The sequence below is a fragment of the Ricinus communis genome, chromosome 6 (assembly GCF_019578655.1).
Source record: "Ricinus communis isolate WT05 ecotype wild-type chromosome 6, ASM1957865v1, whole genome shotgun sequence".
In the NCBI taxonomy this organism is placed as follows: domain Eukaryota; kingdom Viridiplantae; phylum Streptophyta; class Magnoliopsida; order Malpighiales; family Euphorbiaceae; genus Ricinus; species Ricinus communis.
The window spans coordinates 20,881,798-21,128,817 of NC_063261.1; the positions used below are offsets into that span (position 1 = coordinate 20,881,798).

Genomic DNA, 247,020 nt, shown 5'->3' on the forward strand with positions numbered 1-247,020 from the left:
TAATATTTCACTTAATATCTCAGTCTATTTCTTGCTCTTATGACGTAATATTTAATACTTTTATAAAACTGTCTCTTAATATTTTAAAATTAAAAAATAATTTTATAAAAGTATTAAATAACACACTAGGTTAAGATAAAAAATAAAGTAAAATGTTTAATAAGGTGCATCACCTGAAACTTTTGTTTAGATAGTCTTGCGACTTTTCTTAGTTATAGTCACTGATGTGAGTTGTTAGTGCGAGTAATCAATGATATATAATGTAGTCGGCCCCTAATGCCTTGGCTTGCTTCCTAGAAGCTATAAATGCTTGGCCCCTCGCCATGCTTACTTAAGACCACGATATATATCAGGGGCAGATGATATCTCTTTGGTAATCAATAGAGACATGAATGTCTTCCTCAGTGCAGTAGTTGTGTTGTATTTTACATTTTCTTTTTTGACATGATATAACCGTTATGGTAGAGATACATATGTAGTGAGAAGAACTGTGGGAGACAAAATCTTTGAAATAAATAGAATAAGGTAAAAGCTTTAGTTGGGGGAATAGATCACAAATACAAGTACAAGATTAATGCATCTCAGATTATAAAAAAAAAAATAATTAAAAGGGAATGACAGAGTGAGTGATACGATAGTGCACTACAGTGGTATAACACATTATATAAACGCTGCCATGAGAGACTGAAAAAAAGGCTCTGATAAAATAGCACTGAATTCAAAATGCTATAAAGTCATTTATGTTGCACTCTGCATCACTGAGAGTGCTTTTGTGGAGACCACATTTTAATTTCTTTTCTTTCTCTTACTTTGCCTTGCCTTGCCATCATCATCATCATCATCATCATCATACTGTTTAGGTTATGGGGGAAACTTTTGCAAAGTCATCCTGCTTACTGATTGCAATCCTTCCTGGGCACTCGCATATACCAGCGACCATGTGGATCCCATTATGTTTAAGCTTATTCAAACCACCGTTGCCTCTACCTCCATTGATGCTGTCCTTTCTCTTTCGTCTTGATATTTCAGTACTTGTCATGACATGAGTTTGCTGTAAAGGACGTCTGTGCTGACTGCTGATAAAATAAAAGGCCAACGAATGATGGGAAAGCATTGAAATTTTGAAAACAAAATCAGATGTGCTGTTGTTTCTCCATAGTATATGATTCTGAGCACTAATATTTGAATTGGAGGACCCCCCCCAGTTGCTGCAACTTGTTCCTACCGCTCTTCTGCGATTGGGAAGGCAGTCCCTGCTAATTATACTGTTCCAAGTCCAACCATCAATATGTCACCAATCCCCTCGCTCACAATAATGTCTAGTACTGCTCTCTATAACTTCGTGTCCTCACTGTTAGAGAATTGGAATCAGATAAACCCCAGCTGCATTCATCAATAAATTAACAATTACAGAAACCACACAGCAGATCATGATTCACTTCGTTCATCAGAAAGTTCAGAACATGCTACAATGCGGAATATAATCAAGAATAATACATCACTAACATGTTACTGGTTTGTTTGTATTTCTCAGCCTTTGTGAGAAACAAGAAGAAACTTCGTGCTGTACGATTGAATTGAAGAATTTCTACAACAACTGGTGCAATAAACTCGTTCACCCATCTCCAAATGACCTCAGATCTGCAGGTTTCACTATAGTCCTACACAGAGGACATCTCCCTTCTCTCTCAAACCTGCAGAGCCAGACTGTCAAGAGCTCAAGAGAATGTATACAAACATTACATTGGAGTCCTTGCTAATAGATGATAAATTTTTAACCCCGAACCAAGTCCAACTTCATACTTCTGACCACTTAATACTAACACATGACGATTCAGTTTGTAACAGCTGACAGTTTATTACATCTTGATCAACAAGTATTCCAATGTTCTCAATGCAGAATTTTGAGAATTTATGAGAAAAGGAGCCACAAAACTGACCATTCAGAAACACACTCCTCGCAGAAGATGTGTTTACAGCATAACAAGATAGGAGCCTGCATCTTTTCCTGGCAAATGGCACATAGATCACCTGCTGCATTTACCTGCATTAAAAAATTTGTGGGTCCAAAAGCATCTAGCTTGCTTTCAAGCAATATAATGTAACACAAACGCAAATAACAATATATATATATATCAGCTGCGATATAAAAGGGACATTTAAACCAAATTTAAATACTTTTCCATCCCTGGAAAGATAGGAGCCTCAACGACCAACGTACCTGTTCTATAGTTGCATGTGATCCGTGATGGATTTCCTTTTGCATTAATACCTTTAAGGAAACAAAGAGGGCTTTAACCTATGAACGATGCAAATTAACTACAATGAAGCAATTATTGTTCTGAAGACAATCAGCAATTTGGTGAACCTCAGAAGCAAAACTCACCTTCTCAACAGCAGAGGTATACTTGAAAGTTAAATATAGCCCTGGAGTCAGAGATGCAAAGAGACTTCCACTTTCTTTGTTCAAGGAGAATTTATACCAGACAGGTGTTGGTATCAAGTCACGGTACAAGAGCAACATATGCTCAACAAAAGTTAGCATTCGACCTGTAGAAACCAAATGCCAAAAGTCAGGGCTTTTGGAAAAAATCAAAAAGTAAATTGCAGTTCAATGTAATACTACTACTTAAAAATAACTTTGTAGGGCACATCATTCACCTGCCGGCGATAATCAAGGCCTCCACCATTCCTGTAAAACATTAGCAGTAGACCTTTGAAAGTCATTGCTGCCTGTCTAACCAGTGTCTCTGAGAGTAGTAATTTTAAATGCTAATCAAAATAGTATCTGTGAAGGGACATGATATAGAATGAATTAGTGAACCTGAAAAACTGCAAGGGGCAAACTGAACTGAAAGAACAGTAGAAGGGCGAACCTCGAAAGCAGAGGCCTAACTAATTGCAGTATTACCAAATGAAACTTTCTTTCTTAAGTTCATTTTTTCAGAGAAAATAGAAACAGTTGAATGAAAAAGCTCGTAAAGTCAAACACTGTAATGCAGCAAGAAAGAAGATAATTTCTTTGATGCTACATGAATAGTATCCACATGGTTTGCTACATACTGTCCGCTGCACGAGCAACCTCCATCACTTAAAACTATATTAAGAAAAAGAAATTAAAATTTGCAAGCAGTGCCCAAATCCATGCCATTTATCATAACGATGAACATAGCATTCCAAAGCGTGGTATTATTTTTGGAGGGAGCATGACTAATGGAAGCAAAAAATCATCATTCCTACACCAACAATAAAGGCCAATCACGTAGAGGACGCCAACTATGGAGACTAGAGCAAGAACCCAGATCTTTCTATCTCCTTGCATAAACCAACAAATGATTATGAATAATGTTCATTTTTTTGTCATTTGCTTTAAGGGAAAAAAGAAAGAAAAAAATAAGTGGATCGGGAGAAGTAACTTAATTATTTGAATGGCAATCAGCACAGATGCTAGAGCAGCTTGTCTTTGAAGAATATCATTCGACTTAAGGAATATAGCAGTAGTCCCAATCGCAACAACAAAACCTGGAAGTAGAAAAAGAAAAATTGCACTAATTAGAATTGAAATCCAAGAATCTAGAAAAAGAGAAAGGGGAGAATTGGAACCGGACACACGAAAATGATCAGTGCTTGTTAGTTGCCAGAATGGCGCTTAGACTATCTCAAGAGTGGAATGATAAAGATATGATGAGAAAACAGGACATGTCAATGCCTCCACTGTTAGATTGCATTAGCAGTGTAATTCTTCTTTTTCCTTACTTCCCATCTTAGTATCACGTTCCAAGCAAATACTCTTATCAATATGGCTAGAATCAAGCCGCCAGTTAGGCAGCAGGTAAAATTAAAAGAACATACAGTTGACAGAAAAATAGAAGGAACAAAAACAAGGGGAAAAAGTTACCAAGTCCTAACAAATGAAGAGCTGGAATCTGCTCTTATCAAAGCTCATATACGGGTATGAACTAAAATTGAGCGGCCAAGAAGCAACAACTGAAGATTCTATGCTTTCTAAATTCTAATTTAAGTTTACGTACTTCCCCATAAGAGCCACTGGCAGATTTAGCTAATACTAAGTGAAGGATCTTTTACTTACCGATCCGGTTTGAAGAAAAAGTAAAATACAAAAGGCCAACCAAACGTTTCTCCTGAATTCTTAAACAACCACTTCTACAGCAAAAGGCCTAAATTTGTAATTTTCCAAATTCCAAACCCTGCAATCTAGCTGAGAAATCTTACCCAGTGGTAAAAATATTATTAGTTTGTCAAGGTGCCATAATGCACAGGGAAAATATACATCCTCTCTTGATAAATCTCTCTAATAGACACAAACCTTCAGGATAGGGTATATAATTTTATGACTGTATATTCATCTTTCTCAGCGAAGCTGCTTCATTAACACAGCAATTGAGCACTTCTTTTATCTACCATCTTAAAGATACAAAAGTTTCCTGTATATTTACTCTACAGGTGAAAGTGTACTGTACCATTTTCAGTGGCACAAATACCTACTAAGAGAACAGCAAGAACCATATACCTTGCAAATGTTGACGAATGAAGACAACCAGGAAAGGAAGAATTCACTCGATCCATCTGCTAATATGCACCTGGTCAGAAGCATCCGGCCTACCCCAAACAACATCCCCAAGTAGAAGACACTAAAGCAAGTCCCCAATCAGCTGTGCCTCCACCGCTAGTATCTCCATTACTGTCTAATGTTTCACCATATGGCTCATTGCTCTCTATCCTTAGCTGATTAGTCTCACTCATTTCAGTAATCTGAATATAAACCTCACCAGTATTTGAACTATTGCTAGTGCCATAGTTAGCAGAAGAATTGGACAACAGGGGGTGAAGGTTAGCTCCAGTAACTATCAAACTTTGGCTGATTTCGTTTGGGGTTAAAATGGTATCGGTATGCTTCAACAGAAAACAATGGGTTGAGTGGAACATGCTGAGAGAAGGAAACTGCATTATTGAGTTAATACTAATACCACCGGTTGATCCTGAAGTAGAAGTAGCGTATGGAAAATTTGGAGCCTGAATTTTCCAGTTCCAGCAAACTTAAGGATCCACGAAACTTTCACCTAAATATTGAAGTAAAAGAGGGAAAATTTAAGAAACCAGTCACAAAAACATAAAAAAACTCACAGAATTATAGGAACAAGAAATGTTATCTGGTAAGTAAAGGTCTTTGGAGTCGACCTTGAAGTATATATGGTGCATAGAAAACCTGTGCCATTTAACAAATAGAGAGAGATCCAAGAGGTGTCTCAAGAAGAAGAAACAACCAGGCTGGAACACTTCTTTGAGAGATTCAACAAATTGTTTTGGAGGTCAAACATGTGTCTTAGCGCATTGCATAAGCCTAGAGGAGGATTTTGGAGGATCATATAATGGAATTAGCTATAGTCTTTCTTTATGTTCTTTGCATTGGGAAATGGAGGAAAAAGGTTAAAAAGGGATGAATTGTATATTATCATTAAGAATTCCTGCATTTTTCTATGTTACTAAACCCAGATAATCCGGGAACAACGAAACTCGTGGTTAGCTTTACATATTAGATATTTCTCTCTCTCACCACTCTCCGCTTTAAAATTTTCGTTTTTAGTCATTCCGGGTTTTGCACTCCAAAGCCATCTCCTTTGTTTGAGGCATTGCTTTTCCAGGTGACGCTGCCCTGCAACTTACGGACACAATTCTAAGTGAATGTGTCCGCAATTGACATTTCTAAGCATTCACGGAATTCCAGACCCTTTTTTGGTTTTTAACTTCTACTTGGTTTACTCTTTTAACGCCAGCCCAACACCCCTCGAAATGCCCAGTTTAACCCAAACAAGAAACTTACATGGAACGACCACTGCAGTTTTTCATATATCCATTTTGCAATCCAGACTCTCACAGAGATGGATGATATGACCACTGATCCTTTGTCCTATAAACTGCAGGCTCGACTTTTGTTCTGCAACTTAAAAAACGCAACTAAATCCAATGAAGATGTATTCTGCAGAGTCAAGACTGCAGCGACCCTTCAGTAACAACTAAGGCATTCTTTTCAAAATATGCACATCTCGTGTAAAACCAGAAAATATCATCTGCAAACATACCATATGCTGTCGTCTTTAAAGTAAAATGCTGCCCCTGAACAAATTATTCACAAGCACTTTTTTAAATTCATTCCATTGCCAAAACATCAAACAAGTGTCAGTCAGCATAATACATATCAACCTGATACTTCCATCCAACACATTGCCATAATCTAAATCTCACAGCTACAAAGTTCAATTTTTCCACGCTCTTGACTGAAAGACAAAAAGAAAACGGAGCATCCTGACTCAGCCTCTCCAGTTGTCCTTCAGCTGCCTTATCTTCTGAAGGGTTTCAACAGGAGACTCGCAACCCACCCTTGCCTGTGAATGAAGCAAGCATTTATATTAGAAACCTAATTCCATCCAAGACATACACAGTAGTATGGCATGAGTTACTCATGCAGGACTTGGACGTAACAATGTATAGCAAACTAGAAAAGGTAGAATTCCAATTCTGAATCCAGTATGCCTTGTCAATTTTCAAGATTCACATAATGAAATTTTAATTAAACTTAATTAGAACGCAGATCTTGTAATTATAAAAAGAGAACCTTAAGCTCTGGAAGATCTGCACGCATGAATGGATTTGTCTCCCACTCTTCCTCAATGGTTGAGGGGATGGTAGGGAGCCCTGCTTGCCGCTGTTTTTGAGCCCATTGTAGCTTCTGCTGTATCTTCACATTATCTGGCTCAACTGTTTGAGCAAACTGCAAGTTCTTCAGAGTGTACTGGAGAAACATAGTACCTGATGTTAAATGCAAGATAAAGACCAAGGACAATCTGGAATCCACACTTGTGAAGATCAAAAGTTTTTTTCTCCAAAGCACTGATCTTCCAATAATAAGAACCAACTATCTAATGATTAACTATAATGTTTCACTGAAAATTGGCTTAACCTAGACATTGGATACCCCTGGCACCTAAATGCAATAATTCCGAGTGCCGCCGCTATGTAGGCTATGCTAGTGAGGTCAATGTAATCCATATTGATAGAACAAGCCTCAACCATCAGTCAAGAACAGAAGCTAATGCCACAACTACCATTAAGTCTCCCATGACAGTAAATCTGCTAGGAATTAGTTTAGTACATTACCCTGATATTTCTAGATCCTGCCAATCAATTAAAACTTCTCTCTTTTTATGCATCCTCGCATTAAATTGTATGAAATTTGAGAAACTTCACCGATTGCATCCTCATTTCCAACTTCCAACACATCAATTAAGTCAGTGGGACCCTAACACACACAATGTCTCAATCAGAATACATATTTATTAAATATAATTTGATAGTGAGGAAATTCTATCTTTTTAATCCACAAATGAAAGGAAAGCAGTTTCAAATTTCTAAGTCATCTAAACAAACAAACAAAATTTCTTTTAGAATGATAATAATAAAAATAAAGCATTACCTCATGACCACAATAGACTTTAGTAGGTTTTGGCAATGATCCCAATGTTACACAAAGTGATTGATACATCTGTTCTGCCGTGCCTTCAAAAAATTTCCCACATCCGGCGATAAACTGCACATGTAATAAGTTTCTTTCTAATATTTTTTAGGAAAAGATTCCTCCGAATTGTTTTATTAGAAGTGCAAATATATTTTTCAAAAGGGAATAAAAAAAAAAGTGGACTAATCTACAGATGAGTTGAGAATACTCCATGCATAACAGTAGCACATATCCTGCATATCTAAAAGGCGTTGTAAATAAACTTGGCGTGAAGCTGATGATAATCTGTTAGCCATATGAAATGATAAGGGGAGATGAAATGGTGGTGGAAACTAGTGAAGCAAAGAAGAAACTAGAGTGAACTTACGAGCGTATCACCGGTGAAAACTGCTGGATCCTCTCCCTCCTTGCCAGTGACATAGTAACTTATGTGACCTTTGGTGTGACTGAGTAGAAAATGTAATTTTGTTAAAGGGTTGCATAATGAAACATGTAGAAATTGATAAAAAAAAATAAGAAAAATGTTCCAAAGCCTTTCACAATTTAACAGTGTCGTGTGAAGCAGGAGGGGGAGCTGGAGTGCTGCAACAATGCTTCGTACAATTGAAAGATGCATAATTTATAATATAAGTGTGAAGCTGATAACAATTAAAACGAAAAAGCTGAAACAGCAGCTATTACGCCAGAAGCTAAAAGGATAAGTGAGGAAAAGCAGCTTTGGTTAGTTAGTACTAAACGGTAAATTGGGGAAAAGGCAGTGACTTTGAGATGAGAAATTGCATAGAAAGAGCATCAAATTTGAGAATGGAGGAATTCGAGCGAAAGACGGGAAAAAGAAAAGGCAGAAAAGAAGAAGAAGAAAAAAAGAGTAAAAAATAATAACAAAGGGGCATACCAAGGAGTGTGGAGAGACAAAATGTTAACATGAGAACCAAGGGTCAATTTATCACCATTATCAAGTTGATGGGTGCAGCCTTTAACGTTGTCAAGGGAACCACCGCAGATCTGAATACCAGGGAACAGCTCCTTCATCTTCACATTTCCCCCAGCATGATCCCTGAATTAAATTTGGAAATCAATTAAAAGTGAAATTAATTGAAGTAAACAAAAAGAAGGGTAGCCAGCAGTACCAGTGATGATGAGTAGTGAGAAGGAGCTTGAGATGAGCACCGTGATGATTAGCAGCCTGGAGAATCTTATCGGGGTCAACTGGATCCACTACTGCAGCTTCTTTGGTGGCCTCATCTATGATCCTTAGAGAGCAATTATAAATGAATTTGAGAAACAAATTAATTAAATATTGAAAGAAAATAAACTAAATAGAGAAGAAAATGAAGAATGAATCTGTAAACTCACTCACAGGTAGGCGTAGTTATCTTCTAAGCAAGGAACCTCATAAATCTTCATCTTTTCTGTTATTGATTGCACTCTCTCTCTCACACACACTTGCTACTAAGCTTAATTCAGCAGCAAAACAAAGACTGTTAAACAAGAAAAAAGATCCTTTCTTCACAAAGGATCTTCAGAGTCCCAACAACCAGGACAAGTTGCCACGTTCTCATCATCTTCCATCCCCACACCCAACGATGGCAAGTCCTCATGTGGCCACGTGTCTCGAACGACGTCGTGTTATTATTCGGTTAGAATGTAGAAGCTGATGGATGAATTAGTAAGACAATCCAATTGCCACGTACCCGGTCGTAGAGAGCATCCCTGTGAGCTATACGCACCAGATTGGTTGACCATTGACCTCCCTTGTGAGAAACAGCCCCAAAAAACCTCAACGGAGCACTAGTGTGCTACTGTCTTCTCCTCTACTCTAACAATGGATCGATCAAATACCATAGACTGACATAATTATGCTTTTTATCTTTGTATACCACTTGTCATTTCTAATTCGCATTGCCCTGACTTTGTGTTATTAAAAACCCCCAAAACCAGCAATGTCAAAACCTTCTCAAAGAATCATCAACGGGCTCCTCCTCAAGTTACATCATTCCAATATTCTCTCCAACTCAAAACCAATTACAAAGCCATACTCAAATGGGTTCTCTACTTTAAATTCTCGAATTCCCTTTAACCCATCCTTTACTTCAAAACCCACTTCCTCGAATGTGGGTTTATCTCAATTTCTCTCACGGGCAAACCCATATTACTATTCGTCATCTTCGCTTGCTAAACAGAGTTGTTGGTATGGGGTGAAGAGACACTTTTCTTTAAAGACTTCTAATTTGGGCAAAACTGTAAATGGGGATTTCGCAAGAAAGATTCTTGAGAAGCCTGCCACTACTTTCTCAAGGTACCGTGAGGCCATTGGATTGCAAATTGATGCCTTTTGCAAGAGGAATGTTTTGCTTTTGGTTGGGGCTGGAGGTGTTATAGTGTGTGCTTTGCTATGGAGGATTATGTTTGGGATTGCCAATACCTTCGTTGGCCTTTCTGAAGGCATGGCTAAGTATGGCTTTCTTGCCCTTTCTTCTGCCATTGTTGCCTTCGCTGTAAGTTCTTTACTCTTTTCCCTTTATTTTTCCTTTTTCTATATACTTCTTGCTGATTACTTGCTGACACCCAAAAAAGAAAAAAACAACCTCATGTTATGCAATTCTCTAGAATTATTGCGCACCAATTTAAATAAATTATATTCAATATTTTTACTTGGCAAGTGCTTTTATGAATGTTAGTTTAACGCCTTTATCGATGCCATTTGTTGCTTGAGAAAACTTTTGAAACATCCTTAAACCTTGATCAGGGAAACGCTTACTAACCAGATGTTTCATATTGCAATGAGGGAGGATTATCAAATTAACCATTTTCTTCTTTTTTCTTTTGGCATTTTCAATGAATTAGAACCTTTGGTGTTTACTGCATGTTACTATTGAAACAATTGGTATATGCAGAGAAAGTAGTAATGAAGCAAATTATGAGATTGGAAAAGTTATTATCAACTTAATCTGCATTTATCAGCAAACTACCGTCAACTTGATCTGCATTTACTGTAAGGAATTAACTCTGAGAAGGTACCTCCCTGCTGCAGCCATGACAAGCATGTGGCGGTGTCTTTGATGTGTTAACTTCAATGTGAGAACTAATGCTTACACTGTAACGACGTGGTGTAAATGTAGCTTCTAAGCACCTGGTGGCAGATTCTGGTGATAGTTCATGCTTCATGATGTTGTAATTGAAAGAGTGGATGTATGACTATCATTTTAGGTCAGGATTACCAGTACATGCACGATGCATGTATTGCCTTTCGGAATATGAAATTCCCACATATCCAAAAATAGAACAACTTTGTAGCAGTTTACAGGGTTCTTCTATTCTTGGCATTGTTGCCGCAGCATTAGTTAAATTTACTGATTACCATTTGCATATTATGTGTTTCTTCTTTGACTGTAGGGCCTTTATATCCGCTCTAGAATCACGGTCAATCCTGATAGAGTTTATAGAATAGCCATGAGGAAACTTAATACTTCTGCTGCAATTCTTGAGGTTATGGGTGCTCCACTCACTGGAACAGAGTTAAGAGCTTATGTAATGTCTGGAGGTGGGGTTACACTGAAAAACTTCAAGCCAAGGCTTAGGAGCAAAAGGTGTTTTCTTATCTTCCCAATACGAGGTTCTGAGAGAAAGGGTCTAGTCAGTGTTGAAGTTAAGAAGAAAAAAGGGCAGGTTTGTTTCTGTAAATCCCACTCTCTATTTGTATTGCTCACTTGATGAGGCAGTATAGGTTTCATTTGGAGCAAGTCCTGTATGTTGGGCTGGTTTTTCTTGTTTTTCTTGTTTTTCCTCAATCTCCTCCTAACCTGAACTGGTGACCTATAGATATATTCTGAAGTTCTACAAATCAGTACTTTGCTCTATTTGATGGAGGAAAAATATGTTCCTCGAATATGTTTTTCTTACTTAATAAAAGCTCTCCCTTTTGTCTCTTTTGTTTTCTTCCCAAACAAAAACAATAAATTGGCTATTTTTATGCAGAACAGATTGAATTGCATAGTCTTTGTTGATTATGTGGCTTTAATTTGTGTAGGAAGCATTCTTGAAATTTGACTTTATTTTTTTTTTAACATATTTTTCAAAGATATTTTCTGCTTTTCATGGCATCTAGCTTGCATATAAAAGTTGGTTAATACAATTTTTTTTTTGTTATGGGAAGATGTTAACTATTATAAAAACAAAGGAATTTACAAGATAATCTTGGCATACTTTCATCCACAAAATTCTGCAGACTGCCACTCGCTGTCACTACTCATCGAACGTTGCCAGTTGCAGGCAAACACCACAATTTCACCCTGTTTTGTATGATTTTGTGTGGTCTACTGACTGCAAATGGAGAAACATAGTCTTTATATATTCACGTGTTCTGCTTTCTCGAAGGAAAACAACTCTTTTTTTTTTAATTTACTCCAGGCATGAAAAATATTTCCAATTAATCTAGCCTTTTGCTTCAGAGCTACTAGTGCTTTCATCTTTGGTACCTCTTTTCTTTTCCTTAGATGATAATAAGAACATATTGGTGTAGATGGTAATAGAAAGATTCTTTTTTTCGGGGTCTGCAGTATGATATGAAGCTTTTGGCTGTTGACATTCCGATGGCATCAGGGCCTGACCAAAGACTATTTCTGATTGGGGATGAAGACGAATACAAGGTTGGCGGTGGACTAATAGCTGAGCTGAGAGATCCTGTTGTGAAAGCAATGGCAGCCAGTAAAGAATTTGATGATCTTGATGACATTGAGGAAGCGGAGGATGCTGAGAGAGAACTTGAGGAAGCAGAAAGAAAGCACCGTGAAGAAATGGAAAAGCTTGAAAAAGGCGGTTCATAGTGCTTGACACCTAAGGGTTTCTTTTTTTATTTTTCCTTTACCAGATGTTCCCTCCATTATTTTCTGTTCCGTTTTCCCGTGCAATTTTTATTTCAATAGATTCTGAGGCTTGTATCAGGTGCGCCATGCATTGGAGTCGTTAATGTTCATCTTTGGGAAATTTGAAAAGTTGATAGCTGAGATAATCTAATGGAGGCAATAAAGGCATATACAACTGACATAAGGTGCTTCACTTGAACTGAAGTACAATTTCCTGGTTTGAATTGTCTGCTTTTCTTTTTCAATCTTACATTCTGCTTTGCTTTTGAAGCCGTAGAATCATTATAGCAGCAATTTGTAATGTGTCTTGTGCTTTAGGGGAGTGTTCTATGTTGACATGGTTTGTTTTCTAATCCTATAAAATGGATTTAATTCTACTGAAGAAAGATTTCTTTTATCATAATCTTTTAAACTTCTGGTTGGGTAGCTTCGATCTTGGATGTTTAATTAACTAGACATGGTGATGGTGGTTATGTTTATTTGTGAGAGTCCTTGAAACATTTAAGACAACGATAATGATGTCATTTAAAACAAAGGTAGTCGGGATGGTGACTTTGATTCCAATAGTCAACTACCATCTATTCTATCCACCAAACTGTTTTAAAATGAAACCTTGGACCGTGGACTGGAAACCTCAGGCTCAAGTTCAAACTTCAAAATCCATGTTCTGTTTTATGAATTGTTATATCATGCATCAGGGACCATGTGCTCAAAATCAAAACACACGTGATAATAAAATTAGATGTGTATTTTAATAAATTAGACATTAATTGATATTTTATATCATTAAATGACTAATAGATCAAATAATAAAATAAATTAACACTATAAATCTAGATCTATTACAAAATATATAAATCAATATAGTATAATTTTTTATCATGTCTCATCCCTTACTTTTATATTTATATTATTATTAACAATTATTATATTTTTATTTCAATTTTCATAATTTACTGTATTTATATTTTTTATTACAACACTATTTTTTAAGAATATGTTAATACTTTTGTAAAAAAAAAATACTATATATTAAAATAATAGAAGTTTTAATTAACATAATTAAAAGTAAACATAAAAAGAAATAATATTATATTTTTAAAGGAATAAAAATAATTTTAACATTTTTCTTCTCCAAATATCATCACTATGGTTTAAATTTATAAAATGCATTTTAGGTTCAAATATTGTAAATTGTAGATTCATAGTATGTATATCCGAGGTTCATAAATTATAACTTAAAAAAATGTAAATTAAAAAATAGATCCATATGTTATGGACAAATTCACCAGTAAAAATTAATGAATAGACATTTTATATTTAATGAATCTTAAGCATTTTATATTTAATGAATCTTATATTAATAATAAATGAATATACAATTTATAAGTAATGAACCTAAAATTTATGTTTAACAGACCTAGCATTGATAATATATGAATAGACAATTTATAAGTAATGAATTTAAAGTTTCTGTTTAATGAATCTGACATTAATAATAAATGAATATATACTTTATAATTAATAAATAACATATTCACATGTTTTGCACAGGTTCATAAGTAAAAGTTAATGAATACACACTTTATATGTAATGAATCTTATATTAAAAACATATGAAATATACAATTTATAAGTAATGAACTTAAAATTTATGTTTAATTAATCTGACAATAATGATAAATGAATGTATACTTTTTATAAGTGGTGAATTTAAAGTTTATTTTTAATAAACTTGATACTAATAATAAATAAATATACACTTTATAAGTAATGAATATATCATCTATACATAAAAAAAATCAGTATTCATAGGTTAAAAAATAATAAATTCATTATCTATAAACTACAAGTTCATCAAATGTATACTTGATGTTCATTTAAAATAGTACACACATTAACATCTATAGAAGAACCATTTAGTCTCAAATAGCTATTTGTTTCCTATAATTAAGTTTATTAAATTCTTTCTTAATCTAAATAAAATACTAAAAAATATTAATTAGTATGAATATACACGTTATAAGTGATGAATTTAAAATCCATGTTAAATGAACTTGACACTAATAATAAATGAATATTCACTTTATAAGTAATGAAAATACCGTATGTGCATAAAATAAATCAGTATTCATAGGTTAAAGAATAACAAGTTCATTATCTATATACTACAAGTTCATCAAATATATGCTTGAAGTCTATTTAATATAGTAAATACATTAATATCTATAGAAAAGTCATTTAGTCTCAATTAGCTATTTGTTTCCTATAATTAAGTTTATTAAATACTTCCTTAATCTAAATAAAATACTAAAAAATGTTAATTAGTATGAATATACACGTTATAAGTGATGAATTTAAAGTTCATGTTTAATGAACTTGACACTATATGTGTAACGCCTGCATTTTCTCATCATCCATGTTATGTGCATTTACATTTAATCATTGGGCATATGATGGTATATCAATGATATTTTTATTTTATGAGAACAGATATATATTAATTATAAGTAGAGAATAAGAAGCATGATATTAGATTATTAATTTAGATAAGTTGATTAAGTACTTGGGTTATGTGTATTAAGCCTTAAGACTTAATTGAACCAATAGTTGAAGGTTGGGTAAATAGATTGGACTTAAAAGATACAATTAAAAGTTAGTACCTATATATGGTTAGTAAGAATTAATTTAGGGTGATAAAAATAGTTTAGTAGGTGGTGGCATTAAGAGAGGAATATTGGAAATTGGAACCATGAGCAAGCTCATTTTACCTCTTCATTTCTCTAAAATTCGTACATGGCCAAAAACACAAAATTTGGAATAAGAGAGAGAAGTGGAATACCTAGAAAAACTTAAGATTAAGATAGAATTTTGCTAACTATTGAAGGAGCCAAGCTAAAGCTAAAGGATTTAAGTATATTAGCAACCCAAAAGTTGAAATTGGTAAGTTGTTACTTGAGTGTTATTAATTTGTCATTAGGGTTCTTGATTACAAATTAAAAAAACTTTATTTGATGCTCTCATTGATTAATTAAAGGTCTGATTATCATGAATTAGTAGAGTATTGAATGATTGCATAAAGATTAAGCTTGATTTAAGTTTAAGTATGTTAAGATAGAAAACTGTCAAAATTCCAACAACCTTGATGTTCTGTATTTTAGGCATAACATGGGTTATATAAGTCCAAATTAAGCTTAATTGGTGTCTATAGAAATTTTAAAGAGTCCTCTATAACTTTGTAGTTTTGTGATTGTGCTATTTTTTCCGTTTTAGTTGCTTAAATTGAGCAAACAGATTGCTGCTCGGGTACAACTAGCTCTATGACCCTTGCTCAGTAATTTAAAAATAATTAAATCTATAGAAGTCGGAATTAAGTAATTCTTCTTGGAGATGAAACTAGACGCATAAATGGATATGTCTATTTAATATGAGATTTTTTTATTTAGCCAATTTTGCCCAGCAATAAATATACCTTGGTACTAAATTCTGTCTAAAAAACAGAAATGTTGGAGATTAGTTTTATGCAATTTATTGATGTTAATTTGAGTTAAATTGGTATTTAACTAGATGGAAAATGTTTATAGGATATTAAAACAGTAATTGAGAGTCTTAGAGGAAGAGTTAGACCTATGAATTAGAGAAGGGATGATGTTGTAATGCATTAGAACTCGCATTTACATGAATATTTGTAATATGCATGAAATGTGAATTGATGAATATGTTGACAGGTACTCAAAGGCCTGGAAAGAAAGTTGTGGAGAAAGGAGGTTCTTATATGCTAAAGGAATAAGTATATTTTGAGTAAGTAAATAGTTAATATTTGCTATGTTCATATATTTAATCAAATGTTCCGCAAATAGTTGCGTTTGCTTAATATTATTTATGTTTGAATGACTGAGATGGAAATGATTGGTGTTGAGTGGAACAATTGTTATTGCTGAAATATGATATAAGTGAAATGATTGAATTGTGATGTTAAGTGCATATATGCATGTGAATGGTGGATTCCCCTATGAAAAAAAAATATATATATATAAAGCCTTGGGAGGCTAAAGCCTAGAGAGGCTGTAAAAGTGTATAATGTGAGATGAGGCGGAGCAGCTTACGTGTGTGATATGTGAGGATGAGGCGGAGCAACACATTAAAGGGGATCCACAAGCCGTGAGAACTAACCATAATTGTTGAATTATATTTCTTCTATGATGGTTGTAATGAATTGAGTAGAATGGTATGACTTTATACCTAAACTATGAATATCATGGAAAGTTATGTGATTGGGTGGAAATTGTATTAAGTGTATGTGATATAGATTATGTTGATTATTTATTTCCGAAATTTGGAGGCTCACCCCTCTTCAAAATTTTTCTTTTCAGGTTTGTAAATAGTAGTGCATCCGTTGGTTGTATGCGAAGTCTAGCTTTTAGCGATTCTGTCAAGTTTGGCCGGTTGTGAAGTCTCCTCCTGATGCATTTTTGTATGCAGTTATGTGATATATATGGAAGTATGCCTTATAAGGCATAAGAAGATGTTTGTAATACTTGTTAAATGATGTTTAAGTATAATCATATGTTTATATGTTAATAACCTTGTGTCTGGATTCTTAACAACCTACATATTGACCTATCTACCTGTAGTATATATTCTACGACGCTTGTATGCTTCCTGGCTAATGTTTATTGGTTAGCATGTGATGGAGGTGTTACAATATGAATATATCGTCTGTGTATAAAATAGATCAGTATTCATAGATTAAAAAATAACAAATTTATTATCTATAAACTTCAAGTCCATCAAATGTATACTTAAGGTTTGTTTAATACATTACATACATTAATATCTATGGAAAAGTCATTTAGTCTAAATTAGTTATTGGTTCCCTATAATTAAGTTTATAAAATACTTTTTTAATCTAAATAAAATACTAAAAAAATGTTAATTAATATGAATATATACTTTATAAGTGATGAATCTAAAGTTCATATTTAATAATAAATGAACATACACTTTATAAGTAATAAATATACCGCATATGTGCATAAAACAAATAAGTATTCATAGTTTAAAAAATAACAGGTCCATTATCTATAAACTACAAGTTCTTCAAATGTACATTTCAGATTCATTTAATATAGTACACATATTAATATCTATAAAAGAGACATTTAATCTCAATTAGCTGTCTGTTTCATATAATTAAGCTTATTAAATACTTTTTTAATTTAAATAAAATACTAAAAAACTATTAATTAGTATGGAATGAAGGAAATAACTATTAATAAAATTTTAAATAAGAAAATAATTAATATTTAATAAAAATAAAATTACATTTAAAATTTAATACTTAATAAAAGTATTAATTTACCAAATATCAAATATAAATATTATATTCTAAATTTTATAATTAATTAGTTTGTAACATGATTATTTTATTATCTAAAAGACTATATAATAAAAAAAAATTATATACAATTATAAATAAAATTCTAAGAAATAAAAATTATGCACGTGTAACAATGGTGTGGAAGCCTGAGTACATGACGTAATTTACCCTGTTTTATCCAAATATTTGGGAAAATGACGTGCAACTGGCAAACACAATGTTATTGCCTTATTTTACTCCCCAACCCCAAAGTAGAAACGAGAAAGGCAATGTTGATGATGGAAAGGAATGACCAAAGCCCATGAAAAAGACCCTACCATGTGAGTGCAAGTTGATGCTAAATTTGATTATTGAGCACCAGGAGGACAAAACAAGGAATGATGATCTCCTCATAATCATTTCTGTATTGTGAATTTTCAAATTCAGAATAACTACGTTACGTACTCTTTTGGAACCATAAAGTAAACATTTCTTCCAAATACTTTTGAAGCTGATCCTGATAGCAAGTAGTAAAAAAGACAAAATTAAGACCAAAAATAGATACCAGGTTTCCTTTCTTCGTATCCTTGATTATTCCAAGTAACTGTATTATAGGCATTAATACAGTATGCCTTGGTTGGCTCTGTCTGTAATAATTGTTGAAGGCAGTTTTTCTGGCAGCACATGAGAGATTAAAGAGAGAGATGACTCTGTTAGTTCGCGTGCATCTATAGGCAGCTGCTAAACTCTCCCTCTCTCAATCATAGGAGGACAAGACAACCTCAACTTTTTTCCTATAAATAGAAAAACAAAACAAAAAAAAATCAAGTAGAACGTTCATGCATCGAGCAGTACCACATTTTCACCCTTCAAATTTTAGTGTCTGTGTTCCAAGGTTATAAGGTTAATTCCTAGCGGCTCCCTCCCTGTCCTGTTCTCCTGCTTATAGTGAATAGTTCCAGAATCACATTTGAATTCCATGCTTAAACTCTACTGCTACACTACACATTAAAGAAACTGGAATGGATAAGTGGCATCCGATTCTTTACAATCCCAATTAAAAATGTAGAAAAGAAAACAGACATCTTCTCTCTTTCTTTTTCTTTCATATCTTTATCTTTTAAAAAATAAAGTAGGATGCACTCTCCCTTTAACACCACAAAGGAGAAGTGGCACTTTTCTTTTCTTTTCTTTTTTGCTCTTTCTTTATTACCCATCTTTTTTCTTGGATTCTTTTATCATCCTTTGCTTTTGAACTTCTCCTCTTTATGTAAGGTAAATGAGGTTTACTTTCCCCAAATGAAAGTGCAACTTGTGAATTTTGTTTTAAATGCATCTCAGCTCAACCCCAGAGTTTCAATACTTAATACTAACAATTTCCCGAAAACGACCATACCTCATTAGAATTTCATGTTAGAAGGTTACACTAATTTGTTTCTACTACAGTGGTTAAATTAATCATGCTTTCTGCTTATTCTTTTTTTTTGGGGGGTGGGAGGTCACCTTGTTGTTTTCTTGCTATTCAGGAGCTGCTTTAAGTCAGACACAGCATAGTCTGCTGGCTTTCAAGCTGAGTAGATACCAATGAAGCTCCAATCCTCCACTTCTACACTTGCTTTCCTCTTCTTCATTCTGTGTATTGTTCCTCAGATTATTGCTGATCTCAACTCTGACAAACAAGCACTTCTTGATTTTGCTGCTGCCGTTCCCCATATCCGAAAACTTAACTGGAATACTTCTATATCGGTATGCTCCTCTTGGTTTGGAGTTACTTGTAACTCAAATGGAACTCGAGTTATGGCTATCCATCTTCCAGGTGTTGGACTTTATGGCCGCATCCCATCCAACACCCTTGCAAGGCTTGATGCTCTCAGGATCCTCAGCCTCCGGTCGAACTACCTTAATGGTCATCTTCCTTCTGATATTCCTTCGATTCCATCCCTTCAATTTCTATACCTCCAACATAATAATTTCTCTGGTGCCTTTCCTGCCGCCCTCTCCCTTCAACTCAATGTCTTGGATCTTTCTTTTAACTCTTTCACAGGCCGCATTCCAGCCACTGTTCAGAACTCCTCACAACTCTCCGCTTTATACCTTCAAAACAATTCATTCTCTGGAGCATTACCCAATATCAACCTCCAAAAACTCAAGGTTTTGAATTTGAGCTTTAACCACTTTAATGGCTCTATTCCTTATTCTCTCCGGAACTTTCCTTCTCATTCTTTTGATGGAAACTCTCTATTATGTGGACCACCTCTCAAAGATTGCTCTTCTATCTCTCCCTCACCTTCCCCTTTGCCTCCTTCTCCGACTTACATCGCTAGCTCCCCAGCAACATCTCAAATTCACGCTGCCACTTCCAAGAAAAAACTAGGAACAAGTTCCATAATTGCTATAGCAACTGGGGGATCTGCAGTTCTGGTTTTTATTCTTCTAGTAATCTTCATGTGCTGTTTGAAAAGAGGCGGAGATGAGAAGAGCAATGTATTGAAAGGGAAAATAGAGAGTGAGAAGCCTAAGGATTTCGGAAGTGGTGTCCAAGAGGCAGAGAAGAACAAATTGTTCTTCTTTGAAGGCTGTTCTTATAACTTTGATCTTGAGGATCTGTTGAGGGCATCAGCGGAAGTTCTTGGTAAAGGAAGCTATGGAACAGCCTATAAGGCAGTTTTGGAGGATGGGACGACAGTCGTAGTTAAAAGATTGAAGGAAATTGTGGTTGGAAAGAAGGAATTTGAGCAGCAGATGGAGATTGTAGGGAGGGTTGGACAGCATCCAAGTGTTGCTCCTCTCCGTGCTTATTACTATTCCAAAGATGAGAAGCTTTTAGTTTACAACTACATGCCAACCGGTAGCTTCTTTGCGCTCTTGCACGGTATGCCATCTTTTTCTTTACCCCTCTGTGTTGTCTTTTATGTTAATGCCCTGCTAGAGCCCTAGAATTTGCTTATGGTAGAGCATATTTTGCCTCTTATCATCATCTCATACAAGCAACTTTCATAATTAATAGCTTGATGCTTTTACACTTCAATCACTGAGTTTAGAACCTCTTTCTGATTCTCTTAAAAAAAGTGTTTGCTCCCCATGTAAACCACTCCATCATGGTAACAAATTCAGACATGTCGTATGAAATTCTGTTTCTAGTCTTACAGCTCCGGCACAGAATGTGATATTGTGTTTGCAAATAATAGGTAATAGGGAAGAAGGAAGTAGTGCAGTGGATTGGAATGCAAGAATGAAGATCTGCCTTGGAGCTGCCAGGGGCATTGCCCACATTCATTCTGAAGGTGGTGTCAAATGTGTTCATGGTAACATCAAGGCCTCCAATATCCTCCTTACTCCTAATCTTGATGGTTGCATCTCTGATATTGGCTTGACTCCTCTGATGAACTTCCCTGCAACTGTTTCTCGAACCATTGGATACAGAGCTCCAGAGGTGATCGAAACACGAAAGATCAATCAGAAGTCTGATGTCTATAGTTTTGGAGTTGTACTTCTTGAAATGCTGACAGGGAAAGCCCCACTACAAGCTCCAGGGCGCGAATATGTGGTTGATCTCCCAAGATGGGTGCGATCTGTGGTGCGGGAGGAATGGACTGCTGAAGTGTTTGATGTTGAGCTGATGAAGTACCAAAACATTGAAGAGGAGATGGTGCAGATGCTTCAGATTGCATTGGCCTGTGTAGCAAAACTAGCGGATGCACGTCCCTCAATGGATGAAGTTGTTAGAATGATGGAGGGCATTCGACAATCTGAGTTGAAGGATGAGCCATCCCCTGAGGCTGAGTCTAATGCCCAAACACCATGAAAGTTTTACAAGTTTCTTTATCGAATTGACATATCAGATACTGTCCGATATGTAAGCTTCTTCCGTATCCTGTGCAGCCATTCCATTCTTGTTTCACTACCAAGTACTAGACTGTTATCATGACAGATCATAATTAGGAGACTAAATTCTTCAAAAAACCTCTTTCCAAATTATTATGCTTTACTGGGTTCACATGACATAACAGATAAGCTTCCAAACTCATAATAGAAATGATAATATCTTGAAATTATCGAAAATAAGTAAACCTGGAAAGGAGTAAGATGTCTTATTAACAATAAGAAGCATAGACATTTTACATACATCATTATTACATATTGGATGGCATAGATTACGATCTGTCAGGTTTGGATGAACTGAGACCTACAGACTGTGTTGCCTTTGGTGCAACATCATTAGCCAATTCAGGGGGCGAAGAGCTAATCTTTGATTGTTGAATGATTTATCTCTATGAGATTTTCATTGTAAGAACTATGACAACAACAATAACAAGCTTACCTGATTAAGTAAAACTTCTAACATTAGGCCTGATGCTTAAGACACAGGCAGAGAGACCATGGAGAAGAAGGCTCAGCATCATCGCAAGTGAGAGTTTTATATATATATATATTATATATATAATATATGTATATCTGCACTCATTGGTTTTTCCATCTCTGGATGAACTCATACTTAAACCCTTTGGCCTTGACATATAGACTTCCAACAAGGTACAATTGTTACGACTTTTAATCCCCAACAACTTTTAACAAACAAAAGCAACAGGACAAGTTATTACTTGCGAAGAAAACTATGGGATTCATTTTCATTGGCAACTAGCATATGCTCTAAAGATAACAATAATAACAATAATAATAAGAAGAAGAATATTCAATCTAACATAGGGATAAATCCCAGACAGAAAAGAAACAACATCAATCAAAAGAAGGCGATTATCCTAAACAGCAGATGAATATTGAAGGAAAGAGGTTGAGACTTAAAAAGAGAATGCAAGAAGAAACAGAACTGACATCTGCATCCAGTTGGGCTCGCAAATGATCAACGGGAGACAGCAATACCCAGATCAACCAATATAGGATATGCCTTGACAGAAGTCCTTAAGGCCTCGCAGAAAATAACAGCCGAGGCAAACCCCTTGTATTTTCCATGTCTTTCCTTCATATCAATTCTTCACATTCTTGGTCCTAACGGCCTTCTTGAACAAGTCGTTAGTCACAATGGGAATTTCTTGTGCACCAAAACCAATCTTTCAATTTGTTAACCAAGACAAAATCTTCCCCCACTATATTATGGATTTGCTCTCCACCTTGCATCGTCAACACATTCCCATTCCTCAATTTAGCTGCTGAGTAAGAACTTCTCAGATATGGCAGATGGAACCAAAGCCATCTTCTCAGCACTTGACGGTGCTAAGACTCAACTCTATCATTTCAAGGCAATCGTGATCGCTGGTATGGGGTTCTTTACTGATGCTTATGATCTCTTCTGCATCACTGCTGTCACCAAGCTTATTGGTCGCCTATACTACTTTAACCCTGACCTGCCTAAGGCTGCACCTGGTAAACTTCCAGACGATGTCAACAACGCAATAACTGGAGTTGCTTTATGTGGAACTCTAGTAGGCCAACTCTTCTTTGGGTGGCTAGGGGATAAGCTCGGTAGGAAGAAAGTTTATGGGATAACTCTAGTTACCATGGTGGGGTGTGCCTTGGCTTCTGGCCTTTCCTTTGGCTCCTCAGCTAAAAGTGTGGTGGCCACTCTCTGCTTCTTCCGTTTTTGGCTCGGATTTGGCATTGGAGGGGACTATCCACTCTCTGCTGTAATAATGTCTGAATATGCTAATCAAAAAACCCGAGGAGCATTCATTGCTGCTGTCTTCGCAATGCAAGGCATGGGAATTCTGTTTGCAGGAGCTGTATCCACGATTGTATCCAAGGCGTTCATGAATGCTTTCGACGCTCCATCATTTAGCGATAATCACATCCTATCTACTCAGCCGGAAGCAGATTTCGCTTGGCGGATCGTGCTCATGCTTGGTGCAGTCCCTGCAGCTTTGACCTTTTATTGGAGAATGAAAATGCCTGAAACTGCTAGGTACACTGCCTTAGTTGAGGGAAACCACAAGAAGGCTGCTGCAGATATGGCAAGGGTGCTTGAATATGACATTCACGTAGAAGAAACAGGTTCCAAGGCCGCTGCTAATCCCACCTCTTCATACGGACTCTTCTCTGCCGAGTTCTTTAGGAGACATGGGATTCACCTTCTCGGTACAACTAGTACCTGGTTCTTATTAGATATTGCCTTCTACAGTCTGCAATTGACACAGAAAGATATCTACCCAGCAAGTGGACTGGTACATAAGGCCTCCACCATGAATGCATTAGAGGAGATGTACCATCTCTCTAAAGCAATGACCATTATTGCACTCGTTGCAACTGTTCCCGGGTACTGGTTCACTGTCTTCTTGATTGACAGGATTGGGAGGTACTTAATACAACTGGGTGGTTTCCTCCTCATGTCGATTTGCATGGCAATCCTCGGAATTCAGTATGGAAATCTGAGAGGAGAGAAATCAAAGTGCGGGCCAACTGACAAAACGGAATACTGCGATGGCAACCCCATATTATTTGTGGTTCTCTTTGGGCTCGCCCTCTTCTTTGCAAACTTCGGACCCAACAGTACAACCTTCATAGTTCCAGCAGAGCTATTCCCTGCGAGATTTCGCTCAACCTGCCACGGTATATCCGCTGCAGCCGGAAAAGCTGGAGCTATAATAGGTGCATTCGTTGTACAGACGTACACGCTAGATGGGAATGCAAAGAATATCAGGAAGGCAATTATAGCACTGGCTGCGGTGAATTTGGTTGGGTTTTTCTTCTCTTTCTTGGTGCCAGAAACAAAAGGCAGGTCACTGGAGGAGATCTCTGGAGAGGACAAGGAAATTGAAGCTGGACGTCCCAATGAGAATGGTAGAAACTACCATGGTAGTGCTGAGACGATTTAATTGCCACTTCTCCGCCATCGCTAGCTATTAGTACTGCACGCATGCATTCATCATTATTTAATAAGAACATAATCGTATAATCATCTCCTTCTTCGTCTTCAACAATCAATAATAATAATAATAAAAATAAAGGATGGGAAATCACAATTAACGTACTTTCGCAATGTAACTAAAGGGAGTGTACCATTGTTGTTACCCATTCATAAAGAAATTTTCTTTTTTCTTCAAGTAAAGCTGCTCTCTCTTCTTAATTTCTACCATGTTTGCAGTTTGGCAATGAACCTGTAATGCTACTATGATACAGCATGGGTGCGTCAACATTGTAAAAATCTTTGTTTGCTTGTTAAACCTACGGGACACTGCTACTGCTATTTTAATGTATATCTTATGCCTGAATTTTAGATTAATTTTATTTCTCTCCTAAAAATGCTAAACCATTTTATATCCATCATTCAATTTTAAATTTAATTATAAAATACTAATGCCTATACACAGCGCAGGGAGCCTTCAAAATATTATATATTATAATTATTAATTTTATAGAATTCTGATTTTATTAAAATTCTAAATATTTTTAATTTATTGAATAATATTAGTATTAATAATATGCTTAGTAACCTACTAAAATATTTTAAACTGAAAGAAAATAAACCTTAGCCATATTATATATCTATAATAATTTGAAGATAAATTGTTTGAATTTCGAAAACTTTTTATAACATTTTATATTATTTTTGAAATTAAGAAATTATAAATAAAAAATAAAAAAACCATTTCAGATATTAAATTTTATAAAAAAATAATTTAAAAAAATACATAAATAGCTTATAAAAATAAATTTGGTTTTGAAGAAAAAGAAGGGATGGTAAACTTTAATGATATATAATAAAATAATATTTTCTTTTATATTTATTTATAATACTCATAATTAAAATTCTATTTATTCTATTTTATTTTTAGTATTTAAAAAATAATTAAAAAATCATATTAATCATTGTATTTATTTTATTTGTTTAACTCTCTTAATTAAAATCAGATAAATTTCTCTAAATAAAAATTATATTAATGGTTGAACTTTATTTAAATTTTTTTAAATTTAAATTATGTTAAAAGTAAAAGACATAAATAAATAAAAAATTAAATATATTTTTTAATTAGATACTAAAATTAATATATTCTAAAATTTTTATTTTAATTTAATAATAAATAAATTTAATAGTTGAAGAATTAAATATATTTTTTTAATTATCAGTTTAGTTTTTTAATTAGTATAAGAAATTTAAGGAGATATTAATATAATAATAAAAGAAATGTATAATATTTAAACGTGCTATTAATTTGAAGCAACCCTTATCCAGTCCCAGCACACAGAAAAAGAGTACAAGTAGTAGTCTAGGATGGTCACGAGGTGTAGAGCACCTCCATTGCTCTCGCTGAGGATGATATCATCAGCATCGTCTTCTTTTCCTCATACCTTAGACCTCCGAAGATTTCTCCTTTCCATCAAACCCTCTTCTCAAACCCCTAATTCTTCCTCTCACCAACATCACCTTCCTCCCTTCTCTACAATCTCTCCTTTTGATTCTCTCAAAAAGTTACCTCGAAACATGACTTTCCCCAAGTGCTTCTCTACTTCTGGGGCTGCTGCCACTCCCCCAGTTCCCATTTTGGACACACCTGAGCTCAATGACCCAAACCCACTAACAAGTTTAGTGGTGGTTTCTTTCTATAAGTTTGCTGATTTTCCTGATCACGCTGACATGCGAAAGCCGTTGAAGGAGCTTTGCGAGAGACTGGTACTTTGCAATTTTTGTCCTTTCTTTATTTTTGTTTTTCGGAAAGTATCTTTGTTTATAAAGCAACTGTCTTCTTTGTATATTTAATTAGGTTTACAAGTTGAGCTTTACTTTATGGTAAATCCCACCTCTATTTGCGTTCCCTTTGTGTCTGAATTATTCACAAACCTATTTTTTTTAAGTACATTTTTCAATGAATCCAACACCCTTAATTACTAGGAATTCATCAAGTTTGGGATTAAACAATTAATCAACGTGCTAAACTAATTTGAATTGCAACTCCTTCCGTAGCCTTTTTTTATTTTCCCATGTAACTTTTATTTCTGGTCCTCTTGTTCTTCTGCTGCTTAGTTGCATCCGCTATGTTCACGCCTCACTGAGCTTATACTCTCCAGCGTGTTTCAGGTGGTATCATTCTTGCACCTGAAGGAATCAATGGAAGCATATGCGGGACCCGAGAATCCGTGGAAAAGGTTCTGGACTTCATCAAAAGTGATGACCGGCTAAAGGGGCTAAGACAGATGGAGTCACCTGTCAGTCCTGAGGAGGAAGCTGTCCATCATGGACATAGTAGCAGTTCTCCTCTGGCAGCTGGAGACGATGCCCCCTTCCGCTGGGATCATGTCAGGGTCAAGTTGAAGAAAGAGGTACATTGCTTCCATAGACTTTCAATAATTTTGGAGGAGAATCATAATTGTCGGATGCTTATACTGTGGTTACAGCTAGATTATGCTTATTTTATTCTTTCTTTATGCCTCAGCAGATTGTTACTCTTGGAATGCCAACCGTGTCACCAATTGAAAGGGTTGGGAAATATGTCAAACCAAAGGAGTGGAATGAATTGATTAATGATCCAGATACCGTGAATCTCTTAAGCTCTACTTCTGTTTTTTAATATGTATTTTAGTTTCTCTGTGTTACTATTGACTGTCATTTTCAAACTGGAGAACTTATCAAGCTACACATGCTTTGAAATAAAATCTGATGATCATTATCAAATCTAAGAAAGTAATCCTATTGAATCCCGTTGTATTTAGTTTGTCTCTCTTCTGAACCATTTCTAACTAATTTTTGGTTAAAATGATATTGAACTAAGCCACTAAGTGTTTGATGGCATATCAATGTACTCAATCTTGGGCTTGTTTGCTCTTGTTTGTTTAGATATAGCAATTTAATGGATGGGCTTGAATTTTGAATGCTTTGATCATATACAAATAGATAAAAGATTAGTCAATGCTAGCAGTTAATAGAAGGTTGCCATGGTTGCTTGCTCAAATAGTCATATGTTCACCACAGGACAATTAAGTGTCACAAGGAACATCATGTCTGCATATAGGCTTTGGCTGTAGCCCACATGGCATTGGAAGATTATTGTACTTTAGGTCTTCATTCTATTGATATTTACACCTATTCAAAATCAAAGTATTCATGCAAGGTTTCAAGATACTAGAATCTAAGTCTGATCTAAACTTTCAAGTTTCTGCCCATGGAATGCAAATTTCGAGATGATTATCTAGAACTTGCAATATGTATGCACTTGCATAGGACTTGAGATTAGAATAGGACTGTTAACAATGATTCAGCACCTTAAAGATGCTATGGAGGTTGTTTTTCTGTATGCTTTCCTGTTCTAATTTTGTTCTTGATCCTCCACATAGGTGGTGATTGATGTGCGCAATAATTACGAAACTAGAATTGGGAAGTTCAAAGGAGCAGTAGATCCTTGTACCGCATCATTTCGGGAATTTCCTTCTTGGGTGGAAAATCAGTTCCAGCTTTCAGACACAGGTGAGGTGGACCATTCGGAAGGAAACAATGACACAGAAGTTAAGAGCCCAAAAGCAAAAATGCCACGTCGAGTGGCGATGTACTGTACTGGAGGAATTCGATGTGAGAAAGCTTCAAGTTTTCTCCTCAGTAAAGGTTTTAATGAGGTGATTTCCCATTTTAGTTCTGTCTTCCACCATAGAGTCTGGGGAACCTTCTTATTTCATGAATCTGATACCATACAGGCTTATTGTCTCTGGCTGTCTGCATATTCAGTAGTCAGTACATGCTAAAAATTAACCCAGCCTCCTCTTCTCTGCTCTCGCTTCCCTTAGATTCTTAAACTTAGTTTCAAGAGATTGTTTTGTTTCTGAAATAGAAGTTTATAAATGTTCAACATGAAACATAGTTACTATATTGCATCTTTGTTATTCTGACCTTTCTCGTGAATTCTTCAATTTGTAGAAGTTTGTACTCATCTTATTCTTTCTGCAGGTTTATCACTTGGAAGGTGGGATTCTGAAATACCTAGAGGAAGTTCCAAAATCTGAGAGCTGGTGGGAGGGTGAGTGCTTTGTTTTTGATAAGCGAGTCGCTGTGGAGCATGGTCTGCAACAGGGAACTTTCAAGCTGTGCTATGGATGTAAGCAACCAGTGAGCGATGCCGACATGGAAGCCCCAGAATGGGAGCATGGAGTTTCTTGTCCACACTGTTATTCATTGAAATCCGAAGAAGAAAAGGAAAGAGCAAGAGCTCGACAGAGGCAGTTTGAAACTTGGGGCATTATTGGGGGTCCTGACAAGGGTCGCCAGCCAACATCTAAACCAGACAGTAACGAGAACAACTCTAACAAGTATTCAAGCTCAATTTAGCGTGCAGGAAAGATGATATTTCTACAAGATAGATGATTTTTGAGGCTCTCTTCCATTCTGTTAGGAACATATTATTGTCTAATTGGTTTTCTAGCCAATATTGTGTACTGGGATGTCTGCAATTTTCCTGAGGAAGCATTTTTCCCAGTTCAAACTCTGGCTTTCAGTATAAATTTGGACAACATTCCATTTCCGTCTGATGGCACACACTGAATTCACTATTAGAAGGGCATATTGGATGTATGTTCCCATGAAATCCTATCTTCCATTTCCATTTAATTGGTGCAATTTAATTTTACAATGCAAAGACTAGAATAAAAGTAGTAGGACTGACTAAAAGCTAGAGATAGCAAACTGTTTCTTTTTTCCTAAAAAAATAAAAAATTGAAGTTAAATATTTATAGGTTTGAGCCCAATTGGCTTATTTGTTAGAAATTCTCATGGGCCACCCAAATAGAAGAAGAGCAGCTGGACTTGGACTGCGTTATATTTAATTGAATGAGATGACCGAAGAAACTATGTTCTTGATTGAATTTGGTGCTGAAAAGCAACTCTCTCTCTCGTTTGACCCCCCAACACTCCCCCCAAAAAAAAGGTTGCTCTCTTTAATCTAAAGGTTCTTAGGGTTCTTAGATTCAATCGAAAATGGCAGGCGAAAACGCTATGTTCAAATTTCTAAAGCCAAGGCTTCGTCCTCAACCCGCTGACGTTCAAGCCACCGCCTTCTGGGGCGTCGCCGCCGCCACCACTGCTCTTTGGCTCATTCAGGTCTTTCATCTTTTTTCTTTTCTTTATTTCCTGATTATAGATCCTTCAATATTCGTAGCTGATTTTTGGGCCAACTATATATTTTTAATCAATTCTTTTGCATTTGCTAAATTGCCATGTTTGCGCAGTTTATTCTTGTGCTGCCATTATCAATTATTTTTATGCTGCTTCCAATTGCAATTGTATTAGTAGTGGGCGTATGTATAAGACCGAATCCATTCGATTTCTAAAAAGGATTACTAATCCTTAACTTTTCGTGGAATCCTTAAATACCATGATCATCAGTCAAATCAAGGCTCTTTAAGAAATTATAAAAATTAAGCTGAAACAAGATCAAGTATCCTGAAGAACAATAACTACTTTTGTGATTTTGAGGAAGTGTTGTGTCACGGCTGTTCATTAGATTGAATCCTATAATTCTTCGGTTGTATCTTTTTTGAATCCTATTCTTGGTTTCGTTCACTTTTGCGCTTGCCATAATGGTTTTCAACTTTAACTTCTACAGATGCTGAACTTACTTCTATAGAAATAGAATTACTTTTGTTTAAGTACTCAACCTTCAATTTCAAATTGCTTGTCTTTAAGCCCAATGCATGCATGTAATTTAGATACTGACTTCTGGATTTTCACATTTATCTTCTATCAATTGCATATAGTACCATAGAACAAAATATGTACCAAAGCTCAAATGGAAAACACCATGGCTGGTTATGCAAGCTTAGCTTAGAATAGAGTAAGAAAGAAGACTTCTTCTTTTAATTGCTTCATCTGCGAATCCCTGTGGGCAACGCGTTGTGCTTAGAGCAATGGAGATTGTGCTAAAAAATTGCTTGCATGGATGGGTTAGAGCAATCTTTTCCTTTGTGGATCTCTATGGGCAACATGTTGTGCTTAGAGCAATGGAATAGTGCGGAAAAATGATATGCATGGTTGACATCTTTTGGTATTGAACTTTTGGTAGTTGGATATTTCATTTCGAGTTTATCTCTTAATAGTTGCAAATGTCTACTTAACTCTTGCTATTATTTCCTGCTTTTATGTATTTCTTTGCTTAATATTTCTAGTTGTTTCATAATGAAATTTTTTGCTTTCTGGCTCTGTATTACTTTCTATGCTTGTTTGTATTCACATCCTTCTCCACAACTTCTTCTTTAGAGTACATGCCTAAATTTATTGAAGTACTTGGCATACATTCTTACAATTTTCATTCAATCTTAAAGTCTCTTTTCTGGTTTTTTTTTTTTTTTTTTTTCTTTCTCTCAGCCTTTTGGTTGGATTAAGAAGACTTTTTTGGAGAAGGGAGAGACTGAAGGAAACTGAATAGCGTTCAGATTCTCTGGATAGCCTTTTTGAGTTCTTTCATCAGGTTGGCGATGAGAAACAATGAAACGGAGTTGATATGAATAAAGTTGCTCCATTTTTCTAGTCAATTGTTGAGGCCTAATTTGGCATTTAATTTCTGGATTAATTGAACTCCATTGTCTGTGTTATCTTAACTGTACTTTAGCTTTTGCAAATCTCTTTCTCCGCCTGATACCAACTTCCTTAATCTAGCAATTAAATACAAGGAGATGTTTGGTTTATGTTCAATTGCACAGCCATATTCCTTGTGCATGCCAAAGCTTTTTATAAGGTCCATAAAAATTACAATTTTTATCAGGTTAAAGGCATTTTTATAGTCATTTAAGCAGCATGAATTTCGTTGGCCCTGGCAATGCGCACAGGCCGAGTCTCATTTGATGCTTAGGCAATAGGCACCACATCACATGACTCCTCCAGCCAAAAAGAGAAGGAAGGGAAATCAAGAAAAGGTATTTCTTCCATCGTCTGCATGGGTTGAAAAACTGGGGATTGTGAGCATCAGAGAAAGTGATCTGTACAGGAGAGTGAGAACCAGTATGCATATTCTGGATTAATGCTTTGGGTTTTCAATTTAAAATATATAATTGTTGAATACAAGAATATCAGAAATAATGTATGACAAGATGTTACATCAAGTTGGGTTTTCAAATGTGGCGTGAAAGAGAGAAGCTTTGAGTCGTAATTGACAAGTATGATGGTGAAATGTGATGCGTTTCTGAGTCCTTTTGCCTCCTAATACCTAATGGTTGACACAGGTGTCTGTTTTTCTTTCAAATAATCAGAGTTGCATCTAATCTCTCCCATATTTGGAGGAAGTGACTTTGACCAGGCCAATGATAAGATAGATTCTCTATTTCTTTTACTGTTATTATTGAACTGAAGAAGATCCTATTTCTCAGAAAAAAAAATAAAAATAAAAATCATAGTAATGATATTCCAGCTTCTCCTCTTTCTTTCAGCTGGTTGGAGATAGACATTAGGTATTACACTCCAACTCTCGCACAAAAACCTTTCCTTACTATTCTATCCTCTTCGTACGTACCTCCCTCTTCTGTTACAGTTAACCGTCTTTTATCTCTCTCTCTTTCTCTCTCTCTCTCTCTCTCTCTATATATATATACCTTCTTACGCAACCCTACCTTATTTGCCTCTCTCTCTCTCTCTCTCTCTCTCTCTCTCTCTCTGTATGTGTGTGTTCTTGTTCTGCACTGACACTGGCATTGCATTCTTGTTTACGTGTCTACTCGATCTTATCGTTGAATCTTCTGCCCTGCAGGTATCTCTTACATCCTTAGGTTTTTGTTCCAGTAGTCTCACTAACTCGGAAGTCCAAAGTCCTTTGTTTTTCGCTTCTAATTCTATTAATACCTTTACCTTGCATTGATCACCCCAGTAATAAGTAAATAAATCATGGTGACGGAGAGACAAAAAGAGAAAGAATTGGTGGAGTTATTTGAAGTTGCCAAGAAAGCTGCGGGAGCAACAGAATTGGAGGAGAAAGGAGGAGCCGAGGAAAGTAGATGCCTCGATGCGTTGGCTCAGCTCAAGGCCTTCCCTGTCACCGCCCAACTTCTTGTCTCCACTCAGGTATACCCCCACCCTTCCCGATTTAAAACATGGGATATGCTCTTAGCCTCCTTACATTATTTTTCAGATGAATATTCTTTTGTGCCATTCCTCCTTTTTAGCCAAACTCTTGCTTTTCTGTTACCACCATTATAAGGAGCAAACCAAAATTGTCCTAGTCTTTAGATTACCAAATTGATGAAACCTGATTTTTCAGGTTGGAAAGCTTCTTCGACCTTTAACAAAACATTCTAGGAAGAACATCCAGGATCTTGCTTCTGATGTGTTTGCACTCTGGAAAAAGAAGTTTCTGGAGCAAACAAGTAGCACCAAGAAAAATGGAATGTTGGAGGATAAAACTTCCGTTAAGTCTACTGAGAATATAAAGATTGAGAAAACTAGAACTATCAAGGTTGAGGCGAAAACTGAACACAAGGGTGAACCGAGATCAGCCAAAGTTGTGGAGTCTGAATGCCTTCTTCGGTCACCAAGAATGAAATCCATTCCTAAATGCAATGATCCCTCACGAGATACTATACGCGAACAACTTTATGAGGCATTATGCAAGGTTTCGAGCGAAGCGAACGAAGAGATTCAGAAAGAGGTGAATGCATGTGATGCAATTGGAGTGGCTGTTGCTGTGGAGTCGGCATTGTTTAGCAACTGGGGGCCTTCTAATGGTTCTGACAGGATCAAGTACAGGTCATTGATATTTAACATCAGGGATGCAAAAAATCCTGATTTCCGGAGAAAAGTTCTTCTAGGTCAAGTGAAGCCAGAGAGAATTGCAGAGTTGAGTTCAGAAGAAATGGCAAGTGATGAGAGGCGAAAGAAGAACAAGGAGATTAAGGAGAAAGCGTTATTGGTGTGCCAGCTTGCAGGCGCCCCAAAAGCCACAACTGATCAGTTCAAGTGTGGTCGTTGTGGGCAAAGGAAGACAAGCTACTATCAAATGCAGACTAGGAGTGCCGATGAGCCAATGACAACATATGTAACTTGCGTAAACTGTAGTAACCGTTGGAAGATGCATTAACCCACTTTATCTCAGCTTCAGCTTCAGTGTTTTCCAGCACTAGTGCAGTTTTTGATCTTCCCAATTTCATTTTGACTAGTTTAGGTGGTGGTAGTGTAGGACTTGGATACTGATTTCTCATTATTAGGCAGTCACTTTGTAATTATTTATTTGGTTCTCTTTTCTTGTGCAAATAAAATGGATGGATTGTTTATTACAAGAGACAACCACAGAGTAAATTCAAACAAAACAATTGATTTCTTTCTAGTAATGATGAGAAGTAACTAGTTTTACCACATCATTTTGCCCAAATCAAATCAAGACTGATGAGAAGGTGCAGTGCGTTCCTTGAGTGCCTGAAAAACTTTAGAACTCTTGTCAAAGATCTGAGCTCTTCTATTGTAATCAGTAGGGTCTCTACCCTCGTCATCGCCCATGATTGCTTCTCTCTCCAAGCACTCCAACAGCTCCACCATTCCCTTCCTTTCTTTGCATCTCTCTCTCAACTTCCCTAATTCCAGCATCCATTCTTCTTCCTCTTCTTGGTTCATCTCAGCCTCCAATTCTCTTCCCAGCTCTGCCACCGAACCTGAATCCAGCTTAGCACATCCGACATCCAACCCATGCACCCTTTGTTTAGGCTTTTCTTGGAGCTTGAAGCTCAAACTAGTGGACGGAAGACTCAAACTATGGCGACAAGGTTTGGTTTTGTACGAGGCAAAAGATGAAGGACATAAGGATGCATTTAAATGACAAACATATGCTTCCATAACAGCAGTGACAATGACTTCTCTCGAAACAAGCAAAGCAGAGGTTCTCTTGGATGGTTGGATGCGAATATATAGAGTTTTTTTGGGGGCTTGAGTATGAGGGTGGGCCCACCTGTCCACGCGTCACTCAGATTAGCAGCTCAAAAGCAGAAGAGGCCACGTGTAAGCTGTAGGTAGATAAATCGAGATGCTGCGGGTGAGATTTGCAGGAGGAAAGGCACGCGGTTCAAAGATTGATGCCCACGTCCTTGTCCATTTATGGAAAGTAGGAGACTCCTTTTGTTCACTGTCTGTCTTTATCATGCAACTTGTCCAAAACAAGAAAAGACTAACGTAGTGGCGGTAATCATCTATAACAAGAGAAAATTGAGTGTAGTTTTTATACACTGGTCATTGCAAGAAAGGAAGATGCCGTGATGTTCCAAAATAGAACTTGGCTTCTTTCTTGTTAAACTTAAACCACCTCCACCCCACTCCATGGAAGGTAGACTTGAGTACTCCGATGCATTGGACATAAGAAGGAAAAGAGATGACAGCATTTCTTAGGGATTCCTTGTTTATGGTTTTGCAAGTGAAATGGAACCCAGAAATCTATAGTAGTGCCCTTACTTTGCTGGCCAAGACCTGCCATCTTGAGCAGTTCCATGACCGACAGGCAACAACAGCACAGTAGTGGCAACCGAAGGCGGATGTTTAACCAAAAGTATTTACATAACACCATAGGTCATTCACAGAAAAATAAAGTACTATCCGCTCGAAACTGTTGCTTTAGCAAATAGATATATAGGAGCTCCCAATTTATCAATAATAATTCACAGAGCAGACAGATGTAGTGAATAATGAATCAGTTATCTACAATGAGCGACCATTTCAGTTAGTCTTTGTGGCTGCTTAATGTGATCCAACTTAAAGAGTTAACATTGGCATTTTGCTATGTACAGAAAAAGAAAAAAAAAAAATCTAACTAGAAGACTATACAAATGTTTGGTTGGAGAACCTACATATACAGTGGGATGATTAAGAGCTGTGTCTCGGATGTAAGATTGCCAGAAGATTGCTTTATTGCAGTTACATTCTGGTGTTTTATACTTATGTAAAAGAAATGTATGTATATATTATTTGTCACGAAGAGTGTCATGCTGTATTCTCCTTTAGTCGCCTCTCAGCTGCTATAGCAGCAGCAGCTGAAGGAGGCAAATGTCTAAGACTTTCAGTCAGCTCTTCATCACCTTTTGGAACTGTGGATGTGAACAAGGACTCAACATCCTTCAGCGTCAAAAGCTGCTGATCCTGATTCTTTGTGTTACCACTTATAAAGGAGCTGGTGTTTCTACTCCTATTCAGCTTATATATGCTCTCTTCTACAGTGTTTTTAACCTACATCGTAAAAGAAAAGAAAAGAAAAATGGATGACAAAGAAGTATTGAAAGAACGTTGACCCGCCTCTCTGAGTGAATGGAAGAGAGAATCAAATCTATTTAGCAGAAAGTGATAAGCTTATTTATGTCTAAGTCATATGACAAGAGATCCAAGTGCTTTTCTTTTTCTTTGCAATGTCCTAATATGTTTGCATAATTTAACATGAAAGTGAAATGCACTTACCATAAACCGATGGACTAGTGTTCTATTTTCCTGCCCGATTCGGTGTACCCGGCTAATTGCTTGTGTTTCTGCTGCAGGATTAAGTAATGGCTCCACAAGAACAACATGCTGTGCTTCTAAGAGATTAAGACCGTTGGCTCCATGTTGGACTAAGAGCATCAAAACTTGAATAGGTTTTGGTGATTCTTTTTGGCTATGTACTCTGTGATTTCCTATTGTATTGCTTTTCTGTCCTCTAAATTGGCTGATGGAAATATGTGCTTTCCTGCACTTGCAAAGCCATTGCAAAAGAATGAAAATGAACAATAGCTTAAGCTCCTAAATGATGTGATTTATGTTGAAAATAAACATTAGAAATAAAATAACATATGCATCTGTGACGAAGTATTATTATTGTTATTGTTACTATTTATTTATTTTATAGAAGCCGAACTGTTATATTTATTGCATTATTCTACGAGACTCAAACAAAACACCATGTTATTACTATTAGAATAGAAGTTGAACTCTTCTTTCTTCCCCACAAGTATATTATTTTCGTTCACTTGCACTTCTCTCTCCTCTCTTTTCATACAAGATGAGAGTACTGAGGTTCGAACGTATCACCACTCCAAAACCATCAAAAGGGCACCTTATTTTGTGATATTCATTGAATCTTGGGTTGTTTACTTGTTTTATTTCAGCTTGAAATGAGATGATGATATCTGTATAATTTCATTTCAGTTACCAAATTGGAGGACTCCGATCACTGTAATTATACAACCGTAAAAGCAAAATAGAGTTCTCCTTGTTACGAAGGCCTTATTCTTTTAATTCAATGAAGTGCATAACATCAGAAAGAATCATGTATTAACAAATAAGAATTTAACAGCTTCTCTTACCTGCCTCCTTTCATCCGGATATAGGTAATGCCATTAGCATTGAAAGCATGTTCTAGTACATCAAGGACGTCATTCCAACTTGAGAAAACTAGAACTTTTGCTTCAGGATCTGAAGATTTGATCCCCAAGATTCTTCTTGTAATTGCTTCGATCTTTATTTCACACATATATACATGCACAAAAAGGATAGAAAAAAGTTACGAGGTATCCTACAGAAAAAGGAGCATGCTTACGGATCATGCATGTATATGGACCTTGAACCAGCAAGGTTCATGCATGCAAAAAAAACCATAATCACACAGTACATAGTGCAGTGAATTAATGACACCTTTGTCCCATATGACCCTTGCACAATCAAAGATGCTTCACACTTTTCATAACCTTGAACTGTATTTAATACGGCTGAATTGCAAGATTTGTCATTTCTGTCATCCGCATAAGCAATATTCCGAAAATCTGTATGCTGTCGACAGGTTGGGCACATAACCCATTTACATTGGAACTTATTGTCATGATGCTCAGTCATGGCAAATAAACCTGCATGAAACAAACATGAAATTGAATTATGGAGTTAATATGACATAAAAGACTCCTAAAACCAAATTTTTAAGAAGATTGGACATCTGACAAGTGTGCTTGACTAGAGAGAAAAGCTGGGAGGCCTGCATGGTTTAAATGGCTGATAAATATGTATTAATTCTAGGAACTTCTGATGTATAAACCAGAAAATTAATAGCTGCACCCTATGGCATTTTCTCATAATGTTGAAGATTGGCAATTGGTGACATGGCTGTTCGGTACTTAACAAAGCATCCTAGAGAATTTTCAGAAGAAACCAATGGTTGAAATTGTAGATCAAATTATTGGATTTCTAATATCTTATAGAGAACTAAGTGTATCACTCCATGGATTTAAACTTTTATAAATGGGCATTTAAAGTTTTATATCATACAATTAATAGAGCAAGAAAAACAATGATTTGGAATCTACAAATGCAATTCACCACATACAGCATGAGAATAACTACTGACATGATTTTCTAAGATGATCATCAAGGTGACAAAATACATATAATAGTTGAGAGAATTATCAATGTTCTAATTATGGCAAATTGAAAGACAACTCTTCTTTGAGAAATCACTTACAATCACCTATAAAGATTATGCTGATACTGGCTTTCTTTAAGAATCATGATGAAACAGGCAATATAAAACTTACATTTACAGCAAGTAACATGGCCACATTGAAAAACCATCTTTTGATTATGCATCTTTTCTTGACAGATTGGACATGCTTCCTCATCATCTTTGGGTAGGTCATCACTCATCTTCTCCTCAGATGTTGACATTGTAGCCATTTCTTGAGTTAATGAGGAATTACTTGAACTTTCTGGTGGTGGCTTCTGCTTGGATAATACTAAACCCTGAAAAAGATAAGATGGTAAGAACAATAACAAACAAAGGTAACATGTTATTTACACAATAAAAACCTACAACCAATAATAGTAAAATATACTAATAACATTTCCTAGGCACATAACAAAATTCATGCAGTGACAAAATTCCACTAGAATGATTACTTCAAATCTGGAAGAATTTTCAAAGACTGCCGGTACCTTTAAATAACGAAGCCTCCCTTTTATACGGGACAACAAGGTTAAGGAAATGAACTTCTCACTTGACTGGAGCACGCTAGCGGACTCTAATTCATTTGGACCTAAAGCATCAAGAGAGTTATCATCCTCATTTTCTCTTAGGTGCAAACGCGATGTTGCCATCTTAATTTCATCATGAGCATGCAGAATTTGAGCTTGAGCAACTGCCAAGGACCTGGCGTGGCTGTATTCCTTTCTCATGCCCTTCTCACAGTAAATGGATAAACAGAATGGAAAAAGAAAAATCAGATCTCTAACAGATATAGGATGATTGCATGCAACAGTATTGATGATCTAATCCTATATTCGCTGCCGTTTAAGCAATTGCTAGCGATAAAACAGGATCAGTCAGCTGATACCTCCAGTATGTGTAGCTGCTTGCTGGCTGCTGATATACCCTCCTTCCCCAACTGCATTTTGCAATAGCTCTTTACAACTCCAAGAACAACCTCCAATTCGGAGGGTGATTTTGAAACCTACCAACTCAACACTATTAATGGAAGATCTACAAGCAAATGCTAGTTTGTTTAATCATCAAAATACATGCCAAAACTGACACTGACAATGCTAGATTCCCAATGTAACTTTTACCAAAAACTAGAATTACATAACAAACTGACACTGGAACTACTAAGAGGTATTATATTATAGTCACAATATTTAACAAAAAGAATGTCACTTCATAATCAAGTAAAATATCTAATCATTCTACTTCCCCAGCATGAGTGCATGCAAGTATGTCATGAAAGATTAGACGATAACACACCTCTTATGTTAAAAGTGGGAACCTTCTTATCTGTTGACTTAAGTTCGTTTGTAACCCAAGGGGAAAATCAAGACCGTAGTGCTCATGGATTAAATCTGGTTTAGTCGGTTTTCTTGAACAAAGTTAACTTACCACTACTCTTTCTCCAGCATCTCTCCTCTTTGATGCATCATTGGCATCATCAGATGATGTTGAACTTCTATTGGTCCCCGATAAGTTCCAATAGAAACGATTTAGTGCAGAGTTCTTTTTCTGCAAATCTACTGCCTCTTCGGCAGATGTAATAATATCTCCACGTAATTTGTTAAGACGAAACAGTCTTGCCTCGTAATCCTGATAAAGAAGTAAAATGTAAAGGTCTTCTTTTTTCCTTTTTCATTCTAATTTTTACGTACTAAGCAACTAAACAACAAATTAAGTGGGAACTGGGAAGGTCAGCAGCAAACCTGAAATAATTCATCTAGTTCGCAATGAAGACATATAGGACCATCATCAACAGCTTGGCAAATTCGACAGAATCTCACACGTTCAATATCTGCTTCTTTTGGTTGCCCCATTGTCAAATCAATTTCCAGCAGCCGATCAAGCAAAGTTTTCCTAGAAGCTTCTAGTTGGTCCAGACGAGTCTGAATATGGTACTTCAAAGCAGCAATGCTACGGAATCTGGGCTAAAATCCACCAGAGTTAACTACCACGAAATGAAACTCAAAGAAGATAATACACAAACATGTACAATCAGTTACTTCACTCATTTAGACAGATCAGCAATAGCTGAGATGGCTTTGCATATGGATTTATCTTACAAGATTCCCTGGCATATTATTTCTTCTCTTTCCAACAAAATAACTTCCTCAATCACTTAATTTCAACGATGACAATGCACCAACATTTTATGCTATTAGTTTAGATTCATTTGCTAGCTCATGATTCAAGCACATGTTCCGGTTAAGAATTAAGCTCTTCTGTTTTTCTTTTTTCTGATTACTGAAGGCTTTCAAGCTATCCTCATAGCCTAATCAACCTATAGATAACCCCAAATTTACAACAAAAAGAAAAAAGAAAAAAAAAATGAGAAAATTAAAAGGGAAATATAAAAGATATTAAAAGTTTTAATGATATTGGATTCAATTCCAAGGCATTACAATTCTACAGAAGACTGCAGGGCAGAAGCTCACAAAAATAGCCAAGAAAATCACTGTCATGCAGCAAACTAAAGGACAAAAACTAATCTTTTAAAATGATCCATTCAAATACTCTATAACACCACAAATAGCAGTGTATCTCAAAGTAACTTATTTTCTTTCTACCACCAGAAGCTTTCCATTTGAAACCAACAAATTCTGAAGTATGTAATCACACCAAACTCTCGTTAAATTGACCAAAAAGGAAAACCTAATAGCCCATGGCATTTCCTAAAGTAAAACTAGTGAATATGACCCCTTGATTCCATTAACATGTTATACTAAGGTAGTGGTATCCACTGCTCAGCCCACGAACCAATTTTCTGTTATAATCATGGTGTTTTTTCTGATGCAACTATAGTTTAATGAATCAAGCATCCAGAAAGAAATAATTATAAAATGCCATTCACCATAGAAAATTGAAAGCTTATGCCATTTATAATATTTTGAAAAAAGAGCAAGATGAATAAATTTCTCTCACCAAAATATAACCAACATCTAGAGAATGGACTGTAGGAACAAAACCCAAGCCATCTCATTTTCATGCTAACTCTAGCTTAGAAGGTCACAAGAAAAATGCCTGAGATGCATATCACTATTAATGTGAGAGCCAATGTATATTTTTGACAAGGACAAAGGAAAAGTCAAAGAAAAATCTAAGATAGATACTGACTGGGAGGCAATTCTGGATGACCTCGAATTGTTAAGAGTTCCTGAGACAGCTTCTTCAATCTTTTTTATCAAATCTCTTTTGAAGTCCTTGTTCAGCTCAGCATGATAAAGAGCATTCAACCACCATGCTGAGTGCTGATTTTCTCCGTCACTGATTGCATTACAAACCTTCAAACAGAAAGAACTTTTCTTGAACTCCGATTGTTCAGAACAAAAAAATAATATAGGAAAAGAAGAATAATTCTAGAAGTTATTTTGTTTAGATGTTGATGAAAATAATCAAAATATATCATGACATAGTCCATCATTTGGGGCATAGAGATTTATATCTTCTAAGAAGAAACAGTATGCTTTGGCAGGGCATGTTGATAACATAGATGTCAGCAGTTATGCATGAGATATAACAAATATTATACGGACCGGAAAGGAGAAAACATACCTGCATGTATGACTTTCTGAAGTCTTTTTGAGCCATAGAAAGCTTTGCAGTGAACATGGATAGGTATTTCTGTTTTAATTCTTCACAAGTTGCTTTCAAATATCCCTCGCTGAAGGATCTAGATGGTAAATTGGATTTATCATCACCTCCCTTGTCACCATTTAAGGCATTTTCTGATGCAAATAAAATATTTTCAGTATCAACAGTAAAGTCTGAATCATGCTCTCCACTAACTTTTTGTCTCTTTAGAGCATTAGTTTCCCATTCTTCACATGTCTGTAACTTGAAGACCTTTCCAGAGTTTCCGTGTAACTGTTGCCCATTTGAGGAGAGATGGGTTGAGCAGTCAGTGACAACCGGAAGTATCTCAGCAAGGTTGTGATGAATGTGAATATTCAACAAAGGGTCTAAGCGGAAATCTTCAGAGTGTTCTTCAGTCACAGCCAATGCTTCTCTGTATAATAATGCAGCTTGAGAAAATTTTTGCTCAATTATAGCTATCCCTGCCAGTGCATTTAAAGCAACAACTAACTTCCTGAGAGCTTCCTCCCCCTCTATCTTGGTCTTACCAATAAGAACCTATAAGAAAAGTCCCAATAAATAAAAAGAACCAGTGGCTAAAGTTTCTTAAGAAAATGTTCATAAAAGATTTTCCATTTTTTAACTTACCATTAATATTTCCTCCATAGTCATGGGGGATTGTTGAACGGAACGCAGTCCAGAACTTCCCACTTGAGGATGGCAGCAGGCCTGGCGAAGCTTCAAGAGTGAGTTGAGTAGCTTTGCAGCCTCTGCATGAGTGATGAAAGGATCTGCTGAATCATTAGGAGGTGGACAACCTGGTTGAAGCAAGCATTAAAATATTCCAGAATTTAAAATAAGGCTTTCTAGTTGGTTATAAATTATATTATATTCTTTCAAACGAATCGACTCTTAATTTTAGATGAAGGTGCAGGACAGCATACCAAAACCTGGGACTCTTCTTTTGAGAATGTCATCTTTCAAACTGTCAATAACTTCACGGGCATAACTGACACAAGTTTCATGCTGTCTCTGGTAAAAGTGCTCTTCAATGGCTGAAAAGGCGAGCCAAGATACGCACTCTTCTTGAGGTGGGAGCTGTAGCTCACCGGCAACATGTACTTTTGAAGAACGCCACATAATTTGCTTGAAAAAATTATGTGTAAAATCCATTGCTCCTACATCCCCCCTCTGAAAAGGTCAGAAGCTAAATATTAAAATTTGCACGATATACAAATATCTTTACCTCAAAGGAAACTCCGGCCAACTAGTCAAGGAGTAGACCAAACAAAACATAGAAGAGATTCAGAGTAAGAAGATGATACATGAAGATGCAAGGTTGCACCAAAACATCTACATGTTAAATAAAGCATAATAGTGAGGTTCCCTCTTGATCTTTATAATCATGTAAATAAAGCCACTTAGCATATACTAGTTTGTATGACTGTCACATACCTCATATGGATCTCTTATAACATCAATCCACCACCGAGAAACATTAAAAGGGCTTGCTTTAAGGAATCTTAGAAGTCCATATAAGTCATCAAGTTTCCGTTGTATAGGAGTCCCTGTAATACACCAACGGTACTTAGCAGATAATCGAAGAGCCATTTCTGCCGCAGCAGCAGCATTACTCTCCACCATTTGAGCCTCATCCAAGCACACCCTCCACCAAAATATTCTGGTGAGAAGAGTTGGAATAACAGGATACCTACAATGTATGGCCACCAGATCATCTCCACATTTTCTGTTCAAAGAATTCTGCAACTATAATCTAGTTGCACTTTACCTATCTGAAATGAATCATTGGAGAAGTCTAAACTCTTTTAAACTTTACTATAAATTAGAATTAGTAGGTGAGAAAATACAATTTTTTTTAACATGTGCTTATGCATATGATTTACATTGTAGACTATATTCTACCCAGTGCAAATTTCTCACAAATTAACCACCACTTCTGGAAAACAGCTCAAAAAATAAGCCAATTTTCAGCAAAAACAATAGGTATTCTAACAAAAGAAATAAATCACAAGGTTTATAAGAACCTCTTCTGGAATCTCAGAAAGTGTCGATCGCCTTCATGCCTATCAGAATCATGTGACAAATCCTCTTTAAGCACATCGTATGTCGTTAGTACAATGTCAGCACTAACAAGTTCACTAATATCCATTGCAGATCTATTTGAAAGAGATGTATCTCGCACACCTTCATATACACAAGTTTTCAAGGAACCTGGACGTGTATGACTAAGAAAAGAAATTAAGAAAATCAAGTCAGTACAAATTCGCTGCATCAGAACAACATTGCATGCTAACAAGTGATGGTATCAAATTTAACATTCCCCGCATCAATTAGTTTTAGAAAAATGTAATGAAAAAGGACTTTTCCATCCCAAGAAAGGGGATAAGGAATATTGCGAGTAATGTTAATGTTACTTAGGTCCAGGGAATAGAGCAATACATGCATCGAGAGAACATACAAACACGGAGGTGGAAAGTTCATTATACTCTTGACAAAAATACACTCTAAAAGATCATACCCAAAGGAATTATGGCACAAGTAAAAGTCATTTCTAAGAAACTTAAGTTGAACAGCCAACATATGAAAACTCTCTTACTTTAATCTTATTTTACAAGTTTAACAAATCAACAAACCAGAAGTTATACCGTGCAATTTCAGCATGCCACTGGGGTAATATAGGAGCTGGACAGACAATAAGAGTGGCACCAGTAGCTATAGGAGATTCATTAGCTTGTATCAATTCAGAGCACATCTGGCAAACATGCTCTCCATCTCTCTCAACAAAGTTTATTGTAGTTTTCTTTCTATATTTTTGTACCTCAATTGCTGACCTCTTCTTTTTTCCCTTAGTTGAATAACCAACACAGTCTGCATGTTGCCAAGCATCACAAATGTCGCACTGTACCCACAGCCCTCTATATTTATAGCTTTCACTCACAGCTCCACATATGCACTCAACACGCTCTTGTTTCAATCTTTTACGATCAATTTTCTGATCCCCAGAATCTTGCCATGTATTATCAATAAAGATGCCATCTTCGCATGCTGACTTCCGATGGGCAAATATGCAGGCAAGTAGTTCAACTGTCTTACCCAAACCCATCTCATCTGAGGCAGTCATAAATGACCATAGTCACTATTCTAACATCACAATAAGGGAAACTTTTAATTATAATTAATTTTTTCCTTTTTATGTTCATAGATCAATTATAGTTTTTGTTGGAGAAAATAATCCCATATAGGAAAACTAAAAGAAAATAAAGTGGAATGTATGTGGTGTAGATTGGGTCTTTAGCATAAGCCAATTGGTTTTGTGCAACGTGAGGTTCCAACACCACTTATATGGCCACCGATATCATTTGGCCCAACACTTTCAGGCTCATGGAGTTTCTACAATTTTCAATCTCTTGACATGTGAAATGCATAAGTAAAGAACCAATGTTTAGCACATATCTTTAATCCCTCATTCTCTCAAGAAATTTGAAATCAAGTTTAACAATTTTGGGAAAAAAGGCACAAGAAAAAGCTTTAGAAATAGGTTGAGACAAGCTTGCATATTCTCTGCAGTCAAATACTTCTAGTCCTCATTCATGAGGGACCAGTTTTCCAAAGAGGTAGATCAGCCTCTTGATTTTAAACTTTTTTATCCCTAGTGTTGAAAAAATTCTGATTCTGAGTAGAAATTTCTAAAAGGACATTGCAAGCTCACTTTCAGGAATTAGACAAATGGAGGAGAAACTATAGTAAATTAGCGATGGGACATACCAGCAAGAATCCCACCAAAGATATGCGGTGAAGAAATATCTGGACACAATGAAACATTGCCACTGCAAATAATTTACAGTAAATATAAGTAAGCAAGAAAGAGCACTTGGCAGGGAAAGGGGTTCATCTTGCGAAAGGAATTAGGACTTTTACCATCTATGCTGAGCCAATAATTATACCTGAATGGATTATAGAACATTGTTAAACAACTGTCGAGAAAATCCACAGGCATGCATAAAGGAGAAAAGAATTGACTTCTTTCCTTTTCTATTGAATCTCTTGAATGTCCTTTCTCTTGTTGTAACATCCAGTAAGCTGCACGACGCTGATATGGTCTCAGCACAGGAAGTAAGTCAGGTAGGTCATCATTGAGTGTTGGACTGGATCTGTAAGAAAAAAATAATAATCAGTGGTCAAAATCCAGTTTGAAGGTGGAACGATGGAATCGACATTCATGACGAAATAATCCCTTGAAATGCATATCAAGATTACCACCAGTCAATTACAAATTAATAACTAATAGAAAATAACATGCACTCACTTTGATGGCTTAATGGCCTCATAGAACCCAGCAACATCAAACCTTGGGCGTTTCCTAGAGTAGGAGATATCATTTCCCATCTCTCCAACCAAGTCAACTTCTGTAGATTTAGTAACCCCGTACCTAGCCTCTGAAGTTACTACCTCTGGTCGCAGCCAAGCCATTACATTCATCATACTCTTCTTCCACAATTGCCTGGTATTTTCCAGAAGGGACTTGCAAGAATCAAAAGCTTTCTTAAGTATCTCGACCCTGACTCTCAGAGACATCATCTCCTCTGAATAATTAAACCCCAGAACTGGCCTTAGTGTCAAAAATTCCATACTTATCAAATGAACAAGACTAGTAATACCTTCATCGGGTCCATCAAAGCTGCCAGAGAAAATAACAGATTGCATTTCCTTATCCTCAACCATGGATTCCTCAATACATTCCAATGATATATCACTGGAGGAAAGCACAGGCCAATAACCCAGCTTAATACGATCGAGAACAAATCCATCAACATTGCACACTCGAACCCTTAAGGAATACTTAGACTCCTGAGAAAAGTTGGACTTTATTCTACAACTAGAATAGGCTTCTCCTAAATTCAAATCATTTAAGATGACTTCAGATATATCAAAGTGGTCATTTGAAACCCAATTACTCTTATCAACTTCCACATAATAAGGTCTACTGACTGGAATGGCCTTTTCTGCTGAGTCAGTCTTAGGTGCTTTTTGTTTATCCAACTCTGCTTCAGAAGCACTGTTTGCTATAACTAATCCACCAGACCGATTCGGGCGGGCTTGCTTCCTTCTACCCATCTCTGCGAGGAAACTAAAAATTAGAGAAGAGACAATCATTGATGTGCATAACAAAGAAAACACGCAAAATTATCAAAAGAAGTATAGATTGAAACTCATTCACCTATCAATTGAAACTTAAACATAGAAAGCTCAATATGAAGTGCAGGCCACAGGTCGACAAGTGTGAAATTCAGTAAATAGCTTTAGTATTCAGGTGTTAAAACCATTACAATAACATACCACCAAAAAATAATAATAAAACGATAGCAAAACAAGAAATGGCAAAGAGCTAACCCAGAAAACTAATAGTGATGTAAAGAAACTAAGTAAAGGTTATCCTTTTGTTGATAGCAGATACAATTGCAAGATTTGGCAAAGCAAAGCTCAAGTAAGAAAACAAAGCGGGGAGCAATGCTGACCAATAAAAGACAAATATATACTACAGGCATGAATATACAAAGGTTTAGATATGGACATGAACCTTTCAAATAGAATTCAAAATCAAAGAAACAAGCATGGCTTCTCGGTTCCTGGCCGCTTGGGCCTTTGAGGAGGAAGGGAAGGCAATTCACGCGCGAGTTCGCGAGTTGGTATTAGGAGATTTTGGAACAAACTATAACTAAATAAGTTGCATTTATATTCTCTATAACACCCTCAATGTTCCTTTGGAATTTACAGTTATGTCCTCGGCCGCCTTCTCCCACGGACTCTGAAGAGAATATAAATAAAAAATCGGAGCTTGGACAGCGAAATGGCATAGCATCAACTGACTAACAGTGAATTTGCTGCCACGTGGCCTCCTAACTGTCATATTTTTTTCACCTGCTTCTTTTGTTGATGTACGTATGCTTTAAAGTCATAATCTTTCCCTTTATGCAACACACGCATAAGAGAAATGGCGGTCACTTCTCTGTCAGTATTGAGAGTTGGTCGCTTCTCATTGCTTAATCCGTGCCCTTATCCTCAGGTGATTTTTGTTTCCCGACTGATACTCTTTATGATTGATTTGGGTATGTGTCTGATGCTTCTTTTGGATTGTCTGAATCATGGGTTCACAGTTGTCTCTGGCAAGTATTAGATCGAGGAAGCTCAATTTCCGGCCAAAGATATTTGCTAGATATGCACCAGCACAGGATCCTTTCTCTTCTCGCCTTCAAGGTATGTCATAAATTTGTAATGCTACTATTAATTTTGCTTGCTTAATAACTGGAAGAAGGACATGCAATTGTGAAACATGAGTTGTTAGAGAACAAATAAAGATGTCCAGCCCTGGTCTTCTGCTATGGGATTGTGGCAGGTGCAGTTATTGAAATAAGTTTCCAACAGCTCTTAATACTTCAGACTATGCATTTTCCATATCTTGGTCTTTGTAATACACTCTAGAATTCTACTACCACCAAAGTAATACTATCTCTTTTTCTTTTTTACTGGCATGATTTCCACTGGATTAAGTTTAATTGATAGGTAACTGGCTTTAGGTAACGAATTTAATCCTTAATTTTCACGCGATGGTTTTGATTTCGAAAACATAATGATTTTGATACTACACTGCTCCTCTGATTCTCTATTTTCCAGAATCAAAAACAAAAAACTTTTATCATGCTAGTCTTTCTATTTGCTGTTAATTTTTTCCGAAACATTACTTGGAAGTTCTGGCTGTAAGTCTCTTTCATTTTGCAATAATTCCATGCTATTCCACTCCCAGATAGTATTGAAAACTTGCCCAAACTTGTGGAGGATATTATCCAGACATCTATCAACACGGGTCCTCGTGGAGCGCTAAGGCTGGCTCAAGGCATTCAAGCAGTTCTTGGAGTTAGTAGTGAGTGGCTGGCAGATGTATCAAAGGTGGTATCCTAGAATTTTGACGCGAGCACCTCTTTTTTCTATTGTTTTACTTCACTTAAGTAGTTTTGGCTGCTAACAGCACAGGAATCACTAATCTTGCTGTAGCATTGTTAAATTTGCAGTCAACAAATTCACCTTCTGGATTGCCAACCCAAATGCAGCTTGGATTACTTTCTCCACTGTATTTGAGGAGATTGTTTGAACGCATGGGAGCAACCTATATTAAATTGGGTCAGGTAAGTCCTGTTATTCCTCTCTTGGATTCTTCATGAGAACGCATCTATTTGTTTGTTTGTTTGATGAACCTCGATAAGCTGCTCTAACATGCAGCTTAATTTGTATGTCAAAAACATTCATGCAATATTAATTTGTATGCCAAGAAATTCATGCAATAAACTGTTTAATTGGTATGCTAAAAAATTCATAGCTTTATTCACAACAAAAACTTATCTATCTGTTCTGGTCTTTTACGTAACAAAAGGCATTAATGCTTTCTTAGCATGCATGTTTTCCAGTTCATAGCATCTGCGCCAACATTGTTCCCACCAGATTATGTTGAAGAATTTCAGAACTGTTTTGATAGAGCTCCTGCAGTACCTTTTCAAGAAATTCAAGCAATCTTGCGTGAAGAATTAGGAAGGCCAATAGAAAGTGTGTACGAATTTGTTGACCCAATGCCGATTGCCTCAGCCTCAATAGCACAGGTACCAATTTATTTTATTAATTATGTTTCTATATCCAGCTCCATTCCTTGTCTCCCTCCCCTTCATATTCTCAATTATCAAATGATGTTTGATGGTGATTATTATATTGCCTAGGTACATGGAGCAAGGCTGAAAGGTTCTCAAGAAGATGTGGTTATTAAGGTCCTAAAACCTGGAATTGAAGATATACTAGTAGCAGATTTGAACTTTGTGTACATTGTTGCTCGACTACTGGAGTTCTTAAGCCCTGACCTCAGCCGAGCATCACTGGTAAACGAATGTCTACTTGATTCATTATTTCTTGCAACTTATGGCGTAATTGCAGTTTTTGCAGAAAATTTTCACTTTCACTTTATTTGATTTTATTGGCAACTATCATCCCCTGATACCTGAGTATTGTTTTGTATTATAGTCAGCTAATGCTGAAAATATTGAATCAGCCATGGAATATTGGGTTTTCTGTCTCTTGACCTCCTAAAATTCTTTCTACTTCTGTAAAGAAGATATTCAAAGACATAGAGGTTCTCTTATAAAACATGCATCTGCTTTTACATTTACTTGTCTTTACTTTTAAATGATAAGCTCTGGATGCTTCTTTTGTGTGCTATATGTCCTTTGCTTAGGTTGCTATTGTCAAAGACATAAGGGAGTCCATGCTTGAAGAAGTTGACTTTTATAAGGAAGCTGCAAATGTTGAGGCCTTTAGGAGATATTTAGAAGCTATGGGACTTACAAGACAGGCTACTGCCCCAAAAGTCTATCAGCATTGCAGCACTCGTCGAGTTCTGACCATGGAGAGGCTTTATGGAGTGCCTCTTACTGACCTGGACTCGATAAGTTCACTTGTTGCTAGTCCAGAGACCAGTCTTATAACAGCCCTAAATGTCTGGTATGGTATCCATGATTATCAAATGTTTATGTGGTTTTTCTGTGTGCTCTGTAGATCTTTTATTAAGTTTTTAAATATATTTGATTTTGATTTCTTTGCAGGTTTGGTAGTTTGCTTGCGTGTGAAACTTTCCATGCAGATGTACATGCTGGCAATTTGTGGCTATTACGCGATGGTCGTATTGGATTTCTTGATTTCGGTAAGCTTCTTTATGGCAATAAGTTCATTCGTGATTTGTTTCTTAAGAACTGTGGTTGAGCCATCAACTATTTCAGAATGCTTAGGCATTATTCTTATAATTAAATTGAGGAGTTGTATGTCAAATTTAATATTTAGATTTGTATTACTAGCATATACCTTCTGATGTTTGCTTCAACATATTACATGGTTGTTTAACTAGGTGTTTTCTGCAAATATAAAGCCCTGTTGGTAATAGCATAATGGTTATTGCTATGTGTTTAATTTAGCATCATACTGTGTTAAAGCATGACTTCTATTTCTCTGTAAATTCCCAGAGAACATGCTGCATATCTTGACTAAAGTAACCCAAAAGTTAAATGTTATATTTTTATCCTTCTTCTGCAAACACATGCACAGTAATATTGAGGAGTATGAAGGAGAAGTCGAGTTAGAGAGACGATAAAACATACGTTTTATTATTTCTGTTAGATTTTGGATTGCCCAAGAAAAGATAGGAACACCAAAAGTGTAACTCCTGAATTTTCTTAGAGGACATTTAGACAAATAAAAGGGATGTAGAGCTTTCTGTGATTGTTTCACTAGTGCAGATGAGCTATACCTATACTACAATCAACTTACAATACAATCCATTAAACAGGAATTGTAGGGCGGATATCCCCAAAAACATGGGCAGCCATGGAGGTGTTTCTAACAGCAATTGCAGCTGAGGAATACGAATCGATGGCATCTTCCTTGATTGAAATGGGGGCTACAGACAAGGATGTTGATATTAATGCCTTTGCAAGAGACTTGAAAAAGATATTTTCATCAATACAGGCAAGCACTAATTACTCCAAATGGTTAGCTCTGAGAATAAGTTCAATATGTTGTCAAACCTCTATTGTTATTCAGATTGCTGCTTATATAACATGCTATGTTAATTCAAATGCAGGAACTGGATACAGAAATAGTTGTTGCAACAGCTAGAGATGATAATACAAATGCTACTGCTGTTTCCGCCAATGTACTTGTTGACGAGAGGCAAATGAATGCACTTTTTCTTGATGTGGTAAGATGTTATATGTTAGTTTGTGCTTTCAAAGGAAAAAGAAATGTGTGAATTAGGTCAAAGATTTTCCAATGAATGTAGTTCAAATTAGGTCCAAAGAATTTGCCAATTAGTGCAGTAACTTCATAATTATTGGAGATTACTTGCTGCTCGTAGAGCAATTGATGACTAGCATGTGCCATTATGCAATAGCTCTTAAGATTTGTTATTAATACAAGAAATGAAAACCACTAAGTTCCTCTAAGCTGGAATTAGGTCTGTCGAGCAATAGATTTTCTTGTATTGCCAGAGTCACAAGTCACATACTTACATTGGCAACAAATTATGTGAATCAATCAGCTTCCAGGAATTGTCTACAAGCTTATGGGTAATTCCAGATATAAGAAATAATACATATGGCAATTAGGCTGCATGCTTGAGTGAAAAAGGGGTTGAGCACCACTTCTGTTAGGGGATTGATGTCTGAAAATTATGCACAATTTTTCAACTCTCGGAATGGGTATTTGTGGCACTCTTCTTTCAAGATTGGACCAATAGCTCATTCATTAATCCTGTAGAATATATTTTTGTAAAAGATTCTCACGAGCCCCTAGCCGAAGTCACAAAAGGATAGGCTAAGATCAAGATGGATATTAGGTTAAAATCTTACCTACGGGAGGAGGTAAAGTTACTTTTCTGAATAAAATGTAGAACTTAAATCGGAATAGTCCGTTATGCAAGAAAAGAAATACAAAGTTTAGTGCAGAGGTAGAGGTTACTAAATCTGTAGGAACTTTGTAGGCATTTTCTACTATTCTTCTTCTGCCTGAGGATAGTTAAAAAGTTATTACTAACTATGGTTTATTTTTCTTGCTGTATAACAGGTTCGTGTCAGTGAATCATACGGACTCAAGTTTCCTAGGGAGTTTGCCCTTCTTATGAAACAGCTCCTTTATTTTGATAGGTATACTCGGTTGTTGGCCCCTAACTTGAACATGCTGCAGGACCAGAGAATTAAAATTGTTTCAAATCGAAAAAGCAGCTATAGAGGGGATGATTTCAAATGAATCTTGCGGATGCGGACATATAATTTGATCCCCCAATAGCTTTGCTTTATTCATCTTGTTTTCTCTTATGTAAATACAACTATAGAACTACTCCAGAGGTGGAGTTGCACACAGTATATAGAAACCATTGAGAAGCAGGAAACAGATACTCACAGATGATGTACAAATACAGTTCATTTTGCTGATGAATTTTGATTCTGCATTGGAAGGAATACAGTTTTATAGTTGCTTATTCACAGACGGCTAATTATATGTAAGATTAAATTTGATGTCCTTTACTTGTAGAGATAGTTGATATCGACATTAGGAATTTGTTGTTGAATGTGCTGTGTTGTCAATTTATAGATGCAGCTACACTTGCTTAAGAAAGATGAGCCTTTAAATTTTAGCTCTTGAGGCATTCAAGGATTTACCACAGGCAGCTACTCAGATGGCAACAAACTGCTCAATTTCATGGTCAAACAAAATAAAAATGGTTAAAGACAAGGAACATGAATAAAGTGATTACAGCGTAGTATTCTATCTATCTGCAATGCACTGTGACCAAACAGTTTTGCTCACTTCAAATACAGAAAAAGAATGCAACAACTCCTTCACAGGATCAGCAATGTTTTGTACAATCAACCAAATTATACTGGAACTCCTTCACAGGATCAGCAATGTTTTGTACAATCAAACAAATTATACTGGGATTTTCTCTGCAAAACATCTGTACACACAAAATTAAATGTTTGGTTCTTCTTCTAATGATATACTCCACACTCCCATGGAAACTAAGAATTACCTGTACTAACAAATGAACAGCAATGAAAAATATAGCACAATCTTCTTAGGCAGTAGGCTATGTAACTAGAACACCATGAATTTGGCTGGAGGGCGATACAAACACCACTATTTGAGAAGATATTTTTTTAATTTCTTTATGTCAGGTTATGTCCTGAATGGTAGGAGCTTGTCCCTGGGTCAGATGGTCCCCAACCAAACACCAGTGCACTAGGTGAAGAATAACCCATTAGTCGATGAAGTGGTGAACCTCCCCCTCCTCTTGGTGATGCTGGAAGCTCCTCAATTTCTGAGGACACATTCTTCAATTTGTAGTTACTAGTGGAAGGGCCAGCAGATTCATATGCTTCAACATCTTTCTTACCTCTGCTTTCAGAAACATTTAGAACAGATCTCTTCCTCTCTTTGCCATGATCAAGTGAACTGGAAGAAACATTTCTTTGAACTGCATTGCCACGGGCCGCATGAAATGATGTCTCTTCAGTGAAATCATCAGAAGATGACACAGAATCCGGACAGGGACAATCACTGACATGAGATGTTGAAGTAAAGTTTCTGCGATGAGTAGCATCATTATACTCGTCAACCTCACTTGGTGGAGGGGGTTCAGCAGTTGGTGTATATGGGATTAGATGAGTTCTGTTTACAAGTGAAAACTTGAGAACCTCTGAACAAGCTCCACATTTTAGCCGATGGAACCTCCTTTTAAAGAGGACAAAATCTGCAGGTAACTGCAGCTGTTTCAAGCAGCAAGGACAAGTTATGAGAGGGACTCCACCTGCTATGGGCCTGAGGTGTCGCTTGGCCAAGTGATGTTTCTCTCTCAAGTACTTTTTCACCTCATGATCTCTATGCCTCTGGTCATCAGACTTGGTTCCACGGCTATATGTAGGAAACTCAGAGTCTATATATCGTTGAGGACTTGAGGGACAAGACCCATAGGAATTGTAAAGATTGAAGCGAGAATGTATGTCACAAAACCCTTTATTGTGATGAAGCAGAGATGAAGGTACTTGTGCTGAGCGCTGCCAATCTTGAGGACAGGAGCAGAAGGAATGATCAACTTGGTGTCTACTGGTTGTTGCCTCAGCTGAGAATGGTATTCTTGAGTATTTCCTCTGTTGAGACCTGTTTCTCCCATCTCTGAGTGCTCCAGAATATCTAGGAATGTACAAGTTATGTAAACTTTCCTGTTGTAGGACCTCAGGATCGTAGTACATGGGGATACGATCATCTTTCCAGGAGACTCCTCGATTCTCTTTATGACTCAAAGAGGAGCTGTTAAGTTGATCCTGCAATTCATAAACCATTCTCAACAGTTTCATCTTCTCCCGTTCAGTATATGCAAGCTTGTCTTGTGAAGGGAAGCTTGAATTGTCATTGAAACCATTGTCCAGTTGACTGGAGGGACTACCACTTCGATGCAAAAGATGCTGAGAAGGATATTGATCTATCTCTGCTCTTCTCCAGTTTCTAACTAAATGGTTGAGTCTTGTCGGCTCCAGCAATTCATCTCGATCCAAATTGCTGGATTTTCTGGAGTACTGCATCTTTCCAGGCAGCACAGATGCAGAACTCCTGAAATGATGTTGCATTCCATAATCGCTGTTGCCCGGGAATCTTTCCCTCTTGGTCCTCATATCAGAAACAGCATTGTTTGGAAGCCTATAAGCATATTTACATGAATATTTATGTCTATCAGGCAATTGATCATCAGTTCCTTCATAAGAAGAGACACCGTCATCGTAGTAAGCACGAGAACTTCTGGTTGTTGGGGATTTGGACAAATCTATAAAAGTACCGCTGAGCTCAGAACTGGGGGTGAAAAATTCTGTTGTTTCAAATGTATCTGTAGATTTAACACGATCGGAACGATGGTGGGAACTTTCCTGAGGCTGCTGCTCTAGAACTTCATGAGGAGAAGAGTCAAGGATATCTGATGAAATGTTTGCTCCTTCTAGCCAATGGGCAGTGGCAAATGGGACACTTCCATTTGTATGAACCAGCTCTCCTTGGCTTGATCTTGTGAAACTATGACTAGTCTCATGATCTGCTTCTGCTTCCACCTTTAAGGCTAATGATGAGCTTTCATCATTAATTTCAACTTCTGAAATTGTTCCTCCTAATGGGGACTGGGGCAGCTCTCCACTCACAAGATTAGAGAGTTCATTTAATGAGCAGTCCTCATTGGAAATCCCAAGCTGCTCAACATTGCCAGTTAAAGATTCACTTCTATGGCTACTGCTGCTGCGATCTTCTCTTGATAAGTATACATCTCTCACGACTTGCTCATCATAACATACCCCGCGTTCCTTTTTATCACTTCCACTCTTTCGGTCATCATTCGACAAGTTTACATCTTGAAGCTGCTGACTTTCAAAATCCTCAGATCCACTTTGATGGCCTGCATTTTTTTCATCCTCATTTTGTAAGTTCACAACTGTGACTTTATCACCACGGCAATCGCTGGATTCAATTTGATACATCCCATTGTTTTGGTTCCGAGAGCATTCTCCTGCAGAATGAAGAATTGCTTGAATTGAGCTGCTAGATTTGTTATCTTCAGAAACATAATCCAGTTTGCTCGTCTCTCTAGTGTTGGTTTCAGGTGAGCCTGCTGTTGTGCTGTTGGCATTTTCTTTCTTTATTTTTGCTGCACAAGGGCAGAAGAATCATTAAAAACTGACTAACTTCAGCATAGCAGGAAAGATAGCAATTTCAATGAAACATATATAGAGATTTGAGAAAACCTAATCTCTAGACATTTTACAACAATGGCATTGAACTATTACACACATTAATGTGGGTGGTCTATCATAGGCAAGAATCCAGGCAAAGTTAGCATTTTCATATCTTCAGTTTCCAAATATAACAAGTCCAAGGACAGTTATTACACTTCTTAACTTCATCTCAGTTGAGAATTTAATGGAAAAAGTGAACAAGTTTACTCGAGTATTAGAGAACAATTTCACTGTCAATTGTTGAATCCCTAAGCTGAATACTCTTCAGCCTGTCTTCACTTATTGAATGTATCATTATGATGCTTAGACTACTACTGTTTGTTCGCATATATAGTTAATAGGAGCTGTTTATCAGGTATTACCTTGGAGACGAGTGCCGCAGCCACCACACTCGTAGACAGGAACATCCGGCAACTCTGGAAGGATATGCCGACATTTAGGACATCTTACTAATCGAATCTTTGGGCTCGTTCTGCTGCTCATGTTTCTCAAAATGTATGAAAGTACTTGATCTAACCGTTGGCTTTCACCTATAACTAAGTATATGGCTAAAAACTGAACGGCATATTCAAAACGTAAATACACCTTATTGAAGGACTGAGGCTACAGCATCTGCAGATAGGCAAACAAATAAGCACATATTAGATATAGGAAGGAAGAGAAACATCATCAAGAAATTTTCTTCTTTTAAAAAAAAAAAAGAACTAGGTAATTAGAAAAATGAGCAAGGGCAGTGAGCAGCACAAGTTCTAAAGCTGTTTAACAAAACAGAAGTTAAGTTGTAGAACTGATTCTTGAAGAGAGCCAAGTTGTGTAATTTCACTAACGTTCATGACAATTAGCTTCTCTATAATGTCCAAATACATAGAATTCAAAAATTGCTTTATTTATAATGATATCTTATAGTGTGAATACTAGATGAAGCATTTAAAGGTTGCTGCCATCTCTTATAACATTCCATTATTCTTTTTGTTTTAATTATATAAAAAGACATTCCATTACAAGACACCCTCGAAACAAGTGAAACTAACCAAACTAGTCTGGCATGTTTCTATATAAAGAAGTAAGTGTAACAAAATGAAAGAGAAATGTGCACCAAATATAACAAAACAAAGAATTTAAAGAACAACATAATTTGGATTGAATTTCAGATTTCTTTTGCAGCTTTTTGTAAAGAAAAGCAAAAGTGTAAGAACAATAAGAGACCAGGTGCCTAAAATGAGCCTAAAGCAATTTGGGCAGGGCAAATTAAACTTGAAGAAGAGAGATGACATAATCCAACTTGAAATAAATCAATTTCGACAAAGAAATGGGAAAATTATTTAAAGAAAAAAAGAAAAAGAAGAAGAAGATGGGAAAAGAAAAGTTGGCGCAGTAAACAGTGAACCTGGAGCCTTAAGGAGCAGATCGATACAAAGGAAGACTAAATTACAGTTGGGGAAGTTAGCAAAAATGCTAGAAAATGAGGCCCTACGGATCCAAGGACAGTTGGGGAATCTGGGGAGAATAGAATATGAGCAACAAAAGAACAAACAAGACAATATTTATTGATTTTAGAATTTGAGCAATCCATCGAGCTGTCGCTAAAAGATGAGAAGAAGCAGACAAGATGAAATCCAGGATAAAAAAAATGAAATAAAATTAAGGAAGCAGAGTTGACTGCAAACAAGAAGAATGTAAAAAGGAGGATGGCTGAATACAATAGATCAGATCATGAAGATCCACATATATACCCCTTTCATCAGCAAGCAGAGAATTCAAGAAATGAAACAAGAAAAGGGAAAAGGGGAGATAATAAACAAACCTGAGGTCTGATTAAAGCATAAATGTAATGCAGAATTTGGAGAATTGTCGAATGCAAATTAAAAAGAGAGGGAATTTATGTAGTAGGAAGAGGTGGGAAAAGATAGAAAGGGCGACGAAACTTACAGCTAGCAGAGGTAGAAGAAGAAGAAGAAGAAGAAGAAGAAGAAGAAGAAGTAATAAATACTCTAGAAGAAATGAAAATGCTTTTCTTGAACACAAAGTTCACTCAACAAAACGCACCTTCTCTCTTTCTTTTTCTTTTAGACTTTTCTCTTCAAATTATGGATCTTTTGTTCTTCGCGAGAGTGACAGAGATAGAAACCAAACAACAAATAATCTTCTTCTTCTAAATTTGGCAGTCGAGAACCATGAAAAAACTATGAAGCAAAGAAGAAGAAACAAAAGAGAAAACTGTTATGTTAGTTAGTAATAATTGTTCGGGTGCGAGTGGATTTGCAGAGACATTGGAGATGAAAAGAGAGAAGAAGCATTATTGCTGTTGTTGGGTTGAAGTTGAAGGAGGACACGGGAAATGAAGAGCGTTGACACAGGCGCCGACCACTATTTATATTTATATTTATATCTCTGCTGCTGCTTATTTGTCATCCTACGTGTTCCCCATTGTTTTTTATTTTATTTTTTATTTTGGGTATCTTCTTCTTCTTCTTCTTCCTCTTCTTTGTGTTTTGAATCTTGAATGTTGAGTCTTTGACTGGTGGTGATGGTGGTGGTAGTGGTGTTCAAAGTTTCCCTCGCAGGACCGCTACTTTTGACTTGTTTTTATTCCCTTGCAATTGCATGTATACGTACTCTATATCATGTCCACACGCCTTATAATAAAAATGAAAAATCCCTTTTTTTTTAATTAAAAATACAACAACTCATATTCGGTATAAAATTATTTTATTATAAAAGTCAAAAGTGTAACTAAATAAATTTATACATTAATATCTTTAATTTATGTTATTAATTAACGTAGTTAATACATTAACCAAAAAATTACTAGAATAATATATCAGATATGAGTAATGTAAATGTTATGTAGTAATTAAGCCTAAGTTTTATTATTGTCAAAGAATTATTGGTGGTTTTTGAGATGACTGAAGCTCCAAGTCAATGGAAATGACAGAAAAGTGGTGGGTTTGACTTATGGTAAGCCATGTTGCATCGTGTCATCCATCTATCTCAGCTCAGCAAAGCTTAAGCTTTCTTTCTTATTTTAGGGGATTTTCTTGCCCCACTCCCACTAATTATGCTCCAAGAATATACAAAAGAAAAAAAACAAATTACATATATATATTTATCATTTAATATAATTATGTGTTTTTTTTCATCACTCACTCTATTAATTCTTCTTCTTTTTTTAAGAAAAAAAAAAAGTGGAAACAAAGTTTTTGTAATTTATACCATCGACCAACCCCTTTGGATGATTGATTAAGCTTAAAGTTTAAGTTATAATCCCTCAATTAACCTAATCACATAATTAAGAAATTAAAAATGCTTATGCTTTAAACAATAATTTCTTTGGTCTTAAATTAGAGCTTAAAGAAAAGAAAGAAAAAAAAAAAAAAAAACAGGTGATGCTATTTAAATATAATAATGGTTTTTTTAATGAACAATGAGATTTAAAACCCTAGCTGTATTATATAAATGTGCATGCCCAAAGTAGGTTCATCATGGAAAGTGAAGGGCTTGAGTTGAGTTTTTCTTTTGTGGTCCAGTTTGATGCATGGCTGTAGAGTGTGGGTCTATTCTATCCTAATTGCCTCAAACAACACTTACTAATAATACCAGGAATGTGTGTCTAATTAACACATTCTCATTCTCATCCTAGTCTACTCCTGATATGGCTAAAACCCTCATAATCAAATATGGGTGGATGTTTGTTCTCAAATCCATTTCTCCAGAGACGAATGCTTCAATTATGATGCATACTATTAATGGGAATTTCAAATAACTACTGTATTAAGACAATTCCAGAACTTTCTAGCAATAAACCACAAACCATAATGCTATTCATCCACATTATATAATATTTAATGTAAAGCATTAATTAAACAAGGTATTGAATGAAAATTTTACTCCTCCACCAAGCTACGAGGCCTTATGAAGCCATAACTGCATGCCGCTTGTGAAATGCTTGGCACAGTTCTTTATACCCACTTCTGTAATGCTCCAGGGAGAAACAAAGCTGCCTTATTGCTTCCCTTTTCTCCTCAGCCCCAGCAGAAAGCTCACCTCTTTGCTTATCCACTTCCTTCTCCAGCTCCACTACTCTCAATCTTAATTCATTTACTGTCCTCTGCAAACTTTCACTCCCAGCAATCAGCTCCGCATTTTCAATGCGGATGCGCCTGAGGCGCTCCTCCATTTGCCCGATTTCATTGTCCCTTGAACTCAAATCCGCAATTAGTGTGTTTATCTTGGCGTTCATCCCATCTTTTTCTGCCATAACCATATCATACTTGAATTTAAGGCTGTCGAGGTTTTTATTTACAATTTCCAAATGCCCACCTTTGTCTCCAAGTTCCACCTTTAGTTCGCTGATCTCTCCTTGCAGCCCAATCCTTTGGATATCATATACAAGTTGCAAATCCTTTTTCTCAGTTTCACATTGCTTTAATTTTTCCTCCAAGGATTCGCCTTTCAATTCCCAGTCTCTTAGCCGTGCCTCCAACATAGTCTCTTTCTCTAACAAGCTAGATATATTAGACTGCAGATGTGCTTTTTCAGCCAAGAAATTCTCCTCAGCATTAAGTAGTGCAAGCTTTGATGCTTTGACCTCATCATCAAGTGCAGACACATCATTCTTGTACTGGACAATCCTCTCCTGCAAGTCTAAAGCCTGCCAGAACTCTGAATCAAGTTTGGTCCTCAACATGTTTATTTCTTCTTGAGCCAATTTAAGATGGCCCTGCAATTCATTTGTTCTGTCAGCTAATCCTTGTTGCAGCTCCATTACTCTTATTCTCTCTACTTCGAGATCTGCCTCTCTCATTCTGAGATCTGTATGTGCCAATTCAAGCTGACCCTGCAAAGTCTCTGCAAGTACCATATCAGATTCTCTCTTCTCAAGCTCACCCTTCAACCTAGCAACCTCCTCTTCTGAGAGCTGGAGTTTTAGCTTCGAGTCCCTCAACTCTTCCTCGTACATGATGCTTCTTCCTAGCAATTCTTCATAGTTTTCCTTTTCTTGTGCATCCAACATGCAATCGCCATTGTCCTCTGCATTCAACTGGAGCTTTATGTCCATGATTGGGAGACCATTCCGCAGCTCTATAATCTTCTGGTGAAATCCCTTGCGATCACTGTTCACTGGAAGGCTATAGTAGGCATCGCCAGAGGAGTTGAAAGAATCAGATTCAGAGTCTGATGATGAAGAAGAGTCAGAACCATCTTTCGGTGAAAGGTCAGAACTAGCACCACCTGAACTCGCAGATTCAACTTGATGGCCAGTCTGGTGCAAACCCAGCTTTTGATCAGGAGTCAGCATCGGAGTGTCAGGGGCACTGCCAGCATCCTGCATCTGGAACTCAGATGGTGTACTCTTGTACAATTCTGCATTCAAATGATCATAGCGCTCAGCCAATGATCTATACAAGCTGCAAAATTCCTCAATTTCAGCAATCAAATCTGGCCTGGTCATTTTACACATTTCAGCTTTCTTTGCTAAAGACGCGCCATCTTGTTCAATCATTTTCAAGACTCGGCTGGCAGTCTGGTCCATCTGTGTCATCAACTTCTTTATCATTAAGTTTACATGGACTTATAGCATAAAATGGTTTTGGATTTCATCCAAGAAAAAGAACCAGATGCAGAAATATATATATACACACACATATAAGCACATGCTAATTCAACAAAAATAATTCATATTAAGACCCAACGCTTCCATTGTGAGTAATCAAGTGTCGAGCAATGTAAGAGGAGTTAAAACGGAACTTGCGACCTTGGAGATTTTACACTAGCCTTTCTGGTTAAATTAATACAGGCCAGATCGAATAAAATTAGGCATCTAACATGATATTGATAGGACAAGGTTCTTAAAGTAATAATTGAAAGAGATTAGTATAGGTGATTTATGATCCTGGACTACTTTCAGTTAACAACAGAATAAAGAGTAGCAAAAATATTGGAAGGGCAGGATAGCAAAATGATTCCTTATGAAAGAAGGACGCCCACTTATTATGAGACTACTAAGAAGAGTTGAGGTTTGGGTTAATTACAACAAAAAGATCTCAACTCTGAAAGCACCTGCAAATCAGCTAGTAAATTCAAAATCTCCGGCAACTTTAGTCCATAGGTAAGTGGTTGGTTTTAGCGAGGGTCTATGAATGAGCATCCCAAATTGCAGTAGATTGAGAGAAAAATGCCCGATTTCTAAAAGGAAATCCACACGTAGCAAAAGGAATAAAGAAAAAATCCAAATAAATAATCATCTTTAATAGAAATTGAAAGAGCAAGCGAACCTAGGGAAGGGATGTACAAACGAGGATGCAAAAACAACATAGATTCAACTGAAAAGAAGAATGAAATAGAGGTACGCAAGAAGTGGAGAACTAATTAACGATTGAGGGTGTGATAATATCATTAAAGATGGTATTACTGAGTGTATGTACTTACAAGAAAAAATCAGGAACAGCAATTGACTGGATAAACCTTAAGCAACGGTTAGAAGCAAAATCTGGGGAATTGACACAAAACTAAATAAATTAAGACCAGAATAGATAGCTCACCTGATGAATAGGAAGAAGATGAAGACGAGAGAGAGAGTATGGAAATCGGAATCCAAAGGCAATTAGATAAAAAGAGGATTCAAAATTATTTGAAATAAGAGAGAGTGAAGACAATAAGAAAAATGTGAAAGAGGGGACAAGACAGCCAGCCAGCCATATTTCATGGCTACACTTTCCAAATTTGCCGCCTTTTCATTTCTGAATTTCTGTCATTAATTTTACCAAACTACCCTCTTCTTGCTCTCTCTCCCTCTCTCTCTATTCAATTTCCCCAATTCTCCTCCAACACCAATTAATTAGTACTATTACTTTTTCTTTTGAAACTGAAGACAATAGAACTTGAATTATTAATATTCTCTCCTCTTTCAAGCTGAATTAATTGATATTTAATTGAAGCTAGATTTTTGAGTTAAAGGGTGTGTTTGGTAAATTACTTGAAGTCGAAGCCAATAATTGCTTGGCTTTTTAAAAAAGGAAAGTGTTTAGGGCGTTGGTCTTGGGCCACAAACCCTAACACTGATATCTGTGGCGGGAGTTTTCAGATTTTGAAATTTATTATTATAGTCAAATCATCATATTCTTTTAAAAGTTAAAACCCCTGGTCATCGGTTCAACGTCTGATCAATTTGATAAAACCTTCAAATCATTTTCTTCTCTTTTTTTTTTTTTTTTTCTAAATTCTTATAATAAATATCAATTCAACTGGTTTTAAGATTTACCAACATTGCATATGTGAATTTGATCCAATTTTCAGTTTTTATTATCATGATGTACTGTCTACTCTGTGACCTGGATTATGAAGCCAAATTGGTATTCGTTATTACATAATACATATGTTACAGGCCATTTATTAGCCTTATTTTGTCTAATTTGCAACAGATTCCTGTTATGAGTTGTGTTAGAATCGTGATGTGAAGAATAACCTGTTTAATGCACTCTCTGCGTATGATAAAAAGACTCAATGGTTCATCATTGAAAGACAGTCTGTTTTAGGAAAGCTATGATGCATGGTGGGAATGAAGAGTAGAGATACTTTCTGTATGCATCAAGCAATCATAGTCCTGAGGATTTCAATGTCCTCATTATGTATCCGATTGAATACTGAGTTACCAATATCCCCATTTGATATTATTATTATTATTATTATTATTGTAACTTGTCAGATGAATCTGATTAAAACACATGGATGGAGAGTTTAGTTTATTAGTAGTAAAAATAGAAAAAGGCAGCTAAAATCAAAACCACAAAAGGCTTCTCTTTTATTTTATCTTTTTGAAGTTTCTGTCTTTTTACAGACAGTTTTCTTAACATAAAAAGGAAAGGGTACAGAAAGAAAAGTGATGTCTCAAAATCCCAATCAATTAATTATGAGAGAGGTATTGGCATTTCAGTGGCAAAAGTCTATCAACTTGGATTAACCACTTATGAATAATAAATAATTATCAAATGAGTGGCTCTTCCTCCTTGACTCTTTCTGAATGGGGCCTTCCATTCAACCTTTTCTGCAAGGTTGGCTTCCATTTCATATGGCCTGCCCTCCCTCATTTTCACCATTCACTGATTCTTCTATATTTCTTCCTCAAAAATTATATATAAGTGGAGGATCAATCTTCTGCCCAGGAAAATCTTTTCCAATGTAACAAATCTTGAAATTGCTGGATTCCACTGGAAACCTCTCTCTTCTGCATGATAAACATTTGACTATTATAATCTCTACAGTCCACTTTAAATATAATTGGCCAAAGATGACCATTTGTTAGAGAGTTTAATATTCTTATATTAAACACGCCTGCTTATATAATGTCTGTTGACCCTTTCAATAATCCCTCCCACTTGGAGTGGATCTATTTTATGATCTTTCTGAGTCAAATGTATAAACATTGATCCACTCAGTTACTATCTCAGCAGCTTGGCTGTCTTATAATTATTTTTAAGACAAAAATTACACTTTCAAGAGCTCATCTTTCAGCAATCACTGCTCACTGTTTGGTCACTGCATTTCAAGTTTTCACTTAAAAAGAACAGCAAAAGTTTTAATTCAGTACCAATCATATCATCCTAATCGGAATTCCATCAATTGAGAAAAACTGAGTCAAAATAGAATTCGATCCACAAATACATACCAAAACTAAATTAAAATGAATTTAAGGATATTGTCGGCCTGCAGAGTTTTTCTTGAATAGACAAACAAATAAAATATAAGCAATGAAATTGTCAAATACCCGACAAACTTTCTTATCATATCAAATTAATGTATTGCAATTCTTTGATAAAATACACGTACATAAATCCAGATAATCAAATAAAGAAACAATTGCCAAAGAAACAACAAAAATTCTTGTTCTTGTGCTCAGTGAAAAATAATCCCTATTTCCAATGATACCAGCAAGTTTGGATTGGAATCTGTTAATTAAGACAGAGGGAGGGCATAGCATATAAGTGTAGCACATGGAATTCTACATAAAAGTGATGCAAAATTGTTGCCATGTGGTGTGTTGCAGTGTTAGAAAAGATTTGGACCATTGATACAAATTTTCCACTAAAAATATATGCAAGTACATAGTATTATATGGGATAAGGTAGGGTAGGGAAATAACCTACAGTGACCTAAACTCCTCTTTTAAACTTCCAAAAATGATTATAGATAAAAAGGCAAACATCATTACTATATCTATGACTACTCCAACTATATATATATATATATATATATATATATATACACATACTAAATGCAAAGTTACCCTCACTCTTTAAAGAAGAATTCCATTAAAGTGGGGAAGAAGTGGCCATAAATGGGAGAGGCAGCAGAGTACATGAGAGATGATGAAGAAGCTGCTGCAGCAGCAGCATCAAAGCCACACTTCGTGCTGGTGCATGGAATCGGTGGAGGAAGCTGGTGCTGGTACAAAATCAGGTGCCTCATGGAGAATTCAGGGTATAAAGTCTCCTGTATTGATCTCAGAGGAGCAGGCATTGATCCAGCAGATGCTAATTCTATCCTTTCTTTTGATGATTATAATAAGCCTCTCATGGACTTCATGTCTTCCTTGCCTGATAATCACCAGGTCCTTTGTTACTTTCTAGATACATTAATTAATTCATGTACAGATATGGATAAACATGCATATATATGTTGGTCGTGTTTATAGGTGATATTGGTCGGGCACAGCGCTGGAGGGCTAAGCGTAACGCAGGCCACCCACAAGTTCGCAAAGAAGATCAGAGTAGCAGTATATGTGGCTGCCACCATGCTCAAGTTTGGTTACTTGACGGATCAAGACATTCAAGATGTAAATTTCTATCATACCCTATCTACCAATATACATATCTCTTAATCTGATCATTCATATAAATACATATTTCAGATTTCTTTTGACTAAATTATTATGATAATCTTTTAATTGATGGGACACAGAAGAACAAGTTTATTCACAGTGATGATGATGAGTACTGCTTTTTTTTTTTTTTTTTTGAGTGTGTGTGTGTTTGGGGAAGAGAAGAATATAGGGATGTATGGTAGCCAACTGTCTTCACCAACTATTGAGTTGTTACCCACTTCATGACTTCTGAACTCTCACTTCATCATCTCCATAACGTTACTGTTACTGTTCCATGCCAAAACAAAAATAAATTAAGATATTATATTTAATTAAATCAGTATATGCAGAGAGAGGCAAGCTATTAATTCATTTGAAGAAACTCTCCCCACCCACCTAACACTATGTGATTTTAGCTACGTGTTAAAAATATCACTTCACTTGTTCGTCATGGTTTGTTCTATTTTCTGTTCCTTCCCAACGAAAATGGGGGGGGGGTTAACTGACAAGCAAGATTATTTTATTTTATTTTTTAACCAAAGCACCAACTTTTTTAGACCCATTTATTTAGCCAATGATTGATGAGACGTATTCATTGCGAGAAAAACTACTAACAAGGGAAATGATCATCATTGCATCCTTTTTTACGGATTAAGATTCTTTAAGTAAACGGAAACTTACTGTGAGCTGATATGCTTCCATTGATATAAATGTGAACTGAACAGGGAGTTCCTGATCTGTCCTCATTCGGAGACGTGTATGAGGTAGGATATGGATTGGGAAGTGAACAGCCTCCTACCTCTGCCATTGTCAAGAAACAATTCCAACGCCTAATCATCTATCAGATGAGTCCACAAGAGGTAACACCCAATACATCTACCATCTCTTTTTCTGTGGCTGCCCATCCTTTCCTTCTTACCCTTTCTTTTAATTCTGATAGGCACTGTTGATAGGACATATATGTATGCTTCCCCACAGACCCCTCTCCTTTTCTTTTATGGGGAACAAGATTTGCTATATCTACATGCTTTTATATATTCGGCGTTACCACTTTTTCCCATCTCGTGCTTCACTCCATCTGCCCGCCCTCCTAAAATTTTCACTCCGAACATGTTTATTCAGACAAAAGAAGGTCCAAATAATTAAGTTCGGTAGCACAGCTCTTCCTTCTTTAGTAACAATGAGTTTGCTCTATGGGTATTATGTATATGACAGGATTCGACCCTTGCTTCTATGCTTTTGAGGCCTGGACCGATCCTAGCAATACTGTCAGCAAAATTCAAAGAGGAGGAGGAGGAGGGGACAGATAAGGTGAAGCGTGTTTACATTAAGACAAGGCATGATCATGTGATAAAACCAGAACAGCAAGATGCAATGATAAAGAGGTGGCCGCCATCTGAGGTGCACATTCTGGACAGTGATCACAGCCCATTCTTCTCCTCTCCATTTGTTCTCTTTGGTTTGCTTCTAAAGGCAGCTGCTGCTTCTGTCTAGGGATTAATTCCTGCTTCTTATTTGATCCAATAAAATTCCATCTCAGAAACTGCACCCTTTTTCTTTCTTTTTTTTTTTTTAAGGAAACCCCTTAGGAGCTCAAATTGCTCCAAATCAAATGGCATAATATGTAATTTCGTCTTAATATTTATTTAATGAGAATTGAGGATGTTTTAATCCTGAAATACCTTTTATAATTTGAAATTTTGCTCTCTATATTCGTTAATAAATATAATTGTTGATTACCAATCCATATAAAAAAAAATTATAGCTTCATATTTATAAAAGAAAAATAAATATCTTTATTCTATTCAATTTATTCTAATTAAGTAAAGAATATTTATTTTTCACATGATCATTAGATAAACGTTTTAAAATATCGTATTCAACTCAATATAACTTTATTAAAAAATATTTAATTTTTCATGTGATCGTAAGATAAAAATTTTAAAGTGTCATTACTTGACTTAATATATTCTAATTAAGTAAGATAATTTTTTTATCTTATCAAAAACTAAGGAAATTTCGAGTGTCATAGCTCGACTGCATCTAATTTAATTAATTTAAGTGAGGAATATTCATTCTTCATATGATCATGAAATAAAGATGTATAAAATGTCCTTACTCCACTCAATGTAATATAATTAAGTGATTAGATAATACTTTTTTATGTGACCATGAAATAAGGTATCAGAAGTGTTTTTACTAGACTCTATCTAATTTAATTAAGTAATAATAATATTTTTACGCGATTAATGAAATAAGGACTCATAGTCTCCTTGCTAAATTTTATTTTATTTAATTTAATTAAGTAATATTTATTTTTCATGTGATCGTGAGATAAGAGTCTCAAAGTATCATTTCTTGGCTCCATGTTAATTAAATAAGAAATAATAATTTTTCAAGTTTTACAAATTATGATATTTTTCAATGTGCAATATCTTTAGTTTGCAACCTATTCAATTGAGGGCTTGACTGCCATCACTATAATTAATGTTTAACTTAGTGCAATATATAATATATAAATTTCGGAGACCTAAAAGTTTTTTGATATGTATGCTTAATTTTTAACACATAAGTTTTTTGTTTTGACATGTGTATTTACTTTTGACACTTGAAACTCAAGCTTATATGTAATTTTATAACTTTTTCTATTAATTTATTAGTTCATAATTTACATTTCTAATTAAACACTGACTCTAATTTTTAAAAAATAATATACTAATTATATTTTAATATTATATTAACTAATAAATAATTTTCTAATTATATGATACTAATTCTATCATAAAAATATTAACTAATAAATTAATTTTGTAATTAGATAAAAACTAGACGAGTGCCCGCCTTCTAGGTGGGTTAAAATATTCTTAAAATAATATTAAATAATTTTAATAATATATTTGTATAGATATTAATGAAATATAATAAAATGTTAAAATATTAAATAAAAGTGAATGAGATAATAATATGAATAAACTGATGAAGCTTTTAATTAAATCATTAAGAGAAAAAAATATTGAAAAACACATTAAATCAAAAGAAATATCCTCAAGGAATAGAAAAAAAATACTATGTAAGGAAACAATATATTAAAATATGTGATAATAAATTTTAGAAAATATATTAAAATGCATAAAAATGACTTTAGAAAATAAAAAGATGCATTTAGAAAAGAGAAAACATCTTTTAAAATACTCTTTTTAAACATAGAGACTATTGATTTGAATTTAACTAACCTAGTATAGAAAAAGCAAAAATGGATAAAGATAAATTTATTCATTCATTGAAAAAAAATCCATAAGATAAGAATAATAAAAAAATTGAGTTGAAAAAGACGACGGTAACTTGCAATTAAAATAAAATAAAATAAATGGCAAAAAAAAAATTAATAAATGAAACATAGGAATTAAGAGTTTTTATTTGTTTTAGAAATAGGAGAATAAGAGTTAAAAAAATAAAATCTATAAAATATATATAAAAACTACCAAGTTTTTCATGAATTTATATGTAATAAAATTTTATAATGTCAATGTCGTATTGTTTTCCAATGACAAGATAACATATGGTACATTTATAATAATATTAATTTATAAATATGACCTTAAATAATGTTAATAATAATTATGATATTTTTTATTTATTTAAATATAAAATTATTATATTCTTAAAATAATTATAATAAGTATATAATTAGTAAATGTATTACATATTAATAATAAATTTTATTATTTTTCTAATAAAATACATGTATTAATAAAATAGTAAAAGAATAGGAATTCAAATTTGAATCATAAAAAACATATTAAAGAATTTATTAATCTAATATAATAAATAGAAAAGATTTAATCTATATATATGTATTCCCAATACACAGAAAGAAACACACATTTTCTATGGTTTTCAGACAAAAAAGAAAAAAGAGGATGTTTGGCGAGTGAGGAATTCGCGTGTCCGTCGCTGAATGGACCCAATTGGCTTGTGCTTTTCTATAGATGCGCATGCAACTTATGCGTGTCTCCACGTGCCCCACATTCTCCACCTGCGTCTATTAGTATTCCCAATCCTGCGGCTCTTATTCAATTACACACGCGATCAATATCCTCCCGCCTTGGAGTCAGGTCTGATACACGCCAACCTTGCTCACTCGGTCTTCCATTCGGCTTCACTTCCCTGCACCGCATTTTAGAAACCAACAGCTGCAATCGCCTCTTAGATTTATTCAATTAAGTTTTTAATAATAATTATTCATAACCTATATTAATTACTATATAACCATTAACCATTAAGATAAGAAGCAAACTGATATTTATATTACAACATTTTTTTATTAAAGACTGATGATTGGTTTAATTTAACAGCAAAACTTTACCATAAAAATTAGGAGAAATATCTGGGATTGGAAAAGAAAAAAGGATTGCAAGGAGTTGGAAGTGTAGAAGATTAAGACTCTGAGTTGGAAAAACAAATAGTGGGACCAAATAATGCAACCCCCACAACCAATCAAAAAATACATTAGTTTAGTACTTTGAGAATTGAATTCCTCTCACTTCCTTCTTCTCTTGCCGCCTTCCTCCTTCTCCTCCTCCTCCTCCCTCTTACAATAAAATCCTCTTCCTCTCCCTCCCCTTGTTAATCCCTAATCCCTTAACCCTAACCCTCGTTTATCCTCTGCTCCCCCAGATGGCATCAATCAGCATTCGTTGCCAGCACACCTCTAATTTCTTCTCTGGAAATTATTCTCCTCCGCCCGATCGTAACAATGCTCCTGTTGCTCCATCCTCCCTGGCCATCTCTCGCGATTTTGATGTTTCCAAATGGAAAAGATGGAGGATTTGCTCTTCTGCAGCTTCAATGAAAGCAATCGAAAAGCACAGGGCCATCGGCAGTGATGACAATAATACCAGTACTCGTAATAATAAGGCAACGGTTGTTTATGAGAAACTGGATAAATGGATGCACAGCTCAGTGGCGGAGATTGTCAAGAATTTAAAAGAAGCGCCTTTGTTAGTTCACGTTTATGATAAAGATGAAACGACGACGGCGTTGACGACCGAGAAATCGGTACAGGTGGAAAACTGGGGTGCGGCCTTGGAAAAATGGAAGAAAAAGGAGATTCCTTTGCCTGAAGGAGTTATATTTGTAGAGCGATTGGACGAAGAAGACGAAGAAGAAAAAGAGCAGATCACAAGGGCATGGGGGGTTGTTGTGCAAGGGAAAGAAGCAGAATGTGGGCCTGTTTGCTACTTGTTAAAGACTAGCAGAGTTGCTGGGTCTGGGTTTGGAGGGATGTGCTGTACTCATTATTGTTTGATGAGAGTTCAGAGTTTTAGAGAGACTGCTTTGTCTCAGCTTAAGAATTGTTGGTTGATTCAAGGCCAATGACAAACAAAAGGTTTCATTCTTTTCATATTGATGGTTGATTACTTTACATAAACCAAGCCAAATTGGAGGTTATTGTTGGTTTATGATGTAAAAAAACGATTATCATACAAGCTGATCATTAGTCTATTCTTTCAAATCTCAATTGTAATGAAGTGATCATTTTTCATCAATCAATTCTATGTGCAGTTACATGCATTTTTATTTTATTATGTATCATGCTGCTTGCTTACTAAAGATTGGACTTTTGCATCACACCCTGTATTCATATACATGTGTTTAAAAGCTATTGCAGGTTGAAAATAGGAGGAGCTGCTTTTTCAATACATTGCATAAAACGAGTTGCAGTTCACTTTTTTGATATTACAGATCATAGCCCTAAATATAATCATCATGTTGTTACTGCTACTCTAATATTATTAGATACTATCCTCCCCTTTTTCTTCTTCTTCTTCTTCTGTTCTAGCACACGATATGTAATGCTGAAAAACAAGAAAATTCCACTCTGAATAGCCAGATATGTAGATTAAGACAAAGCTCATGTCTAGCATGCCAATTGAACACTCAGTGAGCATGGTAGAGCAGTAGTTATTGCAATCAGATTAAAAAGAAAAGTATGTCTTTTTTATAGTTAAGTTCTGCTTCTATTATAACAATGTTATTCCTGAAATGATCCAATAGGTAATGAAGATTTAATAAAGCAAAAGATGTGCAGAAGTGGCTCATACCATTGCAGAATTCTGCGAGCCCATAATTATGAAAATATTCTTCTGGGAAATCAAATCTTATCCTAATCATGGCTCTGGAGAAAATGGGGAGGTATTTGTGGGAATAACTTGATGAGTTCTTTCTTGGACACTGAAAGAAGCCTTCAATGAAAGATGAACAAATTAGTCATTTTCTGCTAATGCTAATGATATGCCCAATTGAAACAAGCAATTGTTTCTTCTCCAGTCAAGACAATGAGGATAACTAGATAAGATTAAGATTGGAGGCGAGGCAAGGCGAGTGGAGTATAGCTCAATTGGCTTGTTGGAATAAACTACTTAAACTAACTAATATTTGCTTTGCGCCCTCGGTTACTCCAATTTATTTCATGCATGCATCTAGATTTTGCTTCCCATTAATACTTGATTTTCACCACCGTTAAGAAATAGGTATCCCATCATTGTATGGGATGTAGATGCATTAAAATTACTATTAAATGATACACGTTAATACTTTCATTAATGTAAAGATAGATATTAGTGGAATTTTGACTTGGTGAATTTTAAGGCATAACATAATCCCCTCCCTAAGAAAGGAGTTGGTGTTTGTGGATTTCGTTGGGCCTAAACTTGATAAGAGAACCCTTTGCCCAAGCATACCCATACCACCACATTTAGCTAGAGAATGAAGGAACCCAAACAGAGCCTATAGCCTGTAGGCTATTATAAGAAGGAGCAGGTGGCAAATGCCGGAAATTTAGGCCCAAACCAAACTAAAACCAAAATCCCTCCAACCTCGTTTTTGAATTTGAACAGCAAAACAGACACTCCCCCGTTTGTTTACCTTCATTTTAACCATAAAACAATTTACTAATGCCCTTATTATGTAAAGCGCGCTCTCTTTTTTATCTCTCTCTCCAATTCGAAAAATCATTAACAATTTCAAACACATATCTCCCTTTTTGCAACCCTAACCCACCATTCTCTAATCAATCTGAAGTTTACTTAGGACCCATTTGAAAAAGACACAATCTTGATTAATAAATTTTAATCTTTTTTTTTGTTTCATTATTTCATTCAATGGTTAGTCCTAAAAGTCTTAACTTTGGACTGGGTTTCATGAATTACTGAATTAGAGACAAAAAGGGTTGATCTGGGCCTGAAAAACGCTTTGCCTTTAACTGGGTTTTCAGGATAATGAAGAATCAAGGCGATTTAGGGTTGCCCGGATCTGATTCTAAGGTTGTCTTTTATAATTCATGGTGCTTTTGAGTTTTGAGAGAATTTTTTGTTTTTGTTTTAATCTGGTCTTAAATGACTTTCCTTTACTTTTGAGTTTGTTTTAGGTGATTGGAGAGAAGCGGATCAGTTGTGAATTGGGAGAGAAACAAGAAAGTGCTCTTAAGCGGATCAAAATGAGAGATCTTAATTTTGTGTTGAGGTCTCAAGGTAATTTTTTTTTTTCTATTAAATATTTTGATACAATTGAGTTTATTGGAATAATAAAAGAATACTAGTTTTTTCATTTCCCAAATTCTGTCTTGCTTTGTGTTCCTTTCTGGAATATTGCACTTCTCTTCAACTTTTCGGTTGTTCTGTGACATACTGTTCTAATCATGTCATGTATACTACACATCTGCCATGGTGTTGCATTCCTAGGACTTACAACTTAATTGTCATGTCTAGGAGTCCTTATTTAGGCATTATATTTAAAGCTTAAACTCAGTTGTTTTGTGCGCTTTAAAATGCCACAGAAACCAGCGCCCATCATTTGAAGATTAGAGAAGCTGGTTCCCAAAATCAGTTGAGTGCAGAGATATCACAAGTTACCAATGTGCCTGTGACCTTGGACCTGTCTGCTTCTCAAGTAGAAATAAGCGGAAAAACTGCGGTACCAGTTGAGGTCAATCCTGGCCATAGGTCATTGGATCTCAATAGTGAAGCTTGCATCGCTAATGTTTCACCTAGCGATGGTAGTCCAAAACGCAATGAGAATTATAACAAAGTTCTCTTGCTCAAGAAGCATGATAGAGAACATGATGAGAGATGTGTAAGCTCTGGAGGGATTGGCTTGGATCTAAATGAAGACGATGTTAGTAGTTCTATGAACCAAGACTCTTCCAAAAATCAAGATCAATTGAAGTTAAGAAGGGACCTTTCTGAGTGTGGTAGTACAACAGGTCCAGTGGAGGGGAAAGATCCATTGAAAGTTTGGACGGAGATGAAACAAAATGGGTTTCTCTCATCTTCTCATGGGGGCATTTCATTTCAAAGTGGTCTAGTCTCATCTTCACATGGAGGTATACCAATGCCAAAACAACGTGGGCGGAAAAACAAGAATGATGTTCTCAAGAAAAGGATGGAGCTTGCAAAGAAAGAACAAGTCGATAGATTCACAAAAATTGCTGCACCAAGCGGACTGTTAAATGGATTGAATCCTGGGATTATCAATCACGTGAGGAACAAAAAACAAGTTCACTCCATAATAGAGGCCTTAGTGAGGTCTGAAAAAGTCGAAAATGGTCATGTTGAAACTAAACAAGAAACCTGTGTAAAAACTGCAACAAAAGAAATCAGTAATATGATTGATTCAGGAATTCATCGATTAAATTTTTCTCAAGGAATTGGGGGTTCATCTATTTTATCTGGGAGCAAGCAAATAGGAGGGTACCATATATTAGGTGGAGAGGGTGACTTCAGCATGATAGACAAGGTATCTGGTAAAAATTCTGCCTCACACTCCACCCATGTCTTGGATGGTGATACTATAGCACTGAAGTTATCAACATCGACCAAGGCATCTGAGGAATCTAGTACTTTTTCTAATGAGGAGTCAACAAATGGCACTAGCATCTCTTCTCTTTCTGTAAGAGGTGCGTAATTCAAGAAACTATGTTTTCATATATGCACTTCACGTATGAAGAAACTGGGATAGATGAGGGATGACTTTCAAGTGTAGAATAGTACATTAGTTGTATACTTTTCAAATATTTGGACATTACTGTTTTCACTTGAAATGTTTTGAGCAACAATAAAGTGAGAACACTTCAGTTGAACTAACTGTTTTTCTGGACTTTCAGCTGCTAGTGTTGCTTCTCAATGGCTAGAGCTTCTTCATCAAGATATTAAAGGACGCCTCTCAGGTTGTTGTCATTTATTTGAACAAAGTAGTGAGGTTATAAGTAGATTGCATGATTCTGTATTTTGATAAAATATCTTCTGTATTTGTAGCACTGCGGCGTAGTAAGAAGAGAGTTGGAGCCGTAATTAAAACAGAATTGCCCTTTCTAATATCTAAAGAATTCCCATCCAATCAAGAGAATGATCCTTACATCATGAAACATTCATCCGATGGACTTTCCAACAATACCATATCTGCCATGCATCAAGCAAGATGGACCACACTATTTCATCAGATGGATAAGGCGCTTTCTGAAGAAGAGAAACAACTTGTAAGAATGAGAGAAGTGATCATACTGTTGCTTATCAAGACTCCCACAAATATAATTATGCTGTTTCCCGAATACTGGGATTGCCTGATTCTTTTTGAAGAGAAAAAATGTAATTTTACTGGAGTTGTTTTTTCATGCATTTACAAGTCAATGGAATATGATGATCTTTTCTTAAAAGAAAAAAATGCTTACGCAGCACTCGTCAAGTTCTTTTTTTAATCTAATAACCTGTATAGAACTCTAATTCAGATTTTGTTTTGTTAATGAGGTCTGTTTCCGACCATTATAACCTTCTCTGATGGTATCAATTGCAGGAAAGTTGGTTGAACCAAGTAAAAGAAATGCAACTGCATTGTGATCAGGGGCTACAAAATTTCCTATGGAACCCAATGTTTGGTTTCCAACAGCAGGAAACATCAGAAAATTACACCAGGTGAAGCTTTTATAACTATAAATTGCTGTTGTGATTGCAGTTGCCATTTTTAAATATGTGCCAATTATGGTTGGATCTGCGGTATCTGCCTAGTGTTTTAAATTGCATATGCAAACTTGGTTTTAAAATTTTTACTTTCTTTTGGATGGTATACATATAAATTATACCCCTGCCTTATCTCATGAGAAAAAGAACAATGATCAGTATGGTATTGGTCTTCACATAGGCATAATAAAAGAAAATCCGGTATGATCATCAGTACTGAATGATTGTTCAACTTTTATCTTGCATGGCTAAAAGGTTTACTGCTCTGGTGGATGAAATTTATTTATTACAGGCTTCATTGTCAAGAACATAGATCCTCACAATAATTTGAAAAAGATCTAGTTCCCTTTTCATCATTTTCAAATTCTTATTTTTAGGTGATTTTGGAATGCAGCAAAATAACGTATGAATTTCTTTTTTCAGCTTCAGTGGCAATGTTCTGCCTTTTTTTTCCACCTTTAATAGGTACCAGTTATTTTTCCTAGTGCATGTACTAAGGCAAAAAGGCCTATGATTAATTTCTTTGATGTTAAAACAGAAAAAAGATATAATTTTCTTAATCAACTGGTTCAATGTGGATTAACTCCCATGGATCTTTGTGACTGGGAGGTTGGAACACACAGAAGGCAGTTTTTTGTCTATACAATCATGTCATAAACTAATATATTTATTGCCATATTTTTCCTCGGGGTTGGGGTTCCCCATATGCCGTGTGTTGTACAGTTTTTAGTGTTATCATTTTCTTGTGGTGCAGAATCGGGAAAGCAGACAGCACTGAAAGGGAGTTAGCAGTTAGAGCTGCTGCGGCTTCCATCTATTCAACCTGCAGTCTTTTGATGTCAAAGGAGAATGTATCTTGCTTTTGATCTATTGCTTTTAATATTGGTGTCAAAATCAGCCAACAATGTTGCTGTGTCTCTTATTTCTACTGTGGTGGATTGCCTAATTCTAAATCTTGAAAAGTCCTTGTGCATTTCAGCAAACTACTGATCAGGTCTTTAATTTTAAAAGGCTATGCAGCTTTGCATTTGTAACATTAGAAGCGAGGCTGTTTTAGCTTTTTCTGTTGTTTAAATTATTGTCAGCTTTACCAAAAAAATGGTAGAATCTAATTGCTAGAAATGTAGTTTGCATAATTTGAGGAGTGAGTAGTGGCAGAATGTAATTTTAAAAACATTTACTGATGATAATGTTACATTTTTCTTTCTTTTTTAAGTTTCTCTTTTTACGAGATTTTTGGCAGGATAATCAATTGGATGAAAGCTAAAAACTTGGGATTCTAGTATATCAGGTGTTGCAGAATCAGGATAGAAGGATGAAGGTTCTATGATCCTGTAGACCAATGCCATGGTCCCCGCAGGGCACTAAACACCAGTTTACTTCTGAAGTCACGTCCCAGAATGCAACTCAAAAGCATAATCTGGTTTTTTCTGGTGAACTTGTTTTGGAGGGAGCACCAAGTCTCAGATGTTTTACTATATGTTTAAGCATAACATCACAGGCACATATAAAATTGCATCAAGCAGTGCCAAATTGAGTTGACCACTTGTGACGATATTATAAACCCAAAACAAAAATGGTTACATGACATCATATGTATAGAAATATAAGTAATGCAAAGACAACTGCACTAATATGTGAAACAAAAATGACAACATATTGTTCACATCTCAAATCACATTTCTGGGTTCTTTTTGATTACACTGTATCAGGGCCTCTATAATTTACACAGCCTTCATATGACCATATTTGCCTGTATGGAATACAATATAGAAAGAGTACAAGCAACCTATAACATACAAGTTAGATTAAGTGTTAACGTGGCATTTTGATAACATACTGCTGCCTCGTTTTGTATAAGGACTAAAGCCAATTTGGGGGTATCTTGCTGGACAACGCTTTACCAGATGGGGCGTCTGAAACTTTGGCCAGTGATCGATACTGCAACTTTACACTCTCTGCATTATCCAATGTCTTCACCACATACCTGTGCCCAACATACATCAGTAAGGAACAACCTCGGCTTTTACATGGGAACATTTTCTACCTGTATAACATCCCCAACTGAATAAAACTGCATTTTCAATTGACAAAGTTTGATCTCCAATGATACAGGTTCACATGGATCCTAAAACATCATTAAGCCTGATCCACCATTATATTATCCTTCTTGACATCCTTGCACTGGGATCAAATCAATTTACAGAACTTTTTGCTTCAGATTTTATAGTCTCCATGTGCTTCTAAGGAAGAAGATAAATATAACTTGGCAGACATTCCTCTAAAGGGAACAAAGGGTTTAAAGCCAAGAAAAAAAAGACTGGGAAAAGCCCACTACAGTTGAAGCAATTTCTGGATAAAGATGTGGACGTGTAATAACACATGTAAGTGCAAATGATAACAAAGAGCAATGCATTTATTTTAAGAAGAAAGCAATTCGTGACAAGCTTTCTTAATTTCAAATAATATGTCAAACCTTAAATATGCTACAATCGAATAAGGAGAGAGCAAGAAAAAAACGAACCATCCATTTAAACACTGTGTTGTCACAACAGCCTCACGTCCAACAAATCGCTGTGGTGTCCTCTTGTTTCCCTGATTCATTCATTTGCTCTTACATTAATTTGAATTAAGCAACAACCTGGAATGCAACCAAAAGTTCGAAGCTATTATGGGATGGAAAGAACCTTTATAATAACCCGATCTGTCACGGCAAATGGGAACTGCACTCCCCGACCCCTTGGGGCATCCATTGCAGTCGAATCACCAAAACCACCCTTATCCTACATGACAGAAAAAACAATTATATTCAAGGGAAATAGTTAAAAATAGCACAAGCACAGATAAAGGTGGAAAAACAGCAAGATCCTAGATGACACGAAGCAGGGAGACAAATAGGGGAAAGTGAACTAGCAATTTGAGAATATCGAAAAGCAGTAATTCAGTAACACGCTTCCAGAGGAAAGGATCAGGCCATCTAAAAGAAACATAAGAAACAGTTCAGAATTAACTGCCACGACCACAGAAAAAGGCTTCTCAATCATCTTTCTTTTCCGTATTCCTAAATGTAGTAAATTACTCTTATGTCCTTTTAATAAGAAATATCCCTAGAAAACCCATGGCAAGATGACAAACCTGGTCAAACCTCTCTCTCTTCCTTTTGGATGAGCGATAAAATTGTAACTCTTCTTCCCGGCGAAATGCCTGCACTGCAGCTCTGAGGGCTGTACACGTACAAGCACAGAAAACCACAATAAGGGGAATGATAACTGTGATTTCATATTCAATGTTTTATGTTTGTTTTTACTGTACCAAATATACGTCTATGACATCAAAAAAATTCTTACCAGAACTCTTAATCGATAAAATGAGCTATCTTTCTAAGGAATATTTCACCAAAACTTTAAAATCGAAGTGAAGTAAGAACAACAAAATTGTCACTTACAAAGATTAGGAGCAACTGAGTCTTCAGTTGTTGACTGGGAGCAAGTGTAACAAGCTTTCTGAAAGCATGTTGCAAGATAAAATCAAAATCATTTTGATATAAAGGTAATAACATTGATAAGCAGCACAGACACACGCAAACAGAGCATCAAAGGTAATATAGTTCCAAAATCAGACTCGAATGACAAACATGCACATCTCATACAGCTTGTGTGTAAGACGTGCGAAAAGCAAATGTCAATGCCAAAAATATATTCATGCAAGCAAGCATATCCAGCAGGTCGAAAGTGTAATGTTTCAAATCAATTAATAGTTGCATTAGAAACTCTTCAATAACTTAGAGCATCAAGGAATAACTAGCAAATTCATAGTTAAAATACATTTAACCACAGTCAATGCATGATTCTTCAACATGCTCAAGAAAGTTTACCAGGTATCAAAATTCTTGTCATTTGCCCCACAGCAGCAAATTGAATTGAATGATTCCAAAGACCAAAGACAAAAAAAGGTCTTTGACAAAGAACATACCGTTCTGATAATATGCTGTATTCCACCAACACCAAAAGAATGTCCACATGGCAATATCATTGCATCATCCATTAGAGCTCCCCTGAATGCAAAAGCTAACATAAATATAATAACACAAGTAAAAACACTAGCAAGTAGCAAATTTACAAAAACAAATCAAAGCCAAGAAAAAACCAAAAAAGAAAAGAAAAAAAAAAGGAATACTACAGTGCATAGTTTGAGAAACAGAAATAAAACAAATGAAATAAACATACAAATAGAATGAAAGAGACTAACGTGACAGGGTCAGATAGAATGGCTCTCAAAGAATCACCAGAGTCAGATGAAAAAGAAGAAGCTTCTTTTCTTCCACTAAAGCCACAACCATTCTCCAAAGCCATATCTTTCCCACCATTACCAGACCCTTCATTTGCCTGCAAATACTGCGAGTAATAAATCTCCCCATCTGCCTCTGCAATCGTCACTGCATTATTATTATTCCCAGTTTGCCCTATACTTCCACCTCCATCTTTCATCACCATCACTCCCCCTACTAATAAATAAATAAATAAAAATCTTTTGAAAAACCCAAATAGAGAAGATTCAAATTTCCAAAAATAGAGCTGCAAAGCTAAATTAACTCAATACTCACCAAAAGAAGAATGTTGTTTTGGCTTTCCATTTCCATTTCCAATAATTTTATCTACATTATTATTACCAGTAGTAGTGCTCGTAGTGGTAGTGGTAGCCTTATTGATATTGCTTTTATCATTATTACTATTACTGTTATCATCACCACCCTCCACGTCGTCATCTTCATCATCATCATCCATGTCTTCATCTTCCGCGTCATCACCGTCTGATTCTTCACCGCTAGTTCCGTTTCCGTTTCCGTTTCCGTTCCAGTTTCGGTACATATTGCGCGGGAATTCAGGTCCAGAGGGGAAATAACGGTCGTTTGTGGCGGCAGAAGAAGAGAAAAGCTTGTCGTCTATGAAACCGGCAAGTTCACGGGTTGTGGTTTTGGGACCCGGATCGCCGCCGACTCGGCGATTTGTAGGTCCGCAATTAAAGCGTAAAGGATCGTCTTGGAACACGAATTGGGTATTAAGACCGTTTTGGGAGATTTCCTCTGCTGACATAATTTATAAAAAGTTTACATAAGAAATTGGAACCCTAATTTTGTTGAATTGGGCATGAAATTGTGAAATTTGAGTGTGAAATGAATTTCATTTCAGAGCCCTCGGAAAAAAAAAAAAAGCTGAGAAACGGTGACGTTTATGCGGAGTCGAAAAACGGTGGCGTTTAGTATCAGTATCAGACAGGGAGACGAGGAATTTGTGATGGTTAAAGCAATTCAGTGTATTCAGGTCAATACGAGGAAACAAGTAGCCTGATGTGGGACCGGACGTTTGGCTTATTACTTGTCCACGTCAGCATTGTTAAAGCAAGTATAGTGGTGGTGATTGTAGAGGATTTGAATCCATTACGGAGCTTACAAAGAAGAAGAGGGGAAAGAGACCAAGAAGAAGGAGAAGAAGAAGAACATTTGAGACTGAAAGCGGCATTGACTTTTGACTTTTATATAACTTTTTTCTTTTATGGCTTTTGTTAATTTTCCATTTAGCTGTAGGAATTTTCTTATGACTTTGATTCTTCAAATTCAATCTTTGTGTTCGAACAAGGTAGAACCTTTTCTTAAGCAATTGTGACTTTAATTCAGAGCTGAGCTATGCATATCAGAGTTGGTATTATTTTCTTGATTGTATTCATCACTGCCAGCATATCCCGTGCCAATCATCTGTCTCCACAGGTATATATGTTTCAGTCTTGGAAATTGAAAAGTTTGTTGCTTTTATTTCTGGGTGTTTGAAATTTGACATTTTAATGTTCTTCTTCTTCTTCTTGTTTTCGGGTGGTTTTTAGATCTCTCCATCGCCTAGTCCACAGCCAATTGTTGCATTAACTGATGAAAGGTGTCCTAATTCCTCAACAACAATTTGTCATGACCTCAATAACTTGACTGCTTGCCTCAGTATTTCTTCTTCTGGTGGTGAGTCGAGTGAAGTTTGCATCTTTACCCTTAATTTGACTCTCTTTTCATATATTTCTTGTGCGGGTTGTAGCAGATTTCACTACTTTCTTTGATTACTAGAGGACAGGTTTATGTTTGTTCTTTTGAAACTCATGTAAATGTAGCAGTCAGAATTCTTTTTTGAAATTGACACGAGTGTTTTGGAAGAGAGTCCTAGGAAAGCATTTTAATAAGGAAACTCTGTAGAACTATAACATAAAGTTTGAGAACAAATTTTTTTGAGGATATACTCTTGCTATAGCTTTCTTAACTTTTTCTAAAATGAAAAGAATCGCAGCTTCACCAATGTATCTGGATTAGCTTCCAGGGAATCCTGACTGATTTTCCACCTATGACAGAAGCAATTTTTGAACCCCCAATAAGAGAGAGCATTGTGCTCATGTTTACTAATTTCACCTTTATTAATCAAACAATTATGCTTTTCATAACTTGCAATTTAGGATATCTACAAATTCTCCAAAAGAGTGTGTGCTTAGTTTTGTTGGTTAAACGATCATTATTGGTGTGAAAGTATATTTAGGAGAGGGAAATGAGTGAGTATCTTCATTCTTGTCCTGCAATGAAAGGAAATTGCAAGTCTTTTAACAGTTGATATTAAACTTGTACTTATAGAGGAATGATTTGTTACTCCAGATTATAGCGAATGGTTCTGGTACTAGGTGTTGAGAGATTAACCAGTCCAATTCATGGCTTTATTCTTTCATTCAGGTTCTTAAAAAAACAGCAGCTTTTTTGTTACTTTAAGAAAAAGGATATGTTTTTATCTATATATCCTATGAAAAGCCAGAATATTGATATCTTACAGACATAAAAAGTTCTATCTGCACCTCTTCTTGTGATCTCTATCCATCGAATTATTCATTTTGATTCACATCTTATCCTCACAGCATGTCTAAGTTGATAATACCATTTCACATATTCCTTGTGGAATCTTCTTCTGCGCAAGCAGATATTTTGTCAATGTCCTATTATCTAATGTTGCCCATTTAGTTGGTCATCGAAAGAAAATTTCATAATTCTAAAATTCCATAATTCTTAATGGTGGTTTTCATAAGTGGTTTTATCACCTCACACTTTACGCCATTGATTAATAATCAAGCCACTTTGGTTAATAGTTTTTAACATGCTGCGGCCATTGAGTGATTTGTGTCCGAGTTTCAAGCTTTCTGGCTTTAACTATCTTGAAGAAAGAAACAGAAAAAGTAGAATAAATTTGAAAGTTAATGGACCTTGCATTGCTCTCAGATTTGATATCTTGAACTGATTTTGATTAATATTCATAGATGATGAGCTTGGTTAAATCATGAATCTCACAGAAGATAGATTTGCTTTTTATGGTGGATGTTTATTTCACTTGAGAATGCAAGAAGAAACCGGTTAATGATTAAACCTGATTCCAGGATATATTTGTTTGTCCTCCAGCCTCAAAATTACTTTCCTTTTACTCAACTATTCCTTAATCCCAAGCTAGTTGGATTTTTCTAGTACTCAACTTTATATCTTTTTGTTGCAAGATTCCTCTTCTATGGATGTGTTTTCTTTTTGCTCTTCAGTTTATAGTCATGTCTTCCCTAGTTTGATTCTGATTTACTTTTGGCCCTGCATGTATTCTTGTGGAGAGAGTACTGCAGTTCCTACCTTTAAATTCCAGTTGTGACCGATAGTGCTGGATATCATGATCAACTCAGACATAAATAAGAATAGGCCAGGTCCATGGAGCTTTCCTCAAAAGTAACTCCTTATTCTAATACTGGAACCAGGTTCCTTAGCACAACAATAGCTAGGAGTTAAAAAGGTAGTTTCAGTGCAATTTTTCTTCAATTTCTCATGATAATGCATCCAATAAACAACCTTGTGGGAATTTTGAAGTACATCGATACCCTAGTGGAGAAAGAAGAGATTGATATTTGCAATGGCCTGGTGGAGAAACAAAGTGTAACAATGGATTGTAGATGTTTGTATGCTATGGCACTCAGTTGCAAAATTAGGGGTGAGTCATATGCACTTCAATATTTCAAAAACAAGTTAGATTTCTTCTTAGATCCCATCCAAGTTCTCATATTGGAAACGAGGATTTGTATCAAACTATGCCCCGTTATAATTCTAGACTCCTATTAGTTTAAATGAAGTTAAGGTGTTATGTACCTTGCTGGTTCTTGACCTATCTATTTCTAAGTGCCCAATTTCTGGACCAGGCTAATGAATTTTTGAAGTGGATTCAGGTTGTCTTGTGTCACAGCCTGTGCCATTTATTGATAAGGGATTTTTTTTGTTAATTTTTGGCTTTTCATTGGTCATATTGATTTATAATAATTTATATCACTTGTTAGTTTATAGTTTAATAATTCTCAATCAGTAAATCATCGAAAAGATAAGACAGTATCCCGAGTGTTGCGAGTGTCAAAGAACTGTTGAATGTTTGTTCTTTTACAATTACCACTTAAAATTTCTTTCAATTTGAATCTCTTACTAGTTCGAGACCTTGATTTGTAACAAGTACATTCTATATGGAAGTGTAGCTTTCTGATTTTTTTTTTTCTATGAGATTTCCTACAAGAACGTTGATTTTTGCAAATTGATAATGCCTGCAAGATTTGGCACTATCATCTGTACTTTCTTTCCTAACTTCTGTAATGGTAGCACTGAAGTATTCCTTTTTCCTTGTAGCTTCCAAGGGTTTGTTTCTTCTTGTCCAGAATGATGGAGAGGAACCTCTGAAAGTGAATGTTGTAATCTCAGATATTAACATTACTTTCCCAGAGATACAAGTATCCAGACAACAATCCAGAAAGGTTCATCTCCAAACCTTTCATTACTTATTTTTTCGAGTTTCAATAATTGAGAATTTGAAATGAGTTAGTCCGAAACATTAAGATAACTGAATTTTGATATTTGTCAATTTCATTAGCTCCTAGCGAGCTCAGACTTTAATAGGGTATATTGCCTTTCTCCTCTTTTTTTTTTTTGTTTCGCCAGATCAAAATCTTGGCATATGTTGAGGGAAGTCCATCTATAATACTAAATGCTGGATATGGGAAATGTATAATCCCGATTGGTTCGGAAGGACGATATAGCCAATTTTATAAGCAATATGTCATCTATTTATCCCCTATCCATGGTGTCTACTTATTGTTTTTCACAATTCTGATTGCCGGAGGAGCATGGGCCTGCTGCAAGATTGGCAAAAATGAACAGCATACTGATGGAATCCGATATCAGGAGCTTGAGATGGAGCAACCACCCTCTCACTCAACGAATGACGAGGAAATGGCAGGAGGGTGGAATCAAGATTGGGATGATGAGTGGGGAGAAGAACATGAAGTGAAACCACCAAATGGGCATCAAACAGAAAATGTTTCAGGCAACGGCCACAACTCTAAGACTTCTGATACAAATGGATGGGGAAATGACTGGGATGATTAGAACAAGATTAGAAAGAACAGAAAATTTCTTCACATTGCTATAAAGATGGCAGGTAAAGAAAAGGAAAAAGAAAAACACGAAAAGAAAATAAGAAAGAAGCAAAAAGATAAAGAAAGATCAATAGATGTAGTGAGTTATGAAAGCTGCAGCAGGATGAAAAAGGAGTAAAGTTGGGTGTTCAAAACAGTTTGTTACCCTTTTTGAAATTTATATAGTTATGTCACTTGGCATGTTCTTCTTATGGGTTTTACCATACAGAAACTAGAGGAATATGCATATATCTGCTGTGTAATATCAGCTTCTCCTTACTACAAGCTTTGCTTGGACTTACAAAAGAATACCAAACCAAAGTTCTTGGCTTTTTAGAGAAAGGATCTGGAATTCAACAAACCTCAGCTTATAATTATCAACAGAGTACTAACCAAACCAAAGTTTTTGTCAGATTAAGAACAGATAGAGAGCCTTTTAAAAGCCGTATGCAGTTTATGACTGAAAATATAAATGGAAACAGGATCCTGGTGATATAAACTGAAGTTGCTTCCAAGATTACACTAGAAGGATGGGGACAATTTTCTCATAAAAGCCATAATCGATTCTTGGAAGAAGACAGAAGGATACAAGAAAGCTGCAAATGATAAAAGTAACTAAAGTGAGCATCTGTTGGTAATAGTGCAATGCCACCTATCATCAAGCCAAGATCATTTACAATCTAGTTTCACTGCTACGTGCTTAACAAAAGCTGAGAGGTATCATTTCAATAAAGCAAGGAAATTTCAAAACAAAATCCTTTTTTCTTTTTTCTTTTTTTCCTTAAAGAAAAGTTTGTAAAGGGATGCTGTTTTGTAGAGGGATCAGTCATGCTTTCTGTTCTTTTCATGTTAGTATTTTTATATTTGAAGGATAATAGGATACAGCTTTTAATACCTTTTGTTTGTGTCTACTGCCACCCTCTTTGTTAATTTAATGCACTAAAACCTACATATTAATATTTGGAATAGAAATATTAATTTGATGGCCAGTATGCATTACTATTAGTGAATAATACACTTTCATAAGAGTCCTGTTTAGTAGGATTATGTTCTGCCATGCTTCTTGGCTCCATGTTGATATATACAACAGGGATTCTTGATCATGGAGATTAACAGAATGGGACATGGCAACAGAGATTGTGGTCAGTCAGTTTCAAGTACGACAAAAAAGTAGGTAATTCCATCTGTCAATTCTTTAAACAAGAAGAAGAGGACTTGCACATACTATATATGTCTATCCTGAAGACAAAAAACAGGATTATTAAGGACCCATGTGCTGGCTGATGATGGCATGCTAAACCATAAAAGTTCTCTTGGGCCCATCACCATTTATTAAAATCTCAAGGCTGACTACAATAGGTAGTAGGGACAACTCATTCCTTGTAATCCTTGCACATGGTCTTGACAATTTTTATTCATTGACTCCTCTCCTCTCCTCTCCTCTCATACCATTGAAAATAGAAACTAGTTCTTTAATTATCTTTTTTTTTTTAAATATCTTTTTTCTTTTCCCATATAGAGTGAGGAATGGTTGATATGTTAGTATAGTATTAATAAAAGGCAAGGCCATGTGAGATTAGTTGTGTCAAAATGTAATTAGCTTATGTTATGGGAACAAACCATTGGTAACAGGGACAATTAAGACAGTCTGAAAAGAAACAAACAAGAAATGCATTTAAAGAAAGGTTGATTATCTGTTAATAAAAGACATAAGGGTGCCAAAATCTATAACCGTATAAAATAAGAAGAAATAAAAGAATGCTTCTATTCCGACAGCATCATACTATTTCCATACTTTGACAATCTTTTATCTCTGGGGCATGGGGTCTTTTCTTACTTTAATCCTACCTTTCACTTTTCTTTGGCACTTTTCATTATTCAAATGACCACTAAGATTATTTGCTTCAGAGTGGGTGCTAGGAATCTTGTGACCCCTTAGGCTCTTTATTTTCTTTCTTTAAAATCACTCTTGAGACTTGTATTATGTATTCTAATGATCTCTTTACTCTTGTTATCATTGATATCACATGATATAGAATGATGGAAGTCTCATTCTTTATATTGAATTCGGAGTTAATGGAGTCAAATTCTTCCCTTCCCTGCAATTTATGGTGCATTTATTCAACTGGGTGAAATCAAAAGAGACTTGTGCCTGAAACTGTTACCGGAGTCGATACAAGAATTGAGAAGCAGCACATATTTTCTTCTTGTTTTATTATTAACCATCATCTGTCTCCATCAATTGCAGTTATGAGAAAGGCAATCATGCATAATAAAAGTGTCAAGCTATAAACAAGAATTCAACCAGGAAGTTCAATTAAGGACACTAAATTTGTTAACAATGTAGTCATACACAAGTTTCAGGCTATGTGCCTTGTGAAATCAGAGTCAGAAATCTTACTATCAGCTAATAACTAGAAACGAAACTTAAGGCATATGGAACATCCAAAAGGTTCCCAAACTGGAAGCCGGTGAAAAGGAATCCGGTAATCTAACTGTAACATTGAGAAGAAACTACAAGCACAAAAAGATAACAAAGAAGAGAAGAACCAATATAAGAACATTAAAATAAAAATAAAATAAACAAACAAAAAGCAATGAACTTCCAACATTGAAATTTCTCCTCTTTGATCAATCTAACAAACCGGATTCCTCTTCGCCGGATAATCCATCATGGATTGCATACTCTGAATTTCTGGATATGTATATTCATATTCATACCAACTCATCTTGTCCTTCAGAAGGGCATCTGATGAGCTCCAATATATTTACTACCTCTCCCATATCTGGCCTGTTTGATGGCACCTGCGAAGTGCAAATCAAGCCCAGTTTCATCACTGGAACTACTTCATCGGCTGGGAAATTCCCTTGGAGCCTATCATCAATACATTCTTCCACCCTTCCTTCCTCTAATGTTCCTCTGACCATGTCACAGAGCACCGCTACATCATCTTCCATGTACTCGACAGGCCTCTTCCCAGTAACAATCTCCAAAACCAAAACCCCAAACCCGTAGACATCACATTTCTCAGTTATCTTTACTGTTCTACAAGCAAACTCAGGTGCCATGTAGCCTAGTGCGCTCTGAATCTTGCTGCTTAAGACATAGCGGTCTAGCATTGGCAACAACCTAGCCAGGCCATAATCTCCAACTTTTGGTTCACCCGAACTGTCAAGAAGGACATTGCTTGATTTTATGTTATAGTGGATGATGTTCGATTGGTGCAAATGAGCCAAGCTTTTAGCCGTCCCAAGAATTATATTGAACCTCTCATTCCATGAAAGAAAATGACCACCTGAACCTTCATGGAGATGCTTATACAAACTCCCTCCAGAGACAAATTCATATATTAGAAGCTGTAAGGATGGAGTCCAGTAGTAACCTTCAAGTCCCACAAGATTTTGGTGTCTAACTTTTCCCAATTTCTTAACCTCCCTTTCAAAATCATCCTGAGATTTAACAAGACTTGAGACAGTGAGCTTCTTGATGGCAACTGGATGCCCATTTCTAAGAACAGTTCGATAGACTGCTCCAAACCCACCACGCCCAAGTTCACAATCCTTATTAAGCAGAGCATGAGCTCCAGTGCTGAAGTCAGGGTCACCTGAAAACATGACAAGCTTGCCAGAATTGGCATCCGTAGTGGGGGAATGGCTAAAGTCATCACCAGCAGAAAATGTAAGGGCAGCTGCAGATCGAGAGGTTGATGAGCGAACACGGAGATTAAGGAGAGTGATAGCAATAACACCGACAACAATGACAGCAGCTGCACCAATAGCAATAAGAGCAGATATGCTTAGGATGATTCTTTTGTGACCAATATCTTGTGGAATCTCGCCCGGAGCAGAGTCAGAGGAAGAGTTAGGATTAAGAACAATAGGCTTTGGAAGGACTGCAGGGCAAGACTTGTTGACTGCAGCACCACAGAGGGACGGATTGCCAGAGACAGAATATGGCGATATGGTGTTAAAGAAACCACCAGCAGGTAGTTCACCTTGCAACTGGTTGTGGGAAATGTTAAAGGAGGACAGATTGGGAAGGTTAGCCAACTGCTTGGGTAGGCCACCAGTGAGGCTGTTAAAAGACAAGTCCACATCTTTTAGGCTTGTAAGTTTTGCTATTGCTGCAGGTATTAGTCCGGTCAAGTTGTTCCGGGAGAGGATCCTACGTGATCAATGGGAAAGAAGAAAACAAAAAGAAAAAGAAAAATCTATTAGAATGATGAGGACACCACATCTTCTTTCACCAGAATGCAAGTCTTCTAAAACATCGAATATACATGTCAAGCAAGAACCCAGATCAGTCAAACGTCTAATTTATTTAACTTGCAAGCAACTCTAAAATAGAAGTCATAACAACTAATTTGACTAAAAAAGAGACCAAAGCATGCACCTGCAATTGGTAATAAAGTTTAAAATAAGGCACCTATTTTAATTGTAAAAGGAGTGTGGTATCTACAACATACAACCGTTATGGCTTATTAAGAATTTTTAGGAAGTACTGAGCATAAAATGGCTTGAACTATTTTGCAGGCAGCAAATTAGCAGTCTTCATGATCTTAACTAATTTTGGCCTAAAAGGCTTTATGATAAGATAAAATAGAGAGCACAAATAGGAATGGGGGCAAAGAAACAGATGCAGAAAAGACAGCTTACATCGTAGTTAGTGAAGTACAGTTCCCAACCGAGCTAGGAATTTGCCCTGACAGTAAGTTCCTTTCCAGCCTCAATTCCTTCAAAGAAAAAGCTCCACCAATTTCCAGAGGAATACTCCCATTTAAGCTATTCCCACTCAAATCAAGAACATCCAACTCCTTTAAATCACCAATAGTCCCTGGAAGAGGGCCCTCCAGAGAGTTCCCTGATAGATTCAAGAACTGCAAGCTGCTCAAAACCCCTATGGAAGATGCAATTTTACCAGAAAATTCGTTCTCTGATAAATCCAAAACTTGGAGCTTTGGAACTGAGTTGAAACTCCCACCAAGCTTGCTATCCAAATGCAGAACCTTTTCCAAGCCCGGACTGAAAACCCATGCAGGAAGGTCACCATTCATTGAATTTCTGCTCAAATCCAAAGCCAAAAGGCTACCACAGTTGGCCATAGATTCTGGCAAGCTCCCACTTAAATCATTAGATGAAAAATTCAACACCTTGAGTGATTGAAGATTCCCAATTGAAGTTGGAATCTGACCAGAAATCTTATTCCCAGAAATATCCAAAGTCTCGAGGCGTTTCATTTCTCCAATCCAGTTTGGAACTTCACCAGTTAACAAGTTGTTGCTTAAGCTCATAAAATTGCATAAACTAAGCTTCTGCATTGTTTCTGGAAACTCCCCAGAAAGAGAATTCCCACTTAAATCAATAGACCTCAACAACAAACAGCTTCCAATCCCATCGGGAACTATCCCAGTAAACTGATTTTTACTCAGATTAATACCTCTCAAATTGTTCAAAACTTCAATCCCTTTAGGAATTTCACCTTCCAATAAATTATTGGATAAATCAAGTGACCTTAGACCGCTCAAACCCCAAATCCCAGGAGGCAGAGAACCTGAAAACTGATTTGAACTCAAATCTACAGAAGCAAGTGTAGCACATGAACCCAAAGAAGCTGGAATCTTGCCTGAAAACTTATTCTTAGCCAAAGAAATGACTCGTAAAGACCCACATTGCTGGAAAAAGTCATCTGGGATAGGCCCAGAAAGACTATTCTCACTCAAATCAATGATCCTAAGGTTTGCAAGCCGAGCAAGATTAGGACTAATGTTGCCAGAAAGGTTGTTTCTTGCAAGTGAAAGCTTGTGAAGAAACTGGAGCTGTAAGAGGCCACGTCCGATCCGACCCGAAAGAGAGAAGTCATCAAGAGTGAGCTCAGTGACCCTGTTGGATCTTGGGTTGCATTTGACACCAACCCAGTTGCAAGGGGTATCATCATCTTGGTTCCAAGATGAAAGCTTTCCCTTTGGATCTTGAAGGTCTGCCTTGAACACAATTAGACCCAACACGTCATCGTTTAGAGATGGGGTTAAAGATCCCACACACTGTAAAACAAAACCTAACAATGCAAATAAGCTTAGAAGCTCTTTTGTTTTCACCATTGCAAGCTTTGCTTCTTTAACAAGGAAATCAAAGAATCATTAGCAACCCATTTAAGTTTAGCTAAAAAAAACACAGGGATGGAGGAGAAGAATAGAAGATAAAAATAAGAGCTTGTTGGGTTCAAAGGCTAAAAATTCACTACTTCACCAAGAATTTCAAGGGAAAAAAATGGAAAAATGTCAAAAAGGGTTCTCTTTTTTCTTGTCAACGGCTAGATTTAGACCAGAGAGACAAAGAAGAATACCAAAAAGAAAACAGCTACCAAAATGAAAGACCAAGAAATGAAGCTCAAATGAAGACAAAATAAGAAAAATAATTTATGGGTACTATTTGCTAGATAAGAGTGCGAGAAACCCAGAAAGCTTTCCTTGAATTCAAGAGCTTGAAGAGAACAGGGAAGACTTATAAGAAGCTTCGATCTGAGAACTATAAAGCTGCAAGCACAATGGCATTTCAAGCCCCGGCTAAGACACCACTGGTTGGCCCAAGTCCAGTGAAAGAAGTTAGGGCTCCGGTAGGAGTCACCGGCAAGAGTGAGTGAGCTGTGGAAACTGGGAGAGAGAGAGAGAGAGAGAAGGAGGGGGGTGGGGGGGGAAAGAGGTGTAATAAAAAGCAGGTGTGTGTTATTAACGGGAAAGAGAAAATGGACCAGGTTGGTGGGTGGGTGGGGGCTAATTAATGTATAGTAGACACGTGGCAGTCTGTGTGAGGACGTGGATTTCCTACGTGGCATACACGTAAGTGAATATCTCTTGGTAGCCTTTTTGACGTGGATAAGACAAGTGGCCTACTGGTTGAGCTAGTTCAGCTTAGACTTATTAAAAGAAAGCAAATGCATTTTCTGCCATTGGTAGTGGATCATTACATTATTCTAATTCATGCTGCTTCTTTCAGACTGTACTTCATCTTCTCATAGAATTAATATTATTAATTAAAACAACATTCTTCTAATTAATCTTCTTATAGAATAGTACTAATATACAATATGTTGGAATGAGGGGATTACCCTTTGTTATTTGTATTTAGGAAAGTGAGTTTCTTTTTCTGAATTTATTTTAATTGAGAACAGCGATATATGACACAGACACCCACCTTAGACCTTAGACCTTAGACCTTAGAATAGAAGCTGAGCAATTTCTGGAGGGACATGTGATGTGATTTAGGGGGAAAAGAATTAGATAGAAAATAAGAGCCAAAGGGGAAAGGTGTGTAGTGTTTGAGAGTAGAGGCAATTGGGCAGACACTGCATAAATAAAGTGAAAGGAAAAGCAATAAAGAAAAGTAGGTGGAGAATGGAGATGGTGGTGGTGGTGGGTGGGTAGTGTAATAAAGGAAGGTGTGAAGTGTGCAAAGAGGTGGTGATGGTGGTGGTGCAGATCGTGCAGCAGGAAGGTTGATAAAGACTTAACTTTTACTTTTTATTTTATTTAATATATAAGCTTTTTTAAATTCCATTGAAACAAAAGGGTCCCCTTTTCCCTCCCGCAATCTGCTTTCTTTCCCATTTCTTTACAGTTCATTAAATTCATCGGTTCCCCTCCATTTAACTGCCTTACCACATTTTCTTTTTTAACCTTAAGGTTGTTTTCTAAAAAAAAAAATGGTATAAAAATCCAAGATTAATCATTGCAGAAACTTCTGTTTCTTCTGCTCTTAGAAATTTCTTTTCTGTGGTTTAGCTGTAATAATTTCATTTCTCATTAAGCCATTTATCCACTTGTCATAAAACAACAGAAGAAATTACCCTTTTCAGTTCAAGAAAGTTTAGACATTCACCAAAAGATGAGGAATGAGATTTTGGACAATTATAATGAATTTTTCTATAGTTTGATGAAAATCAATTAATACCATGTATGAGTTATATGAGTATTTTGTAAGTAGTATTCCTTTTAGGTCTAGAAATATAAGGAGGAATAAATGATATAGAATTAGGAAAAAGAAAAGACTTGTGATAGAATATGCATACCTCTGAGTTGGAGATATATGGAAGTATACTGAGACATCTTTTTACTTGAAAGTTTAGTTAGCACCAGACTGGTGAGTTTGAGAATTTTTACCAAGAACCAACATTATATGAAAGTTCAGTTTCTTTATCTGCAATTCAACTAAGAAACAGGCAAATTGGTTAATTTTGTTTTTTATATGGTCCTTTCTGTCTCTTCTTTTCTTTTATTTTCTACTTTTCAAATTCGAAATGTTTATTTTTGAAAATAAGACCCAAAAAAAGCCCCTTTTTTTTATCCGAGTCGTCAAAATCTTTTCTTTTTCCTGTGTTCAAGACTAAAACAAGAGATTATATACTGAAAACTGAACAAAGAAAACAAAAAATTAGACAGAGAACTGAGCAATATATATGTATATGTGTGTGTGTTTGTCTGTCCAATCTTCTAATAATAGGGTGAAATGGTGAGATACCAAATGGAGTACGTTATTTAGTGAGCCGATGCAAAAATGCAGAAACATCTAATGCAAAATAAACATTTCTCTTTTATTCTTTTTTGGAGTTAAGAAAGAGTTATGTAAAAGCTCTATTCTATCCGTCACTACCTTTATAATAGCACAGAAAGATCCAATCCATCTGGTATATGAGAGATAGATATGCATATGCTTATGCCATTCCCAAGTTGAGTTTTGCAGTGCCTAACAAAACCCATTATTTCAAGTCAAAATCTTTCTTCACTGTGTCCTTCATCTGAACTACTAGGAGATAAACAGCAAGCAGTTTTAAGGGTCACAAATTTTTGAAAGAAAAGAAAGAGGAAAGAGGAAAGAGGAATCCTGAACAGAATTAGCTTCACCGGTCTCGAGGTGAAACAGAGACAGACAGTAAAAGGACATGACCTGAGGCGTCTTTTGTTTTCTATCTTTTGTCTTTAGCAACACTCTTTTTATAGGGTTTTGAGGTATTTTTTGCATTGGTCAAAACCCATACTCCTTAATCGTATTATTATTCAATGTCTACAGTTGGCAGGAATTTCTTCTTTCTTTCTTGGGCTAAGCACTTCCATGGCCATTTGTCTTTTTTCCTATTTTTTTATCAAACACCTCTTATTTTATATATTTTACATTTCCAATCCATTTACTTATTTTTCTGACAAGATTTATTCATAAATATAACTCACACTCTGTTATTATCTTTTATCAAATTTGCAAGTGCTCTCTCTATTCAACCATGTAAATCTAAAGACATTGTTCCATGTTGACTCTTTTTTGGAGGTTTTAGATATATATGAAAACAAAAACTACAAGTGGGTACTTGTTAATACTGTATAAGAGTTAGAAAAACTTTATTGTTTTTGGTAATTAAAGAGTTATATATTTGCACTTGTTATTTTGGAGAGATTTGCTTATTTCTGAAGTGTATTGGAAAACTAAGCTTCATCCGTATCTGGAGACAATTAGTTTAGACCTTCAGCATTTATTTTCCTTTGTACATTTGTCAGTTTTGATGAATGCATCCAGTTGTTAGATGAGCAATATACATCTTGAATATTTTAGTACTTCAGCAGTAAAAGAGAGCGACACACATTTTAAAATTTATAACTATTTTATATACTTTATTCATCTAACAGCAGAGTGTAATATATCTGAAGTAGACAGGGTTGAAAAGATTAATATAGTTTGGAAGGAAAGTTGTTTTGGTCATTTTGAAGGGCTGAAGAAGAGGGCCTTAAACCACATCCCTCCTCCACATATTTCACTAGAAGCTGAAACCGTTTGCAGCCCCAAAATAAGAGTAACTAGCGAAACACAATCAGTTTCATCAGAACTGAATGGACTGAGCCCATGGATTTAATTTAACCCAATAACCAAAACCCTATCAAAGCTCTCTCCTTGTCGAGTTGAGACTAAGAAAACCAGAAAGAAAGTGGTAAAATCAAAATTGAACCAAGAAGCAATCAGTCAAAGAAGAATGGCAGCTGCAAATGAAAGCATCACTCTCAAAAGAAACCAATTAATAGCATCAGCTCTTAGCAAGCATCTTTCTTTACATTCTGTAAGCAGTCTTCGCGTGTTATTATTCTTCAATTATGATTCTTGATTGCTGATTACTATACTATGTCTTTCTATTAAATGCGAGTCCTTTTGCTTCCGAAAGTAATGTTTCTGAGCTTATTAAGTAATAAATTTATCTTCAGTGTCACCACATTGTTTGGGATCCTTTGTGGGAAGAGCAGCAGTTTTAGTTTAGGTGTGGTGCTAGTATCAATAAATTTGATAACTTTCTTGACATTCCTGTTCATGTTCATCCTGAATTTCATTCTATTTCTTTCAGTTTGGTCAGTTTGTCCACGTAATTGATAAAATGATTTGTCCACCTCCTTTTCTTGATAATGCTCTGAAATGACGGTATTTGAGTTTTGATTGAAAGCATGATTTTTCTTTTGAATCAAGTAAGAGTCTTGAATATTATGTTTTTGCTGCGTTTCGTCAATTTCTATGTTCTTTGATTAAAAAATTTCATCCACTATTCATGAAGGAAAGGACATTTGGGCTTATTGATGCATTCCGAAATGGATTTCTTGGCACCAAGTTGTGGAATTTGAGAATTTTGATATGACTTAATGTTAGTGTGATTAGTTGTTTTTTCATGAGTTTGTGGCTGAGTTGGATTTGATTTCTGCAGGGAACTTCTTTGAGTGAATGTCGGGGAGATGATATTAAGAGCTTGTATGTAAACATTTTGAAGTCATCAGGAAAATGGTCACAGCAGAAAGAAAATGATGAGGTAAGCTTGTGCTGGTTTTCCTATGTATAAGGTATCACCATTGCTCATGTTTGACTCTCATTATTTCGCTTGGTTTGTTTCTCGACCTCAAAATGAACTTTTGGTTCTAGGTGATGAAGTGGATAGATTTTGCAGAGAGTTTTCCTGTAGACACTTCGGCATGCTTCAATGCTCTCAATGGATTAAATCAACACTTGGCTCTGAAGTCTGTACTCTTAGGCAATGGAGTGACACCTTCTGAAGCTGATGTTATTGTGTTTTCAGTAATACATTCTTCAGTGGTATGCTTTCTGTTTCTTTTGCCATTATTACCCTTCCGCTTCTAATACTGTGTTATCAATTATAATTTATAACAATGTTACTGCATAGATATTCTTCATACAATTTGGATTTTCATTTTTCCTGTATGTTGGTAAAGACCTTGTTCAAAGAACTTGTTGGAGCTGCTGTTGATGAATTTCGTATTGTTGCTTTCATGAATCAGTCCTATGATTCCTTTGAACTTTGCTCAAAATTGTTTTGCATGTTTGACATTCAAATTGATTCTTGAATGGTTACTTTATGCCAGATCGGACTTTCCCACTCCGAGAAGGAAAAGTTGACACAGGTCATGAGATGGATGGATTACATTCAGGTTTGGCTCCTTTATTACTATCTTATGCTACTAAATTTGCTCTAGTTTATTGGTGATTTTCTATGGAAGGAAATCTCCTTAGGTATCATGTGCTATCATCAGAAGTTGACCTTGCTAAAACACGAGGTTTGCAATGTAGGTGTTAAGACTTTGGGCTGGATGTTTGACTGATTATATCTGTTGATTGATGTTCTCTCTGCAGCAGCCATACTTCCAGTTTGATTGGGTTTTATATGTTTAGAAGCTTTATGTGTCATTTTTCCTTAAGTAATGTGGTTATACTTGTTTGAAGTTTGATTTGGAGTCACTCTATAGATATGTCCACCTTGTAGTAGCATCATACATGATTTTAGTGACAACTATTTGGCTTCATATTCAATTTACAAATCTAGGTACATCTCTCATAGAGTAGTTTCCAGAACTTGTGCACTTATTATTTATCTATAACTCTGATATAGAATAATTAACAGTTAAATGGATAGGGGGGATTCTTTTTTTCCTAGAACCTGAATCTGCATATTTGCAGTAATTAGCCTGTGACAACTTTCCAAGAATAATGGTTGTTATTTATTTTATTTTATTTTTGAAGGATTATCATTTATTTAGTTCTTTTAACCAAAATCTCCATATCTACAGTTAGCAGCCTAAGACAACAGCCAAAAGAAGCGACCCCTCGTTGACTTTCTTTTTATAATAGCTCTTCTATTGATGAGAATTTTATATGTCTCTTTTCACTATTACAGCACAAGGAAACGTTTGTGGATCCAGCTGAAAGAATTTTGCTAGAGAAGCCTGCATTTGAACCTTTGGTAAGCTATATTGACATTATTCTGTGGTGTCTAACTGTTTCATTAGGCAAGAAGTTTTTGGGGGCTGAAGAGTAGTTGGAATTTTTGGCTACAGTGGAGAGATATATATCTATTAATGGAAGGAGGGATCATTGAGTCTATTTTGTTTGATCATATATCACAGGAATGGAAACAGTCCTGCTTTTGGTTGTTTGAATGGTATTTCCATTTCTTTTTGTTTTTGTATGTGTATATGTGGATGGAATAAACTGATTTTACCTCTATCATACCAATATGTGCCATGTTGGTTGGATTAAGCCTGTGCTTCCTTCAACCCTATCTTACACATATGTACTAAATGCTTTTAGTTCAGTTCCTATTATTCTTTGTTTGTTTAGTTGCAGAGCACAAAAGCTGTAGCTAAGATAGAGGTGGATTCAAATGTAAAAAAGAGTATGCAGAGCACCAAGAACACAGAAAAACCGGATGCAGAGCATAGTAGAAAGAAAAGTGATGCTGGGGTAAATTCTTTTCGAGCATTGTCTTTCCATCTCATTTCCTGGTCTCTTTCAGTAAATATCCAATCCTATAATCTTGGCTTAGGAAATACAATTAGCTGCACTCATCTAAGTTTTATCCTTTCATTATGAAAAATATCTTAAGGTTTCAGCACCAGAGGCTGGTAATAATTATGGATTTGAGAAGATAATGCTTAAAATCTTACTCTACGAAAGTGGCATAACAACCTTCTAAGGTTCTATGCACAGGGTGTATTTGAAATGTTTGTAGCTGTAAGAAATGAAATGCCACTGCTGATATATGCATTTGATCGCATTGCTGGAGCCTGCAAGAATGGCGGCTTGCTTTTAATTTCTTAATAAGAACAAATTATTTTGATGCCATGTTCAGAAAATTACTGAGGATTTACTAAAGATCTCTCCCAGCACAAATATTATTAAGCTGGATAAATTAATTTATTGAAAGAAAAAACTCGTTCCTAGTTTAGTATCTGAATTTATGTTGGTTCTCATTTATATATTTCAATAAACTTCTATTATGGTTAGTAAATAGCATGGAATTGTGCTATCAGGAAAATCTGAGATTCCCTACTAAATTATATAGTCCATATATAGTCCATTACCTTTTCAGACTTTGCGAATATTCCTCTTTGTGTACACACACTGGTTCAGTGGCATTTGAACTTGATTATTTTCCCCATGTCATGTGATGACAACTTACCATTAGGCCAAGAAGACCTTACTGTTTTCCACTGACTAATTCTTTCTTGTAAGTCTTATATTAGTTAAACAACATTGAGTTGTGCTGCTTGCATGTGCTTATTTCAAGCTTTGAGATTTTAGACTAACACCAGCCTTGGTATCTTTGTTATTCTAGTTATTAGTATTTTTTTTATCTGGTGCTCTTCTTGCATTATGTAATCTTTATGGCTTTGTTTGTTACCTTGAAGAAAAAGGTTACAGAAAAAGAGTCCGTACAAGAGAAGAAGAAACCAGCGCAAACAGAACCTGCTGAAAAAGAGAAAGAAGTAAGTGTTAGTTTGCTGAACATACAGGTTGGACTTATTCGTAAAGCATGGAAGCATCCATCTGCTGATAGGTAAGCTGACAACTCCACAGTATTTTCCTCCAAGATTTCATTATATTAACTAGAATATGTGTTCTATTACTTGCAACCTCATAGAGTAGCTTTAAATTGTGAATCCTCTGAAGTTTTGCATAATAACATTGCAGAAAGAATATTATTAAACATTTTTTAATTACTATTTTGATTATGAATTCAGTTTATTGGTTGAGGAGATAGACGTTGGGGAGGCCAAATTGAGGCAGGTAGTAAGTGGTTTGGCAAAGTTTTGTACTCCAGATGAGTTGATGGTATGATTACTTGTAGATTTTCATTTTCCTGAACTTAATCAGTTATATTCATTTTTATTGTAATGAGAAATACTTTGTTTACATTTCTTTTCTTCAATTTTCTTTAAAGAATCGCCATGTTGTGCTGATAACAAATGTAAAACCTGGAAAGCTACGAGATGTGGCATCGGAAGGACTGGTAACTTTTCTTGACATCTTTATTGCTGTATGAATCACATGGTGATGTCTTTTACATTCTGCAAGAATTCATGCTTTTGTTTTCAACATTCATTTTGATGATCTGGATACATTTGTGTAAATAGAACAGACAATCAGATATATGACTAATCATCAATGTCTTGCTAGTAGGATAGTTCGATCTCTTGTAATACTGTCATGATCAAATTGTTGCTGTCTTAAATTCATAATTATTATGAACATGGTCATATGTTTAGTGCTGTTTATCTTCTCTAGGATCATAGTATTGCTACTCTTTGTTATGTCCTGTTCTACTCAACAAAGATCCCATTTATTGCAACTAGTGAAGATTATGTTGATGGGTTATTTATTTTCCTACTGCAGTTAGCTTGTTCACATAAGACTCCAAACGAATGAAATGAAGTTAACATGGTATGTGTTTCTATGATTCCTAATTTTTCAGGTCCTATGTGCTTCTAACGGGGATCATTCTGTTGTAGAGCCTTTGCTCCCTCCAGAAGGTGCTAAAATTGGAGAACGGGTTTCATTTTCAGGGTAAGCATGCAAATTTTTTACATCAAGCTAGAATGATAATTTAGTTGCTGAAATATTTCTGGAGGAGAATGTGTAAAGTATACTTTGTAATATGCTAATATTTAGTTGAATGACTGCTATCTGATAGAGTAAGCTTACTTTGTCTTCCCTATCAATTTACCTGCTTTTTCCAAAAACAATTTTCAAAATTTAAAAATAAAATAAAATAAAAATTGAGGTTGGAAAATTTCTGACCTCAATGCCAAAACAATCCCTTAATAGAAGTAACCCAAATATTAAACAAAGACTTAATAAAGAAAAGCTAAACAAAAGTAACATACACATTATGGATTAAATAAATGAAAAGAAACTTAAACTAAGTTTAAGAAAATCAAATGGATGCTCCTGCATCAGATATATTTGGCTACAAAATAGCAAATAGCCACTTTGTATTTTCTAAGCTTTTGTTTAGGACTATTTGGACGCTTTCTAACTTGGAGTATATAGGGATTTACCTGTTTCAAGCCAATTTGTAAAATATTAACTATCCTCTTGTCGGAGGGAAAACTGCAAGCATGCCATTAGGTTTGAAAATCACTTTGACTTTGAATAACCAAAGACTAGATAAATAGCAATAGAGAACTGGGGATTCCTACTGTTATATATATATATATATATATATATACGGGTTCATATGCAAAAATGTGGGCCTGACAACGAGGACCAATACCTTTACTTAGCCAAAAACACGGTTGTCTTTTTTCCTTTATCTACATTGCTTTGAATTGTCAGATTTTCTGCCGATACTAATTGTACTTATATAAATGTTGCTGTTTCATTTAGGTTTGATGGGAAGCCAGAAGATGTCCTAAATCCAAAAAAGAAGCAGTTGGAGAAGATAACGCCGGTATGTGGTCATCTTTTTAAGTTGAGTGGATATCTCTCTAAACTGCACGTTCTCTATGAGACGGTTCAATTACGTTGTCATTTATTAGAATCGTGTTCAAGAGAACTTGGAATAATTATGAGCAGAGGAATTTGTTCTTAGTTGGACAATGCAGTTTTCTGTTTGCTATTATGGCCCACTGCAGATAACTATCAATTGATTTGGTGATGTGCCTGATGATGCACATCAAATCTCAAAATTTAAGAACTATACCACCCATATTTTCTTCCTAGTAGATATGACGAACACTGGAAGGTATCAGCAGCTAATCATGAGTTAATAGTTTGTCTTGCTTTCATATGTTTTGTGAATAACTAGAATCTTTAGCATTTTTTCTTACTGTCTTTTAGTCCTTGTTATCTCGAAAGAGATGACAGGACTGTCCTGGTGGGTGGGGTGAATTGGGTAGTCATAATGTACCATTAATTCGTGGTCATCACTTGTGCAATTATTGCATTTTATTGAGTTTGTACTCTGAATAAATATCATTAGTTTTGATCATGGGTATTTCATGGGTGCAGAATCTTTTCACTGATGACAAGGGTGTGGCCACATTTAAGGGAATACCATTTATGACATCTGGTGGGCCATGCACATCATCCATTCCAAAGGCAAGCATCAAATGATGACGATGATCAATTGGACCACACAATACATTGTAGCTTACCTTTGTACTGGCTCTTATCTCAGTTTTAAGCTCAATTTGTTATCAGGTAGAAGAAGATAGTCATAGTTTTTGAATGATAAGGTTACATCAAAAGTTTCAAACCGTTGTATTCATTTGTAATCTGTCTATAGAGAATATCCATAACTGTGATTTTGATCATCCCCGTGATTGTTATACCAATTTGAGGTCTACAACAATGGATGTTAGTGCCTAGTATGAACTGGTTCTGGTTATTTTTCCGGTAGGATAGGCATCTCAGTTTCGATTGTTGCAGCTCTAATAGGGCAGTGCATTATGCTGTTCTGCTTGCTCTCGAAAATAGCATCTTTTCCATGAGTCTTCTGTGAATTGCTTGGGATTGGAACATATTTTTTATAGAATGGCTAATCGTTATTCACACTGTCTCAAATCATCTGCTCCCAAGATTGTTCGATGACAGGATAAAGGCACATGCAAAAATCTGTTTTTGCAGATTGGCTTGCCATTTATGCAGTGAATGGGCATACAAATTGTTCATGCATGCAAAGGCCATAAGTGGGTAGTGCTTCACTTATTAATGGGGGTTAAGGGTCATAATTGTTTAAGTGCATTGGGGGCTGTATTATTTTCTTTTTGTTCTTTGGGTTCGTGGAAAAGAAAGGAATGGATGAATATAAAGGTGGACAATATCTGCCCATCCTGGTGCAACTCTCTATGCATCCAAATAAACCTTAATATTGCATTCTCACTTGATTCTAAAGAAAGAATAAAGATTCAGTATCATATGCATGGATTTTGAGTCATTGAGTTATCATTTGTCAATTGATCTAACATTCATCACATCTTGCAAATGAATAAAAGAAAAAGAAAAAAAAGAAGGAAAGAAGCAAATGGATATCTTGAAAATGGTGTCAAAAGCATGTTCGTATCAGCTTCTCAATAAGCAAATGCATCATAGAGAATTAATTGTACCAAAGACGACCATGTGGTGATTTTGCTGTTATATTTTATTGGATGATAGTGGGAAGTATCAATTAAAGAATCAGAATGGATATTTTCTAATAATAAAACCCCATTTAAACAAATGTTAATAGATCCTCAAAGCTTCTCTACAATCCGTAGTACTTTCCAGGATCAAACTATCACAGATTATATTCCAAGAAAAGGAATAATTTGATTCCCCTTTTAAAAATTGAACATATGATATTAAGCAAATCTGTCCAGTTGTTAGTTGTGCATGGGAGATTTCTTTATATATATATATATATATATAGTCAAAATTGGATCTTGCATGCCCTAGTAAACCTTAGCTTTGATCTGGTAAACCAGCAATGTGGAAATCATTTCATATCCTATAAAATCAGCATAACTCTCAAATGTCACCTTGTGTAATATTCTTTTTCTATTTGCTCATATCAACCACAAGCTTATCTACTGAGGTTGGCTTTAGTCCATATACTCAGAGTTATCTCTGGCAAGGATAATGGCTTGGAAATAAGGACCATTTCCTATACCCATTAACAAAAACTTGTACAAATATCCAAAAATATTGCAATGAAAAATGACCCCAGTATCATTTCTAATGAAATTTTATGAAAGTACAATTTCTAACCAAAGTTAAGAAAAATCTTTTATAATGAAAAATTATAACTTAGTAAGGTGACATCTTTTATTTATGTTTATTAACATTAAGAATGTGGTAAAACATGTATTAGCTATCTTCCATGTGGCCTAACACAAAGTGTACGAGAGATCTTCAAGAAAAACATAAAGTATAACTTTGAAAGAAATAGAAATAAAATCATCAAATGTTCCATCTTTTCGAAAATATAGGTTGTTTCTTCAGTTGTCTTTAAAGAAATGGTCAAGTGGTCCAAAATCAGGAAAATGCCTGCATTGGCAGAGTGAGGATCTTGCACCAAGGATACTGATACTGATAATGATTCTGATATCTGTAATAATATTTACAGAGAACCCAATAGAGTTTTAAATATACAAGAAAAATGGGAGTGAATGAAATCAAGAGATGGCCAAGAAGGATCACGAAATATCTGTGATCTATTTTGATATAAGAGTATATCCCTCTAAGAATATGGTACATATCACCTTTGAATATGTGATAATATACTCTCTTTTTTTTTCTATATTTAATTTCTTTATGTAGAAATTTCTTTTTTATTATTCATTCTTACCTACCTTACCTTCTTCATGTTCTTGTGGTTGTTCTCACTATAAATTCCCACTCATAATATGTTCATACTTCTCTTGTGACTCTGAGTTTGTTGGTTAGGTTTTTCTTTCTGTGGTTTCTCTTTTATTGTAACCTTTTGTCAGACAAACGTTTCTTTATCTATTCTTGTATTAATTATATATTTGTCTTCAAGCACTTTTATTGCCAAGTACTTCTGTTACGTATAGCCCTCTTCTGGTTTGTTTATTAGCCTTGTCTTTCTTAAGTTGTTCTTAACTAGAGGACCTAAGTGCTTATCATCATCATCATCATATATGGATTCTGTTGGTGGGACTTGTTCATCAATGGAGAAGGTTTTAGGAGATTATGGAGACCAGCCACATGTTTTAGCTGTTGATGATAATCTAATTGACCGAAAACTTGTCGAAAAGCTGCTCAAGAACTCTTGCTGCAAAGGTAGGGGTCTCCCTCTTTCATTTCGCTGATCTTTCCTTAATAACACAGAACAAGAATCTGCTACATTTTTTGTGTCCTTACAAACGACACAGGATGACTGCAGCCTTTCACTATATAGAGTTTCTTTTTATAGTTTAAGGTGCAGAACTTGCAGTTAAGTACTAATTCGTATCATGACTTGCTGCAGTGACAACAGCAGAGAATGGGCTGAGGGCATTGGAGTATTTGGGGTTAGGAGATGATGATAGAAACTGTTTAGAGAACAACGTAAGCTACTCCTCTCCAAAATATTAGAGAACAATGCCTTGTTCATTGTATAGAGAATAAGAGCTAAAAGTAAGATGTGTTCTACATTTGTTTACAGGTCTCAAAGGTGAATTTGATTATCACAGATTATTGTATGCCGGGAATGACAGGCTATGAGCTGCTTAAAAAAATTAAGGTACTCTAATTACCATAAATCTCTTGTGATCGATGTGGTATCTTTAATTTGTTGTATTACGTTAGTTGCTTAACAAATCTTTTAAGTGACAGAATGGTGATTAAATACATGCACTTTCTCTCTGCAAGCAGGAATCATCAATCATGAAGGAGGTTCCAGTTGTGATTGTGTCATCTGAGAACATCCCAACTCGTATTAACAAGTAATAATTTCGATAATGAAGCAATTGTTATGTTATTTAATCTTTTCTTTTTTCTTTAGTTTTTGGGATTTCCATTTCCTCATCTTAAAAGGCCTTACACTGTGCAAACAGGTGCTTAGAGGAGGGAGCTCAGATGTTCATGCTAAAACCCCTCAAACTATCAGATGTGAAGAAACTGAGGTGTGATATAATGAACTGCAGCAGCTGAAAATACACATTCTTCACAAGATTTTTGAAACAACACCCCCTTATCAACACTAAAACTAGAGGAGGCTACAACAATTTGAACTGTGTCACTCTTGACTACATTTGTTATGAGATGACCTTGCTTTAGCTTAAGAAAACTGATTCTGATTTTTGGTTCAAAGCTTACTGACTTCTGCATCACCTATTTAGATGACAACTTATGCAATCTTTGGAAATTAATTAATTTATTTAATTTTTTGGCACATATCTCACATCTTTTTATATGGAATGTGTACTTACAGAGTGATGCAGCTTAATGTTGTTATAATGATCATCATAGATGGCCTAATTCAAGATATAGTAGACGATATGAGCTTATAATTCAATAATTCTCCTGCAATTAAATAAAGAAAATGTCAGCGAAGTGTGTGAAATGTTCTCTAAAGACTTGAAAAGTCAATTCCAGGCACACTATAGCGCATATATATATCCTTTCCCAGGAAAGATTCTTAAGACTAATACTATCACTACTGTTACCTTCCTTGGCTCATTGCTGCCCCAAGCCAAATCTTTTCTTCCTCATTCTCAATGCATACTGGAAATGTGTTAACATATTAACATCCATACCAAAGAAGCAAATTGATATGGTCGTGGAAAGAATGATGCTGCTCATTCGCATTAATTTTCTTGGTTAAACCTTACCTTTAAGGTCTCAATCAATGGAAATGTCTATGGTGGTGATGTTGGTGCCTACGTTCATCCCAACCAAAGCATTGAACAACAGGGTAACAACTCACAAACAAGCATCTTTTCACTCTTTTAGCTATTGAGGACACTACAAAACAAGGACAGCAACAACATGTCATGCATGAATTCATATTTCTTCTTCTTTGTTGGCCATGATCATGATTCCCCTTGCCCTTCCTCATCCAATTACCTATAAGAAAAAAATTCAAGAACCGGAGCTTAGTGTCAAAGACTTTCAAGAACCAAGTCAGGATTAAAGAGACTGTTACAAGAAAGAAAGTAATCACACACACACATATATATACATATGTAAGAAGAACTTAAAGTTGCACACCTCGAAATTCTTGGTTGATGAAGAGGAGTTAGAAGCTAGGCCTACAAGTAGTGAAAAAAGAAGGCCAAAAGATTATAAAGAAACAACATAAGGAAAACATATGTTATGTTAAGAATGGAATTAAGATTAGGGACAAAAGTAGTGGACGAGTTTTATTTTATTATTTTCTTTTTTGGTGGTGGGAACGAGAATATTGGAAAGGAGGGGAAAAGGGGGAAACTTTGTGAAAAGGGAAGCAAAGGTTCTTAGCAATTTGGCATCTTTAAGACTTGGGTAAACGTGGGCAGGCAGGCAGCAAGCATACGCGTTGATAGCGTGTTGGGTTTTCTCTTAGCTAAGCCTAACAGGGCGTGTGGTGGCTGAGCTTTCCAATTTCAATAACTTGTCCCTTTCTTTTTTCTTCTTTTTCTTAGAAGAAAGATTTGTGGGATAATGATATTTTTGTGGGTTTTATTTCTGTCTTATAGTAACTTCATCATCATCCTTATGAAAAAGTGTAGGAAGAGGTTAGTTGTTGCTGTTGTCTCATTGAGTAAGGCGTTGGTTAGTCTTAGTTCTTCACCAAATATATAATATGATATCTAAGTTTGAGTGGTTTGCTTGCTTCCTTCTTCTATTGTAGGTTGAATGTACAATTTTTCATGGAAAAGAAAAAAGGGTATTTGGATTATGAGAAAGCCCATTTTGATGATGTTGCACATAACCAATTCTTTTTGTTACATTAACAAATCTATCATAAACAGTCTCCTCTGTTTAGTAAGATTTAAACCTTAATGCTGACCATTTCACTTTTGTCATTTATGGCATCTGTTACATTAAAGAAGAAAAATGGGGGACACATTTTAGTGGAGAAAAGAGTGACAGATCATTCTTCTAAATCTTAATAAAATGAGTAAAATATATGAGGGAAATTATATATAATTATATCTATTTATTTAAATAATGATGTGGCTCTTAATTATGGGATAATTTAATAATTTTAATGTTAATTTAATATTCTATTTGAGGTTATTACATTAACAAATTTGATTAATAATCTCACTAAATATTAAAATTAAAGTTAATATTAAAATACATTGTAAAACTATATATAAAAAGATAAAATAACATAACTTAATTATAGTTTTTTTTATTTCTTTTATCTATTTATCTTAGATTCATAACAGACAGTAATAAATGAGAAAAAAATAAAATTTAAAATATTTTAAATTAATAAAAATATTATTTTTACCGTATAAATTTTCTAAAAAAATATTAATTAATTTCTTAAAAATTTATAGTTTAATTATTTTTCAGTTATCTTTTATTATTTTTTTAGTTGTTTTATCTAAAAATAATAAAAAAATAAAAAAAATTGATTATAAATGTAAATTTAAAAAAAAAAATATTTTTTATATTTTAATACAATAAAAATAAAAGAAAATCATAAATTTGATAAAAAAATGGATATCCAGGAAAAAGAAAACTAGTCTAACACTGCGTAGAAAGAAGGCCCATTGAGCCCAAATAGATGCAGAAGCAGAAGCAGCAGGAAGTGATAATGTGCTTCTGTTCTGCAATCAACACCGACAACACAGAAAGAAATACACGACACTGTTTCTCAATCCAAAAGTTTTGGATATTATCATTTTTTTTTAATAACCAAATGACGGCGCTACTAGACTCCTCACCAGCACATTTCTTTAATTATCCCAACTTCTCCTCATCTACAAACACTTCTATATCTTTCTCTGCTTCTCCTCAACTCCCGGAAGGGGCAGGCGCTGACCGGTCCCGAGATCGCCGGAAGGTCGTCCGAATCGCCTGGGAGAAGCTTGTCCGATGGTCCCGCTCTTGGCGCAAAAAGAACAACACCACAGATGTCCTCCAACGCACCAACAAGGTCTTTACTCATCTTTATTGTACTGATAAAAGCTCCAATTTTTAATGCAAGCCCAGAATTAGAAATGAAGAAAAGGTCTCAACTTTGGAACTTTCTTGTGGTATAATTAGCATTTCGTTTGTGGGTTTTGTAAATTTTTCTCTGTTTTCTTTTTTTGTAGGTAGCGGTGCTTGGAGGAGGTTCGTTTGGTACAGCTATGGCTGCGCATGTTGCTAATAGGAAGTCTGAGTTAGAGGTCCACATGCTTCTACGTGATTCTTTCGTTTGTCAATCAATCAATGAAAACCACTGTAACTGGTACATACTGCATGCAGTGACTACCTGCCTTTGTGTCACAGTGTTTGTCATTTCTTCTAGGATTTAACATTTATCTAACTTCCTTGCTCTCAGCAAATACTTCCCTCAACACAAGTTGCCAGACAATGTGATTGCCACCACTGATCCTAAATCTGCTTTGCTTGGCGCAGACTACTGTCTACATGCTGTGCCTGTTCAGGTCTTTCGTTTCCCTCCCTTTTATTTGCTTTACGACTCTATTTTTGTCCACTGGAAAACCTTACATACAAGGATCATTGATTGATTATAGCTATCCCATTCTCAATTTCAGTCTTTTAACAACTTAATGCAGTTCAGCTCATCGTTTCTTGAGGGCATCGCAGAATTTGTTGATCCAGGCTTGCCTTTTATATCCCTAAGCAAAGGCTTAGAGCTCAACACCTTGAGGATGATGTCTCAGATTATTCCTCAAGCATTAAACAATCCTCGCCAGCCGTTTATTGCACTCTCTGGACCTTCATTTGCACTGGAATTGATGAATAAGTTACCAACAGGTTGTTTGTCAACTCTAAATAAACTTTCCCTTCAACTTAAGTTATCCACTGGGTTATTACCAATGTTTTCTAATTCTATTGCTTTTACTTCAGCAATGGTAGTGGCATCTAAGGACAAAAAATTGGCAGATGCTGCTCAACAGCTACTAGCTTCTTCTCATTTAAGAATCAGCACTTCAAGGTATATGATATTCATGGATTCCCCTAAATCAATTGGTGTTGACGTTCATATTTGAAAAAAGTTCCTATCTGATGCTGTGACTATCTTTTTTCCTATCTGATGCTGTGACTATCTATCTCATGCACACATGATCACGCTGTTACACACTGGAAACATATCCCCCGAGCACCACTCCAATTCCTTAAGTTACTGTTCAATAACGTGGTATATGAAAGTCTTGATTGAATAAACTGATAGATAAAATAAGGCATAAAAAAAGAACTTGGACATATGGTGATCAATATTTGATAGTATACCATGTTTACTAATGCTTGTGTAAATTGATCCCCCCAAAGACAATAAAATAATCTCTTTAATTTTCTGTATTGACTTCCTCTTAATATCTGGCTCATAAGTCCTTTTCTTCTTAAGAATATATGTATGTTCTAACTATTGCAAAAGGCGCCCCCTCTGCTCCAGTATCTCCTCAAAATCCCTAGGTTTAGTTAACTTCTATTGTTTTATGCTATGAAAAATCGAGAAAATCACATATGTACGGTACAAGTGAGTATGCTCAGTTTGTAACCTCTGATAAACTCCAGTGATGTTACAGGGGTGGAAATTGCAGGTGCCCTTAAAAATGTGCTTGCTATAGCAGCGGGAATTGTGGAAGGAATGAATCTTGGTAATAATTCTATGGCAGCTCTTGTAGCACAAGGTTGTTCTGAGATCCGCTGGCTGGCTACAAAGGTGTTCTACCTATTATTTGCTCTTCAATAAGCCATTTTTTGACTGGATGGTAACTTCTGTCTTTTTTCTTAGGCCAGAGGATGTCTAGTTTACTCGTTATTCTAGGATGACTTGGGGAAGAATAACATGTCTATTGCTATCTGTTTTAATGGTACTGCTTGAATGAAGCATGCAAAAGCTATCTCTTAATGTTGGTTAGTCGGCTGTCTTTCACTGTTGCTCTAGTCCATTGTGTGTACAAGTGCCTATATTTCCGGAAATTGCAGACAACATGCATTGTGTGTGATTAATATGTGTGGAATAACTGTAACATAATGGTATTCCCTCCCCAAGCACTAGAATACAATGGCAATCCCATTCTTGCCATTGACATGGAGAAGTTTTGCTGGCGTTGATGATGTCAAGAGACTTTTGAATGAGCTACCATGCGATGTGTGGTCTTATTTGTTTCCCTGCTATTAAAAGGAAATTATTAAGTGCGATCTAAATTTCTTATGCCTCACATTGACCTGTGGCCTTTATACCCGAGTTATGGCTCACATTGACCTGTGGTCTTTTACATCCCTGAGTTAGGCCTTGACTTTGTTAATCATTATTTTATTATCGAGCATCAGTTGAATTGAATTCTATATTTCTATTTGTTTATTTTTTAAATGTTTATTTGTTTAATATTAGATCTTGTCAGAAATGGTTATATGTTTGATGTGTTCTTATGATAATCTTCCCTAACTTTGATTCCTGAAGATGGGTGCAAAGCCTGCAACAATTACTGGTCTGTCGGGGACGGGAGACATTATGCTTACATGTTTTGTTAATCTTTCAAGAAATAAGACAGTTGGAGTGCGTCTTGGATCAGGGGAGAAGCTTGATGATATACTCAGTTCCATGAACCAGGTGCTTGTAAATATTTTTATCTGATACCTGTTAATGGCCAAAATTTTGCTAATTCATGCATACTTGTGCTATGGTTATGTTCCATAGGTGGCAGAAGGTGTATCAACAGCAGGGGCTGTGATTGCATTAGCCCAGAAATATAATGTTAAGATGCCAGTTTTGACAGCAGTTGCTCGGATCGTAGATAATGAACTGACTCCCAAAAAGGCTGTTCTGGAATTGATGAGACTCCCTCAGGTCATTCAAAATCTCCTTTTGGTTCACTTGGAAGTCATATTTACTTTTTTACTTTCACATATTTGGCTTTTGAGATTCTTAAATGGCCCTTCTGTTAATATATTTAAAGCTGCATCTTTCTGGTTGTAGGTCGAGGAAGTGTAAGAAGGTGGGAGGTTTTGAAATGCCTCATTTCATTCCAACAGCAATTTTTTTGCAGAGTCAGCTTAATCAAATTCTTGTTTACCTAATTTTATTATTATGTAAATGCTACTCTGCCATAAATTTTGGCTCAGGGAAAGGTTTTGTAAAGTAAGGGTAAAAATTTATATATGTTTTCCCTTTCAAGGCAATAATTGATGGTTCTTTGGATAAATTCTTCTTGCATCCTCTAGCCATGCTTTTGAGACGATACTTAAAAAGAAAATAATAGCATTAACGTTATCACATCTCAAATGTTAATCTGACTAGTGATGCGATTTGGGTCCTAGTTGGAGTCCCAAAGAAATGTATCTATAATCCTATTAAAACTGAAGCTGTCTCGCCCCCAAAAGAAAAGGATCAATTCCTTTTTTCTTTTTTTCTTTTTTTTTCTCTGCAACTGCATTGTATTGAACATAGTATACATTATGTTTGATATATGGAAAGCTGGACAGTTTGGTCTAACTAAAACATGTTGGCAAAAGCCTGGCACAAGCATTCGCCAAGTTTCTTCCTTTCATACCAAGAAGATAGCATTGCAAGGTTGCAAGAGCCTTGTCCCACCCAATTTCTCGATCCCAAGTAGCTTTAGATGCTTCTAGTGGGATATATGGACTAAAGTTGCAGACTTTCTTCATGGCCTACTTAACACCATGCAACTTTGTGGCGAAAAATGCCGACGTGTAGTTTAGTCTCCACATATTCTCGCAAACTTTCATCTCTAGTGGACTCCCTTTCCCTGCTGAATTCTGAAATCAAATCCTTGGTTCAACAAAGACAATACATAGAGGCCTTGAAATTGTACACCAAAAGTCCTGTTTATACTACAAGATTCACCTACCCTTCACTCCTCAAAGCCTGTGCTTCTCTTTCAAATCTTCAGTATGGAAAAACTATCCATTCAAGCATTATCACTACAGGTTTACACTCCGATCAGTATATCACTTCTTCACTTATCAACATATATGTTAAATGCGGAACTTTCACGGATGCAGTTAAAGTGTTTGATCAATTGCCTAAAAGCGGAGTATCAGTCGATGATGTCACAATATGGAACTCTATAATTGATGGGTATTTTCGTTTTGGTCAACTTGAAGAGGGTATGGTCCAGTTTGGCCGAATGCAATCATCAGGTATTAGGCCTGATGCCTACTCATTGTGTATTCTACTTGGTTATCGTGATGGACATGTAGGATATAAGGAAGGGAAACAAATTCATAGTTATATTGTTAGAAACATGTTGAATTTTGACCCTTTCTTGGAGACTGCACTAATTGATACATACTTTAAATGCGGAAGACCAACAGAGGCACGGTATTTGTTCAAAAAGTTGAAAGATAGGAGCAATATTGTAGCATGGAATGTGATGATTGGGGGGTTTGGAGAAAATGGATTGTGGGAGAACAGCTTGGAGTATTATTTGTTAGCCAAGACTGAGAATGTAAAAGTTGTGTCATCGTCATTTACTTGTACTTTAAGTGCTTGCGGTCAAGGTGAGTTTGTGAGTTTTGGCAAGCAGGTTCATTGTGATGCGATCAAGGTTGGTTTTGAGGATGATCCATACGTTCATACGTCTCTTCTGACCATGTATGGAAAATGCCAGATGATTGAATCTGCAGAAAAAGTTTTTAATGAAGTACCAGATAAAGAGATTGAATTATGGAATGCACTAATCTCAGCTTATGTTGGTAATGGATATGCTTATGATGCGTTAAGAATCTACAAACAAATGAAATTATGTACAGTTCTTTCAGATTCTTTTACAATTTTAAATGTTTTAACATCTAGCAGCATGGCTGGTTTATATGATCTTGGTAGGTTGATACATACGGAGATAGTGAAGAGACCCCTACAAAGTAGCATTACAATACAAAGTGCATTGTTGACTATGTACTCTAAATTTGGAGATTCTAATTATGCTAATTCAATTTTTAGTACAATGAAGGAAAGAGACGTGGTTGCATGGGGCTCTGTGATATCGGGTTTTTGCCAAAATAGGAAATACAAAGAAGCTCTGGACTTTTTCAGAGCAATGGAAGCTGATCTGGTGAAACCTGATTCTGATATTATGGCAAGCATTATCAGTGCTTGTACAGGATTAGAGAAGGTAGATTTAGGTTGCACAATACATGGATTTGTTATTAAAAGTGGACTGCAATTGGATGTATTTGTTGCTAGTTCACTGTTAGATATGTACTCCAAATTTGGTTTTCCAGAGAGGGCTGGAAATATATTTTCTGATATGCCCCTTAAGAACCTTGTGGCATGGAATTCAATTATATCTTGTTACTGCCGGAATAACCTCCCAGATCTGTCCATTAATCTTTTTTCTCAAGTTCTGCGAAATGACTTGTATCCAGATTCTGTCTCCTTTACAAGTGTCCTTGCTGCTATCTCATCAGTTGCAGCACTGCTAAAAGGAAAAAGTGTACATGGATACTTGGTAAGACTTTGGATTCCATTTGATCTTCAAGTAGAGAATACATTGATTGACATGTATATCAAATGTGGATTATTGAAATATGCACAGCATATTTTTGAAAGAATTTCTGAGAAAAACTTGGTGGCATGGAATTCAATGATTGGGGGTTATGGTTCTCATGGGGAATGCTCTAAAGCAATTGAGTTATTTGATGAGATGAGAAGTTCTGGAATTAAACCTGATGATGTTACTTTCCTTTCACTGCTGTCATCTTGCAACCATTCTGGTTTGATTGAGGAAGGCCTGCACCTATTTGAAATGATGAAGATGAAGTTTGGAATTGAGCCTAGAATGGAGCATTATGTAAACATAGTTGATCTTTACGGTCGTGCAGGATGCCTAGGCGATGCTTACTCTTTTGTGAAAAATATGCCTGTTGAGCCTGACAGGAGTATCTGGCTATCTTTGCTATGTTCCTGTAAAATCCATCTTAATTTAGAACTTGGAGAAATGGTAGCAAATAAACTATTAAATATGGAACCAAGCAAAGGCAGCAATTATGTCCAATTGTTGAATCTTTATGGAGAAGCTGAATTGTGGGATAGGACAGCAAACTTACGGGCATCAATGAAAGAAAAAGGATTGAAGAAGACTCCTGGATGCAGTTGGATTGAAGTGAGAAATAAGGTTGATGTTTTCTATTCCGGGGATTGTTCATCTCCAATAACAACAGAGATCTATGATACTTTGAGCAGTCTTAAAAGAAACATGATTAAGAAAGGAGCTAAACATGGGATTATCGAGGTATTGTAAGAACAAAAAAATTGACAAGTTAAAGATATTTTCTTGCATTTGAGTAACTTGAAACTTAAAATTGATGCATCAGTAGGATAGTTGGAGCTGAGGTTTTGCTGCAGAACTTGAAAATAATGTTAAAGAGGAGAAGAATGCAGCTCAGAAAAGGTATCTACTGTATTTTGTGTTGCAGAAATCAAGGGAATGGTAGACAGTGATAGCACAGTCTGAGGGACCTAGATGGTTGCCTTCTTCGAAAAATGGTACCAACGACGTCATTCTGTGGGTTCATGTCTTGTACTATAGGACTTGTCTGGTATTTGAAGCACCGAGTATATGTTATTTCAATGGCACTCACATTACTGTGGTGATATGTGAAGTGGGTCTTTCCATTCGATGGGAATCACCAATTGGGCAGTGACCTTCAGGCTGTTAAGATCCCGCTTGTTCTTTTTGCCATTAGAAGTGGTGTTCCATGCACTTCATCAGAAGTTTACCACTTTTCCTTGCAATAACAGTGCTGCTCTCAATTGCTTGGATTGGATATATGGTCTATTTTTCCCTTTCATTCTTTTGGTCCCCAAAACTCCTTTCTGCCCTTTTGGCATCATGTAAAGCTTTCCACTATCATACACTCATGATAAGCTCAAAAAATGTAGTTTCAGTATCTAAAAGCAAGCACCGATTAAGAGCTCATTTTCTGCAGTGTAATGAAAAACAATGTGTGAGGTTTATGCTTTCTTTTTTGTTACTGCATCAAAGTAAACACGTCTGTTGAATCAATATAGCATTACCATGTGTCTTACGCGGCTAGAGCTGCCAAATTTATGACAATACCACCGCTTCTCATGAATGCCATTTAGATATCATTCACCAGAAATATACAGTTTTGGTATTCCAGTAAAAGATGATCCCAATTACAGACAAGCAAGAAAACAACAAAAATTTTATATTTCTTTAAGTAAACTGAACAAGAGTGATATCACATTCCAACAGTCTATGAGCTTAGTAATTATATGCTCCATCTGAAAGCGAATTTGCTGCAAAATCTAATTTACGCTACAAAGCAGTCCAGCAGACAACACTTCCCTCAAAAAGAATCAAGTACAAACAACTTTTTGTAGAAAAGAATGATAATACAACTCAAATACTATATTGGGAGAAAGTAGCAGATACAACTCGAGGCAAAAGGAACTCCACTGTATTAATGTGAAGTACCACTCACCACAAAAGAAAAGAAAAAAACATTTACAGATTTTTTTCCCTTGTCTTCTTTAAGTTCTCTCTCACTAAATTACATCCCAGATGAGGATGTCCGGTTTATCCTTTGTGCACCTAACTTTAGAGCAGCAGGTTTAGTTCCCCGGCCTCTTCCAGCTGATAATGGTTTGGCTTTTGTAGTAGGTGGAGGAGCAGCGATTGCAGCCCAGGGATCATCATCATCAGCTGCTGAGGCTGCTCTAACATTCAAAGGTTTTGATGTTGTTTTTGGAGCAGGGGCAGCTATGGAACCCCACAAATCATCATCTTCATCCTTTGTCACCTTTACTGCATTTTTAGGTCGTAGACCTGTGGCTCAGGAAGTGAAACAGATACTCATGAAGCAGACTTGAATCTCTCTTCAAACAATACAATATTAACTAAAAGCCAAATGTGTTCATATAGCAAAGTGCATGACAAAAAGTGCACAGTTATAAACACTTCACTGAGGAACCGCTGGATATATCATACCACAGATAATCCAGCAATGTGAATACAAGTTCCTTCTCTTCATGGATGGTCAAGAGGTTCCACTCTTATTTTTCAATCACTCCTAATGCCAGTTTCCTACAAAATTGCTCTCCTCAAGCAATTTATTTCAGCATCTCTTTGAGTTACTAATTACTCATCCCCCAAAGCAATCCAACTCAATCATGCACACTTGAAAATGGAAACTCAAATTGATCATCTAATGCCTAGGATCATCCAGTTCCAGATGGTCAAATCATTTACTCTAGGACCTTTTACAATTTAATCAGTAGCTATATAAATGGTTGTATTTACCTTGTTGTCTTGGCTGTGAAACTGGTTGTGAGACAGGCCGCTTTTGAGCAGCTTGAATGTTAGCAAGAGCTGGAGAGGGCTTTGGCTCTTCAAGGGGTTCAATATCATCCCACCCATCTTTGTCGCTATCATGCTCTTCCTGAGTTCCATTTTCAATTTCTCCCCAGCCATCTGTTGAGGTAGGAGAGCCCGGTACTGGTTGATCAGCAAAGTCCGTGCTCGAATTTACACGGATCGGTGCTGCACTTGGAGTATCTAATACTGAGATTGCAACAAAAAATCAATATCAGATGCGAAACTACTCAATTAATGAATCAGCACATAAACTGGCGAGATGCAATGATCCATTCAATGTGCTAATTGATCAGTAGAAGTAATTATCCTCCCTTCACAAAATTAGAAAAAAAAAAAGAAAAAAAACGACATTTTAGATTATTTTACCTATAACAGTAGCCAAAGTCACTTTGCTACTAAAAAATTTTCTACTGAACCCATTTATCTACTTCCCAACTGCATTATCAAATATCAGCTCTTGGTGATATTTTAACTCAAAAAATTTTCCTTTGGACAAATTGGCATGTCCACTAAGAAAAGCAATCATCATCACAAGTACTTCCATCTCTAATTATTGGTACCTCTATAATAGAAACTTTTCCTTCATTCATAGAAAGTATTAAATAAGATATCAAGACCCATACCTGAACTGGCATTGGAGGCTGTAGAAATTAAAGGTGCATCAGAATTTACAGGAGCAAGTGAGGCTTGTTCAGATGGTTTGCCCTTCAGAGTCAAGGAGCTCATGGCCCACCTGGAAAATAAATGTTTTCAGACTCGGGCAAAAATTACAGAGGGAGTGAAAGAATTACAGTGAAATATGTTCCAAATACAACCTGACAGCAATCCACTTACCAATGGAATTAGGGATCAATGTAAATAAAAACTAAGTGAGAGAAAACAGAAAAAGCAAAACACTTGATATTCCATAACCACTTAATCCAGTGACATAAACTTGGAAGATTCAATAGAATCCGCATGCAAGTTGCCCCAAATGAAAAAGCTATATACTGACATTCACCAATTCATCACAAGAAAAAAGATATACCTTGTTCAAAATTCTGTCCTTTAATTTTTTCTGGTCAAGAAGGACCAATTGATATGCAATGTAGACTCAAAGGAGTAATTTCTGGAGCACTCTAAATCAAAACATATAAGATCCAAAATAATATATTTGAAAATTTATAACAGTGCTCCAGAAAGAAAGGATTCAGAGGCTTAGAAAAGTGGGAGAATGGTTACAGAAACAATATTGAAAATCGAGGGATTGGCTAATTCAGTACTTAAATCCCTGTTTTGGTGGGAATCAGCACTAACTGCATTTTAATGTATTCGAATATGAAAAAATCCAAAATAAACTCACCCGAGTAAACTTGCATTTCCTGGAATTGATGAAATCCCCAGAGTTGTAGCTGCACTGGTATCTCCTGCATTTGTCTACACACAACCAAAGAAAGGAAAAGAATCTGTATAAACAAAATACTATGCAATAGCAAATGTACCATATCTCAATGAATCTGAACAGATCATCACTTTGACATATGACCGAGGACATCATTGAGTGGGAAACCAAAAGGAGAAAAGACAGGCAGCAGAATGTAGTGGAAACATGTAAGTTCAGGTTACAGGTCCTTATACCATATGCTATATGCATGTTTGAAGACGTTCAATCAAACTTTTCTACCCTATAAGATTCTACCCTATAAGAGACGTAATACCAGAAGACTTATGCTCAAACCATATTATTAGCATAAGCTATCATCAAGCAGGTTGGTGCTAGAGTTCCCATAACAGCCACCAGCATAAGAATAGGACTACGTGCCAAACTGGAATTCGTGAACTCTGACAGGCCATATTTAAATTGAATGTGAGAGATGCTACAGCACAAACAACTGAACTTATGCCCTCTGACAGGGCATGTGAAAATTCAATGTGAGAGATACTACACCACAAACAGCTGTTTCACAAGGTATAGCATGGATCATCGAGGTTCAGAAAAAGTAGAATTTGGTGTATAGCTTAATATTCTTAGGACTTGACATGCAATTTGCGGTAGTATCTTAGATTTCTACATGCACATGCTGAAAACGGAAAGCACGTCAAATTATAGAAGAAAAAGAAGAATTCAAAGACGCACCTTTTCATGATACTGCTTGACTATTTGCAGGAATTGTTCAACAGCCTGAAATGCTTTTGATCGAACATCGCTGTTCAAAAAAAAAAGAAAGAGAGCAGTCTTTCATCCATATTGAAAGTAAATAACTAACGAGGTGTAATCCTCCACAATAGAAAAGAGTGTAAATAATTCATGGGAAATATGACCTGTCACCATCAATGGTAAGAACAACAACATTTGGAAGAATTCGAGTTGCAATCTCATTGATGTCATAATAAGAACTCGTGGCACACAAAGCCATTATTCCTGCCATGTTAGCAGTTCACACTGATCAGTTTTTTTACCTAGGATAAAAGTATACGATTACTCCTACTAAGTACATTAATAAAATAGGCATATATGATGGGTAGACAATGTTTAAAACCATAGAACAAGAAAGAAGGCTAGAAATATACCAGAAAAACCTTTTTGCAACAAAAATATATAGCAAACAATAAATAAAGAGATTGAATACTTGTACCTGCTCCTCTGGCAGGAGAAAATGTATCACGCAATGCACGGACTGTAAAAGCATTAATAAGCACTCTCTTCCTTGTCTGCATTGTAATATGCACCACATCAGATAACATTTCCACATAAAACAATCTAATCAATCCCTATTTATGACAAAGGAAATCATATAATAAATCATGACAACTGACTCATACTTACCCCTTCATTCAGGAAGCTAGCAATATTCCCAAGTAATATGGTGGTGTTTGTTCTAATGGCAGGCTCTTCATCAACCTACAAGAGCATACAATGTGTAATCACAAACTGCAAAACAAAAGTTCGATATTCAAGAATGAAAATAAAAGGAAACTAAGTTACTAAACCGCATCAAAAGGTACAGAACCGAAATTAATATGGCAATAAAGTCTAAATGATGAACTTATAAACCAAATCTGACAGAAGTCTATGTTATCAAAAAGTAAATAACTAAATACCTGTAACTTCGAAAGATACTTCAACAAGGTGCCTGAAATGGTACGTTGAGAAAGCTGCAAGATCAGATCAAACAGAAGAACATTCAGGATGGAGTCGGCAACCACAGTTAAGTTATCCAATTGAGATAGGATCATACGATAATCAATAAGCCAATTTAGATGGGCAGCATAAAATCAAACAAAAGCACAAGATGCAAGACTTGTGATTAAAACATAGCATGAAGAAGTGTGATTTGTGAGCAACAAGGAACCATATTGCAACACAATTACACAAACCATAACATATAATCCATTCAGCAAAAGGCCCACATTCTCAATCACTCAGGACCAGTAATAAAACTCATTCTCTTAGTTTTTTTTGCTCCATCTAGGTCCCTACATTCATCAAATTAAATATCTGTCAAACATTTTAACCCCTTGCTCTGCTTTCTTTCCTTCAAGCATGCCTTTACCGAGTCCGCAATAATGAAAAATTGCTATGCTCTTACCATGACATAAAGCATCATAAGTAACATTCTCATATCATATAGAAGCCCCCAGTAAGTGCTTCGAGTTCAAGCACATCTCTGAATACCCATCCCATAGCTACTTTTGCATTGCTGGTCATAATCTGCTATTCCTATATCAGCATATCACTTCTCAAATCATATCCTTTCCAGGCCACTTGATAAGCATAAAGACTTTCCAGATTCTGTTCCTTTCCAGACCACCTGATAGAGCAAAAAGACCCTCTAGAATCTCTCCTTAATTTGACAAGTTAAGACCTACCTACAGATGCTCAAAAAGTACTCCTCTTCTTCCATGATGATAATTCTACTCGCAACATCATAATCTCAGAGAGGATACTCAATCTTAAACTGAGAAACTTCCAAATATAATGAATAAAAAATCTACATTTAAAACAACCAACTACCAAACATTTTGGATAAGCTATTATCATATTAATCTTATTATTCAGATAAGGGGTTACGAGAGAAGGATTCCAAAACCGATAGGGACATGCAACAGAAATAAATGGATAATCAAATCTGACTATTACAAAAATACTAACAAGATCTAGAAGTCACATTAATAGAACAACGAGGAATTACATATAGTTATCAAACATTATTAAAAAGCAAAGATACAATGCAAAAGTATCAAAAGTACCTTGGGTGCCAAAACAAGCATCGATTTCAGGGTCAATTCACGGAGAAAAGCAGATGTATCAGAAAACCCAGTAGCGACATGAGGATAGACCTAGTCACAATAACTCCAAATAAGAGATATAGAATTTACAAACGCTTCCAAAGTAAAGCTAATTCGCTTAAATCAAAGGGAACAATGAAGTAACTGTCCTTTAAACACTAACTGCTTACTTGCTCATCAACAACTTGTGCTGATAATGACTCTCCATATTGATCTATATGCTGCAAAAGACTGACTCGAATGGCACGGTCATTTGAGGCAAACAGCTTCACTATTGTTGGCAATACCTATAAATAGAAGCAAGGGGAAAAAGCTTATCCCTGTCAGAAGAAAATAAAATGCCAGTTATAAGAGCATATGCTCACAAAAGAAAAAAGAAAAGGAAAGAAAAAAGAATATGACCTTAGCACTAAATTCTTCAGCCGAAAGCCAAGAACCCATTTTCAACAATGCAGTCAAAGCAGGGGCAGCAGCAGAACCAAATTCGAGGGAAGAAGCTAATAGAGGAAGCAGCTGTAAATACACAAGATAAAATGACAATGGGAAAGGCGTGGAGTAACACCTAATCTAAACATTACACATGACTTTTCCCACCTTTTTCAGCACAATTTGGCGAGGTAGCTGCTCTGCTAAATTTGGAAGTTTGCGGAAAAAGGTATCCTTCTCAACACTGTCTTTCAAAGTAAGAATTTCCATGAAATGTATAGTGTCGACCAACTTATTTTGAAAGTATTCTGCCAATAAACCAGTTGCAAACTTTAGTAATGAGGGAAAAGAAGAGCATGAAGATGAAAGCTTCCAAAGAACCAAAACACATAAAGAGACACAGACATCTCACTCGATGAAATCCTTTTGAACGTGAGATATATTTGTAAGCATAAAAAATAAATAGATGAAGGCAAACATCTTACTATAGATATCGGTTACAAATAATTGTTGTCTGTCTAGAAAATAACCTCATTTGATATACATGTATAGTTAATATAGGAATGAGGCTTTCATTGTGTAAACAAGAAGATCTTCCATGTTATAATCTCCTAATTTCTCTCTTGTTAGGAAGCAAGATCAAATAATGTTCCTTCATGCACATACTGAAAATTGAACATGCATTTCTCTCCTTTCTCCAAAAGCCAACAGAAGCATACAAAAATGGCCAGAACAGCAGCCTAAGCATATAGCTATAAAAGTTAAATGCACAATAATGACCTATTTGTTTACTAATCTCAGTGAATGAAATTTTGGCTTCAATAAAATATTGTACAAAGACCTTCCACAATTATTTTCATTTAAGAAAGAAAGGTATCTTGCAATAAGTAACATTTTCAAAGATTTACACTTTACTGGTGAAAACCTGAAGGACCAACAATCACCTAAATAAAACATAACAAAGTACAGTTAACAACATGTCTAAAGTCATTGACCATACAAATACAGAATGTTCCATGTTAGACAGTAAGTGAAACAACAAGAATTACAATAGACTAAAAACTGATAAAAGAAATAATCTCATACTAACTCTATGTAGGCCTATGAATTTCATAAAGATACAATGAACTCAAAATAAGAACCCACCACCGTTTTCTATAAGCTTTGAGGTATTCATCCTGCGAGAGGGCATAGAGCTTAGTAGCCGCTGGTAATCCTGAAGCAGCGACTGTAATGCAAGAAAATACACAGATGCAAAATAAAATGAATACTCAGATGAAATCCAAGCAACTTATGAAAACATGATGAAATGCACACACAGAAACCAAGAAAACGAATCTGATACTATCAGATTTTCAAACTGAATAAATATATTAAACACTTTGGTGAAGTAGTTTAAGAAATGAAAAGAAGAAAGAAGAGGACCAAGATCTCAGATCCAGAAACATCCAATAAATACTCATGAATTCATCTTTGACATAGAAGGCAAACCTTTGGAATAGAACCAGTGTTGCGAAGCTCCTCTGTTTTCCCTAACTTCATTCCAGAAAAGAGTTCATAAATAAAACAACCTACCAATTAACAACAAAAAAGCAGAAGAAAATGATTAGCTCAAGCACTCAACCTGTATTGGGAAAAAATGAAGAAAAAGAACATAATCCTCCATATAGAGAAAAAATTTTACACACACTACAGTTAAAAAATGTTAGATCACAAAGTTCATCCCACATTTTCTAAAATTCAGTTGCAAGTGGAAAGTTAAATAATGCAGAATGTTAATAGGGGTACACAATGGCAAAAGTATAATCCACCAAAATATGCAATATAGGGAGTTAAAAATGTGGAATAAAATATAAACAACAAAAGGAAAAAATAAAACCAAAGGGAACCAAAAAATGGAGACAGATTCAAAGTCACTTCTTTAGCAACTTCTCCTCTTTGGTCTATGGAACAACCCATGACCGCAAGTGAAGTCACAAGCGTGTTTTCCTATAAAAAAATAAAATATTAGGCGACGAGAAGTTTTCTAAGGAAATTGATCACATGGTTCTCAAGGAATACAAGAAATAAAGAAGCCATTGCACTTTATGTAACAAATTCAAATCAGAGAAAATTCTATACATGTAGGTTCAATATCATGGTCAAAGCAGCTAGAATCTTTTTGTAGAAAAATAATGTTTAAGTTCAATAATTATAAGAAAAAAATTACATTAGAACAGTTTACAGCAAAATACAACTATTTGCAGAAAACCAGAGCAACAAGAACTTACCCAAACCCCAAGAATCAATGGCCCAAGTTGGAGATTTTCTGATGGAAACCCAGTCAGACTTAACTAACTCCATCGGTTTGTATTGTGTTCCAATAAGCCATTCATATTGCTGATGGAAAAAGAATCAACTTAAATAAAACAAATAATATGTGTAATGCATCCAATTCTAACCACTGCATAGTCAGTCTCATAAAGAAATCCGCAATGAACCATAAAACAGCACCAAGAAGTAACAGCAAATAGAATACAATTTAGTATTCATCATCACAAAGAAAGTACTAGTTGCGAAAAGAACAATTGTGCTAAAAAGTGTATATGTAAGTATTAAGTGAAACATTTCACTTATAAAAACAAAAAATGGAGGCTGACAGAGTAATACAAGTTCCAGAACCCAAATTACTCAAACAAAATTCCAGGAGGGAGAAAAGAAATGGAAGAGAGCTGATCGCTAATGTTATTTAATACGCAAAAAACAGAGTTTTCTTCCGAAATGAGGTTCAGCAGTTATTAAGTATGCAACAAACTAATGTATGCTACACAGTAGGAGATAAAAAAATGCTTTAATTGCTCACTCCCAAATTGATTACCAGCATAGGACCAGTTGCAGTTTCATTATTCCCATCAAATTCGGATAGAACATCAAAAGCATGCAGCTTCCAATCTAGAGTTGGTGTGACAACAATACTGGCCATGCAGACATTACCATGAACCTGTGTCCAGAGAAAAGGAGAAAATATTTTAAGAATTCGAAAATAAAAGAAAGAAAGTAAGAAGGAAAGAGAAAGTAGACTATGCTATTATTCAATAGTGATATATTAAGCAGTTAAGAATACTTACAAGTTTGCAATCATTATTTAGAAAGCTCACAGCTTTAGCTATCTGGTGGAGCCCCCAAGCATAATACTCATCCCTGCCAGCAAAATAATTATAAGAAGTAAAAATTGGTAATAGAAAGAATAAACTCATAGGTAATTGATGGCTTGGAATAGCTCTAAAGTCTAAACAGACCCAATGATGAAAAAAGATCCAATCGAATCTCAATTAGTTTGAGCAATTGTAGTTAAGGCTTACATGGGCCATGTTTGTGATTCAAGCTTTTAACAATTATATGTAATATAAGTTTCTACCACATCATGCAAAGACATAAAAGCATTGTATATCCATAAGCAAGTAATGATAGAAGCAATTTGATTAAATCTATTCAAAAGTACAAGATGCTGGAATATGGCAGGGTTCTATTCCTGTGAGTACGTGAATAGAAGCCAATGAACAATAACAAAATTAACGTATGGATTAATGGAATGTATAGATGAATCATGCTAAGAATGATGGCCAATTCATAAACTAGATTATTCTATTTGCAGCATTAAAAAGTTACATGATAAATGAAAGCAAAACTATAATAAACTAATGCAATTATACCTTTGTGTGCCTTCTAAACCCAGCTCCTTGATCTTTTCAGATAATGGCATAACAGGCTCAGTCACCATATAAATAGTGACCTTTGAGGTAGAACCATCAAAAGTTTCAACCTCAGTACTGTGTAGAAATGATAGAATATTCGGATGCCTAACCTGAGAAAAGCCAAAGCAGCTTTTTATGGTGGTGCCTTGGGGGACAAATTCCAAAAGTAGAAAAATTACAAATGCCACAGTCAGTCCTCATCAAGGAGAAGTCAAAAAGGACAGGGTTCAAATAACTTCTCTGTAAAAAGTACAATGTAGCAAGGCAAGGGGAAAAAGAAAAACATGTGTATTTTGGTAAAGCTAACCCTAAAAGCTGTTGCTCTCTTTCTCTTTCAAGTTTCTTATTTCTCTCAAAATTAAACAAACCCCTAACTACTACAATAACTAAATCTAAATGATTGAGTGTAGCAGGAATTTTGTGCGAGTAGCAGAAAGATAGGCATACAAGACTAATAGAAATTAATGCAGAAGTCTCTATCAGAGAATTAAAAAAATTTAGTATCATGGATGGTATTAGTGTACCAATAGAATTAGGAAAAATAGAGCAGCAATAAAGAAGTTCAAAAGCTTACAGTGCGAAGACGCTTGACACCATTACGGCCTGCTGCTAAATGTCCATCCTGAGCATTACTTCCAGAAAGAGAAAAAACTGAGACTGGAGATCCATCATCCTGAAAATAAAACCAATAAGCAAGAAGAAGTAGATCAACTTTGATGAAGAGAAAAGTGTTTAGAGAAGGCCAACATTTAGCATCACTAGCAGAAGTAAATCCAAAAGAGTAAAGGCAGGACAGAAGACAGTGATAGAGTCCAGCATGGTAGAGAAGGAAGATATTTCATCTGACCATCATTTCATAAATCATCACAGTGTAATGTATGTGTAAAAATAAGAAGTCAAACATTGCAGTGCCATCTAAGAGAAATCAAGAATGTTTCAATCTACGTTATGGAAGCAGCATGCTTATACTTTGTTAGGCAAGCAATTCTCAACTGAAACCTAAATAACGACTCATGGAACAGCATCAAACAATTATGATGGCCAGAAGAAGATAGATAATTTAAATAGTAGATATTGGTTAAACATTTGACATTTGAAAGAAAAGAGATTAGAGAATCATAAAAGTGAAGAAGGTAGGTAATTGCGTAGTGAATGGAGATACTTTGGAGGTGCCGCGATGATGAGTCCAGGAGCCCCAAGCAGAAGGGTAAGGTTCGCCGATGTTGTAAGGAAGATCTTTCACTCCTGTTCCAGATCCACCAACTACTCCCTTCAAGAATTTTAACATCTTTCTTCTTCTGCTTCTTCTATGCTGTGGAATTGCCGATCTCCAATATGGAAATTGGAAGACAAGCTTTTGATTCGACTGCTCGATTCGATCTCAATTGTTTTACCACTTTTAGTTTTAACAACTGTAGGCCTACTTTTGGGCTACTTTCTGTATGGACGTTTTTTCCAGTACGAGTTGGGTTGGGTTGAGTTTTTCTTTTTTCTTTTCCATAATTTCACAATTCATTACCCGGTGACATATATATTTTAGTTATTAAATTTTTTTAATTATTTAAAATAAATATATTGATCGATTAAGTTAAAAATTAATTTTTATAAATATAAATTAATTCTTTAACTTATTTTTTTTATTATTTGAAGTGGTTCAAATTATTATTTTTGTTAAGAAAGATAATAACACGACCGAAACGATTTAAATGAAGAATTTAGAACATTATACATAATCGAAAGTATCTATTATACAGCAGATGATGATGGAGCTTAGACTCAAAATACTTTGCCAACACAGATAGTATGTACATGAATAGGATGGTTTTCACCTTACCTAATTAATTTTGGTGGCCTCAACATGGGATTGTTAAATAATATATTAAAATTAATATGTGTGGTTTTATGTGCTTTGAATTGAATATACGAATTTTTTGGCTAAAATATAAATCATTTTTACTTTAATAAAATACATAATTATTTTCTTCATTAACAAAAAAAAAACAATTATCCTAAATAAATTTCTTAAGAATACAAAAAGGTTAATAATTTATATAAACTATATTATTAATAAATATATTATTTATTTTATTTTATATAAAAAATATGCTTTTAAAATATTTATATATGATTTATATAAAAAATGTGTGAGATTTACTATTAAAATTTAAATGTAATTTTTTATTTTTTATTAGATTAACATATATAATTTTTTTTCAAAGTATCTATTTTATATGCATGAACCAGTGTTATATATTTAATGAATCTCAAATAATATTTTAATGAACTTGTTAGTTATAATCTACGATTAATGAATCTGTATTATATATTTAATAAACTTTAAGTGATACTTTGATAAACCTGTTGCTAATGGTGAATTTTTTGATTATAACCTATGATTAATGAATTTGTATTATATATTTGATGAATCCCAACCGATATATTGATGAGCCTGAATTAATACATTGATAAACCCTTTGATTATAATGTTTTCTATGCATAGAAAATCTATTTTTTTAGTTTTTGTTTTTTATAATTATAATCTTTCACTATATATGGGTACAAAGTCTATTGCAAAAGAAAACTTAAAAGAAGAGACAATTTAAGTTTAAAAGTCTTATGGAGCAAAGATTACAAAGCCTCACCTACACACATGTATCTTTGTTTCCTCCTCATTACAAAGTCAATATCACAATCTTCCTTTTTATTTAAAATCAAAGAAGAACATAATGGAGATTATGAGAAATCCCAACAGATTTAAATCTATATATTAATTGGACCGACAATAAAAAAAAATCATTAATTTTAATTTATAATAAGGAAAAGAATTCAAATCTTCTGTACAATTAGAATAGCAATGTACATATATTTGTCCGACTGAATCATAATTGGTTTTGATCTATGATTGGATGATTACATTACAGCTGATTGTATTGATAGATGTAATGAGCACCAATTACGATGTACGTACAGCAAACATACATTTTTCCCTTTTAATTAAGATTCAGGCACCTGAGCATTAAGGGTTCTCAAGGAAACAGACTACAAAGCCTGGCTTTTCCATTTTTTACCTTTTGTTTTGCATGTAATACAGCAGCAACATATAATACAGCATTTTGAATCCTTATATTCATATTCATAGCATCAAAATTAGGCCAATGATCACGGAGTAATTCATTTGGAGACTTATTCACCACCTTTACACACGCACAGGGGACCCAGGAATCTTGACCTGTTTTTGCCCAAGTCACGTTGCTATGACCTCATGACCTAATATTGAAGGGCTCGATCACTTTACCAATCAATTAATACACTAATTTAAACCCCATATACTCTTACTGATAAGTTATTTTATCGACCAGTTTATAGATGCATATATATTTCCATTTGAACAAAATTTTAATTTCTTCATTTGAAACTCAAAAGGACTATGAACAGGTACTGTTGGTTAGACCATAAAACATAAGGAGAACCTAGAAGGGGCAGAGATAATATTGATTGGTCATAGCTTCCGAGTTAGGAAAATTCTTCCAGGTCTAAAACAAAGCAAGTATGTGGGTATGTCTTTTCCCATGGCTAGGGCATGGTCTTCTTCTAGACTGAACCACATGCTAAGGAGACCATGACTTGGTCATATTTTCCAATTAGTTCCTTCCCTTTCCTTTCTGTACCGTGTAAAAGAAACATAAATACTTTGAATACTTTTTCCTGATGATTCTCTCAGAAGAAAGAATTCCAGCACCAGCATATATAGAAGCAAACCAAAAACCTCCATGAATTCCACTATAACTTTGTCCTTTTCTGAACTAATCAAAGCTAACTAGCTATGGATGAGTTCATTTCTTTAATCCTTCATGGTATCAAGTTAGCTAAAGATCTTGAACCAAGCCTACGAAACTTAGCTACCCAACAAGACATGCTCTCCAGGTTAGATGGTATTATCAGGGTTTTCATTACTGCTAAGGAAAGTTTAAGGGCTCAAGAACCCAGTTTGTACCATCAAATGTTGTTTCGTGAGCTCGGGCTGCAGCAACATAATCAGGTTGATCCGAGCTTACAGGAGCAGTTGCTAAGGGCTAAATCAATGATGGAGCTGTTTCAAATGCAAGGGTCGACGTCGCTAGAGAGAAAGCAGCCATCATCATCATCATCATCAGGTGGCGGCGGCAGGATGGATCATTTTGTGTCAGGTGGAGGTTTGGCTATGGAATTGGGTGGCAGCATGGATGTTCAGCGGAGGATGCCTTCGTCATCAATTTCATTGCAAAGACTGCGAAGAAGGTTAGAAAAGACCTCCATCAATTGCTTTCATTTTTAATTTTCCTGAACATATCATTAGTATTATATGACTTGTGTTTAACGTGGGAATGCTTTGTTCCAAGAAATACTTTTTAGTTAGTAACATGCGAATTGCCGAAAGGAAAATATATGTTTGAAAAAGGAAACCCCGCGTTTCGTGGAAAAGGACCACCAAAACAATTTCCTACGTACATTTCTATATTATGATATGAATTAATAGATTATATCAAAGTAATTAAGTGCATTATTCTTCATTAAATAGATTACATAATGTTAATGCAAGCTTATGGGAAATACTTATCTTCAAATTGTAGGAAGGATGAAGGAGAGAAACGGACAGAGAGGGTACCTGCCCCAAGGATGGGAAATACTGAAATCCCACCTGAAGATGGTTACACCTGGAGGAAATATGGCCAGAAAGAAATATTAGGATCGAAGTACCCAAGGTATCCATTTCCTTCTCTACAATTAACTGACATATTCAAGCCTCAAATCCAATTATATTTTTGTCTTTCTTTTTTACTTTGTAGACACTATAATTAATTTAAGGTCATTGATTTGAAAATTGAAATCATATTTATGTATATGAACTTAGTAGCAGCTAGTGTCCATTATTTTCATGCCAATTTTTACCAAACGATTTCTTCAAAGCAGAGATATTGACTCAGTTTTGGAAGGAGTCATTGACTGACTAATACCAATGTCCAAAATGAATTGATTAGTTAATGTAGATGGATCCTTTTCCATTCCTGCCAAAGAAAATGGACTGCCTTTTTGCAGACTTCTTCCTTGGAAAAATCAAAGGACTTTAGAATATGTTATAAAAATATATGTGTATAACATTTGTCCTTTTGGTCCATATATATGGACTATCACTTTCAGGAGCTATTACAGGTGCACCCACCAAAAATTGTATCATTGTCCAGCCAAGAAACAAGTCCAAAGACTAGATGATGATCCCTACACCTTTGAAGTTACATATCGTGATGACCACACTTGCTACATGTCCGCCACAGCACCATCCATTCCACCATCACAGGAATTTTCACAGGAGATGATGCCTGCCCATCAACCCCCACCATGGCTGGAATTTAGTTTGGGTGCTGGCGGAAGTGGTGGCAGCAGTAGCAGTACTTGTGCAGGTCCCTCCCCGACAACCACCGTCCCTGAATTCCCTGTAGCAGATTTGGCTGATGTTATGTTTAACTCTGGTAGCAGCAGTGCTAACAGCATGGAGTTGATCTTCACTACTTCCATGGAAGATAAATGGGACCAAGGGGACAAGAATAATTGATTATTACCATAACAATAGCACTGTATATGGTAAATAAACATTTTTTTTTATTTTTTTTGGGAAATTGCTAACGAATTTGAACCACATTCTTTTATTAGCAACTTTCTTCGGTACCTGCAACTTCTATTTTAAGGCCGAATTAAATTTAAATGTTAATTGAATTGTAAAACACACATCTAAGAAATATTCATTCTTCTCCAAATTCCCAATCAAAGTTGATGTCTTCATCAACTCATTTCCCTGTGTAACAACCTACAACTTAATCTAATAAATATTGTCTGTTTTAGCTCTTTCAAGCCTCATACTTTTATGTTTTTAGTGGATTTGAGAATATCTATTTTGAATTTAAGTCATTAATGTAACTTTATATCTTAAAATTACTGTCCCATATAAACCGATAAATATTGATATTATTTTAATTTTAATAATTTATTAATATAATTTAATATTAGATTAGTCAATTATATATACTATTTAGTTTTTTATCAATGAAATATATTATTTTTATTTATTTTTAAAATTTAATTAGTGGTACTTGACAACTACAAAATTTTAACTTGTATAAATAATTAAAAATTATATATAAATTTATTAACAAATTTATATTAGTAGAACAACATATAAAATAAAAAAATAATTTAAAATAATATTAATTAATAGTATATAAATAAAAAATAGACTTATAATATTACTCTAGCAAACCCTATCTTAAAATGCTATCATTTACGGATGCATCTTACCATTGAATCTTTTTTTATTGGCCAAACTGTCACCGTCTCTGATTTCTAATATTATATTTTGATGGATAATTTAACTTTATGATTAAATATTTTAGACAATAAAGTAGTCATTATATTAGTGTATTGTGGAGACTGTTACTATCATTTTTAATATTTAATTCAAATATTAGAATAACACTCTTTTTATTTTGTATAGAATTACATTTAATACAAATAATAAAATTTATTAAATTAACATTTTAAGATTCTTTTCTAATAGAGTTCTAAAATTTTAGAAAATTTTCAATATTATTAATTATACTTATAAATTAATAATAAAAATACAATTATTATGCTATTTGTTAAAATTATAGTTATTTCTTAATTAGAAAATAACTCGTTGACATTTATATAAATTAATAGTAAAAATGCAATAAACATAAAATCTTTAAATATATATATTTTTATTTAAATTTTAATGGTCGTAAATTACATAACGAGAAAATCAACGCCTACTATAAATCTGACACATTATAAAAATAATAAATTTTCACCCATTATAATGGATATTGGTTAGATTGAATATTTAAATCCATGCTTCGCAATTTGACATCTATATTGCATTTCTATCATGTACTTTATAAAGTAGTTAATAATATTTTAATTATAATGAATATAATTATTTAATGATGTTTATATTAAAAAATTGGCAACATCTAAAAAATATATAATAATTCATTTTGAGGAAAGTCTATTCAAAATAAATTATAGGTGAATAAAAAATTAATACTCTATGTGTGTTGATATGAAAAAGTCATATAAAATGCCAAAAGTTATATGATAAAAGTCATGGATTAATAATGAAATAAATTATGATATAATAAAGATCATGAATTAAGTTTAATTAATCATAATATATCAAAGGTATAAAGATATATCAAAAATCATTTTCTACATTAGTCATTTTTATATATATATTAACCATATTGTTTTTATTCAAAATGAGAAAAAAATATTTCTCTTTTCTCTTTTTTACTTTCAAGTGTGATAGAACTCAAACATATTTTAAGTTCGCTTTTACAATTTGTCTGAGTTGATTCGTTACATCTTAAAAAATAGATATCATACTATTATCAAATATCAATAATGCTTTAAAGAGATTGTATAATGTATAAACTTCAAAATTCTTACTATATTTGTCTTAATTGTTCTTTACTGATATGTCGATATGACTATATTACTGTATTAAAATTTATGCTTTATTTTCTCATTAAATTTAAAAAATTTCAAATTATTAACACCTTATTTCTTTTACATTGGTATCCTATTTTATATTGTCTACACATTTTTACATTACTAACAAAACAAGAATGGATGAACAAGCTCCACATATTTGTTTTGCTGGTGTGAAAAGCAAAATTGAGTATCTAAGTCTTAATCTTTGCTCTCTTCAATGGATTCTTATTTTCTTGGTCCGACATGGGCTAAGCAGCCAGCTTCTTTATCTTTGTTATACACATTCATGTCGGGAATGTGAGATATTTAATTTTTATTTTTATTTTTAGTGAGAAATTATGAAGCAGAAAATATCTAAAGAGTGCATAGATAAGATAGTAAAATTCTCTTTTAATTTAAATAAGGTTTCGAGTTCGAACCTTGTGTGTATTAACTGTGTTAAAACTCTTGAGAAAGAGTCCTACCCGACGTGCTCAAAAAATTAACAAAGGAAAAAGTATAAAATAAATTATCATATCTAAATGAGAAGTTTCAAACACTAATTATCGAACAACTAAGCTAAAACTTGGTGGCTAATGGATAGTTCAACTTCTTTTAATTGAAAAGTGACGAATTAAACTGCAAGTTAATAGGCCATCGGATCAAATGTAAGACCCACATGCATGAATATAATTTATAAGAACCTTTCACCGGTCTTCGAGAGACTAAGTCACTAGTTTCCTAATGAAAGAATGTTCTATAGTCCATTTAATTTATACTTTTTTTTTTTTTGGTTCAATATTATATTCCTCAACTATAAATAGTTTTTAAAAAGTGGTTATATGTGAATCTCTATATCAAAAACCCCACTCCAATTTGATTGAATTTTATCTTCACTGCTTAAATTGAATTTGATAATCTATTTTTTTTATATATAATTCTATATATGTAACTTGATAAATTATTCTTTATATATGTTGTGCTTTCGGTGATTTTTTTTTTATTCACAGGAAGCTGACAAAACTCTAAAACAGGCCTTAAATATATATATATATATATATATTTTAACGAATTTGATCAAAATTTAAATTAATTTGATTGAACTCTAATTATAAATATACTTTATATTGTCACAATAGATAAAAACAATAAAAGTGTAATTATAAAAATACATATTTCACCTTTAAAATTTATAACTTCTCATATTAACTATCTGTATTATATTAGTGTGTTTGAAAACATGAATTTAAAATTAAATAACTCTTTTGACATTATTGTTTAATTGTTAGATCAATTTTATTAAAATAGATCACAATCTGACGACAAAATAATAAAATTAGAAATTGTTCAATTTTAAATTTATATTATAAAACATAGGTAATATATAATAATAATAATATATTAAAATAAAAATAACTGGATTTTTATAAATTGGAAACGAATTATGACAATATATTTTTTAACAAATAAAAGATTATTTCAAAGGGGACCACCGGAGATGCAATTTCACATCTCTTTTTTGGTCACTAAACAGTCCCATTACCAAATTTCCACTTAATCCTTTAAATACGTTTCCCTGTCCTTTTTTTTTTTTTTTGTTAATAAAATAAAATAATTGGACTTCAATTTTGGTGAATGGTGACTATCATTGACTGCACTATTCAATGGGGCAATTTTGTTTTGTTGAAACATGTTTGTACCCAAACAAAATTCATAATCAACTTTCATTTGATTTTGTATATGATCAAATATCCGATATTGTAGTCTTTTCACTAATTAGATGTCTCCAATTATGATTGTATTCATCTTAGTTAATAGAGTAGTTGAGATTATATATCATTATTTTTCAGAGTTTGTCAATTATGAGCAGAAGAGATTTAAGGATATTGAGAAACAAACTACTTATTATTACATTATGGTTTCTTGATGGTTTTTGTTAATTAATATAAATGATCTGCTGATACTAGATTACTAACTATATACACAAATTAAGGACAGCCTTATCTGCCTATAGCTTAAAAAATTCCACTTTCATCAAAACGAAAATCATTATCAAAATCAATAGATTTGACCACAAAATCCATGTCCAGACTCTGACAAGTCGCCTCCATAGAACTTGCTGCTGTATAATCAGAACGCAGGTTCGCTGCCTCAGTTGATTCGAGTGCCACGAAATCTTTCCACATGATAGAGTCCAGAGATGGAAGATTATCAGTTAGATCGCTCGGGGTTTCTGCTTTATATTCTTGCTTTGTTGGATGGTGGTGATGATCAAGTACACCAGTAGGAATATTCTTTGAATCGGAAGCGATGACCATGTAACTGGGTTCCCAAGGATTATTATCAGAAACTGTTGTGATAGTTTGTGGATACTTGAGAATATCGCTGCAGGTGTGGTGCCCAATGTAAGTTGTGCAGTACATTTGTGGATCTTCTTCCACTTTCTGGACTTGTTTTGTTGCTTTGCAACCTCGATCGTACTTGTGGATGCACCTGAAGTAACTCCTGAACATCAAAACAAATGTGGGATCACCATTAGTAACAGGGAAATCCCACCGCAAAACCCACCAAAAAGACAGAATTTTCCACACCTCTCTTTTCTTGGTTTCTTTACGGACTGTCTCCATTTATCTTTATTTTTAAGGTTCCCCATAAAATATGACAAAGAAAGTAAAAAAGAAAGCGCCTTTTACACAAGGATAAAGATTCGTACCTTGGGTACTTAGCATTGAGGATCTCCTTTTGCCCATATTTTCTCCATGTATGAGCATCTCCTATTGCAGCAGAGACTGTTGTCCATGACAGGGAAGTCTTTCTGCAGGCAACCATTTTGTATCAACTCTTTGGGAACTAAGTTAGAAAAAAAGAAAAAGAAAAAAGAAAATTCTCACAAGATATTTAATCAATAAAGAAATTTCAATTACTTACTTTCTCCTGTAACAACCCCTCCTGTTGGCAGTAGGTTTCCTCCTGCTCTCCCCGGAATTTTCAGACCTCCGGTCGTCACAACAAACTGAGTCCGCTGGTGAAGCTGCTAGATTCTGACAAACCTCAACAGAATCACAAGTAGTAACCAGGGAAAGAGCCTGTGTGAAAGATGCTAAGATCTTGAGTAGAAGCTCATATTGATGAGCCTCGGTTGTAAGAAAACAATTTTCTCCATACGGTTTCTTGAGGAGAATTTGAAGTTGGGTTGCAAATTCTTGGCCTTGAACAAGCTCTTTCGCTACCCTTTCCTTGTTGGCTGACAGTTTATCAGGCGAAGAAGACGATCCCATCATTGGAAGAATCATACCAAATGGCTTATGGGCGGAGAATATCTAACACTAATACTATATAAAAAAGCAGAGAGCAGAAGAGATAATGGATTGGATTGGGTTTGATGATGATATTCTTTGAAAAAAAGGTGCCTGGAATGATATGGAGAAAGAGAGAAGTAAACTATAGGAAGATTACAGGAAGGAGGCATGATAATGAAAGGGTTCATGGGAAGGAAAATTCCACAAACAAAAATGCTGACAAGGGGTATGTGACGTTTTTTATCGTGATGCAATTTCTGACGTTTTCTACCTCTCCCTTCTTCTTTATCTTCCATCCTTTCTTTGTCATGTATGCTTGGAAAAAGAGAGAAAGGAAAAGAAAAACAAGAAGAAAATTAGATCGCTGTTCTTTTGTTTCTTTAATTACTGGAGGGATATTTTATTTTAAATTAAATTAATATATATATATATATATATATATATATATATATATATATATATATATATATATATATATATATATATATATATTAAGCATGCTCATATGCAATATCAATGCTAAAAGAAGGTGACATGGTTTGGTTACAAATTGACCAAACCCATTTCGGAATTTGCTTGACTAGAGTGAAAATCCACTTATGAGAATGAATAGTCATTGAAAACAAGAGAACAGCCTTTTTTGTTTCTCTTTATATATAATAAGAATATAAAAACTGAAGTGGCTTAATGGCCGACAATGGACATATACCATAAGAATAAGATATTTGAGTTGAATCTCCAATCTGAAAATTACCCTCAAATTGGAAACTATTCAGGTTCACTTATTACATCCACATTCCTTTATGCTATTTTACGATTTGAGTTTACATGTGAGGGTTCTCTATTTAAGTAAAAAACTTTAATATATATTATGAAACATTCTCATGATTGTATTTGCATTTCACATAAATAATATATATATGCACCTTAGGTTATATTGATACGTTAAGAAAAGTATTTGTTGTATTGAACAACTAAATTATATATATATTATTCATGTAATATTTAAAAGGTTTACCTTTTACACATTAGAACTTATTTATTAAACTTTGAAATAGTTGATATATCCATCAATTAAAAAGTATAAATCAAACACATTATAAGAGGTATATTATGAGATCCATGTAAAAGAAAAAACAGAAATTCTTGATATATAAATCTTCTTTTTCTTTTTATATGTATGCTTAATTTCTAATATATAAAATTTTTATTTTGGGATGCGTACTTACTTTTAACACATGAAATTCAAGTTTATACGTAATTTATAGTTTTTTCTATTAATTTATTGATTCATAAGTTGCATTTCTGATTAACACTGACTCTAATCCTAAAAAAAAGTACATTAATTAATAAATAGTTTTCTAATTAGATAATAACACTAATTCTATCCTAAGAAATAGTATAATAATTGTAATTCTAGAAAATAATATTTTATATTATATTTTTAATATTATATTTAATAGTAAATTAATCTTTAATTATATAATAAAATTTTAACTCTAAAAATAGTAATGTTAATTATATTGATATATTAATTTATATAATATTAAAATTAATTAATTAATAATTTAGTATTATTGCATTAATAAAATTTTAGAATTTTAAAAATATTAAGAAGATTTAGAAATAGTTAGCTTGTTATTATTTTTAAAATTTTATAAATTAATATTAAATATTAGAAAATTTATTAAATTGTATCTATCAATTTAATTTTATAATTAAAATAATAATAAAGGCCGTGTAATACATAAATAAATGACTAGTTATAATTAAAGCCACAAACAAAAAAGAAGCCCAAATCAAACTACTATGAGTGAGTTTGGTATAGAATTTAAAAAACACTTTTAAAATTTTCATTTTCATTTTGATCAATTTTTTAAATTTTAAAAATTATTTTTGTAAAAAGCAAGTGAATAGATGCTTTTTCCAAAAACAGGTCTGAGAAAAAAGTTTATAAAAAAATTAAAATTAAATATATTTAATAAAAAAATTTGCAAACCTGTTTTTTAAACACCCTATCGCAATCTCAAACATACCCAAAATGGTTCAGTTCAGTTTAAGTTCTAATCATTGTTCGTATTTGGTTCCATTTGATCTTACTTTTAGAAACTTCGGTTAATTTAGTTTAACTCAAATAATCATAGTTTATTAGTACTTTTGATAGTTGATAGTCGATAATTTATTCATATAAGTGTTTGATAAATATTTTTAGTAGTTGCTGTTAGTTTGTAAAATAACCAATATAGATATGCTTTATATTTAAATTATAATATATAAAAAAATATAAAGAAAAATACTATGGAAAACTATTGTTCATGTGTATAATGCGATTAATATACAACTGTAAAAAGATATTATAACAGAGTATTTAAGTTTTTCTTATCTATATGTATATTTATAAGTTGATCCTAGATATTAGATAAAATTGATAAGTCAATATAAAAATGAAAAAAAAATACTATTTCAGAATTGATTTTGAATAAATATTGATTATTGTAATATTTTTTTCCCTTTTTATGGTTTTGAAATTTTATGATATTATATTTTTGAGGTCTGTGGGAATTTTTTCACATTGTATTGAGAGATGTAGAATATTTGTATTTATTGGCTTGGGGAATTAATTCTCTCAATATCATGTTTTCCCTATTAAGAATTTTATTAAAAAAGAATCTATTATTTATAAAATAAAGATAAATATAAAAATGCATTTGAGATAAACATAAATAAAATCATTGATGTGTTCTGAATAAAAATGAAAAATTACATATTGTAAAAAAAAATAGAATTTAAAGAAAATAATTTTAATAATTAATAAAAAATAATTTCACTAGTTGGCCAAAAGCTCTTAGAAAGAGTTAATTCTATTGACTGTTATTTTAGTTTAAATCGATTAGCAGCAATTGATATTAAATCCTCATCAAATAGATTTTGTTCTGCTATCAAATGTAAATCAACTAACGCAATTAGTCTCAACAATTTAACCATACACTCTGAAGGTGTTTGGTTTAGAGATTTAATGCAGTTGATAGTTGTTTCGTACTGAACAGTTATAAAAGCGTTTGGTAAAAACTTAAAAAAACAGCTGATAGTTGATTTAGTTTCAATTAGCTGCTAATTGTATCAGCTCTATTTGAGAGCTTTTTTTATTAGCTGATAGCTAATTTGATTTTTATTTATTTATTTAGACAATATTATCCTTATTAAAACTTAATAATAATAATTTATTTTAAGTTGATTTCATATAATTAAATTTTTATATTTTATAGTAAATAACTATTATTTTAAAATTATTTTTAATAGTTAAATAATTATAATATTTATAATTATGATATTTGAAATTAAAATTTCTATTAGTAGAACTTAAATTTAAATATCTACTTTTAAAATAATTTTGACGAATATTTCTAATATTAATTGAGCTAAAAAAATTAATTATAATATTTTTAATTATTATAAATTATTGTTATCAATTTATGTCATTAAATATAATATGATAAAATAAAAAATATTTAACAATAAATTAGACCTTCAATAGTTATTTAACATACTAACAACAACCGCTAATAAAATGTTACAAAATAATTTAATTTATCAGCTACCAACTACATTGATCAGCCGAATCAAACAGACTCTCTAATTATATAATAAACTAATGCATAGCCGTTAAGTATAATGTTGTATATAAAATCTATTAATGAATATAGTTATTTATAGTCTTTGTATGCTACGTATATCCGAAATGTTAGATTATATTATCTATTTGTTCAATATATATAGTCATTGGATAGAACAACTATTAAATATTTTGAATAAAGAAACTGTTAAATATTTGAATGAACATAATAGTATTATTTCTTCCTTTTTGAAATTTTAGGATTTATTTATTTTAACTGATATTGATAGCTAAATGCGATTTTACTATCCAAATTAAAATGCCACCTTTAAGATTTAGGAAAATTTACAAAAATATCATAAAATTAATAAAAAATATTATTTTTATTGTGTAGATTTTTAAAAAAAATACTGTTTTTATTTATTCTATGATATGATTATTTTTCAGTTATTTTTTAGTTGTGTTTTTAGTTGTTTTCTGATTGTTTTACCCAAAACAACAAAACAAATAAAAAATCAATCAAAACTGTAAATTTAAAAAAACAAATTAAAAACCATGTTTTTAATATTTTACAACAGTAAAAAAACTGTAAATTTGATAAAAAAGAACATAGATACTTATGATATTTTTCCTAAGATTTATGCTTTGATGTATAAAATTCCTGATCATAGAATATCCAAACATGGAGAATCAGATCTTAAAATTCCTTTAATTCTTTTTTTTTTTGAAAAATCTTTTTTGTATAATAAAGAATTGATTATTAATATTTAAATATAAAAACTATTGAAAATAAGTCCTATGAACTCTTAATTTTTTCTATATTTTTATTTTTCATAAATATTAATAATTTAAGTTTTTTTTTTTTAATTTTATTTTTCAATACAATACAACATAATAGCATGAAATACAGTTAGTAGAATATTTAAAATTTATAATGCATCAATTAAAATCAAAATAGGAATTGGAGTATCCTTAACCCTGAAATAGTGTAATGTACGGACCCTCAAAGGTGAACAGTAATTAGCTCTAATCAGAAAAGTATTTTCTTGAACTCGATTTAGACTAACTAAAGCCGATACAGGATTACAATGTCTCCCACAGCAGAAAAACAATAAATGAAAAAGCAGGAATTTAAAATAATTAATAATTGGAATGGTAGGTAAAACGAACGGTGGCGATGCACATCTCACCACGTGGGTCGTTGGATTATCCCAAAACAATTTCCTTTCATTCTCAAAGTAAACAGCCTCCATAAATTCATTATTTTCTATTTCTATTGCCACAAAATTGCACCAATCTGTAAAAGAAGAAAAAGTTTATAATAATAAAACTTACAAAATTTATATTTAATTTATTATTAGAGAAATTAATTTTAATGCAACATGCAAAATTAACTCATAATAAAAAAAAACCAACATTGAAAAAATAAATAATTAAAAGAAAAGCTTTAGCACGAGGACTAAATGATAAGATAAATTAAAAATAATATTTTTACTTAATTTAATTTTTTATTATATTATTAATCGATAAATGATTTATTATTTTTAAATAATTAAATATATATATATATCAATTATTCAAAATCAAAAGGAAGGTAGTTGGTGGGTGGTTATGCATGGGATTCAACTCCTCCTTACCCACCTAATCCTATCACCTAAGTCACAACAGTTAGACTAATTTTAGCCCAAATAAATACTCTTACATTTTACATATCCCTTCTTCCCAATATCTCTACAGCATACCAAAACCATCCAGTTATTGTCCTCTCTCCCTTTTTCTTTTTCAGCAGTCTGTTTCATCTATCAAACACAGATGCTAATGCTTTTGGTCTCTTCTTATATGCAGTGGGTACTGAAGTGGTTATGGTTCATGATGTCCCTTTTCCTCCACAGATCACAACCCTCAAGCCTTTGTCTCTGCTCGGTCATGGTAAAATAAAATATAAGAATCTGATAGCAATTTTTATGTGTATTCTTTATTCTTGTTAAATCATTTGTATTTGATAGTAATCTCTTTATACTGTTGGCGGGGTGCAACAGGAATCACAGACATTGAAATACACTTTCTCCAGATTAAGTTCACTGCCATTGGAGTTTACCTGGACCCTCAAATCGTGGGGCATTTGCAACAGTGGAAGGGAAAACCTGGAAATCAACTAGCTGAAGATGATGACTTCTTTGATGCTCTTATTGCTGGTAATATTTATGTGTAACGTGGCCTTGATAACTATCCCATAATATATAGAAAGCCTTTGCCCAGATCTGTAACATCTTATTTTATAATTACAGCTCCTGTGGAGAAGTTGCTGAGAGTTGTGGTGATCAAGGAAATTAAAGGATCACAATATGGGGTGCAACTAGAGAGTGCTGTCAGGGACAGGTTGGCAGAAGTTGATAAATATGAAGAAGAGGAAGAAGAAGCCTTGGAGAAAGTTACTGAATTCTTTCAGTCTAAGTTCTTCAAGAAGGACTCCATTATCACTTTTCATTTTCCAGCAACTTCATCACCTACTGCTGAGGTAAAAACTCGAGACTCGAGCATCCTTAATTTAACTTGTTACTAGCTATTAACAATTTTTTCTTTTTCTTTCTCCGGGGATCTGTCACATGAAAACAGATTGTATTTAGCACAGAAGGAAAAGAAGACACCAAGTTGAAGGTGGAAAATGGTAATGTGGTTCAGATGGTCAAGAAATGGTACCTGGGTGGAAATAGGGGTGTCTCTGCTACAACTATATCTTCCCTGGCCTATACTCTTTCTGCTGAATTATCTAAATGAAAATGGTTTCCATCTGTCGTGTGCTCAGTTTGCCACTTCTACTTTACCAATAATATAATTAGACTGAGCCTCCAACTTGTCCTTGTTATGTTTCTTCCTCAATAAAATTTGCGATACATAAGCTTGTTTAATTGTTACTTTTTCCCCCCTCTGTAACCATTCACAGATAAGTATCACCTTATATGCATGGAGAAAACCTTTGAGATATGCATCAAGAAGAAGAAATAAATTACAGTCTTTTATATGATTTTGCAACAGGAAATATGAAATAATAATCTGTTATATGAATTTCATATGTCGGTTAATCATAAACAAAGATCTAAAAAGAAAAACAAATAGAGATGCACTTCAAATTTCAGATTTGATTTCAATTAATTGATCTAGATCTTATCAGCAAATTCTTGTTTCATCCTGCTTTGTAAGAACATCAGGAAATTGTTCAAATGATAGGCAAGGCCAAACCCAATCTTTCTATAATGAAATATCAGAAAGAAGTTCTACGTTCGGAGATGCCACAGAAAAGCAACTGTCATCGAAACAAAACAAATTATTCATTCTTACAGAGAGCATATTCACAAGTTGGAAAACAGAACATATGAAGATGGTGAAGACTTACAGCAAGATGAAATTTCTGCAGCGCAGGAAAAGAATTTACAGAAAGAATTATTGTCTAAGTGAAATAGATTTTAATGTTACAGAACTCCGATATGGAGAGATTTCAGAAATACAATAAAAAGTTTGGCACAGTCAGGAGTACTTTAGAATGGAGATGTTTGAGGGAAGTAGAAGATGCAAGCACAAGAGCTAGCTGCTCAATAATCAGTTTCAAATTTCAAAGATCACATATAATGAACTACTCTTACATCAATCAAGAAGATACAAAAAAAATGGGAGAGAAAAAGAGGAAGAAATCTTTACTGTAAACCAACTTCATTCTTACTTGAATTCCCAATTACACTTTGTAATATCTCTGCCATTATTCAAACTTGCATTCTTACTTGAATGACTTTGACAGCTTACTATTATTATTCAAGAACATATAGTACCATTATATTAACTTTCATACAGAGTGCTAGTTCCAGATTTCTGAAACCATGTTCACTGTTACTAAAAATAAAAATCAGCCTTTTACTTTCACATTCCTCGGTTCAAGTTTCACTGAAGATTGGAGGGTGAAATCTCATAATCTCTTGAGCTACACTCCATGTGTACTTCATCATTTTTATATCACTCCAACTCATGAGTCCTCCATTGCTGCCTCCTTTAGCCTTGGCAATTTCCATTTGCTCTATATATATCATCAAAGCATGTGTCAGGGCTAAGCATTTCCAAGAAAAATTGATTTCTCTTATATATATATATATGTATATATATATATAAACTAGCAAGTAGAACTTGATATTCATTACCTTCAAGAACCTTGTTATGTACCTCAGCATCCTTTAAAAGGTGCCTTACGAGGAAGGTTATAAGACTTGCTGTACTATCATGGCTAGCCAAGACTAAACCAAGGAAAATATTAATAATCAACTCCTCTTGCAAAGGTTCGCTATTTTCATCTCTTAGATTAATGAATCTTGAGATAATGTTTTCTTGGGAGAATACTCTGCCTTCTTCGATTTGCCTTTTCCTGATATCAATAACTTTTGAGAGTCTTTTACATAGTCTGGCTTTAGCTTGCAGTGCTTTATGTAAGACAGTCCCTGGAACATTCAATGGAACCGCCCATACTCCTTTCACATCATTGTAAAATTTTCCAAGAGGATATCTTTCTCTTTACCATCAGGTATTCCAAAAGATATACTGCAAGCGACATCAAATGAAATCTTATTCATCAGCTTCGCGATCTCCACAGATTCCTTGCCATCAAGTTCCTGCAGTAGTATCAATCTACTCAATTCCTGTAATAACAGTTGCACACAAAAAGAGAGGAAAATGCAAACAAGAAGAAAAGAACTACACTGTACGGGAATTTGATCAGTACCTTCAGTAGATGCTGTTGAACTAGTGAATCCATTTCTCTGACATAACTTTGGATGCTTTCAGGATTTAAGCATCCCACCACTGCACCCCTGACAAGCTTATGCAGAGACCCTGAAAGCTCAAAGAGACTATTCTTTCCTAGTATTCTAAGAATAAATCAAAGAATAAAGTGTAACCCCAATTAAAAAGTTCTTGCTATTAATATAGTTGGATAACCCCATAATGCAAATGATTGCTTTTCTGTTTAGTACTTGTAAGTTTCAGTTATCTTGGTCAAAATCCTTTTCAACTCTTGTTAACTGTTTTTATTGCACTATTTGCTTGTGGCTCTATTTTGTACTTCTCAAGCAACTGCTCGACTTCACTTTGAAACTGCACTCCATTGCCTCACAATATATATATATATATATGTATATAATTTCTTTAATAAAAAATTGCAGTTCAACTTGTTGTATTTAAAAAATATTTATAAGCCGGTCAATTTTAATATTCTTCAAACTATTTTATTAACATGTGCCAAGTTTGTTAATGTAATATAATATAACATTAACCTTTCTTTATATATAAAATAATTTCATGTTATTCTAATAGTAGATGTAGAATCCTTATAAATTATAACAGAGCGGAAGCTTTAATGAAAAAGATATCATGAAAAATTAAGATTCAACATTTTATTAGTTTGTTGATTCACACACGAATATCAAGTAAATAGGCATCATAATTTGTTGATTCAAATAAATATCAAAAATTGGAGAATGAAGAGAAATCTATCTCTTAAAGAATTTATATTAATCTCAATAATCATTTGATACACTAATTTTGCTTATATATGTATTTATAAGATGTGTAAAATAACTTTAACATTTTTAAACTATATACCATAAATTAACTTAACAAAAATTTTAAAATCTCTTACGATTTCTATATCAAGTTTAATAACATATACCGCTAATTACTATTAATGCATTTTATCCCATCATTTCAAGAATTTTAAGACTTTCTGCTCTCCATCATATTAGATATTCTATTAATGTATATCTAACTAATCTGGAGTATGTGGGGTAAACACTGTCTCAACAATTGAATTCAAAGCATTAGTTAAATTAAAAAAAAACCCTTACCATCTCATCTATATGCTTTGGGCCACTAGTCTATTTTAAATTGTTAGCCAAAAGATATTTAAACTATTAAAATTCTACCAATTAAAAAGTTTTATCAATTAATTTATTTTAAATTATTTTTATTTCCCATATCATTTTTTATCTTTAAAAGGAAAATTTAACTCATAAATAATACTTCATATCATAAATATAATAATTAAGCTCTTTTATTTTAGGCCTAACGAAATATAGATTTATATCTTTTCAAAAGAAAAAACAATATTATAGATTTATATAATTACAGTCCATAATGATTAGTCTCTGTAAGAAAATGAACTTGATTATCTTTTGACTTTAGCTTATTTTGATCACGAGCTTTGTAAGTTTCCTTATATACTATATCGCAAAACAACAATTATTTCATCCAATCCAGAGGTGAATAATCAGAAAATTAACTAAACTTTGAGGGGAAAAAATAATAATTATATTGATGAATTTGAAGTTGGCCGTGCAAGCCGGTTTCTTTGTTTTAATAACAAAACAACCATTGACAATCCTGGTTTCTTTCCCTTTCTACCTATATATTATGTACAGTCAATATAATCAAGTATTCTTTTGCAAACTCCAGAATGGAATTCCCTATTTACTTTAAGGTCCCATCTTTTGAATCCCCAATTACTGTTCTTCTGACATTAGTTGCCCTTGTTGCTGCATACTATGAACTCAAAACTTCACAGCTTCATGTCAAACAACTTCCTCCAGGTTCATTCGGATTTCCTCTTTTTGGAGAATCTACAAGCTTTGTAAGAGCACAGAAACATGACAATGGATACAGAAACGTGTTAAAAACTACGGGCCGATATTCAAGACATGACCGGCCAAGCTGGCAATCGATTTGTTTTCAATGGAGGTGACGATGGGATTTCTTTCCAACAACCAAAGACTGGTGTTAGAATACTAGGAAAGGACAGTCTCTTTGAGCTTTCAGGGTCTCTGCATAAACTTATCAGGGGTGCAATAGTGGGTTGCTTAAATCCTGAAAGTATCCGAAGGTATGTCAGCGAAATGGATTCACTAGTCCAACAGCATTTACCGAAGGTACTGCTTGAATACTCATAAGTGCAGTTCTTTCCTTTTGTGTGCATTTGCTATTAAGAAGAGTTGAGTGGATTGATATTACTGCAGGAATTTGATGGCAAGGATTCCCTGGAGATTGTGAAACTGATGAAGAAGATTTCATTTCAATGTTGTTTGCAGTATATTTTGTGGAATAAGTTAGAAAAGTAATGCAGAATTATTTAAGTATTTACGTGTCTTATTAATTTACTTAGTCAAATAAATTAGCTATTGAAAGTCCTAGTCTAAATGAGTCAGTTAGTAGTGGTCTTATTTTCGGAGTCTTTTTCTGTTAGTAGGTTGCTTCCTTTATTTTGTAAGACTGTTATTTCTCTAGTTGTATTTAAGAAGCATTTGGATTCAATAAAGATAATCACTTCAGCTGCTACTTTTCTTCTGCTATTGCTATAATTTTCTGTTTTAAACACACTTATTTTTATCATCTGGTATCAGAGCCTCCACTGAGACTTTGAGTTTTTTTTGTGATGGCAAGTAGCAGCATGTCGAATGGAGTGAACATTTCCCAACCAACAATACCGATTTTTAACGGTAGCAACTATGATGTTTGGAGTACGAAGATGAAAAGTCCCTTCATTTCCCAAGATCTATGGGATTTGGTAGAGAAAGGCTACAACGATGAAGGTGTAACGGCCGATGCTTTGAAGGACATGCGAAAGAAGGATGCGAAAGCTCTCTTCTTCATTCAACAAGGAGTGGATGATGCTGTTTTTTCTTCTCGAATTTCTGCTGCAACAAAAGCAAAAGAAGCATGGGATGCTCTCATGAATGGGTATCAAGGCACAACAAAGGTACTCACTGTCAAGCTACAAACACTTCGTAGAAAGTTTGAAAGCTTCAAAATGAAGGATGGGGAGAGTATAGATGATTATTCCAACAATCTCATGGGCATAGTCAATCAAATGAGGAAGTACGGAGAAAATATTGTTGATCAGAAGGTTGTTGAGAAATTGTTGCGAAGTTTGACTCAGAAGTATGATTCTGCGGTGTCGGCGATAGAGGAATCCAGAGACTTAACAGTCTTGACAATTGATGAATTACTGGGTTCCTTACAATCCCATGAAGATAGATACAAAAGCTATGAGGAGAGCTCTTTGGAAAAGGCATTTCAAAATAAACTGAGATTTTCAAATGACCATGAGGGTGGCAGTAGCAACACGAATCGTGGAGGTTATTCTTCTCGTGGAAAAAGAGGAGGTAGAGGAGCTAGAGGAGGTGGACACTCAGGTGACAAAAATCAACAATCTCAAGGCGAAGGTGAAACTCAAAACCGTAAGTTCAAGTGTTATTATTGTGACAAAATTGGTCATATTGAAAGGTATTGCCGTATAAAAGAGAGAGATGAAAAGCAAGCAAATTTTGTTGAAGAAAAGGATAAAGATGAGCCTGAATGTTTATTTCTTGCTTGCTTTACTACTAATGTTTGCTCTTCAGATGTATGGTATATGGATAGTGGTTGTAGCAGTCATATGACAGCAAATTTGGAGGCATTTATTACCTTGGATAGGTCAGTCAGAACAAGTGTGAAGACGGTGATGTACAATCCGTGAAGGAAAGGGAGTAGTGAAGCTGAATTCTTGCGGAGGCAGCTGCATCAAAGACGTGCTTTATACTCTAGATTTAGACTCCAACTTGTTGAGTGTTGGGCAATTTTTAAGAGAAGGCTACTCATTACTCTTTGAAGATTTATCATGCTCTGTTTTTATAGATAGAAGTAAGGATAAGTTGCTGCTCAAGGTCACGATGGCAAAAAATAATATGTTTCTTATCAATTCGAGTGATGAGAATCAAGCCCTTGCTGTCTCAGTAAATAATGACACTTGGATATGGCATCACAGATATGGTCACTTGAATTTCAATTGCTTAAAGTTGATGTTTGATCAAGATTTAGTGGATGGATTGCCCTTCATTCAGCATGAAAATGATGTGTGTGAAAGTTGTGCACTTGGGAAACAACACAAAGAGTCCTTTCCGAAAGGGCATGCGAGGAGAGCTACAAAACCTCTTGAGTTGGTTCATACCGATGTTTGCGGCCCAATGCAAACTCCATCTCTTGATAATAACATATATTTTCTTATGTTTGTTGATGATTATAGCAGGATGACATGGGTGTATTTTCTTAAGCATAAATCAGATGTGCTGTCTTTTTTTAAAATATTCAAGTCTCTTATTGAAAAGCAAAGCGGGTATGAGTTGCAGACACTACGAACAGATCGTGGTGGTGAAATTTTGTCCAATGCTTTCACCAAACTTTATGAAGATTGTGGAGTTTGGAGGCAACTAACAGTAAGCTATACACCCTAGCAAAATAGAGTCGAGGAAAGGAAGAACAGAAGCCTTGTCGAGATGGCAAAATGCATGCTAAAAGCAAAAAGTCTTCCAAAGTACCTATGGGCTGAAGCAGTGCACACGACAGCCTATATCTTGAACAGAAGTCCAACAACAGCGTTGCAAAATCTAACACCATTCGAAGCATGGAATGGATGGAAGCCTAAGGTAACCCATTTTAAAGTTTTTGGATGCATTTCGTATGTTCATACTCCATCACAACAACAGAGTAAACTTGATGATAACAGTGTTAAATGCATCTTTATAGGTTATAGTCTTAATACCAAAGGCTATCGTTTTTATGATCCAATTGCTAAAAAGCTTATCATTAGTCGTCATGCTTTGTTTGATGAGAAAAATGCATGGAATTGGGATGAGAAACAGGGCTGTCCAGAATTTTTTCAAATAAAGGAAATGGATAAACAAGAAATTGATGCTGGTGATGGTGGTCAGAGTTCAGGTTCTTCAACGTCTTCAACAAACTCATCCAGTCCGATGAATTCAACACCAACAAATTCTTCTAGTTCTGAAGGTGGCACATCATCAAGCGGATCTTCTACACCTCCAAGAAAATGGGGTTCATTGCTCGAAATTTATCAAAGAACAGAAAGGAGTTTACGTGCTCAGATTGAAGAACCAAATTGCTTTGAAGATGCTATGGTTTCAAAGGAATAGTTCACTGCGATGGATGCAGAAATGTAGTCTTTGGAAAGAAATCAAACGTGGGAGTTAGTTGAATTACCTGAAAATAAGAAAGTGGTTGGGTTAAAATGGGTTTATAAACTCAAATTTAATCCTGATGGCACAATTCAGAAACACAAAGCAAGATTGGTGGCTCGTGGATACATGCAAAAAGAAGGTATTGATTTTGAGGAAACATTTTCTCCAATAGCTAGATTTGACACTATTAGAATTATTTTTGCTATTGCTGCTCATTACAAGTGGAGTGTGTGTCAATTTGATGTGAAATCAGCATTTTTGAATGGTGTTTTGGATGAGGAAGTATTTGTGGAGCAGCCAAGAGGGTATGAAGTCAAAGGCGAAGAAAACAAAGTCTATCGCCTCAAAAAAGCTTTATATGGGCTGAAGCAAGCTCCAAGAGCCTGGTACGAAAGAATTGATGGGCATTTCACAAAAATAATTTTGAAAGAAGCGCAAGTGAACCAACTTTGTATGTAAAGGCAAACGAAGCTGGAGAGGTACTCATTGTTTGTCTTTAGTAGATGATTTGGTGTATACTAGTAATAGTGCTAACATGATTGCTGAATTTAAAAAGCTTATGATTGATGAGTTTGATATGACTGACATAGGATTGATGAGTTACTTTTCGGGGTTAGAAGTGCATCAATGTGCTACTGGAATTTTTGTTTCTCAACAAAAATATGTGAGAGATATTCTCGAAAGGCTAAAATTGCAGGACTGTAATCCTGTCAAGACTCCTATGGTTACAAATCAAAAGTTCAGTATTCATGATGGAGAAGAAAAGGCTGATGCAAGTGTTTATCGTAGCTTAATTGGGAGCTTGCTTTATCTCACTAACACTAGGCCGAACATTTTACAAGCTACAAGTCTACTGTTAAGGTTTATGCAAAGTCCAAGTATGGTGCACTATGGGGCAGCAAAAAGAATTTTGTGATACCTAAAGGGAACAAGCACTTATGGTCTTTGGTACAGTGGTGATAATATGAAATTGAGTGGTTTCTCGGATAGCGATTGGGCAGGTTTAATTGATGATCGAAGAAGTACTTCAGGTTACATTTTCAGTCTTGGTTCAAGTGCAATATCATGGAGTTCCAGGAAGCAGACCTCTACAGCTCTTTCGTCATCGGAAGCTGAGTACATGGCTGTAACATCAGCGGCATGCCAGGCAGTGTGGTTACAGCGAATTCTGAAGGATGTGAAGCAAGAGCAAACTGTGACTACAATCTTCTGCGACAATCAATCCACCATTGCCATGACTAAGAAACCTGTTTTTCATAGTCGAACAAGGCACATTGAGACGCGTCATCACTTCATCAGAGAATTGGTAGGAAAATGATGTATTGAGATTGCATATTGCAATATAGATGAGCAACAAGCTGATATGTTCACAAAGCCTCTCTCTTTGGCCAAATTTAAAAAATTCAGGCATTTGATTGGTGTTATGGACTTCTGCATTAAGGGGGACTGTTAGAAAAGTAATGCAGAATTATTTAAGTATTTACGTGTCTTGTTAATTTACTTAGTCAAATAAATTAGCTATTGAAAGTCCTAGTCTAAATGAGTCAGTTAGTAGTGGTCTTATTTTCGGAGTCTTTTTCTGTTAGTAGGTTGCTTCCTTTATTTTGTAAGACTGTTATTTCTCTAGTTGTATTTAAGAAGCATTTGGATTCAATAAAAATAATCACTTCAGTTGCTACTTTTCTTCTGCTATTGCTATAATTTTATGTTTTAAACATACTTATTTTTATCAGCCTGATGGTAAAGAGCAAGACATACTCTTAGAAGATTTTACGATGATGGTGAAAGGAATATGGGCGATTCCATTGAATGTTCCAGGGACTATCTTACATAGAGACTGCAAGCTAAAGCTAGAATATGTAAAAGACTCTCAGAAGTTATTGATATCAGGAAAAGGCAAATCATAGAAGGCAAAGGAGACTCCCAAGAAAACATATTCTCAAGCCTTCTTAATCTAAGAGATGAAAATGGCAAACCTTTGCAAGAGGAGTTGATTCTTAATATTTTTCCTTGGTCCAGTCTTGGCTAGCCATGATACTACGGCAAATCTTATGACCTTCCTCTTCAGGGACCTTTCAAAGGATGTTGAGGTACATAACAAGGTGCTAGTGTTGGGTTTATGAAGAAGAAGAAGATGCACATTTAAAAGAAAAAAATTCAATTTTCTTTCGAAATGCTTAATCCTGGCACATGCTTTAATGTTATATGATAGAGCAAATGAAAGTTGCCAAGGCTAAAAGAGGCAGTAATGGAGAATTCATGAGTTGGATTGATATAAAAATGATGTATACGTGGAATGTCGCTCAAGAGATTATGAGATTTCACCCTCCAGTTTTTGGAAAGTTTCGCCTAACAACCAGAGACATTAGCTTTGGTGAATTTCATATTCCCAAAGGATGCCAGGTGCATCCGATTTGTACTGAAAATAAATGCTTTAAACTACTTATGCAGGTAAATATTTGTAATTAAACCTTAATTAGCTCTTGAAATACAGCTTTTGCGGGTGGCTTCAAGTACACATATGGACGAGACCATCTTTGAAGATCCAGACAAGATTGATCCCTCAAGGTTCGATACGCCATCGAAACTATCCCCTCGGTTCACATACATCCCATTCGGAGCAGGGCCAAGGATCTGTCCTGGTACAGAATTTGCAAGGGTTGAATCACAACTGGGAATCCACCATTTGATTACAGAATATCAGTGGACAGAAGTGATACCTGATGAACCTGTAACTCGTGCCCCGATACCCTATCCAGCCATGGGGCTTCCGCTGAAACTTGAGCCGGAAAATGTGAAAATAGAAGGCTAATTTTATTTTGAATAACAATGACCATAGTTTCAGGATTTTGGAGCTACCACTCCGAACGAAAGTTAATGGTACCTTATGAATTATACTGTTTGGTAAGCTGTCAAGTCATTCAAGTAAGAATTGTAGTTGTTGATTTTTGAGTAATGACAGAGAAATCTGAAGATTGAAACGCAGTCGTCAATTATTGGAAAATCTGCATGTAATAGACACTCTTCATTCAAGTTATGAACAAGCACTCTTTCAATCACACTTTGCTTTTGAACATGGATTAATTACTTACATTAGATACTAGTTGTTTCTCCAGGTACACGTGAATATTAGTAGTTTTACTCCTTTATATCTCTTTCTCCTATAAATTTTATATGCATTAATTCCAAGATTAAAAAAAAATCCTACTTAATTTCATTATTATACAATATTTTTTACAATTTTAATTAATAATAATATTAAATAAGAACATAAACTAATAAATATAAATAATATATTTATTTAAAATATTGTTTCGGTTGATATGTTCATCAATCAAGTTAATAATTTTAAAAATAAAATTAAAAAATATGATAAAAATACAAAATAAAATAAAATTGAAGAGTATATTATCTTTAACTATACATAATCTATTTTTAAATTACCTATTCAAGTTTAAAATTTTAAATAATTAATTAAAAATAAGACATATAGTTCAAATAATATTTTTTATTTCAAGTATTTAGCTAAAAGTTTTTTTGATTAATCACATTTTATGTCTCAATGATCGAATTGCCTCCTTTGATACTTTATGGACCAAGTTGATATTTAGTCGCTCAAATAAAATAAAACTCAATTACATGATAAATTTATGACCGTTTAAGAATCAATTAAATAGAAATATGCATTCTTATATCATTCAATTAAAATTTTATCTTATTAAATATTAGCTACAAATACAACGTTTGGATAAAGTAAAAAGTAATCAAATTATCACTTCAAGACACTATATCTACAATATTTGATCTATTATATTGGTGACCTTCTAGACCATAATATTTTTAATATATTTTTTTACATGCGATGCACGTTAGTTTAATATTTTAACTCGTTATTATTTATATTGAAATATCCTATGGTAACCAAGAAGGGAGAATGAATTGGTTATTAATAAAGATCAATTTCAATTAAAAACTTTTGCTTTGAAAGAGTTGAATATTAGAACCAATATTTGTAGAAGTAATTAACCAATTCAACATGAGAATGCAAGCTGTAAGATAAATACAATTAAAATAAAAGAGTTTAGGGAAGAGAAAATCAAATTCAACAGTTTATAGTGATTTGGCCAATTTTCTGCCTACATCCACTCATCAAGCTTTATTTGAGATTTTCACTACAATGATCCTTTTACGGGTGTAAGATCAAACATAAGTATTTCTGAGCTCACACTTAAACTTCTTACAAGTGTTTTAATATCTAACATTTAAAACCCAAGTGTTTTTTATGACTAACACTCTAACTTAATCTAAGATTTTCAATCTTAGTTACAAGAGCAATTAATCCTTTATACAAGTGCTCAACCTAATCATTTTGAATTTTGGATATAGAATCAATCACTCAACTACCAAAAGATTTAAACCCTCTCTTGAATCTTCAATACAAGATGAATTTCATGGAAAATAGAGGTTGTTAATAGATATAACAAATAGAAGGCTCAAGTAAATGCTTCTGCTTAACCTAGAACAAGTAGAAATGAAATTTAAATACTTCTAGGTAAAATAGAGACGTTACACTCTCATTAAATGCAAATATAGTCGTTTCAACAACTTTCTTAAATGCAGGTTCATGAGATGGAACAATCCTTCATGGCCATAAAGCATCAACGCAAAAGACCAATTTGAAAATTGGAACTCATCATGGCTGTGAACAATCTTCATTGCTAGAAACTTTTATTCACGGTTGGAAACTTTAACTTTTACAACTGACAATTTTTATTCATGCATGTAGAGTTCATGCATATGCAAGTATGCAAATCCACAACACAACAATTAAATGGCAAAGAGAAGAGAGCGATCTGCCCACCCAAGGCTGCTTTAATTTTAAGAGAATCCTCTCCACTTTCTTGAACAGGAAAATAAAAATCAAGGGAATCCTAATCCTCCCTTTATGATAATTATAAGGTTTTGAAAAGGAAAAGAAAAGTTTCCCAGTTTGAAGTAAGGGAACCTTTACTAAACCCATACATGCATTATCCAGACAAAGCATAAATGCATATTATCCATTCTTCTTCTTTATATATATATAAATACACACAGACACACACATTTATGCTTTGTTTGAATAAAATCTTCCCATCATATTCTAGCTTTCTGAGCACACTAGGGATGTTGGTACTTCAAGTACAAAATGGTCCTTGTACATGTATTCTTATTCACAAAAATACTCTAATTACTAAAGAATATCATAATTTCTATTTTTCTTTTTCTATAAAGTTAATGACCATCAAAGATAATCAAGTAGAATATGTTGACCACATCATGCTTGATTCAATTATAGTACTAATAGGATTAGAAATACTATTGAAAAATAATTCTATTTTTAAGTTAAAATAAGAAAAATTAACAGAATAAGTAAATATCCTCAAATATAATATATTAAATAAGATCAATTGAAGTACTAAAATTGTCTTATTTTGAATAAATAAGATAGGATCTCAAACTTTATATAAAAAAAAAAAAACACGGCCACATATATAATTTATATAAAGTTTATTTCCTTTGTATACTGACGTATTTTTACCGATTTAGTTATTAGAATAAATAGTCGAATAACATCAACCGATACTATACTAGCATCTTTAGAAGAATCTTAAATTTGAAGTTATTCTAGAAATCATAATTGATAGCTAATCATTCTTTAAATAAAATCTTGTTCCAGTGTATATCTTCAAATAAAAAGAAAAAAGCCAAATCTTTTAAGAATGAGTGGTCATTGATGAATGAGGTTGAAAAATGGGTGTGGTCCATATTATGAAATATGCTTATTACGTAGTAGTTTTAATCTCAATACAAATGTCTTCATTACTTATTGGACAATTTTGTAGAGACACTGCTGTGAATGAATTTCTCCACCTATTACATCCACACAGAATTACATCAAATTTGAAAAACAAATAAATAAGTAGAAGTTAAAGAAATGAGTTTGAGATTCCATTCTGAAAGCCCAAAATCATGATTCCTTGTGTTCCATATGTTATGTTCTTCTACACCAGAAGGCCTATCAAATCAAACACAGAAAAAGTAGACTTTAAACTAAGCTTCCTTATCTTATGCACTGCTTGTTTGCTTTCAAAATTTCTTGTGATCATCTTCTCTTCTTCTTCTTCTCTTTTTCCTTCACTTTTTGTATATTTATCAACAGTAACATGTTATGTTCAAAACCAAGAAAAGGGTAAAGAAACAGTATAATATTACAGATGGGCTAAAAAAGTGAAAGCCAGAATAACTTCTATTTATGATTGATGCCTTCTTTGATATAAACCAACTCCATTACTTTCTAAGGTTCAAATTCAGTACTTATCCTTTTGAAATCATTCTTAGTTATTACTATAAGTGGCCATTCCATTTAGTGCTCAATTAAAATCAAAGTTCTATTATTGCGATATCTTTTTGACTTAGACAAGGGTCTGTAGGGTAAATTATTTCGCCCATATCATAATTTTGGATTTAATATTCAATTGGTATTAATATTTTAATTTTTTTTTTCATTTTAATATTTCTATTTCAATTTAAAGTACCAATCGCTCTTTCACTATATTTTTATTAACTTGATTGAAAATGAGATATTTTTAATTGATTCGCCACATCAATAATAATAACTCATTAATAATTTATCCTATTAAGTATGTGAAACTTGTATTTAAATTTTTTCTAAACAGCATATTTAGAGATGAGTTATATATGTTGTTTGCTAATATGGTGAACCGATTAAGAATATATTTCATTTCAGATGTTCATATCATAAAAGATAAACCGTAAAAATTATAAATACTTTAACTAAAATCGAGATAGAAATACTGATACCAAAAAATTTATTGCTGCTTAAAAATGTCTAGTAATTAAATTCAATAACCAGTTGAGAGGCAGTCAGGGAGAGGTGGATGAAACTAAGTTTGAACCATACAATAAAGACTAGCATGAAAAAACATTCTATAAAAATGACTTTTATAGAAAAGCAAAGTAACTGTCCAGTTTATGCCTTCCCATACTTAAAATTGAAGGAATCCAAACACTTGAATCGAATTTTATTTGGAATCAATTACAGCCACATTTGATGAAGAATCAGGCATGAGGTTGGGTACTTGCAGGGTGGCTGCCTCCATTTTAGTAAATAGAAAGGTGCAAGTATGGTAAAGATCTTATATTTGAGGAAAAGGCATGTATGAAAGCTGAATTATGATACCACTTAATCGTCAGATTTCTTTTGTTTTACGAAATCAAATTGGGTTCAATTGTCAAAGCCTTCTTCATTATCAAGCACAAAATTCCAAGACACTTGTTCAAGGAATGTGGACAACCAGCAACCAATCAGAATCGAGATGGAGACTTTTTTCTTTTTCTTTGAAATTCTAGGAAAGCTCATGAAATTCCAAAGCATAAGCAAACAAAGAAGCCTCTTCAGGATCATTTTCTTATCCACCAAACATATTTTTCCTCAGAAACCTCCACATGGATCCTTCACTGAAGTTTCAGACCGCATATTTCTTTCTCTCTATGCATTCATAATAATAGTTACATCAACCGGCTAATAACATTTTAAAAAATAAAAAATAAAAAGTATCCTTCCTAAAGGAAGAAGATCAAGAACAAGAAGAACCCTTTACTGTTCCCCTCAGCGATGAATCTCTTGAAAGCAGGATTCAATTAATTAACCTACCTCATCAGAAGACATAGGCACATCAGTTTGTAATACTGCTCCATTTCCATGGCTCCTGATCTCCACATCAGGTTCTGTAGCATCAGAATTTCCTGGTGCAGGTTGCTCAAGTAATGACTGTCGGCAAGTTGGACAAGAAGAGTGTGATCCTAACCATGTATCTATACACCTTACATGAAAACCATGATTACATTTCGGCAGAACTCTCACTTTTTCACCATCTGAGAACTCTCCAAGGCAAATTGCACAATCTGTTGCTATTATTTGTATTCCTGCTGCTCCATATATGACCACGGGGATCTGTCGCAGTGCACTCTTTTTAAGTCCTGTTGCAGCCAGACGAGCTGCTGCTTCATCAGGAGTCTCAAAAGCAAACCTTCTGCTACATCTTAAAGCGCAACGTACTATTGAGTTTAGGCCAAGTGCACATATTAATGCACAGAGTAAAGCTGCTAGAATTATCACCATGTTTGTGTCAAAATTGGCTTCATTCGTATAGCTTCGAATTCTGCTTCCATTTATTGGTGGTGTATTTGATTCTGTATTGAGGAGTAGCCGATGAGGACGATGATGAAGACTACTTACCATTGCCATTGCTGTGTTCACAAGCACTATAGCAAGTAGGTACGCTCTTTTGTGCCTTTATACAACTTCCTTTGACCTCAATCTTTGATGGGTTTTATGCGAAAAGGCTGGAGATTTCGTTGCTCCATTGTTTCTTAGCATCAAATCGAACAACGAAGGAAATTGAAAGTAAAGGGCTCATCAAACTTTGTATATGTATAGAAACAAGGCCCTTTTCTTAATTCTTATTGTTGAATTTCTCTGCAAGGCTTTGAAATTAATGAAGGATGGGTTTTGATGCTTTAAAAGAGGAACATAAAGGGAAGACAGAAAAAAAGTGTTATTCTTTTGTTTTGATTCTTGTTGATCTGATTGGAATTCCTACTAGAAAAAGGACATTAAAGAAAAGAAAAGAAAAGGTACCCTCTCTGACAACTGAAATAAAAAAAGAGGAGATTAATACAAGAACATAAATGAACTTTTAATGGCTTCCAAACTCAAAAATCTTTTTTTTAATACTATGGATCGGAAAGAAATATGATCTGGCCTTACCTTACTGAGCTGGTAATAGTAGTCTGCAAGAAGAGTGATGGGAATTTCTTGGTTATGAGCTTTTAATGGTAAGAAGAGATAAGGGCATAGGCTTAATATTTTGAGAAAAAGAATCATAGGGATAGAGGAGCTGTTTAAAGTGGCTCCAGTCTTTGGATGCGGGAAAGGACAGTGGAATAGAGATGGGAGAGAAAGATACCAAATGAAAGCAAGCAAGAAAGAAAGATATTGCTGTTTGATGTCTTTTCACTTCGCCATTACTGTGAAGGAGAAATGACAAGCACCAGATTGAACTTATTAAAGAATCAAATTTGGAGAGAAAAAAAAAAGAAAAGAAAAGAAAAAAATTAAAAGGTGGCTGAGAATTGTCTTGATTTATAGTACCTGATCCAACCTAATCACAATTAGTGGTTTTAAACTAAATTGTATGCTTATATTCTTCAGCACCAAATCCTTCTCCCACTCCTCCACTCTTTCCTTTAATCAAAAGGTGAAGTAATTCCATTCATTAATGTCTATTTTGGCCAATACTCATCTTTGGATCCCTATATTTTTTAGATGCTGACAATGTTGCCCTACTTTTGTACAACATTTAGTTCATATCTACTGGAACTACTAATTCATAAGAAGTTACTCCATATATATATATATATATATATATATATATAATAATTGACAATTAGAATCACTATCTATCACCATACAGCTTAGTCTTTCTTATCCCTTAAATTTATTTAATCACTTGAATCTGAAATTATTTTTATGAAAAGAAAGAACTAGATAGTGTAGGAGGTTCCCCACTTTTCAATGGGCTATCAAGCATCAACTGCATGATTATTGCTTTGGTCGAAGTACTGAAACTGAATAGGTTATGGTAGTAAAAAAGCAATGAACCACAAACTCGCCAATGTTGTTATCACTTTATTAATTAGCAAAAGGGAATTCCTTCTGATAATGTCATTTTCCTCTCCTGTTTGACAGGGAAATACTTTTAACCCCAGTAGTCCTTTGTGAAGTAATTAAAGAATGGCACATGGAGATCATGTGTCCAAGTTCCTGCTCATAGGTCCACATTTGTAGTCTTATTAACACTCCTTATCCTGTGGACCATAAAGTTTCATACACCAGAACACTTGTCCCTCTAATATTGACTAACTCCATTCAAGTTCCACTGCAACCATATTATAAATCTTCACCTACTTTGCTAACCCTCTATTAAACCATCTGCTTTTTTAGGTGAACAAAGTCATGAGATATGGTTGGTATACAAGACACACACACCATATTCCTAGCCATACTTCCTACTTTCTTGAGCCCCTGGTAATTGATGCTCAAGCCCCTCTCTACTGAATCGATGCCTAAGATTAGGACTCTTCTCTAACCTTAAAGGAAAAAATGGTTTAATGCAGATATGCTTTGAACTAGCAGTTCGGGTTTCATAGTCCTTGATGTTAGAAGTTCAATTTTTGACAGTTTAGTTTTCAAAGATAATATTTTTATGGGGTAATACTGAATTTAACATTTAGTTTTAATTTGATCACAATTTTTAGTCAAATAGTTGCATTTGAGTTCAATAACTTTCATAATTAACGTTCCATTATGGGAGAAAAATGGAACATATGGCAAAAATAACTGAACTGAACTAACACGCAATTGAAGTTCAATGCTAGGAACAAATGAAATAAACTTTTTTGAGGGATTTAAAGATAAGTGAACTGAAAATTGTATAGAAAACCCTCCCTACCTTAGAACAGCCTAAGCCCAGAAAACAACAATGTGTCAAATGTCATAGGCAGAAAAGTAGCAGTTTACCCAAGTGCAGATTAGCTGTGGGTGCATGTGGACATTAGGAGTAGAACCATTATGCAGCATCTGTCGAATAATGTTTCCCCTATGATCTCATCATATCATAAATGTTATTGTTTATACAATTCATATCAGCAATGTCCCACCAAATTAAGCTACACTCACTGTTTTTCCATCTGATGATGCCATGCAGCTGGTTCCCTTCTTTTACAAAGTTCTAGTTCTGTCCAATTTAACATGTGTTCTCATTTTCTTCAATTATGGTTATATTTATATATTTCAAAAGAATAATTATGTTAATTGAGAATTACACAAATTCGATTTCTGTTTCCTGCGGTAGCTTAAAAAATGGAAATATGATCATTTCGAAATGAATTTTTTTACATTACAAATATTACTGTCACTAGTTATAATGAACCATAATCTATTAAAGAAAGAAAAAGAAAACAAAAGATTAACTAGAGAAGTGAAAAAATAAGATCATTTCAATTTCTGCAAACTCCTTTTGGCCCACTTTATATGTTGATTGAAATCATTGTTCATAGTAACTAATAGTGATGCCTGCTTAAAACTCCTTTTCTTTTCTTTGGGTTTCTTTCCTTAATAACTTTTGCCTCCAAAAGAATGGACTTTTAAAGAAAATGATTAATTTGATCTTAAAAGTGTGAGGCAAGGATTATTTTCATGGTAATTCTGTTGTCCTTTTTTCTTTTTTGAAAGTTCTTTTTCCTCAAGCATTGGAATAGAGCAGTCCGCTATAAATAAACACATCCTTAAAATTGACAATTCTATACTCATAAAAAGTTTTAAATTTTTCTTTCAGAGCTAATTAAAGTATTCTAATTCAAGTAGACAAAACGACACCGTTCTAACTAGTGAACATTGAAAAAAGAAAAACAGAAAAAGGCGCTTTCTTTCTCATCTGTAAACCAAAACATGAGACTTGAAGAAGAAGAAGAAACTGAATAGAGAAGGAGGAGTAACCAAAATGCAGGATCCGAATCCAAAACCAAACCCAACACAAGAGACCCAAATCTTTCCTCCACATCAACATCAACATCAACAGCAGCAGCAACCCTTTTCATTCCACCGCCGAGCACACTCAGAAGTCCATTTCAGACTACCAGAAGATCTGGATCTTGTACCCGACCCATTTGAGGGTCCGTCCGGGAGCTCATTTGATGAGCTTGGATCTGAAGATGACATCTTTTGCGCTTACATGGGCATTGAAAAGCTTGGATCCAGACCTCAAGAAGGCTCTTCTTCTGCTCTCAATATTGACAATGGTGATGGCGGGCTCCACGTGCCATCTGAGGTCGATGCGGATAAAAATGCGAGGCCACGTCATCGTTATAGTAATTCTGTTGATGGCTCTTCCATGCTGGAGTCTATTGAGGCTAAAAAAGCTATGGCTCCTGATAAACTTGCTGAGTTGTGGTCTCTTGATCCTAAACGAGCTAAAAGGTCTTTTTCGTTTTCTTTCTTTAGTTCTATATTTATGTCTTTTATTGAATTATGGTTGGTATCGGTTATAAAGTTTGTTTCTTTCAGGCTTATGTCAATGTAATTGTAGATAAAGTTTGTTGCTTTATAGCAATTGGGTGATAATATACTTTGATGTCGGACTATGTGATTGTGCAGAAAAATGAGTTATGGACTCGAAATGAACCAAATGGTCTTGTCTTTTTTGTTTAATATATATATTGAATTACGTATGAGTTGGCAATTGCTTCAAAAGGTTGTTTTCTTTTCTTTTTGAAGTTGATGTCAATGTAATTATAGATAAAGTTTGTTGCTTTTTGGCAAATGGGTGATAGTATGCTTTCATTCTGAACTATGGTACTGTGCTATTCATAGTTTTTCCGAGTGATTACAATTGGGCTTTCTTATGTAATGTGTCTTAATTGGGTTAGCATTTGGTGGTTTTTTAGGTTTATGAGTCTCTTAATCTGCTTTGTGAGGTTAACCTTCTTGATAGCTGTTTATTCATGATTTGGAATTGATGTTTGAATGTGAAGCCCCTACGCGGTTTATTAATTCTTAATACTTAATGAGTAGCATGAATAAGTTCCCTAGGCAGATAACTTGCTGAAATTCACATTCTGTCATTGCAAATTATTGTGATTTAGAGTTTAACAAGTGTGCAAGTGTTTTAGTTTCATAAGTAGTTTACTCCTTGCAGAATTTGATGCTTGAGTTTTCTCTGGTATAAAGAAACTAATAGAATCGTATGATCCAAAACATGCCAATATATCTATTTTGTTCATATGCAAATTTGTCACTTGATTATTATGATATACTATTAGGAATTAAATCACTGGAATATCACAGTGAATTTGAATTGGTTTGTGAATTGTGCTGTTTTGACTTTGCAAAATATTCAATATAAAGGTTTTTTTAGATGGCCTCTTATATAGGTTCCTTATCTATACAAAAGAGTTTGAGTATTGAGTTAGATGAACGAAATGGAGAATTTGAACCCTGATCTGTAGAAGAATTATGATTTGCCAAATCTCAAGTTGTGGATGAGAGCTTTGGTCTGTGTAGGCTGCTTAATTGTATAATTGATAGTATGGGTTGATGGCATAGCTATATTTAGTCAATCCATACTGAAAAATGCAATTGGCATTTAATGTGGGGCCCAGTAAACCCTACAAAGTAGATACTTAGCTAATTGCTTTTCATGGTCTACAGTTCTTTATCTAATTGTCAGTACATCCTGTGCAAACATATGATCCACTTATTCATGAATTGTTGGGCTGCCTCAAACATGTCTGATTGTAGAGCATTCTTATTCACTTGAAACTATTGGTGGACATGGATGTGCATTCTTTGAATTTCCTCTAACTACATAATTCCACAGGATTATAGCAAATCGGCAGTCTGCTGCTCGGTCAAAGGAGAGGAAAGCCCGCTATATATCAGAACTTGAAAGAAAAGTGCAGACCCTTCAGACAGAAGCAACAACACTTTCTGCCCAACTCACACTATTCCAGGTTTAACACTCTCATTTCATGGAATAAACAACATTGATTTTCTACTAGAAGATGTAAAACTTCTCCACTGAAGTTCCATATCTTTTCTGTTATTGATTTTTGTAGTGGTCCTATATGCACTTTAGGTTTTAGTTAGTGCATTTAAGAATTTGAAGTGCCATTTATTTATGATCTTCTGTTGTCTTTCAGAGAGATACAACAGGACTGACTACTGAGAATACAGAGCTTAAGCTTCGGTTGCAAGCCATGGAACAACAGGCTCATTTACGTGATGGTATGTATAAAAGCTGGCTCTGCTTTCATGTATTTATTTTTGCATTGTTGGATGCATCTTTCTCGAGAACTCTCTTTAGTCAGTTGCGTGACAACTATATTTGCAATACAATTGAACAGTATATGCTGTACCCCAGACATTATAAATTCCGAAGGTTTTTCCGCATTTTTTCAACATATGCGAATGTTGTTCTGAAGTGTAATAGTTGCTCTTTTTTTATGATGGAAAATAACTTAATGCTACTTTTTAATCTGGACCATAAATATGGTCAAGTTATGATCTGGTCTATCCACCGTTCAATTGGACCACTTTCTGGGTATCTAGTGCTAGGAATATGGGATGTTTCTTTTATGATGGGTACAATAGGTTAGTAAACTTCCTAGCCATCATTTTATGATCTTGGAATTTGGTATGTAATGAGGAATGACATATTTCTCCTTGCACGTTTTCTATTGCTATCCTGTTTTTCCAGTTCTCCTTCATTAACATACAATAGAAGGTTTATAATCGTGAATTGTTTCCTTAACTCTCTGTTCAGCTCTGAATGATGCACTAAAGAAGGAAGTAGAGAGGCTCAAGTTTGCGACTGGAGAAATGATGACACCAACAGATAGCTATCATCTGGGAATGAACCATATGCCATATACCCAATCTTCCTTTTTTCCACCCCAGTCGCAACCAAGGCCAGTTAACACCCAAAACATGCAAATGCCACAGTTTCATCCTTTCCAGTCTAACATGTTAACTTCACATCAGGCTATTGCTGCCCCGTCTCATTCACATGCCTTCCCAGAGATGTTGCCACTGGATCCTCTTGGACGATTGCAGGGGCTTGATATTGGTAGCAGAAGCACTGTTCTAGTGAAATCTGAAGGCCCCTCAATTTCTGCCAGTGAAAGCAGCAGCATTTGATGCAAAATTTGCTGATCTACACTTCACCCCGTTCGTATTTTATCAAAATGTTTATAGACTGACCGTTTTGACAGCTTAAGGTAATATTCTTTTGGGTGCGATTTTTTTTCTCGAGTGGGATTTTTTGGTCTTTGGTTCATCAGCTCTTCAAGATATTCGTCAGATTTTCTCCGTTACAACTTACAAATCAAATTTGTAATTCTTGGGGGGTAATCATGCTGGAATAGAAGTTTGTTCCTGGCAGAGATGCTCCCTGTTAGATTCTTTGTTACTGCTCAAAATTTGTATTGCTCAGAAAAATGAAATTTTTGATTTTCCGTGTATTTCAACAGATGTTTTGTCTCTCATTTTAAGAATAGCTACTTGTAATGCTTTTGATTACAGTAGTAATTCCTTTGATGGTTGCAACTCCTTATGAATAATTTACGAGTGTAGAAGTTTTGTAATGGATAGCACGAGAAGGTTGATTCTGGTGATGGTTCAGTGTTTGTCATGTTGATTTCAACGGTGGAACCTCAATTGCTGCATTGCTTTCCTACTTATTTTGTTGCACTTTTTGGTCCTCTCCATCTTTCTATTGTGGCTTTCCGCATCTGTAAGCTGCTATACATTTCACAAATGGAGGTGTATGTTTTACTGCACTAATACAATCATTTCACTATCCATTAAGTCAACCCTCCAGCAAAAATGGACTCAAAGAGTCTTGCTATTATCTAAGCATACAATCAAATACTAGCTCGATTTAATCGAAAGTTTAAACTTTGAAATTTTGTTTCTCCATTCGGGTACTTATCAAGATTTTTTTAACATATAATAAATTAATTAAATTGCAGTATGGTATTTTATTATACTTAAACGACAATATCTTAATTATAGGATGAGTCAAGAATTTAAATATTTACTTAATTTTTTTTATTATAGTTGGAATTCATATCATATCGTAATGATTACTTTTATTAAAAGTTAAATTTAAAATAAATATTAAAATATTAAAAATTTAAAAATTATATGCCATATTTGATGACAATTGTTAAATATATTTTTCATTTAACAATTAAGCCTTTTAATTTCTACATCATTTATAAGGCCAAGGAACCAAAGCACAAAAGAATTGGAAAAGAGAAACAGTAGAGCAAGCTTTTCTAAAGGAATAGTGAATAGCTTCATCATGAACTCCACTAAAATTTACAGCTCATTCAGAATGTCAAAATAGTGGAAAGTTGAAAAAGGTGAATATTTTGTACATGTGCAGGTCGCGCTCTCTGTACAGCTAACTGCTGACAACACTGTAAAGGAGGCTGTCCAGTTTCATTGAGAATACAGCAGCTTGAGACGAGGTGAAAAGTTCCCACCTTTATATACCATTTTATACAGTTCTATATTTGTAGTTGAATTTGGTCTTTTCCTATGATAAAAGTGTGCATCTTTCTGTATTTTGTCTTTGATCTGGTATTGCACCCAAAGTATTTGACACAGAGCCTCTATGAAACTTGGTGTTGGCTGATATTTTCAAATAATGATGTTTATGTAAAATAGACTACTCTATGATATTTTCACATAAACTTGTTATCCCTAGAAATTGACATGATTCACGGACCAAACAGAATCACTAGTAGTTTAATTTTTTCATATTATTCAGTGATAAACTTTCCTCCAAATCATTATAGGAAGACTGCAGGTCACAGATAAATGACCTTTGCGTTTCAAACAGCATTGCAAAATAAGCACTTTGTGTGGGGCATGTTACCCCATTTCAGTTTTCTATTCTGTCTTCACCTGTTAAAACCATGGTTGGGGATTAAAGGATTAGAGACATTAGACTATTAGTCTGTGCTAACTGCTAAGGGACTTGAGAAGTTCTGCTTATCAGTTAATCACATGCACTTGCAACTGAAAATTCTTTTCATTGGGGTGTATTTTGATGAAATGTACCTTTTTTCTTTTTCATGTATGCTATCAATTGAGTTGCCATGTTTGATGATGGGGTTTATGTATTATGCAACACATAATAGCTTTGATACAAAGAAGGATACAATTTGGATACTGAAAGTGAATTTTGGGTCTTTGAGGCCACCCTCCTAATATGATCCTCTTCAAGCGGCTGATGCCCACCAAACAAGGGCTTGGCAATGCCATCAGGCACCTTAGAGGTAAAATTTTTTCGTTCTTGATTGCCTTTCATTGTTTTGTCAGTTAGATATTTGATTTCTACTGTGATTAGATTTCCACATTTCAACGAGTTTGGTGACTTATCTCCTGATAGGGCATTGTTGTGCCATCGAATCTGGTTTATGTTAATGGTTCACTTGTGCGATTATGTTCCTTGGCAAGACTTCAATAAAAGAAGTTAGAAATTAGTGAATCTAGTCTAGAAATTATTTTTTCTTTAAGAGCATAATCACTACCAGATTTTCTTCTTTGATAGTTTTTGGATATTTATGACAGGATCTTCCTTCTGCTTTCTCCATTCAGCCCCAGATGGATATGTGGAACTTCATTCTGAAGAGCAGGAAGTAGTAATTGCTCTGGGAAGCAATGTGGGTAATAGACTCCATAATTTTAATCAAGCCTTGCAGTTGATGAAGAAATCTGGCATTAACATTAATAGACATGGTTGCTTGTATGAGACAGCACCTGCCTATGTTACTGATCAGCCTCATTTTCTTAACTCTGCTGTTAGAGCTGTTACAAAACTTGGGCCACATGAGTTGTTGCGAGTGCTTAAGACGATTGAGAAGGACATGGGTCGTACTGATGGGATAAGGTATGGGCCAAGGCCCATTGATTTGGATATATTGTTCTATGGGAAGTTCAGGATTCATTCTGACACACTTGCAGTCCCTCATGAGAGAATATGGGAAAGACCATTTGTAATGGCCCCATTAATGGATTTGCTGGGATCAGATATTGAGAATGATACAGTAGCTTGCTGGCATTCTTTGTCAATACATTCTGGTGGACTTTTTGAATCATGGGAGAACTTGGGTGGTGAAAACCTCATTGGGAAGGATGGCATGAAAAGAGTGATACCAGCTGGAAATCAACTGTTGGATTGGTCGCAGAGAACTTCTGTGATGGGCATTATTAATTTGACACCAGATAGTTTTAGTGATGGAGGAAAGTTCCAGTCTATCAATTCTGTTGTTTCCCAGGTCCACTTGATGATTTCAGAAGGGGCAGATATTCTTGATTTTGGTGCTCAATCAACAAGGCCGATGGCCTCTAGGATTTCCCCTCAGGAGGAATTAGATAGACTAATGCCCATCTTGGAAGCTGTTGTAAAGATACCTGAGATGAATGGAAAGCTCATATCTGTGGACACCTTTTACTCAGAAGTTGCTTTAGAAGCAGTCAAAAAGGGAGCTCAACTTGTGAATGATGTATCTGGTGGGCAGTTGGATCCTAACATGACTAAGGTTGTTGCTGGTCTTGAGGTTCCTTATGTTGCAATGCATATGAGAGGAGACCCAACTACAATGCAGAATAGTGAGAACCTGCAGTATCACGATGTTTGCAAGCAAGTTGCCTCTGAGTTGTACTCGCAGATTAAAGAAGCAGAATTATCAGGAATCCCAGCTTGGAGGATTATTGTTGACCCTGGACTTGGCTTTTCGAAGAACAAAGAGCATAATGTGGAAATCCTCACGGGATTACCAGCTATTCGAGCAGAGATTGCAAAGAAAAGCTTGGCCATTTCTCATGCTCCTATACTTATAGGACCTTCCAGAAAGAGATTCTTGGGTGATATTTGCAATCGCCCAGCAGCAATGGAAAGAGATCCTGCAACCATTGCTTCAATCACTGCTGGGATTCTTGGAGGTGCAAATATTGTGAGAGTACATAATGTTAGAGATAATCTAGATGCTGTGAAGCTATGTGATGCAATGAAACACAAGAGATCTCCTTCAAAATTAACAGAAAAACTATATTAGTTCTTTCTTTTTTCTGGAGACATTGCTCTTCATTCTATTTTATTGTATGCATCAATCTTATAAGATAGAAAACCGCGAAAATAGGATTTGAGACTCCTTTTTGCCTCAATCATCATGGAGATAATACTACTCCCATTTTATACTTATGTTTCAGGTTATGCAATCAATGGCAATGTTTGAGTTTCTGCGTTCCCCTAATGCATTTTAGATGTATGGATTCTTAAATTTTAGCGATTACTCTTCCAATGGAGTGATTGAAGTACTAATTGAATGGCAGGTTCTTTGCATATGATTGTAACTTAAGTAGCGTCCTGGATTCATTAATTGATATTTGGTAATATCTGGAAATGAGACGATTCCAAATACCAATATTGATCAGTTGATTCCAGGAAGGTGGCATTTTTAATAGATGCAACACATCCTGTCATCAGGTATCAAAGACTTGGGGAGTATCAGGCACCAAATATAACCAACTTGTAACCTTACAAGGGTCAAGGTGGCCTACATTCCCAATCTCACATTAAAGTTCACATGGTAGGGATTGCACCCCTAAGTCTATGTTGGAAAGGCCAAGTGGGGCTGTTTACTGATGGCCTAAGCAACCATGGTATTAAACTGACCATTTAGAAAGTGACTATTCAGAATTCCTTGTGGCTATTGTCCGTTGCATGTTGTGGGTTGGGTTGGTGTCTTTCAACTGGGGCTGACAGACAACCCCTTGTGAAGGGCACTTTCATTTTTGGTCCCTAACCGACAACATATGGATAAAATCCCTGTACCTTTTTGTGGATCTCATTCTAAGTTGATGCAACATTGTTCCTCTTTGGTGTTTCAGAATCACAAATATTATTCCTACTAGTATACAAATTCTACACATTTAAAAAAAAAAACTGAAACCATGAATGCACTTTCATTGCACACAATTAAAAATAGGCTTAAAAATCAGCTCGTATGGCTCAAATTTGCCCTGGCGTATAGGGCCACATAAAAAAGAAAAGGAGATCTATTAGCTCCAAATTCTATTAATTAGTAGCATTTTACTTCTCAAAATGTAATAAACATATGTAATTAAGTTGCATCAAAACATTCATCTCCTTTTTTTTCTTACATTCTTACTTTGTCTGTGAATATTCCATGGAATGCTACTACTGCACGGCATTTTCTAATTTCTATCTCAATATTCAATAAAGTAATGTTCATAGAACTGCAAAGTCAAGGTCTAATTCTTCATTTAATTGCATTACATTTTTCTTTTATTCACACTTTATAGTTTGCTAATGTTATTTCCAAATCCTCCTACTTTTTGTTGCTGTGCAAAACTCACTGTAAAAATAGAAATTCCATTAATATCAAAAAAATAATGCAAAAAGATTTTAACTTAAATTTTTTTTAATCTATTGAGGAGCCAATATCGTGGTATTCATCTCCTTACAATCATCGTAAAGTCGAGAATTCATCGATTTTCAAGAACGAACATCATTGTCACTTGAGTTAGGCTTAAAGTGTTAAAATTTCTCCAATTTAGATGAATAAAAATATCAAACATACATCATTTTCTGATTGGCGGGCGCATCTCTTCCAACTGTTAATGGTGCGTTTCCTCGACAATCTGTTGAGGAAAAAGAAAGTTCCCTTTGACGTTGTTATTATATTGCCATATATAATTATGATGGGAAGCCACATATCTTGACTTTGCAATGCAGACAAATCACATAGGATATTGCAATGTCTTAATCTTTAATTGTAATGAATAAATACGTGGCTGGTACTGATTGGCAAATTAATAATCCAATATTCAATACTCTTCTTACAATGTGAAAATGTCGAACCTTAAAATCTGCATTCAATCTTTGTCCTCCAACGGAGGAAACAGAAAAACAAAACAAAGAAAGAAAACAAAGATATAAAGGTTCCTTAATCGTACGTTTCCATTGATATGAGTGAGAGAGAGTGTTTCTTTTTTTCTTTTTCTATTTTCCTGCACTGGAAAGCTAATTTATCTCTCTCAAATCCACCTCATCGAGTGCAAAAGAGACAAAATTCTTGAAGATTTACTAGTGCCAAGAAATTCTTGGTCGAGACTTTTGACAGAATAATACAGCAACAGAAAAAGATATGAAAATCATTTTCTCCATGGTTTGGTTTGATCCATCTTCTGTGTTATCTTCTGAATGCAAGATAGATCAACTAACACAAACTAATACAATTATCCCAAATATATGTTGTTTTGTTTTCATTATGTCAAATCATTATCTCATATAATTTCTTTACAGCTTGTTTTACACATTACCATTATTTTATTTATCAACCTTATAACAAAAATAAAATGAAAGCAAAATAGAGAAGAAAACCCTAAAATTCAACGTATGAAAATGATGCATGAATACAAGGGACCGCCAAGCCCGGGAGCTGCATGTGCTCAGTAACGTGGTAGGTCCCTTAATTACACTATCATTCAAGTTTTAATTATATGATAAAAAGTACATTTATACATAAAAATATGCATAGCAAAACCATTTGTGATTAATCAATACATATGTCTTTTGATTGGAAAAGCCTAATCATCCACATATGCATTAACCTACAAGCTTTCTTCTTCTTTGAAACTTGTTAACTAATTAATTTAATAATCATCATACGTGTGCTATAGTTATATTTTTATTCACATGCATATATATATATGTGTGTGTCATTGAGAGTTACATTGTTAATTAATTAGAAAGTGGGTTATTTCTAATCATGATTATTATTATAATTAGTTTAGCAACCGACAATTGATTAAATTTATGGAGATCTCTCTATCCACAGTGTTGCATGCTTGGACATTTAAAAAATAAAAATAAAAGGAACTGAGTGTTCTTGTAGTTTTTCCACACTTTATATAAAACTTGCAGGCCACTTAACCTACAGGCGAGCACGTTCTGTCCTTCCAAAGTTTATGTTAAATCCGTTCGTCTTCAAGAAAAAGAGAAAGTATTTAGACTGTGGATGGTAGCCCTGTTGGTGGTAGCTGATTCATATTTTTAATTATGAGAATTATTAAACTCTTAACTATTTTCGTTCTGTTATTGTGAATGAGAATGAATGGTTACTTCCGATGACTTTAAAAAAAGAAGAAGAAGAGAAATAAGTTTATAAGTGTTAGCAAGGATTTATTTGGGATGTCGATATCTTAACAGTGCAAATTAAGAGGAAAAAGTAACCTTTGACCCATTGAATCTGGTTAAGAGATGAAAGATGAAAACACTCAATTCTTTGACCACATGAGCAAAACCCTGAAAAGAGAATGACTTTTAAGCTCAAGATCCACATTATATGATATGTCAAGACTTAAAACATTTTCCAGAGAAACCTGTGCCCTCAAAGTTGGACTCAAATTAATCCCATAATCAAAGGCCTAAGAAATTATAGGCTAATTTGCGCAATCTAAGGCCAGTCTCAAGAAAGAAAAATTCCAGATTGAATCACACCACAAGTAAGGAATTTTAAGAACAAGTAAAACCAAAGAAAAAAAGAAAGTAGACAGTTGATAAATGCATGTGCATGTGGGGTCATAAGTTTAGCAGTTGGTTGTCCAACTTAGAACATTTGCATGTGCAATTTGATTCTTGGTAATGACCTCAAAATCCTTTTTCTTTTTTTCTGAGAATCAGTTTTTGTGGCTTCGCCTCTCTCTCAATTCCAAGACATGTTCTTACTTAACTTGTCTCTTGTTACTTACCTAGTCAACATCAATCCAATAATCTCCTTTTTTTTTTACTATATAAGTATGCTATCATTTGCCTTATGCAAACCATCAAAGCACTTAGCACTGAACCCCAATTATCTCTCTTTTCTCTCTTCTTTTTTCTTTTTCTCTATCCCTCAACGTAAGGACATATACTAACAATGGCTGCAGCTACATTCCCTGCTATTTCTCTTCTATTCTTTCTGCTGAATTGCCTTAGAGGTACTTATGGAGACTATGGAGGTTGGCAAAGTGCTCATGCCACTTTCTATGGTGGGGGTGATGCTTCCGGCACAATGGGTAAGTTCAAGAAAATAGTTTCCGTCTAATTGAGATATCCAAACTCATAATCTTGGGCCAAAGCCCCTATGCTACTAGTAATATGTACAGTACTATAGGAACATGCTACTACACATGATCACATAAAAAAAAAAAAAAAGGAACTTTCTCTCCTAAAATGTTGCAAATATGTCAAATTCTAAAGGGTAATGTTTATTTTTTTATTTTGTTGCAGGAGGTGCTTGTGGGTATGGAAATTTGTATAGCCAAGGGTATGGTACTAACACTGCAGCACTTAGTACTGCCCTATTCAACAGTGGCTTGAGCTGTGGTTCTTGCTATGAAATGAGATGTGATAATGACCCTAAATGGTGTCTCCCCGGCACAATCACCGTTGCTGCTACCAACTTCTGCCCTCCTAACTTTGCCCAGTCTAATGACAATGGTGGCTGGTGCAATCCTCCTCTCCAACACTTTGACTTGGCTGAGCCTGCTTTCTTGCAAATTGCTCAATACAGAGCTGGAATTGTACCCGTTTCGTTCAGAAGGTAAGAAAAGAAAAGAAAAAAAAGGAGACATTTTCAAAATTGTAACACAATAGTCCTGAAGACGAAGACGAAGTTTCAGTATCATTGAGTTAAAACTTTGAATAATTCGATAGACATACTAAATTAACAAATTATTTACAGTGTTCTAACATTCTTGATGTTGGTTTTGAATACAGGATCCCCTGTGCAAAGAAAGGAGGAATAAGGTTTACAATTAATGGACACTCTTACTTCAACTTGGTATTGATCACAAATGTAGCTGGAGCAGGAGATGTACATTCAGTGTCAATCAAGGGATCAAAGACAGGATGGCAGACAATGTCAAGGAATTGGGGACAGAACTGGCAAAGCAATTCATACATGAATGGACAAAGCTTGTCTTTCCAAGTTACAACAAGTGATGGTAGGACTGTGACAAGCTACAATGTTGCCCCGGCTAACTGGCAATTCGGACAAACATTTGAGGGTGGCCAATTTTAGAAATCTATACATTAGGATTAGACATTAAAAGGCAAGTGTTTGCTATGACATTTAGTAACATTTGTATGTTGTAATATAATGTTATACAATTGTTTGTGAGATGGTGCGGTTAGGGTAGTAGGAGAAAGAAAGCTTAGCCAACGTGGCTGGCTGTTGCTGTGGTGGTTTACTGGCACCCGCTAGGCCTTTACTTCATATATATTTATATAGGAATGTCTTAGTAGTGGCTTTCTTATTTGACTGGAGGCCATACAAAAAAAATCAACAAAAAACAAAAGCTCATTTGATTGTAATCCTCAAGTTGGTCTAAAACCCAGTTGGGAGAATTTGATATTTGATTGTCCTTTTGTTGCAGATGCCAATGGGGCAGTTTTTTCTTGTTGTATACTGATTTCAACATTTGAACTTCTTGAATAAGATCTTCCTTAGGGATTTGGCATATTGAGTTCTCTTCATTAAGACTGTTTCCTTTTTTTAATGTCATGAAAGTTAGTAGCTCTAAAACATAATTCCAATGGCAGTGACATAAGGCACAATCTCAATGGTCAGCAAACAAAAGTCACATCTTATACAAAAATAAGTAAGACCCCTTCACGTATTCGGTTACCTGCCTCACCTATGCATATGTTTACGTGGATTATTACGTCTGGTCAGAGCTGCAGTAACCGGACCAAATTCAGGCCTCGGCTTAAATTTCCCCCGGCTTGGGCCGACCTGAACTTTAAACTTGTTTAGGATCAAGTAACTGAAGCCTAGCCAAGTATTGAAAAGTATAATTTATACATTTGGTTGCACCAAAATGGCTATTGATGGCTACGCTCTGTAGAAGCCTAGTGCTAGTGAGAGCGAGACTGTCATCTTTATCTCCTACAATCCTCGTGTCTACCTCTACCTTTACTTCTCTAGAAACATCTATTCCCTTGTATTCTATAAACCAACCATACTCCAGAAAACAGATACCCAAGAAGTATCTCAAGAATCACATCCCCTTGACATCATCGCACATCATGGCAAGCTCAGCTGGACTTTCTACAAATGGAGGAGATACTGATATTAATACTGCTGTTTTTCCTTTATCTTCATCCTCTGTTCTCAAAATCAATAAAGGAGATATCACCAAGTGGTTTGTTGATGGCTCCTCTGATGCTATTGTAACTACCCATCTCCCTTCTTGTCTTGATTTCAGTCTAATTTTTGTTTAGTTCTTAGTAATATTATATTTCTTGATGTGGGTATCTTGTGGTTTTATTAACCTGATTGACATCGATCTATCGTTGCTAATCGACCCACCAATCACAGAAGCATGAATGATTATGAATATAAGGTGGAAGTAAAGTTAATGGCTTTACTTTGTTTTGTTTTTTATTTTACGCAATTTGATGGATAACTATGTCATGTATGAGATAGGTGAATTTCATGGATTTCTATGGCAGATCAGTTTGGTGATGAATATGTTTTCTACAACGGGTTGTATTAAATATTAGATTTTTGGGTTACTCATATTGTGCAGTGGAGCACTAGGGTTTTCAGAAACACAAATTTCTTCGAGTTTTAAGTTGACAGCATCTGTTTGCACATAAGGAGATTGAAAGTCTTCAAAAAATAATGTACATATCTCTTAATTTCAATTTTCTGCAGGTTAATCCAGCAAATGAGAAAATGCTTGGAGGTGGAGGTGCCGATGGAGGTATTTCTTCTCTTGCGATTTCATAATCCCTTATAATTTACTCAAATCTTAATGGGAAATTTTATTCATCTTCTGACTAACTTGATCACTTCTTGCTAGCCATTCACAGAGCTGCTGGACCTGAACTCGTAGATGCATGCTATAAGGTCCCTGAAGTTCGACCTGGGATCCGCTGCCCAACAGGAGAAGCAAGAATTACTCCGTATGCCCTTCTTGCTTAACTTGTGTTATAATGGAGCTATCATTCCACCCCCCTGCGCGTGTTATCAATGATTTTTATGTGATACATGTTAAACATTTGCAGAGGTTTCAAATTGCCTGCATCTCATGTAATTCATACTGTTGGCCCCATCTATGATGCCAATAGGAACTCTGCAGCCATCTTGAAGAATGCATACAGGTCTATTGTTGCATTGGTTATGTTCTTTTCATGAGTAATATCATTGATCATTCTAAATGGGATACATTGTTTCCTCTTAACGGTTACAGGAACAGCTTGTCAGTGGCCAAAGACAACAACATTAAGTTTATTGCTTTTCCTGCTATATCTTGTGGTGTTTATTTGTAAGTTGAACATGGATAATAACTTAGTACTTTTATTTTTTTATCTTCTCCCTCTAATGCATGTACTTGGTTATAGATTGTCAAGAAGACAAGAACATAATGCTTAGGTGTTAATAAATTTGCAAAACTCCCTGAGTGATAGACTTAACTTCTTGATGATTTTAATTGTTCTCTCTGTTTTTGCATTGTTTCAGGTATCCTTTTGAGGAAGCTGCCTCAGTGTCTATATCCACAATCAAAGAATTTGCAGATGATATAAAAGAGGTACAATGTCTCTTTTTCTAATCATATGGGAAAATTAAACCACTTTTAAGTTTATAATGGGTTTTCTGCTCTAGCATTCATGTTCACATTTTCTAGCATTCTTGTAATCTAGGAATAAAAAGTGCAGGCTTCTGCAAGGAAACAAAACTAGAACTGCCCTCTGGCGTTTGATCTTCTATAGACGTCTTTCTATATATGTTTAGGGAAAAGAGGAAATTTTATTTATGAAAGAAAGGAAAACAATATGCATTTATATTGTATGTTGCTTTTAAAATTTATAGAGAATTGATTCGCGCGGCCCAAAAATAAAGGAACCTTCAAGTTTCTATTCGAACTCATTCTATGATTCTGCCATCCTTCAAAATTCTCATCTTGGTTAGAAGCGGTCCAGGTGCTGTACAAAACAAGCTTATGATTCTTGATCCCTAGCTAACTACTATCAATATCCTGCAGTCAGTACATTGCTGGAATGGCAGAATTATGCCATGGTGTAGATCAGTAACGAATACTTGAGAACTTATTGCCTCTTGCTTAAAATTTTCTTCTGCAGGTGCATTTTGTTCTGTTCTCGGATGAGATTTTCAATGTCTGGGTGAAGAAGGCAAAGGAATTGCTGTTGGCTTAGGACGGACAGTATCTGGGTTTTAATTGAAGTTGCGGAGCAGTTATTTCAGTTACTCAGAAATTGATGGAGCATTCGGTAGATATACGTGTGGGATTGTCGTGCTATTGTGACCTCCAGTGGATGGAAGAGGTGGATGAATGCATGCCATGTTAGCATAAATCATCAATAGTGTGCGTTTTAGCGAATACTCTACTTGATAGTTAATTTGAACCTTTAGCTCAAGAGCACCTCTGTTATGTATGGATGTATGGTGAAAAGACTTGCATGCTTTCATATTGGGAAAGCATCTTTTGCAAACTACTTAATAAGGTGGCATAATCTCTTAAATTGCAAGCCACAATTGTCAGGATGTTTTTTATCCGCATGATATGTTAACCATAATTGTTGAGAAAAGAATCCTGTTTAAATTAAAATAGTGCAGTTTTGGATTCACAATGATATTATCTAATACAGTTTGATGAATTTGCTGTTAATTTTAGTACGTACTATTTCATGAATTTGCATTTCCTGTCAGGTGAGAAGTATATTGGTTCAAAAGTACAGTTCATATACATCTGAGATTCTAAGCTTTAACTAAATAACTACATTTTGTTCATTCAGAAAAGAAACAAAAAATGATTTTCCTTCAAAATGCAAAATTACTCCAAAGGGTTAAACAGAAAAAAGAGGAGAAAAATACGAACGCGTTTCTAGAAGCAATTTTTCCAAACGCTGAAAAACAGACGGGATGTAAAAGGTTTACCAAATAGTTGTCATGGAAAAAAATATTCGATTTCTACTTTTTCTCATTTACTTGGTATTTTCTCTGAAACACCCATTCACCCGACTTCTCGACGGCTCTCGTCTTGCTCTTGTTTTCAGCACTCTTAAAAGACATTTGTTTTTTCTCGAGCAATTACATGTAGCTAGGATTCTTCCATTACCACCATCTCCTCCTCCTTTAACACTGCTAATCATGCCTATGGATATCTCTGCCGGCGTTTCTCCGGCTTCGTTCCGTTTTCCTATGACCTCCAGTGAGGTTGTTTTTCCCTTGTCTTCTTCCTGTCTTCTCAAACTCAACAGAGGAAATATCACCAATTGGTTTGTTAACAGCTCTTCTGATGCTATTGTAAGAACCTATTCGTCTTTCATTCTGTTTTCCATCTTGATTTCCTATATGTGCCTTCTTTTGTTTACTTTTTTATATTAATTGTTATTTAATATACATGCAGATCAATACGGTTGTCTATGATGGGTTCCTTCTATATATAAATATGAATACTCTGTTTCTTAAATATTAAGTAATTGGGATTCTAAAGAATAGATAGCTAATTCACTCCAGTTTTGTTACACAAACTGCCAAGAATCCTTCCCTTGGAAAATATTGCAGAGAGACCATTTATTCATTTGATTTGCATCATCTTCTGCAGGTTAACTCAACAAATATGCTAATGCATGCGCTTGGAGGTGCGGATGCAGGTAATCTACTCCCCTCCTCTTCTGATCACTTGGATTTGGTGTTACTTCTACTAGCAGAGCTAAAATTTTATGACAAAATGTTTGCTAGACATACATGAAGCTGCCGGACCAAGATTAGCATATGCATGCGATGATATTCCTGTCGTCCGGGATGAAGTCCGTTGCCCGACAGGAGAAGCAAGAATTACTCAGTAATGTCCAACAAATTAAGTATCTACGTGAATATATATATATGCAATAACTTAAAGATTTTGGAGCATCGTATTTATAGATTGAAGACTAAAACCAAATATCAGAAATATTTTTATTTTATGATCACAATGATTGTTTCTGTGTCGAGTAAATTTCAAATAATTTGGGAAGCACATTGTAATAAATCTTCAGGGCGTTGATTATGATCTTATCATGGTAAATGATCCAAGTGATTGTTCAGTCTTTGTAATTCTTTATCTCCTCTACTTTTTAACTATGGTACATGTATGAATTTCCATCAGAGAGATGATATGTTGAATGTCTTTCTGCAGAGGTTTTGAATTGCCAGTATCTCGTGTGATTCACACTGTTGGCCCCGTCCATTCTGATGATAGAAACCCTGTACTTTCCCTGAGAAATGCATACAGGTAAATTACTATGGCACTCATCGTGTCTATTTCGTGCAAGTAGTTTTACTTATTTGTCGATCTAGCTAAGATGTCTCTCTTTTAATGGGCACAGGAACAGCTTGGAATTGGCTAAAGCCAACGAGATTCAGTACGTTGCTTTTCCTGCAGTTTGTTGTGGGACTTTTGGGTAAGTCGCCAAATCGAAACTGAGTTTCCTTTGAGCAAAGTGTTGTAAAACCAGTGACAAATCCATTGACCTCTCTCTCATTTTCTCTCTAATATTCTGTTCTTTCAGGTATCCTTTGGAGGAAGCAGCTATGGTGGCTATATCTACAGTCAAAGAATTTGCACATGACTTTAAAGAGGTAATATTTTTAGTGGCAACATCATGTTTTAACCCTTTGAAATGCTAGATTAGATTCTGGATTTGAGTTGTCCATTCTGCAAATTATTTCCTTAAAATTGTTTGCTTGGCAGGTTCATTTTGTTCTGCTCTTAGATGATGTTTACAATGTTTGGTATGAGAAGACCAGCCAGTACCTATCTTTGGTGATGCAGCACAATTGTTGTACGATACTTTGAAGTGACAAAACCTTGTAGAAACAAAATGTTAATTGTCACATAATCATGATTATAGGTGTGATTTAAATACAGTTATTCTTATTGTGAATGATTGATGTAACAGAGTTTTATTGGCTTAGTCTACAGCAGCCTGATATACCAGTGCTACCTAAAGAACTTGTTGTTAAGTTTCCATGAGAGGAGGAGAAAGAGAAAATGCAAGAGTAAAATGATTAGAACTCTAGCTTCATATTTAGTGCATATTGCTACATATGGCACTATATTCTTATTGACAAGATAAGCAAATAGTGCTTTTACAATTATTAAACTAAAGCAACTAATATAAGTTAGCCTATTAAACAAAGCAATTTAGCACACTAAACAAGATAGTGTTACACATGCATTGGCTTAACTCAAACAAGACTTATATATTATACAAAAACTCATGAGTTAAATAATTAAAATCAAATCTAGTTAACGATTGTTTTAATAAAATTTTGAAATAAATAGTGTAATATTTCTAGTATAAAATTATAAATATAATTTTTAAATATTAAGGAATAAATAGTATAATATTAAAAAATATGAGTATATAATTATCTATTTAAAAAATTTAAGACTGAAATAGATTAGTCATTTATTATAAACAGTAAGGTTTTAAAAAGAAAAACAAGGTAAGAATTTATAAATAGTATGGTAAATTCTAGAGTGTCTAGTTACAATAATTTTTTAATATATTTATACGTTTATTTAAAAAAAATTATAAAATTTAGATTAAATTTACATAAAATATTTTTATATAAAATTTCGCACAAAAATATTTTTATGTAAATCTATTAAGAAATTTTTTATTTATGTAAATTAATTTAAAATTTTATAATCTCTGTTCAATAAATAATAAAAATATTTAAAATTTGTAAGTAGAATTCATCTAAAAAATAATTAGATAATTAGTTTTGGTTGTAATAAAATGAGGAAGAAGGTAGACTTGATTGTGGAAGAAAGCGCGTGTATTGACTTTGGATATTAAAAAAGAGGGTCACTTAATCGAGGGAAGGCTGTATTCCAAAAATCTCTGCATTGAATTTTGGTTATCATCATTATGCCAATAGACATATCTGCCGGAGCCAGGCGGTGTCCGGAGGCACTCGTTTTTCCTACATCCGATGAGAATACTTATGTTTTTCCATTGTCTTCTTCGTCTCTTCTCAAAGTCCACAAAGGAAGCATCACCAAGTGGTCTGTCGATGGCCGTTCTGATGCTATTGTATGTATACTGCTACTACGTCCCTCAAAACTTACTTTCATTAGTATTAATTATATTTCCTATCTGCCCTTCTTTTCTTTACTTGAATTTCATTATGGTTTAGGACTTTATTCAATTGGAATAGTAAAGCAAACGTTTACCCTGTGCAGGTTAATTCAACTAATGAGCTAATGATTGCTGATGGAGGCGCAGATTTAGGTAACGTAATTCCTTATATATATATATAAAGAAAATCCCGTATCCCCAAGCCGTATCATGTGGTGTTTTCATTTCTGTTTCTGTTTCTGTGCAACCTAATATAATACTAAGATGGTAATTGTATGAATATGAAGCTTTCTGAGGAATTTGGATATATTTTTTCTAGCCATACATAGAGCTGCCGGACCAAAACTTAGAGATGCATGCTATGATATTCCTGAAATCCAACCTGGCGTCCGCTGCTCTACAGGACAAGCAAGAATTACTCCGTATGCTACCTCTTTAATTCTTGCTTTGCATGCCACATTATAATACCATATATATATATATATATATATATATATATTGCATTTTCATTTTAAGACTTTCAGGGTTTTAACTATATATATGACTTAATGTATTAATTCACTTTGGAGAGATGAAATGAATTTGCGCAGGGGTTTCCGATTGCCTGCATCTCGAGTGATTCACACTGTTGGCCCCATCTATTTTTATGACAACAACCCTCAAGCCTCCTTGAGAAATGCATACAGGTGAATTGAGTCCTTTCCTGTAAAACTAGTTTGCTTGTCATTCTGAATAAGATCTCTCTTTTAATGGGCACAGGAATAGCTTGAAATTAGCCAAAGCCAACAAGATTCGGTACATTGCTTTTCCTGCAGTTTGTTGTGGGGCTTATGGGTAAGTTGCCAAATGAAACCACCTTAGGCCTTTTCTTCTTGGCTCCTAAATATGCACTTGTGTAGGTTTAAATGGTGAGAGGACAGAAAGCTCAAATATATATTGATCACATGTTCAACTTCTTTTTCTTTCTTTTTTTTTAAAAAAAAAAAGTAGATGACAACTTTATCCTGATTGATAGATTTTGGAGCTGACGTAGAAAGAAATTATTGCATGATTGATATTGGGAAAAGATGGAATTGCAAGTTTTGGCTTTAATTAAGGAACCCAGCTCAATGTTTATATATATATATATATACAAGTATACAAAAGATGCTGAATTGCTTAAAGTTTGGCATGGTATCTCCCTAATTTAGTAATGTTTCAGGTATCCTTTGGAAGAAGCAGCTACGGTGGCTATATCTACAGTCAAAGAATTTGCAGATGACTTTAAAGAGGTAAAAATTTTGGTGGCAACAACATGTTTTAACCCTTTGAAATGCTAGATTAGATTCTGGAGTTGAGTTGTCCCATTCTGCAACTTATTTCCTTAGAATTGAGTTGACTTTCAAGAGGTGAGCACTAATACTAGAGGCTCATGAGGAAACAGCATGCACAACTGAAAATGCCTTTTCTCCCTACTTGCCATCCTAATAGTTGCTATTTTTCCATTAACCCATAACTTGTTCATCATCATACAATCCAACTTTTTTAGTTCCAACATCTGTATAGGTGATGGTAACCCATTATGTCTACAAGTTTTGCCCATGAATATGATGCTGCCACATCTCCTCTCATTTGAAATTGTTGCTTGGCAGGTCCATTTTGTTCTGCTGCTGGATGATGTTTACAATGTTTGGTTGAGAAAGATCTGGGAGAAACTACTTCCGGTTGCGGAGAACCGTTGTTGTGGTTTACTTTGAAGTGAAATTACAAATCCCTGTTCAAATTGTTGTTTGTATGTTACCAGAACCAGGCTAATAATGGCTAGAGCATGACAACATGACATGCTGAGTGAATAATTTATCTGGAACCGGTGTCTTCCCAGACTCTGGTAGCCTACTTTCTGTCAGCTAAGTTAGTTTCATTCGAGCACATAATATAAACATGGGACACGGGCTTGTTGAACATATAATTGAAAACTGTCTTGCTTTAGGATCAAATGGTACAAATGAAAGACAGATAGATCTGGAGATGCAAACAAAGAATTACATTTGAGACCTCTGGTCTGACTAGCTGATAACGTGCATATTCTCATCAATCAGTAAATAAGCATGGCCATGAATGTTTGTATTTAGCAACTATTCTTTACAGGCCACTACCTCCCCTTCCTTTAATATAAGAAGATCACTGTACAATCCATCCTATCACCAATGCACAATCAATCATAATCATATTCTTCAACTCTCCCGCGGAAATTGTGCCAGAGATTAAATTACACAACCTAGCACTAAATCTAGAACAGAAAGAACTTATGAATGAACACAGGATGATACCCAATAAACTTCAAAATTCTCACATTTTTGTAGAAGCTTATGCAACTACTCATGTTCAGTGCATTTCCAGTCAGGATCAATCCAAAGAGAGATGATGTCAAACAACTTAAAATTCAGTCCGGGGCCGCCTTTAGGAATTCTGAACAGAAAAGCAGATTCAACCTTAACCTGTATATGTTGTGCGATTATGCATCTTTTTCCTTGGATAAACTCTGAGGAATTCTATTAATAACACTCTCGTCCACTATCTTATAATGCTGCGATAATTTTCTATGTATCATCCCGCAATATCTATCCACGTGCTCTTCATATTTGCTATACAAGGCCGGAATTGTGATGGATAAGATAGTTCCTGTACCAATATTAGCGGCACTTATAAAAATGTGTTTATTCCTCCATTTACTAAGCACAGACATCAATTATTGTGTTCTTTAAGGAGAGACTACATGTTAAATACACAACCAGAATATATGCTGGATCTCACAAAATTCAAGACGTCATAAAAATATTGCAACAAGGCTTTCTTAAGGCAGTATACCCAATTGCTAGAGAAAAATGCCCCTTAACCATAGGAGTAGACCATACCAAGGTTTGAACAAATGAGTGAACCAAGTGCGAAACAACATAGATTGCATTTGCTTAACAGACCAAATATGCAGTACTTACCTACATAGGCCAGAGTGAAGAAAGAGAAGTAGCTGCCAGTAGCAGACAAGAGCCATAGACAGACCACCACCTGTCAAATAAAAAGAATGGTATTGTATGACTTAAATCAGTCAGCAAAGATGCATGTATGGAAGAAAGAATTGTAACTCATTTTGCATAGATGCTAGATCCTTTAGAATGTAAAAGATTGGATCCAAAATAGAGTGATCAGTATGCATCTTTTCTTTAACAAAGGAACTATATCAAATGTGGAACGTCAGCGTACCAAGCAATTCATAGGCTACAATAGAAGGTTGCTTTCAGAAATTCCGCTACTAGGTACTAACTCAAGTGGTAAAGAGGCCTTAAACATGAAAGTTTACATCCCCCGACCCAAACCACCAGCATATTATATCCTTGAATCTTTTCTTTTGGGTCTGGGTTTGCAGCTATATTCTACCAGATTTGACTTCATTTATTTAGAACAAATGACATTATAAAATTTTATAGAAATTTTAGTTCTACACATATCATGTTAGGAACAAAATATTTTAGGGAGAGGGGGGAGAGAACATAAAGAGAAGGAAAGAAAGGGACTAATAGCTTGACAAGGAGAGGACCTATTCATTTACAAGCAATAGAATGATTTCCAAGTAGAATGATTTCTACACAATAAATATGAAACTTTAAATGAGTTCTCAAGAAAGATTATATTCCAATCATGATTAGCATAGGAACTACAAATGAATTTCATAATTAGCTCAAAACATTATGGCAAGTTAAATCCAACAGACTCTACACATTTATATACCACATGCAAAAACTTATTTGTAAATGAAATGCATTACTAATACACATGCTTCCAAAACACAGGATTTGATTTCAAATTGTATATAATCTTTAAATACCTTCAATAGATAAATATTACGCATCAAATAAATCACTTCTATGATAACTCAATAGGCTCAAACAGCTACTTTTCTCCTTTTAAGTTAATCAATACTGACCTTAAAAAAGAGTTTAAAATCTTTTCCAATAGTGATGTCATGAGCCATAAGAAGTACATTATTGATTTTAACACGAAAAGATGCTGCGGCATTATTAACCATCTCCTCTGATAAAACTAGCTCCGGCAAAGATTGTGGTTGTCTGCTTCAAATAGACAACGGCCAGTATTAGAAAAGGTTTCAACATTGGGACAAAAGGGAATACATATGAATACAAGTAGTATTTGGCATACTTGTTTCTGATAGCAGCAAAGTTAGCATGGATGAATAATAATACAGTCACAACCAGCAACACATCCGAACAAATTGTTAAGAATGGCAATCCAGACCGCTCGAATATAAACCAGGCAACTGTTGCAATAATAATGATACTGAATGATACATGCCACCGCTTCCACAGAAGCACATCAGCAGCTATCAGTAAAGAAAGAAATTAGTCAAATGTTCAAGCACACAGAAGTATATGTGGCAAGAAAGATGCAACATTACTGGAGAGACCCTGTATGGTCTAACATAATCATGACAAACACTTAGCACCTATGACAAATATTTAGTCAATCATCGAGGGATGACAATAAAAGAGGAACAAAAGAAACAAGTTAAAATACTAATAAATCGAGTTGGAACCAAATCCAAGCTCAGTAGACATAGTGCATCTGCAATAGAAAAACAAAGGCCTCAAATACACATTATTATGATAACAGCAACAGATATCAAATAAATCAGAATCGCAATTTAAACTACACATACCACTATGAGTCAGAAATCATCTTCTCTAGTTTTCTCAAATTCAAGCAACAATTATTTTCATTTCCTCAAAGAAGCATATCTTCAGCTTTTGTTACTAGTTTGCTCAACTTCAGATATCTAAACACGTAAGACTTTGTTATTTATAAATAAAACCCTACATGAACTCAATCAAATTTCTTCCAAGTCCCATGCAATGGTAAGTATAGAACAATTAAGAAGATGAGATTAAATACACCTCATTAACCAAATAATAAAAGTAATAAAACCAGAAAAAGAAGACTGCTTTCCATCCAAGCAAGATTAACCATTTGAAAGAACTTTCAATTGAATGCAGAACCAATATTCTAGTAGCAACTTCCTAATTAATTTGGTTAGGACATCAAAGTTAGAACATGGAAAAGAGGAGAAAAACAAGACAATAGCTTTTTCCCCACAAGAATACCTTTGCCACCACCCATAAACTGTTGAAAAGGAGCTTGGCGACCAAACAATCGATACCGAGATGAAGAAGAACAACTAGATGAAGCAGTGTAATCATTTCTTGTCTCTCCTCCATTGACATCAACTTTATCAACAAAGTCATCTGAATTCTCCATTTCAATGCTTTACTAATCAAATAGCAAACAAAAACCCAATTAGTAAGTCACGTTCATGAATAAAAAGAAAATCGAGAGAAAACCCCAGTCACTTTTTTCTAAATTGAAAAGGAAAAAAAAAAAAAAGCTTCACCTTTATATTAGAGGCCAGGTAGCCGGATCGGTGCGTGTTAAAAAGCAGGGTTTTTTCTGTGCGTGTTATAGAAATGTCGTCTTCATAATCTTCTAGAAAGAAGACAAGAGAAGTCAGAGAGGGTGGCCATTGCCAACTTCTTCCACAATTGGCCCCTTTTTTGGATTCAATTCAATGCACTATTGAACAAAAACATAATTTACTTACAGGTTTTTCAAGATAATAATTATAATAATTGAATACTATACTCCTGATGTTCTGAGTAGACCTGTTAATGGACCGGGTCTGGGCGGGTTCGGATCGGGCCTGAATTAATTTTGGACAAGTCTGAGCCTGCCTAAGCCCGAGAACTTTTTTTAATTTTTTTGAATTCAAGCCCGAGTCTGAAATTTTTTGAAAAGTCCGTTCCGGCCTGGCCCGGCCAATTATTAAACCTGTTCCAGATTGCAGTTATATTTAGATTTAGGGTTTTGTTTTATTTAATATATTATTAATAACAATAAAATTATAAACATAAATAATAGGTAGCAGATGGTATATAGCACTTAATTATAAGTTGAATGTCACAGGTTTGAGTGCTAGATATGATATTTCTGTTTTTTCTAACTAAACTAGACATCGGGTTGGGCCGGGCCGGGCTTGAGTTTTTATATAAATTTAAAGCTCGGTCCGAGGAGTACGGGCTTTTTGTGGATTCGGATCGGATCGAACTTGTACACAAAAATTATTGTCCAAGCCCGGCCCGAAAAATGCGGGTCTGGGAGGGCCGGGCGAGTACCCAGACCCATGAACAGGTCTAGTTCTGAGGGACCAAATATTATAAACTTTTCTTCATGGGCCAAACATGACATTGGCCAAATCTTTTTTTTTTGGGGGGGGGGGGTGGGTGGTTGGGCCGAGGCCCTACTGGGCCGTCCATTGCCTCCGCCCTTGCTGTTTGTTATCATTTTCATGAGTTGTTATACCCTGAATCCTCATACATATGGCATTATATACTTGGGATTACTTATATACATGGCCCGCATATTTTGAAAGAACATTGAGTTTAATTGACGATTTTTACTCACAATCAAAACATAAAGATTATGAGCTTAATACATAATTTTTTGTTTTAATCAAAACACATATTTGTCTTCTCTAAAATTAAAAAATCAACTTCTTTTATTTTTTTTGTATTTTTATTATTTTATAGACATATTCATATTCACTTGACATTTCAATACAATCACATAAATTGCTTGAAAAAATAGTAGTAAAAATATTAAAAAATTTACAATTTAAATTTTATAAAACTAAAGTTTATAATTGAAAAACCAACATTTTTTATTACTGATAAATATATTATGTGTTTTGTATTAAAAAATATTCACTTAAAACATTTTATGTATGTATAATGAACTTCTTGACTATAACCTATAAATTTGATGAACCTTAAGTGATACGTTGATGAACTTGTTGCTAGTAGATAATGAACATGTTGATTATAACTTACAAATAATAAGTCTATACTATAAAACTATTTTATAAATTTAATGAACTTCAAGTGATACTTCAATGAACTCGTTGTTTGTAGATAATGGATTCGTTCATTATTAACTCATAAATATTAATTTATTTATATGCATATATAGTATATTTTCATTACGTAAAATTTTTATATTTATTTATTAATGATATAAGGTTTATTATACTACAAAATGAACCATTTCATTTAAAAAATAAATTTATTTTCAAAATTATAATCAACATAGTGAACCTGTAGTGATATTTTAATGAACCTGTTATTTGTAGATAATGAACTCGTTCATTATAACTCATGTATATTGATTTATTTTTATGCACATATTTTACGTTCATTATATAAAAATCTATATTCATTTATTAGTGATATAAAGTTCATTGTACTATAACATGAACCTATTCTATTTCAAAAATAAATTTATTTTCAAAATTATAAATAACATGATAAACTTATAGTTCAAATATAATGAACCTGCGGTTCATATATAATGAACCTCAAGTAATACTTTAATGAACCTGTTATTTGTAGATAATAACTCATTCATTATAACTCACGAATAGTAATTCATTTTATACACATATGGCATGTTCATTATGTAAAACTTTTATATTCATTTATTAATAATATAAAATTCATTGTACCACAAAATTAACTTATTTCATTTCAAAAATAAATTTGTTTTCAAAATTATAAACAACATGATGAACCTGTAGTTCATATATAATGAATCTGAAGTAATATTTTAATGAACATGTTGTTTCTAGATAATGAATTCGTGCATTATAACTCATGAATACTGATTTATTTTTATGCACATATGACATATTCATTGCGTAAAACTTTTATATTCATCTGTTAATGATATAAGGTTCATTGTGCTATAAAATGAATTTATTTTATTTTCAAAATATTTTTTTTAAAATTATGAACAACATGATAACCTGTTGTTAATATACAATAAACCTTAACCTGTTGTTTGTAAATAATGAATCTATTCATTATAACCCATAAATAATGATTTATTTTTATGCATATATGACATGTTCATCACGTAAAACTTGTATATTTATATGTTAGTAATATAAAGTTTATTTTACTACAAAATGAACCTATTCTATTTCAAAAATAAATTTATTTTCAAAATTATGAACAATATGATGAACATGTAGTTCATATATAATGAACCTCAATATTCTATATAGTAAACCTATTATTTTTCAGCAACGAAACCGTTATCATATTTCAAAAGAAATTATTAAAGCTTGTAAAATCTGATTTAAAGGCCTGAAGAATGGAGAAAAAATGAAAAATTTGAGCTTATTGAAAATAAGTTTTTAAAATTTGCAAATATGCATAATTTATTTACGAGAACAAAAAAGAAATAAAAAAAATTAAAAAAATAATATTATGCAGCATAAAACAAGGGGAAAAAAAAAGAAAAGAATGAAAAACTACAATTTATAAAATCTAATTTGAAGCTTTAAATGACGGAGAATTAAGAATGGAGAGGACAAAATCAAACCAAACTATTGAAAGAAAGCTTGTGATTTTATTTTAAATCGGTAATAATAGATACACGTTGTATTTGAAATGAAACTCTCTCACACGTATGTTTTAAAATTCAGCTCTCTTATTTAAATAAAACAATCGTATTTTGGACACCGGGTACATAATATCCGGTGTACCCGAATCCAGGATATAATTTACCCATTTTCACTCATCAAATGATAGGGGAAGATCATGCATTTTTGTTTTTTACGGAGCAGATGTACATGAAAGGTGCATATATAATATTAAAAAAGTTAGCATAATTGAGGCTGTTTTGGGAAAAATAGCCAATCTTTCTGATTGAGAATTACTCGGGGGTCAGGTGAGAACTGAGAACTATGTTTCTTTTCTGTATTTACCATGGATATGCCTAAGTACTATTTCCAAGAGCAATTTGATTTGTTGAACCAATGGCTTCTACAATTGTTAACTAGCAGGCCAGCATTTGTAATTGATAATCTTGTAGCAGTGGTGGAAATCTGGGTCCTCTAAAGTTGAGCAATTTAGGTGTTACCAAGATCAATGAAAACACAACTATGACACAGAAATCTTTAATAATTTTACATGGCTTGGCAATGGTGCCTACATATATAGCAGTAAATTCAATCTTATAGTTTCATTATTTTTCATTTTTCAGTTTTCTATGTTCTTACCAGAATGCAATGACATTATTACAAACAATTGGGGTATTTAATTACTAGTGTAAATCACCTGAACCAGAGCCAATTAGCCAAGCCTTTAATATAAGTTTGCAGAATACTTTTTGTGGCATCCATGAGTAGTTACCAACTAAATGACATTCCTCTTAGTCAAATATGAAAGGAGCAAAAAAGATTTATCTGATTCATCATCACTTTTTAACTATACAACTGGAGGTAGCTTTTCCCAGTTTTCCCTGTCTGTAGACTCTCCTACCCCATCAAGAATTCAGAATTCAAGCTTGAAAATTACAAGTCAATACCCTCCCAAACTTTAGTCACTGGAATACTATCTTGGAGATGAAACCCAAAAAAGGAAAAGAAAAAAAGAGAAGAAGAAAAGAAGAAAAGAAAAATAATTACAAGTGGTACAAAACTGAGAGAATAACTTTCACTTTGTTTGGACCACATGGCTTTGACTCCTGGGGATGGTACCAGTTTGCTGAAGTTTGGTGTTACAGCACTATAAGCTTGAAACAACATCCAGTGTTGGAATCATCTTCTTCCTCCATAAGATGATGAACTTGATAAGCTTGAGCAATCAGATGCAGATGGAATGTCAGTCATCGCCGCCTCCTAAACAAATAGGTTAGCATGGGAGTGAATTATAAAGTTTGCGAAGGTTGTAGTAGCTTTAGAATGCTATGAATTAGTAAATCTTTTATCCTAAGTAGATACAGAGTTATCCAATGTGTTATATTTTACATATATAGAATTGAACAGATTTGCAAGATGACTAACTCACTTGAAGTGAGGAAATATGGCTGTGATTAGGTGAGCTTGTTGTGCAAAATATACCTCCAAACATGGGGTAGGGCGTGTTTTGTTCTCCAAATGCTCTCCATCTGCTAAGCTGAGGTAATATAACCTTCCCAAGGTCCGGTCTGTCCTTTTTTCTTAGTTCTGCACATTGAAGAGCCAGCTTAGCGAAACTCAAGGTCTCCTGTATAGGCCAGTCAGGAATAGTTGGGTCAAGTATCTCAGCAAAACTTCCAGCATCAATGGCACTTTCGACTTGATGAGCTAAACCCATTGGTGACTTGGCTGTTATTATTTGTAGAAGGAGCACACCAAATGAATAAATGTCAGATTTTGTTCCCAGCATTCCAGTTTGCTGATATTCTGGATCAATATAACAGAACGTTCCTGCTGTTGAGGTCATGCGATATTGAGTAACACTATCAGCTACAGACGGAGGAACCAGCCTTGCCAAGCCTACATCACTAATCTTGCTGACAAAGTTACGGTCAAGTAAAATGTTGCCTGGTTTTAGGTCACGGTGCACTAGGGGTTCTGGCTTGGTTTGGTGGAGGAAAAGAAGGCCAGTTGCAATTTCTGCAGCAATTCTGAATCTCATTTGCCAAGGAAGAGGCAGGGTGTTTCCTCGCCGGAAGAGACGATCATCTAAGCTGCCATTGGACATGTGTTCATAGACCAGGCAACCATGCTCCGGGCAAGCTCCAAGGAGGAGAACCATGTTCGGATGCCGTATGCAGGATAATACTTCTACCTGCAGTAGAGTTGTTGGATATACTATTAGTTGAGTTTAAAGAATGTTCGTCATTAGCTTAACATTCATGTGAAAAGTTTCAGACCTCTTGATGGAATTGTGACATGCCTTGAGCTGCATCAGCCCGTAGAACTTTAACAGCAACCTCTGTGTGATCCAGGTAACACTTGTAAACTGGGCCATAGCCTCCTTCCCCAATCTTGAGCTGGTCTGAAAAGTCATTTGTTGCTGCTTCAATCTCTTCAATAGTGTATCTTCGGTACCTAATATCACTTGGCACCCTAGATTCTTTCCCCTTCTTCGTCTCCTCAGATTCCATGGAAGATTTTGTTTCCAGGCTCATTCTTTTTTGTGCTTCCAGTTCAGCAAGTTTCTGAGCTGCTTGTGCTGCTTCGATTGCTGCCTTGCACTTGGCTTTTTCCTTCTCTATTAGTGCCAAGGCAGCTTCCTCTGCTATTCTTGCCTCATCAAATCTATGCTGTTCTTCCAATTTCCAGCGCTGATATTCCCTAGTCTGGAGATTTCATCCTATCATTAGTAATTGTTGCTCAATAACAGATTTCTCTTCTCTATCAATGTAAAGATTTTGGCATGTATTTCTGCATGTGTGACATATAGTTGATTGCTATTCTAAAGGCTATCATTAAAAACTAGAACAAGGCAGATCTTAACCAACAGTACCTTCTGCTTTGCTGAGAGTGCCTCCTTGCAGGCTGAACTGTACATATCCATTGTTTGCTTCAGCTCTAGTCTGAGTCTCCTCATTTCGGATTCAACATCATCCTATAAATTTTGAACGACCACATTAGCTTTCTGAATTCTTTATGCATGTTGTCTGTGCTCTTCTCTGCAACTACATCCTTACCATGTTATTAGAGTACCATGTGGTCTGCCCACTTTCCTGAGAGCTGCCTGAGTAATGTGAACCCAGATCTGTTGATGTCCCTGCTGAGTGCACTGACCCAAAGCTTCTGTAGTCATACTCTGTGCTGCTTGTTCTCCGAGGGGGGGTTCCAGGATCCGAATTGTCATTGAAAGGCGAAAAGATGCGATCGGTGCTGTTTGACCTTCCACTGCTCACAAATGATATATCCATCTCTGGTGTGTAAGGCTCATATTTGTTAAGTGAACTTCTACCTCTAGTGAATGGAGACCTGTCCCAATTTGTTATCAGGTTAGTCCTCCCTTTTAGATTCCATTTTATAGCATATGAAAAGGAATTTAACTGCTACGATAAAATGTCACGAATAGAAGAAAGAAGCATTTACAAAATTGCTGATAAATTGATTGATCATCACTGATTATACCCGTTTAGCTGAGAATAATTAATCTGTAAACTTACTTTATCATTTCTGTCTCTTCATTGGAGCTTTTTGGATATGTATGATATGGTGACCTCTCAGATGCTGCTGTAAAAGGAGACCCGTAAAGTTTCTGTGAGCAATGGCGATAAAATCCAAATGTAGTGGAATTGTAGCATGAGTCTACAGAAGCAAACCTGTGGATATTCGGGTATGCCTGTTACCGTGAGGTGTATCAGCTGGAGCAAGATTGCTAGGCCTGTGTTGCAACATGATTTGGGGGGAAGAATTAGGAGGGGAATGCCTTGCCGGTATTTGAGCAGTAGCAGATCGTTGAGAAGAAACCTTTGCTTTGTTGATGATATATACATTGCAGAACTCTGGTGCAGATTTTGACACAGTGCTTGGAACATCTGTGCTCTTGAATTTTCTGGGGACAGAAAGGATATAATTAGTATCTGCATATAAATAAGGTGCTGTAGAACTGAGGCGTGGCATTGGATTATATTCAGATAGAAATTTCATAAATGGGGTACCTGGCAATTATGCCTCCCCTTGTTGGCGTACCAAGTATCAAGTTTTCAATTAAATGTGTAGAGACATATTCTAATATTGCTTTAGGTATATCAACATCCTCAATTACGATCTCATGACACTTGATCTGCATGAAAGGTAAATGATGAGGTAAAGAGACATGTCAATTACAGGATTTGCAAAGAACAAGGTTAAGTTGTTACAATACAAGAAGAAGAGAATATGAATGAACATAGGAGAAGAACAAGACTTACATCCTTTCGAGTGCAGAAGCAGCGAAATGGAAGGAATAAATCCCTGACTTCAGATTCAAGGTTTTTGCTATATGTCCTTGTAATCTCCTCATTACCATCTGCGCTGCCAGGAAAGCTTCCGCCTCCAGCTGCAAGAATTAAAGGAAAAAAAATTGGATTCTTTTGGTTACCAATCACCCACCTCACTGAAATTATTCATGTGTATCTGATGAACCATCATTAACAAAATCACATTGTTTTATATTTGCATTTAAATACATGTTGATGATGATCGAAAAAGGATTTTTGTGTTCATAGTTCATTTTTTCCTGTTCCTTTCCATTTTCCATTGAAAAATAATGAGAATATGATAGTAGATGCATAGATTAAGAAAGAGAAACATGCATAGATTAAAGGGTAACTTATATAACAAAAGCCATACATTGAGAATGGGGTGGTGATGCCTTCAGTGCAATATGGAGAAGGGTAACAGACTGGCCTCTGTTGAGAAAATTATCAACAGCCCATTTAAGCGCATATTGGCTCCCTTTATCTTTGTCTATAGCCACTACTGTACTATCTTCAATCGTTTCTGAATCCTTTCTTGCTAATTCTGCATTCTTTCTAACCATGTTTTCGCACTCCTGTGTTGTCCTCGATATTTATTTTTTTGTTATTATTTTACCTTTCTTTCCCGAAAACTCTTTCTGTCAGAGAAGAAATGCAGAATTAGCAAACGAACCCAGATACCGAAGCTTGATTATATCTAAGAGAAAGAAAAAAAAACTAACAACGAAAAAGATGATTAACAATAGTAGCCCCTTATTCGCACTTTATTTATAACGAACCCAACAACCCTTTTGCTGTTTTTACAAAATAGACCCTGAATAAAAGGAAGTCTGTTAATTTTCTCGGGTAGTCTTTTAGTAACATTGTTTTGTGTCGGTTCATCATTTTATAACAGTAAAAACAACCTCATATTTATCTTTTGCATATCAATTTTCTCGAATAAACTAATTGCCATTCTTGGCATGATAGTTGGTTCAAATTCATCTATATTGAGACTGTTGAAAAATGTAAGCCACGCTTTTTATTATATTCCTAACCTTTTAACTCTTAATTCCAATATAACATAATATGGTATGAATCTGCACACTGAAACTTGCTATGTTCTTTTGCTTGAATGTTCTCAGAAGTTTCCAATGTTTCACTGCATACATGTATATGTTTTTCAGTTATTTGAAACATGTCCATTCTTAGAATTGAAGAGACAATGGCTTAGCATGTTCCCGAAGGACTCGGCGGCTCAACTCGATAAGAGCTCGTTCAAGGTAGATTCTTTCTTTTTTGTTTAAATTATTAATGTCTTATAAACATTAAGAACCAGAATACAAGAGCTTAAAATTTGCCAAACTCTATGAATAAACAGGCTGCAAAAGTTCAGGATAGAAAACTGACAAATTATCACGTAATGGAGATTTGGTACACTTGTGCCTGCACATAGTTCATAGAGATCTCAAATCACTTCAGGAGATTAGCTTCCTAATCATTCTTGACATCTTCTGTGGGCTGTGTCAGTTGTTTAGCCCTCTCTACTTGGTGCTTCCAATCAGGGCAAACAAGAGTGCTTATCATCATGCACATGCATGAAGCTTGTGCTGCAGCAAGCCCAGAACCACAGCCCTACAAATCCCATTTTCAGTCTGAAAGCCATTGGCATCGCAACTGGGAAACCAATTAAGTAGAATGCACCAATGTTTATACAAGCACCCATTTTTGGTCTTGCAGATCCTATCAGTACACATGCAGCTGTTTTTTAGGACAGTTGCTTAGATCACATAATCCAAAACTAAGTGCAAAACATCATCACGTGAAACTACTTGGGCTTCACTTGGAATGCACATTGCCAGCAATGTATAGTAGAAGGAACAATATGTGGATCGAGGCACTGGAAATTAAAGCAAGCTAAATTAAAAAGGTGATGCTTTAGCTTTATTTCCACATGCATCAGTGAACGGGTTGTCGAAGCCCTTCAAAATAAATTATTGATTTTTTTAAACTCACTTGTAAAAATAATGAAACCAGGGGGATTTTAAACGTTTGAATTAAAATTATAAATAAGCAGAAAATAATAAAAGCTGAATATTAAAGTAAATAAAAATTAATCTTAACAAATTTCCAATTCAAGAGTGTTAATTCTATCCAATTGTAATCATGATCATAGGCTAAAATATCAATTCTTCTATTCAAGTACTTAGTCTACTTATTTGAAAAAGCTCTAATAAGTATAATTCTTATAATATAATTAACTCAAACCCAACATCCAAATCAAAACTTACTATTAGTCAACTGGACACGATAGCGTTCCATATCAACTTAATGATAGCATTAAGAACATTGAGAATGACTAAACCAACATTAATTAATTGAGATAACTGCAATTGAAATAACCTTGTTCTTTTATTTCCCTAGAGCCTATCATGCAAGCTATGTAATTCGAATAAGCCGCAATCACACACACATGAGCCAGCTCCTTGCTACTTGTGTCAATCATTCATGATAATTATAGATCACAAACTCAAAGTTTAGCAATAGAAAATCAATATCAAAGTTGAGTCGTCAGTTCAATCAATATCAATAATTCATAAATAATAAGAATAAGAAATAAAGAATACTTGAATTAAAAAAGAATTCTGTTAAGCACAAAGCCTTACAAAATCACAACTGGAATTTATTCACTCTTGAATTAGAAACTAAAAACTTAGCCACTCATGGTGGAGTAAGAATTGTAGGAAGCAGAAGAAGAACAAGAATATGAATTATAAGCTCAAAGTATCTAGCCGTCCTTATATAGGAAGTAAAACCCTAAACCCTAATAGTAGAATCCTTATAAAAAAGAAAATGCTTCATATTTAATCTTATCCTTGTAAGGAATGATAAGATTAAGAGTGATCTAAATAAATTAAAACCCTAAATACATGGAAGAAAGTTCTATTAATCTAACACTTCCAAAAATAAAGAAAATTAACTAGGGATAGGTCCATCACAAATTAATCTCTGAAAATTTCGAAGTTCTCTTTCGCATCTTTTAGCAGCTCATGGGACGCAAGGCGTGGTCACGCCTTGTGATGAGTCTTCGCATGTCATGAGCTCATAATAAGGCGTGGTCACGCCTTGTCGATAGTGATCTTCTGTAAAGATTTCTGCACCTCCTCCAAAAAACTTGGTTTTTTGATAAATGATGACTTAAAACATGTCTTTAGGCTGGATTTTGCTCCATCCTTGATATTTCATCACCTAAGTCAGAATAAACAGAATTTTTATAATTAAGTACATTATTCAACTAAATCGCAAGAGAATTAAACACAATAAATATAACTATTTGTCACCTATCAATTAGAAAACTTATACTAAAAAGAAAACTTTACTGATCGGAGATTTCATTAATTAAGAAGATCCTTAATGTTTTAAAGACCCTTTTTTGTCATCTTCCACTCATTTCATATGTATGATTACAGTCTTGAATTGGTACTTGGAAGGAAAAAAGTCGGAGGTACAAGCAGAAGAGATCGAAACATAATAAGTTAAAAAAAATAAAAATTTACACATTAGTTACATATGTATATAAGAAAAAGACTCATTTGGCCCCTAATGTTTAGGTTGGGAAACATAAATCCCCCTAAAATAAATTTTAGTACATTTAACTGTTAAAGTTAAAATTTTCTATAATATAAAACCCATGGCAAACGAAAACAACCATCATATAATAATTTCTTTTTAGTTATGCTACATTTTAAAATTTATTATTTCCGTAAAAACTAAACGTGATGTTATTAAGTGGGTTCCATTATTCAGATAAATGAAGCCACTTTATATATTGGTTTTTTCTCTTCAAATTAACTCTTTATTAACAGAGGGATCTAAATAACAAATAAAAAGTAATTTGTCAATTAGTTGATCCAAAAATTAGTTTAAGGGCATACTTGAGCCTTGGATTAAACATGAGGGACAAAAATACGCCTTCTGCCATACAAAGTTAGCTCATAATATTAATAAGATTTTTTTTTATAAAATTAGCCGATAAATACATTCGCGGTTGTATAGACAAGCCAGCTTACGGGTCGAATATTAACAAGTTTAAATATTAATAAGCTACTATTAACAAATTTGAATAATTTCTTACCGAATTGAATTCCAAATTTTGAATAGTTTGGGGAGTGTTGTTTCGTATATAGCCCTCATTTTGCTTTGATGGTAACAACTAGGAATTCCAAGGATTCATCATTAATTTTGAACTCAAGATTCCCAGAAATGAAAGAAGCCTTAGAATTGGATAGCTTGGCAAATGGGTGAGACAGTCCATCCATCTGATTAAGGCCCATGGTTTTGATTGATGACGCCATTACTCTCTTCAACGGGTCATTTTTGACATGATTTATCCCCAGTTTTAGTTTCTTCACCTGCTCTGCTCTTTTGGCTAGTCCCTCCCTCTCTCTACACACTCTTCCAAATTCAATGGCTCTCCGCTCTCTTGCAACCAGAAACACCCTAGGCTCAGCCTACAAGGCTGCAGCTCTGGGGATTGCTCAAGTGCGCGGGCTGAAGACTTTCACTCTGCCAGATCTCCCCTACGACTATAGCGCTCTTGAGCCTGTTATTAGCGGCGAGATAATGCAGCTTCATCACCAAAAACATCACCAGACTTATATTACCAATTATAATAAGTCTCTTGAGCTTCTTAATGAAGCTATGGAAAAGGGCGACTCTTCTTCTGTTGTTAAGTTGCAGAGCGCTATCAAATTCAACGGAGGAGGTTTTTTCTTTTCTCTTCTTTTTTTTTTTTTTTTGTGAAAATTTGACAGCTTTTACGGGAGATTCGATCGTTGATCGTGTTTGATCTATTTGAATCTCTTTTATTCAATCTATACTTTATCATAGTGTTGGGAAAGCTTATAGTATAGTTCCTTCCTAGAATTCATTTTTTTTTCCCTTGAAAAAAAGAAAAAGAAGGAAAATGAAATCATGATGTCAAAAGGGGCATGATTTTGCAAGAAATCAATTGATATAAGTTCTTGTTTTGGTTTTGTTAACTTTCTTTTTAATACTAATATGCAGGTCATATCAACCACTCCATTCTCTGGAACAATCTTGCCCCTGTTCGTGTAAGTTCGTTCTCGTACTGCTATTTAGCTCCCCCGTTTCGTTTATCTGCCTAAATCTTAATGCTTTATGCTTGACAGGAAGGAGGTGGTGAACCCCCACACGGTTCCCTTGGTTGGGCCATCGACACAGATTTTGGTTCTTTGGAGAAGTTGATACAGAAAATGAATACAGAAGGCGCTGCTGTCCAAGGATCTGGATGGGTGGTAAGTTGTTCAGTTTGTTCAATTTTAAACATTTCTTTTCAATTTCTGTGTTATGTCTGTATACACTAGTTTTATCAGTTTACTTATTCTTAACTTTTTTTCTTCCACAATTTTTTTATCTTGGCAGTGGCTTGGTGTCGACAAAGCATCCAAGAAGCTTGTTGTTGAGACAACTGCAAACCAGGTAACTTTACAGTTATAGCTGATTAAAGGGTTTCTTGAACTGCTTAATTTCTGCTGCTTTTTAATTGTTATGTGTAGGTCTAACAACCAATAACATTCAAAGTTATATGTCTATCTTGAGTCCTAAGATGATCAAAACTTTATGGGTCTGATACTAGTTAGTAATAGTAAGGTAGCTGGATTCATTTATAGATATGTTCACTTCTCTACATCTATATGTTGTCAAATATAGTTTAGGTTATGGAAGTCTTTTTATGCAGTACTCTTTTTGAACCTAACGAGCTTGAGATTCTTGTCACAGGATCCATTGGTAACTAAAGCACCAACTTTAGTTCCTTTGCTTGGTATTGACGTTTGGGAGCATGCTTACTACTTGCAGGTGAACTTTTGTTTTTAAACTGTCCAATTTGCTTTCTTTTTAAATTTAGCTCCATTTTGTCTTTGTATGATTAAGATATTGTGTGATTTATCTTATATATTGATGATCTGTTACCTGCATTTTCATGACTTTCAATCATCCAGATTTATCAGTGATCAGTTCACTTGCTCTAGAATGTTTTACAGGATTCAGTTTGGAACAAAATTTGTTGTTTAGCAACCATCAAAACTTTTTTAATCCTTGCTTTATGAGCGAGAGTGTCTGAGTGAAATAGTGATACGAAGTAAAACTAGGCTATGATGGTTAGAAGGTTCTAGTCTGGCTTAGAGTCTATGATGGTTAGAAGGTTCTAGTCTGGCTTAGAGTCTTACACTATACTATTACTGAGGCAGGCTTGTGACTGGTACAATGGACTTTTAGGATTCATTGGATTTGAAAATAATCTTGCTTGTGTAATTCTTGTTCTTAAAGTTGATTTGTTTCCAACAAATAAGGCTTCCTGAATTGCCTATAAGTAGCAATGTTACACTAAAATGCAGCCAGAACTTAAGGCCATAAATTGCTTTCATCGTCAGAAACAATATTTACAAATATAGGTTCCCATTTTGAACATTTACATAACATGTTGAATTTATTAGTTTACTGCAGCTACTTCATGGTTCAGAAAATGTATAGTTGACTAGTCGTAAAAGGTTGGTTATTCTCTAGTGTCGCCTTTGTGCTATAGATCCCTCTGCTTTACTGATAGTTTTTATTAGAATTCGCATAATCTCCCTCTCCCCACATTCTCTCTTTCATATACACACATGGTTTGCATGGAAACATGAATATGTAGGCAAGAACTGTTATACCAGGCTCATTGCCTAACGCTCTTGCTCTATCGAATTTTATATTTATGTTGGTTTTTTATTTGCTTTAGAATCTCTTATTGACTTGGAGCTTTCTTTCTTAAATGCTGCAGTACAAGAATGTGAGACCAGATTATCTAAAGAACATATGGAAGGTAATGAACTGGAAGTATGCAAGTGAGGTATATGCGAAAGAATGCCCGTCAGCTTAGAGCGCTTTCAGTTGTATGATGGGAGTAGGCTTGTGCCCCAGGTTGAAAGATGAAATAAGATGAAATGATGTGTTGTATAATGTCTCCCAGTTTTCCCCATCGGACCTCTTGTCAATCACTGGTTTACTGGTTATCCAGTTTATGAATCCGAAACGCTGCTTTGCTCATTTGTTCTCTGTTCCATCAAAATTCCATCACAGATCATTACGATTTCAGGAGAAGGCTCATGAGAGGATCCTCATTCCTAAATTTTAGTAAAATAAATTAGTGTCCTTTAAAATATTAAATTATTTAAAATCTCAAAAGTTCCCATTAGATCCGAATTACTTTGAACTGATCTAAAAATATCGGATTTCCAAAGAGAATTGTACCCAAAAAAATTGAGACAAATACAAGAATTGAAATTTTAATATTTGATGCAGTTTCTTGAATATCTGAAATTCAACTCGATTTGAAAAATTCTTTAATCTCCAAATAGAGTCGAGCCGTGGACAGCCCTGAGTAACTAGACAAAGATGTATGGTTTAATGCAAATAATAATTTATAAGTAGCACAAAATTATAATAATTGCTGTAGAAATTCAGTGAAGCAGCTAAGTGCAAGAAGAAGGCAATGATCTAGCAAGATCTCATGAATTTAATTAAATTTATTTTTGTTATAAATTTTCCTTTTCAAAAGCTCTCTTACATTCTAGGAGAGCTTGACTTGGATATACAGACCAAAAAAGTAGTACATCATCACACAGACTTGAAGTACATGCAGTACCCCATCACCACACCTGTACCGCCCAAAACAACGAATATAGTACCAGAGTACACATTTCTTGAGGATAATTATCAGTGCCAGACTTCTGTTCCAACACATAAAACAATAACATAGACAACTCCAGAGCTCCCTTTACAACAGAACAGCTATGGTAAGCTACCCAGATCCTCCTCCTCCTCTTTCTTTCCTTGTATCTTTTATCTCAATCTCTTATCTCTTATCTCTTAATTACAAAATAATCCTGAGACAAAGCTGTTCATGTTTTGCTTGTTTTTGTTTTGATATTGACCCTGACAGGCATTGAAGACCTTAACTCTCCCTGATCTCCCTTATGCCTATGATGCTCTTGAGCCTTTTATTAGTGGCGAGATAATGTTTCTTCATCACCAGAAGCATCACCTGGCTTATGTTACTAACTACAATAAGTCTCTTGAGCTTCTCAATCAGGCTATCGCAAATGGTGACTCTTCCTCTGTTGTCAAGCTGCAAAGTTCTATCAAGTTCAATGGAGGAGGTTCATTTTCTTTCCCTTTGTTTTCAGGATTGCTTCTTATTCAAGTTCTTTTATTTTGTATCTCAATTTATTCAGATGTATGTGGCAGTGATTCACTAATATTGGATCAAGCTTTTCGCTTCTGATGTTGTCTTTATGGAAGTGGTTTATGAATATTATTTGAAATTAGGTCATGTTAGTATATGAAAAAATTATTCATCCTGCAGGTCATATCAACCACTCCATTTTCTGGAAGAATCTTGCACCTGTCAGTGTAAGTTTTTTTTATTCTTGTGTTAGCATTGAGTTACCTCTTTCAGTATCTCTATCTAATGATGCTTATGCATGACAGGAAGGAGGTGGTATACCCCCACATGGTTCCCTTGCTTCAGCTATTGACACTGAATTTGGTTCTCTGGAAAAGTTGATACAAAAGATGAATGCAGAAGGTGCTGCTGTCGAAGGATCTGGATGGGTGGTAAGTTGTTCAGTTTGTTCAATTATTAAACAGTGGTTTTTAATTTCTGTTGCATGTCTCTGTACACTAGTTTTTATCAGTTTACCTATTCTTACTTCTTTTGTTCTTCCACACTTTTGATCTTGGCAGTGGCTTGGCGTGGACAAAGACTCTAAGAAGCTTGTGGTTGCGACCACTCAAAACCAGGTAGCTTTACAAGTATTGCTGTGTAGTATAAGTCGACCCTTAAATATGAATCTTGTGTAAGACTCTGTTTAAACATATATTGAGCACTAACATACTACTATTGGAAAATGGACAGGATCCATTGGTAACTAAAGGACCAACTTTAGTTCCTTTGCTTGGTATTGATGTTTGGGAGCATGCTTACTACTTACAGGTGAGTTTTTGTCATTTGAAAATTGTTTTTGGTTTCTTTCTTAAGTTTTTCTCCGTTCTCCTTTCTAATGAGTAAGGTGATATGGTATTTATGTAGTGATATATGGATTATTACTGATGACCCTTTACTTGCATTGATGACACTTCTGATAATCAGCAAATTATCAGCCATTTTTCAGTTTGTTCTAGGATATTTCACAGGATTCAGTTTTATGAAATGAGCAGAGTTGTTTAGCAAGCAACAAACTCGTCGGCTGCTGCTCATGATCCATGCTTAATCGAAATTCACTTGTTTTTGAATCTCTCTGCAGTACAAGAATGTAAGACCAGATTACCTAAAGAGCATATGGAATGTGATGAATTGGAAGTATGCAAGTGAAGTATATGAGAGCATATGCCCTTCATTTTGAAGTAGGTCTATGATCGGGTGGCTTTGCAGCAGAGGTTGAAGAAATGATAGTGCTGTTTGTATTGTGAAATATGGATGGTGTTTTCTTCTGCTCTCTTCAGTGTGTGAGATGCTGAATAAATACGAAATGTTGCTATGTTTATGTATCCAGAACAGAACAATGTTGTTTGCTTACAGTTGTACTTGTAGCGCAGTTTGAAAGACTGAATAAAAAGAAATAATTGTGTTGATGTTACTGTACCCAGCCTTATGAAAGCATATATACCCAACTGTTTTTGAGACTAGTAAGGTGGTTTGAAACAATTTGTTATATAATAAATTACAATCTTAAACACACATGGATAGCTAAATCTTAAGTTTTTTATTAGAATATCTTAGAATCTGTATTTAGGAGCGATGCGAACGTGGTTGAGGGCCAAGAAGAAATTCAGATTTATTGATGGGTGATGGGGCCAAGAAGAAATTCATATTTATTGATGGAACGATTAAACAACCTGATAATGATTCCTCTGAATTAGAGGATTGGTGAACTGTAAATTCAATGTTAGATTTCATGGATGCTCAACACAATCGAGCCAACACTGCGATCTACCATAACATATATGGGATTGCATAGGATTTATGGGAAGATATCAAAGAGCCAGCAAATCAAGGCAGAACTTGCCAACTGAAAACAGAGAGGTCTGTCGATTGTGACTTATTATGGGAAATTGAAACAACTCTAGGAAGAGCTTGCGAATTATAAGCAAATTTCCATGTGGCATTGTGGAAAATGCAATTGTAATATTGCAGCTGAACTTGACAAGAAACGAGAACAAGAGAGGCTTCATCAGTTTTTGATGGGGTTGGAAGATGCATAATATGGAGTTGTTCGTTCCAATATTTTGAGCACAGAACCATTACCAAACTTGAATAAGGCATACTCATTGGTGTGCCAAGAAGAATGCGTTAGAAACATCTCACGAGGGAAGGAGGAACATGGAGAAGTTGTGAGTTTTACAATGCAGACTAATACAGGAGGGCAAAAGTATAAAATAGAAGTGAAAGACATATTTGTTGTTTGCTCACACTGCAAACGAGAGGGACATGATTCTGAAACTTGTTTCCAGCTCATTAGATATCTGGAATGGTGGGGTGCCCGACCCAAAGGGGCTGGAGGTGGACGAGGGCGACAGAGTGCAGGGCGTGGACGTAGTAATACACCGAAGGTGAATACAACCCATGTAATTAGGCAGCCGTCATCATCAATAGCAGCAACAAAAGAAAATACAGCTTCTGGGACCTTGACAGCAGAACAATGGTCATTCTTTCTCAATTTGCTGAACACGTGCAAATCGGGTACTAGTCAGAAGATGAATGGTAAGGATAATCTGAATTGGATTATTGATTTCGGTGCTTCACAACATATGACAGGTACTTTAGAATGTTTAACAAATTTGAAAGAAATTGTGGCATGTCCAATTGGATTACCTAATGGAGAGCAAGTGATGGCATTGAAGGAGGGATCGATTTGTTTAGGAAAACATATCAAACTAGACAATGTTCTCTATGTTCCAAATTTAAATTGTAATTTGATATCTGTGTCGCAATTGCTTGATGGCTCTAATTGTAATGTCCAATTTACTAATAAAATTTGTGTTATACAGGACCATACCTCGAGGATGGTGATTGGAGGGATGAACAATGCAAGGGACTTTATTATTTTAAGTCAGCAGTATCAGTCAAAGCATGCAAGACAAGTCATGTAGATTCCTTTAAATTATGGCATGGGAGGATGGGGCATCCGTTTGAAAAAATTATGGAATCTCTTCCTCAGGTTGAATTTAGTAATAGTTAAATAAAGAATAAACCATGTGACATTTGTTTGAGAGCTAAATAAACAAGAGAAGTTTTTGTTTCTAGTGACACTAAAGAAAATGAAATTTTTGAATTAATTCATTGTGATTTGTGGGGACCTTATTGTGTTAATGCCTCTTGTGGGGCCTCGTATTTCTTGACCATTGTTGATGATTTTTCTAGGGGTGTATGGATATATTTGTTAAGTGAAAAAACAGAAGAGGAACTTGTCAGGTGTAATTTCTTTGCCATGACTAAAAGACAATTTCAAAAAAATGTGAAGGTAGTTAGAAGTAATAATGGGACTGAATTTGCATGCTTGCATAACTATTTTTCTGAAAATGGAATTTTACATTAGACCTTATGTGTAGGAACATCTCAAAAGAATGGAGGTGTTGAGAGGAAAAATCATCATATTTTAAATGTGGCTAGAGCTTTAAGATTTCAGGCCAATCTTCCCATCAAGTTTTGGGAAGAATGTGTTTTGACAGCTGGATATTTAATCAATCAGACTCCTTCTAAGTTATTAGGAGGAAAGACTTCTTATAAGGTCTTGTTTGGTACACCTTCTAGTTATAATCATATTCGAATTTTTGGGTGCTTTTATTATGCTCGGAACTTGAATAGGGAAAAGAACAAGTTTGCTAGCAGAAGTCAATATTGTTTATTTGTAGGATATCCTTTCGGAAAAAAAAGGGTGGAAAGTTTATGATCTTAATACAGAAAAATATTTTGTATATAGAGATGTTGTGTTCTCTGAATCTGAATTTTCATATACTGATAAGGAAGGTGTGCAACCAGATCTTGCACAAGGTTCTTCTTTCGATATCACCAATCATTCTAATGGTGAATTGAATGAGGAAGAAGAAAGTGAGGTGTCACGACCCCACCCGTTGGCTCGTGACCGGCACTAGGGAATGGGTAGGCTTAAGGCCACCGAAACCCGTAGTAAGCCTGACACTCACTGATTTAAACAAATCTCATCTCAAATTAATATTATTAAAACCATAAATTATCTTAAATGCTACACTCTACATAAATACTTCGGTCTGCCAGATAAACTAGGCGAGACCTGAAACTCAGAAAATTTACAACTGATACATTTACTATTACTACTGCGGAGAATCTAAGATTTACCAATTTACATACCAAATCAAATACATCACCCGATGATGAAGGAGTCAGTTCTTGAATAAGAGTCGCGGGAGAACTAACAAATACGAATCAAAATAAATGGAGACCGGTCTAGAGTGAGTTAAAATCAAATAATCTAGGGACTATTGCTTCTTCTCGGAAAACATAGATTATTCAAATCGATATCAAACCATACTATAATCATACCCTACTATTTCCTTCACATAAAATATTAATCATTCGAATCAAAATATCAACCATGCACGTAAATACAATCTATATTATAATCATACCATAATAAATAAATAAATGAATAAATAAAAATATATTTTTACTTTTACGGGACGAGTGGCTCAGAGAACCCTAACCCCAATTCTAATAGCCTTTCGGCTCTCTTAATCCAACAGTCCGGGCGCCCCGGAGAGCAAGCTCGATCGTGGTCCTTACCTCCAAATGCGAACACTTGAATTCCAAATAAGCCTACCAGAGAGCATTGCTCGATCAAGGACCTTAACTCCGGCAATCAATCGAACTCGACCCTGCAGAGCAAGCTCGATCGTAAGGCATAAATCCATAATAACCTTATATCCATGATCATTACCGGCAAGACGCTAGTCCCGATGTAACCCATCAGGTGGCATGTTCTACAAGACACATTTGCTAATTCGCAATCATCACATATAATAAATATCATTATCTGATGAACTCAACCAACACATATCGAAATAAAGATTAAAGATTTAAGGTAAAACAACGTGCAATTTGTGAGGGAAAAATAATAACGCTTATCTTATTATAACATACTAATAATAATATTTATATTATTTCAAATATTAATAATCAAGTGAAATCATTTATCTTGCGATACTAATAATCATATTATGCATGAACTTTCAAAATAGCATATTAAATCAGACTTAGCAATAGTGCAATGATTAAATGACTTTAACTCATGGGGATTGGGCGACCTCCTAGCTCGCCTCCGGTGCCTCGGTAGGAGCGAGCCAATGCATGATCATCTAATCACGGAAAACAATTTATCAATACCCTGAGACAATCGATCATTAATCCTAGGTCTAGACTCCTAGGACTGACTGTCTAAGAATCTCGACTCGGAGAATTCTACCGAAAATCCGGCAGAACCTCCCCTACAACACGAACATTACCCCCGTAAAAACGGGTCCAGGACCTGCCAGAAAAACACTCCAAATATCCAACAATTTAAACAACGGGAGTCGAGTCCCCAAACTTCACTATTTCCCGACCCCGCCACACAAAGACAAAATACGAGGCGTAACCGACAGACAATTATTTTGACTCACAAAAATCATCAAATACTCAATATAAACCATTAGACACAATTAAACCAAGAATTTCTAAAATTAACGGGCCAAAGATAATTACCGAGACGCTCGATCGCTCGGTCGACTCGCCTCCAGCCGCCGGAGTCCGATCGACGATCCGAACACACCATCGGACTCACAACGACGCTACCGATGACGATCCCCGCCCGATTTTCTGATCCGACACCCGACCATCCGGAGAGATTTGCGAACGATCACGGCCGTCGATTTGCAAACGAAGCCCGATCGCCACGAAATCGGGTGCCATCGCGAAGCTTGAGATGAGGAGAGTCGGGATATGTCCTCCGATCATCCATCCTCCACGGGAGCTCACGGAAAAGCCCAAAAACGCGGCTGCCCCCTACTTTCTCTCTCCACCGGATCTTCCGTCTCCCGGCCACCACAGCGCCGCCGGCCGCTAAAAGAAAGCTCTCGCCCCAGAGAGCCGATCGCCACCCAACTCCGCCAACAGCCGGAACGGAACACGCTGCGCCAGGCTCTTCCACACTGGCCAACAAGACGCCGCCCTCTCGACCGGCCCACGCCCGACGGCCGCCACCGACGACGCACGCCGCCTTCCTCCCCTTCTTCTTACCATCGCCCTCTCTCTCTCTCTCCCGATCTACTTTCTCTCTCCCGATTTCTTTCCCTTCAATATCGACATTCGACCCCTGAACTTTTCTTTATTACAATTTAGTCCCTCAACTTTCTTAATTACTTACAATTTCATCCTGCAGAATTCCAATTTGACCCCCAAACTTCGTTTTTAGCCTTTCAATTAAGCCCTTAACTATTTAATTTGGGCCAAAACCGAATTATTGAAAATACACAATTACAAAAATACCCCTGACCGACATATTTATTTACGAAAATACCAAACTCACAAATTTCCATTAAAACCCCATAAAAATAACATTATACTTTTAATCCTTATTCCAAAATAATCCTCCAATTAAATCCTACACACAATTAAATTAAATAATCAATTTCCAACTCAAAATTTAATACTACTAATCAATTATAATACCAATTTTCTCAAAATTCTTTTATAAAAACATCCCTTACAATTTCTATTATAATTTTCTAATATATAATTTTATTTATATAAATATGCATTTGGGAAAATTTGAATAACCAAAATATAATCATTTCTCAAATAGTTTACTTGAATAAAAATAAAGCTAAAATTAACTTAAATAAAAACTCACTATTAAATATATATTAAAAAAAAATTCCGGGTGTTACATTCTCCCCCCCTTAAAAAAAATTCGACCTCGAATTTTAAAAGAAAAGGGCTACACTCTAAGACTGAAACTAATTAGGAACCTCTCATCTCCAACTCGGCTTCTTGGAAACTTTTCCTCGGCAGAAACTAAACTAAACCACAAGACTCATCGACAAAACCCCGAAACCAAATCTTCACTTGCTTCCGCGACACCGAGGGATCCAACACGAGCAAAGATCGAAAATACACTTCCTCGTACCAAACTTACAAACAACTGGATTTAACCTCGGAGAACATTACTAATACTTGGCGGCAAGTCCAACTTACATGCCACCTCACCAACTGCCGACAAAACCAAGGGTTTCCCACACAAGAAGGGCCAATTCGATCCCGCCAAAAATTCACTCACCAAATTTCCTTCCGATGACGTGCCCTCGCACGCATGTAAAAATCCTTAACATCTACATCACATCATCCTCGATATAACATCCATCTGATCGCATCAACCGATATAAACCATGCCATCCTGACACAAGATTCCTCTTTGACTAAAATCCAAAAGCGTCCTATATTATCTAACATGGGGCCTACAGCTCCACATACTCACTCTCTCCACAACTCAACTCGTCATCCAGAGAATTCTCAAGCTAACACTATTTACTTTGAAAAAATTTACTTATTTATTTACTTTATAATCATCACTAATAAAAGCTTTATTATCTTGGAAAAACACTTTTGTAAAATCATAAAATCTCCAGCCATTTCTCTTTATATAAAATTCTACAATATCGCGCACCAGGGTGATGATGCCCCTATCACCAAGGGTTGCAATGCACAATGTATGATGCATGCCCTAAAATGAATTTATGTATGCCTAACGTTGAAATGCCATATGCATTCTTACGGGATCGCTTAATATTGTATTTTAAAACACTTGTTCTACTTAGAAAAATAAACAATGTTCGCTTAAGTTTCTCCGGATTTTCGAGCATCCGAAAACACTCCCGCCACCTTTCTTAAGCTTCTTACAACCACAAAACTCAACCATAATACCGACATCCGCTCGACTTCCCGTGCACTACCTTAGGGCGCTTACTCAATAAGGCGATGCCCGATGCGATGACGAGGCCCATGACACGACCGCAACTACTGGCCTACACTAAACTGACCGCGGTGCCCACCATCGAAACCACAATCAAAGCTCCTAAAGGTGGATTGCACTAATCACTTGAAGAAACAGCACGAGTCTATCGCGCTTCGGATCTTCCCATCGCTACAAGGCACATTCTCAAAGACAAAGACCAAGGACAAGCTTACAAGAAAGGAAAGACTGACTCACTAACGTTGAAGGTCGAGACACCTGAGTCAATGAAAACAACAAGACAGACATGATCCTAACTCCGCAGTACCAAGAAAAATCTTAACTTAGGTCGAAGGAAATCTAAACCTAAGCTCTGATACCAACTTTGTCACGACCCCACCCGCTATTCGTGACCCAGACTAGGAATGGGTAGGCTTAAGGCCACCGAAACCCGTAGTAAGCCCCGACACTCAACGATTTAAACAAATCTCATCTCAAATTAATATTATTAAAACCATAAATTATCTTAAATGCTACACTCTACATAAATACTTCGGTCTGCCAGATAAACTAGGCGAGACCTGAAACTCAGAAAATTTACAACTGATACATTTACTATTACTACTGCGGAGAATCTAAGATTTACCAATTTACATACCAAATCAAATACATCACCCGATGATGAAGGAGTCAGTTACCGAATAAGAGTCGCGGAGAACTAACAAATCCGAAAAAATAAATGGAGAGTGAGTTAAAATCAAATAATCTAGGGACTATTGCTTCTTCTCAGAAAACATAGATTATTCAAATCAGTATATCAAACCATACTATAATCATACCCTACTATTTCCTTCACATAAAATATTAATCATTCGAATCAAAATATCAACCATGCACGTAAATACAATCTATATTATAATCATACCATAATAAATAAATAAATGAATAAATAAAAATATATTTTTACTTTTACGGGACGAGTGGCTCAGTAGAACCCTAACCCCAAATTCTAATAGCCTTTCGGCTCTCTTAATCCAACAGGTCTGGCGCCCAGAGAGCAAGCTCGATCAGGGTCCTTACCTCCAGCCTGAACACTTGAATTCCAAATAAGCCGGCGCCCAGAGAGCATTGCTCGATCAAGGACCTTAACTCCTAAGAATCAATCGAACTCAAATTGCAGAGCAAGCTCGATCAAAGGCATAAATCCATAATAACCTTATATCCATGATCATTACCTATAAGACGCTAGTCCCGATGTAACCCATCAGGTGGCATGTTCTACAAGACACATTTGCTAATTCGCAATCATCACATATAATAAATATCATTATCTGATGAACTCAACCAACACATATCGAAATAAAGATTAAAGATTTAAGGTAAAACAACGTGCAATTTGTGAGGGGAAAAATAATAACGCTTATCTTATTATAACATACTAATAATAATATTTATATTATTTCAAATATTAATAATCAAGTGAAATCATTTATCTTGCGATACTAATAATCATATTATGCATGAACTTTCAAAATAGCATATTAAATCAGACTTAGCAATAGTGCAATGATTAAATGACTTTAACTCACAGGGATTGGGCGACCTCCTACCGCTCTCCGGTGCCTCGGTAGGAGCGAGCCAATGCATGATCATCTAATCACGGAAAACAATTTATCAATACCGAGACAATCGATCATTAATCCTAGGTCTAGACTCCTAGATCGACTGTCTAAGAATCTCGACTCGGAGAATTCTACCGAAAATCCGGCAGAACCTCCCCTACAACACGAACATTACCCCCCGTAAAAACGGGTCCAGGACCTGCCAGAAAAACACTCCAAATATCCAACAATTTAAACAACGGGAGTCGAGTCCCCAAACTTCACTATTTCCCGACCCCGCCACACAGCACAAAATACGAGGCAGGCAAACTGACAGACAATTATTTTTGACTCACAAAAATCATCAAATACTCAATATAAACCATTAGACACAATTAAACCAAGAATTTCTAAAATTAACGGGCCAAAGATAATTACCGAGACGCTCGATCGCTTCTACCGGAGTCCGATCGACGATCCGAACACACCATCGGACTCACAACGACGCTACCGATGACGATCCCCGCCCGATTTTCTGATCCGACACCCGACCATCCGGAGAGATTTGCGAACGATCACGGCCGTCGATTTGCAAACGAAGCCCGATCGCCACGAAATCGGGTGCCATCGCGAAGCTTGAGATGAGGAGAGTCGGGATATGTCCTCCGATCATCCATCCTCCACGGAGCTCGCCGGAAAAGCCCAAAACGCGGCTGCCCCCTACTTTCTCTCTCCACCGGATCTTCCGTCTCCGGCCACCACAGCGCCGGCCGCTAAAAGAAAGCTCTCGCCCAGAGAGCCGATCGCCACCCAACTCGGCCAACAACGCCGGAACACGCTGAAGCCGCCGCTCTTCCATGGCCACAACAAGACGCCGCTTCCTTCGACCTGCTCCACGCCCCCGACGGTCGCCACCGACGACGACGCCGCCTTCCTCCCCTTCTTCTTCTACCATCGCCTCTCTCTCTCTCTCCCGATCTACTTTCTCTCTCCCCGATTTCTTTCCCTTCAATATCGACATTTGACCCCTGAACTTTTCTTTATTACAATTTAGTCCCTCAACTTTCTTAATTACTTACAATTTCATCCCTGCGAATTCCAATTTGACCCCCAAACTTCGTTTTAGCCTTTCAATTAAGCCCTTAACTATTTAATTTGGGCCAAAATCGAATTATTGAAAATACACAATTACAAAAATACCCCTGACCGACATATTTATTTACGAAAATACCAAACTCACAAATTTCCATTAAAACCCCATAAAAATAACATTATACTTTTAATCCTTATTCCAAAATAATCCTCCAATTAAATCCTACACACAATTAAATTAAATAATCAATTTCCAACTCAAAATTTAATACTACTAATCAATTATAATACCAATTTTCTCAAAATTCTTTTATAAAAACATCCCTTACAATTTCTATTATAATTTTCCAATATATAATTTTATTTATATAAATATGCATTTGGAAAAATTTGAATAACCAAAATATAATCATTTCTCAAATAGTTACTTGAATAAAAATAAAGCTAAAAATAACTTAAATAAAAACTCACTATTAAATATATATTAAAAAAAAATTCCGGGTGTTACATGAGGTACCTGAGAATTCAACTATGACTCAAAGTGATAATGACGACAGGATGGGTGTCGCTGAAATCTTGGGTGAATATATTCCATAACAACTTGAATGTGGTCATAGAATAAAAGAAGCTTCTACTCGGCTGCGAGATTTTGTGACATATACTGCACAACAAATAAGTCCCTCTGCATGTTCCTCCAATCCAATTCTGTCCACAGGTACCTCCTATCCTATAGCACATTATGTAAATTGTGACAAATTTTCTCCATAACATCGTTCTTTTTTAGCAGCTATGACAGCCGAAAAGGATCATGCTTCTTATGTTCAGGCCATAAAAGACATTCGATAGAAATAAGCCATTATGAAAGAAATTGAGGCACTTGAGGCTAATAGGACATGGACAGTGGAAGATTTGCCATAGAGAAAGCGAGCTCTAGGAAGTAAATGGGTTTACAAGATCAAATATAATTCTGATGGTTTGGTTGAACGTTATAAGGCTCGATTGGTGATTCTTGGCAATAATTAAATTGAAGGAATTGACTACAATGAGACCTTCGCTCCTGTTGTAAAAATGGTTGTTGTACGTACTTTTCTTTCAATGGCAGCAACAAAGGGATGGGAATTCCATCAAATGGATGTTCATAATGCATTCTTGCATGGAGATTTAGAAGAAGAGGTGTACATGAAGATGCCACCTGGGTTCACCACTCAATAGCGTGGCAAAGTTTATCAATTACGTAAATCACTTTATGGGTTACGACAGGCCCCTCGATGTTGGTTTTCCAAATTGACAACTGCATTGAAGCGATATGGATTTCTTCAATCTCAATCTGATTATTCATTGTTTACTTTAAATCGAGACAAAATACATTTGAGTATACTGGTGTACATCGATGATCTTGTTATTGCGGGGAATGATGGAGTTGTCATTCAGAAGTTTAAAGAATATTTATGCCACTACTTCCACATGAAAGATTTGGGAACATTAAAATATTTTTTGGCCATAGAGGTGGCTCGGAATCAAGAAGGAATTTTTCTTTGCCAATGCAAATATGCTTTGGATATTATCAATGAAGCTGGATTATTGGGTGCTAAACCATCTGGTTTTCCTATTGAACAGAATCATCATTTAACCTTAGCAGAAAATGCATTGTTGATAGATTCGAAGAAGTATTAGAGATTAGTGGGAAGATTTATTTACTTGACTCTTACTCGACCTGAGTTGTCCTATAGATTCAGAGAAGTATTAAAGATTAGTGGGAAGGTTGATTTACTTGACTCTTACTCGACCTGAGTTATCCTACAGTGTTCATATTTTGGCATAATTTTTGCATCAACCAAGGGAAGCTCATTGGGAAGCAGCTTTGCGCGTGGTTCATTATTTGAAGGGCAGTCTTGGATAAGGAATGTTTTTACGAGCTGATAGTGATCTTCGGTTGTATGCTTATTATGATTCTGATTAGGGGAGTTTTCCTTTAACTCGATGATCTCTTATTGGATATTTTATTATGTTAGGCACTTTTTCCATTTCCTGGAAGACTAAAAAGCAACATACAGTTTCGAGATCCTCTGCTGAAGCAGAATCCGTTCCATGGCTACCACTGTGTGTGAACTGAAATGGTTAAAGGGTCTTTTGTTGTCTCTCGGTGTTGTACACTCTCATCCTATGCTGTTGTACTGTAATAGTCAAGCAGCTTTACACATTGGTGCAAATCCTGTATTTCATGAGCGAACAAAGCACATCGAAATTGATTGTCATTTTATTCGTGATGAGATTCAACATGGACATGTTCAGACTGCTTATGTATGTAGTTCTGAGCAACTCCCTGACAGTTTTACTAAGGCATTAGGGAGACAGCAATTCGGGTATCTTCTACGCAAGTTGGGAGTTTGCAATCTTCACGCACCAACTTGAGGGGGTATTAGAATATCTTAGAATCTGTAAATATCTGTCAATTATGTAAAGAGTATATTTAGGATATTTGATTTCTATATTTAAGAGATTGGTTAGCACGTCTATGTTGTATATATATTGGTCCTCTTTGGCCTATGATAAAGGTGAAGACAGAAAATTTCTTCTCAAAAGTTTATATTTTTCATCCCTTACTTTTCCGTCCAAGTTTACCCCTCTGCACAAAATAATTTGCACAATCTCAAGCACCACAAAAAGCAGATGATTTAAAAATAGGGAATTGTTATAATTAACTAAGAAAAACATATTGTTAGTATTATCATTTTAAAATTAATATTCAAATTAAATTTATGTACGTCTTTGCTAATTTAATTTAATTTATTTATCTAGAAGTATTATTTGAAAAAATCTTTTCTAATTTAATCTATTTCTCTGAGAAAGTTATTAAGAAAAATAAAAGTTATAATTAATTAGATAATTTTTATGGCAAGTATAAGTCCAGCTTATTAAATCTCTTATGAATTAAAAAAATAAATTTATATAAAACGAACAAAAAAAAAAAAAAAACTTATGTCCAAAAGTGGGTGCAATTAAAAACTGAAACAAAATAATGGGCATAACTACAAATACGAAGAAACCAAAGACTCTAATTGTAAAATAACACTATCCTGACCCTTCACTATAAATATCTCCTAAAACATTATAATTGTCCACAAAACCCTAGCAGCACCAGTGCCAGCAGCAGTCGTCGAGCTAACACTATTGACAATGGTGAGACCTCTCAATAGATCTCTTTAATCTCGTCTTATACATTCAAATTCAGTCTCACAAAAATATAAACCCTAACAACAATGTTCTAATCTCTTTTACCGTTTTTAATTTGCAGACGTTTAAGCGCAGAAATGGCGGCCGGAACAAGCACGGACGTGGACACGTGAAGTTCATCCGATGCTCGAACTGCGGAAAATGCTGCCCTAAGGTATCAAATCTCGATTCACATATTTCATTATTATAATTAGCATAATTTTGTTTGCAGACCCTAATTTGTGGTTTTGTATATTATTTGATGAATTCTAATGATAGGACAAAGCTATTAAGAGATTTCTTGTGAGAAACATTGTTGAACAAGCTGCTGTCAGAGATGTTCAGGATTCATGTGTTTATGACGGTATACATCTAATTGATTTCTGTCCTTTTTTGTAGTTCCTCAGTTTTTTTGTTTGTGGGGTGAATTTTTATGGTTTAATTTGAATGATATTGCGTTTTAAATTTTTAGGATATGTTCTTCCAAAGCTCTATGTGAAGATGCAGTACTGTGTTTCATGTGCTATTCACTCTAGAGTTGTCAGGGTTCGTTCTCGCTCTGAACGTAGGAACCGTGAGCCCCCACAGAGGTTCCTCAGGCGCAGGGTAAACTTCATTTCTTTTCTTTTATCTTCTTATGTTTTTGTTTTAGTCCGATTACCAGTTTCCTATGAAATTACAGTTTGATGATAATTTTGGGTTCTGGTTTTTTGTCGTGTTTTAATTTCCTGGCCATGTTCTCCATTCTCTGTTAGTATCTCATAATTTATAAGTGATTTATCCTGAAAATTAGGCTCTTTTCAACCTAAGTAATGCGTGAATAGGGTATACATTTACTGCCACTTAATTTTTCAAAATTATATTCTCATTCCCTATTAAGGTTTAATGATCTGAAAGTTGAAAGCTTGTTTTTGTTTGACCCCTGTTTCCTTCTTTCCCTACAATTTACATGTCTTTGGTAATGTAGCTGAATGGCGTGGTTGTCTAATGTCTAGTGCAATATCTAATATGCAAAAGAAATATAAATATGGTTGCCATGATTTATTTTATTCAATGTGTTATTAAGTGTAGTCCTGTTACTTTATCTTGAAGCTGAACTTTAGATTATATCTATATACTGATTAGGCTCGCTGCCTTTATGTTGGATTTAATATCCTAACAAAGATAAAATGAATGTGTTGCTATTTTTGATCTTCAGAATATATATACTATCTTGGCTTTCTGCTCCTTTTATTGGGTTTGATGTTCTGTGAATAGTGTACATCCCTTGATTTGGCTTGTGCTGTGTATATCTTAATTTGTCACAAGTTTATTGATTTGCTTTGTGGTTTTTAATTGTAGGATGACCTGCCAAAACCTGGACAGCCTGGTCAGCCTGGTCAAGGAACTCGTCCTGCCGGGGCTGGTGTTGCTGCTCGAACCTAAGCATTGAATTTAACGTGTTTGATGATCTGTTTAGGCACTGAAATTTTCTAAGCATTGTTTTGATGTTTTTACTCTTTTCAGTTGGACCTTTTAAGAGATATATATGTCTAAAGATTGAGCAAGTTTTTGACTGATGAGAATGCTTTTTGAAATCACATTATTTTCACTTGGCATGGTTAGTTCAAATCCCTTAGCTGCTTTTGCGTAGATGATGAATTATGATAGCGAATGTCTTTAGTAATGATCTTGGTTGGTAATGCTTCTACTTACTCTTCAAGTGATGAATCATTGAAGGGTAGACTAAGTTGTATTGTGAGGGCTTGATGTGCTCTGATTCCGTTTAAACCGATAGTGCTTACTCTGTACAAGTTATGTTCTTCTAATTAGCATGGAATATTCACGAACCTACAGTAATTTTTGACCCTTGTTAACACGCGGGCTTAATTGTTTTTGCATTTCTTCCATTACTTGTTGTAAAGATGAATCGCTAGTTTTGGAGTTGTATATCTCGAGTGAAATGAAGCCCAATCGTGGTAATTTTTTGTGTCAAAAGCAATAAATTTTAGGCGTCACAGGATATAGTTTTCCTTGTACGATTTTGTGTAAAGTAGTGATTTTTCCACGGTAAAAATTACTGTAATATACCTTCTAATTACCAAATTAACTCATGTAATCCTACAATTGCTTTCTTGTTTGGTCAAACGAAAAATTGAGGAATTTCATTCCATGACAGAATATGATAAATAAGGAAAAGAAAAAAGAAAAAAGGATCTTTTGTAAGTCTTTTTTCTAATCCCAGTGCTCCATTTTTCTTAGTTATAGGACAGTTTGGTTCCCTTTTTAGTACCATTTTATTTTTTATTAAGTTTATGAAGTCATAAATCTAATCTTTGCCCTCATATAAAAAATTCTTATTAGCTTATTTAATAATTAATTATGAAATGTTAATAGAATTTAACTGCTTAAAAATTCGAAACTTTTAAATTTTTTACCCAATTTAATTATAAATTAAAAAAATATTAATTCTAATCTTTAATAATGCCGACAATTTTTGTTTTCCAAAAAAAAAAAAAAAAGTAGAAAAAATATCAGCATATTAAATTGCCAACTCTCCCCACCGAACTTGGCCCAAAACCCACGAAACAGGTATCGATTTGAAACTGCTGTTACTAACTAAATTCAAACGTTGATTTGTCACGTGTTCTTCGTCGTAGAACTCGACAATCTTCATCTTCATATTTGTTCGCAAACAGTCGCATTCCTTCGTCGTTCTTCATCTCAGTGCGTATTCGAGGTTAGGTCCGAGTAATTCTCGATCATATGGTACATGCTTTCACCCTTCTGTCTTTTTCTACAGTCTTTTCTTTTTGTCTTTCTACCAGCTTTCCTTTTTTATATCTTTTAGTTTATGATAACAAATAAGTAATCTTTATCTTCTACTTTCTGGCTCATGTTGCCCGTAATCCGTTTCTAATTGGAAGGCACTTGTGGTTTCTCATTGTTTGTGCTGGTTGATTTACTGATTCTTGAGTTGTTTAAGCTATCTTTTGTGCTCTTTATGCTCTTAGCTCTAACAACATCGATCGTCTTTTTAAACGAAAACTGATTATATCTGTACTTTTCTAAAAGGTGCCGTTTTATTGGTGGATGAGTTGGCAATATTATTTGCTTCCTCATCTTTTTCTTTTTCTTTTTCTGTAAAGAAAAATTTTAAAGTTTTGCCGGAAAATGCCTTAAAATCACAGAGTTCTGCGTGCAAAACTCGCCGGAATATTAGAATTGAAATCAATATATTAATGTATGATTAAACAAACTTAATAGTACGGGCTATTATTGATAAAAACTTGATAGTTCAGGATTTTTTAGACAATTAAGCCGTTTCATTGTGTCCAATGTTTTTCTTCTTCTTTTCTTCCTTGCATTTGCCAGTTCTGGTGGCTTTTGTTCTGAAATTGGATTTGGCTTCATGCAACTGTTTCAATACTTGCTTTTCGGAAAGTTCCATAGTAGCACGATGGCTCTGGATTGCAATATCCAACAATTGGCTATCATATATTCTTGTTCAATGGATTTGATGATTAGGGTTTGACTGACCCATGGTTGCAGCATTACTTTCAACAACTTCTGGAAACGTATGCAGAGATCTTTTTATAAACATTCTCATTGTAATGTCAGTAACTTGAGCTTAGTATGTATTTGGGTGTTTCTGCTGTTTTTAGTTTGTATTTGGTTCTATGCACGGCTAGGGTTCTAAGTATCTCAATTCTCAACCATTTTTCTTTAGAGCTAGGCTTGACCAATGTTTAAACCATTCATCATAAACACTTATGGTTTATGAATATCGTTCCACGCCCCACAATACTTGGTCAGCTAGAGTCTTAATAAATATATGGGATAATCAATAAGCTAATTGAACTATAGAAATCCCAAATCTACAGATGAATCCCGTTTAGACTCGTCTTTTGGTCATTGCTAGGAGTTAACCCCAGGATCCCAGAATGATATTGGCCTTTCCAAAACAGCTTCGAGTGTTTTATAATAGTTTTTGTACCAGGTAATTGACATTTTCCCCTGACAATGAATCGCCTAAGCATTGGGCAGAGAAACCGAACACTGCGTTTCTGTGCAATAAATGCAATTACTAGGTGATTCTAAGAATGAAAAACTAGATCTGAAATCTATATACTTTGGATCATATAGGATAAGAATTAGGAATCTGAATCACACAGGATAAGGATTAGGAATTTAAAGGCTGAATGAGAAATAGCTAAAGATTGATCTGTCACCAAAACTAGCTTCTCTCTGCAAATATGGAAGCGCAACTGTACTTTTTAACCTTATTGCAATTTGTCTCACATTCTGTGTTGGTCCATTAATGAAGAAAAATTCTGCCAAATTTTAACATTTAAGACTCCTCTTTTGCTTGCTATGAAGCTCAATTCAAACATTTTCTATTGGATGGAAAGACTTCAGTCAACAGCAGAATTTATTTATTTTTCTTGTTTCATCTCTTTAACATTCACTTGATTTCAAGTACTAATCCCATTCTGGAGTTTCGCTTGAAGATGAAAGGGGAAGAGATGGTGGGGAGATTAGAAGCTTTTTTTTTTCTTTGTTAATATCACACCTGCCCTCATTCCTTGCTTTTTCCCATGCTTGGAGATCCATACATACAACTCTTTGCTTTAAAAACCTAATCTCATTTATGTAAAAATAGTAACCTCACTTTCTGATCCTTTTCCACATGGAACCAAAAAGATCCTACTTTTTCTAAATAATCCCGGTGTTATGTTTCTTTCTCTTCGTCATTTCTCTTTTTTATTTTTTTATTTCTTTTTATGGTTGTTTCTGCCCCCCTTTTACCTGTTCCTTTTCTCTTAGATAAAAGCTGATGAAACCTTCAAATTATGACTGACAGCGCTGGCGTCTGCAAATAGTACAGAATTACTTTCAACTGCTTCTGAAGCACTGGAAAGCTGATTTTTGTTCTCAATGTAGTGCCAATTTCACACATCGGTTATTTCTGCTTCTTTATCAGTGTATCTGTACTTATCATTTTTTTTCTTAGTCTACTCTTGATGTCGGCTTTAAATTTTTGTTTCGGTTTCTGCTTATTCATTTACTGCCAAAGGTTCCAGTATTGAGTTATATACGATCAGTTAAAAGAGAGTATCAATGGCACCATGCAGTGGTGAGGGATCCTACATTTCTTTTTGGAACTTAAATTATGGGAGATCTTCACTGGTGTTTGTCACCTTGCTCTTCTTCAACCTCTTCCTCCAATTCACTTGATCTATTCCCATTGTCAATTGATTCAGAACTCTGGCTAATGGCTGAGAAGAGGGCCCAGGAGATACTTTGGATTCTTCAACCTTCTTTGGCTTCTGAGCAGAAGAGAAAGGTGGTTATTGATTATATTCAAAGGTTAATTAAGCATCATTTTGCAACTGAGGTGAGAAATTCCCACCCTCTTTTCTTTGTATGTCTTTTTCTGAGAGCAATTGATATGCAATAGTTCCTTTTTATTTATATGCAATAGTTCCTTTTTCTTTTCTCTGATGTAACTTCCCTTCATTTATTATGATAGGATTAACCCTAGAAAATTTTCTTTTTTCCGTAAAAGGTTTTTATGTTTGGATCTTTCTTCTTAGTTTATTTCTATATGCTTTGATGAAGTTTTCTTACAATGAAAGTTTGTTTTTACATTTTCCTTATATCAAAGCAAATATAGTACCTTAAAAATGTGGATTCCTCAATAAGGAGGTCTCATCTTTTGAGGTGTTGGTACTGTAAGGATTGAACTGCTATAGTTGATCTGTGGACAGTTATTAATTTATAGGACGACTAATGGATGGGTCTGCGTTTTTCTACTGAAATTTCAGTTAGATCATAGATCAGTGGACCTCATACATTGCTTTGTGCATCTCCTTCTTTTATCTAGTATATGTGTATTTCCTGCTCCTCGGGGCATGGCTCATTCCATCATTCATGCCTTGTATGTGGTGGGAAACTCATCTTTTCACCTAGAAGAATGGACCTTTTTCAGTCCGAAATGGATATTTAGTAATTAGCTTTTCTAGTTTAGGGGGGCTGGGGGATAATTTACCTGCATGTATCATCATGTGGCATGCTGTCATAAGCTGATCCAGATGCTGCCTGAAAATTTTGAGCTGGAAGAATTTAAGACATACAGTCCTTTTCTCTTTTAACTTATTAAATTCACACTACATGGCATTTTGGCGCTTTTTAATGTAAGGTCATTCAGATCTGTTCACCTATGACAGTCAGTTGAACAGTTATCAGGGGATCTGAGTGGCCCCCGTGACTTTTAACTGCATTTGTGCATATGCTTTACTGAGAAATTAATTCAATTTTCACTTGGTAAACTAACATCAAGTCTTTTTGTATTTCGTGTATAGGTCTTGCCATTTGGTTCTGTACCACTGAAAACGTATCTTCCTGATGGAGATATTGATCTAACTGCACTGAGCCATCAAAACATGGAAGAGGATTTGGTTAGAGAAATATGCAATATCCTCACATATGAAGAGCAGAATTCTGAGTCTGAAGTTAAAGATGTACGATATATTCAAGCACAGGTTAACTTTCTTCACTGTAGTCCTTATATTGCAAAGTCATAACTTCGTAGTCCACTCCAATATCAATTACATTTTTACCTTAGAACTGTACTTATATATTTTGCACACACTTTCACATTATTCCGGTTATTGCCTTTTGTCAACCTTGTTGTTATAATTGCTTCCATGCTGACATATCCCTTTTTCACCATATGTTCCTTTGTTTTGCAAAGCTTAGAAAATCTGTTTGACTTCCTTCTGCCTGCTTGTGTAACCAAATGAGTATGGTATTATTTTAAGCGAGTCATCTAGGCAGTTTGTAAATTTTTTCTCGACCTAAAGACTAACTCCCTTTTAAGTTATATAGCAATATGAGGCATTGTTTTTCAGAATGCTTCTAGATACTGGAAACTGCCATGAAAGGCCATTACATTCGTTAACAAGAAATCAATGTGAGAATGTTCACAGCTCTTTGGATGCTGATTAATGTCTTATATATTTCATCCTCATATAAATTTTTAATCAAACTAATAATAGCAATAAAAACTGTCATAATATGCCTTTTCTTTTTTGCTGAAAGTTGTGCATATTGCAGCATTACTTCTCTCTTCATAAGTACTAGAGTATTTTATTCAAACTTTGGCATCTAACTTTTTTCTTAGTAATAAATTCATGTACAAAATTATAAATTTATTCTGCATTCAACTTTTGTGGTCAATCTTGTATAACCTCATATGCCTCTATCAGCACATTGAATGGCCATTCTTATCTGCCTATCTTTGGTCTGGACACATACTTCATTATTAGTTGCTTATGTAAGACGTTATTTTTTGAATCTTAGAAAAGCTACTTAGCCTGTATTGCCATCTTCTCATCAGAAAGATGCTGAAAATGCTTTCAGTGGTACTATATTACGGTAAAAGCTGAAGAGAAATAAAGTAGGTCTGCTATTCCATTTTATCCAAGTTTATGAAAAATGATGCCGTCTGCGTACATATATTCTTAAGAATTGAATCATGATCATATGTGGAACTCATTTAATGGAAGTGATGCTTAGTTTCTTTTTTTCATGTAACAAATTATAATCCACTCTTTGTTACATACAATGTTTCAATGTTGCCATTTTGGATGACAGGTTAAGATTGTGAAATGTTCTGTGAAGAATATATCAGTTGATATCTCTTTCAATCAAATGGCAGGGCTCTGTGCTCTTTGCTTTCTGGAGCAGGTAAGTTTCTAGTCTACCACTTGGGTCTAAGTTCATGCAGTAGCTTTCTTTCCTAAAAACCTATTACCAGTACCGATCTGTTATACAATTGGTGGGGAAGAATATCAGATGAATGGGATAAGGATTTTTTGGCAGAGTAGTTAGTACATGGTTATAGTTGTACTGGTGGGATATTACTGTTTTCTTTTCACCATTTTTCTAAAATCATTGTTTCCTTATGTAGTTAGGGTACAATATTATTTTTAGGATTATTTTTTAACAAAGAATTCCTCGCGAATACTGTCACCAACTAAAGCTGGTGCCACTTTTAAATGCTTAGGGATGTGCACGTTGTATATCTATTTCTTTCTTCCGATCCCGCATGTTCATCCTGGCATTCTTATCTGTACCATCCTCATTCCGTGCATGGACACATTATAATGCTATGTATGGATGCATGTATATATGTATGTTTTATGCATGCAAGTGTGATTTTACATGCTCTCCTTGCAATGGTTATATTTAATTATGTCAGGGCTTTAGTCTTTCAGCTTAGTGTCGTCAGCAAATGATGGATTTAGACCTCCGTTTCCAATGTAATTGTTTGTTTGACTTAAAGACCTCGCCTCGATATTCTTCATTAAACCTAGTATCTGGGCTTTTTCAATAAAAAGATAGTGTTTCTTATAGTGATGTAATTATTTCTCAGGTTGACCAACTTATTGGGAAAGATCATCTTCTCAAATGCAGTATTATTTTGATCAAAGCCTGGTGCTTTTATGAGAGTCGAATTCTTGGTGCTCACCATGGCTTGCTCTCAACATATGCATTAGAAATATTGGTCTTATATATCATAAATGCCTTCCATTCATCGCTACCTGGGCCTTTAGCAGTGAGTACTTCTAATTTCAAGATTTCTTTTGTGCATCTGCAGATGAGAATTAACTTTAATATTCTGTTTACAGGTACTTTATAGATTTTTGGAGTACTATAGCACTTTTGATTGGGACAACTACTGTGTCACCATTAATGGTCCTGTTGCAGTGTCTTCCCTTCCAGAAATTATGAGTAAGCAATATTAGAATGTCTAGAGAAATGGTATCAGTTACTTATTCACTTCTGAAGTTGATTTATCTTTTTGTGGTCATTGCAGCAGAGTCGCCGTATAATAATGGGAATGAGTTATTGCTCTGCCCAGAGTTTCTGAAGAGATGCAAAGAGAAATTTTCGGTTCCTATAAAAGCAGTTGAGAATGGAGGGCACGAATTTTCTATTAAGCATCTCAACATATTGGATCCTTTAAAGGACAACAACAACTTGGGGCGTAGTGTCAGCAAAGGTATAATTAATGATACTCACCGGAGCTATGTTAGGTGATAAACATTAGTACAAGGGTTTTCTGATACTGCATATCATTTGCAAATTAACTTCTTGTAAGTTTGTAGAAACCTTGCTCTTAGGAAACTGCCACCAATTAATGGAGAAACAGTTGGTGTTGTCGGTTGGAAAATACTTTGCACATCATCCTCTACCAATAGACACAAGAATGTTTGTCTAGCAAGATGTCTGAATATTATGAAAAACAGTAGAGACCTTCTATATCTATAGATGTACATTAATATTATCGGATATGTTGTACATATGTACATTAATGTTTTACATATGCGCATGAGCACATGTGTTCCCACAGACAAACACTCATGCATACACGTGTATATTATGTTTGCAGTTTGAAGTCATGAAGTCCCTGGCGTAAATGATCAATTCTATAAACTAGTTAGCTCATAAATTTCATCCATTCTTACAGGCAATTTCCACCGTATAAAATGTGCTCTTTCTTATGGAGCTCAAAGACTTGGAGAAATCCTTGTGCTACCAGGAGAAAACATGGGTGCAGGACTGGAAATTTTTTTTATAAATACTTTGGACCGGAATGGGAGGGGAGAAAGGCCAGATACACTAGTTCCTGTACCCACCTTTGGCACTGGAAGATCTGAGGCATTTGATCTCAGTGGAGACTATGACAATCACTATAGTGGTCTACTACAGGGCCAGTGGTACCACAAGTATTCCCTGCCTGTTTCTCCCGAGATGACTCCCCCGTCATCACCTTCTCAAATCCAGCAAAGCTTTACTTGGGACAGACTGTCCCAATTGCTGAGATGCAAGCAGAATTTTTTGTCTCAAAGAGGTACTAATGTATTTGTCCCAAGAGTGCCACATCGTCATCCTTATGCTCCAAAGGTATATGCCACTGCTTCTACTTCTGATGAAAAGGGGAAGTCACAAGGAACAGGCACATACATTCCTAATGTGGTAAATCTAAATTTTGCTGTTTTTCTTGATCTGTTAAATTGACTGAGCTTGTAGACTCTAAACCAAGACCAAAAGATAGGAAAATTCTTGAATTTTGCAGAGCCATCATCCTCGCAAAGATATGATGTCATGGATGAGGTCGAAGAATCCAGATTCTCTAACTCATAGTTCATTAAATTCACCTAGAAAGGCTGAGATAGTTGAAGGTGGCCCAGGAGCAAAGAGTGATAATTATTGCTGCCTTGATCTGTCGTTTGATCAATACAAAGCAGGAGAAGAAAACAGGGAGAACGGCAGCTGCACAGTTCTTTCACTGGATCAATTCCCACTTCTTCCCTCCCTTGAAAAGTCGGTGACATCAGAAATCAATCAGTCCAGTCATCCCATCTTGCAGTCCACGCATGCCAAGGAATACTCTACCTCCTCAAGAAATATCCCGACTGGAACTTTCAGGCATAATCCATTCCCAGTGGCACTACCTTCATCAGTGACAGGAAGGCAAACAGAATCTGGAGTTTCTACCACTTTGGAGATCATGCCTGCTAGCTCGGAAATGGGAATGCTGAAGCAACAAAAATCATTAGACTGATACAGGTATATACAGCATTCTCTCGTATTAATGTCCTCAAAACCATATACGATCTTCTATAAGTTATTGATGTGGGAATTGTTACAGTGAAACGATTCAAGGTGAAAGATGGAGCCAACAGTAGAACAGAAAGACTGATGAATATTTTGTTATGTAGATCTTTGCCTCCATAGAGATGCCCATCTCAGAAGTATTCAATACTAATTCTGCTTTTGCTTTTGGTTCTCCCTTTCTGGCCTCGCATCCTTTTTGCTAAATCAACATTAACTGCTTGTAGAGGCTGGCTAATTTGAACTTCTTCCACCCCTTTTTGGGTGATTTAAGTAGGAAAATGTAATTAACTTTTATATTACAATATACCCCTCAAAAAAAAGAAAGAAAGAAAGAGAGAAAGACTAATGAAGCTTTGGCTATACTTGTTACTGGAAATTAGAAATTAAGGAAAAAGATGAACAGCTGCCCTGGGGAACACTCAGTTGGATTCCTTTCACCATGCAGGACTAAGAAAGGGAACTATTTTAATAGCACCATAATGCATAATTGCGCTAGAATTTATTGTCTATACATGTTCCAACAATGTTTTATAAGTTCCAATCCAAGTTTTTACACACTCACTCGATGCACTAAAGTTGAAGCATATACCCACAAGTGGAATCACACCATGAACTGAACTAGACATGTACAAGAAACTAACTTTCAGCAGGCAAAACCGTCTTCGGAGTAAAGGTATACATTGCGCAATCATGTGCATCAACTCGCGTACCAAATGATGCCACAGAGTCTCCTGTAATGTCTTTGTGCTGCAAGCAAAAGTGATAAATAATAAATATGCTGAAAGTATGAATGGAAGTCGACAAAACTCAGCAAGTCCTCCAAACACACATTACTTGGTGACTTAATTGATTAAAACATCTGAAGTTATAATATCTAACCCAAGTTAAATTTAGAACTTTAAATTGACACGAATCTCAGCAAGCTTAGCCATGCAACCATGGGACAACTTAATGCTCCCAATTATAGATTTTAGGAGGACTTGAAAGGATTCTGATAATGCAACGGAAGAACTAAAACGTCAGTTAAATAAAGTATGAGACTAAAACATAACGCTGTGTAGGATACTAGGATATCATTGATTCTTTGCCATGCATGATTATAGAAAAGGGTTTTGTAAAAGGGTTGCTGATAGATCCTGCTTAAATCTATGCAATTCAATTTCCTCACCTGCCACAGGTCTCGCACTGCGACACTGGTGCCAGATTCGAGCCCAAGTGCATCCCATCTAGCTGTAATAGTTGCAGCTTTTGAACAACGATTCCAGAGAACAACAGCCATGCGATGTCCAGACAAAGGGCCTGCCCAGACCTGGAAATAATAACTACTACTTCAATAACTGGGTTAAGATTTGAATTGAAACGAGACCAGGTTACCAAATAAACAATTATTAGCCAGATGCATTGCAGTATATAGAATATAGACCTAGCCTCATTTCTGCACTAAGCAACTGTTGCATTTCCAAAGAAACAAATGAGTGAAAATTAGCTCTTTTCAATTAAAACCCCACATAAAGGCAAGGCAGTTCTTGTCTTAGATCATAGAAGACACAGGATGACGTGACAAGATTTGAATGCGAAACTATCAACTACTGAGCCTAGTTCAGGTGTAGTTTTGTTGAATCTACTACAAACACATGCAAGAGGCAGGACCTGTAGGCAACCATCTGTTCCAGAAGCTTGAACTTTCCTTCCCTGAACCCCAAGCGAGTCTACAAAAGAATCAAAATCCTTTTTTGGTTATTATTACAGGCATATTACACTGAAGAAACGATAATATAGTAATCTGCCAGAAAAAAATGGAAATGGTATCAAAATATTCCTTAAACAAGTTAGACAGATATCAAATTCACCTTGGTTTACAGCAATGACTTCCTTATTTGTTAGAATCTCATAAGTTTCTGCTGTCATGTTTCTTACATCACAACCAATCAAAAGTGGGGCCTGCATGTGCAAGCTCACAATAAGTTCAAACTTCCCTGAGAACCGACATCAAATACCAAACAAGTGCAGAAGGATAAGATAATCATATTTGTACACATTACATTGATCAAACCAAATTCGCATGGTTCTTCTGAATACTTTATTCAACTAAAGAAAGCCTTAACCAAAATTATATGGAATGGGCCACATGATATTTGTTTCAGTTGCTTAGCTCTATCAAATATGTTTCCATACTGTATTATCACCTTCATAACAATCGTACAAAAATGTAAGAGATGAAAATAACTAAAGCACTGTGCTGGTTATCTTTCTGGCACAAGAAAAAAGAAAGAAAAAAAGAAGAAGATTGTCAACTCAAGCATACATCCCAAAGCTAAATGAGTAAAAGAAACAGACTTCAGAGGTCAGACCTTCATCAGAGCCCAGATGCTGAAATGAGCACGATACTCCTGGTAGGTCATGCCTCCATTGCCAACTTCCAACATATCCGGATCTGCCCAGGTAAAGCAACATAGAAAATAAGATAAAATATTTGGGAACTACAGCTGAGCCTTCATACAAATATGTTTTGAAAAGGCAAGTTCTTACCGTTCCATCCACCAGGTCCTGCATAGGCTGCCCATTTATCATTCAGATCAGCTATGGTGGTCATGCTAAACAATAGATGAAGACTCAATCAGTATGACAACCAAGAAAAATTATCTATAGTTAGTACTACGAATCAGATAGTTATAGAAACTAAAAATATGCTCAAAATCTTAGGACCAAAACTGTGGCAGTGCTGCCAGCTGGCGTTTAGGTATTCAATAATTTATCAAAGTAATTGTGTTATAGAATGAGCTCTAGCCTAGAGGGCTGGCTAAATAAAGCAAGACATTTGGTAATTAAGCAGCAAACTCCCTATGATTCTCCATTTTATTTATCATTCATTGCTTCATACAATTTGATTTTTCATCTATGCAACGTTCATGAGGTGGCCTGTTACTACAGAAGTTATTCAACTTCATTTTCTTTTAACAGAATACAACCATAACGGCAGACTAAATCCGCAGTTCAATGGGAAGGGACTAGACTTATTTACTCCAGGAATAAAAGGAAATCCTGTTCCAAGCCATCAAAAGCAACTGGCCTTACAAACTAGATATTGAAGCCTGCTTAGCACAACGTATATTTTGAACATTTTCAGAGTCCAGGAGACTAACCTTACCCATGAATCATTAATGTCATCTGTTGTGCGCCAGCTATTACCAACTTTTCCAGCCCACAGAGCAGGGTCGTCAACACCCCTGTCAAAACCAAAATAAAGGAGTCAACATTAATCTCATAACCCCAAAAAAGAAACAATTAGGGAAATTAGATGGAGTAATGCTTTACCATTCACAAAGTGAATAGAAAATTGTACGACCAGATGCATTTAGAGCATCACGCATTGGTGGGTACCTAGAAATTATCGAAGTTACATAAGTTGAGCTTAAGGTGCCTAGTGATAGTTGTACAAAAACTTAAACAAGACTAGGGTAGAGATGACACCTTTCTTTTGGTTTGATACCGAGATTAAAACAGTTGTCGTACTTTAGATAATCCACGCCCTGATAACACAATGCTAAGCATTAACTTGAAATAATAGTCTCCAACCATAAAATATCAGGTCTTTGAGAGTGATCCCCTGCACTAAAAGTTCTGATTTGAAATTCTCACACAAAATGTTTATTCTGACTTCAGCCTGAATGGACCAATATATGGAGAATGCATTTTCTTCATGTTATACTTGATGTGTTTAACAATATATAGAATGCCATTTTGAGATCTCCAAAAAAAATAACCATTAAGTTTTAATCATGAATTAAGTGATGACTCGAGAGTCAAGACTCTCAGCTATGACCCAATACTCTCTTCATTCTTGTAGTTTTTGCTTTTTAATTAATAAATTAACGCATTGCTTCAAAGAGGCAATGTAAAATACAAATATGAATACAAACTTGTTCATCTCCATCCACATGCAAATGCACCTATGTAATGAATCATTCAGTAGGCCTTCAACCAACATTCAGGATAGGATAATAAAGAACTAACCCAAGAAGCAAACAGATCAGCATCATCTTCTTCGTGGTGAAGTGACCCTGGTCGAACTTGACATGTAAAAATCCTATAGAAATGAAGTTTGGTGAGTCCATAGAGTGAATGGATATCGAAACAGCAGTGACCATAATGAATGATCTGTCTCCAGCTTCTGAACAAATGCTAGAAAATTATCCTACCCAGCATCAGAATAGATACCAAGCTTGAGGCCTTTCCCATGTATATAATCAGCAAGAGCTTTGATTCCTGATGGAAAGGTTTTAGGATCAGGGACTAATTGACCCTGTGAAACACCAAATAAGTCATAGTCAGGGACTGAGATGATTATTAGCTTTCGGAGTCCTATGCTTTTTGGACTTCTCCATCTTTTTTATGTGTTTATGGGAGAGGGGAATAAGGGCTTTCAAATTATTATTCTATGCTTTCTTCTGCAAACTAGTTACTGCATGTTGGGAGTTTAAAACTGTCACTTAGCAACTAGTAACATGCTTGTGTGCTCCCAGAAAATCACTATATTGGAAGAAGAATAAAAAGGAGAAAAAAGAAAATAAACTGCTCCCATCATACTAAGCTGCATTTTTATTTTTGGTTGGGAGTAGATAATCCAGTGAAACATTAGACGTCACTACAAACTGACAAAAGGTAGCAAAAATTATTTCCTAATATAGATATGTTCTGCATCAGATCTGTCATAGCTGTTACAAATTACTGGATAAGACATAAAATTTGGAAAGGTTAATAGGATCCAACAGACCTTCGCGTCTCTCGTTGCTGCAGACCAGCAATCATCTGCATCCCATAAAATGGAATAAGACTAAAAGAGACGGAAAAGCTAAGTCACAGAAACGATTTGAAACAAGCAGGAATTATACCTATATTGACATACACATAACCTAAATCAGCCAAGCCAGTTGAGATAAGTGCATCAGCTGTCAAAGGTAAAGTCAAATGTTAGCATTTCTGAAGGAGTTCCCAATTAGGAAAATAAGACATGAAGACAATCCTAAGAGTTATATCATAACTCTAAGGATAGCCTACATGTGATTTAGGCACCATATTCGTGTATCAAGTGATGGTCAATCAACTGCATACAAAAAGACATTCAAATTGGACATATAGTCATCAATTTTAATGAACAAACTTTCATGAAGCAAGTCCCTTAAAGCAAGCAACAAATTTATGGCATGATTAGAAAATCCATCGAGTTCACATATGAGGTGCCTTTATGCAAACATAGTTTTACAAAACCAGTACATATTCTTCCTCTTCAGTTCATTCTTCTTTTCCTTCTACTTTACTCTTTCAATTTACATACTCACAGTTTACAGCTACTCGACCATGTGAGTCTGAGCCAGCATACCCCCAGTTCTTCTCACTTACTTATAGACCCCAAGATAAATCATGTATATCAAACTTTAGATTTTCAACAATCTAATAACATAATTCATTTATTCAACACCAGCATAAATGACAAAAGAAAAAAAATGAAATGTGAAAACAAGAAGAAATCAAAATTCACCTGTTTCCTTGATGACAGTTTCATTGATATTACAAGCAAAGAAATTCCAGCTATTCCATCTGCGAGGACATTTGTAACAACACAAAATCAAACACCAGAAGATACAAAATCATTGCACAGGCTGAAATTTTTGACAGATGTTACAATTGTTGAGTCCACATAGTTTTTTTTTTATAAAAAAACAGAGGGACGCAGACAGAGGGAGAGAGAGAAAAGGTATTTCTCGATCATATACGCATACACTAACATCCATACACTCTCAGAACTTTATGATCCTACCAGTACCTACATCTATAAACTTAAAAAAATTGCAAAATTTCATCAAAAAGCGCTTCCTTTAGTATGATAAAGAAAAATAAATAAGTAAATAAGAAAGTCGGGGGAGAGAGAGACCCCATTTGAGGAGTTCGAGCCAAGCCATTGTTGAGCTGAAAAGTTCCATACTTTGAAGTGTCAAAAATGTTATGAAACAATTTGTTATATCCAAAACTCCCTTTCTGATAGCTCTGCAAAAGTGGAACTTCTCTCCCTGCAATTGCCACTCGAAGTGCCCATAAAAATAGAGAAATACCCACCAAATACAAAGAGCAAGAATTGCTTCTGTTCTCCATGAATGATTACTTACTAGTAACTAAAAACTACCCTTTCTGTGTTTGCTCTTTTAATTTCAAAGCTCTCAAATTAGAAAAATTTTAAGCAAAATAATATAAACACACCCAAAACAGAGACAAAAAGATAGAGCCTTTTGGAAAATTATAATTATGCTTTGTACTATTTGCCACTCTAAAAACAAGTAAACATCAAATTTTTTTCTTCTTAAATTCCTTGATTGATTAATTAATTAATTAATTAGACAATGGATGAGGGTTATGATATAATTTAGCTTAGTTATTACACTTGATCCGCTAAAATATATTAATTAATCTTGCGCTTCTTTTATGTTTAATAATTTATTAGCTCTTCCTTTAATCTTAAGACAGCTAAACTCTAATGGAGGATTCTAGACGTCTTAGAACAATATCCATTGAATAACTTATAACTAACTAAATAGTTTATATTTACTCTATTTAATACTTTTTTCTATAGGAGTTTGACCTTTTGATATAACAAATTAATATATGTTTATCAAATTCTGATCTTGATTAAATCAATATAGGCCATCATCCTTAAAATGATTAATAGCATTTATGTAAATGGTTTTCTTTTTTTGTTTTTTTCTTTTTATGTTCATTTTCATATAATATTATATTATATAAAAAATAATTTTTTTAAAAAATATCATATAATTTATCGCTTTTACATTTGATAAGCGGTATTTTTTATATTAAAAAAGTAATATATATTTTATTTTTTAATATTTTTTAGATAAATTTATTTTTTTATTTTTAGATTATTAAATATTAATAAAAATATAATTTTTAATAAAATTAATATTTTTATATAATTTATCATCTGACTATATATTGTCTACTTATAATAAATTGCTAAAATATATTTAAGTTCAATTAAATTCAAAAAATAAAATCTTAATATATTTATAAATTCTACAATACAACATTGTATATAAAAATATAATTTAGTGATGGTTTAAATTAAATACATATAAAATTATAAAAAAGTAATAAATATATAAATATATATCTAAACAATACTAAAAAAATAAAACACATAATATTTTTTTAATACGAAAAATATCTATATTTCTCAAATGAAAATATACTAAATTATAGAGTAATTTTTTGGAACATTAGTCTTATATAAATGATTTCATTTTTGTTTTGAAGAAAAAAAGAATAAAGTTGTTTCCTAACATAAAGTAGCTTATTTTCTTTATGTGAATTAAATTGGTCCTATGTTATGCCCAACTTGTTAGGTTTAAGGAGGAAGAGGAAGAAGAAGATTATTGTTACAAAGAAACTCAGTCGAAGGGTAAAACAATTGAGTTGCTCAAAAAGAAAATCAAGGATGAAAAATGTTGTATCCCACTCTTTTTATCTTCATCTTCATCTTGTCCTGTGTGTTTCTCTATTTTCTTTTTTTAGAAATGCTAATTGATTAATTGAAGAAGATGAGTTCTTTTACAATCAAAGTATTATATGTTTAGCCTCCTTTTATTTAACAAAAAGTATATTTATCAACAATAGACAATCCAACAACAGGCTACTATTAAACTGTTGAAAAAGGTTTTAGAGAATTTTTAAATGAAGAATTTCTAATATTAAAAATATTAGTGTTACTATGTGTACATATAAAATTATTTTAAAAGATAATATCAAAGCTGTTAGAGATACTGATATGTCTTTTTTAGTACTCGCAAGTGCACGAACCGTTCCTATAGTAAGGGTAAGTTCACCACGAGGTCGATCTCTCAAGAAACTATGAGGCCACTTATTATAAAGACTACTTATCAACACAAAGCAATAAAAGTAAATCTAAACACTCTAAATCGTATATTTGAGATGATAATGGTCATAAAGTAAAGTAACTAAATAATAAATAAATATGCAATGCAAATGGAAATGCTTATGATCTAAAACTATATGCTAAAAATAGTATTTAATCTAGCCATTTACTTAGTAATCTCCTTGTTTTACTTTAAGCCTGATCTAATGAATGAGATGGTGATGTGCCTTTTCCCTAAATCACTCAAGCTAATGATGCAATTTAGGTTTCTTATACCAACATAGATTAAAGTAAAGATGATGTTTCTAATACTTTTAAACCTAAAGATTTTCATAACAATTACTATTGCTAAATTAATATGATGGTTAACTAACAATAATAACTGAAATTAATAAAGATATGAAGGTAAAGAAATCATTCATTAAATAAATAAATAACAAAGTTCATGCAAAGTAAAAAGACTAAACTAAATACTTATGAAAACTAGCCTAACATATTTAACCCGATGATCATGGTATTAAATAGAAAGACATAAAATAATAAAATAAAAAGCTCCCTCAAGATCCAGAATTTCTTCAAGTATGAAGAAGATTGGTCCTCAGTCTCCACTTCTTGAAAAGCTCCTTAGATCCTCAAAGAACAATGAAAACTAAAACTAAAGTGTTTATGAAAAACTGTAGAGAATTATGGAGAGAATAATGGTTGCAGGTGTAGAGAGCAGGTAGGAGAAAACTCCCCTCCTTCTTCTTTTCCTTCCTTGTTCCTTGCAGAGATTTATATAGAGGAGAGTCCTCCTCTAAATAAATCTCTCTAGAGATGAGTATACTAATATAAGTCTATCTAAGAGATAAGACTTAAAGTATCTTAATCTCCACCAAATACTATTCCATAAATAACTCTTAATATAAATCCTAATAATTACACAAAATGACTAAAATATCCCTTGGGCCTCATAATTAGCAGTCCATGCGTCTTAATCTTGGGCCTTGACATGCATATGTCCTATTAAGCTTCTTTTAGCTCAATATTTTTCTCTTTTTGCTAATATTTCTAAAAATAGACAATTAAACTTAAGTGAGGCAAAATCACATATTTTCACCATTTTATATATAAAAATATATTATTAAAGTTTTAAAATACTCTTAAATATCTATACATAATTTGGACCGATCAAATACCTAAAGCAAGACTAAATTTTAATATGGAAAAGACAGTTGAAACTTTATGTTTTATAATTAATATTATATTAAATACAATTTGAGTTTGAATTGGGAAAATAATTATATTATAGTTAAAGAATTATTTTATTTTATAATTTACTTTTTTTTTTTTGGAAATTGCAAATCCATCAACAAACTTGTTGATTAAAAATATAGTTTCAATGTTTGAGTGTCTCAATGCTTTTAATCTCCTTAAAAAAGAAGTTGACTATTGGATGTATTATTTTAGATTATAATTACCAAATACACATTATCTTGTGTGAACGTCTTTACAATCTCATACATATTTTATAAATTGTTTAATTTCAAGATTACGTGTGCACCATGCTACAATTATATATCTACATCTAATCAACAAATGGATCAAAATTACATTCTTACTTAATGTCAATAATCATTGGAATATTATTAATTAGGTTAAAGAAAGAAAATCATTTGGTTCGAAATCAATAGTGTAAGGCCATAAAGGCATAATTAACGGTCCAAGAAGGTACAAAGAGATATTCTATGTATTATTACTAATTTGGGTCAAATTTAAGTCATTGAACAAATTGTGGTTATTGCATTTTCCACCTCATAATTAAGATATGTAATTTTAATTTTCTTTCAAATTAAGTTTATGTACGATAATGACACAAAATGTATAACATAATTGCAGGTCCCAGAACAAGAATGTTTCTGGTCAGGCCAGGCGGCTTGAATATTGCAGACGCCAATCTTGAAATTTAGACAAAGGAAAACCATATAGTTGAAAGTGTTCGAGGCAACTGTATCCTTTATTCTATGAAAATATAAAAATTTTTCCTCTTTAATATGTAAGAACTTGCATTGTGTTTTGTTGAAGGATATAAATAAATAAATATTCATAGGTTTTCATCGTATAAATGTTGGATTACGATCGCCTTTATCATAAATTATTAAATAAATTCAGTTTACTATGTCATCCGTAGATCAAATGATATGTGATATTTTTTATTAAGTGTCATATTTGCATTGCTTGGTTATCAATTATAATGGTTAATGGTAATAAATAAACTAACCAATATAAATACAACACTTAATAAATATATAACTTTACAGGTGACTCGATCTATCTAATAATTCGTGAGGAGGAAGAGAGCCCGTTGACCCACGACTCTGGTCAGTAGTATGGTTGGAATAATGGTCATGGTCCAAAACTAGTCTTACCTAAGCAGACTGAAGTGAACCCAATGGCTAACCCTTTTTTCTCAAAAAGCTACAAAAATGGTCCCGTGAATCTAAGCCTGAGCAGTTGGGCTTAATTAACTAAACATTTTAGAAGGCAGACATATAATATTTATATTATATTTGTCTTATTAATAAGAAATTACATAGTAAGAGAATTTATACACTCCAAGAAAATTTTGTTTAATATTGAGTGAAGTTGAAAACACCAAAGTCATGTGATATGGTTCCATGAGGATCGCATTACCCATAAACTTAACCCTACTTTTAATAAAAGTTGTTGTTTGCTTTAAAGCCACATACCTTTCTTTTTCTCAGGAAAACTGTGGTCTTTTATGGTGAAAATTAGACTTAATATAAATATATAAAACATTATATAATCTTTTTTCGAAAAAAAAAAATGTGTTCCATAATATTATGGACCGCATGCTAACAAAATAATTATTTATTTACGTTCATCGTAAAAATAATAATTCACCTAAAATAAAATTCAAAACTTTCTCTTGAAAGCAAATATTGTTCCTGTTTAAGTTCATTTTCAAATGTAGAAACAAGGAAAAAAATAATAATTTTAACTTTTATTTTATTTTCTAACGAAACATTGCAATTTTGTTTTAATTTTGAACTTCCAGAACTGCAAAAAGATAGAAACAAAAATCTGATTGAATTGCTGATAAAAACGAAAGGAATCAAAGATGGAAAATCTCTCAATCATCCCACTCAATAGTAACCTATAAAAATTGTAACCTATAATTTGTGTAATGATTATATACAAAAACTGACCTTATAATAAAACCAAAAACAGAAGGAACTAAAAGACTAAAATAAACAAGTTTAGAAAGAATAATAAATAGAAATAACAGTAGACGCGCCAAGGCCATTGAGCTTCTTCTTCCGCCCCTCTAGTTGTTGACATCATTTGTTCCTTTGCTTGGTCCAGATCCGGGCACTGACCCTTTAGGAAGCCTACTCAGAAATGTCGACGGTGCATACCTTCCGATGAGCCTTACCGGAATTTTATTAACATTAGAATTCCTGTTAGAATCCATCACTTCACATGGTAATCTACCGTTCTTGGAATCTTTCACCGATGAAACATCGAACCCAACCTTATCAGTAGGCAGTGCAAGATTCAGGACTGGTTCAGTTGCTGCTAGGCTAAAGTCACGATTTAATAGCCTAGCTGCAGCTGCTGACGGTGAAGATAAAAGAATGGATAGTGAGATTAAAAAGAACAAGAAAATAAGTGGTTTTGAATTCTGGGTTCTGATTTTTGCAGCCATTGGAGAGAGTTATTTTCAGAGAGAAGAAAAGAATAAGAAGAGTTTTGTTTCGTTTTGTTTTTTGGTTGGTGTGTATGAGATTTGCTTGGAGGGTTGAGGGTTAGTTAGTAGTAAAGGGTACTTATTTGTTCAGTTTATATAAAAGGGAAGAATATGAAAAACGTATCTTAAAGTTGACAAAGTAAGAAGGAGAGAGACAGAGAGAGAGAGAGAGAGAGAGAGAGGCGCTGATGATAGTCAAATGATGTAAGAATTTGAAGACTTCACGCGCTGAGTTCCACTTCTCTAATGGCAAGGAACTTGCCTACGAGTTGAGAATTTTTTGGTGGAAATTAAATAAAGTCCTTGTACACAGTTTTTTTATTTATATAATAAGTGAGTTATTTAATTATTAAAATTATTGATTGAAATTGGTATATAGTTATTTGATATTTAAAAATATAAAAAATTTATAATATATATGAGTAATACATGTATTAGGTTGTAAGCAAATAATTACACCTTTTTCATGGTTTTTTGGGTGTCCTTAACAAGAGGAAGACTTGTGGTTAGTGGAAGCTGGACTGAAAATCTACAGGAGGGTCCATAATTTGGTGTTGCAGGTGGAACAAGGCATGCACATACATATAGAGACTTTGAATTTTGACCCGCCAAGAATACAAAGTGAAAAAGAAAACAAATTGACAATTTTAATATAAACTCTTCTAAAAATGTGAATTTGATTTGGATTTCAGGTGCCTCTGTAGTAGGTTGGCATGTTGAAAATGGTGAAGACGTGTGGAGTGAGAGTGGAAAAAGTTATTACTTATTACCATATATAAAGCCAGACAAGATTGGGAAGCGACACGTCACCGTTTGACTATGGAAATTGCCAGCTCTTTGCAACGCCTTTTTCATTTAGTTTCGTTTTATGCATACAAAACGAACTAATTTACGCGTTTTGTAGACAATCAATGGAGTCCGAGCCTTGACGCCCACGTTTCTGCCCCTCACCGACTTACCAAATACATAAAACATTTTCCCCTTTTAACTTCTCTCCGAAAAGGAGGGAAATATTTAAATAATTTTATAAAAATTCGATAAAATTTAAATATTTTTATAATACTGATAAAATAAGAAGATATTCGAACTTAAAATCTTATTCCAGTATAATTTATTAAATAATAATGCTCTGAAAAACATCTAAATGCACCATAAAACCAGTGTTTCAAAAATCAAATATCATTCTGGGTGTGATGGACGACAAGAAACCAGTCGGCAAGCTTCTGTATATTTCAGAAGAACGAAGAAGAAAATGGAGAGAAAAAGACACATATGTATTAAATTGGCATTAAATGATAGTCTTTACAACAAATTACAGGAAAATCAAGTCCCTAAGAATGACATACACATTGGGTTTCCGGCATACTATATATATATATATAGTTCCAGTTTGACATTTGGCAGTGACACATAAAAATTGGTGTCGGTAACCAAAATTGGACACACATTTTCTTGATTCTTTTGACGTCAATAACCTGCACACAAGTTGGTGTAGCTAAATAGTCATCATTGTTGGTCTATGAAAATATTAAGTCATGTAATAGCCTCTCTCCAGTAATCAAGCATAATCTTCATTATCAACTCAATCAATTACTTCCTATCTATTTCTATTCTTATTTCGGCAATGCGATTTACTGCTTGATCAACACAATTTAATGATTGTTATGAGTAAATTTTTATTTTTTTTATTTTTTGATATTTAATATTTATTTTTATATTTTATCAAAATATATTTATTAATTTTTATTAATGAAACATTCACATTTTTTCTGAAAAGAAATCACTTCTTATTATTGCCGGCCGCTTAAATATCTAACATATATAGATTCTTATATAACTACTTTCTCATGTTTATCTCATAATTAATAAATTATATGAAAATGTAATATCTTCTATTTTTTTAAATTTTTTTTTTAAATTTTAATGCATGAGAGTCGTTAAATTTAACGAAGTGTCCTTTACATAAGATTACGAATGTCTATTATCAATGATAATGTACACTATGGCTATGTATAGTATGATGTAGTGAAGCATGTAATGAAATCATCGTTACATTACATACTTCATTACATTATTTAATTTTCTATTATTTTGATAAATTATGAAATATCATATAATTGTGAACTTATGATTCTTTATTTTTTTATTAATTTGTAATGTTATTTTAATTTCTTTGAACAATATTAAAAGTGAATAAATGCTTTATTATTTTAGGTAAACTATTTTATTAATTTGAACAAAACTAAATGCTGATATCATATTAAATATTGAATGATATTTTTAAATACTATGATTAGATTGTACTAAACAAAAATTAGAACAATTAAAATAATAAAAGAATTTATTATATTTAGCTTGGTGATTAAAAATAAGTTCAAGAATAAAGTGAATTTTGAAAGTCACGTAGAAATTTTTTTTAAGATGGGAGGACAAAATATATATAGCTTTTCAGGAAGCCATTACATTGTTTTGGATGAATAGCCCAACACAAACCACATTTTGGTGACAAATTTTCCATGGATTTGGATTTTGGACCAACACCCAAATGCATACAAAGCTAACAGATCAAAGCCTCAATTAGGACAAGCCGACGACTGTTTGTCCACATTTTATGAGAATTAATTTCAATTACTTGGCTAGGCCATATTCCTGCTTCTTTGTTCTTGTTCATAGCACTCCACTCGTCCATGTGACCATGTAATTAAAGTTGCCTGAGCTAAAGAAGAAAATGGATGTTGTCTTAAAACTAACTGCAAAAGGTATTTGTTGAAGGAAATGAATTTGTCAAGAAGTTGTTAAAGAAGATGATTTTTAAGAGACCAATGAGTCTAAACTTAAATCTAATAAGACCAGTAAGTCTATGAATAAGACTAATAAGCTTATAAACTGAAATTTGATAAGACTAATTAAGCCTAAAGACCGATAAGTCTATAAACTTAGAGACTCCTGCAACTTCTTAAACTGTTGAAAATTTAAAGATTTTAATGAGATCAAAAAAGGTCTTAAAGATGCAAACATGATGGAAAAGACCTGCAAGTCTCAAAATTACCAAGAAATTTGAAGGACTATCAAGTCCATATAACTGAAATTTCAAGAGACCTTGCATTCTTGAACTTGTTAGATATTGCAAGGGTCAGACGGGATATTTAAAAAAAAAAAAACCCAAGTTTTATTCAAGGAGAAGCATTTTTTGAAATAAAAATATTTCAAGTTGAACATCTATAATCTCCATGTTCCAATTTGAGACAACGTATTGCAAACTAAGGTTACCAGACTTATAGAAATAAGGAATAAAATTAAAATGCGAATGATTGTTGGAGTTAGATAAAAGTCTTGTATTATATTAATTCTTTTTCATTGAAGGGAAAATACAAGAAATAAAATTAACAAGAAGGCATTATTTTTAATCAGTACTGTAATTAGATGCCAAGTCACACTAATGTTCATCATAAAGTAAAACAAGAATTAATAAAAATATCAAAAACCCAAAAGAATAGAATAATCAAATCTCTTGTGAACTTAATCTTAAAGGCCCATGAAAATACATGTGAACTGCCGTTTTAATTATGACAAATTGTAATTATTTTGGTAAATAAAGATGATTTTGATTAGCAACAACCAATTGTGCAAAGAAGGAGGGGTTTTGAGATGGTGGATTTCCTACTCATGCATTCATAGCCAATTATAATTTCAAAACATTCTCAACCACTTCCACAATGGAGATTAGCAGTCAAACCCCAGCCATTAATTGGTCTCATATTACTATAATTTAATTCTCCACAAAATTAGTGTTTCTATCTTTGATCTCATTTAGATTATTGCCTCTTTTTTTTTTATTATTTATTTATCTTTTCTCCCTATGTCAATTTAGTTTGTTTTTAAATTTTATTAGTAGCTTTCAGGTAAATAGTATCCAAAATTTTGAAGTTTGTTGCAATTTAGTGTTAATATTTTAATTTTTTGGGCTTCGTTGAGCCAAAACATCAATTTCTTCACAACCGATTATATATTAATTCTACACTTCGTTCGTAACTTATATTTTGCTTTCCAAATAAACTTACGGGTCTCAGAAATCTATCATTTTATGGTCATGCAAATAACGTATAGTAACTATATACCTGATGTTCTACATTATAAAATAATGAACAAAATCTCAGATGGGTATCATTTTCTTTAAGAAAATTTGATCTTTTAATACTTAAAAATAAAATTAAAATATTAATGTGAAATTGCTACAAATAAAACTATATACTTAGTTGTGCTTTTTCAGAATCTAGAACTCCCTTAGAAAGGTGTCTCTCTCTTGAAAAATAGTGTTCTTTGGGAGATTTTGGTGTTAAACAAAGTTTGCTTTACTCTCTGGTCTAATACTGTTATCACCCCCTTAAGTCCCCATTCATAGTTGTCCCTGACAGCTAACTAGGGTTTCTAAAGATATATTGGTTTAGCAGGTAAGAAAACGATGAAGGAGATGTTTGGATTCCACCAAATGTGCCTTATTAGTAAAAAGATGTTTTATTGAAATAGATTCATTTGGAATAAGATAAATTGCTTAACTATATAATCATATCAATTTTATGTCCAAGACCTAAAATATTCTGAGCTCAAAGAAAAAGAATATATATAAGAATATATATGGCGCAAGGGTGACGCCAGTGAGTGAGCAGCAAGATGATCAAATTGCTACTGCACTAAAAACAAGAACAGAAAAGAAACATACTTACTGATAGATAAACGCTATGTTTAATAATAATTTCTTTTAAAAAAGAGATTAAATCTTCAAAGCGTGGCTGGTTCTGGTCTTTGTTGCATGGCCGAAAGTTCATGATTTATACACATAAACGACCAAAAAAGAAAAAAGGCAAAAAGCTTACTTTCCATGAAGAAGAAGAAGAAAAGCAAAAGAAAAGGCATAAATTAAGATGTTGACATTTTGCAGAGACAGAATGAATACATGGCGACCCCAGTTTCTTACTTCTTTTTCTTAATTAATCTCTGCTCTTATCTAGTATTAAGCCTTCTCTCACTTTTATAGCCCAACTACATGTATTCTTAGCATTATATAAAAGAAAACTTTTACTGATGAGATTTAAATTTTGAGGACTATTTTATAGTATAGTTTAGTGAGTTTAAGAATTTGGCTCAGTTATTATTTCGTAAAAAGAATAATGAAATAAATGGTCACTCAATTAGACTCGTTAATAAGTTTACGATTCTATTGAATCGAATATTAAGAAATTTGAGTTTTACTCATCGAATTACATAAGGAGCGTCTAAATTAACATCAACTTTCCAAGTTGATGATGACTAATCCGACCTCAATTACAAATCCATATCTCAACAATATCAATTAGTATCAGAAACCTAAGGCACTAATTAACAAAAATCTGCAGAATAAGCTGGACTGTAATCGATTATAATTGTCTGCTAAAACTTTATTTGATCAAATATAAAAAATGGGAGGGTGAAAAGTATTACACAAATTGAAGATTAACATGGACATTGGCATGATATTATGAAAGTGGGTCCATTTTCTCTAAACAATGTCCAATGGGTGTCTAACTCTCTGGGAAACTGGTGGAGAATTGATGCTGTAAGAAATTATATGTTTATTTTCTTGCCAGGAAAGGTAGCTGATCCCATGTGCCATGAGAGTTATAAACTGAAAGTAGAGAGTTCCAATAACTTGCAGACCTTCTGTAAATGAAGGGCCATACTTCAATGTATAACAACACTTCATTTAATTACAAGCAACCTGGACCTGAAATTCAAGGTGAGTGCTAACTTCATGGGACAAGTAGTTCAGACATGCCTTAAATATATATTGGGGAAGGGAAGCTTATGATCTTCATATCATATGCAAGGAGATGATATATCTGCATTATGCACAAGTCCATAGATGGTATTTATATATGCACCCATCTCAATGCCTGAATATGATCTGACTCTTGAATTGTATAGCATAAGCCTCTAGTTATACACATCATGATTCACCCTCTTTCATTAGCATTGCTCAAAAGACATTACATAGATTAAAAATAATTATGGAAGATTTCCCATTTAGTTATCATGTTGTTCACTAGAGATTTTGCAGTTGTATGTGGCACATGGTATCTTTTCATGCACTGATCAATGTGCCTTTCTTTTCATATATGGATCTTATTTGAGCTAAAGCTATAGCTAGCTAGTAAGTGCAGCATGATCATATTAAAAGCAACTTCAAGTTCAAGACGCTTTCTAAATTTACAATATATAGATTGCATTGAGGTCAAAAGGCAAAGTCATGAAAGTCATAACAATTAAATATATACATATATAATTAATCTCTCTTCCTCATAAATGCTAGACACTGCTCATTACCAAAGAACGAAAAGAAAAGTTTACATGGTATGACCCTACACTAATGAAATCATATAATACTGCTTTACCTTTCTAAAAATCATACCACCTTGGTATTGCCTTATAAATAATTCAAATTGGGATAGCCTTTGCTTCTCCCTCAAGATTATAGCTCCCTAGTTAGCTCAGCATCAAGAATTTAAATCAGTTTCAAGAAATGGCTAACAAGGCCAGTGCTACTACTGTTCTGCTGATAGCAGTGATTCTGTCATCTTTGATGTTTCAATGTAAATTGGTGGCCACAAGGTTTGACATGGACTGTGGTGTTGCTTGCCATGCTGAGAAAAGAACATCAAAAACAGATCAAAAGCATGTAGATATGGAAGATGATTCAGGATCAGATGATCAAGGTGCCCTGGGAGGAGATTATGACTACTATAGAAGGTATGGTGATGTTCCAAGTCCTGGTATTGGTCATTGAAGAGAGAGTTGATCAGCTTTATTATATTATCTTCTATGCAGCTGCATGCTATTTTTTGTTTTTCTTTTTTCCTTTTCTTTTGACTTTCATTTCTATATATATTTATGCTTCCATATAAGTTTATTTGTGTTAATTTCTCTTCTTGATCATGTTTCTCACACATCTATTGTTCTTTGTCATGTATTAATAAATAAATAAATAAATAAACGCTTTCTAGAATTAGGATTTTGGCAACTCTTGATTTCAGTTGATTTTTCTTTCTGGGGCCATGGTGGTACTTTGGGATTTTGATTAAGCCTCCATCAGATGAAGGCACAACCCATTTAGAAACAGTTCATTGAGCTTTTCTTTTCCTTTTTTTTTTTTTTAAGAAAAAAGAAAGGATAAATAATAAAATTGGGCAGCCTAAAAGATTGTGTAAGTGAAGTCCCACAGTCATTATCACAAATGGAAGACTCAAGACTAGCAACTTTGCTAGCTAGAATCATGGCATATGGCAAATGACCCTTATTGTTTCTTTGAAAAGGGATAACAAAAATGCCCTAGCCCATCTAAATAAGTGCATGCTTCATGATATTGTATGTACTTTTTTTTATTTTTTCTTTAATATGCTTGATTGTAAAGTCAGGAGCCAACAATCTCAACCTTTATCCATGTTCAAGGAAGGATTAAAAGAAATGGTCAGTTTTGAGTTATAAGCAAGCATCAAGAAGTTGCTTCTTAATGATTTGCATGTAGGGATGATTACAGTATTAAATCTTGTTTCTACAAACATACCCAAAAAAGCTATTAATAAACCAAATCAAAGATCATATATGCATGGACTCATTGTATCAAGACACCATATTTCAATTCTTCAAAGCACAAGTTATATGTTTGCTATCACAACACTGGGGAGGAAAAGGTGCATGGTTCCATTTCTACAGAAAGTGCTGCTTGACAAGGCAGCTCTGGTCCGTCTTTACCCATGAGGCCATTACGAATTCTACAGAATTCATGGCTGAGGCTGAGGCTGAGGCCCCCATTGAACAAGCCGAGAAATGAACTCAGCTATGGTTCAGCCCAATATATGCAGCCCATAACATTGGGCATACCTCTAAAAGCTGTGTAATGAAGAAGAGGAAGAAGGGACATGGCATTAAATGCTGCATGACCCCAAATAATTGCTCAGCTGCAGGCTGCATGATAGCACCAATAATGGCTTGGAAATGGTAGGATGATCGCCATTAATTGGGAGTCCCAACTTATCAGTTGGTTCCGTTATGAGATTTAGTACCACTGTGCTCTGTTTCTATTAGCAATTGACTTAAAACAAGTAACTGGTTTCCATCATTCTTAAAAGAATCTTTTTAACATTTGTTGCCAAGATATCAAACACACATGGGTCATAACCATGTGGTTGTAGCTGTCATTAGTATCTATCTATCAGTTCTTTAGTTTAAGGATAATGTACAATTAATCTTTAGTACTTTAAGTGGAATCTATAATTTATTTGATCCAGTAATTTCCAGTACTTTATATTCTATGTTAATCTGCTTGAGGTTATTACATGAAATTTGGAGAACCCTTTTCCTTGCCTTAAAAGAAACAATATGGAGACAAATTTGGTATATTGAAAATGTGTTATTACTCTATTTCTATTTCCTAAAAGAAGGTTGCATACTAAACTAACTTTTATATAATTCATGGGTATATATTCTCATATGTACTTACATAAATTACATTTTAGATTGGATGATCGATAATTAATTATTTAAATTTTTAATTTTTAAATTAATTTCTATAATTTTTAATTAGAGATAAATAAAAAAAATCGGATAGTTAAATCTTCTTCTGAATTGTATTAAATATGAATAAGAAAATATTTTACTAGACTATTGTTTATTTATTTAAATAGTGTGATTTTTAGTTATGAGATAAAATAAGTAACTCTAATACTAATTTAATTCTTTCTTTATTATTATTATTGAAATTATAGCAATATTAGTTAATTTTGGCTAATAATATTAATAAAGACTAGAATTAAAATTAATATTTAATATTTTGAAAAATTTAAAAGCTACCCAACAGAATTGAGACAAAGATGTTAAGGTAAATGATATATATTGATTCCATTGAACTAATATAGAAGTGGAGACATGCTCTTCCAATAAGCCAGCAAAATTTATGTTGTAATTTTCTGAACTTAAACCTATTATGTGTGGTGAAGGCTGGTTCAAATGGGCAATAGTCATCCAATCCACACACACACACACCATAAATTTAGTCTCATCAAGAAGCAGACGGACGACAATGAAATTCTTGGGATACACACAAAAGATACTGAATTGGACTTTGTTGTGGTCCAATAGTACATAGCCAATAGGCAACAACTACTTAAAAAGGTGTCTTCCTCTGTTGCTTGCTTTTCTCTGTCACAAAAAGAATTATTTGAATAGAGTAGATAGTGGGTGAATTTGACTCCACACGTAAGCTTACACTTCTAGTCGACATTGTTGTCTTAGTTTTTGGTCCA

The 247,020-nt window shown here is 34.7% G+C and overlaps 40 protein-coding genes, 5 long non-coding RNA genes and 3 pseudogenes across 86 annotated transcripts; 29 read left to right on the forward strand and 19 right to left on the reverse strand.

The window, feature by feature from the left end:
- Nucleotides 1-1,506: 1,506 nt before the first annotated feature.
- LOC125370397 lies at nucleotides 1,507-4,510 on the reverse strand (annotated as a pseudogene).
- A 1,634-nt stretch (nucleotides 4,511-6,144) lies between these two features.
- Nucleotides 6,145-9,091, reverse strand: LOC8276633 (hydroxyacylglutathione hydrolase cytoplasmic). Of its 2 annotated transcripts, none has more exons than XM_002520849.4 (7): nucleotides 8,895-9,091; nucleotides 8,665-8,787; nucleotides 8,430-8,591; nucleotides 7,902-7,980; nucleotides 7,493-7,606; nucleotides 6,635-6,811; nucleotides 6,145-6,404 (listed from the first exon to the last, which is right to left on the reverse strand). In XM_002520849.4, exons 1-7 carry the CDS (start codon nucleotides 8,939-8,941, stop codon nucleotides 6,330-6,332), a joined length of 777 nt encoding a protein of 258 aa, XP_002520895.1. In that variant the 5' UTR covers nucleotides 8,942-9,091; the 3' UTR covers nucleotides 6,145-6,329. The 2 variants fall into 2 exon arrangements, with proteins under 2 accessions (XP_002520895.1, XP_015575775.1); XM_015720289.3 differs by lacking the exon at nucleotides 6,145-6,404 and adding an exon at nucleotides 7,177-7,318 and having other exon boundaries at nucleotides 6,659-6,811.
- Nucleotides 9,092-9,266: 175 nt separating this feature from the next.
- LOC8276632 lies at nucleotides 9,267-12,796 on the forward strand. The gene is made up of 3 exons (XM_002520848.4): nucleotides 9,267-10,032; nucleotides 10,931-11,203; nucleotides 12,094-12,796. Exons 1-3 carry the CDS (start codon nucleotides 9,478-9,480, stop codon nucleotides 12,358-12,360), a joined length of 1,095 nt encoding a protein of 364 aa, XP_002520894.2. The 5' UTR covers nucleotides 9,267-9,477; the 3' UTR covers nucleotides 12,361-12,796.
- A 6,007-nt stretch (nucleotides 12,797-18,803) lies between these two features.
- On the forward strand, nucleotides 18,804-21,746 carry LOC8276631 (probable inactive receptor kinase At5g58300). The gene is made up of 2 exons (XM_015720237.3): nucleotides 18,804-20,630; nucleotides 20,947-21,746. The coding sequence occupies exons 1-2, from the start codon at nucleotides 19,343-19,345 to the stop codon at nucleotides 21,561-21,563; spliced, it is 1,905 nt and encodes a 634-aa protein (XP_015575723.2). The 5' UTR covers nucleotides 18,804-19,342; the 3' UTR covers nucleotides 21,564-21,746.
- Nucleotides 21,747-22,919: 1,173 nt separating this feature from the next.
- LOC8276630 (low affinity inorganic phosphate transporter 8) lies at nucleotides 22,920-25,033 on the forward strand. The gene has a single exon (XM_002520846.4). The coding sequence runs from the start codon at nucleotides 22,948-22,950 to the stop codon at nucleotides 24,583-24,585; it is 1,638 nt and encodes a 545-aa protein (XP_002520892.1). The 5' UTR covers nucleotides 22,920-22,947; the 3' UTR covers nucleotides 24,586-25,033.
- Nucleotides 25,034-25,929: 896 nt separating this feature from the next.
- On the forward strand, nucleotides 25,930-31,372 carry LOC8276629 (rhodanese-like domain-containing protein 7). 2 transcript variants are annotated; one of them, XM_002520845.4, is made up of 6 exons: nucleotides 25,930-26,381; nucleotides 26,777-27,028; nucleotides 27,145-27,243; nucleotides 28,040-28,315; nucleotides 28,644-29,789; nucleotides 31,053-31,372. In XM_002520845.4, exons 1-5 carry the CDS (start codon nucleotides 25,983-25,985, stop codon nucleotides 29,019-29,021), a joined length of 1,404 nt encoding a protein of 467 aa, XP_002520891.2. In that variant the 5' UTR covers nucleotides 25,930-25,982; the 3' UTR covers nucleotides 29,022-29,789; nucleotides 31,053-31,372. The 2 variants fall into 2 exon arrangements, with proteins under 2 accessions (XP_002520891.2, XP_015575798.2); XM_015720312.3 differs by having other exon boundaries at nucleotides 25,931-26,381; nucleotides 27,142-27,243.
- A 1,223-nt stretch (nucleotides 31,373-32,595) lies between these two features.
- On the forward strand, nucleotides 32,596-33,951 carry LOC8276628 (transcription elongation factor TFIIS). The gene has a single exon (XM_048375435.1). The coding sequence runs from the start codon at nucleotides 33,061-33,063 to the stop codon at nucleotides 33,748-33,750; it is 690 nt and encodes a 229-aa protein (XP_048231392.1). The 5' UTR covers nucleotides 32,596-33,060; the 3' UTR covers nucleotides 33,751-33,951.
- A 13-nt stretch (nucleotides 33,952-33,964) lies between these two features.
- LOC8276627 lies at nucleotides 33,965-34,578 on the reverse strand. The gene has a single exon (XM_002520843.4). It carries the CDS (start codon nucleotides 34,497-34,499, stop codon nucleotides 34,047-34,049), a length of 453 nt encoding a protein of 150 aa, XP_002520889.2. The 5' UTR covers nucleotides 34,500-34,578; the 3' UTR covers nucleotides 33,965-34,046.
- A 718-nt stretch (nucleotides 34,579-35,296) lies between these two features.
- LOC8276626 (E3 ubiquitin-protein ligase SHPRH) lies at nucleotides 35,297-47,466 on the reverse strand. Its single transcript, XM_015720257.3, has 20 exons — nucleotides 47,315-47,466; nucleotides 46,043-46,853; nucleotides 45,681-45,887; nucleotides 45,502-45,563; nucleotides 44,382-44,844; nucleotides 43,761-43,961; nucleotides 43,171-43,426; nucleotides 42,660-42,906; nucleotides 42,364-42,533; nucleotides 41,695-42,273; nucleotides 41,257-41,423; nucleotides 39,849-40,065; nucleotides 39,535-39,735; nucleotides 38,996-39,112; nucleotides 38,598-38,840; nucleotides 38,201-38,405; nucleotides 37,311-37,519; nucleotides 36,983-37,134; nucleotides 36,102-36,366; nucleotides 35,297-35,876 (listed from the first exon to the last, which is right to left on the reverse strand). The coding sequence occupies exons 2-20, from the start codon at nucleotides 46,849-46,851 to the stop codon at nucleotides 35,634-35,636; spliced, it is 5,013 nt and encodes a 1,670-aa protein (XP_015575743.2). The 5' UTR covers nucleotides 46,852-46,853; nucleotides 47,315-47,466; the 3' UTR covers nucleotides 35,297-35,633.
- A 117-nt stretch (nucleotides 47,467-47,583) lies between these two features.
- On the forward strand, nucleotides 47,584-52,805 carry LOC8276625 (uncharacterized aarF domain-containing protein kinase At5g05200, chloroplastic). The gene is made up of 11 exons (XM_002520841.4): nucleotides 47,584-47,800; nucleotides 47,892-47,991; nucleotides 48,539-48,681; nucleotides 48,804-48,917; nucleotides 49,197-49,385; nucleotides 49,500-49,655; nucleotides 50,009-50,274; nucleotides 50,376-50,473; nucleotides 51,113-51,291; nucleotides 51,407-51,523; nucleotides 52,387-52,805. Exons 1-11 carry the CDS (start codon nucleotides 47,729-47,731, stop codon nucleotides 52,567-52,569), a joined length of 1,617 nt encoding a protein of 538 aa, XP_002520887.2. The 5' UTR covers nucleotides 47,584-47,728; the 3' UTR covers nucleotides 52,570-52,805.
- A 195-nt stretch (nucleotides 52,806-53,000) lies between these two features.
- LOC8276624 lies at nucleotides 53,001-58,832 on the reverse strand. Of its 2 annotated transcripts, none has more exons than XM_002520840.4 (3): nucleotides 58,140-58,832; nucleotides 56,456-56,705; nucleotides 53,001-56,005 (listed from the first exon to the last, which is right to left on the reverse strand). In XM_002520840.4, exons 2-3 carry the CDS (start codon nucleotides 56,574-56,576, stop codon nucleotides 53,490-53,492), a joined length of 2,637 nt encoding a protein of 878 aa, XP_002520886.2. In that variant the 5' UTR covers nucleotides 56,577-56,705; nucleotides 58,140-58,832; the 3' UTR covers nucleotides 53,001-53,489. The 2 variants fall into 2 exon arrangements, with proteins under 2 accessions (XP_002520886.2, XP_015575714.2); XM_015720228.3 differs by lacking the exon at nucleotides 58,140-58,832 and adding an exon at nucleotides 57,898-58,113.
- Nucleotides 58,833-59,892: 1,060 nt separating this feature from the next.
- On the reverse strand, nucleotides 59,893-62,813 carry LOC8276623 (protein NETWORKED 4A). 2 transcript variants are annotated; one of them, XM_002520839.4, is made up of 2 exons: nucleotides 62,636-62,813; nucleotides 59,893-61,626 (listed from the first exon to the last, which is right to left on the reverse strand). In XM_002520839.4, the coding sequence occupies exon 2, from the start codon at nucleotides 61,624-61,626 to the stop codon at nucleotides 60,004-60,006; it is 1,623 nt and encodes a 540-aa protein (XP_002520885.2). In that variant the 5' UTR covers nucleotides 62,636-62,813; the 3' UTR covers nucleotides 59,893-60,003. The 2 variants fall into 2 exon arrangements, with proteins under 2 accessions (XP_002520885.2, XP_025013427.2); XM_025157659.2 differs by having other exon boundaries at nucleotides 62,523-62,776.
- A 1,062-nt stretch (nucleotides 62,814-63,875) lies between these two features.
- On the reverse strand, nucleotides 63,876-66,814 carry LOC125370356. Of its 2 annotated transcripts, XR_007216245.1 has the most exons (3): nucleotides 66,634-66,814; nucleotides 65,383-66,240; nucleotides 63,876-64,317 (listed from the first exon to the last, which is right to left on the reverse strand). It is a non-coding gene; the product is annotated as an uncharacterized LOC125370356 (long non-coding RNA). The 2 variants fall into 2 exon arrangements; XR_007216246.1 differs by lacking the exon at nucleotides 63,876-64,317 and having other exon boundaries at nucleotides 65,168-66,240.
- LOC8276622 (methylesterase 17) lies at nucleotides 65,428-67,631 on the forward strand. 2 transcript variants are annotated; one of them, XM_015720242.3, is made up of 4 exons: nucleotides 65,428-65,700; nucleotides 65,785-65,925; nucleotides 66,678-66,812; nucleotides 67,168-67,631. In XM_015720242.3, exons 1-4 carry the CDS (start codon nucleotides 65,428-65,430, stop codon nucleotides 67,444-67,446), a joined length of 828 nt encoding a protein of 275 aa, XP_015575728.2. In that variant the 3' UTR covers nucleotides 67,447-67,631. The 2 variants fall into 2 exon arrangements, with proteins under 2 accessions (XP_015575728.2, XP_048231390.1); XM_048375433.1 differs by having other exon boundaries at nucleotides 66,893-67,195.
- Nucleotides 67,632-70,455: 2,824 nt separating this feature from the next.
- LOC8276621 lies at nucleotides 70,456-71,501 on the forward strand. The gene has a single exon (XM_002520837.4). It carries the CDS (start codon nucleotides 70,630-70,632, stop codon nucleotides 71,329-71,331), a length of 702 nt encoding a protein of 233 aa, XP_002520883.1. The 5' UTR covers nucleotides 70,456-70,629; the 3' UTR covers nucleotides 71,332-71,501.
- Nucleotides 71,502-72,733: 1,232 nt separating this feature from the next.
- LOC8288967 lies at nucleotides 72,734-77,180 on the forward strand. 3 transcript variants are annotated; one of them, XM_015720274.3, is made up of 8 exons: nucleotides 72,738-73,277; nucleotides 73,382-73,484; nucleotides 73,790-74,908; nucleotides 75,116-75,178; nucleotides 75,267-75,487; nucleotides 75,802-75,920; nucleotides 76,389-76,430; nucleotides 76,720-77,180. In XM_015720274.3, the coding sequence occupies exons 1-8, from the start codon at nucleotides 73,233-73,235 to the stop codon at nucleotides 76,829-76,831; spliced, it is 1,824 nt and encodes a 607-aa protein (XP_015575760.1). In that variant the 5' UTR covers nucleotides 72,738-73,232; the 3' UTR covers nucleotides 76,832-77,180. The 3 variants fall into 3 exon arrangements, with proteins under 3 accessions (XP_048231384.1, XP_015575760.1, XP_002520882.1); XM_002520836.4 differs by lacking the exon at nucleotides 76,389-76,430 and having other exon boundaries at nucleotides 72,741-73,277; XM_048375427.1 differs by lacking the exons at nucleotides 76,389-76,430; nucleotides 76,720-77,180 and having other exon boundaries at nucleotides 72,734-73,277; nucleotides 75,267-75,596; nucleotides 75,802-75,926.
- Nucleotides 77,181-77,603: 423 nt separating this feature from the next.
- On the reverse strand, nucleotides 77,604-81,243 carry LOC8288966 (U-box domain-containing protein 62). 3 transcript variants are annotated; one of them, XM_015720276.3, is made up of 8 exons: nucleotides 80,569-81,243; nucleotides 80,214-80,466; nucleotides 79,938-80,019; nucleotides 79,411-79,468; nucleotides 79,101-79,189; nucleotides 78,653-78,748; nucleotides 78,490-78,560; nucleotides 77,604-77,952 (listed from the first exon to the last, which is right to left on the reverse strand). In XM_015720276.3, the coding sequence occupies exons 1-8, from the start codon at nucleotides 81,056-81,058 to the stop codon at nucleotides 77,829-77,831; spliced, it is 1,263 nt and encodes a 420-aa protein (XP_015575762.2). In that variant the 5' UTR covers nucleotides 81,059-81,243; the 3' UTR covers nucleotides 77,604-77,828. The 3 variants fall into 3 exon arrangements, with proteins under 3 accessions (XP_015575762.2, XP_015575761.2, XP_048231386.1); XM_015720275.3 differs by having other exon boundaries at nucleotides 80,214-80,469; XM_048375429.1 differs by having other exon boundaries at nucleotides 77,876-78,012; nucleotides 80,214-80,469.
- A 178-nt stretch (nucleotides 81,244-81,421) lies between these two features.
- LOC8288965 lies at nucleotides 81,422-85,805 on the forward strand. 2 transcript variants are annotated; one of them, XM_015720277.2, is made up of 4 exons: nucleotides 81,422-81,729; nucleotides 81,843-81,969; nucleotides 84,679-84,803; nucleotides 84,988-85,805. In XM_015720277.2, the coding sequence occupies exons 1-4, from the start codon at nucleotides 81,649-81,651 to the stop codon at nucleotides 85,432-85,434; spliced, it is 780 nt and encodes a 259-aa protein (XP_015575763.1). In that variant the 5' UTR covers nucleotides 81,422-81,648; the 3' UTR covers nucleotides 85,435-85,805. The 2 variants fall into 2 exon arrangements, with proteins under 2 accessions (XP_015575763.1, XP_048231391.1); XM_048375434.1 differs by lacking the exons at nucleotides 81,422-81,729; nucleotides 81,843-81,969 and adding an exon at nucleotides 83,698-84,001.
- A 1,945-nt stretch (nucleotides 85,806-87,750) lies between these two features.
- Nucleotides 87,751-92,169, reverse strand: LOC8259563 (probable LRR receptor-like serine/threonine-protein kinase IRK). The gene is made up of 2 exons (XM_002520833.4): nucleotides 90,120-92,169; nucleotides 87,751-89,628 (listed from the first exon to the last, which is right to left on the reverse strand). The coding sequence occupies exons 1-2, from the start codon at nucleotides 91,559-91,561 to the stop codon at nucleotides 88,179-88,181; spliced, it is 2,892 nt and encodes a 963-aa protein (XP_002520879.2). The 5' UTR covers nucleotides 91,562-92,169; the 3' UTR covers nucleotides 87,751-88,178.
- A 3,026-nt stretch (nucleotides 92,170-95,195) lies between these two features.
- LOC8259561 (aminoacyl tRNA synthase complex-interacting multifunctional protein 1) lies at nucleotides 95,196-102,145 on the forward strand. Of its 5 annotated transcripts, none has more exons than XM_048375431.1 (12): nucleotides 95,196-95,559; nucleotides 96,190-96,291; nucleotides 96,402-96,572; nucleotides 96,860-96,925; nucleotides 97,669-97,734; nucleotides 98,118-98,234; nucleotides 99,188-99,330; nucleotides 99,515-99,605; nucleotides 99,715-99,783; nucleotides 100,246-100,337; nucleotides 101,160-101,223; nucleotides 101,784-102,145. In XM_048375431.1, the coding sequence occupies exons 1-12, from the start codon at nucleotides 95,476-95,478 to the stop codon at nucleotides 101,886-101,888; spliced, it is 1,170 nt and encodes a 389-aa protein (XP_048231388.1). In that variant the 5' UTR covers nucleotides 95,196-95,475; the 3' UTR covers nucleotides 101,889-102,145. The 5 variants fall into 5 exon arrangements, with proteins under 5 accessions (XP_048231388.1, XP_048231387.1, XP_048231389.1 ...); XM_048375430.1 differs by having other exon boundaries at nucleotides 95,201-95,559; nucleotides 98,112-98,234; XM_002520831.4 differs by having other exon boundaries at nucleotides 95,202-95,559; nucleotides 99,182-99,330.
- On the reverse strand, nucleotides 99,629-101,189 carry LOC125370357. The gene is made up of 2 exons (XR_007216247.1): nucleotides 100,832-101,189; nucleotides 99,629-99,841 (listed from the first exon to the last, which is right to left on the reverse strand). It is a non-coding gene; the product is annotated as an uncharacterized LOC125370357 (long non-coding RNA).
- Nucleotides 102,146-103,657: 1,512 nt separating the features above from the next.
- Nucleotides 103,658-105,650, forward strand: LOC8259560 (two-component response regulator ARR17). Its single transcript, XM_048375436.1, has 6 exons — nucleotides 103,658-104,003; nucleotides 104,366-104,555; nucleotides 104,743-104,822; nucleotides 104,920-104,997; nucleotides 105,129-105,199; nucleotides 105,311-105,650. The coding sequence occupies exons 1-6, from the start codon at nucleotides 103,935-103,937 to the stop codon at nucleotides 105,405-105,407; spliced, it is 585 nt and encodes a 194-aa protein (XP_048231393.1). The 5' UTR covers nucleotides 103,658-103,934; the 3' UTR covers nucleotides 105,408-105,650.
- On the reverse strand, nucleotides 105,336-106,988 carry LOC107261391. The gene is made up of 2 exons (XR_001535327.3): nucleotides 106,467-106,988; nucleotides 105,336-106,322 (listed from the first exon to the last, which is right to left on the reverse strand). It is a non-coding gene; the product is annotated as an uncharacterized LOC107261391 (long non-coding RNA).
- An 840-nt stretch (nucleotides 106,989-107,828) lies between these two features.
- LOC8259559 (glycerol-3-phosphate dehydrogenase [NAD(+)] 2, chloroplastic) lies at nucleotides 107,829-111,574 on the forward strand. 4 transcript variants are annotated; one of them, XM_048376206.1, is made up of 9 exons: nucleotides 107,887-108,348; nucleotides 108,509-108,645; nucleotides 108,739-108,844; nucleotides 108,956-109,178; nucleotides 109,272-109,359; nucleotides 109,941-110,088; nucleotides 110,833-110,982; nucleotides 111,070-111,219; nucleotides 111,349-111,574. In XM_048376206.1, the coding sequence occupies exons 1-9, from the start codon at nucleotides 107,977-107,979 to the stop codon at nucleotides 111,361-111,363; spliced, it is 1,389 nt and encodes a 462-aa protein (XP_048232163.1). In that variant the 5' UTR covers nucleotides 107,887-107,976; the 3' UTR covers nucleotides 111,364-111,574. The 4 variants fall into 4 exon arrangements, with proteins under 4 accessions (XP_048232164.1, XP_048232165.1, XP_048232163.1 ...); XM_002520829.4 differs by having other exon boundaries at nucleotides 107,983-108,348; nucleotides 108,977-109,178; XM_048376207.1 differs by lacking the exons at nucleotides 111,070-111,219; nucleotides 111,349-111,574 and having other exon boundaries at nucleotides 107,829-108,348; nucleotides 109,941-110,137; nucleotides 110,833-110,967.
- Nucleotides 111,575-111,708: 134 nt separating this feature from the next.
- On the forward strand, nucleotides 111,709-115,356 carry LOC8259558 (pentatricopeptide repeat-containing protein At2g40720). The gene is made up of 2 exons (XM_048376204.1): nucleotides 111,709-114,625; nucleotides 114,708-115,356. The coding sequence occupies exons 1-2, from the start codon at nucleotides 112,073-112,075 to the stop codon at nucleotides 114,708-114,710; spliced, it is 2,556 nt and encodes an 851-aa protein (XP_048232161.1). The 5' UTR covers nucleotides 111,709-112,072; the 3' UTR covers nucleotides 114,711-115,356.
- Nucleotides 115,357-115,548: 192 nt separating this feature from the next.
- On the reverse strand, nucleotides 115,549-126,657 carry LOC8259557 (probable inactive serine/threonine-protein kinase scy1). The gene is made up of 21 exons (XM_048376205.1): nucleotides 126,326-126,657; nucleotides 125,738-125,836; nucleotides 125,122-125,273; nucleotides 124,537-124,609; nucleotides 124,287-124,409; nucleotides 123,700-123,808; nucleotides 122,921-123,000; nucleotides 122,576-122,657; nucleotides 121,598-121,737; nucleotides 121,406-121,516; nucleotides 121,174-121,290; nucleotides 120,965-121,054; nucleotides 119,816-119,869; nucleotides 119,541-119,615; nucleotides 119,350-119,425; nucleotides 119,036-119,135; nucleotides 118,851-118,920; nucleotides 118,077-118,150; nucleotides 117,358-117,467; nucleotides 116,660-116,920; nucleotides 115,549-116,185 (listed from the first exon to the last, which is right to left on the reverse strand). The coding sequence occupies exons 1-21, from the start codon at nucleotides 126,449-126,451 to the stop codon at nucleotides 115,911-115,913; spliced, it is 2,397 nt and encodes a 798-aa protein (XP_048232162.1). The 5' UTR covers nucleotides 126,452-126,657; the 3' UTR covers nucleotides 115,549-115,910.
- Nucleotides 126,658-128,661: 2,004 nt separating this feature from the next.
- Nucleotides 128,662-131,053, forward strand: LOC8259556 (WRKY transcription factor 55). Its single transcript, XM_002520826.3, has 3 exons — nucleotides 128,662-129,441; nucleotides 129,774-129,905; nucleotides 130,342-131,053. Exons 1-3 carry the CDS (start codon nucleotides 128,987-128,989, stop codon nucleotides 130,751-130,753), a joined length of 999 nt encoding a protein of 332 aa, XP_002520872.2. The 5' UTR covers nucleotides 128,662-128,986; the 3' UTR covers nucleotides 130,754-131,053.
- Nucleotides 131,054-134,571: 3,518 nt separating this feature from the next.
- LOC8259555 (WRKY DNA-binding transcription factor 70) lies at nucleotides 134,572-136,107 on the reverse strand. Its single transcript, XM_002520825.4, has 3 exons — nucleotides 135,616-136,107; nucleotides 135,401-135,502; nucleotides 134,572-135,192 (listed from the first exon to the last, which is right to left on the reverse strand). Exons 1-3 carry the CDS (start codon nucleotides 135,978-135,980, stop codon nucleotides 134,703-134,705), a joined length of 957 nt encoding a protein of 318 aa, XP_002520871.3. The 5' UTR covers nucleotides 135,981-136,107; the 3' UTR covers nucleotides 134,572-134,702.
- A 5,105-nt stretch (nucleotides 136,108-141,212) lies between these two features.
- On the forward strand, nucleotides 141,213-142,508 carry LOC8259554 (chalcone isomerase-like protein 2). Its single transcript, XM_002520824.3, has 5 exons — nucleotides 141,213-141,353; nucleotides 141,445-141,528; nucleotides 141,639-141,794; nucleotides 141,888-142,117; nucleotides 142,216-142,508. Coding segments are annotated over exons 1-5 (633 nt in total). The 5' UTR covers nucleotides 141,213-141,352; the 3' UTR covers nucleotides 142,378-142,508.
- A 787-nt stretch (nucleotides 142,509-143,295) lies between these two features.
- On the reverse strand, nucleotides 143,296-144,743 carry LOC107261392 (annotated as a pseudogene).
- A 1,346-nt stretch (nucleotides 144,744-146,089) lies between these two features.
- Nucleotides 146,090-146,747, forward strand: LOC8259551 (annotated as a pseudogene).
- Nucleotides 146,748-147,061: 314 nt separating this feature from the next.
- Nucleotides 147,062-148,144, forward strand: LOC125370317. Its single transcript, XM_048375343.1, has one exon. The coding sequence runs from the start codon at nucleotides 147,062-147,064 to the stop codon at nucleotides 148,142-148,144; it is 1,083 nt and encodes a 360-aa protein (XP_048231300.1).
- A 3,744-nt stretch (nucleotides 148,145-151,888) lies between these two features.
- Nucleotides 151,889-152,639, reverse strand: LOC125370249. The gene is made up of 2 exons (XR_007216220.1): nucleotides 152,363-152,639; nucleotides 151,889-152,281 (listed from the first exon to the last, which is right to left on the reverse strand). It is a non-coding gene; the product is annotated as an uncharacterized LOC125370249 (long non-coding RNA).
- Nucleotides 152,640-157,005: 4,366 nt separating this feature from the next.
- LOC8259550 (RING-H2 finger protein ATL72) lies at nucleotides 157,006-159,016 on the reverse strand. The gene is made up of 2 exons (XM_015720227.3): nucleotides 158,473-159,016; nucleotides 157,006-158,355 (listed from the first exon to the last, which is right to left on the reverse strand). Exon 2 carries the CDS (start codon nucleotides 157,948-157,950, stop codon nucleotides 157,348-157,350), a length of 603 nt encoding a protein of 200 aa, XP_015575713.1. The 5' UTR covers nucleotides 157,951-158,355; nucleotides 158,473-159,016; the 3' UTR covers nucleotides 157,006-157,347.
- A 1,963-nt stretch (nucleotides 159,017-160,979) lies between these two features.
- On the forward strand, nucleotides 160,980-164,930 carry LOC8259549 (bZIP transcription factor 18). The gene is made up of 4 exons (XM_002520819.4): nucleotides 160,980-161,742; nucleotides 163,142-163,274; nucleotides 163,464-163,548; nucleotides 164,087-164,930. Exons 1-4 carry the CDS (start codon nucleotides 161,267-161,269, stop codon nucleotides 164,458-164,460), a joined length of 1,068 nt encoding a protein of 355 aa, XP_002520865.1. The 5' UTR covers nucleotides 160,980-161,266; the 3' UTR covers nucleotides 164,461-164,930.
- Nucleotides 164,931-165,541: 611 nt separating this feature from the next.
- Nucleotides 165,542-168,585, forward strand: LOC8259548 (folate synthesis bifunctional protein, mitochondrial-like). 4 transcript variants are annotated; one of them, XM_048375785.1, is made up of 3 exons: nucleotides 165,542-165,797; nucleotides 166,473-166,610; nucleotides 166,933-168,585. In XM_048375785.1, the coding sequence occupies exons 2-3, from the start codon at nucleotides 166,544-166,546 to the stop codon at nucleotides 168,390-168,392; spliced, it is 1,527 nt and encodes a 508-aa protein (XP_048231742.1). In that variant the 5' UTR covers nucleotides 165,542-165,797; nucleotides 166,473-166,543; the 3' UTR covers nucleotides 168,393-168,585. The 4 variants fall into 4 exon arrangements, with proteins under 4 accessions (XP_048231742.1, XP_048231741.1, XP_048231740.1 ...); XM_048375784.1 differs by having other exon boundaries at nucleotides 165,544-165,797; nucleotides 166,426-166,610; nucleotides 166,906-168,585; XM_048375783.1 differs by having other exon boundaries at nucleotides 165,544-165,797; nucleotides 166,906-168,585.
- Nucleotides 168,586-172,187: 3,602 nt separating this feature from the next.
- LOC8259547 (expansin-A8) lies at nucleotides 172,188-173,865 on the forward strand. Its single transcript, XM_002520817.4, has 3 exons — nucleotides 172,188-172,419; nucleotides 172,634-172,946; nucleotides 173,123-173,865. Exons 1-3 carry the CDS (start codon nucleotides 172,281-172,283, stop codon nucleotides 173,424-173,426), a joined length of 756 nt encoding a protein of 251 aa, XP_002520863.2. The 5' UTR covers nucleotides 172,188-172,280; the 3' UTR covers nucleotides 173,427-173,865.
- A 197-nt stretch (nucleotides 173,866-174,062) lies between these two features.
- Nucleotides 174,063-177,028, forward strand: LOC8259546 (macro domain-containing protein VPA0103). Its single transcript, XM_002520816.4, has 7 exons — nucleotides 174,063-174,577; nucleotides 175,065-175,113; nucleotides 175,213-175,315; nucleotides 175,418-175,513; nucleotides 175,603-175,677; nucleotides 175,872-175,941; nucleotides 176,492-177,028. The coding sequence occupies exons 1-7, from the start codon at nucleotides 174,236-174,238 to the stop codon at nucleotides 176,564-176,566; spliced, it is 810 nt and encodes a 269-aa protein (XP_002520862.1). The 5' UTR covers nucleotides 174,063-174,235; the 3' UTR covers nucleotides 176,567-177,028.
- A 123-nt stretch (nucleotides 177,029-177,151) lies between these two features.
- On the forward strand, nucleotides 177,152-182,387 carry LOC8259544 (macro domain-containing protein XAC3343). 4 transcript variants are annotated; one of them, XM_048375788.1, is made up of 7 exons: nucleotides 177,152-177,677; nucleotides 177,979-178,027; nucleotides 178,116-178,218; nucleotides 178,552-178,647; nucleotides 178,742-178,816; nucleotides 178,925-178,994; nucleotides 179,107-179,364. In XM_048375788.1, exons 1-7 carry the CDS (start codon nucleotides 177,321-177,323, stop codon nucleotides 179,209-179,211), a joined length of 855 nt encoding a protein of 284 aa, XP_048231745.1. In that variant the 5' UTR covers nucleotides 177,152-177,320; the 3' UTR covers nucleotides 179,212-179,364. The 4 variants fall into 4 exon arrangements, with proteins under 4 accessions (XP_048231745.1, XP_048231744.1, XP_048231743.1 ...); XM_048375787.1 differs by lacking the exon at nucleotides 179,107-179,364 and adding an exon at nucleotides 182,134-182,387 and having other exon boundaries at nucleotides 177,199-177,677; XM_048375786.1 differs by lacking the exons at nucleotides 178,925-178,994; nucleotides 179,107-179,364 and adding exons at nucleotides 181,704-181,773; nucleotides 182,134-182,387 and having other exon boundaries at nucleotides 177,219-177,677.
- A 123-nt stretch (nucleotides 182,388-182,510) lies between these two features.
- On the reverse strand, nucleotides 182,511-186,155 carry LOC8259543 (reticulon-like protein B16). Of its 3 annotated transcripts, none has more exons than XM_015720304.3 (6): nucleotides 185,943-186,155; nucleotides 185,656-185,816; nucleotides 184,697-184,877; nucleotides 184,464-184,608; nucleotides 183,478-183,547; nucleotides 182,511-183,163 (listed from the first exon to the last, which is right to left on the reverse strand). In XM_015720304.3, the coding sequence occupies exons 2-6, from the start codon at nucleotides 185,807-185,809 to the stop codon at nucleotides 182,997-182,999; spliced, it is 717 nt and encodes a 238-aa protein (XP_015575790.2). In that variant the 5' UTR covers nucleotides 185,810-185,816; nucleotides 185,943-186,155; the 3' UTR covers nucleotides 182,511-182,996. The 3 variants fall into 3 exon arrangements, with proteins under 3 accessions (XP_015575790.2, XP_015575788.2, XP_002520859.3); XM_015720302.3 differs by having other exon boundaries at nucleotides 185,656-185,821; nucleotides 185,943-186,154; XM_002520813.4 differs by having other exon boundaries at nucleotides 184,464-184,605; nucleotides 185,656-185,821; nucleotides 185,943-186,149.
- Nucleotides 186,156-189,828: 3,673 nt separating this feature from the next.
- LOC8259542 (U-box domain-containing protein 35) lies at nucleotides 189,829-194,099 on the reverse strand. Of its 3 annotated transcripts, none has more exons than XM_015720314.3 (10): nucleotides 193,731-194,099; nucleotides 193,310-193,437; nucleotides 193,058-193,182; nucleotides 192,719-192,951; nucleotides 192,563-192,626; nucleotides 192,086-192,374; nucleotides 191,902-192,003; nucleotides 191,306-191,734; nucleotides 190,456-191,220; nucleotides 189,829-190,286 (listed from the first exon to the last, which is right to left on the reverse strand). In XM_015720314.3, the coding sequence occupies exons 1-10, from the start codon at nucleotides 193,918-193,920 to the stop codon at nucleotides 190,206-190,208; spliced, it is 2,406 nt and encodes an 801-aa protein (XP_015575800.1). In that variant the 5' UTR covers nucleotides 193,921-194,099; the 3' UTR covers nucleotides 189,829-190,205. The 3 variants fall into 3 exon arrangements, with proteins under 3 accessions (XP_015575800.1, XP_015575801.1, XP_015575799.1); XM_015720315.3 differs by having other exon boundaries at nucleotides 190,509-191,220; nucleotides 192,563-192,629; XM_015720313.3 differs by having other exon boundaries at nucleotides 192,563-192,629.
- Nucleotides 192,253-193,591, forward strand: LOC125370472. Its single transcript, XR_007216486.1, has 2 exons — nucleotides 192,253-192,394; nucleotides 192,624-193,591. It is a non-coding gene; the product is annotated as an uncharacterized LOC125370472 (long non-coding RNA).
- A 3,583-nt stretch (nucleotides 194,100-197,682) lies between the features above and the next one.
- On the forward strand, nucleotides 197,683-200,443 carry LOC8259540 (superoxide dismutase [Mn], mitochondrial). Its single transcript, XM_002520810.4, has 6 exons — nucleotides 197,683-198,101; nucleotides 198,404-198,450; nucleotides 198,529-198,654; nucleotides 198,782-198,838; nucleotides 199,139-199,216; nucleotides 200,178-200,443. The coding sequence occupies exons 1-6, from the start codon at nucleotides 197,804-197,806 to the stop codon at nucleotides 200,274-200,276; spliced, it is 705 nt and encodes a 234-aa protein (XP_002520856.2). The 5' UTR covers nucleotides 197,683-197,803; the 3' UTR covers nucleotides 200,277-200,443.
- Nucleotides 200,444-201,032: 589 nt separating this feature from the next.
- LOC8259539 (superoxide dismutase [Mn], mitochondrial) lies at nucleotides 201,033-203,034 on the forward strand. The gene is made up of 7 exons (XM_015720279.3): nucleotides 201,033-201,192; nucleotides 201,339-201,555; nucleotides 201,762-201,808; nucleotides 201,887-202,012; nucleotides 202,142-202,198; nucleotides 202,314-202,391; nucleotides 202,702-203,034. The coding sequence occupies exons 1-7, from the start codon at nucleotides 201,190-201,192 to the stop codon at nucleotides 202,798-202,800; spliced, it is 627 nt and encodes a 208-aa protein (XP_015575765.1). The 5' UTR covers nucleotides 201,033-201,189; the 3' UTR covers nucleotides 202,801-203,034.
- A 125-nt stretch (nucleotides 203,035-203,159) lies between these two features.
- LOC125370412 lies at nucleotides 203,160-204,753 on the forward strand. The gene is made up of 2 exons (XM_048375706.1): nucleotides 203,160-204,158; nucleotides 204,446-204,753. The coding sequence occupies exons 1-2, from the start codon at nucleotides 203,801-203,803 to the stop codon at nucleotides 204,634-204,636; spliced, it is 549 nt and encodes a 182-aa protein (XP_048231663.1). The 5' UTR covers nucleotides 203,160-203,800; the 3' UTR covers nucleotides 204,637-204,753.
- Nucleotides 204,754-215,140: 10,387 nt separating this feature from the next.
- Nucleotides 215,141-216,928, forward strand: LOC8259538 (40S ribosomal protein S26-1). The gene is made up of 5 exons (XM_002520808.3): nucleotides 215,141-215,291; nucleotides 215,407-215,499; nucleotides 215,604-215,688; nucleotides 215,797-215,930; nucleotides 216,666-216,928. Exons 1-5 carry the CDS (start codon nucleotides 215,289-215,291, stop codon nucleotides 216,747-216,749), a joined length of 399 nt encoding a protein of 132 aa, XP_002520854.1. The 5' UTR covers nucleotides 215,141-215,288; the 3' UTR covers nucleotides 216,750-216,928.
- Nucleotides 216,929-217,725: 797 nt separating this feature from the next.
- On the forward strand, nucleotides 217,726-226,164 carry LOC8259537. Of its 13 annotated transcripts, none has more exons than XM_025157651.2 (12): nucleotides 217,809-218,072; nucleotides 220,168-220,243; nucleotides 220,381-220,440; nucleotides 220,568-220,701; nucleotides 221,669-221,848; nucleotides 222,963-223,055; nucleotides 223,744-223,926; nucleotides 224,000-224,102; nucleotides 224,188-224,373; nucleotides 224,842-225,350; nucleotides 225,451-225,944; nucleotides 226,027-226,164. In XM_025157651.2, the coding sequence occupies exons 3-11, from the start codon at nucleotides 220,425-220,427 to the stop codon at nucleotides 225,937-225,939; spliced, it is 1,893 nt and encodes a 630-aa protein (XP_025013419.2). In that variant the 5' UTR covers nucleotides 217,809-218,072; nucleotides 220,168-220,243; nucleotides 220,381-220,424; the 3' UTR covers nucleotides 225,940-225,944; nucleotides 226,027-226,164. The 13 variants fall into 13 exon arrangements, with proteins under 13 accessions (XP_025013421.2, XP_025013422.2, XP_048231871.1 ...); XM_048375915.1 differs by having other exon boundaries at nucleotides 217,809-218,043; XM_025157647.2 differs by having other exon boundaries at nucleotides 217,778-218,072; nucleotides 220,131-220,243; nucleotides 220,381-220,701.
- Nucleotides 226,165-226,453: 289 nt separating this feature from the next.
- On the reverse strand, nucleotides 226,454-232,425 carry LOC8259536 (alpha-galactosidase 3). 2 transcript variants are annotated; one of them, XM_015720269.3, is made up of 15 exons: nucleotides 231,925-232,412; nucleotides 231,532-231,590; nucleotides 230,885-230,941; nucleotides 230,767-230,801; nucleotides 230,192-230,295; nucleotides 230,007-230,079; nucleotides 229,464-229,522; nucleotides 229,308-229,373; nucleotides 229,136-229,219; nucleotides 228,522-228,586; nucleotides 228,344-228,426; nucleotides 227,843-227,933; nucleotides 227,643-227,701; nucleotides 227,161-227,301; nucleotides 226,454-226,739 (listed from the first exon to the last, which is right to left on the reverse strand). In XM_015720269.3, exons 1-15 carry the CDS (start codon nucleotides 232,140-232,142, stop codon nucleotides 226,629-226,631), a joined length of 1,305 nt encoding a protein of 434 aa, XP_015575755.1. In that variant the 5' UTR covers nucleotides 232,143-232,412; the 3' UTR covers nucleotides 226,454-226,628. The 2 variants fall into 2 exon arrangements, with proteins under 2 accessions (XP_015575755.1, XP_048231875.1); XM_048375918.1 differs by lacking the exon at nucleotides 229,308-229,373 and having other exon boundaries at nucleotides 231,925-232,425.
- Between the last annotated feature and the right edge of the window lie 14,595 nt (nucleotides 232,426-247,020).

What these genes read in the sequence shown, in the direction of transcription:
- LOC125370317 (XM_048375343.1), top strand. Translation starts at nt 147,062, where the DNA reads ATGGCAAGTAGCAGCATGTCGAATGGAGTGAACATTTCCCAACCAACA.
- LOC8259542 (XM_015720313.3), bottom strand. Translation starts at nt 193,920, where the DNA reads ATGGTTAGAAAGAATGCAGAATTAGCAAGAAAGGATTCAGAAACGATT. An exon ending in GCTTCTGCACTCGAAAGGAT is followed by an intron (nt 193,183 to 193,309) that starts GTAAGTCTTGTT and finishes CCTTTCATGCAG; the next exon opens with ATCAAGTGTCATGAGATCGT. An exon ending in GCCATATTTCCTCACTTCAA is followed by an intron (nt 190,287 to 190,455) that starts GTGAGTTAGTCA and finishes CTATTTGTTTAG; the next exon opens with GAGGCGGCGATGACTGACAT.
- LOC125370412 (XM_048375706.1), top strand. Translation starts at nt 203,801, where the DNA reads ATGCAGACTAATACAGGAGGGCAAAAGTATAAAATAGAAGTGAAAGAC. An exon ending in TACTAGTCAGAAGATGAATG is followed by an intron (nt 204,159 to 204,445) that starts GTAAGGATAATC and finishes TGTGTTATACAG; the next exon opens with GACCATACCTCGAGGATGGT.
- LOC8259555 (XM_002520825.4), bottom strand. Translation starts at nt 135,980, where the DNA reads ATGATTCTTCCAATGATGGGATCGTCTTCTTCGCCTGATAAACTGTCA. An exon ending in AGGGGTTGTTACAGGAGAAA is followed by an intron (nt 135,503 to 135,615) that starts GTAAGTAATTGA and finishes GGTTGCCTGCAG; the next exon opens with AAAGACTTCCCTGTCATGGA. An exon ending in CTCAATGCTAAGTACCCAAG is followed by an intron (nt 135,193 to 135,400) that starts GTACGAATCTTT and finishes TTTGATGTTCAG; the next exon opens with GAGTTACTTCAGGTGCATCC.
- LOC8259540 (XM_002520810.4), top strand. Translation starts at nt 197,804, where the DNA reads ATGGCTCTCCGCTCTCTTGCAACCAGAAACACCCTAGGCTCAGCCTAC. An exon ending in TATCAAATTCAACGGAGGAG is followed by an intron (nt 198,102 to 198,403) that starts GTTTTTTCTTTT and finishes ACTAATATGCAG; the next exon opens with GTCATATCAACCACTCCATT. An exon ending in AGCATGCTTACTACTTGCAG is followed by an intron (nt 199,217 to 200,177) that starts GTGAACTTTTGT and finishes TAAATGCTGCAG; the next exon opens with TACAAGAATGTGAGACCAGA.
- LOC8259557 (XM_048376205.1), bottom strand. Translation starts at nt 126,451, where the DNA reads ATGTTAAAATTCTTGAAGGGAGTAGTTGGTGGATCTGGAACAGGAGTG. An exon ending in TGCTTGTTTTGGCACCCAAG is followed by an intron (nt 119,870 to 120,964) that starts GTACTTTTGATA and finishes CTGATCTTGCAG; the next exon opens with CTTTCTCAACGTACCATTTC. An exon ending in TTCTCCTGCCAGAGGAGCAG is followed by an intron (nt 119,136 to 119,349) that starts GTACAAGTATTC and finishes CTAACATGGCAG; the next exon opens with GAATAATGGCTTTGTGTGCC.
- LOC8259559 (XM_048376206.1), top strand. Translation starts at nt 107,977, where the DNA reads ATGCAGAAGCAGAAGCAGCAGGAAGTGATAATGTGCTTCTGTTCTGCA. An exon ending in TCCTCCAACGCACCAACAAG is followed by an intron (nt 108,349 to 108,508) that starts GTCTTTACTCAT and finishes CTTTTTTTGTAG; the next exon opens with GTAGCGGTGCTTGGAGGAGG. An exon ending in TTAAGAATCAGCACTTCAAG is followed by an intron (nt 109,360 to 109,940) that starts GTATATGATATT and finishes GATAAACTCCAG; the next exon opens with TGATGTTACAGGGGTGGAAA.
- LOC8276623 (XM_002520839.4), bottom strand. Translation starts at nt 61,626, where the DNA reads ATGGACCAGACTGCCAGCCGAGTCTTGAAAATGATTGAACAAGATGGC.
- LOC8276630 (XM_002520846.4), top strand. Translation starts at nt 22,948, where the DNA reads ATGGCAGATGGAACCAAAGCCATCTTCTCAGCACTTGACGGTGCTAAG.
- LOC8288966 (XM_015720275.3), bottom strand. Translation starts at nt 81,058, where the DNA reads ATGTCAGCAGAGGAAATCTCCCAAAACGGTCTTAATACCCAATTCGTG. An exon ending in AGAGAGAGAGGTTTGACCAG is followed by an intron (nt 78,749 to 79,100) that starts GTTTGTCATCTT and finishes TCTGTCATGTAG; the next exon opens with GATAAGGGTGGTTTTGGTGA. An exon ending in ACACAGTGTTTAAATGGATG is followed by an intron (nt 77,953 to 78,489) that starts GTTCGTTTTTTT and finishes TGTTGGGCACAG; the next exon opens with GTATGTGGTGAAGACATTGG.
- LOC8259537 (XM_048375914.1), top strand. Translation starts at nt 220,477, where the DNA reads ATGGGAGATCTTCACTGGTGTTTGTCACCTTGCTCTTCTTCAACCTCT. An exon ending in AGCATCATTTTGCAACTGAG is followed by an intron (nt 220,702 to 221,668) that starts GTGAGAAATTCC and finishes TTTCGTGTATAG; the next exon opens with GTCTTGCCATTTGGTTCTGT. An exon ending in CTCTTTGCTTTCTGGAGCAG is followed by an intron (nt 223,056 to 223,743) that starts GTAAGTTTCTAG and finishes ATTATTTCTCAG; the next exon opens with GTTGACCAACTTATTGGGAA.
- LOC8259549 (XM_002520819.4), top strand. Translation starts at nt 161,267, where the DNA reads ATGCAGGATCCGAATCCAAAACCAAACCCAACACAAGAGACCCAAATC. An exon ending in GATCCTAAACGAGCTAAAAG is followed by an intron (nt 161,743 to 163,141) that starts GTCTTTTTCGTT and finishes ATAATTCCACAG; the next exon opens with GATTATAGCAAATCGGCAGT. An exon ending in ACAGGCTCATTTACGTGATG is followed by an intron (nt 163,549 to 164,086) that starts GTATGTATAAAA and finishes CTCTCTGTTCAG; the next exon opens with CTCTGAATGATGCACTAAAG.
- LOC8259544 (XM_048375788.1), top strand. Translation starts at nt 177,321, where the DNA reads ATGGAAAAAAATATTCGATTTCTACTTTTTCTCATTTACTTGGTATTT. An exon ending in GGAGAAGCAAGAATTACTCA is followed by an intron (nt 178,219 to 178,551) that starts GTAATGTCCAAC and finishes GTCTTTCTGCAG; the next exon opens with AGGTTTTGAATTGCCAGTAT. An exon ending in TCCCTGAGAAATGCATACAG is followed by an intron (nt 178,648 to 178,741) that starts GTAAATTACTAT and finishes TAATGGGCACAG; the next exon opens with GAACAGCTTGGAATTGGCTA.
- LOC8276622 (XM_048375433.1), top strand. Translation starts at nt 65,428, where the DNA reads ATGGGAGAGGCAGCAGAGTACATGAGAGATGATGAAGAAGCTGCTGCA. An exon ending in CCTTGCCTGATAATCACCAG is followed by an intron (nt 65,701 to 65,784) that starts GTCCTTTGTTAC and finishes TCGTGTTTATAG; the next exon opens with GTGATATTGGTCGGGCACAG. An exon ending in CGGATCAAGACATTCAAGAT is followed by an intron (nt 65,926 to 66,677) that starts GTAAATTTCTAT and finishes TGAACTGAACAG; the next exon opens with GGAGTTCCTGATCTGTCCTC.
- LOC8259563 (XM_002520833.4), bottom strand. Translation starts at nt 91,561, where the DNA reads ATGGTGAAAACAAAAGAGCTTCTAAGCTTATTTGCATTGTTAGGTTTT. An exon ending in TGTACTTCACTAACTACGAT is followed by an intron (nt 89,629 to 90,119) that starts GTAAGCTGTCTT and finishes TTGATCACGTAG; the next exon opens with GATCCTCTCCCGGAACAACT.
- LOC8276621 (XM_002520837.4), top strand. Translation starts at nt 70,630, where the DNA reads ATGGCATCAATCAGCATTCGTTGCCAGCACACCTCTAATTTCTTCTCT.
- LOC8259550 (XM_015720227.3), bottom strand. Translation starts at nt 157,950, where the DNA reads ATGGCAATGGTAAGTAGTCTTCATCATCGTCCTCATCGGCTACTCCTC.
- LOC8259560 (XM_048375436.1), top strand. Translation starts at nt 103,935, where the DNA reads ATGGCCAAGAAGGATCACGAAATATCTGTGATCTATTTTGATATAAGA. An exon ending in TATATCCCTCTAAGAATATG is followed by an intron (nt 104,004 to 104,365) that starts GTACATATCACC and finishes GTCTTTCTTAAG; the next exon opens with TTGTTCTTAACTAGAGGACC. An exon ending in AGCTGCTTAAAAAAATTAAG is followed by an intron (nt 104,998 to 105,128) that starts GTACTCTAATTA and finishes CTCTGCAAGCAG; the next exon opens with GAATCATCAATCATGAAGGA.
- LOC8259561 (XM_015720311.3), top strand. Translation starts at nt 95,476, where the DNA reads ATGGCAGCTGCAAATGAAAGCATCACTCTCAAAAGAAACCAATTAATA. An exon ending in AGCAGAAAGAAAATGATGAG is followed by an intron (nt 96,292 to 96,401) that starts GTAAGCTTGTGC and finishes TTTTGGTTCTAG; the next exon opens with GTGATGAAGTGGATAGATTT. An exon ending in AAGCATCCATCTGCTGATAG is followed by an intron (nt 99,331 to 99,514) that starts GTAAGCTGACAA and finishes TTATGAATTCAG; the next exon opens with TTTATTGGTTGAGGAGATAG.
- LOC8259543 (XM_015720304.3), bottom strand. Translation starts at nt 185,809, where the DNA reads ATGGAGAATTCAGATGACTTTGTTGATAAAGTTGATGTCAATGGAGGA. An exon ending in GTTTATGGGTGGTGGCAAAG is followed by an intron (nt 184,878 to 185,655) that starts GTATTCTTGTGG and finishes CTTTACTGATAG; the next exon opens with CTGCTGATGTGCTTCTGTGG. An exon ending in CTTCACTCTGGCCTATGTAG is followed by an intron (nt 183,164 to 183,477) that starts GTAAGTACTGCA and finishes ATATTGGTACAG; the next exon opens with GAACTATCTTATCCATCACA.
- LOC8276626 (XM_015720257.3), bottom strand. Translation starts at nt 46,851, where the DNA reads ATGGGTAGAAGGAAGCAAGCCCGCCCGAATCGGTCTGGTGGATTAGTT. An exon ending in ATGCTGGAGAAAGAGTAGTG is followed by an intron (nt 39,113 to 39,534) that starts GTAAGTTAACTT and finishes TTGAGTTGGTAG; the next exon opens with GTTTCAAAATCACCCTCCGA. An exon ending in CCATGTTACTTGCTGTAAAT is followed by an intron (nt 37,520 to 38,200) that starts GTAAGTTTTATA and finishes TGTTTCATGCAG; the next exon opens with GTTTATTTGCCATGACTGAG.
- LOC8276632 (XM_002520848.4), top strand. Translation starts at nt 9,478, where the DNA reads ATGTCAAAACCTTCTCAAAGAATCATCAACGGGCTCCTCCTCAAGTTA. An exon ending in CTGCCATTGTTGCCTTCGCT is followed by an intron (nt 10,033 to 10,930) that starts GTAAGTTCTTTA and finishes CTTTGACTGTAG; the next exon opens with GGCCTTTATATCCGCTCTAG. An exon ending in TTAAGAAGAAAAAAGGGCAG is followed by an intron (nt 11,204 to 12,093) that starts GTTTGTTTCTGT and finishes CGGGGTCTGCAG; the next exon opens with TATGATATGAAGCTTTTGGC.
- LOC8288967 (XM_015720274.3), top strand. Translation starts at nt 73,233, where the DNA reads ATGAAGAATCAAGGCGATTTAGGGTTGCCCGGATCTGATTCTAAG. An exon ending in TTTTGTGTTGAGGTCTCAAG is followed by an intron (nt 73,485 to 73,789) that starts GTAATTTTTTTT and finishes AAAATGCCACAG; the next exon opens with AAACCAGCGCCCATCATTTG. An exon ending in ACATCAGAAAATTACACCAG is followed by an intron (nt 75,921 to 76,388) that starts GTGAAGCTTTTA and finishes TTCTTTTTTCAG; the next exon opens with CTTCAGTGGCAATGTTCTGC.
- LOC8259554 (XM_002520824.3), top strand. An exon ending in TTTGTCTCTGCTCGGTCATG is followed by an intron (nt 141,529 to 141,638) that starts GTAAAATAAAAT and finishes GGGGTGCAACAG; the next exon opens with GAATCACAGACATTGAAATA. An exon ending in CTTTGATGCTCTTATTGCTG is followed by an intron (nt 141,795 to 141,887) that starts GTAATATTTATG and finishes TTATAATTACAG; the next exon opens with CTCCTGTGGAGAAGTTGCTG.
- LOC8259536 (XM_015720269.3), bottom strand. Translation starts at nt 232,142, where the DNA reads ATGGAGAACAGAAGCAATTCTTGCTCTTTGTATTTGGTGGGTATTTCT. An exon ending in CTGATCTGTTTGCTTCTTGG is followed by an intron (nt 229,523 to 230,006) that starts GTTAGTTCTTTA and finishes TTGTGTTATCAG; the next exon opens with GGCGTGGATTATCTAAAGTA. An exon ending in GAACAGATGGTTGCCTACAG is followed by an intron (nt 227,302 to 227,642) that starts GTCCTGCCTCTT and finishes TATTATTTCCAG; the next exon opens with GTCTGGGCAGGCCCTTTGTC.
- LOC8259539 (XM_015720279.3), top strand. An exon ending in AGAATCTTGCACCTGTCAGT is followed by an intron (nt 201,809 to 201,886) that starts GTAAGTTTTTTT and finishes TATGCATGACAG; the next exon opens with GAAGGAGGTGGTATACCCCC. An exon ending in TTGCGACCACTCAAAACCAG is followed by an intron (nt 202,199 to 202,313) that starts GTAGCTTTACAA and finishes GAAAATGGACAG; the next exon opens with GATCCATTGGTAACTAAAGG.
- LOC8259558 (XM_048376204.1), top strand. Translation starts at nt 112,073, where the DNA reads ATGCCGACGTGTAGTTTAGTCTCCACATATTCTCGCAAACTTTCATCT.
- LOC8288965 (XM_015720277.2), top strand. Translation starts at nt 81,649, where the DNA reads ATGCATATCAGAGTTGGTATTATTTTCTTGATTGTATTCATCACTGCC. An exon ending in CCAATCATCTGTCTCCACAG is followed by an intron (nt 81,730 to 81,842) that starts GTATATATGTTT and finishes GGTGGTTTTTAG; the next exon opens with ATCTCTCCATCGCCTAGTCC. An exon ending in CCAGACAACAATCCAGAAAG is followed by an intron (nt 84,804 to 84,987) that starts GTTCATCTCCAA and finishes TTGTTTCGCCAG; the next exon opens with ATCAAAATCTTGGCATATGT.
- LOC8276633 (XM_002520849.4), bottom strand. Translation starts at nt 8,941, where the DNA reads ATGAAGATTTATGAGGTTCCTTGCTTAGAAGATAACTACGCCTACCT. An exon ending in CTCACTACTCATCATCACTG is followed by an intron (nt 8,592 to 8,664) that starts GTACTGCTGGCT and finishes AATTTAATTCAG; the next exon opens with GGATCATGCTGGGGGAAATG. An exon ending in AAGTCTATTGTGGTCATGAG is followed by an intron (nt 6,812 to 7,492) that starts GTAATGCTTTAT and finishes ATGTTTCTCCAG; the next exon opens with TACACTCTGAAGAACTTGCA.
- LOC8259546 (XM_002520816.4), top strand. Translation starts at nt 174,236, where the DNA reads ATGGCTACGCTCTGTAGAAGCCTAGTGCTAGTGAGAGCGAGACTGTCA. An exon ending in ATATCTTGTGGTGTTTATTT is followed by an intron (nt 175,678 to 175,871) that starts GTAAGTTGAACA and finishes GCATTGTTTCAG; the next exon opens with GTATCCTTTTGAGGAAGCTG. An exon ending in TTGCAGATGATATAAAAGAG is followed by an intron (nt 175,942 to 176,491) that starts GTACAATGTCTC and finishes TTTCTTCTGCAG; the next exon opens with GTGCATTTTGTTCTGTTCTC.
- LOC8276631 (XM_015720237.3), top strand. Translation starts at nt 19,343, where the DNA reads ATGAAGCTCCAATCCTCCACTTCTACACTTGCTTTCCTCTTCTTCATT. An exon ending in CTTCTTTGCGCTCTTGCACG is followed by an intron (nt 20,631 to 20,946) that starts GTATGCCATCTT and finishes TGCAAATAATAG; the next exon opens with GTAATAGGGAAGAAGGAAGT.
- LOC8276629 (XM_015720312.3), top strand. Translation starts at nt 25,983, where the DNA reads ATGGTCACGAGGTGTAGAGCACCTCCATTGCTCTCGCTGAGGATGATA. An exon ending in TGATTAATGATCCAGATACC is followed by an intron (nt 27,244 to 28,039) that starts GTGAATCTCTTA and finishes TCCTCCACATAG; the next exon opens with GTGGTGATTGATGTGCGCAA. An exon ending in TCAGTAAAGGTTTTAATGAG is followed by an intron (nt 28,316 to 28,643) that starts GTGATTTCCCAT and finishes TTCTTTCTGCAG; the next exon opens with GTTTATCACTTGGAAGGTGG.
- LOC8276624 (XM_002520840.4), bottom strand. Translation starts at nt 56,576, where the DNA reads ATGAGCAGCAGAACGAGCCCAAAGATTCGATTAGTAAGATGTCCTAAA. An exon ending in CTGCGGCACTCGTCTCCAAG is followed by an intron (nt 56,006 to 56,455) that starts GTAATACCTGAT and finishes GCCCTTGTGCAG; the next exon opens with CAAAAATAAAGAAAGAAAAT.
- LOC8259556 (XM_002520826.3), top strand. Translation starts at nt 128,987, where the DNA reads ATGGATGAGTTCATTTCTTTAATCCTTCATGGTATCAAGTTAGCTAAA. An exon ending in TTGCAAAGACTGCGAAGAAG is followed by an intron (nt 129,442 to 129,773) that starts GTTAGAAAAGAC and finishes TTCAAATTGTAG; the next exon opens with GAAGGATGAAGGAGAGAAAC. An exon ending in TTAGGATCGAAGTACCCAAG is followed by an intron (nt 129,906 to 130,341) that starts GTATCCATTTCC and finishes TATCACTTTCAG; the next exon opens with GAGCTATTACAGGTGCACCC.
- LOC8276627 (XM_002520843.4), bottom strand. Translation starts at nt 34,499, where the DNA reads ATGGAAGCATATGTTTGTCATTTAAATGCATCCTTATGTCCTTCATCT.
- LOC8259538 (XM_002520808.3), top strand. An exon ending in GGATTCATGTGTTTATGACG is followed by an intron (nt 215,689 to 215,796) that starts GTATACATCTAA and finishes TTAAATTTTTAG; the next exon opens with GATATGTTCTTCCAAAGCTC. An exon ending in AGAGGTTCCTCAGGCGCAGG is followed by an intron (nt 215,931 to 216,665) that starts GTAAACTTCATT and finishes TTTTAATTGTAG; the next exon opens with GATGACCTGCCAAAACCTGG.
- LOC8259548 (XM_002520818.4), top strand. Translation starts at nt 166,544, where the DNA reads ATGATCCTCTTCAAGCGGCTGATGCCCACCAAACAAGGGCTTGGCAAT. An exon ending in TGCCATCAGGCACCTTAGAG is followed by an intron (nt 166,611 to 166,905) that starts GTAAAATTTTTT and finishes TATTTATGACAG; the next exon opens with GATCTTCCTTCTGCTTTCTC.
- LOC8259547 (XM_002520817.4), top strand. Translation starts at nt 172,281, where the DNA reads ATGGCTGCAGCTACATTCCCTGCTATTTCTCTTCTATTCTTTCTGCTG. An exon ending in TGATGCTTCCGGCACAATGG is followed by an intron (nt 172,420 to 172,633) that starts GTAAGTTCAAGA and finishes ATTTTGTTGCAG; the next exon opens with GAGGTGCTTGTGGGTATGGA. An exon ending in GTACCCGTTTCGTTCAGAAG is followed by an intron (nt 172,947 to 173,122) that starts GTAAGAAAAGAA and finishes TTTTGAATACAG; the next exon opens with GATCCCCTGTGCAAAGAAAG.
- LOC8276625 (XM_002520841.4), top strand. Translation starts at nt 47,729, where the DNA reads ATGGCGGTCACTTCTCTGTCAGTATTGAGAGTTGGTCGCTTCTCATTG. An exon ending in ATCCGTGCCCTTATCCTCAG is followed by an intron (nt 47,801 to 47,891) that starts GTGATTTTTGTT and finishes ATGGGTTCACAG; the next exon opens with TTGTCTCTGGCAAGTATTAG. An exon ending in CCTCAGCCTCAATAGCACAG is followed by an intron (nt 49,386 to 49,499) that starts GTACCAATTTAT and finishes TATATTGCCTAG; the next exon opens with GTACATGGAGCAAGGCTGAA.
- LOC8276628 (XM_048375435.1), top strand. Translation starts at nt 33,061, where the DNA reads ATGTTGGAGGATAAAACTTCCGTTAAGTCTACTGAGAATATAAAGATT.